We start from the raw sequence: 288,358 nt of genomic DNA, 5'->3' as shown, positions 1-288,358 counted from the left end.
CTCCCTTTCAGGTATTCCGGTACTCCCTCCACCTTCACCATCTTATACCACTCATTATACTTCGCCTTCCTTATCTTTTCTCCATTCTCCCTTTCCTGCTTCTCCTTCTCTCTTTCCTCTATCCTTTCCCAGTCCTCCTCTCTCCTCTCCTTACTACCTCCCTCCCATCCCCCCTCCTTCCCCAACTCTCTATAAAACTTTTCCTTTCCTTCTCCCAACTCGATATATCCTTGACCTCTCTTCCCCTTTCTTCTATCTCTTTTAAACATTCCCTTGACCACCCACTTCCCCTCCCTTCCCTCAATCTCTCCACAAATCTCCATGCTCTTCTTGCACACCTCATCCTCAATTTCTCCCTCTTCACTTCCTTCTTTACCATGTATCCCGGCGTAACCCAATCCACCCCCAATATCCATTTTATATATCTCTCCTGCATTGCCTCTACTTTTCTTCTCTCCCCCCATCGCCATACCTCTACTCCGTATCCCATCACCGTCCACACTAGCGTATCAAATAACCATTCCTTTCTCTTATAATCATTTCCGAAATACCTTTTCCCTATTCCCCATACATTTCTCATAACTCCTCCTGCCTTCCTTATTCTATCCTCTATCTGCCTTTCTTGTCTTCCATTTCTTCTAAATACACTACTCACAAAAATTAGAGGAACACCAAACTTTTCTTAAAAAATAGGCAAACTTCAAGCAGCTGTAACTTTGTTAAAAATGAACGAAATTTAAATTTAAAAAAAGGATTTTAAAGCTTGAAACTTCTACTTTCGAACGGTTGCCATGAGTTTAAATTTCTGTGACGTTTGGTAATTTTTACATACAAAACACTGCGAATTGGACAAAATAAGAAATTTTCTTTTCACTTTAAAGGTCTGTCACGTATCAAAAAAATTCTGCGAAAATTCTCGACTTTTTATTGTAAAAGATTGAAGTTTTCCCTACAAAACGCTTTTTTTTATTTTTCTACGAGTTTTTGTTAGTGAGTTATCGCCGATTAAATAAAAATTGGCATTGTTTACTTTGATTGCTCATAACTCCGGTAAAAATCATCGCACAGCAATTTAAAAAAACGGATTCTTAAAACTGAAACTTTGCTCTATTAAACGGTATACCTGCCCAAATTTTTTCGAAAACATGTAACCATGCTGAAAATGGATGAATATAACGTAAAAATGAATGATTTTTCACTTTGTCGTTTTGACCTTAAAAACAATCGTACAGAATGACAAAAAAATTTGTTCTTCACATTTTTTTATACTCTTCAATACCATGAATTTGACAAAAATTTGCCGAATAGCTATAAGATTTTTTTCATGGTGGCCACTGTGGTTTTATGGGACAAAACTAAGAAATTGCTAAATTTCAGTAAGATAAAATGGAAAATAATGTTAATTAATGTTAAAAAATTGATTTCTAGCGCACTATATTAATCTTTATTAAGTCAGCAATAACAAAGTACACACTTTTCTACCAAAAGTTGAAAAAATTTGTAAACCGCTGGCGTTAGTTTTATCCAAAGCGTACCACGTGGAGGTCGCACGGTCGGATTTACGCTTCGTTTTGTGTGTGGGTGTGTACGTGTATGTGAGCGCTCACGGATTGCACGCAACTAGTGGAACGTCTTGCCGCTAGGCGGCGACAAGACGTAAGACGTTTTTCGTAAGTGAAAGAGTTCAGCTACATGACTTAAGATCGCGCATTCGTACTCACATGTGCTTATGCTTACATACGCATACGTATACTGAGCTTTTCGGAGTTATTCTATTGGCGATTTTTGATACTGTGTGATATATCACTAGTTAAGGTTTTTACTTATTCCTTTACTTATTTTTACATTTCTTCTTTTCTTTTATCTATTCTGTTTTCTCCTACTTCCGTTTTCTGCTCGTTGTTCTTTTACGACGCCTATGCGTCATTTATCTGAGACAGATTGTGCTCGTATTGTGACTCTCCTACAGGAGAATCACAGTCAACGGTACGTTGCCAACCAGTTTGGAGTAAGTCCATCCGTCATTAATCGGATTTATTCCCGGTTTCGAGAGACTGGCTCATACCACAGACGGCCGGGTCAGGGCCGTTCTCGTGAAACAAGCGCTCGGGAAGATCGAATGATCGTCCGGCAAGTTACACAGAATCGCTTTGTATGCGCATGTAGAATTGCCGGCGATATTAAGTATGGTCGACAGCATCCGATCTCGACTTCAACGATAAGAAATCGTTTGAGAGAAGCGGGATTGCACGCTCGTCGACCAGTGCAAGTTCCATACCTTACCCATCGCCATCGTCGCCTACGATTACATTATGCTCATTCTTTAGTCAGTAGGCGACCTAGACAATGAAATTCTGTACTGTTTAAGGATGAGTCTAGATTTTGCGTTTTTGGCAATGACAGACGAGCCCGAGTTTGGCGACGTCAAGGAGAACGCTATTCCGAAAACTGCAACAGACCGGTTCGAGCTTTTCATGGTAGTTCTGTAATGGTATGAGCAGGAATATCTCGATTTTCACGAACACCTCTTGTAATTATTCCTCCACCAGGATTAACTTCTAGACGATATGTTCATGAAATACTAGAGCCATATGTTCTACCAAGTAGAAATCGAATTGGTCAATGGTTTCGCCTAGTGCATGACAACGCACGACCGCACACTGCTCGTTACACCCAACAGTTTCTGAGAAACCATCAAATCGATACATTATTGCATCCGCCAATGAGTCTAGATTTGAATCCAATCGAGCATGTTTGGGATATGTTAAAGCGCCAAGTACGCAAAAACTATCCCAACATCGTCGATTTGGCTTCGCTTGTCACAGTTCTTTACCGAACTTGGTAGCGAATCCCTCAAAGAGCAATACGTCGTCATCAATATGCGAAATCGATTGCGAGCAGTCATTTTGAATAGAGGCGGAAATACACGTTATTAAATTCTTTTTTGCGTTAATCACTCCATCTTGCATTAATCACTGATACACTCCACATAATACATACTCACACACCCACACACAAAACGAAGCGTAAATCCGACCGTGCGACCTCCACGTGGTACGCTTTGGATAAAACTAACGCCAGCGGTTTACAAATTTTTTCAACTTTTGGTAGAAAAGTGTGTACTTTGTTATTGCTGACTTAATAAAGATTAATATAGTGCGCTAGAAATCAATTTTTTAACATTAATTAACATTATTTTCCATTTTATCTTACTGAAATTTAGCAATTTCTTAGTTTTGTCCCATAAAACCACAGTGGCCACCATGAAAAAAATCTTATAGCTATTCGGCAAATTTTTGTCAAATTCATGGTATTGAAGAGTATAAAAAAATGTGAAGAACAAATTTTTTTGTCATTCTGTACGATTGTTTTTAAGGTCAAAACGACAAAGTGAAAAATCATTCATTTTTACGTTATATTCATCCATTTTCAGCATGGTTACATGTTTTCGAAAAAATTTGGGCAGGTATACCGTTCAATAGAGCAAAGTTTCAGTTTTAAGAATCCGTTTTTTAAATTGCTGTGCGATGATTTTTACCGGAGTTATGAGCAATCAAAGTAAACAATGCCAATTTTTATTTAATCGGCGATAACTCACTAACAAAAACTCGTAGAAAAATAAAAAAAAGCGTTTTGTAGGGAAAACTTCAATCTTTTACAATAAAAAGTCGAGAATTTTCGCAGAATTTTTTTGATACGTGACAGACCTTTAAAGTGAAAAGAAAATTTCTTATTTTGTCCAATTCGCAGTGTTTTGTATGTAAAAATTACCAAACGTCACAGAAATTTAAACTCATGGCAACCGTTCGAAAGTAGAAGTTTCAAGCTTTAAAATCCTTTTTTTAAATTTAAATTTCGTTCATTTTTAACAAAGTTACAGCTGCTTGAAGTTTGCCTATGTTTTAAGAAAAGTTTGGCGTTCCTCTAATTTTTGTGAGTAGTGTACATAACCTAGGTATTTTATTTCCTCTACCTCTTCCACTTCTCCCTCCCCCCATTTCCATGTTCTCCTTTTCGCTCTTCTCTTCCCAAATCTCACTATTTTTGTTTTTTCCCTATTCACTTCCAACCCTTTCTCCCTTATATACTCCCTAAATTCCTTAATCATCAAACTCATTCCCCCTTCCTCCTTCGCCATCGACACTAAGTCATCTGCATATTGCAGCGAATATAGTTACTTTCCTCTTATCTCTATTCCACCCTTCCCCCTCTTCTTCAATCTCTCTTCCAAATCCGCCAAATACAATATAAAAAGCTTCGCACTTAACGGACATCCCTGCCTCACTCCCCTACCCACCCAAAATCTTTCCCCCATCTCCCCTCTACCTTTACCTTTACCATCGTTTCTCTGTACATTTCTTTTATCCTCTCTATCAATCCCTCACTTACCCCTCTTCTTCTTAGCGTCTCCCATAATACCTCCCTATTCACACTATCGAATGTCGCCTTTATGTCCACAAAACACCCTATCATTTTCCCACCTTTTTTCCCTAATTCCCTATTTATCACATAATTCAATGCATATATATCATCCATCGTCCCTTTCCCTTTTCTAAAACCTGTCTGCGCTTCCGGAATCATCCTTTTCTCGTCCATCTCCTTCTCTAATCTCCTTTCTATTATCATTGCATATATTTTGTATGCCGTATTCAATAATGTCACTTCCCTATAACACTCTACCGTTTTTCCATCTCCCTTCTTTTTAATTGGAACCACCACCCCCATCTTCCATTCTTCCGGCCATCCTTCTCCCTTCCACACTCTGCCACATATTTCCCAAATCTCCTTCCTCAGCGCCCTCCCCCCATATTTCCACACCTCTCCTTCAATCCCATCCTCCCCTGCCGCCTTTCCTATTTTTAACTTTTTTATCGCCTCCTCTACTTCCCCTTCCCTTATATCTTCCTCCTCTTCTCTTCTCCCTCTTCTTCTACCCTCTCCCCCTACTATTCTGCTCTCTACTCCCTCCAACAATCCCATAAAATATTCCTTCCATTCCTCTTTCCCTATCCCTTCCTCTATTCCACCCCCTTTCTTCCTCACCTTTCTTAAAAATTCCCATACCTCCCCTTCCGTCCTCGCTTCTCCCGCCTCCCTTATGATCCTTTCCCTCTCTCCCTGCTTTTTTTCCTCACACTTTCTTTTATATCTACCTGTTACGGAAACAGTCAATGTTACCGACATCGATTCGGCGACTTAGGGCGGTCGATAATGAATCGATCGCGCTAGAGTTTCGGGCGAGAGGGGCGCTCTGCTAGACCGGTTTTCCGAGTGCGCCGCGCGAATTTTCCATTGTTCGTCGTTCTCTCTGTTTGATACGGCGTCAGTTGCTGAGAAAAGAAAAGTGTGTTCTCTGCGAGCGAAGGACGAAGGGATTTAGAGAGGACAGTGGGTCCTGTGAATATCTCCTGACCATGTCAGCGAGACCCCTCCTTCGATTGCGATCCCTCAGTGCGAGGATTTTCTTGGTTATCCCTCAGTGCGAGGCGAGGTTACACGGGTGAGCTTTGCGGACACGGAAGTAAGTACAGTGAGTACTTTTCGGTCTTGATCAAGCCGAAGCCCTCTTCAGGGTGATAGTGTCTCAGGTAGACACTTTTTCCACGCCCCGAGCGGCTTACGTCAGTGAGACGCACGGTTTCAAGGTCAGTGAGACACTTACATTTCTTTAATTTGGGTCGTGTCAGCGGGACACGTTTTGCACATACTACATTGCTCGTGTCAGCAAGACACTCTTTCTTTCATTACGATAACGTCAGTGAGGCGTTTTGGTTCTTTACTATTGCGTTTTCAGTGTCAGTGCGACACTCAAACATTCTATTATTTATTCGATATTAATTTTCATTACGATAACGTCAGTGAGGCGTTTTGGTTCTTTACTATTGCGATTTCAGCAGTGTTAGTGCGACACTCAAACATTCTATTATTTACTCGCTATTATTTCCAACGATTTTACTTACCGCAATTTTATTTACAGCAATATTATTTACACCGACATTATTTGCAGCTATATTATTTTCAACGATATTTAGTTGCGTCTTATATTGTAAACACTATTATTTGATTTATGTTCGGTACTTTGTCACGGCGTAACACACCAGTTTTGTCATCAAATAAAAAGCATTTTTTAGAAACTAAACACTACCTCTTCTCTTTTTATATTCCTCTACCCCCTCTAAACCCTTCTTCCATCTTCTTAGCATTTTCCTCAATTCTTTCTTCTCCGCCTTGCATTCCTCATCTCACCATCCCTTTTTTCTCTCTCTCTCTTTCCCTTTTCTCTATTCCTAACTTCTTCCTTAATCTCCTTTATCCTCCCTCCTATTTCCCTCACTCTCTGCTCTAATTTATCTCCTTTCCACTCCATCTCTTCTGTTTTCTCTCTAAATTTCCTTCTACTTTCCTCACTCCATTCCATTCTTACCACCCTCTTTCCTCCTCTCTCCTCCCTCTCCTCCCCCCCCTCTTCCAGCCTCCCTCTTTTACCGTAACCACTATCGGCATATGATCCGATTCCACCCTCTCTCCCACCTCCATCCTCTCTATTTTATTTCTCATCCCTCCATCCACTATTACGTAATCTATTACTGTTTGCCCTCTTTGTCCAATATATGTATACTCCCCCTCCTCGTCTCCCTTTATTCCTCCATTCAATATTTCTAAACCCATTTCTCTTAATTCTTCCAACAGCCTCCTCCCATCACCATTCACTGTCTTATCCTTCGATCTCCTTTCCTCCCTCTCCTCCTCTTCCATTTCTATTTTCCCTCCCCCCTCCCCGGTCCTTGCATTAAAATCCCCTCCAATCAACACCACTTCTTCCATCCCCTTATCCAACCACTCCTTCAATGTTCTCATCTTCCTCCTTAAATCTTTATTTACGTATACTCCTATTATTCTCCACTCCTCCCTATTCTTACTTTACCCGTTATTATTCCCTCTACCTCTCTTTCTTCTTTCTCTATTCCTAATCCTTTTCCCCTCCATTCTTTTACTCCCATTATCATTCCCCCTTTTGCCCTTCCTCTCTTATTCTCCCTCACGGCCCATTGTTTCTTTCATATATACCCTCCCGGTAACTTCCTCTTCACTCCTTCCCATCCCTTCTCCTCCACCCATGTCTCTATCAATATTATTACCTCCCATTTTCCTATTTCTCTCCAAAACTCTTCATCCTTTCCCGCCAATCCTGCTACGTTCCAAAAACCAATCTTTCCCTCTCCCCACCTCTCTCCATTCTTCTTTTTTCTATATTCCCGTGCTATTCTCCTTCCTTCCCCGTGCTCCTGCAAAACCCCCTCTCCTCCCTCTTTTCCCCTTGTTCTTCCTCTCTCTCTCTCTCTTTCTCTATTCTTCCTTCTTCCTTCTTCATTCTTAAAAATTTCTTCCCATTCATCCCATCTCCACATCTTCCCTTCCACTCACATCTTCATATATCCCTCCCTTACTCTTCTTCCATTAGCTCTCTCCTTCTCCGCTTCCTCTCTCACCATCCACTCTATTCTTCTCTCCCTCCACGTCAGGTCATCTCCTATCCTCTCCCTCCTTTCCCTCAATTCCTTTCTCTCTTCCATTACTCTCTTTTTTCCCTCCTTACTCCCTAGTCTCACCCATATCATTTCCCTTCCTTCTCTGTCCTTTCCTCCTATTCTTCCAACCTCCTTAAGTTCCACCTCTACGCCAACTCTCCTAGCAAATTTGCTACACTCTCCCTTACTCCTTCCTCCCCCTCCCTCTCTATCTTCATCCCTCTTATTACTATATTCTTCCTTTTCTTTTCCCTCTTCTTCCCTTCTATCTCCATCTCCATTCTTTTCATCCTATCTCTCAGCTCTTCATTATTTCCCTTCTAATCCCTTCTACTTTCTCTCTCTAATTTTCCCAATCTTTCCTCCATGTCCTCCCCTCTTACTTCCATCTTACTCATCTCCTTTCCTATATCCTCTACCTTCCTCTTTATCTCCTCCATCCCCTTCCCCCATCTCCCATCTATTTCCTCTAACATCCTTCTCATTTCCTTTCTTTCCTCCCTCGCCTCCCTCATTTCCTCTCTTTTCTGTCCCAATATCTCCTTTAACCCTTCTCCCTTTTCTTCCTCCTTACCCGGCGATCTCCTTATCTTCTCACTTTTTCCGAATATCTCTCCCTCCTCCCTCCTATCTCCCCCTTCCTCTCCCCTCTTCCTCTTCTTCAACAACAGCTCCTCTATACATCCCGAAAAACTTTCCGCCCTCACCCTTCCAACATTCTTACTATCCGGCGGCCTCCCTCTCCTCCTTTTCTCCTTTTCCCTTTTCTATTCCTCTTCCCTCTTTCTCCATTCTGCCTACTCTCTTTTCTTAACTTCTACTCTTATCCTCCCTCTTACAAACTTCCCGCTCTTCCTACTCTACTTTCTCTTTCCTTCCTACTTCTTTTCCTCTCCGCCGGATGTCACCTCTTGTTCAATTCCCTCTATACTCTCTCTTCTATACTCCTATTATCCTATGATCCTTCTTCCGCCTTTCTTCTAACCTCACTATCTCTTGCCCCCTTTCTTTACCTCCACTCTCCTCCACTTTGCCTCCTCTTCCCTCCTCTCTCACCTCCGCCCTTCCACGTCCTCCCTCTGTATAGATATATTGATATATTGATATATTAATATATTGATCTATTATCAATATATCTTTTTTATTACGCTTCTAAAGTCACTTTGAAAAGCTTTATTATATTCCTTTATTTTATCCCGAGGGTGGACGGGTGCAATTTTGTGCGTACAACTTGCCAAATTTTTATTAAAAGCAAATATTTGTGCAAATGGCAGCACCATCGCGAAGAAATTCCCTGGTCACTTCAGCTTGCCCTTAATACCACTTTGCGTTGCTTGACATTACTCTGACTTGACAACATGGAATGTACAATAGACATGTGCGAATTCCACAGATAACGACACGTCTCTATTACACTATTTTGGTACTGGAGGATATTTCGCCAAAACCCTATGTACAAAAAAGCATAATTAAGCAATTAAGAAAAAATAAAAAAGAAAGGTACTATAAGATACTATAAAATGCTAAATTCTTTTAGATATTATCTTAGTAAACATACCTCATGAATAAGATAATTTTAATTGCAGAGAAGAAAGTCATGGCATTAGCAATACTTTTCTTGTATAAAGAGTTAGCCTCAGAATTCCCAATATACTGCTACCAGCGAGCAGATATTCAGCTGCAAGATCCTTTTCTTTGTTCTCCTTTTATATTATCACAAATTTTCTCAGCACTTAAAACTTTCAAAGCACTTATAGGTTAGATTCTTCTTTAACCTCTTAACTGTAAAATGGTTGCGTTCAAGAGACACAAACGATCAGTGAGTTGTACGTGATTACTGGTCTTTACTATTAGATTTCTAAATCTAAATCAATGATACGTTGACGAATTGCTTAACTGTTGTGTCTCCTGAACGCAGCCAATGTGAATCCTCCGTTGGCAGCGATTTATATCCGCCGATATGGTGTTTATAATGGCTATGTTCAGGAAACGCAACGGTTGAATAATTCGTCAACGTAAATGATCTAGATTTAGAGATTTAACAGTAAAGAGTAATAATCACGAACTGTTCACTGATCGTTTGTCTTCTTAGCGCGGCCATATTGCGTTCGATGTCTGATATCCCATGTTCAATAGAAAGGTTTTTTTACAAATAAAAATTAGAGTATTTGGGAATCTGGGATAAATATATTTTTATATTTAATATCGAAATATCGTACCTGTTGTATCCACCGAACGCAATGTGCGAATTCTTTATAAAATTTAGATCCGAACTGATCCGAACGCTTCCCAAACGTACAGGTAACGTTTTTGGACTTAGCGCGCCATCACACGGAATACTCTCATCGTTAGAGAAACAAACCATTCAGGAACGAAATGAACGGAAACGTTTTTCACACGTTTACATAACGTTTTTATGTTCGTGGGGTATTACTCTGCTAAAACCCATCACTTTTTAATAAACAATGAGCGCCGACTAAAACCTTCACAACATCACTCAGGGTGATGACCTTGATGACATATTAAAAAATTATTGAAATCGAAGGGTGGTCCGTTATTGTCAAGAGACACGGTAGTGTCTCGCGCCAAGTATACGCGCAGCGAGACCGCACCGTGACTCTTTTACGCGAAGCGACGCTTTCGCAGACACTCAGTTTATTAGATCTCAATAACCACTGAACGGATCAACTTCTAAGTAGGCTCAATGGATAGCTTGGGGTCGAATTATATATATTTATATTTATTTATTAAACGAAATAAAAACGACGGGGTAAACTCTTTTTTCTTGCATATATTGACTTTTGTGCATAAATATACTTAATATAATTTTATATTTTATAAACATGTAAGTTAATACTTTTAAAAACCTTGACTGACAGGACTATGACTTTCATCTCCTCATATATTATAAAAAAGAATAACATACTTCACACTACAAAATGTGTGAAATCACAACAAAATTACCTTTTTAAAAAAAGGTACAAAAAAAGCGCCAAGTATACGCGCCTGAAGTTCTTTCAAAAAAGGACTCTACAAAACTAATGATATGAACAAATTGCGCCAACTCCAATGGGTATTGACGCATAATAATGACAGGAAATGTTATCATTTTACAGTTAATGTTATGTGGTAGTTTCTTTAATTAAAAAAATATTAAACCAAGTAATATGTACCTTTATATTCTCATTCAATGATCCTATTCCAATCCAAGCGATAGTAGTTCTAATTGTCTTTAAATATTATTATTTTATAGTAATTTTCAAAACAATTTATGAAATCCTCAAATTGCGCCAATTGCAAAGAGGATGTATTACCTCGAAAATTAATTATTGTACAACAATTTAAAAAAAACTGTAACGACCTCCCGTACGTGGGGCACTCGGTATAGCTCGTTGCGGATGTGGTTCGTGACGGAGGGTCCAGGGTAGGTGCAGGGCGAGAAATGAGAGCTGGTTCGTCCTTTACTAACTAGCTTATATTTATCAAGATCGGATAACCAAATGCGTCTATGTACAGGCTATTTACAAGTAGTCGCGAGGCGCGGGCTTGTCGACCCGAGGCCCGCGTGTCGTGGCGGTTCGCGACGCGGCGCGCGGGGCGGTGACGTGCGGCCGGAGGCCTGGCTTCCCGCGGGGCCCGGTGATCGGTGCGGTCGCGGTAGGCCTGGTGCGGGAAGCGGAGCTGGGTGCCCGGGGCGCTCTGGACGTCCGGATGCCGAGAAGACTCGGCCGAGGCGGAGTACGCTCGACCCCGTGGGTTGGTCCGTCGTAGAGGCCGGGGAGAGGTCGGCGACCGGGCGGATGTCGAGATGCACTCGACAGAGGCGGAGCACTCTCCACCCCTAGTATCCGTGACCACCGGGGAGACGGGAACGGGAGGAAGGATCCGTTCAAAGTGACGGTGCCGAGATGCACTCGGCGGAGACCAGGAACTCCTGACCCCCGGTTTTGTCCGTGACTCGTAGTGGGTAAGGGCTCGGGAGCGTCGATCCGAGCAGTTCGGTTGACAAGACAGGATTCGGTCCTGAGCGCTTCTCGGCCCGCTATTTATTCGAGATACGCGTTGTTTGTCGCACGTTTCGGGTCGGCGGAGAGGGCTTGTGAAACGCGCGAGCGCCACGTCCACGGAACGGCCGGTACGGAAAGCGGCGAGCGCGACGCTACGGCCTCGCTCGGTTTTCTCCGCCCGTGTTCGGCGATTCGACTGTTTATTCGGGCTCGAGGCCCGTTGTCCTCTCCCGCCGATGGTCGGGCAGGCGGCATACAGACGATGCATGTGGTTGCATCGTTACAAAACCAAGTGGTAGTATCTTACCAATTACAAAGAGAATATATTGTTACGTCCGGGCTGGCCACCCGGTGTAACGGAGTCGATCGCCTCAGCTGACAGTCAGCTGCGTGAGAAGACGCCGATCTCCGAGCGACGAGGTCTCCGAGCGACGGATAATAAACAAGAGAGAAGATCGAGTTGAAGCTCAGCTGCTATCCCAGCTGGACGTGTCGCGAGCTGCTCTGATTGCTTTATAAATACATCGCTTATCCGTAGAATAAAGTCCTGTTCTTTTCTAATAACGCGAGTGTTATTTCCGCGAGCGCGCGAGTGAAAGAGAGGGAGTGGTGAAGCGTGTGTGGAGCCGAGGCTGACCGGACACGTAACATTTTGGGGGCTCAGCCGGGATCGCTAGGATCAGGATCTTACCAGGACCTATGTTTCTACGGTCGATGTCTACCCCGAGATCGCCGCGAGAGCAGACGCCGCCGCAGGGACGGACGCTCTGGCGACTATTCTGGCGGAGCTGCAGCAACAGCGTACCGATTTCGAGGACCGGCTGGAGCAGATGGAGCGGCGACTGGAGCGGCGCTTCACGGAGCTAAGTGCCACAAATTCCGTTTCTCGCGTCGGAGGGCAAGCGGGCACGACCGGGGACGCGGATGTAGGGGCGATCGCGGGTACGGGCGAGATCATGGGCGCGAGCGCGAACGCGAGTGTACATCACAAATTTAAGACCGATACGTTCGATGGATTGGCTCCTCTCAAGGAGTTTTTGACGCAGTTTTCGGTCATCGCGCGTGCAAATGCGTGGGACGACGCGGCGAAAGCGGTCGCGTTAGCGTCGTGCCTCCGCGGTAAAGCGCGATCCGTGCTTGAGTCGCTGGAGGACGCGGACACGTTTAGTTACGCGGATTTGAAAGCGAAATTAAGATTGCGCTTTGGAAAGAGTATATCCGCACAAAATTATTATCTCCAGTTTACGAATCGTCGACAGAAATTCGGAAAGGAATTTGCGACGCTCGGTGCGGATCTGGAACGACTCTCGCGCCTGGCATATCCAGAATGTTCGGCGGAAATCAGGGATAAGATAGCATGTTCACAATTCGTGGCCGCGTTAACGGATGGATATGTAAAGAGCGCTCTCTAGCTGGAGGGGATTGTTTCATTGGGAGTAGCGATCGAACGAGCGAAAGCAGTGAAAATTATTAATGAAAATAGTTTTTCGGGAAAACGGGGCGGAAATTCGAGCGCGGAGGATAAAAGTGTGAAGGGGGAAGGAGAGAAGGCGGAAGGAAAGAGATTTAAGAGATATGGGAATAACAACTCGAGGGAGAATTCTACAAGTAAAAAAGACAAAGAATGTTGGAAGTGCGGGGCGAAGGGGCACTTCCGCTCGAAGTGCCCAGAATTGAGCGGGGGAAACTGAATTTTGCCGAGCTGCGCGGGGCCGACTCGGCGGGCGCGACTTGGGCCCCGATTTGCGTTAGACAGGTAAGTACAGATAAGGAAAGCGAGCGACGTTTTTGTTTTCGCGGGACACTAGACGGTAAAGCTTGTCTGTTTCGTCTGGATACGGGTTCTGATGTAACTTTGATAAATAAAAGATTTGTTGATCCTCTTCTTTCACAGGTTTTATTAGTAAATTGCAATTTGCGATATCCTACCGGGGAGAAAGTCCCGGTGATATCTAAGGCGAGTGTGATAGTATCTCTTGGAAAATTTAGCGAAAGGTTGTCTGTGTTTGTTTGTGAAATGCAAGAGGATCGCATTTTAGGTGGTGATTTTTTTTGATAAAGTGAAGTTTCTTGATGATTTTCTCGAGAGAACTTTTGGGCAGCAGGCGCGCCCTGAGGAGAGTGCGCGAATTTGCGCGTGTTTGTCGGATTCTTTGCCTGCGAATAAGGAGTGTTGGCAATCTCTCGGTTTCCTTGTTAATGTCTTTGAGCAAGATACGGAGAATTTAGATTGGTAACGAAAAGGGGTCTTTCCCACGTTTTTAACAGAATTTGCCGATGTGTTTTCTGAAAAGATTGTTGCAGGAAATTGTAATGTCATCCAGCATAAAATTGAGCTAACGGACTCTAGACCCATAAAACAAACTCCTCGACGTATACCATTGCATTTGAGAGCAGAAGTGGACAAAATTATTGAGGGCATGAAAGAGCAAGGAGTAATCGAGGAGTCTCAGAGTCCTTGGGTATCACCTGCAGTGATGGTAAAAAAGAAGGATGGTACGATTCGCTTCTGTGTGGATTATAGGAAATTAAATGATGTCACGGTGAAAGATTCCTATCCGCTACCGAGAATTGACGATATTTTGGATCAGCTGGCGGGTAATACATGGTTCACCACGCTTGACCTTAAAAGCGGGTATTGGCAGGTAAGCCTTGCTTCAAAGGATAAGGAAAAGACCGCCTTTTCTATTGGTAGGGGTTTGTGGCAGTTCACGGTAATGCCGTTCGGTTTATATAATGCTCCCGCGACGTTCGAACGTTTGATGGAAAAAGTACTGCATGGGTTACTTATGAGAGTTTGTTTCGTGTATCTCGACGATGTGATTATTTATGGGAAGACTTTCGAGGAAATGTTAGAAAATTTGAGGAAAGTTTTTCAAAGAATTCGCGCCGCGAATTTGAAAGTCAATCCGAAGAAGTGCGCTTTTCTTAGGAGGGAGGTAAAATACCTCGGTCATGTCGCATCGGCTCAAGGAATTGTCACAGACCCGGAAAAGATTTCAGCGGTTGTCACTTGGCCGCCTCCGAGAACAAGGAAGCAGGTGCGGAGTTTTTTAGGTTTCTGTTCGTACTATCGCAAATTTGTCAGAGGGTTTTCTCTGATTGCGAAACCCTTGTATAATCTAACCGAAGAAAATCGAAAGTTTGAATGGTCTTCCGATTGCCAGATGGCATTTGAATGATTAAAAAAGGTTTTAATTTCTTCCCCGGTTTTGTCCTTCCCGATAGGGACAGAGGGATTTATTTTAGATACGGATGCATCAGATCATGGGATCGGTGCTGTTCTCTCGCAGGTACAAGACGGAGCTGAGAGAGTAATTGCTTATTTTAGTCGCGTTTTTAGTAAGACTGAAAGGAATTACTGCATCACCCGGCGGGAACTTTTGGCAGTAGTGGATGCGGTGAAATCATTCCATCACTATCTATATGGACGAAGGTTATTATTCGGACAGATCATGTTTCTTTGCGGTGGCTATTGTCCTTCCGGGATCTTGAGGGGCAGCTGGCGAGGTGGCTGGAGCGCCTTCAGCAGTACGACTTTGAAATTTGTTATAGGAGCGGGAAGGCTCATACGAATGCGGACAGGCTCTCGAGGCGGCCATATGAAGAGGCGGCTTGCCGCTATTGTGAGAAAGTGGAAAGTCGAGAAAGGAGCAATAGAGACAGGAATATAGGTCGTATTGTGTTTTCGGAGGACAGTCGATCGGAATGGCGAACGGACCAATTGCGTGACTCGATTATCTCCATGTTCGTGCGAGCCAAGGAGATCGACCAGCGTCCTAGTTGGCAGGAGATTGCTCCGAATGAGGACGCAGCAAAAATTTATTGGTCACATTGGGACGCCTTAATTCTCGAGGGTGGAGTTCTCTACAAAAGATGGGTGTCCTCAAATCCGGAGGGTAGTAAGCTACAAATCATCGTTCCGCGTGGAAGGATTGCGGAGATCTTAGAGGAGGCTCATGATTCTCCGACGGGAGGGCATTTTGGCGTCAACAAGACCTTGGCGAAGATTCGACAACGATACTATTGGGCTACTTGTAAATCGGATGTAGAAGACTGGTGTGCTTCTTGAAAAGTTTGTGTCGCAAAGAAGGGTCCATCTTCTAAGGGGAAATCTCCGTTACAAGTGTACAATGTCGGATGCCCTTTCGAGAGGATGCAAGTAGACATCCTAGGTCCACTTCCAGTGACCTCGGCGGGGAATAAATATCTGTTGGTCGCCGTGGACTGTTTCACTAGGTGGCCGGAGGCGATTCCGTTAAGGAGCAAGAGGGCTACGACGGTTGCTGAGGCGCTAGTGGGGCAAGTATTTTCTCGGCATGGTATTCCCCTGGAGCTGCATACGGATCAGGGGAGGAACTTCGAGTCCTGTTTGTTCAAGGAGATGTCGACGCTGCTGGGAATGAGAAAAACGAGAACGACACCTTTACACCCACAGTCTGACGGGCTAGTGGAACGTCAACATCAGACTATCCTGAATTATCTTGCCAAGTTTGTAGCCGAGAATCAACGGGATTGGGATCGCTGGGTTCCAATGTTCCTTCTTGCATTTCGGTCATTGAAGCAGAAAACGACGGGAATCACGCCTGCCGAGATGTATCGTGGGTATGATCTACGTCTACCGCTGGATTTGCTGCGAGGTCATCCTCCTTCGGGGGACGAAGACAGTTCAAGTTTTGTGAAAGATCTTCGGAAAAGACTAAGGTGATATTCATCAAAGTGCCAGGGAACGTCTTCGTATTAGTTCTAGGAATATGAAGACATGGTATGACTGTCGAGCGAGGGATATACTCTTCGAGCCAGGACAGAAGGTCTGGTTCTATAACCCTCGCCGTATTAAGGGGAGAGCTCCGAAACTGCAAAGCTCGTGGGAAGGGCCTTATGAGGTCACGAAGAGAATTAGTGAAGTAGTGTACGAAATTCAGAAGTCGGCTAGGCATCGGAGGAAGATTATTCATGCGAATAGGTTAGCTCCTTTCCGAGAGAGGTGTGTGCCGTAGGGGAACTTTGGGTAGAAATACTCCGAGCTCGAACAGATGTGTCCCGCGTTTTTTTTTAAATGCTTAAGGTGGGTATAGAGAATAAAAATGATGGTATGGTTCGCTGCCGAGTGGTTTGCTCTGATATGTTTTAGATGATCTGAAGGATGCGCGGAGAAGGTTGCACGACGGGAACGCAGTTAAAGATCGCAACGACTGCCTCACTCGCGGTTTTTTTAACCGGGGTTTTCCCGCGAGGCTCAGGGCAAATGCCGAGGCAGAGACTAGGGGTCCGCAAGGCGGACGCAAGGGTCCTCGGAACTTTCCCCCCTTGTCTGAAGACATGAAGTCGAGAGGAAAGGCGACGGGAAGCAGCGATGAAGTGTCAGGAAGCGATGGAGGAATCCTGCGCTTGGTATCCTGAGGCAGTAGCTCAGGGTGGAGCGGCGGAAAAGGATTCAGGAGTCTTCCCAGCGACTGTCGGGACGACAGTCTCAAGAAGAGGGAGGCAAGTTGTTACGTCCGGGCTGGCCACCCGGTGTAACGGAGTCGATCGCCTCAGCTGACAGTCAGCTGCGTGAGAAGACGCCGATCCCCGAGCGACGAGGTCTCCGAGTGACGGATAATAAACAAGAGAGAAGATCGAGTTGAAGCTCAGCAACTACTTTCAAAAAATATAAAACTTTAATTGATTAAATAATATTTAATGCAAAATACTTGGCGCTGCTAGACCTCGCCAGCGCCTAGCATCTCGTCTGCGCTCCTTACACGCCTACTAAAGCTCAAGCCGTTTTGTTTACACATCAAATTCATATAAAAAGAAGTTTAACAAATTTCACGCGTTTAATACTAAAGGCTAAACTTAATACTAAATACTAAATTGCTTAATCAAGAGACACGGTAGTGTCTCGCGCCAAGTATACGCGCAGCGAGACCACACCTTGGCACTATTACGCGAAGCGACGCTTTCGCAGACACTCAGATTATTAGATCTCAATAACCGCTGAACGGATCAACTTCTAAGTAGGCTCAATGGATAGCTTAGGGTCGAATTATATAATAAAAGTGTTTTTATTTGTCTTGTACGTGCCCTACGAGCGGAGATATGGCGATGCAAAGTCTGAAATTGGAAAATTTCATTTAAGAAACGTCGTCATCGTCGTCAAATGTACAGTCCGTTCTTTTTCGTCGAGATGGCAGCAGCTTCGTTTATATCGACCGGCGGAGATGCTGTTGGTATATCCGTGTGACTCACACATAACGATCATATTATGTAGAGGCTCTACATTAGAATTGAGATATCGCGAATCTGATTGCGCTGACTTTTTGACAATCGTATGTAGTTTCGTTTTGTTTGTAGTTGAACTGTTCAAAAGGTATTAATTAACATTTGTTTAAATGAAAAATAGCTACCTTTGCCATTTGTTAAGATATCGCGAATCCGCTTGCGCTGTTTTTTCAGAATCGTTTCTAGTTGTTTTGTTTGTAGTTGAACTGTCAAAAGTTATTAACATTTGTTTAAATAGAAAATAACTACCTTTGCCATTTGTTAAGATATCGCGAATCCGCTTGCGCTGTCTTTTTCAGAATCGTTTCTAGTTGTTTCGTTTCTAGTTGCACTTTTGAAAGTTATTAACATTTGGTTAAATAAAAAATAGCTAACTTTGCCATTTGTTAAAATATCGATATAATTAAAAAATTAAAAAAGTAAAATATTTAGAATATTTATTATAAAGCTTATAATTGAGAATATTCACTCTTCGTCTCTTTTTTATGTGCCCTTTATAAAAACACAAAGGTGCAATCGAGCCTAAATTTTAAGTTTTATGCCTTAAAATCTCATTGTAAATTATTGTTACAAAAGAACGCTATCGCAAAGTGAAAGATGTTCCATGGGCATTGTCAAAAGTAATTGCTTCAAGAGAATTGTCAAAATCAAATATCACGGCAAAATATTGCTTAGGGTTTACATGGTTTACAAAATACAGATAATGTTTCGTGTTATGCAAATCCTCATATAGTATAAAAAAGAATACTTCACACTACACACTGTGTGAAATCACAACAAAATTACCTTTTTAAAAAAAGGTACAAAAAAGCGCCAAGTATACGCGCCCGAAGTTCTTTCAAAAAAGAATTCTACAAAACTGATATCTTTCAAACTCGAAGTTCTTTCAAAAAAGAACTTTACAAAACTAATGATATTAACAAATCATTTTAATGATAATAAATGTTATTAATGCCGTTAATAAAAAGAAAAGAATAACATACTTCACACTACAAAATGTGTGAAATCACAACAAAATTACCTTTTTAAAAAAAGGTATAAAAAAGTGCCAAGTATAAGCGCCCGCAGTTCTTTCAAACCCGAAATTCTTTCAAAAAAGAACTCTACAAAACTGATATCTTTCAAACCCGAAGTTCTTTCAAAAAAGAACTCTACAAAACTAATGATATTAACAAATTGCGCCAACTACAATAGGTATTTATGCAAACCAGAAAATCTATTACTTTAGTTGGGTATTTATGCAAACCAGAAAATCTATTACTTTAGTTGGGTATTTATGCAAGCCAGAAAATCTATTACTTTTTATTATTACTTTTTGGCCGATATTCATTGTTGATTCTTATTTAAAACCATATTAAGTACAATTATAAGATATTTGAAACCAATCACACAGCCGTATTAGCATCTTAAGACATTACTTCAGATGGCGTCTGGAAATAAGAACGGACTATGAATACTGGCCTTTGATATTAAAGTGCTATATCCAGTTAATAATATATGATTCTGTAATGACAGTTTTGAGCACATATTGTTTTACATTACATTCAACATACAAATAAATATTGTAATATTATTATCTCCTAGTCCGCATTTATCTCCTAGTCCGTTCTTATTTCCACATGATCTGAAGTAATAATGTCTTAAGATGCTAATGCGGCTCTGTGATTGGTTGCAAACATCTTATGATTGTACTTAACACGGCCTTAAAGATTTTATTGAAAAAATAAAGGATATAATAATAATAAGCAGATATTTTTATACGATAAATATTTTAATACATATACATATATAAATATGTCAATACAAATGTGATTTTGAAAATACTTGGCGCTGCTAAACCGAATAAATAATTCTCAACAAATCGAACCAATATGTTAATTGCCTTATTCTCTTTCTTCCTCTCTTGTGAATGTGTGTGTGTGTGTGTGTGTGTGTATTTCGCCGATTGTGTTCTGTAAGTTAGGTGTGTGTGTGCCTCTCTCTCGTGCGCGCGCGCGCGTGTGTGTGAGACATTAGAGTTAAGTATAGAATAAGTGTAATTAACTACATTTGTACATATATTTTATGTATTTCGGCAAGTTGTTGTGTAAATTAGAGTCTAAGCAAATTATTGTAATGTTTAGATTATTTAAATACTAAGAGAATTATTTATTCGGTTTAGCAGCGCCAAGTATTTTCAAAATCACATTTGTATTGACATATTTATATATGTATATGTATTAAAATATTTATCGTATAAAAATATCTGCTTATTATTATTATATCCTTTATTTTTTCAATAAAATCTTTAAGGCCGTGTTAAGTACAATCATAAGATGTTTGCAACCAATCACAGAGCCGCATTAGCATCTTAAGACATTATTACTTCAGATCATGTGGAAATAAGAACGGACTAGGAGATAAATGCGGACTAGGAGATAATAATATTACAATATTTATTTGTATGTTGAATGTAATGTAAAACAATATGTGCTCAAAACTGTCATTACAGAATCATATATTATTAACTGGATATAGCACTTTAATATCAAAGGCCAGTATTCATAGTCCGTTCTTATTTCCAGACGCCATCTGAAGTAATGTCTTAAGATGCTAATACGGCTGTGTGATTGGTTTCAAATATCTTATAATTGTACTTAATATGGTTTTAAATAAGAATCAACAATGAATATCGGCCAAAAAGTAATAATAAAAAGTAATAGATTTTCTGGCTTGCATAAATACCCAACTAAAGTAATAGATTTTCTGGTTTGCATAAATACCTATTGTAGTTGGCGCAATTTGTTAATATCATTAGTTTTGTAGAGTTCTTTTTTGAAAGTACTAAATACTAAACGGTGGAAGAGAGAAAGAGGGATTTCTTGTAATACTCGGTCTAGCAGCGCCAAGTATTTTGCATTAAATATTATTTAATCAAAGTTTTATATTTTTTAAAAGTAGTTGTATAACAAATTTTCAAGACAATATATACATATATTCTCTTTGTAATTGGTAAAATACTACCACTTGGTTTTTTTTAAATTGTTGTACAATAATTAATTTTCGAGGTAATACATCCTCTTTGCAATTGGCGCAATTTGAGGATTTCATAAATTGTTTTGAAAATTACTATAAAATAATAATATTTAAAGACAATTAGAACTACTATCGCTTGGATTGGAATAGGATCATTGAATGAGAATATAAAGGTACATATTACTTGGTTTAATATTTTTTTAATTAAAGAAACTACCACATAACATTAACTGTTAAATAATTACCATAATATATAACTTTTTATTATTTTTAAGCGAGATTAAAATAATTGATTTTTCTAAGCACGATGAAGAAAAATTGCGGGTTACCCGCAAAAAATTAAAGTCCTTTTTAATAATAATGGCCGTTTCGCCACCTGTTTTTCCAATTCTGTCGTCCCAAATAATATTATAATCCTTAAAAAATAATGTATGTTTATAATTAAGTTTAGTTTCATTTAATAACGTTAAATCCGGTTTCTTCCTATTGAGCACATCCAAAAGTTGAATTCTTTTGTAATTACTAATTAGCGAGTTTATATTCAAAGCAATTATTTTAAAACTCGAATTGTCTTTGGACTTTATTTCCATGATTGTGCCTTATTTGAGTTAAATGCTTTTTCTAAGCAAGATGTTATTTTGTCTAAGCGCACCATAATTTGATCTATTACTTTTTCCAAGTTATTTAATCGTTGATCATATTGTGCGAACATAGTCATAAAATTGTCATTACTGATATTCTTCTGGTTTGTATTATGCTTTGAACTATTTTGCGCTGTTGTAGTCTTAGTAAATGATCTATTTTGAGATTTAACTTTATCTACAAATGAAATGTTTGAATTAATATAATTATTTATGCTCTCTAATTTTTTCTTTCTATCAGCTTTCTTCAATGAGATTTTCTATTCTAGCTGATTTTTTAACTCAAAAATTCTAGAACATCCTCTGTACGAGGCCGGGTGGCCTTCTTTATTACAGTTAACGCAAAATAGCAAAATTTACATTATCTGCTTTTATTTCGCATTCTCCTGGATGAGTGGCACTCGTTTGGCCACATTGATATTAACCACGGTCCCGATTGACCACGTTGAGATTGACCACGTTCCGATTGACCACATTGATATTGGCCACGGTCCCGATTGATCACGGTCCCGATTGACCACGATCCCGATTGACCACGGTTCCGATTGACTACGGTCCCCATTGACCATGGTTCCCATTGACCACGGTCCCCATTGACTACATTAATAATGACTACAGTGGGTGGCCTCTATTTGCACACGGAACGATTGCACACCACACGATTGCACACATAATGTTGCACATTATTTTATTGCACACAGCATGATTGTACACCGCAAGATCGGACCACCGCACGATTGCACACGCACATTGCACGATTGGACGCCAATTTACAACCGATGATATTCAATAAGAGCCAGCGCACGTATGTTCAAAGAGGTCTGTTTTTTACTTCATGTCATTGAACCTATGTGGAATCGTACCAATGACTTGACAGTGTTTGCGTGGGGCGGGTAATGCAAGTGGAAGGTGCTTCGCCGAAGGCCTGCACCCTCGCCGAAAAAAATATAAACAAACTTCAGGGAGCCTACCCCGCCGGTGGTGGATCTCGATTGGCGTGGAATGTTCAAGGCACGGACCTCGTTGAACCTATGCGGAATCATTTACTGATCATTAAAAATTTTTCGTTCATACAGTTAAACAATCGTGCAGTGTCTAATAGTACGGTGTCCAATCGTGCAATGTGTGTGTGCAATCGTGCCATGTACAATCGTGCTGTGTACAATAGAACAGTGTGCAATACAACGTGTGCAATATTACATGTGCAATCGTGCGGTGTGCAATCGTTCCGTGTGCAAACGGGATACGCCCATTCTGATTTCTGATTTCCAATGTGTGGTCAATCAGGATCGTGGCCAATGTCAACGTGATCAATCGGGACCGTGGCCAAAATCAACGTGGTCAATCGGGACCGTGGCCAATATCAACGTAGTCAATCGAGACCGTGGTCAATATCAACGTGGCCAAACGGGACGCTCCCTTCTGGATTATGGTTACCTTTACATTTAACGCATCTAAATTTCAGGTTACAATTTGCTGTTGAAGGACCGATCCTTTGGCATCGTCTACATTGGATGACGTTTTTCCTTCTCAGTTTTTCCCATCGAATAACTTGGTTGCAAATCGTCTTGATTTTATAAAGTTGGTTCGGCATACTACTCGGCGAGAGTTGTATCAGCATACATGGTAATAACCTGTTGTCTGCCAGTGACCTTTTTGTGGTAAATCTTGATATTTTAATGTCGTCTAAGTTTTCCATATTTTTACTTTGTAGCTCCTCCCCCAGGGAGAAACGCAAGATCGGATATACGTCTATTAGATGTCGGAGCCGTCTAGTCTAAAACAACGTCTAGAAATATTTGAATTAGATGTCATGTAGATTGTATTTCCGTAGACACAATTAAAACCTAATTAGGAAATACAATCTACATGACATCTAATTCAAATATTTCTAGACGTTGTTTTAGACTAGACGGCTCCGACATCTAATAGACGTATATCCGATCTCGCGTATAATATTCTTACAATAACGGTGCAAAGTTTATAAAACATTTTTTCTGCAAGTCAATATGTATATGTATGGTATCATAATAAAACCGAAATTTTGTTGTTGGAAAAATAATCTTATAAAACATATTTTCAATCATACACTAGTAGTAATCGACGTCAATTTGGTGGTTTCGACGTCGATTCGACATCGTTTCGACATCGATCGACGAGTCATTTCTCACTAGGATTCACTTCATAATCGAGAACAAATTTCTATCGATATCATAATGATTCTGAAGATAACAGCTTTGCTTTTGCGCATTGCGAAAAATGCTAGAAAGACGAAAATTTACACAGCTAAAGTTTAACAGCTTACTATATCCGTTGTAGACTCGGATTAACTCACTGTACGTAACAATCCATTAATGGGTTAAGTTCGCATTAGACTATGCATTGAAGATTGAAGATTTAAGATTGGAATTTGAGTAATCAGGACAAAAGAAATTAAAATTGCGTTGTCCTGATGAAATTTCAATCTTTTAACGTCAATCTTTAGTGCGTGGTCTGATGCGGACTTTTAACTCAACGGATTGTTACGTACAATAAGTTAATCTACAATTAGTCTACAATGGATATAGTAAGCTTTTAAGCTTTAGTTGTGTTCTAAATTTTCTTTCTAGTATATTTTTCGTGCTGTCGCAAGAACTGTAATCTGACAGCTCGCTTACGATTTATAGACGTTTAGAAGCGTCTACTAGATGCGTCTAAATGAGGCCAAAATGATGTCTATCTAGATGTGAAAATCGATCTATCTTATACGTATCGAATAGACGTCTACTATACATCTATTAGACTTTATGTTTCTCCCTGGGCCAGTACTTCTTGCAGTTCGAAGGATGGATCGATGCCTTTGAGTAAATACGTATATATTTTTTCTTCTTTTGGGGTAAAAGAACAAAAGTTTGTATTTGCTTCCACCAGTGCTTTTTTAACTTTGTGGAAATTTTAAATATCCTCAAGTAATAAAACATGTTTAGTTTCGTTAATTCTTTTGATATGAAATCTGTGGTCTCCTGTGATTTCTTTGGCAAGTCTCCAGGTATCTTTAGGTTCTTGAAAAAAGATATGAATGGGCGGCGGCCGTACTTTGAAACTTCTCTTTGATTGCATATGTCCCTCGTGTGACTGATTGCTGTTGGCGGTGTGACTTGTTTGTTGTATATTCTGTGCATGTTGTACTTTTCGATTATTATTCTTCTGTTTTAACGAATTGATAAAGGATAAGTTGGTCTCATCCTCTGTATCCATAACGGTAACAGACTCCGATGACATGTGGTTCAGAAGATCAAATTTATTCTTCGTGCTTACAGATGGAATATGTGTAACATAATTCTAAGAAGAGGGAGAGGGTATAAATTGCGCTCCCTTACTCGTTTCTGGTTCTATTTCTTTCCATACTGTGGAAATGTGTAGAGATGGGCATTTGAAGTGTGCCTCTTGTTGTCCCGGGCTACTTGGCTGCGTGTTTTCTGGATTACTAGTATACATTGTTTTACGTCTAGTCACGTTGAGGTTTGGTTTAGCATTTCGCCATTGTTTTTTGAGGTTTTTGTTCACCTGTGACTGGATTTTATTACAGTCGAAACATCTCGTAGGATTTTATCGGCCGCGATGGCCGAAGATATGTTTGAGGTTAGGTCTTCCTTCCTCGCCGACATTCTTCTAATCCGCTCTTCTTCTGATATCACCTGCACGGTGTCCGCAGACAAGGATGGATCTTACTCAATCGAGGCGCAATCGAAGTGCCCTGGTTGAGAATCTGTATGGAAAACTTCGAAAATCTTCTAAACAGCGCTCGCTCTCACGATGCGACCGAGGGGTATGGCTGACTGCTCGGTACTCTGGTACTCTCAACGTGGTATGGAGGTGCTTTCAATGTGATATGGACGTTGCCTGACGAAACATGTTTTTCTTACGAAGAATTGTACACCTTCACTGAAAATAAAAAACTAAAAAAAGTTGAAATATGTCAACGTCACACGATGTTCCCAAGCGGCCACCCATCCAAGTACTAATCGTTCCGTGTGCAAACGGGATACGCCCGTTCTGATTTCTGATTTCCAATGTGTGGTCAATCGGGATCGTGGCCAATATCAACGTGGTCAATCGGAACCGTGGCCAAAATCAACGTGGTCAATCGGGACCGTGGCCAATCGGGACCGTGCCCAACATTGTTTAACTTCAATGATCGGACGAGAACTGATGCTTTCAGGGCCGATTGGTCCAACTTCTTGGTAAGTTTTACCCGACAGGTAGCGTATCTTTGTCTCTTTTCAGATAAGTCCTAAAAAAGAGATAAAGATATAGTACCTGTCAGGTAAAACTTACCAAGAAGTTGGATCAATCGGCCCTCAATGTGGTATGGACGTTGCCTGACGAAACGTGTTTTTCTTACGAAGAAATTGTACACCTTCACTGAAAATAAAAAACTAAAAAAAAGTTGAAATATGCCAACGTCACATGGTGTTCCCAAGCGGTCACCCATCCAAATACTAACCATGCCCAATATTGCTTAACTTCAGTGATAGGACGAGAACTGGTGTATTTGAAAGTTGTTTATTTAATTCAGTAATATTTGACAACGCTAGTTGAATTCCAAAGTAATAATTGTTTATTTCCGACCAGACTGGCAAGGTAATTGTATATTTACACGACGTTTCAACCACCAAGTTTCAGGTCCTTTTCAAGTGATAAGAAGAGTCACTCTCTGAAGCAGTTGGACAAAAATTAAAAAAAACACTCATACATGCTGATCAAATTTATAAAACAGCACTTACTTCCAGAAAGTAACCCTTTAGAATGGTACAATAAAATAAAGAAAACTTGGACAGTGACAACCAGCACTAGCGCACCGCACTAGGTTTCACAGTTCAACGCTATTGATCGGCCTAGTCGTTCGGAAGTCATGAGCTTTCGTCAAAATATTATCGTATATGCTCGGAAGATTGTTTGTGTCCCGTTGCGAGTTAATAGCATCACTGCTCTGCTTTATAAAAATCATTTCCGCGATTTCTCGCTTTTTGAAATGATCTTCTTTGTGCAGAATATTTACATTATTCCAACTAAACTCATGACTATTGATAATTCTATGTTGGCTTACAACCGAAAGATTATCCGGGTGCCTATTAATGTCCGACATATGCTCTTTAATGCGCGTTTTTAAATGCCTTTTAGTTTGGCCGATGTAACACGCGTGACATGCGGTGCAATCAATTTTGTAGACTACGCCGGTTGTTTCTTCTTTTTTAGGTTTGTCCTTACCGCGTCTGATGAGTCTGTCAAGCTTTTGGTAAACCTGAAGAAAAGGGGAGCAGTCTCCGATGACCTTGACCTTGACATATGTTATAACGGTGACCCTCCCGAGTGACCTTCAAAAGATTTTAGCTGGTGCTCGTTGTTTATTAAAAAGTTATTAACAAAAGAAGTTTCGAAATAGGTAATACTGAAGGAGAGTCTCCTCCTCACCGTTTTCGCGGGGTTCAAAAGCGGGAATCAAAAACGGGGTTGGGTTGGGTTAGGTTCTATTTTCCGACTTTGGAGCCCCGGACAGAGACACATCGTTATCAGCCTGCTTCGCGGGAGGGCGGGACGCAGGGGCTTCGCTCCTCCCCCCCCCCCCGTCGGGTTCCGTCCCGTGTACTACGTGATCACAATAGATCTGTTCTTTTTAGCTGCACTACTGAACTAGTGCAGTTAGTTAGAATGAGACGAATATATTTTCTTTCACTCTAACTGCACTAGTGCAGCAGTGCAGCTAAAAAGAACAGACCTATTTTGATCACCTAGTACACGGGACGGAATCCGGCGGGGGGAGGGGCGAAGCCCTTTTGATTCTTAGGGTGGTTAGAGAAAAAATTAATATGCCTGAGAATGTTGGTTTTCTATACCAGCCAGTTATTAACCGGTCTCCATCTCTAATGACTGTGGTGTCTAGAAAATTTATCTTATTTTCCATCTCAACTTCACAGGTGAAATTCAATCTACCGTGATAACTATTAAATATCTAGGGTGTCGTCAATTTTGTCCATAGGTAAAACTGTTAAGATGTCATCTACATATCTGTAGTAAAAAGGCAGTTCAAAGTCTAAATGGTCAATGCAGGACTGTTCCAAGTCCTCCAAAACTTCATTCGCTAAAATAGGAGAAAGTGGAGAACCCATAGGGCTGCCGTAAATTTGTTGATAAAATTTCCCATTAAAAGTAAAAAATGTAGAGTTTAACACTAGTTCAATTGCATATAAAAATTGGTTGAAGGTAAAATTACAATTCGGGGCAATTAAATGCCAACGTTTTTCTATTGCTGCGAAAACTAAATCATTTGGGATGTTAGTAAATAACGACACGACATCTAGCGAAACTACCAAACTGTTCCGTGCGATCTTTTTGTTGTATATTTCTTTCACAAAGAACCAGCTGTCTTTAACATGAGAAGACGGTTTTGGTAAGGAACTACTTAAAATTTTATGTAAAAAATATGCCAAATCGTAAGTTGGGCCACCGATAGATGAAACTATTATGCGTAAAGGGTTGTCCTGCTTATGCATTTTGGGTAGCCCGTAGCATCTCGGCAGATTGAAGCTAGTTTTGTGCAGTTGCTTGTATATTCGTTCATCAATTAATCCGTTGTTAAGCCAGGACTTCAACAAGTCATTTACACGTGTGGTTAATCGTCCTATCGGATCTTTTGGCAACTTCTTATACGTGGCCCAATCGATGAGTAGACATTCCATCTGGCGTGTATAATAAGACTTACTCATTATGACCGTGACCTGCCCCTTGTCCACCCTCATCACCATTAAATCAGCGTTATGTTTTAAAAACTTTGAACAGAAATTAAAAACCCTTTCGACATAACAATCAATAATACGTAAATGTTGCCTATAGTTCAGGGTGTTTCTTATGAAATTGAAAATTGTATTACGGGCCTCCACCACAGCGCTATTCGGAACGCCATGGAAACTATACTCAAAATTTGTGATAGTGTCAAGTACGAACTTTGAACGGTCAAATTCATTATTATTGTCGAAGGGTAACACGAACTTCTCGCCTAAGCTCAACAAATTCAAACAGTCATCCGGAATTGCCTGGTCACTAATATTCACTATCCATTTACTGCGGTCTGAGTTTAAAAAAGAAGCAACAGTATCATGACTACGAATGATGCTTTCAAACTTCCTAATAAGTCTGATCTTTGCATAATAATTATGTTTCCTGATTCTATTAATGTTGAGTTCAAAGAACGAATCCAATATTTCACACCGAATATGTTCATACAACCTCAATTCTGTGTTATGGATTGTGTTTTGTAAGTGCTTTATGTGTGTGTTCAGATCTTTGATTTCTAAATTTAACAATCTATGTTTATACTTCATATTACAATTAGTATAGTTGTGTCTAACAACTAAAAGCCAAACTAAAAGGCATTTAAAAACGCGCATTAAAGAGCATATATCGGACATTAATAGGCACCCGGATAATCTTTCGGTTGTAAGCCAACATAGAATTGTCAATAGTCATGAGTTTAGTTGGAATAATGTAAATATTCTGCACAAAGAAGATCATTTCAAAAAGCGAGAAATCGCGGAAATGATTTTTATAAAGCAGAGCAGTGATGCTATTAACTCGCAACGGGACACAAACAATCTTCCGAGCATATACGATAATATTTTGACGAAAGCTCATGACTTCCGAACGACTAGGCCGATCAATAGCGTTGAATTGTGAAACCTAGTGCGGTGCGCTAGTGCTGGTTGTCACTGTCCAAGTTTTCTTTATTTTATTGTACCATCCTAAAGGGTTACTTTCTGGAAGTAAGTGCTGTTTTATAAATTTGATCAGCATGTATGAGTGTTTTTTTTAATTTTTGTCTAACTGCTTCAGAGAGTGACTCTTTTATCACTTGAAAAGGACCCGAAACTTCGTGGTTGAAACGTCGTGTAAATATACAATTACCTTGCCAGTCTGGTCGGAAATAAACAATTATTACATTGTTTATTTAAACCCATGATCCATATTCGTTACAATAAAATCAATAAACAAAATTTTTCTGTTACAGGTCAACTTCTTGCGCGCTGTGGGCTCCATGAGCACTCTCAGCATCATGCTTTATTGCTATCTAAAAAAACTTGTAGTCATAGTATCAGAATATGAACTGACGTCAATTATCGGTGTCCTCTATATTTTCTTGATTTTCCTCCTATCAAATAAAAAAGGTTGCGACAAAAAACTTTTGGTCTCCATATGTTATTCTAAAGTTTATAATAATTTTTTGTAACACGCAATAAATTAAACTAAATAAACTAAATACATTATTAACAAACCAAAAACTAAATAAATTAAATAATCTAAATACATTATTAACAAACCAACAAAATTACTCTCATGTTTATGATTCTATTACAATGTTTCTCTTACAATCAGTTATTATAATGCTATTGTTACGTCCAGAGCTCCGTGAAACTCGAGGAAGGGCGCAACCAGACTCCTCTCAAGATTCTTTGGCACACAGCCGCAGAATCTCGTGTTCGAGCTGACCGATACGCTTCAATTTTTGGGTCAACGACCGAGGTCGCTCTACCTTAATAGTCGAAACGGTCAATTCGACGGTCCTTTTAGGACCTTAGGTACTACCTTTTAGGACTTTAGGTAAGGGAAATGAATCCCTATTACCAAGGATAGGACCTGTACGAACTGTCGAGGAAGAGAGTGAAGCGAGGGTAGTTAAATGAATTTAGCGATGTTTTACCTTCTACCAATTAACATTTTTATATTTTGTCAGATAGTTACATTAATGATTTCTAATGATACAATTAACTATAATTTTGAATATTTTGGAGTTATCAAATACATATTATTAATCGGTATAAATTTTGATTAATTCTAAATTAAAACTAAAATTTTGGTAAATTCAAAATGGTATTGATGCATGTACAAAACGTTATAATTTTGAATTACATTATTATACCTAAATTTCGGAATTAAAATTATACAAAAATTCTCTAATGTAAGACGCAGGGATCAAGACAGGGTGGGCGCGGTTGTGAGTGATAAAAGGGACGTAGGTATCGGGGCCAGCGTAGCTGATCGCGTCCCTGAGGGTAGGTATATCTATTAGTCCAGGAGCACAGATAACGGTGCGAAGCGGAAGGGGATGAGAATAGGTGGGGAAAAGATTAAGGAAATATTCGAGAACCAGGTTAAAGGCTCTCTGGGAAAATTCCCTGAGTGTTGGAATCGAAGGGATTGGAAAGCCATCAAATTCGGGGTTTGCATGGACCGGAGGTAGAGGGGGAAGGAATGATTCCCGACTGATTTCTGGAGCGGGGGTACGGTTGGTAGGATTAATTAGTTGTTCAAACTCTTCGGTGGGAATGGGCGAGTACCACTGGGGAGATAACTCAGGAAGGGAAAAAGGGGAGACACTAGGGGAGGAGGGTGGATTTCCGATAGTGCTGGATGAAGATGTCGGAATGTCCACGGAGAGGGGTGAATAACGTTCGTTACTATCGCTAAATTGTGCTGTTTTTTCGGTTGTTGCCGGTTCGAGGTAGGGTGCCCCTTGGCCGAACGTCACAAATTCTGCTAATGATTCTGTCGGCGAACTACTCCGTCCGCGATTAATATTGGCCACTTAAAACGGAATTAAGAACGGAATAGACTTTGATCGAAATTTACGAAAGAAACCACGAAACGGTTGGAGGGGAGTAAAATGGAATTAATATGCAACTTAGGCTTATTGTTCTTTGTACTGCTTTTCGGATGGAGTTGATCTTCAAAGGTTGAATGTGGGAGCCAACCTGCCCAGAGAGTCTTCGGATGGAGTCTAGCACTGGCTCTATTACTTTTACTCTACGTCCCGATCTCGGGAGCGAAACAACGTTCTATATCGAGAATTCTATTGACTCGATGAACAATACGAATGTAGTTTGGTTGATGATCCAAAGACAAGAGAGAGTCTCTGACCAAATTGCTCCCTTTATATAGGGCTAAAAGAATGTAGGTGGGGGTTATTCTTTTCCCAGAAGAAGGAAATAAAAAAAAAGTTTGTTTCTAACGAACGTTCGTGGCTTCTGTATTACCGTGGTATCTGATGGATTTATGATATCGTCTTCAAATGTCAAAGTGCGGCACTTGTTGAAGATCCCTTAGCTGACCATATTGTAATCCATATTCGCGTTTGCTTTTAGTCTATTTGCATCGTATGTTTAGTTCGCATCTGCCCATGTATGGCAGAACTTCTCAGTATTTAAATTCGGTGGATTACTTTATTGCCGTCAGCGGGTCACGTTTCCTAAGTACCGCTCCGTTTTTCCGAGTCTGGAGCGGTCTTCGCTAAGTGATTCTACCTATTAACTCCGGTTGTTTATTGCCTATCGAATGTTCCGGCCGAGCGCAGCTGGGGTTGGAAAAACCGTGAGCCTTATGATTCGCGTACGCCTGTCCACTTGGCCCCTGCGCTCGTCCGGTCGTTCTTTCCGTTGGTGGGGATTAATTCCTATTTGTTACTTTTCCTTATTTCTAAGTTTAATATTTTTTTCCTATGGAAGCGAGGAACCGTGGAGTTTTCTGGACGTAACACTATATACCTTTTTATTTAAAGACGATCACTGTCATCTTTGCTTCATAAACTATCGTATTTTATCAACGTTATCAATTTAACTCATGTTGACTCATCATAACTTATCCTAATTAAGCCGCTGCCAGCTTAAATTAATTCCAGCTAAATTAAATTTATTTAAATAAAGTGATATTTTAAATTACATTTCGCAGTATAATTATAACTGTAATTTATATTAAACAATATAATTATAATACAAATATAATACAATATATAAATACAATATTAAACTGTTAATCGTTATCGTATATATATGATAAAAATCAATGTAGATGTCAATACGCGTAAAATAAATGCGTGCATAAGCATACTCATTTTTGTGTTATAGCAACCATGAATCTATTACATGTGTGATTGTATCATAACATAATGAAAAAACCTAATCATGAAGCATGAACACCCATATGCGAAGCATCGGGCGCGAACACAAAGAGTCTATTTCTGAATCATTTGTATCGCTGAAACAGGCGAGAAAAGAAAAAGGAGGAAAAATTAATCAATTCTTTGACTCAACCACCAATATCTTTCCGTATTATCGCGATGTTTGTTGCTAATGTCTCGCTTTGGCAATGAGTAGCTGTACCTTAAATTGTCTTGACTATCTAAGTAATTAATACGAGATGCATATTTGATTCTTTTGTTATTGTTATGTCTCATGACGTGAAATATCGTCGGAATGCCGTTGATACCTTGAATGTATTTATTTTTATCCAAATATATTGTTACGTCCAAGAGACTCCACGGTTCCTTGCTCCCAAAAGAAATAACACATTTAGAGGAAAAATGTAATGTTACGTCCAACTCCCTAAGAGAGATGCACAAACCACGTATCTCTCACGTATTAACGCGAGTCGAACCGACCGAGTTATCGGAACGAAGGTCAGCGGCCGAAGGCCACTCTTACGGCTTCTTCCAAAGTAAGGTCTGCTCGTCGGTACTTTTTATGTAAGGGAATCGAATCCCTATTACAAGGGACAGGACCTCGTGCGATTAATTAAGGAAGGGAAGAGGTAAATAAATTAAACGAAATTTAATATGAACAAATAAGAATAAAGTTTATTGAAAAAGTCAAATGTAATAACAGTCAAAAATTAATTATAAATCATTAAATCAAAATTATAATGGACATATAAATATGTTTGAAATTAACGATTCGTTCACCCCGGACTCTTCGGGGTCCGCAGTGTTAGTTAATGGTGGAGGAATGGTAGGTGGTGGATCCGGAAAGAAAGGTGGAAGGTGTGAAAACAATGGAAAATCGGCCGGGGAAAAGTTCTGATGAGGATGGTCGGCAAAGGTTTCTATATCCTCCAGTGGGATTGGAGAGGGAGACCGTGAGACATAACGCACGGAGGAGTTCCGATAATTGATCGAAAGGGATGGGCGAATAGGATGGAGATGATATTTCGGATGGTGGAGGGAAAATATCAGAGTCGCTTAAAAACGCTTCTAGCTCTTCTAAGAGATCTTGAACCTCCTCGTCGGTGGTCACCTCTGGTGTTAATTAAGGGAATACTAGTCGGTGTGGCGGGATGTTAACTTCGCAAGGTGCCACTATATGAGCCAAAGAGTGAAAGTGAGTAATTATTAGGGAGAAGTAAAAGGAAGAGGCAGAATAAAAAAAGAAAAGTTGACAACCAGTCGCAAGAAAAGAGACGAATTAAAATAATCAATTAAGAATTTACTTTTGAAATATCCTGAGACAAGGTTGAGCGAAAAGAGAACGAGAGTACAGTGCACTGAGGCTCCTCCAATTTCAAAAATGAGGATAGGCTTATGTTGGATCGCACTGACTTTAAGTTGGTGACTTATGATTTTTGTAAATGCTCGAAATTTAAAACTGCGGCTGATACGTCCGGTTGATTTGAATGAAAACTATTGAATGCCTCGGGCGATTTCACTGCCCTTTTTATAGTATATGAAAAATCGTGTAAGAGAAGATTCTTCGAGACCATTCAGAAATGCCCTTATTAGGCAATGGGAAAACGCCCAAACTTAGGTAACGAGAGGACACGTGTAGCTGAAATCGAAGGGCCACCTTTGGACCTTGATAAGCGGCGAGAGCGTGATCATGGTTATGGTGACGAAATACACGTGTTCACGGCCAAGGTGACCCAACGGTCGTGGTGATAAGGTAGATGATGCGCTAACGTTCAGAGTTGCTGCAACAGGATGTTTGTTTAACGATCACGCGATGGGCACATGTACTGCGTGCCTTACGGTCCTCGTGAGGTTTCGGCTTGATACCGTGTGTCCGATATAATGAAAAAAAATTATTCAATTGAGTTTGTGCAGCAACCGTGAGTGTTTTGGCTCAATAATGCGTGAATGATAAATAGCACGCGGTAATTACTAAACGGATGTAATTCTATTATTTGTTTCTTACGAAAGCAAGGGACCGTGGAGTTTAGACATAACAGTAATAGTTGAATGAATCTCTTCACACGCTGCGATAAGTGCGACCGCGCGGGTACAGGGGCCGTGTGGTCTCAGTAAAATATGTCTAAGGTGATAGACGAAACCTCTTCAAGCAAGGGAGCAAGAGACTTGGCGCCTTGCTTGAAGAGGTACCCAGCCTAAGCACTCAACAGATGAAACATATCTGGATATACGGACAAAATCAAGTGACAGTGATTGCTCCAGATCTAGGAAAAATTGAGGCGGCACTTGAAAAATGTCATCCGTTGGAAGGGAATAAATTAATTCACCGGTCTCTAATACTAAGAATTAGAGCACTCATGGCCACTCATGAACCAGTTACTCGATATAAATAAATCCAGACTAACGAAACTAACACCTGGATTGTCATATTCAGGGGGTCAAGGATTGGTCTATCACAAGTGCCGCACTAATTTCCCGAAAACGATTATCATAAAACTGTCCGCCGATACGTGATAATTATTAAAGCGACAGCGACGCTGGTTCATGAAAAAACAATTCCCAGAATCAGAATAATCCCTCCCTTAGCCTTTGTAACCCTATATAAAGGGAATGATCCGCTCTGGAGCTCTCTCTTCTGGCTCCAGCAATCATCAGATTACGTACGAAAGTTTCGCTTCCGTCCTCGGAACGTCGCGATAATCTAAACCTAGAGTCAGTGACACCGATCCGAAGATCCTCCGGACGGGTTGGCTCCCTGGGCAGAGGCGACCACTCAAACCACATCTGAAGATTTTCCAGCAGCAAAGAATGGCTCATTTAAACCGCGGAGACGGAACCACAACTTCTCCGCAGGAACCTCTTTCAATCAACCAAGGAGCAGCTTCCCCCGAACTATCGGCGCTTTATCACACGCGGAACCAGAACGATGCAGCAATAATCCCACCGCGGTCCCCTGTTGCATTTGTACTGACTGCGCAATTATACATACACCTTCCCCTACTTCTCTTTCATTTCCTCCAACATCCCACGAATCCTTCATTTCACCATCCTCTTCGACATATGCCGAACCATCCTCTCCTCCCAGGAACACCTCTGATACTCTTCCAGAACTGTTCCCTAGGTGGTATTCTCCCATCCCCTCTCCTGAGCTTGATCAGTACCTCCTTCCGTCAGATTTCGAAGAGCATCCGGATCCTCCCCTTGTATCTCCCATCCAGATACCCGTAGAAATCCATAACTTAACTTTTCCTTCCTTTAGTGAACTAAGGGAGCTTTATGAGGCTGGCCTCGAAGCCTTGCGAGAGCACATCCTCGATTGTTTCCCCTCGTTCACCCTCCCCCTTCCTCCTTTCGCTTTCGTCCTTGGACCCGATCCTATAGACCTAGCCACCTTGAGGGGTGCTATCAGAGACGTACCACCTAATACAGTTGTCCCACTAATGACACGAAATAGACAACATCCAGTACTGATCCCCGCCTGATACATCCAAACGTTTTTTATCGACAACCCATCGCATATCCCCCACAGCGCGTAGAATCTTTACCTTATTTTACATATATATATATATATATATATATATATATATATATATATAACGGATTACATGTACTGGCAAATGTTTTAAAACTACATTTGGGATCCCATCTAATCCCGTAGATGTTTTACTGTTCAGTTTCCTGAACTTTTTTTCTAAAGACGGGGTGTTCGTAAAATAATGTTGCAACTGGCTATCGCATTTAAAGCCGTTTGAACTATATTCATCATTAAAAGTAAATAAAAAATCATTATTAGTCATATTTTGCTCTAATGTCTCATAAAACAACTTTGCTTTTTTATTTATAAAGTCAGTAAATTTCGGCTTGCCCTCTACTTCCTTATTATTAATGTCAACAAAAAAGCTCCCATTACATTTAATTTATCATCGGAGTTGCTAATTTTTTAATTATTATCCGTATCCATGGTCATATTACTGGAATCAATTGCATGTGTATCTAGTATATATTTGCTATATAATGAAATTTTAAGCTCATCTATTTCCGTTATATCCTTTTTTCTAAAAATTTGGTTCACTTGCGGAAACATAGCTGCCGAATCATTACAAGGAATGTTGCTTATTTTATTACTCCAATACCTATTAATGGATATAGCAAATTCTGCTTTGAGTCGGGCTTTCACCTCAGTTAAAAGATTTTTTAATATCCGAATTGTCTGCTTATTTTCATAAGGCCATTTTCGCTGAGCTTTATGTAACTGAGTCAACACATGCTTCTTAAATTGGATTAAACGTTTAATTTCTGGATTTAAATATGATTCCATAGAGTTTTTATACAATATTTTTGGGATTGCATAATCCATAGCCACTCGAACGCCTTTATCTATTTCTTCAAAATGACTCGAAATCTATTCATGAGTTAAATTTCTATTGCAAGGGATCTTCAATTGCAATTCCGTTCGAAGCCTATTGACAAAAGCGTTCCAGTTTGCTTTTTTATAACTCAGCTTTACATCGTTGGGTGAATAAACCGCCTGGATAAACATACCTGGCTCGAAAGTTACTGACGCTAATAGAGCATTGTGATCACTATCATAAGGCAAATTGGGCAGTTTAAAAATATCAATAGCATTATCAAAACGCAATCTTGCATCAGCTATGATTAAATCCAAAAATGATCTGCCAAGTGGATATGATGGGAGTTCCGTGCAGTACAGGTTAGCCTTATATTGGACCTCATGGTGCTGTACCAACGAGGCTTAAGGCTATTCCTCTTGGATTATTGGATAAATTAAGCCACGACATATTTTTAGCGTTCAAATCACCTGCCAAAATATAATACGCATTCTCAGATTCGAGTTTGAGTTGTTGAAACAGATGATCTAAATCTGGGATAAATTCTCTTTTATTCCCACATGTTGCATATGCCGCTATAATATAAAGATACGAATTGGCATTGATTTTTATTTTAATAACCGAAGTTTCTAAAACTGGATTTTTTTCGCTATAAGCTATATTAATTTTCTTATACTGTATGTTTCTTCTGATTAAAATGGCTGTACCGCCTCCATATTTGCTAGCTCTATCATCTCTTACTACTTCATAATTCTTAAAATTAATTACATGATTCTTTTTTAATTTAGTTTCAACTAAACAAACTAAATCTGGGTTATTATCTTCAATAATGCGAAGGAGTGAGTTCCTTTTTTGATTAGCTACAATTGAGTTTACATTTATAGACAAAAGTTTAAAACTTATCATGTTTTTAATCGTTGATCTTCTTGTTGACTCAGCCATTTTGCGACGTTAACGAATCAATTATATTTAATAAGTAATCGGATTTTTTCTCTGCATTTCCCATCCTGTTGATGAGATCATCTAGTTGCTTTTGCTGGTTTTGAATTAACGCAACTAACTGTCCCTTTAAATTCGCAAATAATTCATGTATTACTTGCATAAACGAAGAGCCAGCCCGGCTATCATCTAGAGTATCTATCAATTTGTTACTATGCAACGTGTCTGGCTCACTCGCCGCGATGCTGCTAATATTATTCTCTGTCAGATCACGTTTCTTATTATCATCTAATGTACTACGTTTTAACGATTCGGCGAAACTGACGTTCTTTTTAATAAATGAATTTAATTGAATTATCTTTTTGTTTGTTTTGTCCTGCATTGCAATTCTACGATCATGTGCTTTCTTTTTCAAATCCTGTAATACCGGGCAACCCCTATATGATGCCGGATGGCCAAACGCCTTGCAATTGATACAAAAAATCTCTTCCTTATTTAACTTCTTATCTTTAGTTATGCTACAGTTTCCCGGAATGTGCTGTTTGTTACATTTCACGCAACGATAACTTAAATTACAGTTGGACGCTACGTGACACAATCTTTGACATCTCTTACACTGTATTATATCAGTTCTTTTTAATTTTTCCCATAAAACAACATAGTGGTATAAACGTGTTAATTTTTGTAATTTATGAATGCGACTACTGGCGTCCAACTGTACTATAAAAATTGGTAATTTGATATTTTCTGCCGATGACTTTTTTGTAACAAAATTAGTTACTTTGGGGAAATTTAAATCCTCTATATTTAACGATTTTAGCTCACTTAAAATCTCTTGAGGGTTATAAGTGTGATTTAAGCCTTTGAGAAGCATAGTTATTGGCTTATTCGTTCTAGGCGTATATTTGTAAAAACAAGCATCTACTGATGCAAGTAATTTCTTTACCTGAACAAAGTCATTGATGGAAAACATGTGCAATGAATGCTTATTTTTGTTGACTCTTTTTATGGAAAACCGTGCTTTACCTAGTTTCTCTAATAATAATAACTCGGTATCTTTCGGGTCTTGATAAAGGATGTTGATCGGCGGTGGTTTGTCTTTCTTTTTTGCTTGCTCTTGCTCTTTCCTAGCGTGTCCTCCGTCGTCCTCGGATTGAGATGATCCTGGGCCGGTGGCTGGTGTATCTGTCCCGACGTTAGCTTTCTGTGTTCCTTGTTCTGTTGGACTGGTTTGCGTATGATGGAAGTTGTCAGCAATTTTCTTCTTTAGCTGGACCATAAAGTCAGACTCCATTGTGCGAGGTGCCTTATGCGTATTGGCAACGTCGCTCAGGACGCTGAATTTGTTCGAAGTACTAACATTATAGTCTGATGCTGATGGGGGTTGTAAATCCTCCTGGATATCCATGGTGTTATCCTCGTTCTCCTCTGGAGAAAGTTTTTCGAATGTACTGCTCGCATCTCGTTCGATTTTATTAGTATCATTTTGAACCGTTTGAGAGGGGAGTGTTTTTGACCTCTCTCGTTTGTTAACCCTAGTCATATTAATATTCGGGACTGGGTTGAGTCTTTTCTGTTTGTTCTTAAGGATCTTCTGACGTACCTTTGTAACCAATAAATCTGCTTCACTGCTGCGGTATCTTCGGAAATTTCGAAGAGCACCGTGGCTCAGATCTGTTGCTTCGGTTACTAACTCGAGCGGATGTGAGGTTATGTCTCCTGTATCGGGTTTAATCTCGTGACGGTTCGGTATTTTATGATCTTCCAAATCGAAATGCGGAAGGCCTGCCACTGTGGCGTGTTTTTAGTCCGTGACAACAATTAACAAATTAAATATACTCTTATTGTACGCACAAAAAGTCGAGCGTCCGTAACCACGTGCTATGACACGCGATGGTGGCGCGCGACTCTCCGACGAGAACTGGTGCTTTCAACGTGGTATGGACGTTAACTGATGATGCTTCTTGTTCATTCCACAGAAGTGTTACGTCCAGAAGACTCCAAGGTTCCTCGCTTCCATAGGAAAAATATTAAACTTAGAAATAAGAAAAGGTAACAAGTAAGAATTAGTCCCCACTAACGGAAAGAACGACCGGACGAGCGCAGGGGCCAAGTGGATGGGCATTATGCAAATCACAAGGCTCACGGTTTTCCTACCCCAGCTGCGTTCGGGCGGAACGCTCGATAGGCAATAAACAATCGGAGTTAGTAGCAAAAAATTACTTAGCGAAGATCGCTCCCGATCTGGGAAAGCAGAGCGACACTTGGGAAACGTGACCGCTGACGGCCATAAAGTAATCCACCGAATTTAAATACTGAGAAATCTGCCATACATGGGGAGCTGCAAACTGAAGATACGACGCAAATGGACTAAAGGAAACACGAACATGGAGTGCAATATGGTAAACGGAGGGGTCTTCACAAGTGCCGCACTTTAACTTTCAAGAACAAATCATAAATCTATCGGATACCAGCTGCAATTCGGGAAAAACAAGCGCTCCAATAGAAACGAATTTGTTAGTAGTATGGTAAGGGAGAGTTCTAACCCAGGGGCTCCGGGGGGTCTCTAGGCGCGGGGGTATGACGTCACGCGGGGAGTCCGCTAACTCAGGACCTCCGAGGAGGTGCGGGGAGGGGGGTCTCTGGGCGCGGGGTATGACGTCACGGGGGGGTCCGCTAACTCAGGACCTCCGAGGGGGATGCGGGGAGGGGGAGGGGGTCCGCTAACTCAGGCGCTCCGAGGGAGTGCGGGGGGGTTCTCTGGGCGTGGGGTATGACGTCACGCGGGGGTCTTCGAGCGCCGGTACCAGTCAAAGGGATGTTTATGTAAACAGACTACTAGGAACACCATGATATTGTTTTACATAAGCAATAAGAAAATTGCAAGCGCCGATACCCTGGCTGCTATCAATTACGACAAAAGACGTTACCGCGCGTGAGATAGTCGATAGATAAAAAAATCCGAAAAAAATTCTTCGGGGCGCCGGCACCCGGATTCTAACCCAGGGGGCTCGGAGGGGTGTGGGGAGGGGCGGATGTCTTCTCAAGTGTCCTCTGGCACGTGGGTCTTCAACCGTCGGCTGCAGTCAAAGAATGTGGCCGCAGGGTGGAAAGAGATGGAGATGTCATATAATCAAACGGAAAAAAAGGTTTAGCACTACAGTTGGTTACAAGCGCTCCATAGAAAGGTTGTCAGTGAGAAGTGCTACGGAAACATGGAGCAGAGTGAACATGACCTGTTGGAGGAAGCCAACAATGTTGCTACCTTGGGCAAATATTTCACGTGGGTGCAACGTTGTGACGAGTGTATTGAACAATTGGAAGAAAAGAGTCGTGCCAAGCGTCCGCGGCTATCCATCGGAAATATACAATCGTTAGTGGCTCGAATCGCGCGGCTCGAGGGAGTGAAGAAGCGTTTGGAAAGACGCTTTATACATTTCGGTGGTGGTGGTGGTGGTGGTGATTACGCCGAACAGTCTTCCAGCGCAGAACTCTCATGGCGAGAGATTGATACCGCGATTGAAAACCGTATATTAACCGGTGCGGTGATCAACGCGAATTACATCGAGCCGCGACGATTCCTGGAAGACGCTAGCAGCATAGTGCTGGAGCATGTGCGCAACGCTATTGAACAACACAACAGCGTAAAATGAACACCGTGTTCAACAGTGTGTTCACGTCGGGTGAGAAGACCGCTAATAAAAGCATCAACACGAAAAATCGTGGCCTCTTCGCTACGTCTGATCTGCAAGAATGGTACGAGCAGCACGTGATCGAGCCCACCTTGGCAATCCTCGAAGAGTTCCAGGAGCGCGATAGCGGATGGGCGTTGTCGCGTATATTGAACCTGATCATCAACGTGAACAAGTACAATCCCTTGCACGCGGGATGTTACATCAAGTTATCGGAGGAGATAAAGTCGAAGAAAGCAGTGGTGAACGTGCGAACGATGGACAATGCGTGCTTCGCGTGGTCGGTGGTCGCCGCTCTTTATCCTGCGGAAAGGCACACAGAACGCGAATCTTCGTACCCGCACTACACGACGGTGCTGAATCTCCAGGGCATAGAGTTTCCCGTAACGCTGAAGAACATTGTGAAGTTCGAACGTCTGAACATCTCCATAAACGTGTATACCATCCAGGAGAAGAAGAAAGAAGAGGAACAACTCACGATCGTACCAATACGACTCACCGATGAGAAGATGGATAAGCACGCGAATTTGCTGTATGTGCAAGATGCGCAGGACAACAACGTGGGACATTTCGCGTGCATCAAGAATCTATCCCGCTTAGTGAGTTGCCAGATAAATAAGAAGAATGGGCAAATATACATTTGTGATCGGTAAGTAGCGTTAGTATACCTGTATATAATGAATAAATACGTATGCAATGTCAGGAAGTAATAGGTACTTTCTTTTATTCTTGCAGATGTCTACACTACTTCTACACTAATGAGAGATTGGAGGCCCATTCCGTGGATTGCAGCAAGATGAAAGAATGCGCCATCGTCTTACCTAACGAAGAGGACAAGTGGCTAAGTTTCACCAACTACAATAGGAAGGAGCGAATGCCGTTCGTCGTGTACGCCGATCTGGAATGCATCCTGCAGAAGACGGAGGAGGAGGACGACCCGAAGCTGTACCAGCGTCACCGGGTATTCAGCATCGGGTATTATGTGCGGTGCTCCTACGACGACTCGCTATCCGAGTACCGATCCCGTCGCGATACCGATTGTATATCGTGGTTTGTCGAAGAAGTAAGAAGTTTAGCGTATCGCGTAAAAGCGATTTTGTCGAGAAATGTCCCCATAGTAGAATTAACTCGAGACGAGCGCGAAAAATTCGATAGCGCGACGCAGTGTCATATCTGCGAGAAACCGTTCGCGCCGGACAACACGCGGGTTCGTGATCATTGCCACCTGACTGGTCGATACAGAGGTCCCGCGCACGCGAATTGTAACCTAAATTACAGAGATTCGCGTACTATTCCGATAGTGTTCCATAATATATCCAGCTACGACGCGCATTTCATTATCAAAGAACTGGCCAGCAATTTTAAGGGCAATGTCAATGTATTGCTGATTAATAAAGAAAAGTACATTTCGTTCACGAAACACGTTTACGGGTTTGAAGACGATAAGACAACATGGCGAAACCACATGCAATTGCGGTTCATCGATTCATTTAAATTCTTAAGCAGCAGTCTCGATAAATTGTCATCTTATTTAAATAACGATAAACTCCGAATCGTACGATCCGAATTTGCAAAATTGTTGGCTGACGACTTTGATTTACTTACGCGAAAGGGCGTGTTCCCTTACGAGTACGTGGATTGCGCCAAAAAATTAGAGGATACTCGCCTACCACCGCGCGAATCGTTCTATAGTTCTTTGACCGGTGATACGGTATCCGAGAGCGATTACGCGCACGCCGAGAACATCTGGCAGCGGTTCGCCATTCGAACGCTCGGCGAGTACAGCGATTTGTACTTGAAAACGGATGTCTTGTTGTTGACCAACGTATTCGAAAATTTCCGCGATAGCTGCATCAACAGTTACGGTCTGGATCCCGCATATTATTATACTCTGCCCGGTTTTACGTGGAACGCGATGCTCAAGCATACGCGTATAAATTTCGAACTTCTTACCGATATCGATATGGTCATGTACATAGAACGCGGTATACGCGGCGGCCTGAGCCAATGTTCAAACAGGTACGCGCAAGCCAACAACAAGTACATGCAGTCGTACGACCCATCGAAACCTTCGTCGTATCTCATGTATTACGACGTTAATAACTTGTACGGTTGGGCAATGTGTCAACCACTGCCCTATTCTGAATTTCGATGGGTCGATGACACTTCCAATTTCGACGTGAACGTGATCGCTCCTGATTCATCAAAGGGATACATTCTCGAAGTCGATCTCGAGTATCCGCAACAACTGCACGACGCGCACGTCGACCTTCCGTTCTGCCCGACGCGCGATAAGCCGCCGGGTAAACGGCAGGATAAGCTGCTCGCAATTGTGTACGATAAGAAGCGGTACGTCATTCATTATCGCAACCTGCAGCAGTGTACGCGTCACGGTCTTCGCGTCACAAAAATACACCGCGTATTAGAATTCGCGCAATCTCCATGGCTCCGCGATTATATCGAACTAAATACGCGATTTAGAACGACAGCGAAAAATGATTTTGAGAAAAATTTGTACAAACTAATGAACAACGCGGTATTCGGTAAAACCATGGAGAACGTGCGCAATCACGTGGATGTTAAACTGTTAACGAAATGAAACGGACCATATGGCGCGGAGGCAATGATCGCGAAACCGAATTTTCACAGTCGCAGCGTCTTTTCGGAAAACCTGGTCGCGATCGAGATGCGTAAGCTCGAGGTGAAGTTCAACAAACCGATCTACCTAGGTATGTGCATCCTCGACATATTCAAGGTCTGTTTGTACGAATTTCACCACGAGTACATGTTACCCCTTTATCGCGAGAAGTGTAAGGTTACGTACACGGATACCGATAGTTTGATTTATCATATCGAGTGCGAGGACGTGTACGAGCAAATGAAACGCGACATTGCACGATTTGATACGAGTGATTACGCATCCAACAACGTATACGGAATACCGCTCGCGAATAAAAAGGTACCAGGTTTGATGAAAGATGAGAACAACGGCGCGATCATGACGAAATTCGTGGGGCTCAGAGTGAAAATGTACGCTTTGAAAGTAGACGGTAAAAAAGATACGAAGAAAGCGAAAGATGTTAAGAGTAATATAGTCGCGCGAACGATAGCGTTCGATGATTACATGCAGTGTTTGAATGACCACATAGAAATGACTCGAGATCAATCGCGTATAACATCGAAGCTGCATAACGTGTACACCGTTCACGAGACGAAAATCGCTCTGAGTCCGTACGACGATAAGCGCTACGTCGTACCCGATACAACCGATACACTACCGTGGGGACATTTCCGGATACCGTTGTAAAATATGTAGGATAAGGATAATAAAGAGTTATTGTATTCCATATATTTTCATATAATGTATCAATATACTATTGTACAGTTATTGTATCATTATATATATTTTATACACCGTATAGTTATACATTTATATATTTTATATGTTTTGTGAAAAAAATAAATGCATTAAACGACATTGTCTTTGTGTATCCATGAATTGTGCGATCCATCGAATCCCAGCCACTTCACGTAGACCTCGTCACCTCTCCTGCGTAGTACTTTCTCCATGAGGTACACGTCCTTATACATGTATATACATGTAAAAGTATTTTTTATTGTATGTTTTCATACATCGGTTTACGCGTCCCTTATACGACGTATACAACGGTATATGCGGCTTCATCCGTTCACGTGATACGATCACATGTCGCTCCGCGCGACCTTCGCTCTTCGATCGCTCGGCACGTGGAACAGTCCATGATCCGCGGCGCCGGTCCGTCTATGTGCGTACGCTGCCAGGACTGGTTGTGGTGCGCATAGCACTTGCGGTACTGTTGCACCTCGGGATCGCGTCTCAGGTGTTCAGGTAACCTGTCCCACAACCCTTCCACGTAGTCGCCGTATCGTTCCAGGAGAATGATCTTCGGAACGTACTGCAACAGCTCGCTCGTCAGACCGAGAATCGCTCTATCGTCCGACAGCAACAGGAATATCGTCGCGTTTGCCCGATCGGTCGCGCTCCCCATCTTATATATGCGTCACTCGCTACGTCGTGATAACCTTGCGGAAATTCGGAACATTCAAAATAACCGTTGCACAACATCCGGTGGAAAATGTAAATATAAACGCGTCCGTGCGTCTCCGCAAACGTATATCTAAAGGATCGGTATGACGCGTTCGTCGTCGATACCGCGTCGGATCGAAGGATAACCGTTACATCACATCCCTACGGCCTTCGGAGCTCATGTATTGACGGGCGCAAATCACCGACTGTTACTGACCCGTTTATCAGTCCTTTAAGAGCGGTTCGCGATCATCCGATCTGTTACCCTTCAATAACCGAGCTGTTCGGTACCTATTCGTTAGCTGTTTGATACACGTTCGATACACGTTCTTGACTCGTTCGTTCCACGTTCTTAAAACGTTCGATACACGTTATACCTGGCTGCTCTCAAAGAGCGAGTAAGAGGAGACGGTATAGATACGAGACGAGAATGATTCTAACTCGGGAGCTCCGAGCGAGAACGCACGTTTTAAGAACGTGGAACGAACGGGTCAAGAACGTGTACCAAACGAGAACGCACGTTTTAGGAACGTGTATCGAATGCTAATAATTCAATAGTGAACTGTTCGAAACACATCGGCGCGAGCGCGACTGACTCGCAGCGGAGCACCACTGCTCAGCGCGATAGCGGACCGCTCGGCTGATCGGCCCACTCAGCTGGCTCGCGGGGGCGGGGCAGCGAATCTCGCGCGAGCCGAACGCGCTAGCCGCGCTAAAAACGCAAGTTTTAAGAACGTGTATCGAACGAGTCAAGAACGTGTATCGAACGGGTCAAGAACATGTATCGAACGTGAACGCACGTTTTAAGAACGTGGAACGAACGAGTCAAGAACGTGTATCGAACGCGAACGCACGTTTTAAGAACGTGGAACGAACGAGTCAAGAACGTGTTTGCACGTGTATCGAACGTGTATCGAACGTGTTTGAACGTGTACCGAACGTGGAACGAACGAGAACGCACGTTTTAGGAACGTGGAACGAACGAGTCAAGAGCAGCTCGGTCATTGAAGGGTAACATCGGATAATCGCGGACCGCTAATAAAGGACTGATAAACGGGTCAGTCACATGAGCTCCGAAGGACGTAAGAAAGGTGCCGTCAGTTTCGAGACGCGGCGACTCGTTGAGGAGCTGATCGGCGCTTAAAAAAATTTATTCCCCCTCCCCTCCCCTCCTTATAATTAGTTGAAGAATCGAACACGTTCGTGCACGTTCAGTATTGCGTCACCCCGAATTCCCTACTTTATACGTACGCAGCGCTGACATCGGCGCTTAAAAACGTTTAATCCCCCCCCCCATTCCCTCTCCTTATAACGCTGACATCGGCGCTTAAAAACGTTTAATCCCTCCCCTCCCCTCTTCTTATAATTGGTTGAAGAATTGAACACGTTAGTGCGCGCATGTTCAGTATTGAGTCAACCACTGTGCGTGCAAAAACCTAACCAGTAGCAGCAATGTACTCCGCTGAGGGAAGCAGCATGAACTATTACGTTCCGCTTCAGGACGCTCCACCGAAGCAATGTACCAGGTACGTTTATGGATCTTCCCCTTTGTCTTATACTTTTTGATTTTTTAACTATTCTTAACTATTTTTTGTTTGTGATCTTAGCGTTTTACCCACGGGTCGTGCAGTTCACATACTGGGCAGGAGATACGCGCTGACGGCTACGGGATATAAGTACCTAGACATCGGCATCAACGTTGGTTCACCGAGCTACGTCGAGATCGCGATAGGCGATCATCGGGGAAACGAGCTGATCCTGTCTCTCGAAACGTGGAAGGGACTCTACGAACAACAATGAGACATTCAGAACCGTCTCTGCAAGGATGTTCGCGGCCGTCCTATCACCGTTGGACCGTTGACGGTGCGATTCAGTGCGATGAACGATACCAAACTCGTGTGTCTGGATTCGTCCGACGAACGGTTGATGATGACCAAATCCACGTTCCTCACCATGATTAACCTGGACCGCTGCATCGAGCTGACGTACGCTCAGTTGGATCGTGTCGTCGAAAGGGTCGACGCAAAGGTTGCACAATTTTCAAATATCGCGTCCGCTGAAACGAAGGATGCGTCGAACGCCATACGCGCCAGCGAATTCTTCAACTACAATCACATTATAGATTGTGAGCTGTTGGCTCTGGTTTTTGGTAAACCGATGTAAACCGACATACAATACAAAATACTTTTACATGTATAAGGTGTACTGTTCTTTTCCTCACACTTATTTCCCTCACGCACCTGAGTATCCTCTACATAAGTTGTATATGCAACGTTTAGTCGTATGTGGCTGTGATACGCGCGCGTGTTGTGCGGACGCATTCGATAACATCACGTTACGCCATCGAGCTAACAGTTTATTTAACACGTATCTTTATGTTGCCCATTGATAGTCCTACTCCTCTTTGTTCTATGGGCTACTGGTGAACGAGTTTTTTCACGTTCAGTCAGTCAGTCAGTCAGTCAGTTAGTCGGTTAGTCAGCCAGTTAGTCTTTATTCGGCGGTATTTTTCAAGTGCAGAATGAAACGTTTTCTCAAGGAAATGCGAAAAGGCAGTGTCGACCCACCCACCATGCGACGGATACAATATCCACAGCATGCGGTAAGTCACCAGTGAAAATAATAAAATGTGTGTTACTTATTGTATGTTTAAATATTATTTTTAATTATGTTTTAATTATTGAATGATTTTAATGGATAATGGTTGGCTTAGAGCCGGTATTGGAGATCCCGTTGTGTCGGGAACTTTACATTATCTTCCCTCCCCCTCCGGTAAGTATATTCTCTTATAATTATATCACAATCGGATATCATATGCATATTAACCTTGTTTTTTTATTTCTTTTTCAGTACATATCGCGATACGATATCGGTCTCAATGCATATACGCATATAGACGGGTATATAAATATTGGGTCGTCCGGAAAGTTCGTGCCGATTTTTAATAGATGGCGTTAGAACATGTCTGAATATATCAATGTTATTGAAAACATACGATTTATATACATATGCTTAAAGGTGACATTTCAACGCATCTTTAGGAAAAAAGTTGTTTCAGATAAATTGATTCGTGTCAGTTTTGTACTCTTTTGAAGATGGAAGAAAACAAAGAACATTTTAGACACTTGATGCTTTTCATTACCGGAAAGGCAAAAATGCCTCACAAGCAACAAATTCGATATGTTCTGTTTACGGAGAAGGCGCTTTAGCTGAAAGAATCGTACGTAAGTGGTTCGCTAAGGTTAGAGCTGGTGATTTTAACCTTAAAGACCAAGAACGCTCGGGCAGACCCTCTACTACTGATGATGACCAAATCAAGACACTGATCGAGAATAACCCGCGCTACACGACACGTGAATTAGCAGAGATACTGAAAATATCGAAAACCATTGTTCACGATCATGTAGTGAAGCTTGGTTACGTAAGTCGCTATGATGTATGGGTTCCGCATAATTTGGCCGAAAAAATTTAATGGATCGCATTTCCATCTGCGACTCGCTGTACAAGCGCAACGAAAACGTACCATTTTTGAAGCAATTAGTGACGGGTGACGAAAAATGGATCATTTACAACAATGTAGAACGAAAAAGATCCTGGGGTAAGCGAAATGAACCAGCATTAACCACTCCGAAAGCCGGCCTTCATCCAAAAAAAGTCATGCTCTGTGTCTGGTGGGATTGGAAAGGAATCCTATATTATGAGCTCCTACCACACAACCAAACGATAAATGCAGATAAGTACTGCTCGCAACTGGACGAATTAAAGACAGCGATTCAGGAAAAACGTCCAGAATTAGCTAATAGGAAAGGCGCCGTGTTCCATCAGGACAATGCCAGACCTCATGTTTCTTTGACTATCCGACAAAAATTGTTGGAGTTTGGCTGGGATGTGCTACCTCACCCACCGTATTCACCAGACATTGCACCTTCAGACCTTCACTTATTTAGGTCTTTGCAAAATTCTCTTAGCGGCAAGAACTTCGACTCTTTGATCGACATAAAAAACCACCTTGAGGAGTTTTTCGCCGAGAAACCTAAGAAGTTCTGAGAGAATGGAATCTTCCAGTTGCGTGAAAGATGGACAAAGGTTGTGAAACAAAACGGTGCATACATAAGTCAATAAATATTTATCGACATAAAAAAATGTTGCCTTTGAATTTTCCTTCAAAATCGGCACGAACTTTCCGGACGACCCAATATTATGGAGATGAATTGGGTGAGAACGGAGCGGAAAGATCGCAGAGAAGAACAGGAGGACTGGGAGGATTACTGTGAACAACGGGGAGAAAACATTTGTTATCTACGACAGCTCTTTGGCTTGGAGGAGTGGGTGGTGAAGGAAGAGGAAGATTGGAACGGTATTATTTGTACATATAGTATACAACTGCTTTCTATGACGAATAGAACTTTTTTCGTTTTATTTTTTTCGTCGCTTTCTTTTTTCAGATTAATATGGCGTTGAAAGATGATGATGAGGAAGAAGAGGAGTTATATTATATCTCTTTTTTTTTACTCTATATTGTATATTTTGTTATTATTATATTTTACATATATTGTATATTTTGTTATTATATTTTACATATATTGTATATTCTTACTATTTTTATATTTTGTACTACTATTATTACTACTTTTGTTATTATTACTATTATGTACTTGTATTATATTAAATCTATTCTTACTTTATTAAATATTCTATATTACTTAAACGTTCTCTTCTTTTATTTTCCTTCTCCTTGTCTTCCTCCTCCACCCGTTCCATTCACGCTCCATTCTACAAGAGCATACGAACCCCCTTCTTCTCTCCGTAAATGAATCATCACAGATCTAAACGGAATCTCCTTCTCTTTTCGCCCAAGCGGCTGCTCCTGACCTCTTCTGTAACATACGAAAATACATAGCTATTACAATATTGAAGGCTTTGATGTATTATACATTTTTGTAATTACTATTACATACCTTTTTTGCTCCGAGCACTTGCACGTCTTTTGTTCGCATACTTTGCAGCATCGTACCAGATTATGAATGCTACAGTTCGCCACCTCAAAATTGTGTCTGTTGAAGGGGATACCTGTATAGTTCTTGTACTCATCGCAATACTGCTCAAACGATATCCCCTCCACTAGTCTCTTACGACTGCAACACGCATAGCTATATCATTGTGACTGGCTATCACTTCGATATACCTCCCGAAACCCGCAGGAATCTCAACATGTTCAACACTGTCGCTACGCTTGATCCTTCAGTAATTTCCGGCGTGTAGTAACTAGCAGCGGTTACAAGAGCGTTGCATGATACGAATTCTTTACTATCCTCTCTCTTACACTCTTCAAGTAGTTGACTGTATAATCTCTTTCTTCTATGATACGGCCACTCATAGACAGGCTTCTGCCGAAAAATGGCACTTTGTCTCATGCGTCGTTCACCGGTTCCACGTATTCCAAATTCTCGATCTCGTAGGAACTGTACTGGTGATACGTGTTGCACACTCGCGCACTGGCTCGAACTTTCTCGCAAAAATAATCGCGCATGTTCAGCGAGAACATTTCTGATATCTAGTTACATTTCTAGATCCTCGTAATACTGTTCCATACGGTCTTCTAGCTCGTTGTCGAATTGCATTTTGATTTTCACTCTCTAACACTTTTTCAGTCGTTCGAAGTCCATTTTTTTCTATATCACGTACAAAGTTTTTTTCACTGTTCACAGTTATGGTGCGTGCATACCGGGCACATGTTGCACGGGAATATTGTATACAACGAGTCATGACAGTTTGAACACCAGCGACCAGTTATTCCGTCATGTGTGTCGATCTCATGCTTTCGCACGGCGTACATCGTTCCAAGCTCCACACCTCTCAGTCTAATTATGTATGAAGCACACACGGCTAAACTACCACTCGTTGAATAATAAAAATATACCGCACACATTTTCATTCGTCCGGTTATGGCCATAAGTTGTGCATTGGGCACTGATCTTTCGATGATTTCTTCATAGTCCTTACTCATATCACTCATATCACTACAGTATGCACTCTCGTTTGATAACACGCTGTCTTCGTCGCTATCTTCGTCGCTATTTTCGTCCAATAAATTTTCAAAATTCACTTCCATTGGCTCCATGTTTTGCACACGTAACTTCGCCCTTTTCACACAGAAGGTTTTCGAGAAACGTTTTTTCCACACTGTGCTCGCAATCGACTGTGGTGCTAAACCTTTTTTCCGTTTGATTATATGCCATCTCCGTCTCTTTCCACCCTGCGGTCGCATATTGGTATCATCCCTTATCACTTCTATAAAACAATCTCATGGTTCGTTCTTGGCGTTCGAAGAATCGTGTAACTAGATTTTTTATCTGTTACACATTCTCACGCGTGGTAACGTCTTTGTCGCAATTGATAGCAGCCGGGGTATCGGCGCTTGCAATTTTATTATCATTTCTGTTTGGTGTATTTACTTACGCATCTCTTTGACTGCAGCCGCCACTCGAAGACCCACGAGCCAGAGAACACTTGAGAGGACACCCGCCCCTCCCCACACCCCCTCAAAGCCCCAGGGTTAGAATCCGGGTACCGGCGCCCCGAAGAATTTTTAACGGATTTTTTTATCTCTCGACTATCTCACGCGCGGTAACGTCTTTTGTCGTAATTGATAGCAGCCAGGGTATCGGCGCTTGCAATTTTCTTATCGCTTATGTAAAACAATATTATGGTGTTCCTAGTAGTCTGTTTACATGAACATCCCTTTGACTGGTACCGGCGCTCGAAGACCCCCGCGTGACGTCATACCCCACGTGTCCAGAGAAACCCCCTCCCCTCCCCTATCCTTCCCCCTCCCGCCCTTCCCTTCCCCCTCCCGCCCTCCCCTTCCCCCTTCCACCCTCCCCTCTCCCTCGGAGCCCATGGTCCAGAGAAACACCCCCCCTCCCCCGCGTGACGTCATACTCCGCGCCCAGAGAACCCCCCAGCACCCCCTCGGAGTCCCTGCGTTAGCGGACCCCCCGCGTGACGTCATACCCCCGCGCCCAGAGATCCCCCCTCCCCGCGTAACGTCATACCCCCGCGCCCAGAGACCCCCCTCCCCGCACCCCCCTCGGAGCCCCTGGGTTAGAACTCTCCCTTACCATACTACTTTTGTTTTACTTTTCGTTTCTCTTGGGAAACGAATAACCCCCACCTACTCTCTTTTAGCCCGATATAAAGGGAACAATTTGGTCAGAGACACTACTCTTCAATCTTTGCCCAGCCTGCAATTCACATCGTTACTGTTACGTTCCCGTGATCGGGACATCGGGCTTAAATATTAGAGTCAGTGTTGGACTCTCCACCCGAGCGATTCTGGTCTGGTTGGCTCCATCGCCTGACTCATTAACGATCAACTCCATCCGAGAAGCGATACACGAAAAGTAAGCCTAAATTCCATATCAATTTTATTTTTACTTCCCTCCAACCGCTTCGTGGTTTCTTTTCGTAATTCTCAATCAAAATCTATTCCGTTCTTATTATGTATCAATATTCATAATACTCGAAATTATAATTGCGCTATTTATAAGAAATAAAATCATGAAAGAATTTGTAGTCCAAATTCTAAATTATAGTCAATCGTATCAGTAGCAATTCATTAATTTCATTTATGTAACCATTAAACAGAATATATCAGAGGTAATGTTTTAAAAGACAAAACCAAATTTCATTCATTTTAACTACCCTCGTTTCACTTCTTTTCCTTGACAGATCGTACAGGTCCTATCCTTGGTAATAGGGATTCAATTCCCTTACCTAAAAGGACCATCGAGTCGACCGTCTCGAATAATAGGGTAAAATCGACTTTGGTCGTTGACTCGAAAATCGTGTGACCGTTTCGAATAATAGGGTAAAATCGACTTTGGTCGTTGACCCGAAAATCGAAGCGTATTGGTCGGCTCGAACACACGAGATACTGCGGTTGTGTGCCTACGTACCTCGAGAGGCGTCTGATTGCGCCCTTCCTCGAGCTCACGGAGCTCTGGACGTAACAGAAGTATGGATGACTTTTAATAGATAGGGAAAAAAAAGAAAGTGTGCCAACATCACACGGTGTTCCTAGAGTCCTAAATAATAAGAGAAGAGCAATCGTTACGGGAGAGTATCAATTGCCTACAGTGCAATTGCGTACATGGCTCACTAGGCCAATAAAATCAGACGAATTTAATCCCTAACCTTTAATCTCTAACCCAACCTAACTAAGCACTTTGCAATACATTTTTGCAGTACGTACCGTAACAAATCAACAATTGTTTTACTTCTTAACAATTATCACTTTTAACGTAATTAACTTTCTAGTAATAAAGTACAGTTTGTTGCAAAACTGTATTGATATGAGATAACCGATTCACACAGACATTTAAAATGTACGAAAGCTTTATTACTCTCACAAGAGACATTTCATGGGAGATATATTGATTAATATTAAATAAATTTGCTGAGACTTTTGCATGTCTATCTGTAATGTGTTTTCAACAGTTTAAAAAATAATAGCAAGACAAATATATAATTGATTGATTGAAAACAACAAAAAATAAGAAACATTTTTTTTCTCACAGATTATTATATGCAAAATAGATATGTTATTTTGCATATAATAATGATCTCTCTGTGGTAAATAAATCAAGTTTTATTGCTGTTGTTCCCATTACATTAACTTATTTATCTAACATGTCTTGCTATAACTTTAATAATAAATCATAGCAGCCGCAGTAATTATAGCTTAGGCGTAATTTCGAATGTATTATACAAATCATTTTAAGTATTATATTAGATAAAAGGCATATGCGCTTTTTTCCTTTAAATACGAGAAGTACTAATAATTATTTTCGACCATTCTGAATCTTTAAACTAATATTTCGGTCATGTTAAAAATAGAATTGTGGAATTCTTAGACTTTTCAGTAATTATATTCTCTTCAGAGAAAAGATGGAACCGGAGAAAGGAAAGGAAGAGAGGTTAGAAGGAACGGAGGGAAGCAAGACGGAAGTGAGGAGAAAAGAAGAAAGGAGGAGCGGAAAGGAGAAGTGAGACGGAGAGGAAAAGGAGAAGTCAAGCAGAAGGAAGAGATGGAGAAGAAGGGGGAAGATGTGGAAAGGGCAGAAGAGGAAAGGAGAGCGGGAGGAAGGGGAGAGGAGAGTGGAGTGGAAAATAGCGAGGAAAGGGAAGAGATGGAGGAAGTGATAGGAGAGGGAGAAGCGGTGGGCGATGGGGAGGAGGAGAGAGGTGGAAAAGAGTGAGGAGGAAAAAAGAGAGAGAGGGGAGATAGGGAAGAGGTTAGGAGAGAGAGAGAGAGAGAGAGAGAGAGAGAGAGGAGACGGAGAGAGGAAAGGGAGCGGGGGGAGAGAGAGGAGAGAGAAAGGGAGGAAATAGAGAGAAGGGAGAGGAGGGAAAATAAGGTAATATGGAGAGGAATAGAGGGAGAGAGTAGGAGAGAGAGGAGGATAATAGTGGAGGAAATGATGGAGGAGTTGGTAGGGAAAGAGATAAAGATAGGAGAGGTGGAAGAAAGGAAGGGTGAGGAAGGAAAGTGGATATTGATAGTGGAGATGAGGAGGAGGGGGGATAAAAGAGATCTGTTGGAGAAAAGAGGGGAAGCGTGGAGGAGATGGGGAATTGGAATAGACAAGGATTTAACGATGGAGGAGAGAAGGATAAGGTGGAGGTTGCTGGAGAGAGCGAAGGTAGAGAAAGCAAAAGGGAAGAAGGTAAAGGTGGAGAACAGGAGGATAGTGATAGAGAGGGTAGATTGGGTATGGAATGTGGAAGAACAGAATGTGGTGAGGAAGAAGAAGGGAAGGGGGGAGAGAGGGGTAAGAAAAGAGAGAGAGGACGAGGAGGGGGAGAGGAGGGGAGAGGAGGGGGGAAGAAGGGAGAGATTAAATAGAAGATATAATTAGAATATGTTACAGGAAAAGGAAAAGAGGAAGGTGAAGAAAGGAAAAGAAAGAGAAAGAAGGAGGTGGACAGAAAGGAGAAGAGAAGATGGAGACAAGGAAGAAAAGAAGGAGGAAAGAAGATAAATGAGGGGCATATGGAAAAGAAGAAAGGAAAGGACAGGAGGGAGGGAGATAGGTTAGATATATTGTGAGGTCGCACAAAGGCCAGGGATAGAGGTATGAACAATTGTGAGGAGAAAAGGGGAGGGGTGTAAGATGAGATATGAGTCTCGTGAAAAAGTGTAAGCGGAACAGGGTCTGCGATGTACCCTGTTGGAAGGCAATGCAAACCCGATTGGGAAGCATTTAATAAATACATTACATTACATTACATATTCTCTTCAGATTGTTATGGGAACTCTGTAATCGTTTTCAACATAACGAATTCGGTATTAGTTTAAAAAGTCGAAACTCGGTCAAAAACGATTTAATACTTGCAGTGTGAAGGTCACTTTACCCAATGTATAATTCGCGACAGATGAAGGATATAATTCCATTAATGCTTTTATGTATCTTGTATAGTATATTAAATGATTTATTAATTTATTTAGTTATTTGTGTATAGATGTACTTCTAATATATTTCAAACGTTCTCTTCTTAATACACTTTCTAAGCTTTCCGAATTATGTCCTAAATTATACATGGAATGTAAAATGGCTTTATAATAATTATAATGTTATCTATGCATTGCCTTTTTCTATGCTCTATTCTTTATATCTACCTATGTTAAATCGAATGTCAAACGGTGTGCGCACACCAATACGTATGAATATAATACATAAGACAAATACACGTGCGCGCCGGACGCGGCGCGCGGCATTCGATTGCGAGCGACAAAGGGAGTCATAAATCACCCTCTCGTATACGATCGGCGCAATCTTTGATGATGCGGCTCGCGGCGTCGTAACAGCAACCTGATACTTTCGGCTCGTGCGGCGAAAGAAATCTATCGCGCCTATTGTCGAAACCGCGAGCCAATAGATGTTAAGATGGTCCGATGGAAGGCGGGCCTTTGCGCGAATGGATGGCGCAACTAACATCGAGTGATCGGTGAGGCAGTCGGTTTTGTGAAGTCGATCGCGTTGAATCGCGTTGAAAGGAACGCACGATAGATATCCGTCTAAAGGGATCTCTTGTCGCATAAATCGCGAGTGTCCAACGTAGCGATCATCGACCGACCCAGAAGACGATCTTCCAAGGCGTTGTCGGTCGATACGTGGACGCGTCGTCGAGCTAACATCGATCGGTCCGGAAGGTAAGTCTTCCTAGGCGTTGCCGATCGATGCGTATATACACCGCCGAGTGGACGAACTGACTGTATAATTTAAAAATAAACATAAACCGTTGTGACGGTGCGTGACGAGCAGTGAAATGTCATTTATTGTAACATATCTTGAAGAAACGAAAACACGTTGTGTACCTCACCCGATAGACGACGAGATCGAACAACCTATCTATCCCAGTCAGCCAAACCTGCGCGTACAGATTTTGCCAATGTCTATTCGACAGAATATGTGAGCAGAGAGGCCACAGATTGGGTACAAAATCCACCCAGTAAGCACACTGTCAGCAGTATGCCGACAGATTGGCAGCAGATTCAATCAGAATAATGCAACAAGTCCGGTACCATCTGTGTCCGCATTAAGATTGTGTTCTGCCAGCAGATCCTGCTCATAACATGATCTGACAGCAGATTGGTGATAGAAACTGAACAGAGCCTGCCGACATAATCTGGCGGCAGAAATAGAGCAGGATCTGCGCAGTGTAGTTGGCAGCAGATTGGCGACAGAAACCGAACAGAGCCTGCCGACATAACCTGGCGCCAGGTTGGCAGCAGAAACCAAACAGGATCTGGAGCTTTTGACACTATTCAAATTTACACGGCTAGGGAATATGCGTTTTCCCTCCGCACCGCTAGGTGGTGAACATGTTGAGTTCTTACTCGACGTTAAGATTTAGCCTGACAGTTATATAAGTTAATATACGCGTCTTGGCATGATAATATTAATTTTTCTAAGAATTTTTGCACTTGCGGCACAGGGGTTCTCATGGACAACGTCCACACACACCGCAAGCAATCTGAAGGCATTAAATTTGCCCATTTAATCAAATTAAGATTAATCTATGTCCAATATAAAAAATTAGATTTATATTGTTAACCAATATTGCTCCAATAAATTTGTACTACTACGGCACTTTCTCGCAGAGCCTGTTCGATTTCTGCTCCCAATCTGCTGCCAACTACACTAAGCAGATCCTGCTCTATTTCTGCCGCCAGGTTATGTCAGCAGGCTCTGTTCGATTTCTGTCGCCAATCTGCTGTCGGATCATGTTAGCAGGATCTGCTGGCAGAACACAATCTTAATGTGGACACAGATGGTACCGGATTTGTTGCATTATTCTGCTGCCAATCTGTCGACATACTGCTGACAGTTTGCTTACTGGGATCTATGCTTTCTATCTTTTTTCTATTTTTTCTATCTATCTTTTCTTCCATCCTTTCTTTCTATGTATCTTATCTTTCTATCTATCCTTTCTTTCTATCTTTTCTATCTATCCTTTTTTCTACTTACCCGTTCTTCCTATCTGTCCTCCCTACCTATCCTATTCTGTCCACATTATTTGGAAATGCAAAAATTCTTTTCTTTAATATTACATCAATTTTTATTATTGCAATATTAGGAAAAGAAAGTTTTTTCATTTCCTCCTGATGGAAGAGACCACCTTCTCGCGGTTTCCATTGAGCAACAATATGTACGTCCATTCGTAAAATTGTAATACTATTAGGGTGCCGTCACATGGAGCGTAACTTGCGTAAGCGTAACCTGAAGTTACTAGAAAACTTCCGCCTAGTTATTTTACGCTGTTACGTCGTTTTGTTATTACGTCGATTTCAATTTCCAGCGGAAGATACGCCAATGGATGTGTATTAGTGCGTGTTCGTGCCAGTTCGTGCGTGTTATTATGTGTTACAAAAAGGATATTGTGTATTGTACACAAAAAGTTTAAACAAAAACATGAATAAGGATCAAATCAGGGTAAGTTAATAATTATCGTTATATAGAATTTATTATATCAGCTATAGCGTTCTATTATATTCAATCCACTTGCTTACGATTTTGTCAATACAAACTTTTAAGGTTATAGCTGTATATTAATAGGCTAATTGATTGTATATTAAGCTGATAATACAGAAAATGTTAGTTGCAAATATGAAATAAAACTTTTTCATATGAAATCTTAACAATTTTCAAGAAGCTTCATTTTGAGATATAAAAAGCTAATGATCCTTCTTACGATTTTAAGCTTTGATAACGTTTTTAAACTTACTTTAAAAACTGATATAATTTGTTCAAATATCTGCTATCAAAGCATTAATTAAAATGCATTATAAAGCGAAATATTGTTTCGGTTTAGGTATTCACAGTTTACAGTGGGAAACATTAGGAGAGAGAATTTACTCAACGAAGATCGATCAAACGGTAATGTCTATCTCGATATTGCCCACATAGCAGCATCTTATGGTAGGTTTGGCACGTAGGATTCACGTTCCCGCCAGACCCTTTCCGATGGCTTTAATTTACAAGCTAATGGAGAAGCAAACTGATGACAAGAAGAAGAAAGTCCCGTCGACAGATCCCGTCTTGGAGTACGATTCCTCCGACAGTTACAGATCCGACGAACAGCTCGTCGATAACGCGTCCGCGAATAACACCGTGAGATCAAACAACGTTACGGTCGGCGCTTACAGACCGCGCGTTCAGGAATGGCGAATTCGCAATATGAGAACCGAGTTGGACGTCAAGGGTAACCGAGAGAGCATGGTGCTTATACGGGAATTGTTGCAAAGCAGTCGGGAGACATCATATGGTATCGCGAATATCCTCTCTTCAATAGACTAAGGAAGAATTTAATGTACGACGTGTGCTAATAATGTTTTTATCACGATTAAGTATCAATCTCTGCGAATTGCGTAAGAGCGATGGGCTGAAGCACGGGATTGCAATTTGTATTTTATTTTTCTTTTCACCAATATATTTCGTTCTACAATAAAGCAAGTGTAAAAAGAGCAAGTTATATAGGTATCATAATGTACGTTTGATTTCTGTATCATTGTATAGCTTATGAAGTTTAAATAAATCTCATATTGTAATATTTTTCCTGTTGAAATTTTATATTAATCTATTTAGAAAGAGATTTGTTAATTTTGTTTGCAACGTAAAGATTATGTCTATTTGCTTTCTTCATGTAGTCCTATATTAAAATTTCCATTAATCCAAATCAAATTGTTTACAATTTTACATTTGCCATTAATGTGAATCAGGTTTGGAATGGCATGTATGTACGTGTGAATGTCGTGGGTACCGGTTCGAGCCACATACATTCCGCCTCACACATACTTATGCACAGAGTACCGGTTCCCCATGAGGCGTACTTTGCCTAACGTGTAAATTATGAAAACCAATCACGAATTCGTTTAGTATTTCTGTTAGAGAATACAACAGAAACTCTTAACTCTGATTGGTTGTACCAACGTACGCATTATACGCAATTCCGCAAAGTACGCTCCATGTGAATGCGACTTTTAGAAGAGCGTACTTTGCAGGGTTGGGCATGTATTATACACAATGTATTATACATGGGTTTCATACATGAAGGAAACTACGTATAGTACGTCCTAGGTTTCAGCCTGTATAATACGTAAAGTGGCACCACCATATGCATTTGGTGATATTCCTTCCTGTCATGAGAGGTGAGAGCCTGAACTGGGGGTCTATTACGTATCTCTTCACGGAGTGAAAATGCGAAAAGTGAGCAAATTCACTAGGTGTTGACCAATTAAATTATAAATATTCTAGTAAATTTGCTCATTTTTCACATTTTCACTCCGTGAAGAGATACGTAATAGACCCCCTGCTTTTAACGTGATTTGCAGACACATTTATTAAATCTACCTTTTTCAATTCTCGTCTTACGCTGGGCCTTTCCGGGACCTGGGGCTTTTCCAAATCCTCCGACATTTTTGCAGTGTTGTTCAATTTCAAATCGGTGGTATATTTTGTTGTTTGTGTAATCTAACCATAAATCCATAAATACCGCAATACAATTTCATTTACAATATAAATCATTAATCGAGGAGGTAGACCATTGCACAAATATTGGGAGGAAGGAAAATATCAAAAAAAATACGAAGGTACAAAACTTTGTGCTTATTGCACTATTTGCAAAAAAACAATTCGACATACTGTTTAAAGCAGATTAAGAAACCACAGGTAAGTAAAATACAATGAACATTAAAACTTATTAAACTTTTTCTTTGTTTAGTTGTATTTGGAATTTTATTTTTACTTTTCTGTTATAGAAACTCTTGTCAAGAGCCGGTAGAGCCGCTAATTGGAGATGGACTTGAAGAAGTCATGATGATTAGTCACGATGAGAGCGATGCAAATGCGTCTGTCTCTGTACGTACTAAAATTATTAACTAATAAATAAAAAAAATCTTCCAATATCATGTATTTATATTATTTCTCAGGTTATGTTGAACGGAATAAACGAAGAAAACACGGATGTACGGCAGCTTCTTCATCAAATACTATTTCAAATATTCAGCTACTTGAACGTTCAATTCTGATGCCCATTGATAACAACAACCAAAATCACATTTGCTTCGTTGTTTATTACTATTAGGTTATCTCGCTTTTGAACGTTTTGACATATTTAACTATGGTATTCATAGACAGGACCTCAATATAGTTAGCAGACAAATATGATAAATCTTATTTTTTTATTGCAATCGTTTGGGAATCGTTTGGGAAAGTTTAGGAAACAACTTTCAGAGTTTGGGAAATAATAGTTTTTTAATAATTAATGAAAATTAGTCGAGTGTATAGTTAGCAGACATCATTCCAAATAATTTCCTTTTTCGCTTCTTTCAACGCCAAATCATTTGGGAAATACGCCTATAATGTTTTCAGAGTTTGGGAAATAATGATTTCCCCTCAAAATCGAGTTGAAAGTCATCACCCAGCGTGCAGTATAATCTAGGGAATAATCTAGGGACTTTTTGACTATAGGCTATATAATGGAAAAACGTTTATAATCTTTGATATTTCTCATTGTTTTCCATTTCAATAATTTGGGAATCGTTTGGGAAAGTTTAGGAAACCACTTTTAGAGTTTGGGAAATAATAGTTTTTGGTAATACTTAAGGAGACGGGCCTCCTCACCGATTTCCTTCTAACTTTGCAATATCGTTTATTTTGATGAAAAAATACGATTGCGAGAAGGAAAATCGTCGCTCTCAACTAGAAAGAAAGTTATCACCTACTGAAAAATGACAGTTTCGGGGTTAGGAAATCTGTCATACCGGCGGTCTACGGGCGTAGCGTACACTGACTGAGCATGCGCGATGACGTCAAAGTGCGCGAAATTAAACGCGTGTGTACTTGCAATGTAAATTAAATTCCAAATAGGTTTTCAATTCATGTGAAGCGAGGTTCCACGCAAAGCAAGGTTCTATATTGTAACTTCCACGCAGTACTTTTGGACATAGTTTGCGCGCACGCGCGCGCGCACACACACACACACACCGAAGGGGGGGTGGGTGGAAGACGCTTTTTTTCATGTCTTTCCGTGTCGAAATAAACGGTGTCCAAACTGTTCAATTGCGCACCGTGCAGTTGAACACCGTTTATTCTTCAAGTCCATCTCCAATTAGCGGCTCTACCGGCTCTTGACAAGAGTTTCTATAACAGAAAAGTAAAAATAAAATTCCAAACTGTTCAATTGCGCACCGTGCAGTTGAACACCGTTTATTTCGACACGGAAAGACATGAAAAAAAGTGTCTTCCACCCACCCCCCCCTTCGGTGTGTGTGTGTGTGTGTGTGCGCGCGCGCGCGCAAACAAACTACCCAGTAAGCAAACTGTCAGCAGTATGTCGACAGATTGGCAGCAGATTCAATCAGAATAATGCAACAGATCCGGTACCATCTGTGTCCGCATTAAGATTGTGTTCTGCCAGCAGATCCTGCTAACATGATCTGACAGCAGATTGGCGACAGAAACCGAGCAGAGCCTGCCGACATAACCTGGCGGCAAATTGGCGGCAGAAATAGAGCAGGATCTGCGCAGTGTAGTTAGCAGCAGATTGGGAGCAGAAATCGAGCAGGCTCTGCGAGAAAGTGCCGTAGTAGTACAAATTTATTGGAGCAATATTGGTTAACAATATAAATCTAATTTTTTATGTGGGGTATGAATTAATTTCTTATATTGGTCCACTATTGTAAAGTAATCTGTTTTTTTAATCAATACTTAATTTGATTAAATGGGCAAATTTAATGCCTTCAGATTGCTTGCGGCGTGTGTGGACGTTGTCCATGAGAACCTCTGTGCCGCAAGTGCAAAAATTCTTAGAAAAATTAATATTATTATGTCACGACGCGTATATTAACTTATATAACTGTCAGGCTAAATCTTAACGTCGAGTAAGAACTCAACATGTTCACCACCTAGCGGTGCGGAGGGAAAACGCATATTCCCTAACCGTGTAAATTTGAATAGTGTCAAAAGCTCCAGATCCTGTTCGGTTTCTGCTGCCAACCTGGCGCCAGGTTATGTCGGCAGGCTCTGTTCGGTTTCTGTCGCCAATCTGCTGCCAACTACACTGCGCAGATCCTGCTCTATTTCTGCCGCCAGGTTATGTCGGCAGGCTCTGTTCAGTTTCTACCGCCAATCTGCTGTCAGATCATGTTATAAGCAAGATCTGCTGGCAGAATACAAGCTTAATGCGGACACAGATGGTACCGGATATGTTGCATTATTCTGCTTCATATCTGCTGCCAATCTGTCGGCATACTGCTGACAGTGTGCTTACTGGGTGGATTTTGTACCCAATCTGTGGCCTCTCTGCTCACATATTTTGTTGAACAGATTTTGCCAATGTCTGTTCTTCGCAGGTTTGGCTGACTGGGTATGTCCAAAAGTACTGCGTGGGAAGTTACAATATAGAACTTTACTTTGCGTGGGACCTCGTTTCACATGACTTGAAAACCTATTTGGAATCGTACTAATTTGCATTGCAAGTATAATTAGTACGATTCGAAATAGGTTTTCAATTCATGTGAAGCGAGGTTCCACGCAAAGCAAGGTTCTATATTGTAACTTCCACGCAGTACTTTTGGTCTTCTGAAAGTTTTGTTATTTTGTTTATGTGGAAGAATAGTAAGTGACGGGCGAAGCCCGTCTCCTCGTGCTCTTCCACCCAAGCATATACTTTCCCAGTATAAAAAATTAATAATATTAAAGTAAGAAAGTTTATATATATTCTGTATTCTGTAAAGGAGAATACACCTTTCTTTTTTATTATGCTTCTAAAGTCACTTCGAAAAGCTTCATTATATTCCTTTATTTTATCCCGAGTGGTGGCCGCCGCAATTTTTGTGTGTACAAATTGCGAAATTTTTATAAAGAGCATTTCAACTGTAAGTTTTGTATGTGTATGAGTGCAGATGGCAACACTGTTTCACTAGTCACTCCAGGATCCTCTTAATTATAAAAATTATTGCTTCCCAATCTGTGAAAGTGCCTTTCTAAACTTGCCCAAACGATTCCCAAATGATTGCAATAGAAAACATTAGAAAACAATGAAATATATCGAAGATTATAAACATTTTCCATTATATAGGTTATGGTCAAAAAATCCCTAGAGTTTTGGCTTGACGTCTGGTTGATGACATGAAACTTTATTTTGAGATGCAATTATTATTTCCCAAACTCTAAAAACATTACAGGCGTATTTCCCAAATGATTTGGCGTTGAAAGAAGCGAAAAAGAACATTATTTGGAATGATAACTATACGCTCAACTAATTTTCATTAATTATTAAAAAACTATTATTTCTCAAACTCTAAAAGTGGTTTCCTAAACTTTCCCAAACGATTCCCAAATTATTGAAATGGAAAACAATGAGAAATATCAAAGATTATAAACGTTTTTCCATTATATAGCCTATAGTCAAAAAGTCCCTAGATTATTCCCTAGATTATACTGCACGCTGGGTGATGACTTTCAACTCGATTTTGAGGGAAAATCATTATTTCCCAAACTCTGAAAACATTATAGGCGTATTTCCCAAATGATTTGGCGTTGAAAGAAGCGAAAAAGGAAATTATTTGGAATGATGTCTGCTAACTATACACTCGACTAATTTTCATTAATTATTAAAAAACTATTATTTCCCAAACTCTGAAAGTTGTTTCCTAAACTTTCCCAAACGATTCCCAAACGATTGCAATAAAAAAATAAGATTTATCATATTTGTCTGCTAACTATATTGAGGTATAGACAGGCCTTATATTTACTTAAAGTTATCTTCAGATGCTCTGTAGCCAATGAAATGAGCCGTAGAGTATTTGTAGATAAACCTTAAATATGGCCTGTCTATGAATATCACACTTAATCCGTTTGATCCGTTTTATACATGTTCTAAGCGTATTATACGTTTTTATACGTAGGAAATGTAGAAAACTGCTCGCAGCGCTAAAATTCCCAACCCTGGTACCTTGTAAGTAACTTCTTTAAAATTACTAGATTACGTATATTACGCTTACGCAAGTTACGCTCCATGTGACGGCACCCTTATAGCAAAAATACTTTTCTTCCTTTAATTTTAATATACATGTATTTGCTGTTAACAAGGTAAAAAGTATACTAACAGAATACTTTTTACGAAACATATAACATTTTAGTTAATTTAAAATTAATTTGTAAATTAATTTGTAAATCTATTTTTCTTGTATTAATAATAAGTTATCTACTTTTAAATTAATGACGCAACTTTTTTCTGCAAAAGGCGTACATATTGGCCAAGAGCCAATATTGGATTTCTATTATCCTTTACAGAATACAGGAGAATACACCTTTCTTTTTTATAACGCTTCTAAAGTCATTTCGAAAAGCTTCATTATATTCCTTTATTTTATCCCGAGTGCGGACCGCCGCAATTTTGTGCGTACAAATTACCAAATTTTTGTAAAAAGCATTTTAACTGTAATTTTTGTGCAAATGGCAACACGTGTTTCACTAGTCATTCCAGGATCACCTTAAGAATATCTCGTCGGTGACCGAACTGTAACTGACATGAAGTTGTATGAATGTGAAATAAGATACACTATCAATTTTCTCGCTTGAGAGAAAATTCAGTGAGAAATACGATTCAATACATATTTCATGACAGTTCTATACTTTTTTACACAGTATAATCCATAGACATAGTATATCTAGACCGCGTGTTTGCCTTTATTTGAGGAGTGGGGGTAGAGGTTTACGTAAAAAAGGTTTCGTGGTCGTGCGTTCTCTCTCGTTCGCGCGAGAACGAAAGAGAACGCACGACCACGAAACAGAGTGCGTCCTTTTCTACGTGAGCCTCTATCCCCACTCCTCAACGCGCGTTCTAGATATACTATGTCTATGGTATAACCCTTAGACCCATGGATGTAAGAATAACTGGATGGAGTGTATGTCCGCGGGGGTGAAGCCAGAGGGGCAGAGAGGGTATGAACAACCAAGATGGCGATGACGGTTAATATCACGGTATATTTGTATATTTGTACGCAATCCGGCATGTTGTAGGTTTACTTTTCACTACTACAATTTAGAATTCTCCACGCGATGTCTTAAATCATGATAGGACGTGAAATAGATGTATTATGTGTTATACAAGGTGTCCCAGACCTACCGTATCACCGGTTAATGGTAGATTCCTGAGGTGATTCTGAGACGAATGTTCCTCTTGCAAAATGTCGAGGGTGGCGTAGTTTCGGCGCTACGAAGGGTTGTAGTTATCCTATCCTTGTGTAGAATTTTCCCGCGTTCAATGACAGTGGGTCGAAGGGGTCCCGCGCATCGCGCACACTTCAATTTGAACAGCCGCGAAAAATTAAGATCAAATTGAAGTGTGCGCGATGCGCGGGACCCCTTCGACCCACTGTCATTGAACGCGGGAAAATTCTACACAAGGATAGGATAACTACAACCCTTCGTAGCGCCGAAACTACGCCACCCTCGACATTTTGCAAGAGGAACATTCGTCTCAGAATCACCTCAGGAATCTACCATTAACCGGTGATACGGTAGGTCTGAGACACCCTGTATATATATACAGGGTGTCTGAGACCACCCGTACATGCCGAATATTTTGATAACTGAGCGTGACAGATAAAAATGTTTTAATCAAAAGTTGTAGGGCTTTAACAATTACATGAAATGGTGATACATATTTGACCTTGACAGCAGTTATGCAGGAAGTCTCAAGGTCAACTTTAAAATCTTAAATGGAAACTCCCATTTTTTATTATATCATCTTCTTCTACCAATTAATTGGAACAACTTTTGTCTGAAACATGTTTTCTGAAAATGCCTCCATTGACCTTGACATGTATTTGAAATAAAAACTACATTTTGAAATAAAAAAGTCTCGCTCTTAACATAATCCAGAACTAACGACGAGGACGTAGCGAGTTTCTAGTTCCATGTTTTTTCTTAATTTAAAAAATTGTAATGTTTTTAAAATGTTTTCAGTGGTACGGCCAAAAAAACGGAAAAATAATTAATAAACATAGTGATACCAAATACTATGTTACACAAACCAATTATGAATACGTAAAAGCATTTAAAAAAACTGAAATAGCTGTCCCAAATACGGGACATTATGCACCAACGGGTTAACAACGTTTCTGAGTGAGTGAGTATGTTTGTTCAAGCAAAGTGTTCAAAGTGAGCACCGTTTTCTGCGATGCACATATCTACTCTGCGTTGGAAGGAATTAGTTGCTCGAAGAATCTCATCAGCACCTAAAGATCGAATTGCTTCACTTATCCTAAGGATCATATTGTCCCTTATAGTCGGACGTTCATGGTACACCAAATCTTTTATCCTTCCCCAAAAATAATAATCTAAAACGGTGAGGTCCGGTGATCGGGGCGGATAATTGATGGGACCATATTTGCCTATCCATTTGTTGGGAAACATAGCGTTTAGTATTGTACGAACAACTCTCGATGTATGCGACGGGCATCCATCTTGTTGAAACCACATGTCCAAACGCAATTGCAGAGGAAGATTTTCTAGTAAGATAGGAAGATCTGTCTCTATCAAAGCTGAATATCTATCAGCGTTTAGATTTTCTTCAAAGAAAATAGGACCTACGATCTGACTTCCAATAATGCCACACCAAACATTAACTTTCCACACATGTTGATGATCTATTTCTCTCAACCAGTGGGATTAACTTGTGACCAATAACGACAGTTCCAAGTATTATTAGATCCGTCACTTTTAAATGTACATTCGTCAGAAAATAAAATTTTAAGGTGAAAATCAGGTGGTTGCTGTCTTATCCAATTGCAAAATGCAAGTCTCTGTTGAAAATCATCATACTTCAACGCTTGGTGAACAGACATTCTGTAAGGGTGAAACTTGTTTGCTCTCATAATGCGCCAAATAATGTCACGACTAACGCCAGAATCTCTTTCTCGACGTCTCAAGGAATCATGAGGGTTCAACTCTACCAATGCAAGAATTTCCGCTGTTTTTTCATCCCTAATTGGACGGTGGATCTGTCTACTTTTGTTATGTTCAGGCTGAATGACACCTTTAGTTCTGATTCTCTTAGCCAAACGTGAAAAAACGTTCCGCGAGTGAGGAGTCCGATCAGGATAACGCTCTCGCCATAATCTTTCAGCTCCACTGAACGTACCTCGACACTCACCCAAAATTAACAGCATATCATATGCTTCTTCATTCGAATAGGACATGGTTAGATAGATCTTTACGAAATCTTTGCTAGAAACTTTTCGAATAATAATTACCGAACCGTTCATCAATTTCAAGAGTTTTTATATCATTTTATAGCACGCTTTGACGAAAGCAATCCTCCTATTTATGTGCTTAAAAGGACGATACTCGGCGATAAGACAGGAAGTGCTTACTTGAGTTGTAAACAAACGGCTCGCTGGCGACGACTTGTTTACCCCAACGCAGCGACAGTATTGTATGTACTTTTCCGAAATAGCTTTCCGCCGAGTTTACGAACACATAAATAGGAGGATTGCTTTCGTCAAAGCGTGCTATAAAATGATATAAAAACTCTTGAAATTGATGAACGGTTCGGTAATTATTATTCGAAAAGTTTCTAGCAAAGATTTCGTAAAGATCTATCTAACCATGTCCTATTCGAATGAAGAAGCATATGATATGCTGTTAATTTTGGGTGAGTGTCGAGGTACGTTCAGTGGAGCTGAAAGATTATGGCGAGAGCGTTATCCTGATCGGACTCCTCACTCGCGGAACGTTTTTTCACGTTTGGCTAAGAGAATCAGAACTAAAGGTGTCATTCAGCCTGAACATAACAAAAGTAGACAGATCCACCGTCCAATTAGGGATGAAAAAACAGCGGAAATTCTTGCATTGGTAGAGTTGAACCCTCATGATTCCTTGAGACGTCGAGAAAGAGATTCTGGCGTTAGTCGTGACATTATTTGGCGCATTATGAGAGCAAACAAGTTTCACCCTTACAGAATGTCTGTTCACCAAGCGTTGAAGTATGATGATTTTCAACAGAGACTTGCATTTTGCAATTGGATAAGACAGCAACCACCTGATTTTCACCTTAAAATTTTATTTTCTGACGAATGTACATTTAAAAGTGACGGATCTAATAATACTTGGAACTGTCGTTATTGGTCACAAGTTAATCCCACTGGTTGAGAGAAATAGATCATCAACATGTGTGGAAAGTTAATGTTTGGTGTGGCATTATTGGAAGTCAGATCGTAGGTCCTATTTTCTTTGAAGAAAATCTAAACGCTGATAGATATTCAGCTTTGATAGAGACAGATCTTCCTATCTTACTAGAAAATCTTCCTCTGCAATTGCGTTTGGACATGTGGTTTCAACAAGATGGATGCCCGTCGCATACATCGAGAGTTGTTCGTACAATACTAAACGCTATGTTTCCCAACAAATGGATAGGCAAATATGGTCCCATCAATTATCCGCCCCGATCACCGGACCTCACCGTTTTAGATTATTATTTTTGGGGAAGGATAAAAGATTTGGTGTACCATGAACGTCCGACTATAAGGGACAATATGATCCTTAGGATAAGTGAAGCAATTCGATCTTTAGGTGCTGATGAGATTCTTCGAGCAACTAATTCCTTCCAACGCAGAGTAGATATGTGCATTGCAGAAAACGGTGCTCACTTTGAACACTTTGCTTGAACAAACATACTCACTCACTCAGAAACGTTATTAACCCGTTGGTGCATAATGTCCCGTATTTGGGACAGCTATTTCAGTTTTTTTAAAATGCTTTTACGTATTCATAATTGGTTTGTGTAACATAGTATTTGGTATCACTATGTTTATTAATTATTTTTCCGTTTTTTTGGCCGTACCACTGAAAACATTTTAAAAACATTACAATTTTTTAAATTAAGAAAAAACATGGAACTAGAAACTCGCTACGTCCTCGTCGTTAGTTCTGGATTATGTTAAGAGCGAGACTTTTTTATTTCAAAATGTAGTTTTTATTTCAAATACATGTCAAGGTCAATGGAGGCATTTTCAGAAAACATGTTTCAGACAAAAGTTGTTCCAATTAATTGGTAGAAGAAGATGATATAATAAAAAATGGGAGTTTCCATTTAAGATTTTAAAGTTGACCTTGAGACTTCCTGCATAACTGCTGTCAAGGTCAAATATGTATCACCATTTCATGTAATTGTTAAAGCCCTACAACTTTTGATTAAAACATTTTTATCTGTCACGCTCAGTTATCAAAATATTCGGCATGTACGGGTGGTCTCAGACACCCTGTATATGTGTGTGTGTGTGTGTGTGTGTGTGTGTGTGTGTGTGTGTATGAACAACCAAGATGGTCACAATAGCGATTTCCCCTCACTCTTCAGGATTCATTCCCCTCGTTTACAACAGTACTTTACACTCCATCCAGTAATTCTTACATCCATGCTTAGACCATATGCTACTGGACCGCGCATTCATGGTGGAAGGTATTGCCGAGTTAAGAGACAAGGATAGCATGTAAGATATGAAGATATAACAAAGAAACTAATACCATTAATGGTATTAGTTTCCTTGTCACACGCATGGTCGAGCAATGTCTCTCTTTCCCGTAAGGCTGAAGTCACATGATACGGAATAGAGCGTGCGGAATAGAGAGTGCGTCATAGAACAGCCAATCAGCGCTATTCTGCAAAAGTACAGAAGCGTGTGGAATAGCGCTGATTGGCTGTTCTATGACGCACTCTCTATTCCGCACGCTCTATTCCGTACCATGTGACTTCAGCCTAACTCGACAACAGCCAGAACAATAGGACAAGATGGTAGGGGATATGATGTGCGCGGTCTAGTAGTATATATGGTTTAAAGTATAACCAGTATGCCCAGCAAACACAAAATATAACTATTATATAACACAGAAGTAACACGTAATATAACAACTGTTATATGTCATTAATGTTGAGGTTGCATAATTTACTTTGTAACTACAATATAACTGCATTATAAAACTGTTATATTGCTCTGTTATACATTGGTTATAATAATATAACAGTAATATAACTGAAATATGCGATATTATATAACTGTAATATTTGCATATTATGTCTATGTTATATATCATTTTTAACATTCAGATGTCGAGTTGTCCGGTAGATAGTTTCGTTTCTCGCATGCAAAATATAATACAAAATATATATAGGAACGGTGATCACGGCAGGGCACAACTTGTATCATAAGTCCATTTCTACGATGAAGTGGTACATTTTTGAACGAATAATAAATAAGAGGAAAGTACGAACGTGTACATAACGTTTAGGAAAATAAATTAAACATACACCTGTAGTTGTAGAAACTAGAGAGAGAAAGAAAGAATAAATAATATATATTCTATTTATATAACATTTAAATAACATTTTAGTAACACGTTATATTATTGTTATATTACTGCAATTTCGTTTGAGTGGGAAATTACAACTAACATATACGTTATATGTAACGAACATGTTATATTGCGTGTTACATTCTGTTATATTATGGCAATATCATTGTTATATGACTGTGTTTGCTGGGTGGTCACTCTCTGTCGGACCTTTGATCTTTTCGTTCTCGATCACGTGGTATTCCGCCATAGTTTTGAACTAAAATCCCAACGCTTGATTCGTCACACTCTCACTGATTTTACACTACTACACATACAACAATTGTCTCATTGGTCACTCCCAAAAAGTGTCGATGTGCAGAAGGGATCGACACAAAGCGAAACAAATGACAGAGTGCCCATACTAGTTATATACAGGGTGTCTGGTAATCTCCGTGCAACCGATTAATGGCATATAGTTCAGGCCTAACTGAGTCGAAAAGTCCTCTACCATTTTGCAATTTGCGCAATAGTTAACGAGTTATTAATTGTTAAAAATCGCTGTATTAGTCCGGCCTACCGCCGAATGCAAGCGCGCGGCGAGATGCGACGCCTAGCGATCGCAGTGGCAATGGCTAGGCATGCCATTTGTAATAAACAATTCTCGCACCTAGCAACTTCGATCGCTAGGCGGTCGCATCTCGCCGCGCGCTTGCATTCGGCGGTAGGCCGGACTAATACAGCGATTTTTAACAATTAATAACTCGTTAACTATTGCGCAAATTGCAAAATGGTAGAGGACTTTTCGACTCAGTTAGGCCTGAACTATATGCCATTAACCGGTTGCACGGAGATTACCAGACACCCTGTATACTATGCTCTTTTAGAGAAGAGCATTTATTTTGCGATTACTTTTTAACGAAAGAAACGTTTGAAACAGAAAGAAGAAACTGTGTTATAAACTACTTTTTTAATAAAAAATTGAAAACCGCATAATTATTGTAAATTTCAGTGGATTGTTGTATTTAATCACTTCATTCCTCCACGCGGAACCCCATTCGCGCAAGGCGCCTTGCAACGGCTCAGCGCCTTCTGACCTGCAGCTAACTTCGCGAGCCTCCCGTATACTGTCGGGACTTTCCGAGGTAACTTTCTAAGCTCTCCGACGATTGGCAATGATGCCTCGTCCGTGATTCGTTGATCATTCGGCGGCAATGCTTTTTTATCGTCGTATTTTGAATATGCACACTAGGAAAGAGTCGTTCGTTAAAATCGGATTATTCTATTAGATTGTTACATAACTTTTGTCGTATTGCGTGTGCTTTGATCATTTTTTTAATAAACGCAATAAAGGACCCCGCACCATTCTTATGGAAAAATGTCTTTCGGTGGATTTGGCTAATTTTTGGATATGTTGTAGATCTTGTCATTCTGAACAAATGTCTCAATGGGCAAAACTTAATCCTATGAGCCGTTTCCGCACTACAAGCCCTTGAAAGTCCAGATTTACATGTAAAGGTATAGGCTTTTCGACTCGACATATGTGACTCTCGGTTGAATGTGCGTGCGTGTGTGCGTGTGTGCATGCGCGTGTGTCCCTACCATGTGCTACAAAGTGCTACAGAGGCTAATGCCTGGCATCATTTTTCATTCCGTATTAGATGCTGGTCAGAGACCACTGCAGCACAATTCAAACGATCCAATACTCATTGATGAATAATAATGTTATTTATTAACATACACACACACAGCAGAGAAGGTTAGGAATCAAAAAATGCTACGAGAGTGACGAACCATGGGGTCCTTATCTCTGCTATACACACATGCGCGCGCGCACACACGCTCACACATATACACAAACTCACGCACACACACAACACACGCCCATGCACACACGCACATTCGACCAAGAGTCACATATATCGAGTCGAAAAGTCTATACCTTTACATGTTAAATCTGGACTTTCTAGAGCTTGTAGCGCGGAAATGGCTCATATATAGGATTAAGTTTTGTCCATTGAGACATTTGTTCAAAATGACGAGATCTACAACATATCCAAAAATTAGCCGAATGCAACGAAAGACATTTTCCCATAAGAATGGTGCGGGGTCCTTTTTCTTATGGCGAATTCGATTGGATGCACTAGTGCGCACCATAGACATAGAGATATGGACTGCGCCATCCATATGTAAAAGTGGTCGTGAAAAAAGAAGGAGAGGACATGAAGACGGCCAATCTCTCTCTCTTTCTATTCAACGCTTAGAAAGAGAGAAAGATTGGCCGTCTGCACGTCCTCTCCTTCTCATTTTTCCTGACCATACGATACAGCTATGGATGGCGCAGTCTAGAGATCCTATAACAGAGATCGGGCAACGTGCCGCCACAGGGTAAAATCGGATATAATGGTTTTGTTGAGCCTTTTGTATCTATTTGATTTAAAACAAAAAAAGTAGTGGACTTACTTTTGAGCTTACATTAACTAATAAGTTACATTAAAGTAATGATAATGTGAAGTGAAATACATATCTTATTCTGCGCTTAAACGTTGTTTTGACTCGTTTTGAAAGACAGGTATGATTAAAGGTGCGTTCCGTTTCACGCATATGCACGCATTATATATATTATACGTAACATTCATTATAGATAAATGCGCGCATATGCGTGAAACGGAACGCACCCTAAGTCGGCTAATATGTCTTTGTTAGATATATATATATTTTTCTCTCTCACATTTCCGGTTATACTCCACGCGCGCGAGCCAATCAGGAATCGTTCACCCGGTGTCCGATCTCTGGGCATCTATCACGTAACTTTTCCCCTAGAATGGAAAATGAAAAATGAAAATTTCGCGTGAACTTTTACGTTATGATTTGCTGCTGAGATGAAGAAATTTTCATTTTTCATTTTCCATCCTAGGGGAAAAGTTACGTGATAGATGCCCTGTTATAGGATCTCTAGCGCAGTCCATATCTCTATGTCTATAGTGCGCACTGAGTGTGCCCTCTTTCGATATTTAATGTTCGGTTGGTAGTGCACTGAAAAGTAGTATGTGTGCTAATAAAAATTTATTCAATTAGATTGCACTAGCCTAATTTAGTGCTACTTCTATGTTGGGTCAATCAAGTAATTGCTCCTAGCTCATAGGTCAGTGCAAATAATCGCACTCAAAACTCTATGCATTCCGAGCACGTGCACCTAGTAACAAAAAGTTGCCACTGGCACGGAGCGAGTGCACACCAACCGAATTCGCCATTAGATTTGTTTTTGAACTGCACTACTATTAAGTTGGTTGCATACTATCTATATAGCAGCGATTCAAAAACAAATCTAAGAATAATATATGTATTGCGCGTTGAAGATAAGTGGACGGAATATGACAGAAATAATGCAACAACCTAATATTCCTCTTGTATTATGATTACCTGAAACCCGCGCATCCAATCATCGTGCACGCGATTTACAACGAAGCAGTAGACTGCTTTTCGTAAGTAACCTTCGTAAATCGCTTCTATGGCCGATTGAACGATCTCTTCGCGAATCGAGCCGATGATATGACTGTCACGTTCCTCTTCGAACATCTCTTGCCATTTCTCGAGAGAGATTCGGGAGGGCGGACGCAAAGCTTTATCGTCGATTTCAAAGACATAGTACGTGGACGACGAATTCGTGTTGCTGCTGATGTGTTGCAGATCTTTTTGCATTTTGCTGGGTTTTGCGTTTCTCCCGAGGTAATTTATCCCTTTTTATCCTATTCTAAAAAAGGCGTGTTAACTTCGTGAAGTTCTTTTTTATCGAATATTGAGGCCTCTTTTCCGCGACGCAGATTGGTTCTCTCGCTTGGCTCGAACTTCGTGTGACTTGAACTCCGTGTTGCGAATGTATAGTGGCTGTCAGTGCGGTTATATTGACAATTTTATTTATTATTTCTTAGGAACGTGAAAACGGCAGCTGTCAATTCTGTCAAATTTGTATTGATGAAACACGATGAAATAATTAAATAACACCTTTAACGCCTTTTTTAGAATAGGATTTGTGTTATTTATTATATAATAAATAATAAATGAATATTATTACTCGAAAATTGAAAAATAAAAAATAAAATAGCGCGCGTAGCGCGCGCCTGTGTTGCTAGTATGTCAATAAAATTGAAATAGAATCAGTTTATTTCAAATAAATACCTAACACATGAAAAAATCAATTTTCACTATAAATTCTAAAAAAAACAAACACGAGAGATAATGCTCATAACATTCAATATATATTTATTGTCTCCAGATATTGTGTATTGAAATTTTTTTACAATGGCTTGAAAAAGGAAGGTAAATCGCGCATTAGAAAGAAATCGCGTCTAAGTATAAATCGTCAATTAATTATTTATTAATATTAATTATTTATTATTTTTTATTGAGAAATTCTCCTGTGATTTAAGGCCTATTTATAGATCTTTTTCTCGAAACTTTTCAAAAACGATGAAAAGCGCTAATATTGTTTTTCTTGATAGAATACATCTAAAAATGTAATTGCAGTTTATGCATTCGAATATCTTCCGCTTGCAAAAGCACTAGAAATATAATTAGATTCTTATCCTTCGATATTAACCCTTTAACCAATATCATTGATATATTTTTATACTATACAATGCAAATTATATGCAAATATCAATTCATTGTTATATTACTCGTAATAATTATATTTCAATCGAAGCTAAAATGACTGTTTGATTTAAAGTTGAATTAAAAATTTAGATAATTCGTTACACAACTATATGATGAATTAAAGTGCAAGTTGTCAACATTTCATTCATGTTCAAATAATATTTAATTTTACATTCTCGCCTATATATAATATTACATAAAATAATTTTCAAGACTTTTTAACTTCGTCACTTTTCTTTTCTGCATTTATTGCAGAAATTTTGCATTTATTGCAGAGATTTTTTTAATACCTACAGCCACAATTTGTGTGTTTTAAGATTGCCGTTATAAGACTATTTTATTATTTTATATTGATGCACTTGGAAAGCAATCGATGTATTATGCATAATTAAAACGCGATTAAATGAATTTGCGATTAAAGGGTTAAACGATTGTTTCCTATCCGCTTGCGAGAATTCGCCGGTGAATTAACTGGCAGAGTCATCAATGAAATTGCAGTATACGGCCTAATACAAGTGCTATATTATCTTGTATATATTTTCTCGTGTATTCTCTAGTCTATGATTTCCCAATAACTTGTGTAACTCTCTCCTCGCTAACAGTACGAGCAGATTCGTAATGATATGCCAGGCAACCCAGGCAAAACACCTGGGAAGAAAGCCGAATGTCGAGCATACTAAGGAACATCACATACTGACAATAAACGAAACCTAGATATAAAAAAAGTATTTGTATATCATCACCTTCTTTAAAAGAAAAAATTTTTTGTTAAACATTCAGCTAAAAACATTAAGTTCACAATTCTTTCTTGGTTTCGTTTTTAACTGTTAAAGAATAACAGCTTGTAAGTAAACTGGTATTTAAAAGTAAATACCTAAATAATATTAGTTAAAAGTTATTATATGTATAGATTTGTTTGAAGAATATACTCGTTGATGTGCAATATTGGAATAATAATGTATACTGAACGTAATTTTTACTTGTTTCTAGACAAGTGAAATTTTATAAGTAATGCTATATAACACAGCATATAAATTATATAAATAATGCTATATAACAGCATTATTTAATATTTGATATAATTGTGTCAGATGCTAAATTTTCATATATTTACACATTGATTAATAGAATGAGAAAGATTCAAACAAAAATAACGAAATAAAATATCTTTTTGTTGCATGGTGTTTCATATATCGGCTTATATTTTATAGATTTGTAATTCTAATTACTAATCGAGGTATAGAAGCAAAATGACGATATACAAATACTTTTGTACGTATACGTGTGTACTTCATTTTATAATTATAATCAAACGTTCGCTCTATAAAGAAATAGATTTACAATTGTTTTACATTTAAATAATCTAAAACGCACGTAAGATTAACTGAGAATAATATTCGTTTTTTAATATGCGCTTCGGAAACATTAATAAAAAATCGTATACACAGGATATTTCATAAATAATGCTTCAATGAGAGAAAAACATCACTTTTTCTCTGTATTTATTTTAAAATTAATAAATCTGCAATTGCATATTAAAAAGAACCATTTGTTTGGCAGAGTATACCGGCTACTATAGATTTGCATGTATGAATTTATGTAGATCCTGCTACAGCTCGCTTTCTCCGTATCTTCCTCTTCATATCTTTCTCTATACTCAAAACTTTAGTTCTCTCGCGTATTTTTAATTCTAATTGGACGAACGAAACGCTTACGTTAAACGTTACTTCACTACGTTAGAAAGAAATTACATTTACTTCTATTACTGTTACGGAGAGATTCCCGTGCCACAAAATTATCTTACTTCGTTTCTCGTTTCTCACTTGATCATCACACCCTCAGATCAGAGTCTGAGAATCTTTCGATTTGTAGATTTTTGAATGCTTCTAGGATCTTTTCAGTCGCTTGGACTTTCGATCCTCGAATTCCAGGTTGTTCAACCTCTCAAATAGTTTGTTGCATTTTCATATATTGTAAGATGTAAAATTCGCGTTGTGATTGTAGAACTTTCGTAATCTACAATTTCTAAATTTTTTTTAGAGGTTTCATTTCTCATTTGTTCAATAGTAAGCATCGAGGTTTTAGGATAGCTATAATTTTAAATTTCTGGATTGTAAGATTATTTCTTGAATATTAGAGTTTTTATATTTGTAGAATTTTTTCATTCTTTGGATGTTAAAATTTTTTAAGTTTTAATTTCTTCAAGTTTTGAAAGTTATTAGGTTTTTGAATTTCTGAACCTAGAAAAGGTATTCGTTTCTTGTATCTTGAAACTTTAAGATTTTAAAATCTCTGAACTTTTCAATTCTTAAAGCTTTGCAATTCGGAACTTGCTCTTAATTATCGTGGATTTGGATTCCCGAATCTTTAAATTCTTGAACCCTAAGATCTATAGATCCTTGGATGCTAGAAGTTCGATTACACGAATATCATGATGTATAGATTCTTAAGCCTCTTAATGTTCTTAATACGTTGATTCTAGATATTCACATCTGCAAAACGTAGAATCATTTCATTTCTGAAGGATTCCTCAATCTTCGTATCTCAAGAGTTATAGATCATCAGATTGCTAAAAGTCTGAATCCTCGGATTTCCGGACTCTACAATTCTAGGCTCGTCTTCTTAGATTCTCGGAATTTTCGAATCCCGGACCTTGCATCCTTGGATCCCAAAGGACCCTTCCTCTTGCGCCACCTAATAGTCGATACGACCCTTTCCTTGCGGTACGCGCACGCTGCGATAGATCTTTTCGTGTTCTGTGATTGGAAGACCAACATCCATCGCAAAGGTTCTTAAGCGCTGACACCGATTATGACACCACCGCTTCCGGGAAGGCCAGTTTCTCCCATCAAGGCCAAATCGATCTCTTTCGCGGCCAATCGGCCCTCTGCAATCGCCCATACCACAAGGGACTGTCCACGTCTGCAATCTATTGTTGAAAAATATATAATTAAATGTATAAGCAATTAGAAGTACGATCAATAGTTAATTTCGCGACTATTATTATAAACATTATTATGTTTTAAGTATTTATTTAAAACTCTCTTTGCAAAATCTGATCATAATACTGTTTTAGTAAAATTGAAGATACTAATAAATCTTAAGTGCAAGTAGATAAAATTTCTTTTATAGCATATTTAACAACAATAATATACTAACCGCCTGCCGCGAATACTCCAGGCAAACTGGTGCAATATTTCCCGCCTGGAGTCTTGTAGTTCCCTCTCTCGTCCAATTCAGCATTCAGCTCCGTGGCGATGTACTTCTCAGGTCCGAGGAAACCCATGGCGAGCAGCACCAAATCACATTTATATACCTTTTCTGAATTCGGCACTTCATCCATTTTCCATCGGCCGTTCTCGTCCTTTCGCCATTCCACGGTCACCGTCTTGATGCCACGGACGTGGCCTTTTCCGTCGTCAAGAAATTCCTTGCTCAGTGTACTGTATCTGCGCGGGTCCCGGCCAAATTTTAAAGACACTTCCTCATGGCCGTAATCGACCTTGAACACTCGTGGGAATTGAGGCCACGGATTATCCTTGCCCCTTCGCTCTGGTGGTTCGGGCAGGATCTCGAAAGTCGTGATTGTCTTCGCGCCCTGACGCAACGAAGTCGCTATACAATCGCATCCGGTGTCACCACCTCCTATGATAACGACGTCCTTGTTCTTAGCTATCAGTCGCATGTCAAGGGGTGCCGTATTACCCATTTGTCTCTTCTGCCAATGCTCCAGGAAGCTCACGGCAAAGTGAATTCCCTCCAGTTGTCGGCCAGGAATTGGCAGATCTCGCGGCCATGTCGCACCTGTACTTAATAATACTGCGTCGTACTCTTCCCGAAGTTCCTACAATACAAACGTGTGCAAATTATGAGAATGCTTTCTTTCTTTCAGCAAAACTATTTATGTAAATAAATTGATATCATCGAAATAATAGGACAATTTTGCTTGCATTTGTTATATGTATAGAGCAAAAATATTGTACATTTTTACATATAATAAAAGCGTAAAAGGATTATCGCTATTCGCCATTGACGTACTTGCGCTGTAACGTCCTTGCCGACATTGACTCCTGTTCTGAAGATGATACCCTCCGCGGCGAGTAGAGAGATTCTTCTTTGCACTACCTGTTTGGACAGCTTCATCGTCGGTATACCGTACTGTAGCAACCCGCCGATCCTGTCGTTTCTTTCGAATACGGTCACCGAGTGACCCGCTTTGTTCAGCTGATGAGCAGCTGCCAATCCTGCGGGACCGGATCCTACCACGGCAACTTTTCGTCCGGTTCTTCTCGTTGGCGGATGGGGAACGATCCAACCTTGTTCAAACGCGTGATCGATTATCGCGCACTCGATGTTCTTGATTGTCACTGGCGGTTCGGAGATTCCTAGGACGCAAGCACCCTCGCAAGGTGCGGGACAGACTCTTCCAGTGAACTCTACCACATTTCATGAAGAAATTATACATAATTGGTTGATTGAAAGAACAAAAATGGAGAGATAAGAATGTCGATTTGAAACTGAAAATACTATTAAACTATAAAGTGAAAGTGCAATTCTCTTTTTGCAAATGGGGTGCTAACTTCACAGAGGTAATTCTCTTCTCTTTAGATAGTAATCGATTCAATAAAAAAGTTGTCGTATATGACACAGAATCAAATTTTAATTTCCAATTTTCCTTCCAATTAAGATTTGATTTGATTTTAAAAATGAGATGAATAAAATTGAAGAAATTTGCATTTAATAAGAAAAATTCTCATAAATTTGCTCACCAGGGAAATTATTAGTTTGTAGCAACTGATTCAGAGCTTCCTTCCAGTTCTGATGAAACACAAGATCGTTCCATTTTGGGATAATGTTGCCCAGCGGGCAACCGTGACTGCTCTGACAGAACGGCACACCGCACTCCATACATCTTGCTGCCTGTACCCGCAGGGTCTTCCTGACACCCTGGAAGTTGTATATCTCGTCCCAGTCCTCTATACGCTTCTCGGCTGGTCTGTACATGGCCTTCTGCCGCGAGTATTTCATGAAACCTCTGATTTTGTCTAACTTTCGCTGCGCCATGTCCGCATCCTCAATCGCGTCCTCTATATCCTTGATCTTGCCATTCGTTACTTGCGCGTTACCATTAATCATGTTGGGTGTTTCTTGCTTCGCTTCTTCCAGTTGCTTGAGGGCACGTTGATACTCGTATGGGAATACTTTGACGAATCTCGTGGTCGGTTCCGGCCAGGTAGCGAGTAAATCCTGCGCGATCAAGGAACCGGTCTTTTCAATGAACTCCTCCAGCAGCTGCTTTACGTAAGCGATCTCATCAGGTTTGTTGAGCGGTAGCAGCTCCACCATTTCAGGGTTACACTTGCTCTTGAAAGAGCCATCCACGTCCAAGACGTATGCGATTCCGCCAGACATGCCGGCAGCGAAGTTTCTGCCAGTAAGACCAAGGATTAAGGCGCAACCGCCGGTCATATACTCACAGCCATGATCACCCACACCCTCTACGACAACAATCGCACCGCTGTTGCGCACGCTGAATCTCTCGGCGGCGATGCCGCGGAAGTAGGCCTTCCCGGAAGTCGCACCGTAAAGACAGACGTTCCCGACAATCACGTTCGCCTCCGAATTAAATTCTGAATCCTTCGGCGGATATATGACGATTTCACCTCCGCAGAGACCCTGCGAGTAAAATTTATTGCACTATTGTAATATTCATTTAATGCGAGAAAGTGTTAATAAACTTGAGATTGAAGATTCTTGATATTCAAATACTTGAGTGAATTAATAATACAATGAAATGCATATATCGTATTATAAGTTGAGAAATAAGAGAAACTTCATTAGTTTACCTTGCCAACGTAATCGTTGGCATCGCCTTCGAGACTGACGTGAATACCTTTCGTCATGAAAGCGCAGAAACTTTGTCCTGCAGAGCCTTGCATTTTAATATTGATACTATGCTCGGGTAATCCAGCCTCTCCGAATCGCCTGTGAAGCAATTACAAGATAAATAAGAATAAGAATAAATTGTTAACAAAAAGCTAATTCTTTGTCGCGAAGAAAAATTGGGGAATGCCGAGATATTTACTTGGCTACGTGATAACTCAGCGTTGATGCGAACGCTCGACACTCGTTGTTTATGTTCATTTCGATGTCGATACGATTCTTTTCGCCGTTCAAAACCGGCTCGGCTAGTTCGATTAGTTTATTGTCAAGTCTGTTCTCCAATTGGAAGTCCTGTTTCATAGTGCCACCCCTAATGTTTACGCCAGGTCTTAAATCTAGCGCGTTTCGTAGAACATTGTTAAGATTAAGAGTCTTAGCTTTTTCGATGGTAATGTCATCGCGTATTTTAAGGAGATCCGTACGTCCAATTAGATCCTGAAACTTGCGGATGCCCAAGTTGGCCATGTGCATACGTACCTAAAACGTCGAATAATTCAATTAATCCAATATATCAAAACTAATTTATATTTATGATACCAGATTATTCAATTAATATTTCGAAGGGATTTAATTATAATTTCGGAAACAAAAGAAACTTAAACATACATATGTATAAAAGTAAAGAAAGAAACAAGGAAAATCAGAGAACATCCAAACTGAAAGTTTTACCTCTTCGGCCAGCGCGAAGAAGAAATTAATTACGTGCTCTGGCTTGCCCTCAAACTTTTTCCTCAGAATCGGATCCTGCGTGGCGATGCCCACTGGGCAGGTATTTAGGTGACACTTTCGCATCATCGTGCAGCCCATGGCGATCAATGGGGCGGTGCTGAAGCCGAACTCGTCTGCACCGAGGAGCGCCGCCACCACGATGTCGAAGCCTGTGCGCATCTGGCCATCCGCTTGAACGATCATGCGCGATCGCAAGTTGTTTAGAGTCAAAACCTGATGTGTCTCGGCGATGCCCAACTCCCAGGGTAGTCCAGCGGACTTGATGCCGGTCCAGCTGCTGGCGCCGGTGCCGCCATCGTGGCCGGATATCACTACGTGCTCACCCTTGCCCTTGGCAACGCCAGCTGCAACTACGCCCACTCCGACTTCGGACACGAGCTTGACGGAGATGCGCGCGTACGGATTCGCGCATTTCAGATCGTAGATCAGCTCGGCCAGGTCCTCAATTGAGTAGATATCGTGATGCGGTGGTGGCGAAATCAAACCCACTCCGGGCACCGAGTGCCTAGTAGCGGCAATCTCCGCGGTAACCTTATAACCCGGCAGCTCGCCACCCTCACCGGGCTTCGCGCCCTGTGCCATCTTGATCTGAAGATCATCTGCATTCGCCAGGTAGCTAGCGGTCACGCCGAACCGGCCGCTCGCCACCTGTTTGATAGATGAGCGCTTGCTGAATTCCGGATCTTGATTCAAATATCTGCCGAACATCGGAGGTCATCAAGATTAAGCCGTGAAAAAAGTCGCAATTGTTAAAAAGCTGAAGATTAGTAAGTTGAAGAACTTTATGGTGGATTCTTGTGAGTCGTTAAATTCGTTATTCTCGTTTCTTTTTTATACCTGTCCGCATTTTCACCACCCTCGCCAGTGTTCGACTTGCCACCAATGCGATTCATGGCAATCGCCAAGGTAGAGTGTGCTTCCATGGAAATACTGCCGAAACTCATCGCGCCAGTCGCAAAGCGCTTCACGATTTCTGCAGCGGATTCGACATCTGCGATAGAAATTGGGTCGCGCGATTTCTTCAGCTCGAGTTGACCGCGCAGAGTGCAAGCTTTTACCACTTCCATCGTGGTCTTGCGATAGTTTTCGTAAGCTGAGTTAATCTTGGAGACGACGTAGTCCTGGTAGAAAAGAAAACGAGTGTAAGAAAAAGAATGTACGTTCTTGAAGATATGTCGCAAAATCAATAAAGTTTAAAAATGCATCATACAAAATTTTGAATCATCAAGAATCATTAATTGGATCCAATTGCTAATCATTTGCATCTGAATATATAAATAATATTGAAACAATATTATTTATTATAATATTATACATATTATAATATTATAAAAAGATAGAAAATTGTTTATTTATCTATTTTACGATTGCACACGAGAATTTATATCAGAAAATGTCTTTGTTACCTGTAAACTAGCAATGCTGGCAGGATCATTGATATGTTTCTCGCCACCCGATCGCCAGTGATAAATTCCCGGATTACGAATTACTAACATATCCATAGGTTTATCCCAGTACGTAATCTGATGTCTTTCGAACGCCTCCTTGCCTAGAATATCGAACGTTACGCCGTCAATGCGAGACTGAGTGCCCTGAAAAGAATTTAATACATACATTTAGCAATTAGTAAATTACCATTTATTATGTAGCAAAATCAATAAGGTTTGAAGTTTAAAGATGCATCATACAAAACTTTGAATCATCAAGAATCATTAATTGGATCCAATTGCTAATCATTTGCATCTGAATACATAAATAATATTGAAACAATATTATTTATTGAAGATAGTACAATTTTTTATTTATATTTATTTTTATATACGATTGCAAACATTTGTGATTTATATACAGGGTGTTTAAAAAAAGTTCGGATATTTTATCCACGTGTAGTACTCATGAAAAGAAGCAAAAAAGTCTTAGGCAACATAGGTCCGCAAATCAACTGTTTCAGAGCTAGAGTTGATTTTGTATCTTTTTGGATTTTTATTTTTGTTTTATTTTTGTATTTTTGTTTTAATATTTATTGATGATTAGAGAACGTATCCTTTCCATATTCAGCGGGTGCAAGCTCTTAGAGCCCCCGATTATGATTCCAGACTAGCGTTCTGCAGATTCGTACTAAGGAAAGTTGAAGAAAATCAAGACTTTACTGCTAATATTTTATTTACAGATGAAGCTATTTTCACAAACAACGGGATCATTAATTTCCACACAATTATGTTTGGGCTGATGAAAACCCTCATGCCATTGTCGAGTCCAGACATCAGTATCGATTTTCTTTGAACGTTTGGGTGGGTATTTTGAGGGACCGTTTAATTGGACCAGTGTTTTTTCCAAATCGTTTAACTGGTGCAGTTTATCTTGACTTCTTAAATAACACTCTACCTCCACTATTGGAAGATGTCCCCCTAAATGATAGAGTTAACCTTTGGTATATGCATGATGGGGCTCCTCCGCATTTCGCAGTTATCGTTAGAAATTTCCTAAATGAAACTTACAATAATAACTGGATAGGATGAGGGGGTCTAGTGCCATGGCCACCCAGATCCCCTGATTTTAACCCATTGGACTTTTGCATTTGGGGATATTAAAAATCGCTAGTGTATTCAAGACCCATTAATAACGTTGACGACTTGTGGCACCGAATAGAAGATGTCTGCCAGGCTATTCGCCAAATTCCAGGGATATTCGAAAGAATAAGAGCTTCTTTTCTGCGTCGATGTGAAGCTTGTGTACAAATGGAAGGTGGACATGTAGAACATTTTCTTTAAGTATTTTTCGTTGAAACATCTTGTATTATTTAGTTATTAGCGCGTTTACTGTTTGTTGTTTAATAATAATGCCATTTGACAAACAAAAAACAAAAAATACAAAAAAATAAAAATTAAAACAAAAATACAAAAATAAAACAAAAATAAAAGTCCAAAAAGATACAAAATCAACTCTAGCTCTGAAACAGTTGATTTGCGGACCTATGTTGCCTAAGACTTTTTTGCTTCTTTTCATGAGTACTACACGTGGATAAAATCCGACCTTTTTTTTAAACACCCTATATAATATTATATATAATATTTGCAATATTGTCATAGATTACTTTCTTATCTAAATTTGTAATTATTTGATAAATATTTTATATAATTTTTATTAAAACTTTATATTCTTTTGTATGAGAAAAGTGTACCTTGAAGCACTTGTCTATGACTTCATCGGCCAATCCAACTGCTTCGAATATCTGTGCTCCTTTGTAAGACTGCAGAGTCGAGATTCCCATCTTCGCCATCACTTTCGCGATTCCTCGTTCCATAGCGTCCGCATAATTCTACAATGTTTAAATAATTCTTTAATCTCTTTTTTTGCATAAACAAAAGCATTTTATAATTAGCGTTACATTACTTCCACATTATGATAAATATATTCTAAATTTATAAGTAGATATTCTAAGTTTACCTTGTAGATAACGTCGTCGGTGAAGCTCTCATCGAAGACGCGGTCCGCCCTGAGATTTTTTGCCATTTCGAATACTAAGTAAGGGCATATAGCGTCCGCTCCGTAACCGAGCAACACGCAGATATGATGAACTTCTCGAGCCTCCGCGATTTCCAAAATCAGACCGACTTTCATTCGTTGTCTCTCCTCGATCAAATGATGATGTACGGCACCCAAGGCCAACAGACTGCTAACCGGCACTCTGAAATTAACGCGAGCAAAATTTTAATTTATAGTAGATTTTAGAATGTATCTTCAGCATGTATAATACTTGCAGAATTAGAATTTTTAGAATTATTAGAATTTTTTGTAGGATATTATCTTAGAATGATTTATTGTGATAGAGTAATTATTGCGTTCGCAAGTCGAGCTCACCTTGATGGACCACTTTGCCGGTCGGACAATACGAGCAGCTGGTAATCGTTCCTGGCGGCCGCATTAGCTTCATTGTTGACACGATCCAGTGTCTTCAGCAATCCACCAGGCCCATCCTCAACGGGATAAGTGATATCGATCACTTTTGTTTTCCAGCCGCGATGAGTCGTGTGCTTAAGAACCTCAAGATCACTTAGCGACAATATCGGTTGCGGTAGGAACAAGCGATGTACTTGCAGTTCGTTCGGCTCCAGGATGTTACTCTCGGGCCCGATCGGACACAACATTGACATGACGATCTTCTCACGGAACGGATCAATCGGTGGATTCGTCACCTGATAGATACATTATTATATTATAATCAAAAAATTCATGAATGCACATATTAAATACAGCAGATGTTATTTAATTATCAAAATTTCTTTAATTTTTTTGTGATATTTTGTATATTATAAAATGATATAAAGTTTTATATACCTGCGCGAATAGTTGCTTGAAATAGTCGTACAATAATGGTTGAAATTCTGACAAACACGCCAGAGGAGCATCGTTGCCCATGGAACCTAGTGCTTCTTTTCTTAAACGAGAAGGAATTTATAAAATTAAAACCTTGGAAATTATGAACGAAAAAATAAAAGATTTAAAACGAAAATGATCGAAAAACATAAATATTTTCAACTTGATATTGAAAATAGTATCAAAGTATTATTTAAAAGGGAGCATTCTACCTTGTAGACCTGAAAAATACGTGTTATTCGGGAATTTTTTCTGGAAAAACCGTAACTCTGATTAGTTTGAAACTTTGTGTGTATATTTATCTTTTCTCTAAAAAATTATTTATTTATTGAGGCTCTATAACGGATTTGCTACATCGTAAACCGTCGCAACATGTGGCGTTGGAAAGATGTGTTCGGACATAGGAAAGATGTGTCCGGAGTTGGCAGATTTCCTGCGGCTGTAGGCGTAAATCAGATCTGCAAGAAAATTTTTAATCGTAAAGAGTGTGGCTCTCGTATGAATGTAGGGATTTTGGAAAAATGAAAATTGAGGAAATGGCAGCATGATAAAAAAAGAGATCCGATTTTTGCATAAAATTTCGTAACCTTTTTGCTCGGTAAAATAAAAGTTTTAACTCCGCCCAGGTGACTTGTCATGATGAGCCTCCAGCCGGTTCCAAGCCCGGATGAAGGAGGAGGGTTGGGCGCTGGGCTAAGAATCCAGCCCCGTTGAAAAACTAATTGTTGAGAAGGCCAAAGGCATTATAGCTGGACAGTCATCACGGACTTGACAAGAAAAGGACCAAACGGCTTAGGAATCGGGATTTGAGGTTGTTTACTTGGAACATGTTATCACTGTACTGTACCAGAGTTCTGAAAATGTTAACAGCAGAATTAAAAAAGTATAGAATACACATAACGGCAGTTCAAAAGGTCCGCTGAATTGGTGCGGGTATATTACAGAAAGACTATGACCTGTACTACAGTTGTCATAGTCAGAGGCATATTTTTGACACAGGATTTATTGTTGACAAGAAAGTGAAGTACCTGGTCTTGGATTTTGTACCCGTGAACGAAAGAATCTGCTACCTACGTGTGAAAACAGACTCTTCAACCTAAGCATTATAAATGAATATGCCCTGACTGAGGACAAAGAGGAGGCTATCAAACTTAGGACTTCCACGAAGACAAGGGATAGATCGAGGACGCGTTGGAGGGAGGTCAAGCGGGACCTGCGTCGTTTGCAGATTTCCAACAAGAGGCAGAAGGCGCAAGACAGGGATGGCACATTATACGGCAAGCCGAGACTCACCGGATTGTAGCGCTGATGATGATGATGATGAAAATAAAAGTTTTATAGATATCGAAATTTTATGCATTTATATGATAGAGAGCAGTTTTTACAAAAAAATTCTTGCCTGAAAAGACAATCAGTTCATTGGTTCCTGAGAAAAGGTACCAACCAGCTTGAAAAATGTCGTTTCGAGAAAAACGGCTTTGAAGTTTGGGATACTGTTTTAGAGTATATCAATTTATAGGCAATTTACAGTACTTACAGTACTAATCGGCGATTCCGGAACTATATAGTGAATCTCCCTCCTTCTTGTAAAAATTATATGAATTTATCTGTTCGTTTCCGCAGGTTTTCTTTAAAGCTTTGTTATGTCTGCGCTTTGTTGATATAATGCGCATGTTATTGGTGTGAATGCACATGTGAGCATCCAATGATAATACCTATTGTTGTCATAATATTTAGTATGCTAGTAAATCCTTCATTGAATACACATTCTGCTAAATAAACAGCAATTTCGATTGTGTTAACTGCACAAAATATATGTTTACGGTTTTCCAGAGCATTAAATTGAAGCTGTCGTTATTATTTTGTGTCCTCCTACACATCACTGCAGCAATTCTATTGCGGATAAATCCCTATCAAGTATTTACAGATTTTATCGGCTTCAAAACTTTTGCATTGATGTTGTATTGATTTACGGGTGAGAGATGCGTGTAATTAGCAAGTTTTCCTCTGCCTCGGCGCAGCACTATTTACACCAACTTGAAGATCCAGCAGGGTAGTAGGCATGTGGAGAATTTTGATCGGTTGAAACTTTGTAATAGAATGTTGTCCAAATTGCCTTCCGCATTTCATCTTCCGAGTCACCAATTCGTCATCAAAGCAGTAATAACTTTTTCGGTTAAAGTTCCCTCTCCTCTAGCGCCGATGCTTTTATTGTTTACCTGTACACTTCGTAACTTAGAACTCATTCTTTTTCTGACGTGTCCAATGCATTCTTTCTTTAACACTATTAAGTCGCCGTCGTACAGTTTAGTATTTAAAACTTCTTTAAAAGTTTTTACTGTCTCTGTCACCTATGTGCTGTATATATATCTCACTTCATACTTTTCTACCGATATTGAAAACTTTTCGATTATTGCATCAATTTCTCCAATCTCCATTTTTCCCGAAGTTCCAGTATGATTTACTGTATATTTATTGTCATGCTCTTGTTTCCAATTGAAATATTCTTTGTCTGTCTAATTTATTTTTCCAAATTTCGCAAACTTTACAGTATGCACTTTTAACGACTAAATTAAGCACTTTATTGCTATATTTGTCAATAAGTGTTGCGCCGAATAATGAAGTAAAGTCTCTTTTCATCTAAGTACCGTCACCAGAAACTGTAAGAATGTCCATTGAAGTACACCTTCAGTTTCAGTTTTAAAACTAGAGTTTTTTTGCCGTTCTTCATTCATAGCCTTTCTTGTAAGCACATGAAATTCTGCTTTTGATGCGCAGTACATGTTCTACAAAATCGAGTAGTATATGCGATGCTTAAATGCTTTGGCTATGTCTATGCAACCAATGAACATTGTGAATCCCTTGCAGCCAATTTCAATAAAACGTATTGTCAGATTTATTCTTCGATTTATTTCAAAAGTTTGTTGTCGATTTTAACACACGAGTTATTTTTGTTGTTTCACACTCACATGATACAGCAATTTTGAAACAAAGTCCTTCACTAGCTGTTTCACTAAACTTAACGTCTTCTTTGCACTCTCTACAAATCACAATATTACTGATAGCACACAACACAGACTATAATTGTACAATGTAATACGCGTGGGTTGGATTTATATGTACATCCGTGCTTGCAAAACTTGTTTCCTCGGTGTCGCTTTTCGCGCACCTATAAACTTTTTCGACCTTTTTTCTGCATACCGCATATCTTTATTTCGGCCACCTTTCCGATCCATTTTTCTGGCAATGCCTCTTACTTTTCCGGTCTTCGTCTTCGGAATTCGGAATTCGAAGACATAATTGTAAGACTGAATTTTGCTCTTCTAAATTCAATTACTTTTACCTTTCTTTCTTATGAATTATGTACACATATGCCAACCTTTAGAATGTTCCCAATCAATAACAAGCTTTAAAACAAGATTCAGATATATATTTAACTGGATTCGAATAACAATAGATTACAATGAACCGGCTGACTGTTATCGGACGCGCCGAACCTGCGTGTTGCTCAGGTTAAATTTATATAACTCGGCCAATTTTCGGAGTATTTCAATGTGACAATATTTAAAACATTTCTACGACTTCAGTCTTTAAGAAAATGCAAAACAATCGATTTTTTGAAGTCTACAAGACAGATGCCCCCTTAATAACAGGAAATTGCGAGAGAGATATAAATACTATTATATACAAAATGCAGTATTAACACAAAAAGCTGTACTGTATTTTTACACCTACTTGGTTTGTATCATGGGCAATAGCAGCAAATTGATGGTCTCTAAGGTGTAACCGTAAAGGGAGAGCCGTTTATCGCCACTCCAGACTTTATTCACGGCTGAGATCTCGCTTACGTCGTTCATGGCGTTCTTCTTCGCGATTTCCATTTCGGTGGACAAACCGTTCTCGATCACTTCCTTGTTGCGATTGTGTGCTGCGCGCAATTCGTCGATAGTAATCTGCAATCGAGAGACTATCAATAATAATCAGTGCTAAAAATTAGGAATATATTTTTACACGTTAATTACGAGACAAAGATCAAAAGAGATATACAATTGAAACTAGTAGTTAGACGTGCACTTTCAGATTTTACAGTCGAACAAGTAAAAACGTTTAAGTGTATGTCATAGAAATTACTAGAAATTAGTAGCTTATTATTAATAAATAAGTTAAGCAACAACTATAGGTTCAAACAAACACGATAAGCAGACTTTCGTGGAAAGAAGACTTATCTGAGATTTTTCCCAGGAAAAATTGTACTTATGATTTTATATGCTTTCACTGCTACCTGCTACGAAATACCCTTAGTATACCCTTAAAATACCCTTAGTATTTCTGTTACAATACACTATATTGAGAGAAAATAATACACTCATAAGTGTGGATAGCGTGATTAGAATATATGACTCACCCTCTGCGTAACGACGATAACAGCACGTACAGCAATGCGAAAAAAGTGATTCTGTATTAGAACTGTATCTTGCACAAGCCACTTGCGACAATTTCAGTATAAATTTTAACACAATTACGACTACGCTCACTAAAATGGACGAATTACTGAGTTAACATTTTCATGAAAGAGTAAATGTTTATCTTGAAGACCTCTCGGCACATGTTAATTGTGATTAATTAAAAGCGTTAGTTGAATCGACATGTTTGACAAGGACAGAAGTGAAGGGATTCACTTTCACATTCGTGATAAATGGCTACAATAATAATATATCAAGAATATTATTACGTTTCGTGAAGTGAGAAAAGCGCATTTAGTCATTGTTAGAGATAAGCAACAGTTTGCTCGTGACGTTACGTGACAATTGATCGCCAAGTGGCGAGAAACACGTTGAATTACCTGTTCCTTGAGCCACTTGGAATGGGGCCTGCTTCGAGCGATTTGCATCTTCAGCTCGACGTCTTGTATGATCTTCTTCTCTTCGGTGTCAACGAGAAGCATTCGGCCGGGCTTCAAGCGACTCTGCAAATAAAAGAGTATCCCAATAATTGCCACAGAACGGATTCGACAAGATCGGTGATCGACATTCATATGACAGCACTGGATGACGGTCCTACAGCTCTATACAAACCTAGTCCCTAGATGACAAATTATACATCATACATGATACATGATCAAAAAATAAATAAAATACGATATATGTGAGATTAGGCTATTATACATGTACACTCTAACATACAGCGATCAAGTATTGCGGATCGGATCGGTGACAGTCTGCCCTTACCGATTCTTTGGTCACTTGATTCTTAAGTACCAGAGATATCTCTGCAACTTTATCAAAATTGCCAAAGAAAGGATTCGCGTAAAGTGCGAGCACTTGAGGATCACCGAGTCCTGGTTGGAGATCGACGAGGATCTTCTCGATGACCTGGCATCGATGATCATCATTACGTAAAGGCAGAGTGCCAGTACATTACATTGTCTCTGCAATATTTGAGAGATCTAGCGAGTTCGCACAAAATTATTCTCTCGACTCGTTAAAGTATTTTATTATTTTTGTCCGCACGGTAGAACTCTATTTATCAAATTTTGTTTATTTGCTTGACATACAAAAGCGTACAATGCAATTTATTTCATCAATCATTTGAGACAAATTATGCTGCGATTGGATTTCACTATATGGGACAATACGATGGAAGCGATACGCTTGCTGCTTCCCGCGGAAATTCCACGATGTCGTAACGAATAATGCATTTGTTAGACATAGATGAAATACAGTGTGACAAAATGATTTATGTATCAAACAAATTGCGTGACGGTGTGCTTGCATCCCAGAACGAAGACGCCGTGGATTGAGAAAAACCTGGTCGGGGACGTAACATACAACCAAGGACGTACATGATTGATATAACCAAAGACCTCTGGAACTCAAAATTTGCGTATAAGCATGCACAACTATCAAGCCGTAAGATCTGCAAAACCATATCATTTCCTGGAATCAACAAGCCGTGTATCCCCCAATCTCGTCCCGCCGAGAACTCTCGTCCTCGCAGTATTTCAATAAATAAAGTTCCACCGTGCACGTATCGCCCTCCTGCTATACGACTTTTTTAATGAGAGATCAGCAGGAGCGATTAAAGCTCGTTTGTATCGTGATCGATAACCAGTCGACGGGATAAATGCGAACCGTCGAGAATGGCAAACCCGATGATGGCAAAGAGGCGCATAATCGAAGCTAGACATTTGAGAGTTTCGCTGACACAAGAGCCGCCGTCGACAAAAAAAAAAAAGAAAAATTCCCATGTGGAACATATATATCTCCTAAGGAAGTAGAAGTTGCTCTCGGTGATCAGCATTGTCGTTCACCGATCTCATCATCGACAGTCGCGAGACTTGGACAGCGAAACTCTCGAGCGGCAGTGAAAAATCCCAGGCGGGTGCGACTCGCTGCGCGGCATAAACGCGCAAGCATTGCTTTTGTACAATTGCATTCGAGCAGGCTTTGGTCGCTTCCATGAAAGAGATCCTTGGCCGTGTCAGGAGATCCGACTATTCCGGTGGATCCGAGAAGGCGCCTTTCTTTAGTCGCTCTTTTACTCTAGCTGAAAGTGCTCTGTATCGGGGAAATGTAGAGAAAAAAGGCACGGATCAGAGAGAGAAAGAGATATATATATAAGGGGGCGGGGGATGATGATTGAGCATACGAGGGGATGATCCGTCGGTTAAATCATAAACTCTGCGAGCTAGCTGCCTCCGCCTCAGACAGAGAGAGAGGCTCTCCCGTGGGACCGGCTGGTGCTTGGGATGCGTTTATTTCCTTCGTTTACCTTCAGGACTACATTGCTGGGCGGAGTATCATAGACGCCCACTTCGGACGCCATCACCATCATGTTATCCTTAGTGACGTAGAAGCGCGACGGGCGCAGGCCGTTTCTGCCAAACAAAAATTCAAAAAGGTCTTTTGTATTTCACACCACCTCTGTTGTCGCGCGCTAGGTATCAGCTGAGTGAACTACATTGCTGTTCGTTCGCTTGCCTGCCTTCCTGCTGGCTTATACTCTCGCGTATACTCTCTCTCTTTCGCTCTCTACCTCATCTCTCTTTTGCTTTCTCGCGTTCTCTCACTTCTCTTGGCCTGGGCCGTATTTACCTGCGTTAGCAGCACGTTGGGATAACGATGGACACTTAGCAAATAGTAAACATCGATTCTCGCTTCGGCTGTATAAAGATGGAAGAGGGAAGTCGTGCCAAGGAATTGTCTTGATGCTTGATTTTTTCTCTCTCTTTCTGCTCATAGCATGGAGTTGCATTCTTTCCCTCATCTTGAGGAAAAGGATTTTCAAAATTAGTCTTGTTCTGAATAACTTTACGTTGAACTGTTACTTATGCTTTGAAATGTCTTCATATTTTGTAAGGTTCTACTAAATCCAATATAACAATTGTTTTGTGATAAGAGATCGTAGATCAGAGAGACCACAAATAGCAATTAAATTGAGCTACAATTAAACATTTATTCTTTCCAATAATTAACAATAAAAGAATATGTTACATCAATTTTTCGTGTCTGAAATTACTTACTGATCAAAAATTTCTTCCTATATCAATTGTACAAAAATAATACAATGTTTCAGTCAAGTGAAACTCTTTCTTCAACAATTTTCTAAAGCCACTTCCACAAAAATGTCTTTACAAAGGACTTCTACTTCTCCTTGTGCAAGGAATATTCTCATCTGTTTCGCTCGATTGCACGACTTCCCTCCGCCTTGGAAATCCATGTTTACCTGGACTCGAGTATATCTTTATATGTGTGCACCGTTCTCATATATTTCGTGAGCACCGTTAATCCTGCTGAATGCGCCTTGCAAAGCGTAGGCAATACGCCCACGTAGCCTAGTGCGTTCTTTCTTCGCGGCTCCCCTAACAAACGACACCGCAGGAGTCCTTTCGTTCGTCTCGTTTCTCTTTGAGTGGGATTCCCTCAACACTTTGAATGCCGCCTCAACTCTTTGCGTCACTCTATCGCTGCATTTGTCTTGCACCTCGAAGAATTTTCTGATAATTTCTGATAATAGAGAAAGCACTTTCAAAGCGATTTTGCATTGTCAAGACGATATAGCAACAGACAACTAAAAGAAAAACAGAAAACTTCGCTGTACTTCGCGAAACTGCACGAGCACTTTGGATCGCAAAGAGTTAATTGAATCGCGCGATCTTCTGATCTTCAATTGAATTAATTAGTACTTAACTGTCGACGCGAACTTTATTTTCATTGTCGTGGAGCGGTTCGTTACTTTCTCGTCTGTTGGACGAGAATTGACGTGACTGTGTATTTTTTATGAAATTTCTGCGATATCTGTTTGCGGTATTATTACGCTATTGCACGAGAAGAATTCACTCGCTTACCTGTGCAGCTTGTACCAGATTTAACGTAAATCCTTTCTGGCCGTTTCGGAGTTTCATGCAACAGCGAATTAATACACGCATTCATCCTTCGCATTTATTAGACACGTCGACAGTTAAGGATTCCATTTGTCGCCGCATTTATAATGTGATAATGTGATATCCTCCTGTTTGCGAATTTCCTGAGATTTTAAACTAATGAATTAATCAGTCGATCATATTCAAACATGATAATGTTTCGTGCACAATTAACAATCTCTCTTCGTCATACGAATAAGAATGTTAGCAAGAAAATTTACAAAGAATGCTTTACACTAAACACGCATCGCGATCGCTATCAGCAAAGGTCACCGGAATAATTTTGAATTGCAAAATGCGGCGTGTATGTAAATATCATCGCGAACGGATTCAAAGTGTTAAAGATCAATGGGAGCAGAGATCCGAGAAGCCGTAGGAGCCGCGGATCATTTACGATCTGGGGTCTCACAGGCCCGCGAATCCACGGGCGCAGAGTACGGTAAACGTTACCAGATAGCACGAACGAGAGGGAAGTTGGAGCCTACGTAGAAACGTGTAATAAACGACGGATAACGGGACGGAGAGTAAATTTCTACCTGTCCAAGATAGCGCCGACGTAGCGGCCGTCGGTGAAGGTCAGCAGGGCCGGTCCGTCCCAGGGTTCCATGGCGCAGGCTGCCCAGTGGTAGAAGTCGCGTTTCTCGGTCGCCATTGTCAAGTCGTTCTGCCAAGCCTCCGGCACCATCGTCATGACAGCCTGGATTCAGTTCAGACGTTTCAAGTACTTTGCACTAGGACCGAGAGACTCGACCACAACCGCGGATTTATGAAAAAGAAATTTGAAAGTGTCTGTAAAGGTTCTTCGAAATGCGCTTAGATGGTTCTATGATCGAGGGATCCGTGGGATCTAGATAGATCTGTAATGACAGATGATTCGTGAGATGCGTCTGCGATATTAAAAATGTTTAAGATTTGCAAAAGTTTCTATGAAATGATATATGTATAATCTCATGGAATCTGAAATGCACACGGAACATAGAGTTTCTTAAGGAAAAATTTACAGAAATGATAAATTTGGTGGTTTACTTTCTCTCTTCAGAGATAACGGCAAATGGTCGATTAATGTTTTAAGATATTGCCAAGTCGAAATTTGTCAGAATAACAGAAATCCATTATGTAAACGATAGTACTATAGTACCATTCGCCATATTTTGTGCTCACCTACCGTACGTCTTATGTCTGTTGATATATTTTAATGTTGATACGAGTGGCGCTCTTGGCACATTGTCAAGGTAAGCTTACCTCGGGCAAAGAGCGTTGTCCTGCCATCACCAAAAATTCAAGCACACAGTCTGCCGATCCCGAGTCAGAGAGATTTGGCTCCACGACCGGATAGAGCTGCTTCAGCTGATCGCCGTATATCTGACTGCTCATCACACCCTCTCGCGCCTTCATGAAGTTCACATTACCGCGCAGAGTATTAATTTCGCCGTTGTGAGCGAGAAACCTGTCAAGGAAAATGGTTTTGTTATATTAATGTTGTGTGTGCTTACTTTAAACCCGAAATTATTACTTTAGACTAGAGTTCCATTTATCGGAATAATAAATTGTTAAAAAAGCACGTTGATTGCAAAGTTTGCAGAATCAAAACGTGAAACGCAGATCTCCCGTATGCCGCAGAAAAATATTATGCAAAGAAAGACAGTATTATAATTACAATAGCTATAGCCGACGTTGGCCTTGTTCGATAAGAGCTTAGAAAAGCATTTTTATCTCTCAATCGCGTGCAAAATAACATTGCCTGAGCGAAACTACGGATTTATGAAGATCGTGAAAAAATATATAGTTTGAAGCATTTAAACATTAGCATTCTAAACACGCCGAAGCTCTTCTCAGAAATTGTTTCAGTCACATCAATTCTACCAAGTAACCAGTTTGAACTTTGATATTTGAACGTTAATATTCTTGTTTAATCGGAACCGATTAATTAGTTGCTGACATAGTAAGTCATTATTTATTTTCGTCAATAATTTATAAGTCTACAGTCCCTGACATAGTTATGCATTACTTATCGAATAATACTTATCAGTCTCAGTTTGTAATCATAACTTATTATTTTACTCAGCGATGTTATATTTTGTGTGGCAGCTTACCGGAGAGGATGCGCTCTTTCCCAGCTCGGAAACGTGTTCGTGGAGAAACGCGTATGCACCAGTGCCAGATAGGTCTCGAATTTGGGGGACTGGCGTGAGAAAAAAATGCATAATGAAACTTTGCAACACTGATTCTTTTTCTTACAACACATTTGTCAGTCTTACATAACGTTGCCGAGAGACCGGTATTATTTTGCAAAAAAAAACTAACGCGCAGATAATGAGACTCACCTTCAAATCCGTGAAGTACAGCCATAGCTGATCAGCGGTGAGTTGGCCTTTGTAGACGATCGTTTTCAACGACAATGAGCAGATGTAGTATCGCAATCCTGGCCGTGGTATCGAGTGCGAGGATCGTTTCCTCAACACGAACACCTATGGCGAGCAGACAAGAATCGGAGATTAAAACCGCGCAATTAGAGATCGATTAATTAAATGCTGACCTGTGCGTGCGTTTCGACCTTGAAAAGCGCAACTGTTTGCGACAAATCTGCGTTCTATTTTTATAAATTGGCAAAGTTGTTAATGCCGAATCGTTAGCACGATAGAGTGCGAGCGATTTTCGGTTTGGTGATAATTAACTATTGTTACATTTTTCGCTGGGTCGAAGTACAACGTGCAGATATATTAAACAACTATTAATTAATATCAAATTAAATTACCGAGAGATAATTACGATTTTAACGATGGTTATTTATGTAGAATATGCACGTATAAAAACGTAATGTAAATATCAATCAAGTCCAGCTAATTAAATTTCTTTCTTCCATCTGAGTTGAGAGAAATCGGACTTAATTAATTCCGACTGCAACCACTATTAATTATAATTTGGTGCATTGCAATATTAATGTATAATTTTGTCTTTAGTAATTGAATACTTACTTGTCGTTTAAGCGTTTCCGCATCTTGATCACCCGTAACGAACACCTGACGCATATACGGTTCGCATTTTTTCGCCACTTGACCAATCTGGGTACTGTCGGTGGGAACATCGCGCCAACAAAGTACCTACAAATCGCGTGATCTCGAGACTATGTCAACCAACTTGTATTACATATATATACACATACAGAAAGTAAAATAATTAAATAACGTTAATTAATAATTATCGCAGCGTACTCTCAAATTGCATTCCTTAGCCAGCTTCACGAAAGCGGCCTCCGCCTCCTTGTGGGTATTCTTGTCAAGGAACAAGATACCGCTTGCGTATCGTCCAAAATCGGGTAGTTCGATATTCTGCTGCTCGCTACAATAATAAAATTCAAATCGGTGAAATTAGCTGCTTCAATTGAGCCCTCGGATTATAAAAACTTTATTTGAAATTCAAAATCTACAAGTCGCAACGGTTCATTGAGATTGGAAACGAGGATTCGTGACTCAGTAATCAGAGAAATTGGAAATCTATGAATTGTAATACCTAGTAATACATGGATATGTCGCGAAAAACTTATGGAATCATGTCAAGGATCCATCAAGTTTGCAGAACAATTACATCCAATATATTATCCATAATACATTATACACAAATATCTAGGAAACAACAGATTTATGATGTGAAAAATACTGAAAAATATAAATATAATAATAAAATAAATATTAATTGCGATAAAATAAATAATATAAAATAATAAGTATATAAATAAATATACATAATACTGTAATTATACTGTACAAAGTTTCGCGAACGGAAACGACGGATTTACATACATTAGAAACGATTCATGAACTACAGAATATATGCAATTAATTTCTTGCAATTAATTATATTTGTACGTTCTTATCCTTGAATGCTTCATAATCAAATTCCGCTTTATGAGCTATGTATTAGGGCAATTCCGGGATAGATGGCCACACTTCGGGAGAGATGACCAATTGCTCTAATTTCGCTATTGGCCGCACAGCTGTGTGTTATCATTCAATCTGATAAACTTTAGTTGTGTTTGCAGCATGCGATTTTAACATTTTGCAGCAAAACATCATAATTAGGTATTTCTATTTTAAACTTTACTGCCTGCTGAGAATTTTTTCGTGTATTATTATTTTCGTATAAATATCAGAAATATCTGACTTGAACTAACAGAAACAAAGATTTTAGGTTTATTTAGAGTTCTCCACGTGATAGCTGATATTCTACAGTTTTCGCTTATGTCTGCCATGTTTTATAAAGTGCTATGGTCATCTCTCTCGGATAATTGGGAAAGATGGTCATAGCAGCTCCAAAATAATCGCTCACGTAAAATTATTATTATTATTATATTTTTCTACAAAACTTCTCTCTTCTTTTTTATCGAAGAGATACCAAAGAAATATCTAAAGTAGTATCCATGAAAGGTGGAAAGAAAATCTAAAAGACGCTATTAATAACTTTTGCTAAACTCTTTCTTTTTTTAAATATAAGAAGTGTGCTTAGGATCAATTTTTGTCTAGAATTATTTCTTTCCTTTCTTTTCTTTTTACGTTAATTTTAGAGCTGCTCAACTAGCTTTGCATGATCATCTCTCCTATGATTATCTCTTCCAGACATGTGGCAGAGATGGCCAAGGTCCTTGCATTCCGAAAAAAATTTTGTGAAGATTATATACATAGGTTTAGAAAAAATGTTTCATAAAGGAAAACATTAAAACAATACTCGCCTATTTTTTCAAGAGTTTTAAAAACGCTATGTTTTCAGCAAAAAAAAACTATGGCTATCTATCCCGGACTTACCCTATACAAACCGGATTCAGAGTGAGATAACAAATTGAGAGTCACAGATAACGGCTTGTTTACCGCTAAATTACAGGCATACACTTATAAATTTGACCGATCAGACGTGAACATTTCACAAAGTCACGAAAGCCCGCGATGGTCTCAGAAATAAAATTCCGCCGACAAACAGGATTTGCAGCGTGTGTGTCGCTGGGTTACATATTCTCTTACCGAATTTCATTGGCATAGTAATCGTGCGGTATTGCGCAAAGCACACCGGCACCGTCACCAGTGTCGTTATCGCAGGCGCATGCCCCCCTATGATTCATTCGCGCCGACAATATCTGAGCATCTCGGACGATCTGAAATTCGCAGATAACGAGCATAAATGTCTGGATATGAGCGAACCGGTCCTAGGTCCTAGGCGGCAATAGCTTGTAGCCCTCTTATCATTCGCGCAACAAACTCAAGCGATCGCTGATTGCAATTGGAATTGTAATCGCGAGTCACGACTTCGTTCTCGCTTCTATTGCGTTCTCGATCGTTAACTCCTTTCGGATTTTATAACGTAACCCGCTTCTAATAATTTACTGTCGACGTATATAACGAATCGTACCTTCTTTTTCATTACTGCTTCGTTCGCTCGCGGTTATCTCTTATCTTTATTGCCTGCGTAAGGTTTCTACGCAATTTAACACAACTTAACGCGTGCGTATGGACATACGTTTGTAGCAGATCGCAAGGATCAAGCGCGCGATGCTCGAGAAAGATACCAGGATCCTTGAACTTTACACTTAAACGGAAAGAGAAAGAGAAAAAGAGAGAGAGAGGAAAACAAAGTATGAAATCGCGACTCACCTTATGTGACCTTTTTCCATCAATGGCGACGATAAAACCGACGCCACATGCCTCTCGTTCGAGGGTAGGGTCGTACAGACCTTGCTTCGGAGGCAAGGTCCACGGCTCGGAACTCATAGTTGTTATCTGAAAGCTAAAAGAAATTAAACATTAAACATGTCAGGTCGATCGAAAAGAACTTAATTGCTCCGATTATCTTCCTCTTTTATTTATACTAAGTGTTTAATTTAAAGCGAATCTCTTCTTCATTTGAAGAACGCAATATAGGAAAGTCGACTATTGAGTAATTTATTCCGGCAGGAGAGCAAGAGAGTAGGATACACATTTTGCACATTAATTTATTTTACATTTTATGTTTCTTATGTTATTTGTATATTATTTATCTTATTTGTGTCTATATTTTGTCATCATGAGATATTAGATGTGCAAATTAATTTCGGTGCTTTTTTTCAAGAAATTGAGTCTTTATTACAAAATGATAATAAACATGTTAATCTTTGAAATATTCGCTATCATGTTTTAATACTTTTCTCTATCTATCGGACAGCTCACAAATCCTTTCTCGAGAAAAAGGAAGTAAATAATTTGAACACCTAATACATTCTTAATAAATTTGAATTGCACACGTATTTGGTTGACCGGAAAGTTCGCGCGGATGGTTTTAGCAATAAACAAAACTTTGTATTAAGAATTAATACAAAATTCTTAATACATTATTTTAATTAATACTGCCTTTAAATTTTGTTTCAAAAAAATCCGTATGGATCTTTTGGGTAACGCAAAACTCTGCATTAATTCTTAACAAAACCGGTTAATCCAATCATTTCAATAACATAATCAAACCGAAGATATCGAAAGAAGAAGATGCAGATGAAGACGCGCGCATGGCAATAAAAAATTTCAAATGTGAAACAAGACCGCTCTTTCTGTTCTTTCTTCTCTCTCTTTGCGGTCTTGCAACTTCATGATTATTAGTCCAACGATACGATGTCGGCGATCTTCAAAACAGACTGATACGACTAGCTTGAGAGGCTGCGCACTTAAAGGGGTTCGAGATTGCGGGTTGTGTGCGGGGGTGTGGTGAGGTGGAATGAGGGGGAAGAGGAGGAGGACAGGGAGGGGGAGGGAAGCTGGGGTAATCGTATCGCATTGTCGACATTACGTAAAGCGGGCGTGCATACCACGCGTAACAGATACGCGACACCGTGTCGTCTTCGTCGTCATCGTGGCGAACCGCAATAATGATCGGCGTGTAAACAAACGAAGAAAATATGGCAAAGAGATCGGTTCGCGCGGTCCGTTCACGTGGTCGCCCGATGGGCCGTGCGTGTAATGCGCAGGGGTGGCCAACCGTATGGTATTGCTTGCTCGTTGTCGCGTATTTTTCCACGAGACGCTCGAAATCTGACCTCATCTGCCGGTCATCGAGAGATGATCGCTGAAAGCACTTGAATGATTTTCTACTGGACAATATTATGATGTGCGCGAGCTTATCGGGCGAAATCTTATCAGATTGATATTCAGCGATAACAATTTGATATTTGTGGGATTATGCAAACTATTAGCACACAGAGGGGGAATATTTGATCGTTCGATAATTGTAATGATGGACTGAAACACGATCGTGTTGCCACACACGTTTAAAATCAGAAAACGATCTTCGCCTTAGGAGCATTAAATTCTTTTTATTATTTCGTATTCGAGGAATATTGAAATGACTTTTATTTATTAGCTAAGAGGTTAATTAGTGAAAATAGAAAGTGGGACCTTAACGTATTTTCGTTTTTAATCCCTGATATTAATCTGTAGCAACAATTCACATGATTCCTCAATATTTTAAACAAAACAGGAAGCATGTCTCCCAAACCTATAAATGCAGTAAGCCGTGCTGCAGCAACCACAACGACACATAAATATAGATTACTGCTCGTATTCTTTTAATACTTTATTCGATTGTAAACCGTTTGGTTTCACCTTCTCCATATGTCTAACATGGAGACTCCATGCCGATGTGAAACGAGATAAGAGACCTAACTGGATCCGTTCAGCCGGCGAACGCCCAAAGAGACTCCGCTGAAAAACCGGCAAAATCGGGAAGTTGACCACCCCTGGTGCGATGGTGTGCCCACGTGCGCTACGAAGAAACGGAGGAAGCGAGCGGATCGATACGACATACAGGGTGTGTCTGAAAGCTCCGACGATGCCTGTTACGGCCTCGTTGCTCCGAAGGATGTGCTGGATGTTTCCGAGGATCGATGAAACCACGAACGAACGTGGAAGGCAGAATTCCGGCAGAAGTGAAGTGTCCTGGCGACCGGCCAAACTTTTCACGAATCAATGCGAGGCGATTAGGCAGGAGGCCGTTTCCGAGTCAAATACATCATAGTTTCGGAATGCTCCGGAGCGAATGACGATAAAAAAAGTATCAAGATAAACAGCGTCGAAGAGAAACATTTTTCGCATTTCTTCGTTTACGGCGCCTCGTGTCGAACTTGATGCTCGATAGAGTGATATAACAAGTAAAAACAATCTTTTTTTTCAAGTAAAGAGGAAAGGAGTATTCTTTCTGGAATGAGAAGGGAGAAGTAATAATTTCCGGAATAAGAGCGAACGATAAAAGACACTGCCAAGATAGCACAAAAAAGAGAGGAGAGAGAGAGAGAGAGACGTGTGATAATATTATCAGAACGTTCACGGATAAAAATGAAAAATGGATATTAACGGATGAATATGTAATGAAAATTAAAAAAAAATATCCGGAAGGAATGTCTGGGCGAGAGAGCGCTCATTTCAATTAATTCACGGCTGGGTACGGCGAATGCGTGAATATGCAGAATGAGCGATTGATTTTAGGATTAAAGTCGCGGCTCCGAAATCGCGTGTGCGAACTGGTAAGGAGCAGAGGGTATCCACGATGGTGGAGCTCCAAAATTATCTCCAAGCTATTCCGAGCTTGTCGAGAGGAGGAAGCGAGTGCTCTTGCACTCGTGGGTATCATCATTCATTAGAATTGCATGTTACGCAGTACAGGACCGAAATGGAAGACGCGTAACAATTGACCCGACCATCTTCACGTCGTATTTATTCGCCGCACAAAGGTAAACGTGTTTGTGAAGCGTGACTAAAATAGCCCGCTTTATCTCCGCTTTATGGGAATTTCTCGACCAATTTGGAGTTGTAGCTAAGCGACCATTCTGCGAAAAAACTTTCGAGAAAGAGAGGAGGTGGGGGGGGGGAGGGGGGTATTGTAGTCCTGTTGTAAATTATCGGATTTACAACAGGACTACAATACGAGATTTATCATGAAAATATATTCGGTATATTGTATATACCGGGTTAAACAATATTAATATTTCACGCGATTGTTATAAAAATTTTGCGCTATTGCGATATTATAATTTTTAAATCGTACTTTATTGCGAAAGAAAATAAGGAAACTAATGTCAGCATTAAAAATCAATATTTTTGTGTATATACATGTGTGTGCAAAAGTGTAGTTATATAAAAAAGTCATTATAGATGTATAGTAATGGGCGTATATTAAATTTATTAATTAAATTAATTAATTAAGTAACAATTCTGTATAAAAATAAGTCGTTCCTTCGAATAGCGTCGAGAAGTTGCGTAAAACAATGCGTAATTATCGTAAATTAATATTGCTACTGTTCTGAAATAAAAAGAACAGTTTAGTGCACATTCCGTCACGGTAGTGAAAACGTTGACTCTTAAAATGCACGGGACTGCATGTCTGTAATGACGTATTTTAACCTGCTCATTCTCGTTACGAGACCCGTTTCTCGCCAAAATGGCGAGAAGAGAGGGAAAGGGGAAGGAAAAAAAGGAAAAATGCCGTGCACACGTATAGACGTTATATATATTTCAGGACTGGATTTACTTATGGGTGCAATGGACACTTGGTGACCTGCAGCGCGTCCTGTGTATACGGAGTGTCTCCGAAATAAGGAGTGTATCGGTCACGTGATTTGCACATGTAACTTCGAACTGGCTTCAAAGCGATTTCTTTAATTAATTCTTTCCTAATTTTTGTCAATTTTTCGGAGTGTTCTTTAATGGCAGAATTAGGATGACAAATCTCAGATTTAAATAAAAGTTGAAAGTTTTGACAATTTGACCAAATTAAATTTTTTATTGATGAATTGAATATTTAATTGAAAATAAACGTTTAATTTATGAGTTATTTCGAATACATTTTCCTAATTTTGGAAAAAAGCTCTTTGTCGCGAAGGGTTCAGTACATGTGCGAGAGAGTTTGCGTTTCCTTCCTCGCTTCGAGGTGGTCGACGTGGCGCATATGAAGCCGCCTCTTACCGCAGAATAAGATCGCCTCCAAGATATGCAGTTTGTTCCGAAAATATAGTTGCGTGCAGCCTCGTTTGTCCAATTACCGATTTCCAATTTCCGAGTATCGATCACCGTCAATTATCGTCAGTTACATCAATCGGATCGCACTGGTTGATCTCCTTTCTCGTTTACTCCGAAACGGGAACCGCGGGTCCTAGCAAGTTGTACTCTCCCAAGATGTTCACAAGGAACGACACACAATTTGCGACTGCGTTCAACGACACTGTTCAACTTAGTTAATCGACAATATAATTTCTTAACCAACAACTCGAATGTTTCACAATTTTAATCGCTCTCTTAGAAAAAACGATCGCACACACCGCCTTTGGTTTGCTCCAAGGACCTCCACAGGAATCTCCGCCTGGTGGAGGAGGAAGGGCGCGTTCCAGATCCTGAATAACGGTCCCTATCTATTCTCGCTTTCTTTTGTTCTTTTTCTGTTTTTTGCTTCGAGTGAAAATTCCGTGAGGAAATCAAGAACCCAACGTACGCACAAGCCGCAAGTCAGGCGGGAACTGAACGGACGGCGCACGGATGTCGCTAAAAAGCCCGAAAAGCATCCCCTTCTCTCCTTTCCCTCCCAGACGGTCGTAGGCCGGTCCTTTCTCTCTCTCCTGCTCGCGCCTTCCTGGCTCTCCGGTTCTCCGTTCTGTCTCGCTCATCAATACGCGCCGCACTTCCCCACCGATCCTCCGGCGTCAATCCCCTCCACGACGCCCTCCGACGCGGCGCTTTCCTCCTCCGTCCGCCCTGTCCTCCTCGACGAACCCTTTCGCATTGCGTTCCGATGCGTCTCCCTCTTTCGAAGCCGCCCGTCTTCGTCACTATTTCTGTTTTTCTCTTTCTTTCTTTCTCTCTTTCTCTTTGTCGGGCACATTGCCGAGTCCCGACGCGGAGGGGCAACGCTTTTAAAGCAAAACGTCGTGCCCTCGAGACCAAGAGCTCGTTCCAAGAGTCCCCTTCTCTCTCTCCTTTCCCTTTTTTTATTAGATTCCTCTGGAATAGGTCCTGACTCGAGAGACTCGAGGGCGCGCAAATTTCGGGTACGTCATATCGATGTCTGAACCTCGACGACGTTGAAAGTCGGCGATCATCGTGCGAGCGCGTGTCCACGTGCTAGATTCGCAGGTCACGATCGTAACGATCGAGAAAAATAAGCAACACGCGTTAATTGACGGCTTGACAGGTGTCACGATATTCGATAAGAACCAAGGTAAACGTGGATTAACGGTCGGGCGTAACGTCGCACGAAATGCGTATGTCAATATAATCAAATGTTATAATCAAACGCGTATGCGTATAATCAAATATTAGCAAACGTATCATTGTTTCGTTTCGTCGTTTTCTGCGTTTTCCCGTCTTTTTCGAGAAGGATGTAATCGTGGCGCGTGAATATCCGATCGTGCTCCGAAAAGAAAGGAAAACGCCTCTTGAAGACGCGTCCAGTAGATTAATGGATTGTCCACCATACTTGATCCCAAGATATCTTGCTGCGAAGCAAATGTCGTTAACGCGTAAGCTTGTTGATCCGCGCGAGCACGTTGGGAGCACGGGTTCTCGCCTCGGCTCAACGAATTTGCAATTGTCTTCTCCTCTTCCCTCGTTCCTCTTCTCGACCGATTCGACCGATCGTTCGTCGTTCGTTAATTCGCGCATATGCGCGAAATAACGTCGCTTATTACCGCTCGTGATTGTAACCGTCGTAATAGCGTGTTGATGGCTTGTACGATTCTCAATTCTGTCAACAGACAGTTGTTGCGAAACATCGGAATTCCCTTGCATCCGTTCGGCGAATGAGATATTGACGCCACGTATATCGATCTTTTTCCGCCATCAACCGGTCTTCGTATTAATCTCGATAAAGCAAACACCTGATTAGTTCAAATAGAACTTGCGCGTGATTTGTAGACTCACTTGTTCACGTAATATCATTGATTCGTCATTGCCAAAAATGATCTTCCTCTTTGCAAAAGCCGATCATAAATAATTCAATAAATAAAAAAATAATTCCAATTTCTGCGATTAAGGGACAGATTCGAATAATCCTCCCAAACTAATTATAAACTAAAAATACCTTTAATTATTCTTTAATTGATCGAATTGAACGCAATTTAGCCTTCAATTTCAGGACTTGTATTGTATTTAGACGATTCATTTGTGAAAATACCTCGCGTCCTATTTCTGTCGGATATCGTCGCGTACTTTTCATGCGGCAATCAGCTTCGTCATGCAGTTTGACGCAAAACGATACGTGAGCTTTGAGCAGTCGATAGCGCGCGATTAGGAGGAAGAACGAAGAGAGAAAGATGCAGAAATAGAGAGAGGTGAATCGTTAGATTTTACTGCGTACTCCCGCGTTAACGCTTGTCGAGCAGTACGTGACAAAAAAAAAGAGAAAGAAATAAAAAGAACAGTTATCGCGGACAAGTACAAGTAAGATTGCGTATAAGCGTAAGCACCGTCATTCGCGTCGTTAGATAACGATTCCGCGTGGCTTTGCTATATTTAGGTTACTGCGTGTAACGAAGAGAGGTCTAACGAGGAGAGAGGGATAAAGGAGAGAACTTTAAAACGCGCCAGTATTAATCTTTTCAGACGAAACAAAATAAAATGCGTTGCGCATCAAATTAGCCATAATCATTATGGAAGAGAACGCCAAGAAGATAGGAGACGAATATATACCGGGTGTCCCGCGACGCGTAATGCTCGTGGCTAATCGCGTCGAAACCTGTCTTTGATAATGGAAGAATTCAACAACAAGAAAATTATCTTGGAACATTTTGAGATGTCTTAATATCTTAGGGTAATAAGGGTTAAGAGAATAAAATAATTAATATCGTATGTATCAATAAAAAAAATAAAAAATGATGTGCTTTAAAAAATGGAAATAATAAAATGATACTATTATAATGGACAACTTACGATGAGGATTTGACGGAAGAATTTACAGATGAATTATCAGACACACGCCGATAATTTTTAGTACTTAAATTGTTAACACGAGGAAGAATCCAACTCTTTCGGGTTGTGCGAGAAAAAACTTTCCGTGACGTTCTCGTGGTCGTGTTCGGTTAATCAAACGTTTTCGGATAAACTCGCGGGGCAACCCGCGGATAAGGGCCGCTTGACGTCATCACGAGTGCATGCATCAAGAGTAGAAAGGTCGCGCGTGTTAAGAGCATAAAAGAGTCGCGCGTCATTTGATCGTACGAGATTGTGCAACGCAAACAATGCATATCGTCACATTGAGACGCAATTGCCACTTCGCGGGAGGTCTTTTTTGCGAGATCTCTCGCTATCTTCGTAGTGTCCGATCGTCCAGAAGAAGAGAGACCAACAAGCGCGAGAAGTTTTAGTTTTCGATTGCCCTCTCGCTCGTTTTAATTGGTCCTGCGTGTATAACGACATTTACGCGGATTAAATATAGAAGGCGGTGCATATCTCGACCGGCCGGCCAACAGGGGGGGAGGGAGGGACGAAGGGGGGAGTATGTCAACTTCCGCGCATCGATTAATCAAAATGCAAACACATCCTCGTTATCTGGCGGGCGGCGCGAGACGTCAAACAGTCATTATCGTGCCAAGGTCGCCGACGATCACAAGTCGCCGGCGTCTCGGATGAGACTGGCAGACAAGACAGGATCCCGCGCGTTATCGCGTGAGCCGCCGCCGCTGCTGCGGCGAGATCGTGCGATAGATCGCAGCGCGATACTGGATACCGGCAACGGGAGCGCATGCCGTACACCATATCTACGGCGATTTGCATGATCCGATGACTGTTGCATGATCGCGCGAACGATTGACGCGATGAACTCGCGCGAGTTCGAGTATTGGATGGATCGCTTGCGTTCGCTGTCGATATACCGATTCGCGATACACCAAATGCAAAGAGAAATCATCACGACGAGCGTGATAACTGATAACACAATGGCGAACACAATGGCAGATAATATTTTGAGCATGCTCCGTTATCGATATCGGACACCGGAAGAAAGATAATCTCAGATGACTGAAACGCGAGAGGTTTCTTATGAACCTCCGATTTCCAAGCGACTATCGCATGTCATTGTCATGGTATAAACGCTTATCATACTCTTGTAGGAAGAAGGAAGGAGGGAGGGGGGACATTCCAATGAAATAATCTATAAACGGTCGCCGACGAGTTCCGCTGACGTTTCTTTGTGTGTGCCTTTCGTGTGTGCCTGGCGGCGCGTTCCTCGCCGGTCACGTATTTTTCGCATAATTACGTTGCAACGCGAAACTGTAAAATGCGCCTCAAGAATTCTCTTTGTGTCGTATTAATTAGCGGCCGCGTAAACCGTCGCAGCTGGTGATAAGGAAAAAGAAGGACACGGGAGGATCGTGAACCAAGCGCGCGATGTGTAATAAAATTACGTCAAATGGAACGTTATGAAGAGAAGTCTGCAACCTACATTCTACAAATTCGCGAAGCGGGATACTTCTCTTCTCCACATCGCTTTATTTCTCAAAATGAAAACACGTTAATTCAGCGATCACAATTCGATCGTTCGATTACATATAAGAATTCGATCGTGCATTGCTTCGTCGAGCGGAAACATACGTCGAATGAATATCAAAAGCGTAACGAGTATTATAAATATTTAGAGCGTAATTAATCTCACTATGAAACCCTGAACGCTTATTACTTCGTATTTCGCTTTTTACGAAATATCGCTGGCGCCGCTGGGAAACGAGATACGATCTCGTCGAAACGCGTGCACGTATTACTATTAATAACATTTTTACGCGACCGACCATGCGGTCGGTTCGTGCAACCCGCGAGATTGTCGGTAAGGCTTAAAGGAGAGCGAGCGGTATCGCACGCGGCGGAACTCTGATCGATAAGCAAGCATGTCGGCCGATGAACTGGCACCCGCGCCCAACTTCACGTCAGAGAAAAGCTCGACCGTTTGCAGTGAACGCGTAACTCCCGTGAAGTTGTCCGATGCTTTTCGAATTGATGCATAGACAGGTCGATCGATTGTCATCGAGAATCGGAGCACGGAAATTGTCACGAACCTGCCGGTGACTTAACAAATCCCCCCTCGCATAACCCACTTATCGGCAAGACTGACAGAACTCTCAAGCCGGTTCTCATTTCCTCGGAGCGAGATATCGCGCGCGGAGAGCGCGAAACGCGTCATTCCTTCCTGAAACTCTTTTATCTTGAAGCGGAAACGTTCGACGAAATCGGTCGACATGACGGGATCCGTTACCGACGGAATTTCACCCCAGATTTCCCCATCCGCGACTCACAACGAGCGAGAGGTCCCGCGCGAGGCTCGCGGAATTCCTCAAGAAGATTCTCGCCATTTTCTCTCTTCCGGTTTTGCTCTCGCGATCGATTTTGCTCCCTGCATATTTGCGGATCGCTTAACTTAATCCAAATATCGTGGATTGCCTCTCCCCCCTTTGGCCCTCCCGGTATAAGGGCGCCTCGCGGGGGATTTACCTGAGTCGACGAGGATCAATGAGGAGCGTCGCTCCGCTCCGCCTCCACGCGCCGCGCCGGCTTTCGAGCCGGAAAACGCGCCGATTTTCGATCACGCGGTGCAATCTCTTCTGCTGGAGAAGTCTCCTTGCTCGCCTAGACTCTTAGCTCGTAACTCGCTTGGTTGCTTGCTTCAGTCAAGTGGAGCAGGAACTCACAAGAAGCGCTCGTCGAGAACGGCGACGTCGAGAACGCAACCTACACTTCCCCACGACCTCGCCGTAACTGGCGGATTTTCACTATGACGACCAGAATAGCGATCAGTGACGTATTAAGGGTGCAGGGCGCGAGCGCGCCTTCTTCCTTCCGGTTTCAAAAGATCGTGCCTTTCTGTTCTTTACATGTGAACAATATATATATTAGTTTTTATTAACGGTAGAATTATTTAATAATGATTCAATGAATTTCACGCGAAAAAATGTTTCGGATTTCTCAGGGTGTTTCTTTGTTATCATCGAGTTATCATTGATCAAAAGAGGATGATCTTTAAATTACGATCGATCTAGAATAACGAAGCTTTGAGAATTTTCATTTGCAATGGAACTTTGAAGAACTGTAGCTGAAAATATTTTGTTATTATTCATTGAAATTAACGTTGGAGATTACTTGAATCATAAATACGAAAATGTAACATTATGAGCTTATAGAGTTGGGGATGAATCTGGGGAAAATGAGGAATGTGATGTGTAAAATCACCCCCGATAATCTTACAACGGAATACGAAATTAATTTACACGCAAGACATTCTAAAACATTCGTTTCATGAAAATAGGTAATTTTGTAGGTTTTGTTCTGTGCTATTTCTTTCTTCGTGAATTGAGCTGAACGAATTCTCATGGTGAATTTTGAACGGAACAGCTGACTCGCTGAACGTGATCCGCGGCACGCAGCGGACAATCATTGGCTGTTTCCGTTCGTGCCATCTGAAGTTGTCCATAAGTATGAATATCATAAAAAATGTTGCGGGTGTTAAATGATACTAATTATACAGGGTGTCCCAGAATTGTATATGAAGCTCTCGTGAGCGTTTTGTTTATTACAATTCCCCGCGCGCCTAGCAACCTCGATCTCTAGGCGGTCGTATCTCGCCGCGCGCTTGCATTCGGTGGTAGGCCGGACTAATATAGCGATTTTTAATAATTAATAATTCGTTAACTATTGCGAAAATTTCAAAACGGTAAAGGACTTTTCTTCTCAGTTCGATGCATTCTACCCGCTCACGAGAGCTTCATACACAATTCTGGGACACTCTGTATAATTGATTAATTAACAATATTATTAGCTAGATTGATTCTGAATCCTTAATTAAGAAATTGATTAAGAAATTGATGGAATTTCTGAAGATACATAACGTATTATAAATTTCGATAACTAGAAAACATTCTCAGGAAAATTGCGTTGTAAGTAAATTTTCCTAACAAATTTTGTACTTTTTTAAAAAAAAAAGAAATGAGGTTTTTAATATATAATAAAGTAAATTAAATTCATCTGCAATTTAGAGGTCTAGGGATTTTTATAATTTGGGATATAGAGTGTGAGTGATAAAAGATTTATTCATTAAATAATTTTATATCGTTTTTTTGTAATGTAATTTTATTTGAATATATTAATTCGTAGATTGCACTTTCAGAAATATTCGTTTCCGAAAAATGTTTACTACTTTTCATAAAGTAATCTGACTTCATATTCTCAATTCACACTATCTAAATGTGCGGTTATTACGTTCCAGAATTATTGAATCTAGAAATCTAGAAATTCTGGAACGCAAACGTTATTCACCATCAAAAAAATAAAATTACACAAAGACAAACTTATGAAAACCTCTGAACTTCTGAAAACCCCTCATTAACTCGATCACACTCGATATATACGTATTCTTTGGTGAAAATGTTCTAAATGACTCAAAATGAATATCCTGAAATGGACTTTTACCGACGAGAAAAATAACAAGATAACCTTGCAAAATTTTTGCCTGAAGATTTCAAAATCAAGAATGAAAGGATCTAAAGATCCAAAGATACCGGAAGTATCTTTAGCATTTTTACATACAACATACAAGAGAATTCAAGAATGGGTTCGCTGGGTTCGTCACGTACTAGGAACGACACTGTGAACCTAATCACAACAACGCGCAGGCGTTGGAGCAGCTGCCTTATCAACCGAGATAATGACGTCCCGGCGGGGTCTCGTCTTGGTCGGAGCCGAGGAGTTGCGAGGAATTGTCGTATGAAAATGCCGGGCGGCCACGTCCTGCGGCCGGCCGATCGTCGCGCGTAATCGCTCGCGTGTGAATCGTTCACGAGTGTGCCCGAAGTTGTGCCGAATCGACGCCGACGATTGGAGAACTCTTAGGGAAAATCGGTAAGTGCGCCGAATCGATTGGTGCGTGTCAATTAGAGCGATCGGATTTGAGCGAGCGACGACGAATCGACACTCTGCCTGCCTGTCTGGCGAGCGACAGGAAATTCTCGCGAATTGCGAAGCGGCACGCGGAATCGCTTACCGACCGCGCAAAGCCGTTCCGTGATTTGGTACAGCCTGAGTTCCGGTGATCGATGATGACGGTCAGTGATGTATGCGATGATTGACCAGCGAGAACATGCTCTCTCTGCACGGAGCAAGGACAATTGCGCGATGATATTGGAAGTAGGAGCAGAAGAAGCGGAAGAGTCTTCTTCTTGGGAGGGATTTTTGTTATGAATGATTCCTCCTTCGGAAAATTTCTAATAATTAGAGAAGAACTTTAGCCACGTTTTGTAATTATTATGTATACGTTTACGTTTGATAATCATTATGTATTTTTTATATATTTCCTGAGGAGAGGATTCCCTTATTTCCTTAACGTATTAATACTTGCGATGTTCAATAATATGATAGAACCAAGAATGTTTCCTGCGAGGTAAACTTGGGAGGGACTAAGTGAGATAAGATAATTTTACCTGAAATTACTCAATGTTCGATGATTCAGTGATTTGGTGACATGCGATTTTAAGTATACATGATTAGATGTGATATACGATGTTGTTAAATGGATACTTCATTGTGCAGTTTGATAAATCTGTTTTCCATCTTTTTTGATTCTATCAATCTTGATTCTTGCCTGTTTCAGTTGATAAAAGCTTATTCGTTAGATTGAAAGTATGACGACACACGGAATAACACTTTGAATTATCGCACAATTGGATCTATTCATAGATTACGAAACGCAACATTTGTGTTAGAATAAAATCGTTACGTTTTTTCATGATAATTTTGGAGATTATCGTTAATTTTACAGACATATACATCTTCCATGTACATCTTGCTTGATTAGGAGTTCCGGATTGTGCGTTTCGTGTTATTCATGGATTCACAGCTATTTGGTTTCATGAATTCTGGGATCCGTTGACCTTGGTACATTTACATATCCTACAAACGTCTCTCTTTGATCTTCAAGCCTATTTCGCATGTCTATTCTGTAATGATTGCAACATGCTATTCAGATTCAGATGGATTCCTGAATTCGTCGATCGTAAATTGTTGACAATTCTGTTCCAATTCCACAGATCCGGATCTATAAATTGTTAAGAGTCTAAAATATTTGTTCAAACAGTTTGTGACCTTTCATTTAAAAGTTTTTAAATTTTAATAATTTTTCCTCTTGCTTTAATAATTTTTCTTCTTACTTGAATAAATTTCTTATCAAATTCCGTAACATTTTTTAATTTTTTCTTACAATGCACTTAATTAACATTTTATAATTTATTTATTGTTAATTATAGTTAGTTGCAAATACCAAAGTTTTCTAAATGCAATAGGATCGATTTCTTTTTTTGAGAAATTATAATTTTTGTCATATGTTTTATTACTTCTATTATTTTATAGATAAATATGTTCTATCACATCAGGTCTTGCTTTTCACTCTCGAGGGTGTTTTGACATTTACGATTAATATTCCACTTGGTAGAAAATGTCGCGATAGAAAAACGGTGTGCGTATAAATAACCACACTTGTGTGCCTCGTTATTATTTCACTCTCCATTAGTGACGTTGACGAAGGGAAAGCACGGCATCACAATGTTGACGTCACTCTAGGTGAGTGAGAGCGAATCTCTTCGGTGTTCTCTCTCTCCAAGAGACGTCATGAGTGACGTCAGGCATTTGGAAAATCGATTAAGTCTATGTAGGCTCGTCCCAATTTTCGGCCGGATAAAAGCTCGTCAGCAGAAACGAGATTTCCTGCCTCAGAATACAGAGTAATAGGATTTACTCCCTCGTCAAATTTTTATCCTCTCTCATATCTGTGTGCGTGTGTGTGCGTAACTTCTCTTTTGCATTATATTCCTATCAAATATCTCGTGTCCATTATCAAGAAACGGATTTAAGCAAAAAAGAAGTAGTCATATCAACGGAAAAGATCATATGAAAACTTTCACTTTAACTCATGAAATTTAAAACAATCCGCCTAAAAAACTCACAGAAAATGGCGGCACTAGTGGAAAAAACGCTACATGGAGAAAAAGTAATTAAATCTCTCTGTTGAACGTGAAAGTTTCCTAGCCTATTAACAAACTGATTCGCTGATACAGCTAGGAATTTTTCTCTAGTTTAGCAAATAATCTATTTGCCATTCTTTTTCCCCCGCAAAGATTAACGATTTCAATTATAAGCATTTAATTGTGCGTTAGGACGAACTCCTTACCATATTGCGGTTGCTGTCGAGCATGTTCGTGCATGCGAGACCTCTGAGGTTCTCGCATGCCGCGAGTGACGCAATTAAACTGGCGCAGGTGAATGATGAACTGCTACGAGCCGCATATGTCCGCTACTAATTATGGCCCACGATAATTAGAGATCGACGCACGAGTCTGAGCACGCGCTGGTGGTTACGGATTTACCCTTGCGACGTACTCATCCGCCCTGGGAACGAGCACTTGTCAGTTGAACCAAGTTACGGGCATGGACGTCACGATTCTGGGGTTGAGCATCATCAAGATGGATCTCGAAAGATTACTTCGTGCTTCCCCGAATTTCTCTTGCTTCCCTGAATCCTCCGGGTAGATCTGCGTTTCCCATTTCCGCGGTTTTCCCTTCGCGGACATTCTGGAATTTTGTATTCCACGAAAGCCACTCGTGCAGATATTTGTATGCACGCTCTGCGATCCAGCATGTTGTTCCCAGATTTGACGTTTGTTTTGATTCAAGTTTTCGATTCTGCATGCTGAATTTTCCTTTCAACTCTGGAAGGGAGAAATTGTCCTAGCGTGGAGTTCTCTCCTCCGACAAGTGGAAAATCATTTTCATTCTCAGCGAGGAACATCGCTTTGTTTATTTGAACGCGCTGATTGTCAAACGTACACTTCTTCTGTATATGCATATCCGGAGGAACAATAAAGACACAGCAAAGTAGGAGTCTTATATTGCCAGTTGCGAACGTTCATGATATTACAATAAAGCAGCGTAAGTTGGCTTTTGAGTGCAAACTCTCGAACTGCGACAAAGGTAACGTTTGTTTATTTCCCGTTTTCTGCAGCACCATAACGCCCACTTTAAATATTCAGTGCGCGCTTTGTGCATTATCGTTTCTTCATCATTTCGGAATCTATGAAGGAATTGGAAGAGAGGAAAATGTAAAGAAGATTAACGAACGTCGTACACGGCCCAGCTAATCAAGATTTTACGACACGAATCAAAACTCATTTGTAGCATGCGGATTACGACGTGCTTTTATGCGCCGTACACATTTCGGCCGGATGTCGGGTCACCGAGCGAGGGGAGGGAGGGAGGGGGTGGGGTATGCCTACTCCTGGCTAGGAGGGTGGAAAGGAAACTTCGACCCGCCCTTTCGAAATGTCAAAGGTTGCCGCGCAAGCCGCATCGACGTACCCGGGAAGCAGCCCCCGACGTGCGAATCCGGCGGTATTGTTCTCGCTCGCTCACGGGATAATTCGCCATTATCCGCGGGAAACAACTCGAAAAATATCGATCCCTCTGGTGATCCACATAGCGTTAGCGCGAGGTCGAAATTAAGAAGTTTCCGTACAATAAAATTATATTGGGTTGTAACATATTCGTCCCGTTTGTTTAGTGTTTTTAATAATATGAATTGTAACATTTCGTTATTAAAAAACCTTAAAAAACAGGATGAACATATATTACAACCCAATAATATTAGGTCATTAATTAAATAAGTCGAATCGCGTCTAGATGGTGATATATAAATATTGCAGCGAATTGCAGTTTTGGAGAATTGTGTTCTTTATTTTTCAAAAATTGCTTATTCTGCTGTAAAATTAATATGTTATGCTGCTATGATAAGTATGTATTTAATTTGATTCATCGTCTTGCGATCTAGATTACTTAGTTAATGACCATTTTCGCGCACGTATCTGCACGAATGAAAAAAAAGTCAAAAGCGCTGTGTCGAAGTGAAATTTTCCGTTTCACCACGATAAAACGTGCAATTCATGGTAGACTTTTGCGCGGTTGTTCACAATCGAGTTTGCGAAGTTTAATCAACGCTAACGAATCGCGTTGGGGATCAAAAGTGGATTGCACGAAGAATCGCTCAGAATGGTTGTCGAAAACATTTCCGAGGCAGTTGTGTGAATAAGTTACGAGCGCAGAATGTCTCTCTTACCTCAGAAAAAACCCCATGTCCATCCCAAGGTTAATAATAATCTTAACGATCCGCCGTGATCGATGTGCCCACGGTCTTTGGTATTTTTGCGCAAATTATTGTATTAATGTCACACCGAAATATCCAACGAACCATGCTTTTTCTCTATGCTTCAAAGGTCAGACCGACGACATTACGATTCCATCAAATTCTGAAATTCCCGACCGTCGGGAGAGTAGAGGGAGGGGGCAAATACCCGCGACATTCGAGGGACGTAATTAAATTTCACGTGAAGGGTCCGAGGCGGGATTGATGCGCGGTCCTTTGTCGTCGTCAAACAATTTTATTTTCCCTCGGTTACTCGATATTCCAATCCTTGTGGAAAAGTGAAAAACCAAATAAGGTACTCCTTAACGCTCGGAATGTCGCGGATGCTGCAATTTGAGCTAAATTTTGCCGCAAACATACCAATGTCTATGAATAGAGGTGAGAATAAATATTTAAATAAATATTTAAATTTATTTATCGCGATGTTTTGATAATGATTCGGTAATATTTACGTACAAACGAATAATTATGGATGGAGAGCACTTCTTTTAATTATATCAGCTTTGCAATCTCAGTACCAAATTTGCATTAAATTGTTTAGTCTGCTTTGCGTACTTCAAATACTTGCATATGTATAATATTATGTAACAAACGTACTATTTTATGAAATTGTCCTTTATTAAATTGGGCTTAATTGGTGACATAATAATAAAGCATAATAATTAATTATGCTTTATTATTATGTTATTATTATTGTTCGCGAAAAATGCTTTCACGAAACGAGTTCTTCGCGGAGATTAAAAAAAGAACCGGAAAAGAACTGATTGTGAGAGGAATATGCAGAATTGCAGAGTATGTAATATGTAGTAAGTATGGAAGTATCTCTTCCACGAGGGGGTAATGATATACAGGTAGTGGATTGTTTACCAGCTTCCAGCTGGTCCAGACACTGTGGCGCGTCAATAAAGTGCGGATTAAAACGGCGTTCCCGTTTATCGCGCGATGCATTTGTTCTTAAGCAATGTTTCCGTGCTTAAGTGCACTTCGCCATTAATCTTATCTCATAGCGAAACTAGACGCATCTTCTTCGATGTCTCCTTAGATTCACGGATCTCGTCAAAGTAAAGCCGAAGTTGAATTATTATTCCTACTCCGTGCTCCTCTATAGGTAAAATTTGACACACAGTTAACATTTATTTATAGATATAATTTACGTTTGATTTTTTAAATGTATTATACTGAAACATTTATACATTTGTGTTCGAATGTGGAAAGTTTAAAGGTGAAATGGCTTTTAGCTTAATTTATATTTATTATATTTATCGATATTGGTACGTGTGAGGTCCCAGAAATTCGTTATTCACTTTTCCACTTTTTTATTCCATCGCATGTTAGTCGATTATCACGACGATAGCAACTTTAAACAAACTTCAAGCGAAGGAAAGAACATTTCCGGAATTTCTAAACTTTTGTTACATCTCTTGTTAGAATTTTTTTCAGTAATTAAAATACATATTCTAAAAGACTTGCACGTGGATCTATGAAGTACAAAATTGTGTCATTTTCTCATATCTGGAAATTACCCGATTTTCGGCATGTGACTTTTTGGAGGAATCTTGGCGTGTTCAAGAAATCGACGGACTGTCATTCGCATGGTGTGCCAGAGACATGCTCGTCTCCTGATGATCTTTGTCACGATCCTTGTCGACCATGTATCTCGCCAATGGAGCAGGATCCACCGTGTCCTTGTCCCAAGCCGCCAACTTATTACTCGCGTTCTGGTAACTGAGTCGCGAGTTTCTTCACGTGTATATTTCAAACTTTCCTAATAAATTCACGACAAAGTATCGTTAGATGAGGTGATATTAGGATTGCGAACAATGATCTATTGCAAATGGGGAAATTAAAGAAAACACGGTTACACGTAGCTTCTCTAAAACAGAGATTTAAATTGTTACATTTACGATTTTGTATCATTATTATCTGAAACTCCGATTATTAAATATTTTTAATATAAAATTATTTATTTTTTGTGGAGTCTCAATACAAAGTACGATTATTAATGTTATAGCTAATAATGTAAGAACAGAAATTCGCTCGATATATCCTTTAAAAAGACTAATCTTGCATACGAAAGATAAGAATGGAATTTAGCACAAGTGCAACTTATTCATCGGAAAGTGTCATGAGTATACAATGCGAGTTAACTTTGTTCGAGGAACTTGTGATACATTATCACACGTAGCGATGATGATGCGATCGTGAACGCAGATCCACGCAAGCTCATGTTTTGGCAGACGCTGTCCCTCATTGCGCTGCCTCTGGTCGTGATTATGTCCATTTTCACTTTTACGCAAGTCAAGGAAAAAGCGAAGAGACCGAGGGAGCCGTTCCTGAATCTTCCGTACATGTGTCGTCGGACGAAGGTTCGATTTAGCCGCATTTATTAGAATTGTATTAAGAGAAATGAGACAGCAATTTTTCCGTAGCTTTCGACAGTTGCGTGAATGTATTATATTAGGTGTATGCGAAAGATTTAGTCTTTTTTGCAGGTTTTTTGCTTTTTAAACGTAATAATAATATATGTAGTATAATTTAGTCATCAAAATTGTTCTCGTTTGTTTCGATTTTTTGGGTTTCTCGGATAAATTTCGAATACCTCTGCGAAAAAAGCTTTTTCATATTTTCAGCCACATCGAAGTATTATCCAGTTAAATAGTATATACTGCATCGATTGGAATAAATGGTAATCCGCCAAATTAGGTGAATACGCTATGTGCGAAAAAAATTTTCAGCCCAAGTCCAAAATGGTTGCTGTAACGTAAAGCGCATGTATAGCTTTACATTGCTTTTCGTGTTTATTATTGTTTTTCGAAGTTATGTTTATCATTAAATCGCGACGTATGATGTTTTAAAAATCTCGATGCTGTTTAAAAACGTAAAAACGCGAGAATTTATTTGAAGTTTAAATAATAATATAAAGCGCTGAAAAAAGACTAAAACTTTTGCATACATCAATAGAGTCTTGTAAATATCGCAATATTATTTTAACACTAATTTGCAACCGACATTTCTGATTGTTTGCAACAAATTAATTAAGCGCAAAGGCGAGTGCACAATCGTGGATATGTATTGAATGAATTTGTTAGGCTTTTTGCGTTAACTAATAGATAATTATTTTTAGATCTTAAATTCTCTGAGCAGATTAAATTCTGATACGCGAGGCTGCTCTATGTAAATTTTTTTCGCTCATTGTAGCTGCGACAGTTTGTTACGCGTCTATCCCGATTAGACCTATTTTCTTGGTCTCGATTATCGATTAATGAAAGCCTACAATTTCACTCACTCTGCCCTAGTCCATCTGTACACAATTCCGATTTCGCATTTTTGTTACATGAAATTCTCAGAAAACGAGGAGAACAACTTTATGAGCCTTTTGCTTCTCTGAATACGTAAATCTATTTTTTAGTTTTATAAATTTTCGACCAAGTAAATCTTTTCAAAAGCTTTAGAAGAAATTAATTTATTCTACCTCTCTTTATCTTCAGAAATCAAGAAGTTTTGTAAAATGATTATTCTCACAATTTACAAACTTTATGCAGTAAGGAATAAATAAATCTTAGTCAGAATTGCGGAGTAGTATTACTTCAGCGTCGAGTATGCGGCGCGCGCGAGTGATTTAACAATTTACATCTATTATTTTGCTTTTAAAAGCCGTTTCCCTGGGGCGATGGCAATCACACATTGTTCCATAATCCCGTGAAAAACCCCGTGCCGCCGCACGGTTATGAAGTCGAGGATCCGTATGCAGTCTACAAGAAGACAGCCAATTAGCAGAAGCATGGGAATAGTTCGAGCCTGTCGGTGGCAGCTGGAAAGAGGAATATGATTTGTCTGCCCGGGACGTCGCGGTCGTTTTAATTTTTAATCGGCTCTTGTCACCTCTTGAGAGAGATCAGACGTGAAATATTAAATCTGAATAGAGGAACAGAATTCTCGGTCGCGTTAAGTGATCGTGGTTCACGCCAAGCGTCCATAGCACCGCATGACTTGATAGCACTCGTTCATTCGAAATTAATGTACAAGCAGCGGTTTTATACCGCTGGATAAATTTCAATAAAAAGCAGTTCTCTCGAAATTGTTGTTATATAATTGTTATATTTTTCTATGCATTATCATATCTGCTATTAATGCTTAAAACATTTTTCTCCAAATTTTATATTGTCACATTCTATAATATAAAAACTACGAAATTACATAAAATCTTCGTTTCCCTCAGCTGAATATATTTTTACAAAGTTAATAGCCCGATCTTCGATTCAGGAGAAATTTAATTTCAGCAAGCTCGTCGAGGAAAGTCTAGAGATACAAACTCGATCTCGAAATTCGATCAGACTCAAAAAGAAAACGAGATGTCCCAGAGCGACGGCGTGTATGTAGCAAAAGTCCCGAAAGGGTTGGAGAGAGCGGCTCAGCTGGAGACGCGCGGCGCCGTATTCCAGTCTCACCTTCTCGCAGGGGTAGGAGGGTGGTTCGCCAGCGCGCGCGACAGAGTGGCGCAGCTGGTCTCGCACCTTCTTGCCCGTTCGGGGGCGATCAATAGACCGGGAGGCGGCGGAGGAGGCGGCTGGCGGTGGTTGTCCGGGCAGTGGCGAGTTAACAACCCCGGCGTCACATTTCTATTATCTAACAACAATCTCCGGTATCATGTCTCCATTATCTAGAAACGATCCCCGGCGATCTCGCATATCCGCCGCGCGGTAGGGGGAGGCGGGACTTGAACGTCGAGATCGCCCCCGATTCGATTCGATTCGATTCTCGGGACGCGTACGCGAAACTTGCCAATGCGAATCTTTCTCTCTTCTGTATATTTTTCTGTTATTCTGAATTGTGGCAATCGTTTGTTTTTTGAGCGGGATTACGTGATACCGTTTTTGAAATATGTTAGTCCCGCCTCCTTCCTTCTCTCCCTTCCCTTCCCTTATCATCACGGTTCTCCTTCACGCGAGATTGCTGACATACTTTACGCTATACATGAAAGACCATCACAAACGCAAGATTGAAAGAAGTATATATATATATTCTACATATTACTATGTACATTTTACAGAATACATAATACAAATACATAATACACAATACAACGACTTGTTTCTTAAATGTTCTAATAATTAAAAAAATTTGCGCATACGATTATGAATTTTATCGTGAATATGACGGATTTTCCAAACCACTTGACGTGACAAATAAAAAAGTTACGGAGTACGCGCGTGCGCGAGTCTGTCGCTAGTTATAAAATAACATATTTGTTCATTAGTGTCGTTTAATTTACGGCCCTGTCGCGGGCTGGTCGGGTCGCGGGGGTACGCGCTCTGATTGGCCGGTGGCGATTTCGCGGGTTCGAGGAGTCGCGCGTACGATCGCGCCGCCAATCGAGCAGCCTCTTCCGCACCACCGGGGGACCGTCAGTCCGTCAGTCGGTGGCGGCGCGTCGCCGTGTTTGCGTGTGGAGTGTGTAATTTTCATGTCACGTCGTACATCACCCCCCCGTCGTCCACCGTCTTTGTGCCACTCTCTCTAATACTCCTCTAATCGCCGCCCCCGCTGTGACATTATTCGCATCACTCGATGTCATTATTGAACTCTTTTACCGGTTAATTAAATTTCCGTCTCTCGTGGAGAAGCGAGCGACGGTGCGTTTCTCTCCGCAAATCCTGTGTCAATCCCGCTAATCAAATCGATAAGGATTTGTGACATTTGTAAAGTAACATAGAAACGCTTCGAATGTCTTTGTTCAAAGTGCGATATTCTATTTTATATTTATAAGCTTTCTTTTGTGTGTTTAATATTGTAAAATTATTAAGTAGATTTTCAAGTTTATAATTGATGTATAATTATATGGTATTGTACTGTTGCTCTTATTTGATTGAAAAACAAAAATTATAGTCAACGAGAGAAGATTACGATGCTCTCAGATGTCTGTCGAACTATTATCAAAATAAATAATTAAAATTTTTTGTTTACAGTTAAAAAATGTTTAGTTAGATTCTCGCAGATTATATGTAAATCGTTTATAATTAATAAGATTGCTAAAAGTTTTCCTTACAATTAGAAGTAACAATTTATATTACATAGTTACATTAACAATTATTCAAAAGAAAACAATTATTTCTGTTTAGAACATCGATTGTGAACGTACTGATGCTTCGCATTTTTGAGAGAGCCATAAAAGAGGTCTTCACAATATTTTATTTCCTTACAAAGAAACTGGAAACGTTGACTAAACTTGAACGCTGGAAATCGCGTGGAATCGACCACTCGAGTACGTCTGTTTGCCACACATTTCTCGCGCTAAAAGCAACTCAAGCGAACTCGGGGGTGTATTGATCAAAAGGTTAATTATCGTACGTTCGGCGAGAGCGTGATCGAAAGTTTCCGAAACTTGAGTGGAGTGACACTCTACACGCGCACGTTCTCATGTAAATTACGCGCGCGTATTTCCCGCAAGTAAATATTTTATCACGTGCACATAATCACGAGGACCCGGAAGCCCGAGGAAATTTCTCCGGAAACCACGTCGATAAGAACGGTATGTTCACCGATTATCCCTCATCTACACCTACGTCTCGCAACGTGCCGTATTCGCGCGGCGATTAAAGCTCGTGAAATCGACGTGCGAGCGACGAGTGTGAAATCGCATAATAAATTACGGAAAAGAGAGACAACGCACACATGATGTGTTAACTAGAGAGAAAAAAATTTTTTTTAAATAATGCAGCTAAGAATCTGTCCAGTTTAGCAAATCTGTTTGCTATCTCTTTTTCTCATGCGCGATCGTGCAACTGGATCGTTAAGCAATCGCGTTTAGATTTCAATACAAATATTGTAGTTTGTACAAATATTGTTTTGGTGTATCTTGCTTCCGTTTTTGAAAGTTGCCTATCCTGCTATAAAATTAATAATACGACAAGCTATGTGTAGTGCCGTCATACATATGTATTTAGTTTGATTAATCGCAATCTAGAATCGCGGCTCACTACTTAGTTAATGACCTATAATAATTTCAGATACGCGAGTTTTGCGAGCACCGATTCGTGTAACTTCCGGCGCGGTGGTGATTTTGCGCACGTCGTAAAATTTAAACACGAGCGCCGAGGCCGAGCCGTGTATAAATAAACGTTCCGCATAACGTTTAGTTTATTGCTCGTGTCTCTGGACGCGGAAGACCGAAGAAGAGAGAGAGAAAAAGAGAGAGACAGAGAGGAAAAACGTGGCTGCGCTGCGAGCCGTCAGCCAGATAATATCGATGATTTTCATGGAATGATATTTCCCGCGCGAGAGATTAGAACGATAAGCGGAATCACGCGCTTCTCATGATTGGCGATCGCGAAAATGCAATCATGTTGACGGCATAAGCGCGCGATCTTTTCTACTGTACACGTGTCGCTATTTTCCGTTGCGACTAGCAATGACGGCTTTTAACTGTGAGCGTGGCGAATACTTCCGGTGATGTAAATACCAGCGTATTGAAAAAGCTTGCGATAACAGCCCACGCAGCAGTCTGCGATAGTTTGCGATTGACGTGATCTGACGTGGTTCGCCGCAACAGAGATTTCGCAGCCATGGCAGGTCTGTTAAAGAGCCGAATTTATCAAGGAAATTCCGACAACAGCCTACATTTAATAATGATGATTTTCCGAACACGCGATGTCACACGTCGATTGTAAATGTTTCAGTTTACATGTCTAAAAAAAAGGCTGAAAAATCATTTTCTCATCAGAACTCGGGGAAATTTTGAAAAAGGTTTAGATGAAGACGGAACAAACAATTTAATTAATTCTTCTTAATTAAGTTAATAAAATAGATTTAATTAATTGGAAAGCAATTATTTAATTAATAATATTTATTAACATTTTATAATTTTACTACGCAAGATATAATCAAGCATCACGTTATTGAAAAGAAACATTGTTCTTAGCAAGTTCTCCCTTTTTATTCACTCTTCCGCCTATGTCTCTTTTCCTGCTGTGGACATTATCATCGTATTATTATCATTATATATTTTATTTTTCTTTTAATCCATTACAAGATTATCGTCGAGGATTCCACAGGATTAGAAGATTCTCAGCTTCCAGCTGCACATCAATCGCGGCTCGGAGTCTAGATTCAGATGGTTTCACGTTTTCGATCAACAATGGAGAGATACTCTCTTTCTACTGTTACAGAGGATTACGCTTGACGACGCAAGAGGATGGAGATGTCAGTCATGATTCCTGTCGATGAAGACCTCTCGAGTCATCACGATGACGCCGAGCGCGACGGTGGTCGGTATCCTTGAAGAGGAGACGCGCGTCGCGACAATGCACGGGTGATACGGGATAAGGCTCCTTCAAGACAAGATGTTGATCAAGGAGTATCGCATACCACTGCCTCTCACGGTAGAGGAGTACCGAATCGCCCAGCTGTATATGATAGCGGTAATTATCGTGATTAGCGGGTATCACGTTTATTTGCTTTTCTTTTTCTTCTTGTTGTTCTTGAGGAACGGGAGGAAGATCGTTTATCAGGAAGACAAGGGCGACTTCTCTGCGTAATCAATAATCCCCTTCTGTTTGTGTTTATAACTTGCATACAGAAAAAATCCCGAGAGGAGAGTAAGGGTGCCGGCAGCGGCGTAGAGATCATCGAGAACGAGCCGTACAGCAACGGGCCGGGTGGTAATGGACAATACACGCACAAGATCTACCACGTGGGCAGCCACCTGCCCGGTTGGTTCAAGAGCCTGCTGCCCAAGTCGGCGCTGATCGCCAAAGAGGAGGCATGGAACGCCTATCCTTATACCAAGACGCGCTACACGTGTCCGTTCGTCGAGAAATTCTCCGTCGAGATCGAGACCTACTACTTCCCGGACGACGGTCACCAGGAGAACGTCTTCAATCTCACTGGCAGTGATTACAGGAATAGGATCGTGGGTAAAGAGGAGATTAGATTAGATTGGACGGACTGGACGGATTCACATTTCAGAATACGCTAGCTGCTATTACTGTATTTACTATTTTACTGTAATTATTTCGGAAGATCGCTTGGGTGATCTTTGATACAAATGTTTGCATGACAACTGGTTGGATCCTCCTCGATAGTCCATTGTTAGCGCTCTTGGGTGATCTGCTGATCGGATTAGTAAATTGATGAATCATCTATTTATCAGTTATTGTCATTTAATTTCTTCACTTGTCGGAATTTGGGCTTAATGATTCAGTAATGAATGATGAATTGCGTAAATTGATTATTGTGTAAATAATACTTTCGAATATTCTACTTGTTGTTTCTATTGTAATATAATATTTAATATTATATTATATAACATTACACCGACTGTTAACGTTAGGACTTATCAGATTAATGCGGCGTATTTCGCCTCGATTGACCGTGTGATGATCTGTTCCCAAGACGTGATCGACATCGTCAAGGATCAGCCTTACGGGGCCGACTACGTGAAGGAGGAGGACCCGAAGCTGTACGTATCTGAGAAAACCGGAAGGGGTCCGCTGGAGGACATGTGGCTGGAGGATTATTGGGCCGATGTGGAAGTATACAGCCTCCCTTTTCTCTTTTTCATTCTTTTTCTCTATTTCTCTCAATGACTTATACACCTGTCCGCTTAAGTAGTCTTCACCGTTGATACATTAGCGATTCTCTCGTCGTTTAGGGAAAGCAACAGCCAACGCCGTCGGGAAAGTCACTAATGTGCGCGTACAAGCTATGCCGAGTAGAGTTCCGTTATTGGGGCATGCAAACGAAATTAGAAAAGTTCATACACGACGTAGGTTAGTACCGTACATGCTCACCTTTGTCTCTCTTATACCCTTTTTGCCCTTTGGACACCGGGCGAAGTTTATCTTGATGCAGTCATTCTGTCTGAGTAACGCCGTATCACCTCTCCATTGAGTCATACAGTTCCGAGAAATGATAAGCCTTTTTCTTAAAAAAATGTTATATATATATATATATATATATATATATATATGTAACGATATCAAATTTTACGATGTCGAAGAATGTTAAAGAACTTTTAAACAAAATATTTTGAAAATCGCGTGTATTTTTCCAAATTTAATTATATAATTCAATATAAATCTCGATGCGAAAAACCCGGCAGCTAAAGGGTCAACTCTTTCGATCATGAACCTTTGCTTCGTTGAACGATGCTTCAGTTTATAGGGTACTTTAAGAGTTGAGAGTTAATTACAAATTAAGTTACCGTTTAAATACTCGCTGAGAAGAAGTTAATTTAATTTATTGAAGATTACATACTGCTATCGTACTGTGGATTTTCCTTAATTTTTTCTTCTTCAGTTCTCGAAACGTGGCCATTTAAGATTTGAATCTTATTTTAATCCTCGCTAATGAAGATCATGAACGGAAAAAAGACAAAGATCATGAAGCAAGAATTAATTTGTTACAGAAAGATTTCTTTCATTGGATTAGCATGACGGATTCTTGATTTATTCTCACTTTCGTCTTGATTTATTGCTCCCGACTGTGTATCTTCGAGCATCGCCGCTCGCCGCTAGTGGATTTTTCTGTTTTCTTCGCAGTCTAAGGGAGCTCGTGATCGAAAGGGTTAATTTTAACCGGCGCACTCGGTCGACCGTGCGTGAAACGTATTAAGGTCGGTTTCAGCTCTGCGGAAGACGATGGTGCGGGCACACAGGCAGGCGTGGGCCTGGCAGGACGAGTGGAACGGTTTGACGATGGAGGACATCCGGGAGATTGAACGGCAGACGCAGCTGGCGCTCCAGAGAAAGATGGGTCTGGGTGACTCGACGGATGACGAACTCGACAACGAGGAAGCGGGCGCGATGGCGACGACGATGACTTCGACAATGGTGACGGCAACCGCGACGGCCACGATGACACCGCAGCAAGAATCGGACGTCGCTAAGACACTCGCGGCCACCCTGGGCAGCATCGAGAAGAACGAAGAAGTACAGAGTCCGCCGTCCGTCAGGAAGCCGTCCGACATCCCCATCATCAACACGGCGGCCAGTTCCGAGGGCGAGATCAGTCCCGAGGACTCGCCGGTCGACCTGAACGAGATCAAGTAAGGTCATACTGGTCTAGAGCACGTGTATTTCGCGGAACATGGTATAAAACGACTGTCACCCCGACGAGTGACTGGCAAATTTATGTCCGCGCAAAGACCTCATTTGCGAGAGAGCTCTTAAGTGAACTCTTCCGAAAGTCGTTATTTTAACGATGGTATTAATGTGTCCGGAGAAGTAAGTCGTGGGGCGTCTTCTACGAAGACGTGAAGAAAAATGAATAAAGAATGTAAATTTTTCGTTTGCTCGACAGTCATCGAGAAAGAGAAATTTTCCCTGTGGCATTTTAGTGTGGTAATGATAAGATACTGTAATTATGAGCATTAGACATGTCTGGTATGAGTTGCAATAGCAATCTTTTCACGAGTTCTTTAGCAAGATTACCCGCATAGCAGAGAGAGTTCAAAAAGAATTCATTTGTCATGTCACCAATTCTGAGTTCATTTTCAGATGCAAAAAGAATAGAAAAGATGTTATGGAGCGTAAAAAAATTCTTTTTGAATCTGAAAATGAACTCCGAATTGGTGACACACAAGTGAATTCTTTTTGAACTCTCTCTGCTATCTGGATATAATTGTCGCTGCAAGTAAAAAGTAAAAAAATCGTCTATATATCTCTCCTTTATACAAAAATAGTAAAATAATTTTAAAATATTAAAAATATATTTTTAATGATTTTAATTTATAAATAATTTTTAATATTTCCTTAATTTTTTATTAATGAAAGTGTGACATAGATTTGATTTAATTATTATATGTTATTAATTATATGTCTGAGTTATATATATATATATATATATATATATAAATATTTAATTGAACTGAAAGCGAGCTACACACACGTTGCAGAGCCGCGACCATCGATGGAAAGAAGGACTGGAGGAAGAACGTGTCCGCACATTCGCCGAGTTCCAACAAGAGTTTCGATATCCAAATTGCGAACTGGAGGATGGAGAGCATCGTCAGAGAGTCCGAATCCGGCAGCGACGACGAGTTCTTCGATTGTCAAGGTAGGATTGCTACAACGGCACGCGCACGTACAGCATGTGATTATTTAGAGAGAGGACGCTGACATTAACACGATTCGCCATGAATGATAGCCAGATAATAATTCCACGACACGCTGCTTTCTTTCTATCTGCGATAGATTGTAACAGATTAACCAGATATCTAAAACAATTTAGACGTTGAATTTGATTGATTGGAGGAAAAGTCATTGGTTTAGAAGATTCATCTTTAGAATCATTTAAAAGAGAAATTAATTTATTAAAACTATGTAGGATGATCCGTTAAGTTATATAAATTATATAAGATATTACAAGAGTTATTAAATATACAAGAGTGCTTTTGAATGTCAGTGAGCATGAGAAATCATCATCATTAAAGAAAGTAGCAATTCCGCGAAATTACGTGAAAGAGGTGTGTCCTGCTATGCATAAATAACTGAACTGAAGTAGACAGGAACAGCATGTGCTGTGTTTTTATGTCTATCCTCTTTGTTTTCTATGTCGCACTCCATACTGCAGCTGGGTTCATTATACCTGTTATACGCAAAGGTAGGACACGTAGAGCGATTAAGTAGTAAGCGCGATCAATTACAGACTAACGAGAGAAAAACGAGCGAGGACCGAAAGATCACGTATCACGTACGCCCGCACGTCGTTTCTTCTTAGCCGTAGCCGAAGATATTATACCCGTCGAATTAACGAATGGCATCAGTATACGCGTAGACACGATACGATAGATGGACAGATAGCTCGTAGATAGATCGGGCTGTTTGGCACGTGTTTGCAAACGTCTCTGCATCTTTCGACGTGACATGCTATTAAAATTAGAACCGAGCATGAGAATCCGCGGGAAGAGAATCGTCACGGGCGGCATGCGATAGCACGGCTATACACATAGCAAGGAAATTAATGAATTAGTGGCTGGCGAATAGACTCGTCTTGCTTACATTAGATACAGCTTTACATAGATACCACATTAGATAGAACGACGCATATTATAGTTCTTTACGTAATCCAGAGTTTAAACGATCGAATCGCAATTGAATTTCTATTTATATGGCAAATTATGCTGTTACGAAGATCCTCTATCGTGATCAGACTGTTGCCTCATAAAATCGTACAATCATTCCTTGAAGTGTTACGTTGAATATTATAATGAGCATTATTTATTTATATATATGTATGTATATTGTTACGAGTCTTGTGTTGTTCCTCGAAGTGCATTACGATTAATCAGGGAAGCGCATTGCATAAGCAATGAGTAACGTTTCTGATTGTACAGAGAACTTTGAGGATAACTCTTCATTAGCTAAATGGAGTTCTTTGGATCTTCTAGCAGAAGGGGAGGACACCACTGTGCGTACATCTCCTGCTGCAAACGAGCAGGGTGAGCAGCTATTTTTCTAAATCCTCTTCTGCTTTTTTGATGCAATAAGATATTGCGTATATAATAGCAGGATATTGGTTTGAGGTGATTTTTTTACCCTGGAACTGCAACGATGTAATAATTTTCCTTACGTGTTTTTAGAAGACACGATATTTTCGTCGTCATATCTGCAACGCGTCGCCAGCGAACGAAATAGTAAGAGGCTGCAGATCTGCACGTCTACTAGTATCGACGTGTCGTGCCCGACATCTCCTCAACACTCTCCTACGCATCAGCCGTGCAAAATTACCGTGTTAATTATCGTGGTGCACGGTGGTAGCCTTTTAGGTAAGCGAGTGCTTTCACATCAGTGGGCGGGAGAATGCGATTTATTGAATTTCCATATTCTGATATATATTGACTTCGTGTTCCAGACGCGAATGTTGATTTAACGGCAAAGAAGTCAGACATAACGACATTCCGCGGAGCCTTCGAGTCCGTCATGAGACAGCATTATCCTAGTATGGTTGGGCATGTGTCCATCAAATTTGTCGCCTGCCCTTCCATCTGCACCGAGGGTCTTGGAATTTTATCAAGGTAACAGCATATTAACATCATTAACATTCCAGAACGACTGTAATGAATTCTTTAATTAATGACTATTATTTTCCACCTAATCAGAAACGACTACAAAATAAAATTTCAGTGTAATTAATTAGAACATTTTTTTTTCTCGACGTCTTTGTTTAAGAATTTGGTGATGCAAGTAGAGGAAAGATGTTGAAACTGACCTAGACTTAGTTAAAGAGACATATCCCTATTTTTCATTAATATTAAATGTTGCACTTTATTAAAACTAATATAAACGCGACCTGTTTAGTTAATTAACTTATTAAGAACTCATATAGTTTATATATTTCTTATTTGTTTATATGCGGAATTAGCTTACATCGAATTCTTGAAATTCGAAAGTTTTGTTCCTATATTTTTTTCACGAATTATGCAACCTAAATAACAGAAATTGCCTTTTCTTAAAATATTAAATTGTTTTACATGTTTGTGGCTTTCTAAAAGTATATTATTATCTTTATCTTTATTTTTATCTTTATTGCTTTTTTCATGAAAAATACAATTTGAAAAATATTTAACGAGAGTGTGCTGTAATCCAACACATACTCTGTGGTGTGATATGTGCGACACTCTCATAAAAGTATATTCAAAAAACAACATTAAAGAAAATTGGAAATGACTTAATCGAAATCTCTAGTAACGGAACAAATTAAATTACACTTGATAAAGAAATGACTTAATCGAAATCTCTAGTAACGGAACAAATTAAATTACACTTGATAAAGTGTAATTTAATATAGAATTATCTAATGAAAATAAAAATCTTCCGCGCGCGCGACATTATTTTGCTTTCTTCAATTTCATATTTTTAAAACTAAAAAAAATTGTAAATCCTTCCAATCTCTTCAAAACAATCTCTTTAAAAACAAAACATTTTAAAAATATTTTTGAAAAATGTTTTGTTTTTAAAGAGATTGTTTTGAAGAGATTGGAAGGATTTACAGTTTTTTTTAGTTTTAAAAATATGAAATTGAAGAAAGCAAAATAATGTCGCGCGCGCGGAAGATTTTTATTTTCATTAGATAATTAGCTATACAGCATAAAAGCTTGTAGCAACCTTATTGCAACGTTCCTGCAATGTTGTTGCAAGCTTTTTGTTGTATGGGTATATTATTTTTAATTGAGAAATAATGTTTCCCTTCTTGGGATACATGGATGTCTTGGACCTACTATTCTACGTCTTATGTTATATATCTTTTGTTATATAATGTCATATTTCCGTCTTTTATCGTATCTTCTTCTTTCTTTTTTGGGCTTCTTTTTCTTTTCTCTTTCTTCATTCATTCCAATCCTTCTTCTTCTTCTCTCATTATCTCTGTTATTGTTTTTCCTTAGTTGTACATATCTGTATTTGAATATCAAATAAATTTATATTAGTGGACCATTAATTTATTATTGAACCATTTACTAAATTCATTATTAATATATATTATTTTTAACATATTTTATAATTTTGAATAGATATGTTGGTTTCGATTCCCGATTTCTCAGAACTCAATTTTTGTGTGTCTTAGAAGAATATTATTTTCTTAACAATAGAAATATTATAATTAAAAAATATATACCATCTAATAAGGAGTAATCTCTAGTATATATATATGTAAATAAAGTTTTATCTCGAGCTTTATGTTAAAAGATAATCTCCAAAAACAAAATGATATATTAGTATTAGCGCCTTTTCTCTAACAACTTTTACTTTTAATTTGATTAATAATTTTATTAAAGTACATAAGAATCTCAATTATAATAAAAAAAAAACAGAAAAATAATAAATTAATTCTATTACAGCTAGGTAATCATTTTAATCCAATCATTTTATTTTATACAGTCTGAGTCCATATAGTTTTGATATGTCGCCTTCATGCATGGACACGCCGCAAGTGACGCACGATACCATCCCGATCGGCGCAATCCCGTTGCTGGCGAGTTCGACCTCGGATTATCAAGATGCGGTGTCGCGCGTCGTAATGGGCGCCAATCAGGTATATCACGAGTTCATCAAGAGCGACGAAGGCAAAGGCTTTACTGGGCAGATCTGCTTCGTGGGTGACTCGGTGGGTTCCATCCTGACTTACGACGCCCTGTGTAGAGCGACGCAATACTCGCGACACAGTAGCGAGAACAGTATTCTGGAAGGCAGTGGTCAGCAGGGTGATAACGGCGGAAATTTAGAAGATGGCAAGCATCTATCCGCGCCCTCTCCCAGAAGAAGATCTTCTGGCACGAGGTGAGCAAGAATATCACAACTTTTTCTTGAACAAAGTTTCAAAGAAAAGTTTCCTGAACAAAGAAATTAACAAGATTTCACGATTTGATTATCTGATGCCTTTAATATAATATTGTATTACGTGTTGCTGGAAAGTTATTTTTTGGAATTTAACATCTTTCACTAATAGAAATAATTGTATTTGCAATTTGCAGTCCATCAGACAATCCACACCACAACAAGCTTGACTTCGAAGTGGGCGATTTTTTTACGTTTGGCAGTCCGCTTGCATTGGTCCTGGCTTACAGGAAGATCGCAGCGTCCAGTGACAAGAATAGCTTCATTCCCAGGCCATTGGTCAATCAAGTGTACAATCTGTTCCATCCCACCGATCCTGTAGCCGCGAGATTAGAACCCCTGATCTCGGCAAGGTTTTCGTTAATTCCGCCGGTCAACATCGCCCGATATCAAAAGTATCCGCTCGGCAACGGTCAGCCTTATCACTTGCGTAAGTAGGATAACTCGCAGAATACGAAAGCGGAACTTGTACTGATATTCATATTCCAATGGTTTCAGTGGAGACTATACAGACCAACCCGCAGCTGTTCGCTGATGGACTGAACATTCCTAATCTTCAACTTTTAAGAAGACTATCCGATATATCGCTTCAAAGTACAATGTCGGGCATTATCGACAATGTTCCTTTACAGGCGGTGTCTGCCCGTAAGTAGGATATTATACCAACATTTATCTTTGCTTCTATATTAAAAATTTGTAAAACTTCTGTTATATTGATGTAATTTAAAGATAAAATACAGGGAAAGTCTATAATATTTATTGTCCTGTTCCAGTGACGCAAAAGTGGTGGGGCTCCAAGAGGCTAGATTACGCGCTCTACTGTCCAGAGGGTCTCGCCAATTTTCCTACGAACGCCTTGCCACATCTCTTCCACGCTAGTTACTGGGAGTCCTCGGACGTGATCGCGTTCATTCTGCGGCAGTTGGGCAGATTCGATTTGCCGCTGCTTGGCAACGAGGAGAAAGATCTCGCTTGCTTCCGTCCAGGTCAACCTAGAGAGAAATGGAATAAAAAGCGTACCTCCGTTAAAATTAAGGTATCGTCATTTCTCATAAGGTTGCTTAAGCGTGATCTTAGATATAGATATAAGGTACGTACCGTACGACTATTTTTCATTAGTCGTTCACCTTCGTTTCTTTCGTATTTCTCAAGTATCGTAACGTTGAAATGTTTCAGAACGTTGCTGCCAATCACAGAGCGAACGACGTCATCGTGAGGGAAGGCGCACCACAAGTATTAATTGCTAGGTTCATGTACAGTCCTATTGATATGATAACTTTAACAGGTATTAACAACAATCAATAAAACAATTAATAATCAATTTTTAACAAACGTTAAAGAAAATAATAATTCCTTCGGAATTCATCTTTCTTTCAATTTATTTTTCTTTCGAACTTTACTTCGTCCATGTATCAGAATTGCGAGTTTAATCTGCTCTCACTGATGATACTTGGTTGGTTTAACCGAAATTACCGACACTATCGTTTGTTATCAAGAATAATATTATGCCAAAATGAATTTAGACCGCGGCTGCTGACGTAACGTGCGTTATACGTTGCTGTTACATGTAGTACGGAAGCGAAACCTTAAGTTTTCTTTGTCTCGTCGCAGGTGAGAAAGTGGATATCCATATTATGAAAGACCCACCAGCAGGCGAGTGGACGTATCTATCTACCGAGGTAACTGATAAGAATGGTAGAATAATTTACAAGATACCGGACGATAAAGCGCTAGGTTACGGACTTTATCCGGTAAAGATGGTTGTAAGGTAAGTTTATCATTCACACGAGTTACATAACTAATGTAAATTAAAGTTATCATAATTAAAAATAAATTATACTTAAATATAGTAATAATAATAATTAGAATTAAAAAATAAATAAAAATGATAAATTGATAATCTCGATTGAAAAAGGTAATTTAATATGTCAAAATAAAGAATAAAATAAAATTAAGAAAACAAATAAATGAAAGTAATTGTGTACGTAATTCATATAAATAAATTTGTTATAAAAAATGCTGATGAGAAATACGAATTTTCAATTTGAGTATGTCAATGCTTGCACTCCACAGAGGAGATCATACATCTGTAGACTTTTTTATGACTGTGATACCGCCGAGGACCGAGTGCGTGGTCTTTAGCATAGACGGCTCCTTCGCCGCCAGCAGGTCCGTGAGCGGGAAGGATCCGAAAGTCCGGGCCGGTGCCGTCGACATTGTGAGGTAACGTACAGCAAAAACAATCCTGTTAATCCTGTTTAATCGAGCAAATGTAAGAACATTACTGAAAAACTCTTTCTATTGATTTTTGCAGGCATTGGCAGGAACTGGGTTATCTCATCATTTACATTACCGCGAGACCTGACATGCAACAGCAGACAGTGGTTTCCTGGCTGTCGCAACACAACTTTCCTCACGGTCTCGTCTCGTTCGCGGACGGCCTTTCCAGGGATCCGCTCGCCCACAAAGCCGCTTACCTGAATAAGCTTGTGAAGGTGCGTGCAAATAATAGCAAAAATTGCTACAATCACACTGACACTGACAATAAAAATAGATAACGCTCACATATAACTTTCCTCAGTCCAATAAATACTTTTCTGACAAATAACATATTTATCAATCACAAAATGATTCTAATTCGACGATTAATGAAGAAAGAATGCTTTGCAATATTTTTGTAAAAATAACTTTAGAAAGAAAGTCCCAGTTTCTTCCATCTGCGATGGAATCGTGACACGCTAACGACCTATTTGATGTGTTTTAGGAGCACGGCATGATAATTCATCAGGCATACGGCAGCGAGAAGGACATTAGCGTGTACACGGCGATAAATCTCAAGCCAAGCCAAATCTTCATCATCGGCAAGGCATCCAGGAAGCATCAAGCTCTGGCGACAATACTGTACGACGGCTACGCCGCTCATCTGAGTACGCTGCAGGCACACGGGGGTTCGCGTCCCGCCCAGGGTAACGCGCGCATGGTGATTCCGAGGGGTCAGTTTGGCTTACCGGGACAAAATACTTCCCTACGTCGACGAAGGTGAGTGTTTGCGATGCCACGCGTTGCCATGATCTTGCAATAACAGAGCTTCCAAGCTTCGCTAAAGGATTTAAATATTTCTGTCGCCGGATTCTGTTATCGTTCGTCACGCTGCAAGCGTCGTAGTTGTGCACTTACTGTGTTCCGAGGCCGGTTGCATTCACGATCTATCGGTTTCATCATAGTTATCAATTATTTCTCTGTTTATCTTTTATATTTTTAGCTTCAATTCTTAATTGTACATACATATAATATTGTAGCTTAAAAATGATATTCTCTAGGAAAATTTTTATTTTTGAAGAGTTTAATTATGCTGAATCTATATGTATAAAAATTGCTTTGTCTTGTTTTGTACTAAATAATCCAGTATTTCGAGATATTTATTTAATATAAAATTACTTTTTATATTCATATTGTTTTTTACCGTAGATAAGAGATTTTACTGCAATTATCGGGAATTGTGTACGATAGCGAAAGAAAAATTTTATTAACTAAGTGATCTAAGAATGATTTGCATTAATCAATGCTGGTGCAACCGGTTTTCGAAGCTACTATAAGTGAAAGATGCAATCGGCGCGAGGACAGATTCCCTTCACCCTTTATTGCCTGATAATGCTTCTAAGCATCACTATCTCACAAAATTTCTTGCAAGAAATTTCGCTTGTTGTAGCAACTCTTGGCACTCTACTAATCCAACTTTCTCAATCGTTCTATTGTTAAATGCTTCTGTTAAAGATATTAAAATTGATATATTTGACGAGGAATGAATTTGCAAATTCCTATCAACACTTTCTTGGAGATACTTCGATTTAATAAAAAATTTGCTTGATACTTTCTATGTGTTGCACAATCAAGCAAACGCAAAGAGATAAAGATGACGCTGAATTTTAATGAACAATGGTGTTCCACAGTACCTTGGCGCAAACTGCACAGTCTTCAATATTCTTTTGTCGCGATCAGGCAAGAAAGGGTTGAGGGAAAGGACACCGTTTGCGGCACTCGCGCGCGAGCTGAGCACAGCTCTTCAGCCGTGGCAAGCGTCTATGTGTCCTCAGTGTGTGAAAACGAGCACCGGCTATGTTCCAGTAACGACACTGCGGTGAACTCCCCGGCGCGCAACAGCGTCTACTTAAAGCGGAAAATCTACCTTACTCACATCTAACACACGCCTATAATCTACGTACAATTAACTTACTCACATTGGTAACTATCTATAAACCGTCTACTCGCTTACTTCTCGCCGTAAGCGCCGACTGCGCGATGATCGCTAATTCTATAATTCGAGCAACGAATAGATGCTGTGTTTTCGGCATGTTGTCAATTATTTAACTTGAATGAATCTATTTAACTTGAAACCTGTACTCTGCGAACCAGAAGTCGGTGCCTACGCCTTCTCCTTCTCCTCAAATTTCTCGCAGACGTCGCAACGTATTGGTAGAAAGATTGCGTGAAATTCGATTCAATTGTTATCTTCCCACATGCAAAAAAGAAAAAAAAATATATGTATATATATTTAATATGAACACATATGTTAAATATGTGTTACATTACATAAATATGTGTAACACAAATACATGTTAAATATTACATTTTATTACAAGAGATTTTGAAAAAAGAAAAAAAAGAGAAGCTTCTTACTGAAACATCTTTGATCTTTTAATTGACTCTGAGATTGATCGCGTACATGGAATTAATTATGATAGCCATAATCACGTAACGAACATTAAGATAACGTGTTAAATGATCAAAGGAGAGCTATAACAGTCAAAAATTGTCGGTTATTAATGGACGCGAGAGCTCCAAGTTCATGATGGCATTATTGGTAACATAATTGCCGATAATCGAATCGCAGAACGTTCAATATAGAATTATGGAATGGAACGCGATTATCGCGGTCCAAATTGGGTCAACATTTTTATCTTATTCTCTCTCTCTCTCTCTCTCTCTCTAAATAAATAAATAAATAAATAAAGCTCTATCTATCTATCTCTTTCTCTTAATACGCGTTCCATCATCTAACTCTTCTGGCGCTTACGAACGAATCTTTCTACCTTTAACGCGCGCTGCATCGACCACGTTGTTTCTAATTAGTAAAGTGAAGGCACGCCGATCATTATATCGCTGACCAGTCTCTTGATTGCAGGTACCTGCTATGAGGATATGTCGCGTTGTCAGCGTAGTTAAATATCACTCTGTCTCTGTCTCTCGCTCGGCGAAAAGCAGTTGTCGCCATCCTACGCTCGAACTTATTGTTTGTCTATTGGCTAGTACATATGTCCAGGATATGTGGTTAAACCCGCTCTATGACCCGCTCTAGATACGTTCGGGAAAAATAGAGTCGTTTTCGTTACCCTTCCGAAATGAACCGGTTTCACTTTAGCGACGAAGGTAAACCGCCGTCTCATGTTCCGCTTGAAACTTGTTAGATCAGTGTTTTGTGTTACAAAAGACCACCTAGATCCACCACCTAGACTGTTTTGGGTTTCCTCGCGGGTTTCCCTTAACAGAGTTGAGTTTAAACTTTTAATTGCAGTTAAATTACTGACCGTGCATTCAAAAGATGCATCATTCTTGAAGAATATAACAATTGGTCTAAATTGAGTGATTAACATCTTCTTAAAATGGACTTGAATATGATTTAATAATATCTGTTAAGACATACGTCTAATTGTTTTTAGTAAAAATTTGGTAAAAAAAGTACTGAACATGTTTACAACTTTAACTTAAGAAATACAAAAGAATTCGAGAAGATTAAAAATTTTATGTATGACATAACTAATGTTATGTAGAACTGAATCTCTAATCTCTGAAGAGATTTTAAGTTGATCGAGACTATTGTTTATGCATAATTAATCTTGTAATAGAATAATATAATAAAATTTACAAGAAACTTGTGGAATCATCATACTATAAAATTCGCTTATCGAGTTCAATAAAATAAAATAAAAGTAGAATCTAGTTAAATGGAAACTTAATTGAACGATCTCGGATAAACAGTTTCCTTGGTGGTAGATCAGGTTGAATCATTGCTTGTGTAAAAAGGCCACGATAGCACGAATGAGGATGCGATAGACTTACGAAGGATGTGACACCATGCACGATTATTATATATGTGAATGTGCAAGTCTCGAGAACTCACGGACACACACCGTGCGATCTCTCTTAGAGGCAGATGCTAGCATTTTCATCCGATCATGCAACTACGCTGTGCCGATCATAATTCACGCGAGTCGTACTTAATCAATCTCGTCGCTCTGAGCGGTTCTGGTTCGTTCATGAATTGCATTCCATAGGTGGCGAGACCATGGGACAAGTGTGGGACGATAGCGTACGCTAGTAAGAAAGCAGTGCCAAGAATTAATCGAAAAGGAAATGTAAGGAAGGACTCCCCCGCAGGCCATTCTAACAAGATCTCTTCACGTGCTTGTAGAAATTGATCGATTGATCATGAGATTCGTTCCGTGAACCATCACATCCCATAGCTGTTTTGCTGCCTCTAGAGAGAAAGTCATTTCGCCCTTTTTTCGCTTATTTATTAATGGGCTCCCTTTATAGTTCTGGCAGCTTTATCGTATTTTATAGTGTTAGTAGACTCGACGAAGACTCAACGAGCTTATCACGTGTTGATTTTATCTGTTGCTCCCTTGTCCAATAAACTATCACGAACATTTTGCAATAAAATAATGACAATAAATGGAAAGTTGTCTACAAAAAAAAAATCTAGAACTGTGCATAAAATTAATGCATAAAATTAATCTGTTAGATCATTAACTAAGTAATTCGGGTTGCATCTAGATGGCAATATAAATGTTGTAGTAATGTTTTGGAGAATTTTGGTTTTTGTTTTTTGAAATTTGCCTATCCTAATATAAAATTAATACACAATAAGCTATGTTGTGCTGTCGTAAGTATGTGTTTAGTGTAATTCATCGTCATCTAGATGCGATCCTTAGTTAATGACCTAAACTATTACTTATTCTTAGTTAATGATCTAAACTATTGCGCGTGTGAAAAAATAAATTGCTTCCGTATTTCAAGATCGTTATAGTATCAAAATCACAAATTGGTGATAGTTGGTAATTATGGCTGCCAGAGCTATAATATCTAGGATTACGTAAGAGAAGCTTGGACAGTTCAGCACCTGTCCCGCTTAGTTGAATGTTTAGCGCTGCGATTCCACGTCATCCAAGGACAACAGATCCGAATGATCGTCTCGCTGTCACTTGCAGGGTGGACAGGTGTCCACCGTCTACATCTGGTTCATTATTTATTAACGCTTCACAGAGATGTTACGACACGCTTCCCAGCAGTATAATGTTAAACACGCCGCTTTCCCCGCTGTGCTGTACTCATTCATCCGCTTTCAATGGCGATTTGTATTTAGCTCGCTCGCAAGCGAGTTTAACTTCAATCCAATCGAAGCACACTATTCCACACGGGATGCAGAAAAATATGCAGAGAGACAATAATGAAACAGAATCGAATCCGTATTTTTTCATAGCAAAAATTGTAACTTGTAGCTCGAGTGTCTTATTTTTATCAGCTGTGCTGACCAAATACTAAGGCTGAATTGAACCTTGAAGCTGATCAGATACTAAAAGTGTTAAAGTTTTGATGAATTTCCAAGAGTTTCAAACGAGGAAATTGAGAAATAGAAAAAACCTTTCAATCGGTTGCGATTCAATATTATTTCATCAAGTATTTCTTCTATTAGACTTTAATCATAAAGATATAAAGATATATTTGATATCGGAGATTATTAAATGTTGTGGTCATCACCAATAAAATTTTTGTCGAGCGCAAATCTGTTTCAAATTTGCCATACAGTACGTTGGTTTGCATATTTTTTGCACTGCATCCTGTAAACATTTGTTGATATTATGTATGTATTATGTGTAGGAGACAGGATCTGTATTAGCAGCGTAGAATAACAAATGCTGCTAATACAACAGCTAACACAACAGCTAAAAATGTATAATAATGCATTGACGAACGTGAGCGAAATTGTTCATTGTTTTCAGCGTAAGTGTGATAAACGAGGGACTGCATTATTGCGCTTTTATTCGAACGTGATAAGCGAATAAGAAAGAAATGATCACCGCTGCTTATTGCACGTGTCGCACAACACAGAAGCGGATTGCGTAATATTGCCTGGAAAGTAGCCGAGTTAATTACTTCGCTTGAAGGAAATTCTGTCAACAATTTTGATCCATGACTTTTTTAACTGATTTTCAGCCGCTTTTCGAGTAAGTCGATGCTTCCCCCCTCATCGTGTCTGTATTCATGCTATTTTGTCCCCTGCATTCACATGTGATAAATAAACAATTTTTTCCTTCAGTTTATATGTAGCGAGACTTCGACGATTTCCAGGATCGACGTACAATTCGTTTCTGTCGCACTATTGATAAATATTTGGATTAGATGTGCGAATAGTTCCAAGAATGCAATATGTTCATCTAATAATTTATGTTCATTTAATAATTCTTGCATTTTGCACGCTATCAGTCTCGCTGGTTTGAATGATAGCATGCCGAATGCATGCCAACAACAATAAAGCGTTCATCGAGATGATCTTCGAGAACACGACGCGAAATCTTTTCTTCCCAATGAGATAAAATTCGCCGTATTTAATAGTAATTGAGAATTGCAAATATACAGGGTGTATCTTAAAACGCGCCCACTAAGTACATAGTGTTATTCCTAAGGTGATTTTAAGACGAAAATCCTAATACCGAAATGTCGAGGCTGTAATAGTTTTTAAATTGTAAGCATCTGTAGTTAATGAATTAGACTGCCTAAAGTTGGCGCGCTCAGGCGCGGTACAACGCAAAGTGCGCTAAAGGCGAGAACTGACTGTCGCCCCTCTTGTGAAACATCGATATGCGAAGATAAGATTGTTTTTGCTAATTGTTTCATCCACTAAAAATTGTATTTCTCCTGTAAATATGTAAAATATTAAAAAATAGAAAAGATTCCTTTCTTTATAAAAACAATTATCTTTTATTCATAGTATTGAAGAAAATTTCATGGTAAGCTGTTTTATTTTTTAATAGCATAACAGATACTTTCTCTAAATCTCGTAAAAAATAATTGTCTAAAACAAATTACTATTTTTATTAATGAATTACAATTATGTCGACACAATAATAATTCCGAATTTCTATTATGTCCCGACATAATTTTAATTCATTTATAAGAACTAATTCCTTTTAGAAAACCATGTTATAAGAGTTTGACATTAGAAAAAGTATCTTTTATGCCATGAAAAATTAACTAAGAATTAACAATTTATCATAAAATTCTGTTCAATATTATGAAAAAGAGATAAATTTTTTTTATAAGGAAAGAAATGTTTCTCTATTATTAACATTAGTGCATGAAAAACTTAGCAAAAACAATCTTATCTTCGCATATCAATATTTCACAAGAGGGGCGACAGTCAGTTCTCGCCTTTAGCGCACTTTGCGTTGTACCGCGCCTGAGCGCGCCAACTTTAGGCAGTCTAATTCGCTAACTACAGATGCTTACAATTTAAAAACTATTATAGCCTCGACATTTTGGTATTAGGATTTTCGTCTTAAAATCACCTCAGGAATAACACTATGTACTTAGTGGGCGCGTTTTAAGATACACCCTGTATACATGCACGTACAATTACATCTATTACATAATATACATAATTTTACATACAAAATATTAACTACAATGAAATAATTTGCCTAAAGAATATATGTCCTCATCTTTCATGAAAGTATTAGAAATATGCAAAAGTTTTAGTCAGTTTTTGCACGTTTTCGCTTTTTAAGTAATATATGCAATACAATTCAGTCATCAAAATATTTTCCCTCGTTTTTCACGCTTTTCTGTCGTCCTTTAAATAAATTTCGAATTCCTTTGCGAAAAAAGCTTTTTCGTATCTCAAAAATATTATTCAGTTAAAAGGTATTGCATTGATTGGAATAAGTGGTAATCTGAAGGCACAAGTTGGCTGAATACGTATTAACGTGCGGAAAAACTTTCCAGCCCAAGTCCAAAATAATTTGTTGAATACGAAAAACATATGTAGCTTTTCATTGCTCATCGCACTATCGTTTTTCAAAGTTTATCGTTAAATCATAACATGATATTTTATAAACTTTGTGACGTTGTACAAACTTTGATCCAACTCTTTAAAAATGTAAAAAAGAGATAATTTATTTGAAGTTTAAATAATACCGCTGAATAACAGAGCGCTGAAAGAAAGGCTATAACTTTTGCACACGCTTAATATATAATAGCTTTTCATTGCTCATCGCAATTTACTATTGTTTTTCGAAATTACGTTTATCGTTAATTAAATCATGACATGTGACGTTTTACAAACCTTGATGCCAACTTTTCAAAAACATAAAAAAGCGAAAAGTTATTTGAAGTTAAATAACAATACCAGAGCGCTGAAGAAAAAGACTAAACCATTTGGATGTACCTAATAAATTCGAGATAAGAGATTCGATTCTTTTTAATGTAGGAAACGCGTTGATGTTCCTCGATCATCTCGTGAACACGTTTGCGAGCGTTTTCATTAATTGCTATTGATCAACAGCTCTTTTAGGACGGCCAAACGTGCGATCTCGCAACCACCCTTAGGCAAGGCGCCCTTCCCATTGGAACGATCCACGAGCGTGGATCCATCAGCATCAAACGTTCAGCAATCTGCAGCGACCGAGAAACTCTGACGATTCGCACGCTGCCGCTCGTTCTTCGAATCTCGGCGGTAGCTCGCGAGGAAAGGACACGATATGATTCCTGGTTCTGTATACGTTGGTCCTTTTATTTCGTCGTAGACCCTCGTTTCGCGAGATAATGGATTTTTATATTATGGATCATGATCGCGACAACTTCATGACGGATTCGTGATGTTTTAGATTCTTTACTCTCGGTCCTATAGCTTCTGGAGGTAAATGACGTAGGCGTCACTTTGTGATACTTGTGTCGTAAATCTTTAGTCCGAGTTGTATAGTTTCGCAAAGAATTACCGTATCGATGCGATATAATAGATTCTTTAGCGTTCTCCGACGTCATTCTTGGTTTCACGCGAGTGCTAGTTCCTGATATCTTCCGATATCATCCGATACATCTCGTTTTATAAATTCGAAAAATTATAAAAAATTACAAAAGTAAGTATATACAAATCAATTAGATCATAAACCTTTTACTTGACTTTCGAAATTTCTCGTTATAATTTTTATTCCATAAATTTTGGGAGCATATCCATAAATTGTGGGAACTAGCACGTCTCCCGTATTATTCCAATAAATAAATTTCTCTTGTACATATCCAACTTTTTTATATATTTTGCATCATGAATTATCAATAATTTTTTCTGATTTACATATTTATAAAATATTTTTTTCTTTTAAAAACACATTCTCCTTCTGCAATACGTTGCTGTCCACGCGAGTGACGCTTATATACATAAATTGCAATGTTAGTTAAATTTTGTTTAGTGGAATAATGCAACCGAGAATGAGAAACTTGTTGAAACTGTTACCTGAGTCTCCCCGTTGTTATTAAAGAGAAGTAACGTAATATTATCTGTGACACTGACGCTTAGAGATAATTAGCGTAAGATCTGTTAGTACTCTACTCATTGCCAAACGTTATAGAGAGAGACGTAATACGTAATGCTCTACAAGATTCGCGCTAAGTAAGTTCTTTCAGGGCTATTTCCTCGCGCGAGACACTCACATCGCCAGCAAGAGAGACAATTGCAAAATAAGGGACGCGCACTTTGTAACGCGGATTTACAAACTCGTTATACGCGGTCTCACTCGTTTGTTAGCTTCGTTTGTACTGATATTGATTAAACTCTGCATATTATTTATCCGCGAGCACTGTGGAAGTGCTCGGTGTTTTATTAAATTATAAATTGACTGACAAGGCAAACATTTGTACAAAGGGTAACATTTAAGACAATATTTTATAGTCGCGATCGCAGCGATGAGCGAAACAATATGGTACAATATGAATTTCTCGATTTCTATTGCGTGAATCTGCATCGCAAAAAATTCGTTGTCACTCAGTCTTTCGTTGTGGCACGGTATTCCAATAATATATTCCCGAAACCGACGCGTTTATCGAGCAGTATTCGTGCAACATTTAATTGCGAGAGTTGGAACGAGTGCGAATCGTGTTACAAGACGAAGCATCGACATTTAGACGATATGCGGTACAAAGCTATTTTCCTCTTGTTACATAAAGTCGTGTAAAAGCTGTAGCTGACGATGTAAATACCTTAAGGTACTGTGTAAATAATAATTACGTTGTTAGAGAATCGAGATCATATTTACAAGACTAGCTGCTAGGTGCTTCGTCAACGGAAGTCTGCTATGGGAAACGTGCGATTTGGAGCTGAAATGGATTAATGCTGCTTCCTGATGCACAGGAGTCCATCTCCTTGATTTTGTACGTGAACCTTCTGCATATTCGCACGAATCGGCGGATCATCTTGGATCATCTTGTAGAGAAGATGGTTCCATTGAGGAGGAAAGAGAAGAGGAGGACGTTATTTGTCTCAGCTCTAAAGCGCACAAAGGCGTGATGGGGATAGGAGTGGCAACAATCAACGGTTTATTACGCTTAAATCTATCACAATCAATATTAGGAAGTGGTATAATCTTCCCTTCGAGCGTGATTCGATGTGTACATGGTGTCCCAAATTTAATATCCGCAATAGAATTTGTCAATCCTATTATTTAATTCAGTTAATCTTTCGAGAAACTTTTCTATAATATTTTGAACCTGAGCCTTGTCGCAGCGAAAATTTTATTGACGATTTATCTTTCCAAATATTTTAAAATTTTCTATAAAGTATCTCAATTTTTATGTTCGTTTATTTAATCTTAAAAAATAAACTATCGTTTTTTAACATGATTTTATTATTAAAGTATTAGATTATTATTATATTATATTATATTATAACATAAGAAATTTCTGTGTATTTAAGATTAATAGTGTATATTAAATTAATTAAGGTAAATGAATGAGGCAGAGCGGGAGATAAAAATTCGCTGTTCTCGGGACACCCTGTAGAACAGGCAGAATCAAACGCGCGACAGGTGACGGAGATTAATCTGTCGTCATCGTGTGTTTCTCGAAGATCTCTTCGCTGATTCGCCGCATTAATCTCCCGATCCCGATACAAGGAAGCATTACGTATTGCTCAAACTGCTATATTAGCTGTGGTGCTTGCAGTACGCAAGTTAACATTATCATTAATATTGACTGTTTGTATTGTTGTAATATGATACAAGAATAGTTCTATATACATACATATATATACATATATACATATATGTATATGTACATACATACAGGTGTGTGTGTGTGTATACACACACACACACACACACACACATATACCGACGTCTACATTTAAATATAAATGAGAAAAATACGTATACATATGCATATAGCAGGTTGCGAGAACATTGGAATATATGTGAATACATATGTGCATACGTAGCATAAATATGCATATATGTATTCCTATGAGGTGTCCGCAAAGCCCCGCGTTGGAAGGGAATCTCAATCTTGTTATTTAATTCAGTTGATTTTTCAGGAAATGTCGTTGGCAGAGAACTCTTCCCAGCTTCGATTTTAACGAAACTTATAATTGCCAATTACGAGAAAAATTTTTTTGCGCCTGAAAACAGAAGAGAATGAAAAAGTACAGGTAGTTTGTACTGATGATTTTTACTGATGATAAAGTTTTTTTAGTTAATGTACTATTGATAAAATTAATTATTTTTATTTAAAGACATTTTATTAATTAAATAGATATAAATACTATTTAAAAATAAAATACTTGGCGTCGCGACGCTACCGCGTCGCTTGATTTGAACCGCTATTAAGTACATAAAAATAAAAAAAGTATTTCTTAGACTTATTATTGAGTACTATTACTTCATATTTCCGAACAGTTGGTTATGTTATAAATGAACTGATTGTTTTACAATTAAGCCTATTACAAATGATGTTAATAGACATTCTAACAAAAGCCAATAAATAGGAAATTTAATAACGACTATAGCTAATTGATTACAATGAAAATGATTTGTTATAATATTATTATTATCACTAAATATCATTAACATTGATTCTGTTTATAAATTTATAAATTTTTATAAGTTTATAAATTTTATAAAATTTGAAGAAAGAAATGATGAGGGTGAACTGAATTGATTGTAAGACTGAGTTAAATAATATTTATGAGGCGCATGGCTTTGCGAATATCTCGTAGATGCGTACGCGACTGCAAGAAATATTTTACTTATATATCGTATGGACGAACGATCATTATTGAATCGATAATATGAGAGGTATATTTTTGTTAGCGTAACATAAAATGACGTATTGTAATAAATTAATCGGGGGTCGTTGTTTTGTATTATGCGCTCTCGCTCTAGTGTGTAAAAATTGTTTTATATATACACACACATATATATATATATATATGATAATGTTATATATATATATATATATATATATGAAATAATGTTGACGACTGGTTCAAGAGTTTCTCTGAGATCGAACCCGCCGCGGCAAGATATCCGTTTCTTTTCTTAGCTAAGAAAGATAAGAAAGACGACGCTTAGCGGACAAAATTGTATTCCACTTCCTTTATTGGATATTAATAAATGATAAATCATTGTGGTTTAATTGTCTTCCGTTTACTCATTTCTTGCTTTATTTAAATATTATAATTAAATGCACTTTTATATTACAATATGTTTCAAACACTGTTGAAAATAGTATAAATTTTTAAATATTATTATATTTAAATATTTAAGCTTATATATGATTAATTAAATATAGAAATACTATGTAAAAATAAAACTTTATTTAAACTTGTAACGGTACGCCTTTTCTTCCGAGCGGAACGTTCCCTCGGAGTTTATCGCTCGCCGGGATCAGGGTGAAGAAATGCCTAGACACTGATTCTCGGTAAACAAAATATCTTTATTAATGGTGGATGAGCTATGTACAGATGAAAGGTGAGAGAGTGAGGCTGAACGTGGCGGTGTCGCACATTAGAACGCTCGGTCTTACGGTCGCGGCTGTAGTCCTGCTGACAAAGGTCGGGGCGACGGCTTACGACTACGGATGATCTTCCCTTACGGAAAAAACACTCAAAAAGACACTCAATTTGAGTATTATTTCGTACACTCAACTTGAGAATGACACTCAAACTTTAGTATAATCCTCAACTTGAGCGTTGAGTTACCCTCAATATGAGAGTAAGGGCAGAAACACACACTTTTGCATAATGCATAAAGCATAAGGAAATAAACCAATCTTCTGATTCTGATAACGATTCAGACGCTCATAGCAGAAAACATTCAACATAATGCTATCTGTTATGAAAGATTTATTCTTAATGATGTGTTATATTATGCAAGTACATATGACAAATTATATAAACGAAATAATAGTATTATCGACAACATCTGGAGCCTTTATGAAAATAACGGCAATTATTTGTGTGACAACATTGAATAAACTAAAGCAAAAGTACATAATTGTTGGAAAATCGTTTTAAGTGTTAAATGATGTTTTGTGTACATAGTGAAACAGTTTTGCCATTTGCACAAAAATGACAGTTAAAATGCTTTTTATAAAAATTTCGCAATTTGTACGCATAAAATCGCAGTTTCGCAGGGTGGGGACACAATTAAGGAATATGAGGATGCTTGTCGAAGTGACTTTACAGAATACAGGATTGTACAGAATTCTCTTTTATTACGCTTCTAAAGTCACTTCGACAAGCATCCTCATATTCCTTAATTGTGTCCCCACCCTGCAAAACTGCGATTTTGTGCGTACAAATTGAAAAATTTTTATAAAAAGCATTTTATTGTGCAAATGGCAGCACCATCGCGAAGTTAATCAAAGAAACGTTTATAAAGTTATGGAAAATGCGAAATATGACGATTTTGAGACACACACGCACACACACGCGCACGCACGCACGCTAGCCATACTGCTAAAGTCAGGTAGCTGCGCGCCCATAAAGACGGGTTGCTGTGCGCCCACAAAGACGGGTCGCTGTGCGCCTACAAAGACACTACAAAATGTGTGAAATCACAACAAAATTACCTTTTTAAAAAAAGGTACAAAAAAGCATACGCGCCCGAAGAACGCGTTCAAAGATGACCTCTATAAAACTAATGATATCAACAAATTTCGCCAATTATAAAAATGAGTATTTTTGCAAACCAAAGAATCTATTACATTTATTCTATTTATTACATCTATTATATTTTTATACAACTAAATATTTTAATACATATAAATCCCTCTAAAAAACCTTACAAAGATAAAAAAATACGTTAAGTTACATGGTGCACCGTCACATGTTACAGTTTTTATATGTATTCCACAATCATGTAAGAGTGACAAGCACTGAATAATTAAATTTGCTTTTTGCTCGCCGTTCATGTTTTCATCAATCAAAAAATATGCAACTGGTATTTTCCATAACTCATTAATGCCGACAACCAAACTACAAGCGCTTCTTTTGCCATAGCACATTCATCACTCGGAATGTTATTGCCAGCATCACAATTGCCTACAAACGTTTTTCCATCATATTCATATTGTTTTGTTATTGCCATTTCGTCTAACATTAGAGCACCAAGTAACTTATAATTCGAATTTTTTACACGTTCTTTAATATATGCTAAGGCTTCCTTACTAAAACCGGGTTCACCATCTACAGACAAGTACCATTTATACATAGTTTTTGGATACGGAAGGCATGAGTTGAAAATTTCTCTGACATACGAATATGCTCAGGGTGAGTAATAATGCAGCGTTAAGGCAAACGTTCGTAATACAGGTGAAACCTTACGAGTGAGTAATTTTCCTTTTGATTTATCAATTATTCGTTTAAGTAAATTGTCATTTCCTGCTGCAATATCTTTTAAAATATCAAAGTGTTCTTCTTGTAGAAACTTTTTTTTCTTTAAATGTGCAAACACTGCTTTTATATTAGCTATCTTCTTTTGCATATATCTTGTTTTTTGTTTTAGAACTTTCTGTTTTAGAACCTGTGATTGATAGTGTTTCTTCAATCTACGTAATTCTTCTCTTAATTTAACCTTTTCCGGTGAATAATAAATCCTGCGAGGAGATACTGCAGTACCTTCGGAAACTTTGGAAGATGATTGTGCTACAGAAGCTAAAAGGAAAAGTCATTGTATGTATTTGTGTGCATATTTGTATGTACATTATAGAATATATGTAGCAAGAAATATTCTTTTCTATTGTATATTATATCTAGAAAATACTTACATGCAGAATTAAGTTTTTCTTCCATATTTTCAGTAGCTGTTTCGTTAAGTAATTTTAACTGTAAATAATAAAATAAAAGTTTTAACAGCCGTTTATCTTACAAGCAACTAAAGCTAATCAAAGAAAGTTATCTTAAGAAAAAAATAATTCCTATCATAATATTTGTACTTAAAAAAAGTATATGCTTTAATTTTTTCTTGAGAGAAAAATATATATATTTAATTTATATATTAAAAATCAAGAAAAATATTTTAATGTTTCTATATAATTGTCTCATCCTATATGTTAACGTACCTGTGTAACATCAATATCTCGTCCTGTTTCCATCTGGTTAGTATCCACAAGTACAGATATTGCAGAACCTTTCCTTTTCTTATGTATTTTCATAAGTTCACTATCATCGTATGCCTCTAATTTTCTGGTACATTGTTCTTTGCACAACAATGTTGATGTTGGTTTAACTACCTGAAAGTATTTACAAACAATGTTTTTATATATACTTACGTTACATTTAAATAAACTCAAAATTTAAATTCAACATTATTTAAATTTATATATATCACATATATATCACATAACATATATCACATATAAATTATATATAATAATATATCATATATTATTGCACAAGAAAGACAAATATAAACTTGGAAATAAAATTAAACATGATAAAAAAGAATCATATTATGTAACTTTTGTCTTATAGTTGACCGATCTGCTAACATTCTCAAAGTTGTTTTCTTAGCATGCGTTGCTGTACGAATATTTGTATAAATAGTGCATAAACTTTTTATAATTTGTATTTGTATTTTATAAGTCTTCACAAACATTTATTTCTATTATTGGATGTGATGGCTGGAAAATTATTCTAATGATAATGCAACTTTTTGAAGAACAATTCGCACAATTCTATCTCTAAAGTTCTTTTTTCCCATAAAACCACATTGATTGAAATAAAAGTCTCCAATCCATCTCCAATATGTATAATATTATAACTTTACTGTAACAAAATTGTGAAGAAATGGATTTAAAAAAGGTTTTTTAGTATTATGCATAAACCTTATTCAAATCATCCATTGATATTTCAGGTACATTATCAAATTCATTTAGTGCATCTCTTCCTCTTATTGAAACATCATCTATTGTCTAAAAAATATCAATTTGCTAAATAAGTTTGTAACATGCTGAGATTAGCAATGATATAGAAAATCTTACGTCAAAAATATCTTTAAAAATAGAAGGCACTGCATCCTTTTTTAATCTTTTTCTTGCACAGTGCTCTTCATAAGATTCTGTAGTAAAATGTGCACTACAAATATATTTTGTAGATGTTATTTTCATATTTTGTAAATGTTTGACAGACATCCATTGTGCGAGTCTCTTTCTATCTTGTAAAGGAAATCTGATAATAAATTGTTATATAATATAAATATATAATATAAATATATTACAATATGTTAAAATATATGAAAATATCTATTACAATATACATATACAGAGTGTTTCCTAAGTAAGTAGACAAACTTAAGAAGGATATTCCTTGGCTTATTTTAAGAAGAAAAGGTCATATAAACATATGTCCTAAACTGCTTTGTTTTCCAAAAAAAAGTATCTGTCATTGTAAATACGTCTTGCTTGACGAGCGTTTCCATTAGCAAGACCGTATACGAAATGCATATCTGCCATTTCGGCGTTTGTGTAATCTACCATAATTAATAAAATTACTAAACTTAATAGGAACTAATAAAGTTTGCGTCAAAGATAACGTGATAGCAGTGATGCCGGATAGCGTGCTTTTGCAGTACGAGTCAACAGCGGTGGGGATGGAGTAGGAATGGTCTCGCGGCGGCCGCGCGGCGCAGTCTGAAACGAGTGTTCACTTGCGGCGCTGCGAGACCATCCCCACTCCATCCCCACCGCTGTTGACTCGAACTGCAAAAGCACGCTATCCGAAAAGTGAACGAAAACAGTGATGTACTTTTTTTGGAAAACAAAGCAGTTTAGGACATATGTTTATATGACCTTTTCTTCTTAAAATAAGCCAAGGAATATCCTCCTTAAGTTTGTCTACTTACTTAGGAAACACCCTGTATACTATATACACTGTGCAACAATATATATAGAAATAGATATTTTCATATATTTTAACATAGTTATGCAAAAAATTCCTTATATCCAAAATGACGTCCTTTTGACCTGTTACTTCTCCTATATTTTGAAAGATTCTTAGATTATATTCCGAAATATCCTCTTAGAGGAAATTTTAATTAAAAAATTAGAGTACACGTATATTATAGATTGTCAATAAAATTTTCTTTCCAGAAGAAACATTTCAGAACGTAATCTTTAATACATATAAATCTTAATGTATGTATATAATTTATTTACTATATAGATATATATTTATTTTCTTACTTACGCATGATACGTGATATCGCTGTCTGGCCGCCAAATATTCTTGCAGTTTGTAATACAGCAAGCTCTCACCATCGTGACTGCGCCGATTGCGTGTGACAGGATAGAACTTAACCTAACGTAAATTGTATACGTTAGAAAAAGACAACTGTCTCTAGCTTTCGGTTTATCTTTTTAAACGTAACCCGTAAACAATAGCGGTACGCATTCCAGTTAGGAGGTAGTGTGTTGATATGTCCACTCTATAAATAATTCCAAATGTTCACTGGATAATATATATGACTTTATTTGAGCGTACAATAACTTCAGCTTTCTTTCAGATCTTTACAGATATCAACAGAAGATGAGGACAACTCTTCTTCTTCTTTTTCTAAGAAAAAATGGCTCCCGATACCACACGGGTTCGATACGGCCAAAAAACAAACAAGGGGACACTTGTTCCACTGATCTATATAAATGGATGTGCGGACCTGTACATAACAAGATGGCCGACCTTCTATTGGGGACGTCGCTATTCAACCTGTCTGCAATCCATTTATATAGATCAGTGGAACAAGTGTCCCCTTGTTTGTTTTTTGGCCGTATCGAACCCGTGTGGTATCGGGAGCCATTTTTTCTGTATATGTATATGTATACATATACAGATATGTATATATATACAGATCATGGTCGGTTCACTGATGTATATCAATGATGTAATAAACTTTCTTACTTTAATAAATATTAATGTTTTATACTGGGAAGTATATGCTTGGGTGGAAGAGCACGAGGAGACGGGCTTCGCCCGTCACTTAGTATTCTTCCACATAAACAAAATAACAAAACTTTCAGAAGACCAAAAGTACTGCGTGGAAGTTATAATATAGAACCTTGCTTTGCGTGGAACCTCGCTTCACATGAATTGAAAACCTATTTGGAATCGTACTAATTTGCATTGCAAGTACACACACGTTTAATTTCGCGCACTTTGACGTCACCGCGCATGCTCGGTCAGTGTGCTCTACGCCCGTAGACCGCCGGTATGACAGATTTCCTAACCTCGAAACTATCATTTTTCAGTAGGTGATAACTTTCTTTCTAGTTGAGAGCGACGATTTTCCTTCTCGCAATCGTATTTTCTCATCAAAATAAACGATATTGCAAAGTTAGAAGGAAATCGGTGAGGAAGCCCGTCTCCTTCAGTTTTACCGAAGCGAAAAAGAACATTATTTGGAATGATAACTATACGCTCAACTAATTTTCATTAATTATTAAAAAAACTATTATTTCCCAAACTCTAAAAGTGGTTTCCTAAACTTTCCCAAACGATTGAAATAAAGAAAAAAAAATTTATCATATTTGTCTGCTAACTATATTGAGGTAATGAAATGATCTATACAACATCTGCAGATAAACTTAAGACGGTCTTAAATATAAGATCCGACTATGAATACTGGCCCTTGTCCTTGACATATATTATAGAGGTCACCTCTCTGAGTAACATTGTGCAAGTTTAACCGTCGGTCGTTGTTTAATAAAAAGTTATTAACAAAAGAAGTTTAATGATTTTGCACGAATTTTCAGCTGTCTACGCGAACCAAGAACATAATATTGACATATATTACAAAGGTCACCTTCCCGAATAACCCGTACTAGGTTTTAGTCGTCGATCGTTATTTATGAAAAAGTTATTAACAAAAGAAATTTTGCAAATATAGTAGTTATTTTGAATATTGAAAGATATAAACGACGAATATGTATATGAACGAAGGAAGGAAAGTCATTTAAAGCAGTGAATCGTTAATATATAGAATAGTTTCTTTTAATATAAGTACAAAGTATTCTTCACTTTAACCAAAAGCATAAACAGTTAACTACAAAGTATTCTCTGCTTTAACCTAACCTAACCTAACCTGGTTAGGTTATATTTTCCGAAACTGGAGCCTCGGACACATACGCTCGTTTTCAGCCCGCTTCGCGAGAAGGCGGGGGGAAGGGCCTTCGCCCCCCCCCCCAGGATCCGTGCCGTGTACCAGGTGATCCAAATCTGGTAAAATCTGTTACACTGGTTCTGGCGGGGGGGGGGGCGAAGCCCCTGCCCCCCGCCCTCCCGCGAAGCGGATTGAAACCGAGCGTATGTGTCCGGGGCTCCTTTTAACTATATACCTATGGACTGCTAACGTTACCATTTAAGGCCCAAACACACAAAATTCCGTAAAACGTAACGTAAGGATTCGACCAATCGCGTTGCTCGCTTCGGCCGTCCGTAACCGAATCGAGCAACGCGATTGGTCGAATCCTTACGTTACGTCTTACGGAATTTTGTGTGTTTGGGCCTTTAGGTAATGTAAGGGAGCAGGCACATGGAGCGTTAACTTGCGTAAGCGTAACCTGCGCTGACCAATCACATCGTTCCGTTTGAATATCAGCTTCCATCTAGTTATTTTACGCCTTTTGCCCTATTGCTGTTACGTCGAATCCAATTTCTAGTGGAAGATACGCTGATGCATGTGTGTTAGTACGTACCGTGTGGATTTTTCTTATATAAATCTGAAAGGACGACTTTACTGTTCTAGCAAGAGTGTCGTTTAAAGTAGTGTAATTATATCGAATTATTTTCGGGAGAAACTTTATAATAAATCTCTAAATATCTGCGCGTTTTCCTTATGTTCCTCATATTGCCCAATGTGTCACCAATGTGATAAACAGCGATTTACGTTTATAACATAAAATATGTTGTGGAGCATATTTTCCATTTCGTTATATATACAGGGTGTCCCATTTTATATTTGTCAGTAAAATATTTCGATACAACGTCGTTTCAGAGAAAAATGTTTCAGACAAAAGTTATATGGCTTCGAGGGGGCAAAATGATGATATTCTCAATTTAATTGTAGATGGCGCCACTTTCGAAATTTCATCATGGCGGCCATTTTTTTAAATGGAAGTCGATTTTTCTCTCTAAGTGAAAGTTGTAGCTGATAATGAGACGAATACAACGGTTTTTTGTTTTTTGAAATTGGACCATTTTTCAGTGAGTTACAGCGTTCCAAAGTATACTGTTTTATAATTTAAGTATACACATAAACCGAATCTTGTATCGAAAAATGTTTCTTACAAAAGTTTTATGACTTCAAGGGGGACATAAGATGCTGCCGCTGATTTGACCTTGGGTGCACCTGTCAAGGTTTATGTGAAGGTTAACTTTTTTTTTAATGGATCTCTTTATTTCTCATTATACAGTCTTGTAGTTTACCTCGAGAGCTTTTCAAAACACTATAATAAAGTATTTTTTCGTTAAATATTATTCGAGTTATGAGAACTACAAGTTACAATACTGCCGGCATTTGCATTACCCAAAGTGTACCGTTCTATTAACTATCCTACTTTTAACGCTACCCAGGAACAACGGCGTGGACGTAGTAGGTTTCTGTTCCCTTCGGGGTGCTTTATTAATGTGAGTCCCCTTGCCTCTTACAATTGGGGTGCTTGTTTAATGTAAAATTTATAGTAAATCAAGCACCCCAATTGTGAGAGGCAAGGGGACTCACATTAAACAAGCACCCTAATTGTAAGAGGCAAGGGGACTCACATTAATAAAGCACCCCGAAGGGAACAGAAACCTACTACGTCCACGCCGTTGTTCCTGGGTAGCGCTAAAAGTAGGATAGTTAATAGAACGGTACACTTTGGGTAATGCAAATGCCGGCAGTATTGTAACTTGTAGTTCTCATAACTCGAATAATATTGGGTCGTCCGAAAAGTTCGTGCCGATTTTGAAGGAAAATTCAAAGGAAACATTTTTTTATGTCGATAAATATTTATTGACTTATGTATGCACCGTTTTGTTTCACAACCTTTGTCCATTTTTCACGCAACTGGAAGATTCCATTCTCCCAGAACTTCTTAGATTTCTCGGCGAAAAACTCCTCAAGGTGGTTTTTTATGTCGATCAAAGAGTTGAAGTTCTTGCCGCTAAGAGAATTTTGCAAAGACCTAAATAAGTAAAAGTCTGAAGGTGCAATGTCTGGTTAATACGGTGGGTGAGGTAGCACATCCCAGCCAAACTCCAACAATTTTTGTCGGGTAGTCAAAGAAACATGAGGTCTGGCATTGTCCTGATGGAACACGACGCCCTTCCTATTAGCTAATTCTGGACGTTTTTCCTGAATCGCTGTCTTTAATTCGTCCAGTTGCGAGCAGTACTTATCTGCATTTATCGTTTGGTTGTGTGGTAGGAGCTCATAATATAGGATTCCTTTCCAATCCCACCAGACACAGAGCATGACTTTTTTTGGATGAAGGCCGGCTTTCGGAGTGGTTAATGCTGGCTCATTTCGCTTACCCCAGGATCTTTTTCGTTCTACATTGTTGTAAATGATCCATTTTTCGTCACCCGTCACTAATTGCTTCAAAAATGGTACGTTTGCATTGCGCTTGTACAGCGAGTCGCAGATGGAAATGCGATCCATTAAATTTTTTCGGCCAAATTATGCGGAACCCATACATCATAGCGACTTACGTAACCAAGCTTCACTACATGATCGTGGACAGTGGTTTTCGATATTTTCAGTATCTCTGCTAATTCACGTGTCGTGTAGCGCGGGTTATTCTCGATCAGTGTCTTAATTTGGTCATCATCAGTAGTAGAGGGTCTGCCCGAGCGTTCTTGGTCTTTAAGGTTAAAATCACCAGCTCTAAACTTAGCGAACCACTTACGTACGGTTCTTTCAGCTAAAGCGCCTTCTCCGTAAACAGAACATATCAAATTTGTTGCTTGTGAGGCATTTTTGCCTTTCCGGTAATAGAAAAGCATCAAGTGTCTAAAATGTTCTTTGTTTTCTTCCATCTTCAAAAGAGTACAAAACTGACACGAATCAATTTATCTGAAACAACTTTTTTCCTAAAGATGCGTTGAAATGTCACCTTTAAGCATATGTATATAAATCGTATGTTTTCAATAACATTGATATATTCAGACATGTTCCAACGCCATCTATTAAAAATCGGCACGAACTTTCCGGACGACCCAATATTTAACGAAAAAATACTTTATTATAGTGTTTTGAAAAGCTCTCGAGGTAAACTACAAGACTGTATAATGAGAAATAAAGAGATCCATTAAAAAAAAAGTTAACCTTCACATAAACCTTGACAGGTGCACCCAAGGTCAAATCAGTGGCAGCATCTTATGTCCCCCTTGAAGTCATAAAACTTTTGTAAGAAACATTTTTCGATACAAGATTTGGTTTATGTGTATACTTAAATTATAAAACAGTATACTTTGGAACGCTGTAACTCACTGAAAAATGGTCCAATTTCAAAAAACAAAAAACCGTTGTATTCGTCTCATTATCAGCTACAACTTTCACTTAGAGAGAAAAATCGACTTCTATTTAAAAAAATGGCCGCCATGATAAAATCTCGAAAGTGGCGCCATCTACAATTAATTTGAGAATATCATCATCTTGCCCCCTCGAAGCCATATAACTTTTGTCTGAAACATTTTTCTCTGAAACGACGTCGTATCGAAATATTTTACTGACAAATATAAAATGGGACACCCTGTATATACAGGGTGGTCCACTTAAATCGATTATCTTAGATATTTCACTTGTTTTTGATGATACAAAAAAATGTTTAAGGAAAAAGTTGCACCGTTCGAAGGGGCTATCATGATGACAGAACAAAAAGTTTTTCAAGACTATTTTTTTCGGAGATTCAAAGGTCAAGATAATTTTTTTAAATGGAACTACATATTTTTGTTTGCGCAATTTTATAGCCAACATCGAGAGGAGTTCAGCGACCTATGACAACATGACCTTTAAATGATCTTGAACGCGGGAAACAGAAAAATCAAACTTTACGCTCTTCAACATAAAAATTTATTTAAGGAGGTGTTAGAAATGATGTCCTCCGACTTCAATACATTTTCTAATACGATGCACAAATGATACATTTCTGAATTTATATTAGCACATGCATTCAAAATGCGCTCTCTCATGTTCTCTTGTGTAGTTGGTACATCATTGTAAACAGTGTTCTTTAACATTCCCCACAAAAAAGTCTAAAGGATTCAAATCAGAAGAACGTGCTGGCCAACTGATATGTCCTCCTCTTCCTATCCAGCGTTCCGGAAACATTTCGTGTAAAACTGTACGTGCAACACGTGCGTTATGAGCCGGACAACCATCAGGCTGATACCACATTTGTAAACGAGTTTCTAACGGCACCTCTTCCAATAAGTTTGGTAATTGTTGGGACAAAAAATCAGCATATTTTTAACCATTTAATGTACCATCAATAAAGAAAGGGCCAATGATTCGATTGTGTAAAACACCATACCATACATTAAAACTCCATGGACGTTGACGTTCTACTTGTCGAAGCCACCTTGGATTTTCAACGGACCAATAGTGCATATTTCTTCTCTTTACTTGTCCATGGTTAGTGAAAGTTGATTCATCGGTAAACAATATTCTCTTAAAGAAGAATTCATTGAGCTCCAACTGTTGTAGCGCCCATTGACAAAATTCTATTCGATTAATAAAATCATTTCCATGAAGTTCTTGATGCAATGCAATGTGATATGGATGAAATGAGTGGCATTTAGGAATGCGTAAAACACTTGTCTTGGAAATACCAGTATTTCTTTGTATTTGCACGTACAGTTTTACACGAAATGTTTCCGGAACACTGAATAGGAAGAGGAGGACATATCAGTTGTCCAGCACGTTCTCCTGATTTGAATCCTTTAGACTTTTTTGTGGGGAATGTTAAAGAACACTGTTTACAATGATGTACCAACTACACAAGAGAACATGAGAGAGCGCAATTTGAATGCATGTGCTAGTATAAATTCAGAAATGATAGAAAGGGTAAGAGTATCATTTGTGCATCGTATTAGAAAATGTATTGAAGTCGGAGGACATCATTTCTAACACCTCCTTAAATAAATTTTTATGTTGAAGAGCGTAAAGTTTGATTTTTCTGTTTCCCGCGTTCAAGATCATTTAAAGGTCATGTTGTCATAGGTCGCTGAACTCCTCTCGATGTTGGCTATAAAATTGCGCAAACAAAAATATGTAGTTCCATTTAAAAAAATTATCTTGACCTTTGAATCTCCGAAAAAAATAGTCTTGAAAAACTTTTTGTTCTGTCATCATGATAGCCCCTTCGAACGGTGCAACTTTTTCCTTAAACATTTTTTTGTATCATCAAAAACAAGTGAAATATCTAAGATGATCGATTTAGGTGGACCACCCTGTATAAGCCAAATACCACTCACTCACTCACTAGGTCTGTTCTTTTTAGCTGCACTGTTGAACTAGTGCAATACGTTAAAGTGAGACAAGTAAATTTTTTCTCACTCTAACTTATTGCACCAGTTCAGCAGTGCAGCTAAAAAGAACAGACCTACTGACTCATCAACGTGCAACCTGAATCACTGCACCTATCGATTTGAAATTTTAAGGGTATATTCCTACTATCACGTAGGTGCTCACTAAGGGAGGGTTTTCCGAAATTCCACCCCTAATGGGTGAGAAGGGGTAAAATGTGTTTTTATTTAATTCTACACATAAATATCGCGGGCGAAGCCGTGATGGGGGATGCTAGTATATATATATATATATATATATATATGTATATATATGTATATAAGTGATATAAAAATAATTTAATGATGTTTATACGTGCTTTCTAGCGAATAATGGTCTGTAAATTTAGAGGTAAAGTATGATGGGATATCGTTGGGTTTCCTGGGATGTTTGTCCAGGCTCTCGATATCCTTTATGCGTTCTCGTCGTCGTAATCCAAACCGGAGACCGACAACCGGACGTAGAATATTCTTGCAGATATTATAATCGCGGAACACCGTGCCATCCAGGATGTTTCTGATGGTTGATAATATATAAATATTAATATGCTATAGCATTATAATTTCAAGTTAATAAATTATTAATTTTTTATAACGTTGGCATTAGTAATAATATAATGTAATACGAATACCTTTTAGAATAGTCTACGATATCACTTTTTACGTATTCTGAGGAAAGCACAAGACATCACATACATTCCGCTTCACGCACACTCATAGACACAGTACCGAATCCCCATGACGCGTACTTTTCGAGACGCGTAGAGTACGAAAACCAATCACAAATTCATGTAGCTGTATACAACAGAAACTCTAAATAGTGATTGATTGTTACGTTACGCATTTCACACAATTCGGAAAAGTACGCCCCACGGGTATGGCGAATTTCAGAATAGCGTAACTTTATGCTAACTTTTAGTAAGTTACTAGAATACGCAGGTTACGCTTACGCAAGTTAGGGTGCCGTTACATGGAGCGTAACTTGCGTAAGCGTAACCTACGTAACCTAGTGAGTAGCTAGAATAGGCACACTGCGTATTCTAGTAAATTACTAGAATGTACGCTATTCTGAAAATTCCATTTTACATGGCACTTACTTTGCATTAAATGCGCATAAAGCGTAACAAGCCTGACCAATAACAGATCAGGACTTCTGTTGTACAATACAACAGAAATAAATCGATTGGTTGGTATTATTTAAGCGTATTGCTAAATACGCGTCATGTGAAATAGATACTTTGATGTAAAAATGTGTTGAAGCGTAATATATGTGTGTAATGTATGTACGAGTATGCGTGAAATAACCTAAAGTATACGGAGTGGTTGACTGGTTGACGACGCGTGTCTAGCACAAAAAACCTGGAATCTCTTAAACATGGATTCTAATCTTGTATTAGCGGTTCTTGCCAACAAATTATACTTATTGTTACAATATGGTTTTCATCGATGCTGATGTGGTCTTCTTCTTCAACGTACTGCTTGAAGCACTTATGATCAATAAAATTTGTGGTGAAGCTAAAGAGCCACCCACAATATCCACATTTATGCTGTATTTTAAAAAGGAAATACATAAGTGAAAAATGTATAAGCTGCAGTAAGCTGTTGAAAATAGTCCAGACATGCAAATGAATATACCATAGTTATCGGACATAAATTGAAATTCTTTTGTCATACTATATAACCGATGTACTGATTTATATCCAAGTAATTAAATGTATTATTTAAACATTTTGGTCCATATTCTCAGCTCACTTTTATGATAAATGCGTGCATTTAGTATATAGTTCACGTTACATATATTATAGAATATCATAAATAAATACGCACATTTATTGATAAAAGTGAGCTGCGAATATAGTCCTTTATAGAATTTAGATGCATTTCTTAAATTACCCGAATTTGATCCATTTTTTCAGAAATTTTGGCACGGCGATCGCGAGTCAAAAAAGGATACACACACACTGTCACACACATGCATTTAGCGTATTTTCCACCAGAAATTGGATTCGGCGTAATTGACAACTGGCGTAGAAAGCGTAAACTAACTAGGCGTAAGTTTTATAGTAACTTCTATAAAATTACTAGGTTACGCAGGTTACGCTTACGCAAGTTACGCTCCATGTAACGGCACCCTTACGCTCCATGTAACGGCACCCTTACGCTCCATGTGCCTTCTCCCTAAAAGACGTGATCCTAGAGACCCTAGAAGTAAGAGACTGGACACCTGTGGTCTAAGTTTTGATTGGTTGGATACGGAATGGCGGAACCAATCAGTGATGACGAAATAGGCGAGAAAATAATATGTCTGCACTGCTCAACTAATACATACCCCATGTTCCGATATTACTGCCAGTACTGAAAATCTATAGTATACGTGACATAAACCATAGCTTTCTGTACTGACAGTCAAATATCGGAACGCAGCCACACGTCACCAGTGCAGCTGACAAGAACGGACTAAATCCGCCATTTTGTATCCAACTAGACGAGGTGTCCAGTCTCTTACTTCTAGGGTCTCTAGGATCGCATAGGGATCCTATGGCCGGTATTCATTAAGGGCAAGCTGGAGTGATTAGGGAACTTTTTCGCGATAGTGCTGCCATTTGCACAAATATTTGCTTTTTATAAAAATTTGGCAAGTTGTACGCACAAAATTGCACTCGTCCATCCTCGGAACAAAATAAAGGAATATAATGAAGCTTTTAGAAATGACTTTAGAAGCGTAATAAAAGAGAAAATAATTTATGAAAATCTTGTGCATACTTATTCATACATGTAAGATTTTCATACATACTTTTCTCTTTTGTTACGCTTCTAAAGTCACTTTTAAAAGCTTCATTATATTCCTTTATTTTGTCCCGAGGGTGGACTGGTGCAATTTTGTGCGTACAACTTGCCAAATTTTTATAAAAAGCATTTCAACTGTAATTTTTGTATATGTATGTGTATAATTGGCAACACTTTTCATTAGTCACTCCAGCATCTCCTAATTGCTTACACATCTTGACACAAAAGCATTTTATTGGCTATATATTATCTTGTAAGAGTTTTTAGATAATAAAAGATAACCAATAAAATGCTTTTGTGTATGTTGTGCTAAGATGTGTTAAGGCCCAACACACAAAATTCCGTAAAACGTAACGTAAGGATTCGACCAATCGCGTTGCTCGCTTCGGCCGTCCGTAACCGAATCGAGCAACGCGATTGGTCGAATCCTTACGTTACGTCTTACGGAATTTTGTTTGTTTGGGCCTTTAACAATTGGAAAGCACCCTAGTGATCGTAGGTCAGTGTGCAGTTTGAGATAACCTTACATTTTAATTAAAATGGCCGATTTGGAGTTAACAGAGGAAGAATTGACGCAGAAGCACAAAAAGGAACGAAAGGAGTTGCAAGGTATACAAATTGCAAACTAAATTTCTTACTTATGATCGATTTTGATTTAATCTTTTTTCCACTCAATTTTAGTCATTCTTCGTTTGAGGTTAGAATTCCTTTACATGATGTAATACTAACAATTTGTAATTAATGTAGTTACATTTATCTGTTTTCACAGCGCAAATACAGACTTTGAAAAAGTCAATTTGTAAAGGTGACAAAAAGAAGCGAAAAGAGGTTGCCGAGGAAATAGGACGGTTAGAGGAGAACTTGGAGAAACGTCAAGCGGAGGAGTTGAATACATGGAAGCTGGCACACGTTACCCTGGACGAGAACGAACAAACGGAGACCGCGCAGACGAACGAAGAGGACGATGAGGACGACAATTGCGCGGAGCAGTCTACGCATAGGATCTCGAAAGCGCAAAAGAGGAGGGAGAGGAAGGCGATCGCAGAGAAGGAGCGCAATCAGAGGATCATTGAGCAGGAAGCACTCAATGTATTTGGCAAGAGGAACGTTGAGATGGAAGCCATAAAAAAGATCCTTCTAGAGCGCAACTTGATGGTTTACGAGATTCCTAGTGATGGTCATTGGTAAAGATTTCATGTCTGTCTATGGGATATGTAGTGTATCTTTTAATGAGACAAAGAAACATTCAGCAATGACTTTAATTTATCATTTGTGGTTTGTTTATTCATTACATTAATAATAATGCAATAATGTGCTTCAATAATATGAATCTGTGTCTGCAGTTTATATAACGCAGTGGCGCATCAGCTCAAGATAAATGGAGAGACGCTACTCAGCCTGCACGATCTTAGAACGAAAACTGCCGAATACCTGAGGGAAAACATGAATGACTTCTTACCCTTCCTCTCTAACCCCGACTCTGATGATCTATTGACTCCTGAAGAGTATGAGAGGTACTGCAATGACGTGGCTGAAACGAGTGCATGGGGTGGCGCAGTCGAGGTAAATATATGTTAATAATTGCAGTAACTTCTTTATATCAACGGATAATAGACGATTTATTTAAAATAATATAATAAAAGATACAAAAATACAGAGAACTCAAATGAATTGGCAATATGTGCGAGTTGAGCACAGCCTCTAGCTAAACGAACGTCTAAACCCGACGGACCCGACGGTGTGTTTCTCTCTGTGTTCTGGAGTCTTTGTCTTCCGATTTCTTTGCGATTTTCAATTATTTTAAATTTAACCAAACAGCGTATCAAAAATATATGTATTACAAAATAAGAGAACACAAGCTGCTAGGAAACATCCTTGGTGCAAACAATAATAACATGACCTTATTTGTAGACGGTTTAATATTATTATTATTAGAAAGTTTAGTATTTGCAAAAAATCATTTTTATTTATTCTATTGGGTTAGCCAAAAAGTAATTGCGTTTTTTTCCAATAGATGGACATACATGTCTTAAAATGTAACTAACTTCATTCTAAACCGCAAATTCATTATGTAGGTTAACAACTCACAGTTCAAGCTTGCTTTAGAAAAAGAAAGTACACGATTTCGTTAACAATTGTTTGTTTGCCGTCGATTTCAAAATGGAAAATCAAAAAGAACATTTTCGTTATATTTTGTTTTATTACTTCCGAAAAGGGAAAAACGCTGTGCAAGCTCATAAAAAGTTATGTGATGTATATGGCGAAGATGCTTTAAAGCTGCGGCAGTGTCAAAATTGGTTTACTAAATTTCGATCTGGAGATTTTAATGTGAAAGATGCACCACGCTCAGGAAGGCCAATCGAAATTGATGATGACAAAATAAAGGCACTGATCGATTTCAATCAGCGTTTAACGTCACGAGAGATTGCTGAGAATCTTGACATATCGAAATCGAGTGTTGAAAACCATTTAAAACGACTTGGATACATTAGTAAGCTCGATATTTGGGTACCACATGAGCTCAAAGAAATTCATCTCACTAAGCGTATTGACATCTGCGATTCTCTTTTGAAACGTGAGGAAAATGATCGATTTTTGAAACGCATGATAACAGGCGACGAAAAATGGATCGTCTACAACAACGTCAAACGAAAAAGATCGTGGAGCAAGCGTGATGAACCTGCTCAAAGCACTTGAAAAGCAGATATTCACCAAAGAAAGATTATGCTGTCAGTCTGGTGGGACTGTGTATTTTGAGCTGCTTGCAAGGAATCAAACCATTAATTCAGACGTATACTGTCGTCAACTGGATAAATTAAATGATGCCATCAAACAGAAACGTCCAGAATTGGTGAATCGCAAAGGTGTTGTGTTTCACCATGATAACGCTAGACCACGTACAAGTTTGGTCACTCGTCAAAAATTGTTACAGCTTGGATGGGATGTGTTACCATGATGTTACCACATCCACCATATTCGCCAGACCTGGCACCATCAGATTACCATTTGTTTCGTTCTTTGCAAAACGCCTTGAATGGTAAAACCTTTATTGCTGATGAGGATATCAAATCGTTCTTGGAATTGTTTTTTGCTGAAAAAGATAAGAACTTTTTTGAGCGCGGAATCATGAAGTTGCCTGAAAAATGGCAAAAGATAATCAAACAAAATGAACAATATATTGTTTAATAAAGTTTTTGTTTCCCATGAAAAATTCGCCTTTTATTTATATAAAAAAAAACGCAATTACTTTTTGGCCAACCCAATAGAATTTAACAGCTAGAATTCACGTTCCTACATTGTAGACTTGCGAATTATCTTAGTGACTTGATTTGATGATTTAATGGATCAACTATTAATCTATTAATGTAAAATTATGTAACTTTTTCTATAACATTTGGTTGTTGATTAAAGTTGCAGGTACTGTCTCGCATCCTGAAATGTCCAATCGAAGTTATACAGGCTACAGGGACACCCTACATCGTCGGTGAGGAATACAGCAATGGAAAGAAGGTAACGCTGACTTACCATCGTCATATGTATGAGTTAGGCGCTCATTACAATTCCGTTACGAAGCACGTTCAGGATGAGGAGAGCTGATAAAGGTCTCCCTTAGACATCATTTATGTTTTACTACAATTGTCTTCAAGTTTTACTATTGAACGATAAATTTAATCCCGCATTTTCGATTTGCATATTTTTACCAGTCAATAAGTTAATTTATTCTGTACGGATAACGTACCATAAATTTATAAGCGTTATAAGATATTTTTATCAAGATATACATGAAATAGCAAAAAAGCTGCCAAAGTACTCGATCTTCCGACGAGAGAGTTATATTTCTAAACTTTATACTTATTGTGATGATTATTAACTGTTAAAGCTTAGAAGAATTTTTTAAACGTGTATGTGAGTGATCGTTAAAGGATTAAATATAAAACATATTCCGTCTTGATGATTTGTATATTTGTATTGAGAAGCCACATTTTTACGCTGAAAATTACATATTAAATTCACGTATACTAAAAATGTACTTTTGTTCATGTTTAATCTCTTAATGGTTACGTACACGTTTTAGAAACTTCTTTTCACAGTCATTAGTTAAACACGAGATACATATCAATGAAACGTCAGAGTAAAAACATATTTCCTCATCACTTAGTCACTTTGTTGAGATTTTGATTCTCATGGTTAGACATCCCAAGTTCTAAATTCTGTCAAAGTAGTAGATTTTTCATAGATATTCTGTAGATTCCATAGAGTGTTTTCCATCGCACATTTAGTACGAAATATGATCAGATTTTGCATTATTTGTCACATTAAAGTTCAGGATTTATTTTAAAAAATAAATTCAAGAATGTAAACTGTAAGATTTGTATGTATTCCATTTTATAATGGAATCTTCGACTGATCTAATGACTCTATAGATTTTACATAATATTCTTTCTGTTATATAAATGAGTTTTAGATAATAATATTTCTTTTGCTTTGATGGATTTTCATTTTGTGTGAGATGCGGGCTTGATAGTTACATTTAACATTAAATGTGCGATGGGAATATCGACTTTAGAGTCGATATTCAGATATATTTAAATAAATACACGTTACGAATACAGACTATTATTAACTAAAATATCTCGACGATTTAGACGTAAGTTGATTTATAGGGAAAGCAGCTGTGTTATTAGCGATTAAATTGATATAAGATTATATTCATTTTCGAAGTCGATATCGGACAATATAAAAATGCTGCCAGTAAATATGCAAGTACTTATTAAGATTCGATGTTCTTTGGCTTGCTGCAAGTTTCGAGGTATGAAATGTGTGTTATTCTATTATTACGCATACTATTCGTGTTCGTATGGTAACTATCACGTCCTTCCAAAAATATCGATAATTATCTACGTCTATGTATAAGTATCGAATTATTCTTTATTCAGCAAATTTTTTCATTTTCCTGATGATTGTCTCCTCAGTACTTATGAAATTCTTAATTAAACATGTTATTATGTATCAAAGACTTATACAATATTCCTAAAATGTTTCCAAATTTAAAATTTTTAAAAAATATCAGGTTTGTTAGTGACTGAAGTTAATGGTTCTACAAGGTAAATTTTTGATCTTGTGAATTATTCATCAAGACTAGTATGTTCAAGGCATCAGTTTGAATAGTAACCTAGATAATCTTGAATTCAATTATTTTTCGCGGTGAAGGGAAAAAAATAAGAAATAAATACATTATAATTGTAACGTTAGAAGGGGGAAACACATGGTAATGTTGTTCTCATGTGTTCTCACGATTTTGTAAACTATTCGAATGTAATGTATGTGCTGTAACTGGTGAAATAAATAGAATATATAAGAATAATTATTATTTAATATAAAGTGAAAAATGGATTTTTCCATAAGATAATTTAAAAACAAGACAACTTTTACGCTCAATAATAGAAAATGCCTTTTTAAATTATTATCTTCGTTTTTCTTTATTTTTCTATTTTATTTTTCTTCATCACTTTCATCATTTGCTGCTTTATCATCTTCGGCTTCCTTTTTATTGGGATCGTCCGGCTTCATTTGAGGGAAGAGCAATACCTCCTGCAAAGATTGATAAAGTTATATATTAGTTATATAAACCTGATATCAAATTTTTTACCGTTTAATAAATCTGATATCACTTTTTTTTGCCGTTTGATAAATTTGATATCTCTAAATTGATTGTTTTCACAGTAATAATAATTTATATTGTGGAGAGATAAATTGATTAAAAATTGTAGATATTCTTTCTTTTTCGAGATATAAAGTTCATGTTTATCTTGCAATACTCACTTTAATATTGTTCGAGTCGGTAAGGAACATTGTTAGTCGATCGATACCCATTCCCCAACCAGCCGTAGGCGGTAAACCGTACTCTAAAGCAGTGCAGAAATTCTCGTCAACCAATTGCGCCTCGTCGTCGCCAGCTGCCTTATCTTTTGCCTGTTGCTCGAATCTACATGCGCATTTAAAATGTTCAAACTTATTAAATGATCGTAAAATTGAATAATTCAAGCAAGCATCTCGATTTGTTCATATTACTATAAATTTAATAGAAATTAGTTTTAGAATAGAAGTTTTTTAGAATGAGCCTACCTTTCTCTCTGAACGACTGGGTCATTCAATTCGGTGTACGCGTTGCATATCTCCTTTTTCATAACAAACAGCTCGAATCTTTCCGTAAGGCCTTTCTCATGTCGATGCCACTTGGCCAGTGGAGACATCACTTGCGGATGATCAATGATGTACGTGGGATTGATGCATGTCTCCTCGATGAATTTACCGACAAGCTATTTCAAAACATTTTATGATACACATTAAAGGCAAATATATAAAGGGATCTTTTAGCCAATATTATTATGCAGCCTATATATATTAATATTTATTAATTGGAAACAGTTGCTATTTTTGAGTTTACCTTGTCTAACAATCTCGCTGATGTCCTGGGAGGCGGACAGTCAATTTCCCACTTGTCGCAGACAGCGCTAAGTACCTGGGTCGCCTCCGGCATGTTAAGTTCACTGGCACTGGGCAGCTTCATCGCGAGAGCCTCCTCTAACGTCTTCATCATCGAGATGCGCTTGAACGGTGGGGTAAAGTCGATCTCAACTGCCTCGCCCTCCGGTCCATCGGGATGATACTCTATTTTGTAAGTGCCATGTATAGCCTTCACCATGCCAGACACCATTTGCTCCGTAATCTCCATGAGATCGTTGTAGTCCGCGTACGCCATGTAGAACTCGCAGGTGGTGAACTCGGGATTGTGAGTCATGTCGATGCCCTCGTTCCTGAACTGCCTGCCGATCTCGTACACTCTGTCGATCCCACCGATGACTAGGATCTGTCAAACGGCACTGTGTTTCACTTTCTATTGCTTCTCTTTCTAATTTTAGATCTAAAGGCTCGCGCGATTTATTATTATCAAGCGGTTTATTATTACTTTGTGATACAATTCCGGAGCAATCCTCATGTACAAGTCCATGTTAAGCTCGTTGTGATGCGTGACGAACGGCTTGGCGGTGGCACCGCCGGGGATCATGTTCATCATGGGAGTCTCGACCTCCAGGAAGCCCATCTGGTCTAGGAATTTACGCACGTAGGCGATTATCTTGGCGCGCGTATAGAAAATCTGCCGGACTTTGTTGTTCAGTATAAGATCGAGGTATCGTTGCCGGAACCTCGTCTCCTGTTTACGTAATAGTGTTTAGCATGATTTGTATAATGTATTTCCATAACTTAGGGAAATATATTTTCTGTAAATTAATTTTTTACCTTGTCCTTCAAGCCAAAGTGCAGATGCGGCAACATGTGCAAGCACGGACTCAGCAGTTTGACACTTTGCGGTATAATCGAGAATTCGCCTTTCTTGCTCTTGCCAGGACAGCCGATGACACCTACAATGTCGCCTCTCTTGATCTTTGCAGTATCCTCATCAAACTTGTCTTCATTTTTGTACATTCTTGCGTTAGCCATCACTTGTACCTTGACACCTTCTCCCCGGAGGTCGTAGAAGATGAGTTTGGAACCAGCCTCCCGAATGGAATGGATACGTCCAGTGATACTGTGTATCTCATTTTGGAGTATCTGGCCATCCTCCACGACACTACTGAATCTCTCGATGAAATCTGTCAGGGACAGTGATACATGGAACTTGTGCGGATAAGGATGCTCTTGAGTTGTTTTCAGGTAATTAATTGCCTGTGTCCGCAGCTTGAAGAATTCCTGTAAACACGATCATATTTTAACATCTAAAAAAAGCTTCCTAGCACCTGAAAAACATCTAAAAAATTGCTTTTCCATTGAATGAACACATTTGACGGTTCTCCTTACAAGCTTTCTGCAAAGTGTGTACATAAAGAAAGAAAAATAAGCATACATCATCTCTGATCATCATCTGACAGTTTCTACATAAAAAGCAATTCTATGCAAAGTTCTGTCTTTTACATTTGGACTAATTTCCTCTTCCTCTTTCTCATTCTTCTTCTTCTCGGGAGAGAATTTTGATGGATTCTCGGCCGTTGCTGCGACTGCCTTCGCTTCCTTCTCAGCCTTCTCCTTGGCCTTCTGCTCTGCCTTCAGGCGTCTTTTTAGTTCACTGCAATCAGAACTGGGCATCAGCATCTCACCTCGGTATTGTGGGATTCGATACTGTGTGTCAAGTGAATCATTACACACTTTGAGAAGCGACGTAAAGATAAAGATGTCTGACGCAACTTCACATCGTAGCTCGTCAACCACGTTCGCGCTGTCGGCTGCGCGAGGACGACGTTGCGAATTTTTGTTAACGTTCTGAGCATGATCGGCACTGATATATCAGATTTTATTCACGTGACACATTCATCGCGGCTCAGATTCTTCTATCGAATATTACCGATTAAGAAAAAATATGTACCGCACGTCGCAAGCAACGACGGGCACCACGAGGTGACCGAGACCGCATGCTGTTTCTAGGTTATGTCTCCCACGGAGAAAAGTCGCGGACTAAAAGCGGCCGTAATTGTCATGCAAATAGTAGTTTTGGTTGTTGTATGTTGAGGAGATTTTGTCTGATAACACGTGGCGTACTCACTTTTTTGAGATCTTCTCGTCAGTCGCGCTCGCCATGTTGGTAAACCGCAGCGGAAAGGATGAAGGTTGGTTAAACTGCACACGAGTACGCGACACGTGCAAATTTCGATTGCCAGGTGCGTAACGCGGCGCGGTTGATTGAAACAGAATTGTATGTTATCTTTTGATAGATAATTGCTCAAGTAACAAAGTGACGTCAGAAATCGATTGACTATAATGATTTGATTGCGTATAATCTATGTACATAATTAATTACGTACGTAACATGCAAGCAAAATTAAAGTAGTTTTCTTTTTGGATTTGTGGAGCACTTAAATTCGAAACTTAAAATTTTTAATTTAGAATTTGTAACTTGGATTTTGAAATTTGAATATTAAAACGCAAAATTTGAAAAATAAAATTAAAATTAAAATCTACAACGTGAAGTTTCAGTCGAAGGGTGCAATTCACCTAGCGCCACAAATGCTTCAAGATATTTTCTATCCCTCTTTCGAAAGAAGCAAAAGGATAAAAAGTGTTTGGAAGCATTTGTAGCGCTAAGGGGACCGCATTCGAAATGATACTTTTCTGCACTAGATGTGACGTCAAGCGTGACATTTTTCGGCCGAATCAGTTTGAATCGGACCGCCTTTTATCGAAGAACCGCAAGAACGTTGCTATGGCGACATCAATTTGTTGGTGGAATTGTGGCGTGGTGTTATCTTTCGCGTGTCGTGATGGACGGCGGTTTCAGTCCAAAGGATTTACTGGCGCTCCAAAATTTAATTTCCCCGCCGAAGGATGATTTCGATGTCGAGGACGATTTACCGCAGGCGGACGCGAGAAAGTTAGGTGAGTTTACATTTACAATTGATTAATTATGGTAATGCAGCAAAATTCGCTCGCTTCGGCCTGCAACCCCCTCGCAATCCCCGAAAGTAAGTTAGTTCTCCTGGAATTTCGTGGAGAGTATCGTCGTGTTTAATTCGATGTATTGTTCGGAATATTATTCCGTCAGGTAAAGAATGCCGCGACCGCCATTAATTGGATATGCAAATAGCGGCGATGGGGTGGAGTGGGGAATGGGCGGTACCATGCACGCGTTCTTCACTCGCGCGTTTCGTGTATTCGATATCGCAATTATTTGTCATATATAATACATCCGCGTGCTCGAAATTACCTTATTCCTTTATTATGGATTAACAAAACTAACGAAATAAAGAGAACAAAAGGATTTCTAGTGTCACCATGTTGAGAGAATCCAAGAGTCGGTCAATTTTTAGTTAAAGTAAAAAAAAGCGCGCGCGAGTGTTTTCTATTTTTCCATTATTTCTACCTTGCCATAATAACAATTTCAATTATAATTTTCCAGTCAATTTTAATTTTTCTATTCCCTTCTTGCAGACATTTTCACATCCGTGACGATTCTTTTTCACATAAAATATATGGTATCCACGGGAAGGGGGAAGGACATAGTTTCAATGATGCAACATTATATATGGGGGCGATAAGCGTGCTTGGTTTACAAAGTCATATTAAACTCAACAAAGCGCCGTCAGTAATGTGAAGCTAATAAAACCAAGCATTAACGCGCAATATATCACATTGAAGTTTTGCTCGTAAACTGGCGGCATTATGCACGTAACGCTTAATAAATGACACGTGTAACAGCAATGAGGCAACCATTGCAAATTATAGATATCAATAATGAATTCTGATAGAGGTCTCGTGTAATTTTAGATCCGTTACTCTAAGATGGTATCGCCACGTAATGCGGCAGTTATAAATCATCATCGCATCCGTTTTCAAGTCAATTAGTCGCATGCCGCTCTCATGAAAGTAGCATTCAATATATTACTCGTCTCATTCTCGAGATACGTAACCATTATAAGTCAAAAGCACGTGCCGGTTGTGATAGAATAATCATCGAGAATTATCTTTTTCAGGTTGAATAATCGTTGAATAGAATAATCGTTGTAAATTATCTGCTTTAGGACCGGGCGATATCGGGGTATCAGACAGTCCTTGTCAGGAATATTCAGGACCTCATGCACCGCTCCAACCTGCGGGTGACGATATTTGGCACCCCTCCGAGGCGAACACTCGAAGCGTGGAGGATTATGACCCCAGAAAGGTGCCCGAGTACGAGATGGTCTTTAAACAAGCAGTGACAGCGGAAGACGTTTATTTGGGGGTAAGTTATTGGGGTGAACAAGACGAATATATGTTACAACCCGACAATATTTCTTTCTTTCTTATACAGGGTGTCCCGGGTTTTAACCGACAAACTGCGGGAGCATATTCTACTAGTGGAAATAAGAAAAAATTCTTATATCGAGTTTGCTTAGAAATGCTTTATTACAAAGTTATAAACCAATATTGAAAAGAAATATGAGATAAGTAACAACGGAACATAGTGTAGAATTTGGAAGGTCGAAGATGTTTATGTTACGTGTATTCACATGTATTCATGTTCACTATGTTGAAACGATTCAGTATGATTGTTACTTTCACAACAGTAGCTGTTAGATTTCAATCGTCGTGTCAACTAGCAATTACTATCAGAATGCCAAAAGTGTTTTCAAATGAGGAATACACTGATATTCATTTCGTGTACGGATTCTGTGACGGAAATGCACGAGCTGCCGTACGAGAGTATCAACGTAGATTTCCTGACAGGAGAGTACCAGATAGATTTAAAGCAACGAATTACTAATTCAGTTACTGAGATGCAACAAAATTTTCAGGAATGTCGTACTGTAACAAATTCTGTACTACGTCGATGTCTAGCTTGTATCGATGTGCAAGGACAACATTTTGAAATGCGTCACTAAATCATTGCGTACATAATTTTTATTTTTGTGAAAAAATCCGTTGTTACTTATCTCATATTTCTTTTCAATATTGGTTTATAACTTTGTAATAAAGCATTTCTAAGCAAACGCGATATAAGAATTTTTTCTTATTTCCACTAGTAGAATATGCTCCCGCAGTTTGTCGGTTAAAACCCGGGACACCCTGTATAATAAAAAGGGAGAAGAAAGAGACTTTAAATGAGATTAAATAATAATTATGAACAATTAATGGTAAAAGATTTTACGCTTTATAGTTTAGATATTTATTGTTGAACAAATTTAACTGAAGAGCGAAAAAAGGAAAACATAAAAAAGTATAACAGCGATAGACTTGGTTTGTAAGTTGAAAAATACATTTAATGTTTAGGAGTTAGTAAAGCTAGTAAATTATGTTTGACATCAACTTGACAAGCTATTCTAATAATCTAATTTAAAGATAAATGACAATACGAAACGTCGTCTTTGTACTGTGTGCATTGAAAACGAAAATGTGTGCTCTACAAGTAGAAGAAGGATAAACTTGCAATCAAGAACATGGGAAGGGAGGGGGACGTAATATATCGATCGGAACAAGCGATAACGTAAACACATTTAAAACGTCCCGATTTGGGGATCGAACCGAGTCAGGAAGTCCTTCCGATCGACGCATTACGTGTAAATCGTGCTCTAAAGACGGACGAATTGTTATTTAGATGGGCTTTAAAACGCCGGGCACGGCGTCCTGCGAGTGGCTGTCGGTGCTAGTGAAATTGCCCGAGGAGACGCGGGAAAAAGTCGAGCTCTCCGTGGAATCCGAGGCGATCGACGTGCACAGCCCAAGGTGAGGCGCGAGGTCGCTCGATGGGTCGAATTTATCGCGGTAACCCGCGCGATAGAGAAGGAGAACGACGGTGGCCGACCCGCCCGTGGTCCGTGCCACGTTGACTCCGACTGTTTGTAGCTTCTTTGACAATTTTACGAGCTCGTAAATCTACCCGACGCACGTTAAGCCAGTCGCGATTTTCCAGATATCGGCTGCACCTACCAACGCCGCATCTGGTGGATCCCAATGCATCCTACGCCAAGTGGCACAACGACACTTCCACCCTGGAAGTCACTCTGAAGTTGACGCGCGAGCTGGATAACATAAACTTCTGATTTCAGACCGAACTACCGTCCCTCCTCGTCGTGGCTCTGGCGGATGCATCCGGCACAGGTCGAAGTAAGTTATTGTAACTTCATTGATGCTCTGGCAGATTGATGACCAAGACTTTTCGCTCTTGCGCAATACATTTTTTCGAATAAAGAAGGAATGATATATTCATGATATACTCACTCGAAATAAGCTTCTTCTCGATGAACACGTAGAGGCAAATAATTTCTTTTTGCACCCTCTCCATCTCCTCCCGTTGAGTGTATTTACAATTGATCGTGTAATTGAAACTCTGTTAAGTAAGTTCATTAAAGTCATCTGAGCTGTTTGAGAAAGAAATTCGCTATTCATTTCCATTGAAGCCTAAAGCTGAATTCCTGAGAATTCACGAGTATTTATCATCTTCGTATCGTAACTCTAAATTGTCGAAGATACACGCACGAGTGCATTCAGCGTACGAGCGTAATTAGCATAAATCTGCTCGCGCATCACATCACAAGTACGCAGCACGGCTAAATGATCTTTGAAACACATGATCCCCTTTGAGCGAACGATGCGTTTCATAACGCGTATGAAATTCCGGTTCGTTATCGAAGACGTTCACCATATTCCGTTACATCCTGATAGATATTTATTTTTTTTTCGAGCTCGCATCGCGCAGCACTCAGCGCGATCCATCAACGGTGCAAAATCATATTTGCATTTTGTGTAATGCCACGTCCTTGATTGCGTTACGCTCACGCGCTCGTTACGCGATGCTAATTTCCCTGCAAATAGCAAATTGATGCCTGTAATCGTTGCGGATCGTCCGCCTCGCGCTGCGCGGATAGTTATAGCGGATCGCGGGCGTGCATCATGCAAGAAGCGACAGCAATATTGACTGCTGGCTATGAACAATAGCTAGCTAGCTAGCAGGCTTGGGTAAGCGAGAACGATTGCGCTGTAAGATGATCGCGGTCGATAGTATTTAGCGAGAGTTTCCCGTATCTCGATAGCGCGGCTGCTCGAGGATACAAAGGACGCAAGAGGATACGCCTGCCTCCTGTTGCGTTGTAACGCGGCGAACAGTTTGTTACTCGCAAAACATCCTTTTGCAATTGCGTCGAATGCATCGAAAATACCGTATTAATTTTTATTTACGTTATCGTGCAAAACGTGCGACACGATATCGCGATTGTGTCACAAATTCCGTTCGTTACAAATTAATCATATTAACAGATAAAATGCATTTTACGCGCGGGCCAAATTGCGTTTGCGAGTTTGAGCTCCGGAGCGCTTTGTGTAGCAAAGGCAGAGGATTACTGAAAACGAAAACGCACGTTGCGCTTCCAATACGCGCGCCTGACGCGAAGCAAACAAATGCTTTCGTTTCCGCCGTCTGCTAAGAGCATTTGTTTCGCTTTTATTTATTTCTCTCGTGGAATATAAATGCGTTATGCTTCGAAAACGCGCGCTGCGCTCCTTTGCGCCGTTTGAAACGTGTGTTCACGTATCGTCACTCTTGTGTCGTTCGAGTCTGTGCGGCTTTTCCACACGATTTTCGCGTCTCGTCGGTGAGAATCCTCCCCCTCCCCCTCCCCAATTAGCCATGCCAGTACTTAATTAGTTCTTAATCATAGTTCGTTAGCTTCTTGCCTCTGTCTCAATTTCTAGCGACCGAAGTTCTTAATTCTGGCGAAACGGCGAACTCAGTTAGCCGTTATTAACGAATAATATTCCATTTCGCGTTTTTGCAACAAGGGCTTATCCGGGAAGAGCGCTTTGCGCATAAAAAGTTACAACGTCGTCAAAAATTACGTTGCAAAACTGTGCGCAGTTTCTCCCGCGTAAAAACTTCGTCCTCTTCTTTTTCTTCCTCCTTCGCAATTCTGCGAAAGAAACTGGAAGATGTCCCGTAATCCAATAACATCGAAGCGCCCCGAGTTCTTACGGTGGTTTCACCCGTAGAGGACGAATTTACAATCGCGCGTAAGTCGCATTTGACGTAACAGCGATTCGCCTAATGGCGATAATAATAACAATAACGACGTCCCTGGAAGTCGAATTTTCGCGTGAGCGATGCTGACATGAAACTTTACTTTGCCACCGCGTATGCGGCGATACATTTGAATATAAGCGCGACGTAGATCCTGAGACGCAGAAGATGCGAATATTCGACTGATTCTCCTCATCCCTCCTTCTTCCTCCATAATATACTTATCATACTTTTCAAGTTTACACGAGTATTGTGAAGACGGTAGCTCGAGACACGCACCACGGCGATTTTACGACGAGTGCAGACAGACTTTCCTGTCCAGTTGTGCCGCGCCCGCGGATGCGCCCCTTAAGGTATGCAAAAGCTACCGGCGACTCGTTTACATGAAAGCGACTGCATTACGACGTGTTGCCCTCTCCATCGTCTCGAGGATATTCCGTGGGGATCGTTCGATGGAAAACGAGCATTAGAAACTATTCTTCATAAGTCCATTTATAATATATTGCTTATTTATTATAATTATTAATAAATAAAATGCTTGTTCCTCATTCGAAAACACTCGCGTAATCAAAAGGCACGTTTTGCTCTTTTACCCAAATGCTGCTTCGCTTAAGAAACTCTCGAAATTCTTAATCTGTTATTGCCTTCTGGAAATAATAATGGAAAAATCTAAGGCTGAATATATCCATCGAGTTGAAAAGGTCGAGTTGAATGCGAGATTGTAGTGAACACATGTGTTTGGTGAGATGTGCGATGTCTCAATGGACTCGGAGATCTCGTGAAAATGCGAGGTACCGGCAAATGGGAATCCGCTATAAAATGCGGAGTGTCAACACGCAAATGCATAGCGGGCGACGTATGCAAACATTCCTCCTTATAAATATGCGATATTAAAATAAATATTTAATATTTTACATACACACAAAGGAATGGCGAAAAAAGATGATCAAAGATTGAGAAATATATTAGTACGTCCTTTTGATTTGAAAAAATTTAAATTGCATTTATTATTTTGCATATTTGCAACATGATATTTTTAAATAAATGATTTTCTTGTCGTAACAGTTTATATGATATTTTACTGGAATTGTATGTCCCGCTAGAATTTCTTTTCCAACATGCTTTATAATATTTTTAAGAGTACATAAATAACGTAAGAAGTATTTGTCTTATTTATATTAATAGTATATTATTTATTAAGAATTGTCAGCATATCTAAAACAAGTAGTTTGTTTTTAAGTACTTTATTTGGAATTTTTCTTAGTTTTTCTAATTAGAAAAATTTAAGTTTATTTAAATAAAAAGAAGTTAAAAGTTTTGTTATTATCAAAATAATATTTTTATTTAATGCATTAAATATGATTAATTCAGTGGGCTTATTAACCATATTGGAAGAGAAGTCGGTCAGATGCCTCCATAGCTCAGGGGTTAGAGCACTGGTCTTGTAAACCAGGGGTCGAGAGTTCAAATCTCTCTGGGGGCAACAATTTTTTAAATTCTATTTTTATATTTTTTAGTATGCCATTACATTTTAATCATGTTTTTTTACTTTTTTAAGAATAATGCATGCTGTGTATCTAGAAATTTTTATAAAAAAATAACTTTTGAAGCATTCGTATCAATAGTACATTAAATTGGTATTATAATATGGTGGTTTGGTTTTATATAATATCAAAAAGGAGATTTTATTAATAATAAATTTTTAATATTTAAAGAAACATTCAGAAATGTTTTGTTAGCATATGTAGGTAATAATTTATTATTTATTTATATGATTTTCATATTCAATATTTATGTTTACATTGATTTATTAATGCATCGATTTCTTTTGTAAGTATATATTTATGTTTATATTGTACGTGATATTTATAGTCAACATTTCATAGTGATAAATATTCACATAACGTTTGTATTATTATATTTCCATATATTATTACAGACCATAAATTTAACATAAAATAATATAAGATTCTTTATAAAAGAAGAAACTAGGATCTATTTTTAACGCGATTAACGTATTTCTATGGAGCTTAATTAAAACGGGAGTTTGTTTCTAATCCGTTAGTCAGTTCATAAAACCAGGTTTCTCCATCGACTTAAGGAATTGCCACACGGTGTTGACGTCAACGTTTATTAAGAAACTTCGGTCCCGAAGACCTTCTCTCTCTCTCTCTCTCTCTTGAGTCAAACAGTTTACGTAGTAGTGTTTCTATACATGTACATGCAAGCCATATACATGTACAGTATATCAAAGGCTGCGCATGCTTTTCTTCCGTTACAACTTCTTTATATGAATTCTTTGATCAATTTGAAATTCAATATTAGCGAAAATACTGTAGGAGTCCAGCTATTAACTAACACAAACTAAAAATGAGAAACAGAAATGAGAAAACAGATGAAATAGGATAAGAATCCAATTTGATTATAGATAGCGGAATTTGATTTTTTAGTTAATTTCCACTGAATCCTAATTTAGATTTTTAGTTTTGCCATTTTAATTGAAATTTCAATTAGCGGGAATGTCTCACGTTTAAACTTTAGAAGGTAGTGGTCGATGGGTCCCAGCCAAATTTCAGCTGAGAAAAACGTGCCGCAAGTTTGCCAAGACATTCACAACTTGGTGAAAATGCGCGAGTTTTGATACGCCCTGTAGACATAACGAGAATTATTGTTGACTGGCCCTGCGGGGTGCATGAGAGTATTAAACTTTCCGGAACTTTCTCAATTTAGCATTAAGCCATTGTGGCTATTGAGCGCCTTGAGTGTCTTACAGTCGAAACACACAAACGGCAATATAACGCGATATTGTTCCGCGGATCTTGAAATTTGGAATTTTCGTGAAACTTACGTTATCACTTACGTGATAAGTTAGATAGAAAACCTTTTTTCCTCTGTATTCAGTCGAGCGCGAGATAAATTCGATCTTTCTTAATCAATTTTTCGTATGATAAAATGAATCCCGTGTTTTTAACAAATAGCGTAAGGAAATTAAATGAAATTGTAAAATGCTTTTTACGATAAATAACAAAATCACACTAACACTTAGACTGCCGCGCTATCCATCTATGAATGAATTTCTGGACTCTGTCATATATATACGGATAACAGTTTTAAAAACTGAAGTAGAAGTGATTTTATTAACTATTTATAGAGGTATTAATGAAAATAAAACGTGCAGGTATCGAACCGACATGGTCGAGAGTCCGAGTAATCGTACCGCTCTGAAGGGAGCGAGAGACGCGTGTAATGATCACTCGCGATCACCGAAAGAGCTGGTCGTGAAAAGTGAGTGAGACTAGACTTGTATGTATAACAAGATAACAGTTTATTAAAAAAAAAACACAAAAAATAGTTCAATAAAAATTGCAATGGTCGCGCGCACGCTTAGAACAGGCCGAGAGACGAATTTGAGACCGATATCTCTAAGCGGAAAATCTTCGAGTCCATCGGAGTCCGTCGAGTTGCCGATATGCCGCGAACGGAGATCTTGATGTGCGGTACGCAAATCGCCTCGACAATTCGGAAATCTTGAGCGCGTTCATCGGATATCTTGTCGCGTGGCAGCGGGACGCACAGTGTAACGTTCCCTTAACAAAAATAAAAAATCTGTTCAAATAATCTTCACTTTCTTCATTTGATTTTAATAGTATAATATTTCGACGTTTTAAAACAGTTGACTTGAAAAAATTCTTGAAGTTTGATTTATAGATTAGATATACAAAGCCGAATTTATTTGCTTTGCGAAAAAAAGAGAGTTATTCACAACAATTATTTGCTTCATTACATATTATTCAAAATAGGAAATTCATTCAAAAATGAATTTCCTACATATTCGTTACACTGTGGGATGGCGCGAACGCCGACTCTAAGACTGTCTCTAAACGATCACTGCAGATTCGTTCGACAATACCGAGAGTACACTGAGAGTAGAGAAAAATTGCGAACTGCGTCGCAAAGACAACTAACAGCAGATTCGTCACGAATTTAAACTAATGAGCAGGGTGAGATCCGACCGACTTTTACACGGGTATCTCGAGATCAACTCATTACTTTGACTGAACTTCCGTCACGGTTTGCCGAGATTCTTGTTGCAAGACCGATAGATAAATTATATAATAGAAATAGAACTGAACAAAAGTGATTTCGACATGACGATCAAGGAATACCTTGCTGGATTTTACTAGGACAAATAGGTCTGTTTTGGAGTTATTTGTCTCCAAAAGCCATCGCCAGTGTTGCCCATCGCTCTATCTCTCTCGATCTCACGTGGAAATCAGCTGTTTGCTCGCGAGAGAGTTCGCGATGTGACTCTCATAGTGCGCAAACATAAAACAAGAGCGTGAAAAAAGCAAAATTAAATCGAAAATCTATGATTTGACACGTGAACAGAAAATACGCAATTCTTTAGATAATAATTGTTCGAATCCCGAACAAAATGAAATATCACTTGCATAATATACATACATATTAATGTAAGAAAATTAGATTAATGTTAAGATCAGGGGCGAAATCGATTTCAATGACCTTGACATATATTGTCAAGAACATGATTCTAACTAATTTACAAAAAAGTTTAGCCATTGCTCGTGGTTTATTACAAAGTTATGAACAATTAAAGATAGTGAGGTCGTCCGTAATCTTAAATGTTAATTTATGTTATGTAATAGGGCATTCAGATGAGATAATGATTCAATTTGTCTATTAAAGTGTATTTATTCACTCGGTTACTGGATCGAAAGAACACAAAAAATACTTTCGGGGCACAGACTGACTGACACGTGCTCTCAGCACACGGTATCGCAACGAACTGAGGAACAGGAAGACGAGTCAAAAACAGAACTCGTCCGTTCGTATCGACTTGTTTATTTATTAGATCAATTGACCTACTAAACTATATGATAAGCTATGATAAGCTGTCGATATGATGCCATAAAGCGCCGCATTGAAACTTATATAAACTCAATATTAACATTTACCTCTCCTTTCACTTTTGGTGAAAAGTTGGAAACTCATGTGGGACTATGTAATGATGCCACAGAAAATGTGTGTAGGCAGAGAAAGAACTCCACCCCTTTTCCTGCATCTCTATTTCACAATAAACTAAGCTAATCCAAATTTTTTGCTACAGGTACTAATTCTACAAATGTTATAATTTTTATTTCAAATTAAAAATTAGTTTGAGTTAGGTTAGCTTTTTTCTGTAGAATTAGGGATAAATGTTAAAATTAGAGGCGATCTCACCGATTTCAATGATCTTGACACATGTTGTCAAGACTCTGATTAACTTGCAAAAAGTTTTAGCTGTCACGCGTTGTTTATCAAAAAGTTATTAAAATAAGATGAGAAGTCGTCCCTAATTACATTTAACATTTACAAAATTAACATTATTATGGACTTATCCTCAAAATATTCTTGACAGTTCAAGCAGATGATAGAGTTAATAAAGGACAGCAATTTGAAATGTCGTTTCTCGAACTATTCTAAAAATTCGCGAGAAACTTCAAGGTTGCACGAAACGCGCAGCTCGCCGTGATATATTCCGCGTATTCGGGACTGGCGCATGCATTCGGCCAATTATTTTTCCATTTCTCGTGTGGGGCAGCATTAGCCGTTCTCGTGCGCCGTTGCGCTTTCGTCCGCGATATCATTCAAGGAATGGGAAAGCCATAATGGCCTCGGAAACGCCGTCTCGGAAAATTTCAACGGACGTACACGTAGCGTGCTCGCAATAGCTATCGCGCGCACCGCCGTATGGAACGCACTCGGCGGCGAACGAAATTGAAAAGCCCATAAGCCTGTCAAGGTATGTACCGGGTGAACCGATGCGATATAGATTTCCGGTGGAGGGATCGACGAGGAAATTTATTCGTCGTAAGACGAATAAAATAAATAGAAAAAAAGAAAAAGACGAGAACGGCGGTGCTCGATCCTGTTCTCGCGCGTATTTCGCGCGGAAAATTGTACGCATCTTGCGGCGCCCGCTCGAAAAGCTCGGCAGCTTTCTCCATCACGAGAAGTTCTTAAGCGCGTATTTTGATGTCGAGACTTCTCGATTTGTACGGAGAACGCGCGCCACGCATGTTGTCGAACCGCTGATAAAATTCAGTTCTAATTAAACAATTCTAATGGAATTGTTGTTGTTTTTCGGCAGGAAATAAAAATAACGGGAATATTTTGTGATATTTCACTGGAGTCTCCGATCTCTTGCTGCGTTGAATATTTATTGTTGCACGTCAGGATTGAGAAATTATGTGATTTTTTCGCGCACCATGTGTCGAAGCGAATTGATTTTTACGGATTCCGTCACTCGCGTTAGTAGACAGAATGGAACTATGAACGGTGTCGAAGACTATGGTTTTCGGTTTTCTCTTCCCGTGATAAATGGCCGTATATAATTTAATCTACGCGTGCCCTACGCTGCTGTACAAAAATGGACCTTATGACAGTTGATTAAGATTTATGGCTATCTATTAATTCACGGACTGAAACCGGGAGACTTCGGTACGTTTCGCGAGTCTACCGAACGCGACAGACTGCGTGCAAAAAGAATAATTTATTTCGACGTATATTGCAAAGATAAATAACGTATACCTTTCTTTTGAAAGCTGACGTCATAAACCGTATTGCTGCCGCAACCGGTCGAAAGCTTCAAGCGTTAAATGCAGATTAAATTAAACGGCTGCCCGTATTTCTAGAATTATATGGTCATCGTTACGAAAAACTTTAAGATTCGTGATTGTGAAAAATCGAGCTTAACAGAGATTTTAAATATGCTGGTAAGGATTTCTTGTGTATTTTGAAGATATGCGATGTAACAGGCATTCAGCGAGTGACATTTTGCATGGTTTACAAAAAAGATATCGGCCGTGAAGATATGTTCTGTTAACATTTAATTAGCGTAAGACAGGCAGCCGCGCTCGCTTGCGTTCCGCTTTAATTTCAGATACAGAAGTTGCAGAATATCTTAATGCAAAATGTAAATAAGCAGTTGCAGAATGCAAATCAAGGATAAGGGGAAGAAACGCCGGAAGGGACAAAGGCAGAACCATGGTATCAGTCCGAACCTTTTCCCTTGCCTCGGAGTAGATTGAATAATCTGAATAAACCACGCGATACCTCTGATATCTGAGTATCTTGTAGAGTTTGTCATGGACGAAAATATTAATATTAACTTTTCGAACGAGTTACCTGAAACAGGAACTCTCTAAATTACATTTCCGCGATTCAGATGAAAGGCGGAACAACATAAATATTAAAACTAGACATAATTATATAAAAAAAGTACAACCGACATAGCGGTTGACAGAGGTAACATTCAATTCGAGATGTATCTTTAATCTCTTTAATCTCGTACGCAAACTGTAATCTTCTGTAATCTTAGACTTCATCGTTTACTAGTAATTATTTTCTAAATTTTTATCTCGATATGGCGCTTGACGATATTTTATATTTGATTATTTTAATCATTAAATATAAAATATTAGAGGGAGGGGGGATCATTAATTAAGTAATTTGGGTCGCATTTAGATAGCGATACAAATATTGTTTTTTGGAGGATTTTGTCATTTTTAAAGGTTACTTGCAATAGAATTAATATAGACAAGCTATATTGTGCTGTCGTAAATATGTGTTTAGTTTGATTCATCGGCATCTAGACACGAGCCGGATTACTTAGTAAATGAGTTAATAATCTTGTTCGAAAGAAGTGATTTTTGGCTCGCGCGAGAGTCTACAATAGAAAGAGTACTCGATGACAGGTATTTCGTGCAAGATAGAGCCGCATTGTGCTCTAATAATTCCGGCGGCTTGGATCACAAAACTTGGCGAAAATTTCGCGGATCGGCGAGGACAGTTAGACTTTCCTTTTTTTTTCAATGCCGCATGGTTTTTCTTCCGGGCTCGAGGCGGGCGGATCTGAAAATCCTCGGATCGGGATCGAGAGCTCGCGCGTGCGGAACGATTTTCATTCCGGTCGGTGCATTAGGATCGAACGAGGGACGTTTGTTGATTTTCCTCGTCGAAAACGACGACGATTTGTCCGCAAACATTTGGTTTCCCGAGGCTCGGTCCTACATATATCCGACTGTCCGCATTTTTCCTTCGTCGTCGTTCCATTCTCGCTACGCTTCGTCCATCGGAAACGCTCGTCAAATAATCCTACCTGGATATCTACGTATATACGCGCCTGTGCGTGTGCAATGATTAAATACGGGAAAAATTGGGAGGAAAGTTTTGTAGTTTTGTATGTTTTTTATTTCACGCTTCTGTGGTTAAAACAAAAACAGAAAAAGAGAGATGCACTGGTGGTGGCATTTAATTTTGTGCTTAAATATATTTTATTTCACAGCGGAATTTTTCACTCAGCGAGAATCAGCAGTGAAAAATCGGTTAGATCTTGGCGAGCACCAGGTGTACGTGATAATCAAATATAAAAAATTAAATGAACTTCGACCGTGAGATTTAATACACTTTTAGTAGCTTTATGGCAGCAGTTCCATTTCAAATGCAGCTCACATTTTTTTTTTCGTTCTTTTGAGTAATTAATATATATGAGCTTACTTATTATAATATCGCAAAAATATTCATAATTCGTATTTCACGTGGGAATTCAGTCTCTGACGAGATGAGAGAATAATAAAAGCTTAGTTTTCGAGAAAAAGCTAAAATGTGCAGAATATGTCGAGGAAAAGTTTTTAACAGTCGCTGATGCAATTAACGTCTGATTTAAAGAAAATAAGGTGAGAAATTCCAAGATCCATTCGAAACAAGTTTGAAACTCGAGTTCCTGTTCAAACAACTGCAAATAAACCTACCTAATTTCGCGGGATTACACTCTTTGAGTCACACTGTATCGACGATGGATGCGAATGTCGAATTGGGGGATGAAGTTATTTTGTTCTATGGTTACTTTGACACGGAGTAACATGGTTTCGCGGGGATGCGTTTGCCTTCTTGGCCCAGTTTGGGAATATAAAGTCTCTCCGAGCTGTTGTTACTGGTACACGGCAGGAAATTGCAGCGAGTTTCGATATACGCGGTGTCATTTATAATCGGAGGGTAAGCGTCGAACATGGTGCCCCGTTCCTCGCGACAGTTGACTCGTCGCGGCGCGGTTTAATGATCGCGCACTTCATTTCCGCACTTCAATTTGCGAGATTCCGGATTCAGGATTGTAACAAGGAGCGACGTCGGAATAAATTATATTTTGAATCGGTGAGCACGAAACGGTACGAGTCTTCTTTTGTTAATCTGTTACAGCTCCGCCTCGCAAAGCGGAAATCTTAAGCTCAATATAATAATTAGACCCTGGCTGAGGTGATATTTTTCACAGTGAATATTATTTAAATTATTCCTTATTAGGTAAGATTGCTTTCTACCATAGGAAAAATGGCTGCGTTGTAAGACTGACAAATCCTGTTGGCGCGCAGTTACTTGTGTTAGATGTGTACATCTTACACTTGAAAATCTAAAAAAACATCTAGATGAATGCCAGTTATGATCGAATAAAATAAAGTCATCAATTAATTACGTTAATAATAATTAGACTTCTTAAGGAAGTGTATAATTATAATTACACATCTTCTAGATATTCTAATTATCTTCATATTGAGAAAGGGTGCATTTGCCAGGATAAGTAACATCAATGGAATCAACGAATAAAGAGTTGATATATTAGTCATTTATGAGCATTGATGATTTATTATGCATAATTAGCATAAGCATAATTGCATAAGTAACATAATTTTTCTATAATATAAGTTTGCTTGTAAAATTTCACTTTAAATTTTACTAACATTTTCATGCATACCATTTTTCATCTTTTTGCTCAATGTTTCAAAAATCGTAATCATGTAAAGTAAGGTCATTTATTTTGCTTCACTCCTCTGTAAGTTCAACGATTTCCGGAAGAGAGAAAGTCGTCGGCAGTTAGGACCCAATGAAATAAAATCACAAGCAGAAAGTTCGTAAAAAAGTCACGAAATAGTTCTCGAGTCACGACTTGCGCGCAAAATTTTGTCAATAAGGCAAACGTTCCTCCAAGAATTAAGTAACTCGCGGAATTAACGTTCACGGTGCAAGGCCGCGAAAAAACGCATGGCAGGAGTAAAAAAAGGCAAGGCTCTGAAAAAGTTTTGCCCTCAGAGAGATTTGAACTCTCGACCCCTGGTTTACAAGACTAACCCCTGAGCTATGGAGGCATTTGTGCTCTTTTTTTTTCATTTATGAAACCGCGCTTCTACAGGGTGTACATGGAAAAATTCATCATTTATTAAAGTATCCGTGTACCAAAGACCTTCTCTCTTTTTTTTTTTTCAGAAGTCTCATGTTATCACGTTGCATTGTAAAGTATTCCAGAAATGTGCAAAGTCAAAATATCAAAGATAAAATATTCTTCTTTATATTTTTACATTTTTCCGAGAAAGTATTCTTGAATGATCAAATGCAATTTAATTAGAAAGTGCTAGTTCAGATCTGATGCTAATTTCAATTATTTTCGATCGTAATTAAGATATGATTAATTATCAGCTCTTGTTGTCAATTGCTGCAGATGCATCAGGTATTGCGCCACTAGTGCAAAAATGAAAAAAACGTTATTTGTAAAAACTGGCGATTTTTCTTGTGTCACGGCCATGACTTCTTCAACGGGATTGCGGGAACGCGCAACCTAGCGCTGTACGAAATTTATTTCTCTAACCCTCTCGATTAAATGGCGCGTAGAACTCACGGAGGAATCCTTGAAGAACTGCCGGTCTCAATGGGCCATTGTGAAATGCCCTTCGCTTTTAGAAACAAGCACACTGGGACGCCGAGTTATTCCTCCTCTTTTTTCCTCGGGGGTAGAATAACAACTACGCGGTGTGGGTACCAGTTAACTTCTATCTTCCAGCGTAGAGTTACACAATGAGTTTTCTCCTTAGCTTTTTTTCGCGGTTCTTCCTCTTGCTGCCCTTTTATACGTCATTCTTTGTAATCCGATACTCGAACAATGCAACATCGACGCTATTTCCCGACCGAAACCCCCCACGCACGAAGGCGCGATAGCTTCCGCAGTAACTGCGATATCGATTACATTTCGCGACGTCGATCGAGCGAACGTTCGTTTCGTGTTATTCGCAATAGTGCGATAAATCCTGTTTTCTTTCCTCCGAAATTGCCCGCTTCGGCGTTTCAGAGCTGATCGTCGTCCTCGATCATCAAACTTCTCGTTCCCGGAATGAATCTGGAGACTTTTCCGAGACACTCTGTATATCTTGAGTCTTCTGCGCGCCTGTTACCACGCTATGTATCGCCGTTCCGAGAAGCGGAGCTTCGCTGCAGAAGCTTGCACGCCATCCGAAACGCCGTGGCGATTCCACCCGTTCATGCCAGGCAGCACCGTCCTTAAAAGTTAATTGCCACGGCGGTCAGGCAAAGCAGCGGCAGATGTCCCGGATGTGAAATTTTCCTCGTCGAGGTCGGTCGGGGAGGGCGCAGAACTTGTGCAGTTTCAGCAGGAATGATGGGAGTTGGGTGAAGTCCTAATGCTCGTCGGGTCCCGGTCCCGTCGCGGCCGAGGTCCGAGGAAGGAGAAGGAAATCCGATATCCACCCCCGCGACCGCAAGGGCAGGCCGATAATCGTTCGGAAAGTACGATCGTAAATAACGATATGAATGAGGGGTTCAGGGGTTCAAGGAGGGCTTCGAGGGAGGAGCGAGAGATACGCGAGAAGCTTGCTATATTATCTCCCCAGATATCGATTAGAGTATTTTGCATGCATCGCACATCGTCCGATCTAAATAATTCTGGAGCAACGATCAAGATAAATTCGCTATTTGTTAATACATGCAAGATTTCGATATTTGTCAATTTTGCGTTTACGTTAAATGGTTATAAAATGATATACAAGGTGAAAAGATTTTTAACAAATCTTTAAACTATTAGGTCATTAACTAATAAGTAATTTAGAGATTTCAATATAATAAAATATTGTAGCGATATTTTGGAAAATTTTGTCTTTTGTTTTTTAAAGCTTGCCTATCCTACTATAAAATTAATATACGATAAGCTATGTTGTGCTGTCACATGTATGTTTAATTCATCCCCAACTTAGATTACTTAGTTAATGACTTAATATGGAAGACCGAAATGAGTGTTTATCGCTTAAGAGGAGAATCGTAACGATTCGCGCCGAAGATACGAGATTCTACCGGAAAGCTGACGCGTCCAGAGTTACACAGGAAGCTTTTTAAGGATCTCGTAGCTCTCTGCTTCTTAGAAATCCTCATACGTACGTAGGTATCCTTTTAAACTGCTACTTGAGGCGGACTTGAGCGCGAACGCGTGTGACGGTAAATCTCTCGGATACACAATGCTCTGTCGTGCGAAACCTTTCGATCCGTAAATTTCGTTGCTTACGTAAATACCGAGCGCCACGTATCCTTTACTTTGTGTTTAACTCCGTGAGCCAGTTCGCTTCCTGTAATCCCTTGGGAGCTCACAGAGGCGGCGTGGGACAGCCCGAGTTTACTGGCGAGAAGGAAATTCCCACGCGGCGGCGGCTCGCGTGTAGAATACCGAACGATAATTAGGTATCGATTTCCACGTGCCGGCAGAATGTCGGCGATAATCGACTTCGCCTATCTCAGCTGTTGATCCTGCCGCCGGCACCGTTAGCCGTGGCCACCGACGACGAGGTATATCGAGCACTCTCCCGTTGTCGTATTCTTCCTGGTACTCTTGAGTTTTTAACCCAGTTCCATTGATCGTCTCGGCGAAAATGCGCGCGCGTTTCGTATGACGAATTTCAGGGCTTCTTTCTGTCCTTCTCTCCCTTTCTCCCTTTGCCAAAAACAACTGCACCGAGGTAAAGTTTTCAGAACGACGAGAGAATCTGCGATCTTCCGTAGCCAAGAGTTTGCGCAACTTCTGTGAGGAAAATAATGTCTTCAAAGCAGGGAACATACCGACCAACTAGTTGGGTGATAATTTAAATCTTGGTTTTTCTGGAAAGCCAAAATCGTGTCTCGGCAAAATGTTCTTGCTATTTGATTATTAAAATTGATAAAAGGTTGATAGCGAATTTGTTGTTCCATTGTCAAATGAAGATCACCTTCTGTTCAAGGATGCAGTACGGAAATTAAATTTACATCGATCTTCTAATGAATAATGCAGAGAGGTGAAATTGTTTGAGAAGTGTTGTGAAGCGCTTAGCGACTAGCGAAGTACAGAAGACGATATTTTTTCTAAAAATAATGTGATCATGTAGCGTATCTATCGCGAGAATAAAACTGAAGCTACCTCGATGCAGTAATCAGTTTTCACTTTTTCGTGTGCTTCTTAGATACTTCCTGATTTTCTTTCATGTTTTCTTTAGAAGTTCATTTAATCTCGCAGAAGTTTTTCACTGGAAGAATCGCTATTCAAGAGAGTATATCAGAGAGTAATTAGTTCTTGGATCAAACGATGCGCTTCGAAGAACGATCGATCGACGCGTTTTTGTTAACGTAATGGAGGTTCCAAAAATATCTCACGTGAGCTTTCTTGCACGTTACTGTTGATGATGTATCTCGTACCAAAAATCTCTCGATCGCCTCTTGAAATTTCTCGGAGAGTCGTTTAATATTTTCTTTTTTTCTTTTCAAATAGATGGTACACATTGATGGATTGAATAGCAACTTCGTTGACCTCGCGATGTGTCGAAATGCATGAAGCGTTTCACGCGCGATCTGGCGGCGGCCATGCGAACAGGACAAGAGTCTAGACCAGAGAGCTAGGAAGAAGCCATCCGTTAAAGTTTATATTCTGCACTCGATGCTTCCTACGGTACCAGAACTGTTCTTGACGATATACATACGGTCGCCATAAGTCACGTGCCGCGCAAGAGCACCGAAGTATTTTCCACTCCGTGTATTTCAGAACTTGCTCGGTTCCCTTTTTTTCGGGGTGAAGTGCAAATAAAATTGTCGAATGGGACGTTAGTTCGCGACAAGATATTTCGTGTTTCGAGACACTCGCGATACGTATAAATTTTCGATCTCTGAACGGTTAATTGTTGAAAACAGTGTTTTAATACGTGAACGAAACTGTATACACAAAGTAATGATAAGCAAGAAGTGGTGATAATAACCGCGTATCCCATTAACAATAATCGAACCAAAAACAAACGAATGGTGTTTCCTCTTAACGGAACATTCGTTATTGTTTGCTGTGAAACATTTCCGCCATAATTTCATGAATCCGCTTGATTCATTAATTGTTCAGATTCCGATTCGTTACTTGCCATGCTACTTATTCTGATTCCAATTCATTACTTATCAGGTTTCTCTCTCTTATCAGATAATAAGACAATTAGTGCACTGAGAAAATAATATCATGGATAATATCTATCTAATTGGATAATCCAATTACATAGTAACAAACGGATATATCCGATTAATTTGTGTAAAGATAAAGAACATAATCGAACATATCCGATGAAGGTAATCGAACATACTCATCATTTTATCGGAAAACAAAATTAACAATCGGAAGTACTATTTAATCGGTTTATCCGATGGAAATGTTTCTCAGTGTGAGATTTTAATATTCTGTTACAGCGATCATGTCTTTGTCTATAATTAATAGACGATTGCAATTGCAGAATCGAAGCTTTAATGTTAATGCAATGCGCAATGTTTTCCGCAAGTCTTACGCTTTTTTGTTCATGCTTTCGGTCCGCTGATTTCTCTATTCACCGGAAGCAGAATCCGACTTTTTCTCCGCATCCTCGAGCATTCCGACGAGCGATCCGAGGAACGATACTGAAACATAAATTTTCGTTCTCCTATGCAATCGCGCGAGTTCCGATTATAGTCGGTTACACATGCGTCCCGAAAGCCACAAAGTGAAGTCGGGCCGAGCATAGAAACGATTTAATTAAAATCGTTCTTTCACCGCCTGAGCGGAGAAGTCGCGCTCGCTCGTTCGATCGAGTTCCTTTTGCCATAACGGAAAAGTGCTGAGTAAGGGGAAAGGATGAAGCCACACGCGGCAGGCAATTAGCGTCCGTTCGATCCCTTTGTGCGTTTGACAGATCGCCGTTTCACAATGCACGGGAGTAATTCGCGTATCGGCGAAGAAACGGCCCCTAAACATCATTTCCATATCTTTTCGTGAAACGGAAACGGTAGTCACGGATATCACGTTGTTCTAATTAAACAGCTCATTCTGAACCTTCCTAAACACATGTACTTTATAAGAAGATATATTATTTTCTTTTATTTAATCTATTTCATTATGCGAAATGGAGTCGTGAAAAATTTATGGGAGCTTTGTAACGTACAACGTCACTCTTCAAAACTATGTATTCGAGATGCTTCGAAGGTGAACTAAGTTCCGCAGCTATCAATCTATTTCGAAAGATCTTTACCTACAGAACTGTAAAGAAAAAAGTTTCCCTAAAACTAAAACTGAAACTGTTTCCGGATTGCTGAAATTATTTGCGCGAGACCTTCAAAAATGTTTAGATGCTGCAAAATTTATAAATGTTTCTTTCAACAATCAATTAAAGAACTGTAGCGTTAAAAATATTAAAAAGATCGCTGTGTCGGAACAGACCTTTAGGACTTGATAAATTGCAAGTGATGGTATTCGGTGGCTGCGGATTGACATAGGACCCTTTGTCCACCGACGCGTCCCTTTGAAGGGTTCAACGTGTTTGCCCTCGCAAACCCCAATGTAAGTAGCGAGTGTGCACTCTGGTAACGAGGAGAATGAGGAGGTGCAGCAGCAGAAGGAGAATACAATTGTGCACTCGCTTGTGCACTGAGTGCATAAATCTCGGTATGGTGCGAACGGTTCAACAGGAAAGGGGGAGTGGAGTATCGCGAGAGGATTGGCTCGGGCGAGAGGGCAAGTACAGTTGCCGTAAACCCCTTATCTCGAGCAAGGATACTGAGGAAAGAGCAGACTCCGGATTATCCCGCACGATCGTTATATATGTGTATATGTATGTTCCTGTGTGCGAGTACATTCTCTCTCCCTCTCTTCTGTTCCTCTTTCTCTCTTTCTCCCTTTCTTTTTCAATTTCTATCTCATTCTCGGCCTCCCTATCTTTCTTGCTCGGCGATATCCTTATTCATTCGACATTTTCATCACGAACGAATGTCGTTTCGTTGTCCGTGTCACATTACGCTAATTTCGATGTAATTGCAGGGTACGGCGAGGAAATCGACTTTGCTCGAACGTCCGGAAGTTCATGACGATTCCCGTGAGATACTCACGAGGGGACACGGAGGGTGAAGGATTGTCTCTCACGGGAGTCCGACGGGGGTCTGTTGATGCAGGTGAAACGTGTACGAGTAAGAATAACGCCGACGCAATGAATATCCGGATTTGAAAATGAAAAAAATACTTCACTGGCCGATTCGCAAGCTAAAACGAGAGCGGGGCGGTAAAAAAATATTTTATCGACAGACACCGATATGCACGCAGTAAAAAAATAAATTTTATTTCCCTAGCTAGCTTATTTTTGTTACCTTGTTTTGCTATTTTTATTTCGTCGACGTAAGTATTACTATTGTCTTTCTCTCTGCTCTTCGAACGGACGCGAGAGGACTCTTCTCTTCGTCAAGGTTTCTTTCGCAATTTTTGACAGTTTTTGCCTTGACAGAGATGATGAGACGTCAATTGATTTCACAGATCCTTGATTCCGCGAATCCCTAATTTCACAGTAGACTTGCGTTTTCTCCCTCTTTCGTATCTCGTGAATCATAAATCCCTAATTTATTATTCATGAATATACAGCTCCTCCCCCTTCCCTTCTTCCATCGGTTCAAGTTTTATATCACGCAAGACGGGACTCTTCCCATCCCCCACTCCCATAAATAATATCCCTTGCATTTATCGCGGTGACAAAATTTTGCCGTGGAAATACTGAATTTTATACCCCTTAGATATGCCGTCCGAGTGGCGTTGTTAAAAGGAACACTTCCTATAACTTTGCGATGGGGGTGAGTGGAAGGAGGAGGGGTTAAAAGGAATATTTCTATTCTCAGGGTGCTATTCGCTTCGTACATGAGTTATATATTATTTCGCGTTCTCTTCTCTTCCTTCCATTCCGTTTTACTAGTATAAGTAAGAACAGGTACATTCTGTGTCCATCATGTTGATTATGCGTAATTATAGCAACCTACGATGCAGACCGATAATCTTTTCTATTTATGTAATAATTTATATAATAAGGATAAATGTATAATATATTAATTAAAGTTTAGTTATTTACCGTAACTTTTACATTAAGGTTTGAATTTGTCAATTCATTACGTAGACCTGCAATGCACACGTACGATTAAGCTATTATAGGTCTGTTTTTTATTGTCGCACTACTGAACTGGTGCAATGCGTTAAAGTGAGACAAGTATATTTTTTCTTACTCTAATTTATTGCATCAGTTCAGCAGTGCAGGAATAAAAAACAGACCTTATGTCAGTACCAGCAGACGACAATCGCCTTGTTGTTATTGTGCATTTATTTACCACTTTTCGGAAGAGTATTTGGGAGAGTTACCTACTGTTCTTTCTTATACTTTTTATACTTATACTTTTAGTCGCTATATATGGCATTCCCGGCTAACTGCGTTTTGTTTCATATAATGATATCAAATAAATTTTCAAAAACAATTGTCAACTTTAAATTATCCTTTTCAAGATCAACATATCTTGACCAATTGTGGTTCATATTGGTGCAAGTGCAAAAACCACTGCATCATGATTGGTCGGATTTGTTCCTTTCCCAAGAGTCCTCGCGCGCGCGCGAGTCAATGTCCTTTTCAACGCAGTCCCTTTTAATTACTTCCGCAGTAGGTCTCGTCGAAACGAAGTGCGGTTGCAGCAGGAGCAAAAGGAGGAGAATGAGGTGTACTGCGTGCGCCCTTTACTATATACCTCTTACTACACGCGCACGTATATTGGCGCGTACGTGCAAGTGTGTAATGCATTTACACGCGTATCACGTCACCGCCGCGCGCGGCGGAGGCAACGCTTACTCGCACTGCCAATTTACATGTCCCAGTCTCGGTACCCTTGTCTACTCACGTACGTGATAGCACGCTTCGCGGTGCGGGGACTTGGCTTTGTCACTTATCCGGAGCGAAGTGTCAAAGAAGCTGCGCGCTGCTCGTCAGTCGAGGATCAAGACATCCGCACCGTGAAAACTGTTCCGGAGAGAAGAGGCGAGTTTCTCTCTTTAGTAGCAAAAATTGTTAAAATCTTTTCTTCCTTGTATTGTAGTTTTTTTTATTGCAGTTTTTATTGGATTGAACTTGTGTTAGATTGTTGCGAATTGTTGAATTATTGTGCATTAATGGAGATCCTTTTGCAATTGTTGCTCAATACGCAACTCAGTAGTGGAATGCTCATACAATCAAAGGAGCACACAACACACCCACAAAAGTTACTGAATGCTCTTAATAACCGAAAAAATGTATCTTTACAGAACTATTTACAATGTGGTTTTTTATTTACAATGTGGTTATTTACAATGTGATGTTTGAAACAAACAAGAGTTTTTTTATCTGCGAGCAACGGAACACTTCAGCGCGAAGCGAGCAGCTTTCGATACGTTTTGATTAGAGAGCCTTTAATAAGAGAGTCGACAACTCGTCACGTGACCGATCGCGCGCTGATTGGCTGAGGGCCAAATGCACACCTATAGCTTTTTGAAATTAGGTTCAAATGAAGTGAAATTCAAATGAAATTAGGTTCAATGCGAGGAGAATAGCAGTGTCAGAGCATGCACACTCGAAATGTCAATGTCAATGTCGTAAAATCGGCAAAGTGCTACGTAACGCTTCATGCCTAAGGCTTAAAATTAACGCGTGAGAGTGAATGGAGAAGCCAACCAATATCGCGGGCTCGTGGCTGCCGATTATTTCGGGAGTTTGTGTCTTGACAATTATGTAATGATTTTCTTATCTCGACTCTCTTTCTTTGCTAAGTTTTTACATTTTATATTTAATTATTTCCATTTTCAATCTTGTTGGATTTATCAATATTTAATCAGTTCGTATCCTATTAATCCACAAGCAAATTTCAAGGAGGGGTTGCAATAATAATTTCAATTGCAGGCTCTCCTCGCAGTGCGAGGCTCGCACTGAATCTAATTTCATTTTATTTGAACCTAATTTCAAAGCTATAGGTATGCATTTGGCCCTCAGCCAATCAGCGCGCGATCGGTCACGTGACGAGTTGTCGACTCTCTTATTAAAGGCTCTCTAGTTTTGATAAACAATTTCCACGGAGCTTGTGAATTACACGTTTTCTGACTGACAACGATCAATCGAAAAAGAGATCGAGGCCTTGCGCATCTTCCTTTTATATCTTCTTGACTTCCGGAATATTCTCAAACAATCTCAGCTTTCTGTATCTAGAAAGTTACGTAGAAAAAAGAAAACTTTCAAAAGCAAAACATTCTCTTCGTGAATCAGCCGTCAAATTCGAATGACTTTTATTATTTTGAGTGTCAATGGCCTTATTGACAATGTAATATGTCCGCTGGACCGCAAACTATCCTGCGCGCGCGTGATTTTGAGGTGCGCAACTCCCCTGTTGTCTCCAAGTAATGATGATCAACGAGAACTGTTCTGAGTTATCTTCAATTACATAATTTATGTTAATCTATTTAACGCACTGTATGAGTTTCAAATAATTGTATTGTAATATGCTCGAAAGTTTAGTAAATGTCAAGATAGGAGCGATCTTATAAGCTTATTTTGTTAATAATTTTTTAATAAATAACGAACGATGGCTTTTTAGTCAGTTTAGTCAACCATGACCTTGACAATATATGTCAAGATTGAAATCGGTGAGGTTGCTCCATTTACCTAGATTCTATAATTTTAATTTTAAATTAAAAATTAGTTTGAGTTAAAAACTAGTTAGGTTAATTTTTTTGGGATGGCGTCGCTCTTTCTTCATCCAGGTGTTTTGTATGGTAATTCATGCGGAAATAAACACAGTTTTATATTCCAAGCATCGGCAAATGTTAAGATTTGGGAGCGACCTCATCGATCTATTTTATTAGTAACTTTGTAATAAACAAGGAGCGAAAAAATTAAATATTTTTGCAAATTAGAGCTATGTCCTTGACAATATGTCATTGAAATCGATAACATAACCTCTAATTTTAACATACGTCGAAATTTCTGTATTGTATTCGTTTTTGTGTCGTCTATCGATTTTCCTTTTTAAAGGAACGCAATTTTTGTATTGAACCAATTGATTGGTATCGTTTGTTTCCACGCAATATGGGAAATCTGCATTCTTTTTACATTACAGCAATTGATCGCGGAAAGGTGAATGATATTGGCAATGATGCCGTAATAAATTACGTATCGACAGAACAAGCTGTCTCGATTATATATTTCGCAATTGGACGAATGCGTAACGAATTATTATTATTATAGCGAGTCGAGCGATCCGTTTCAATAATCCGTTTCGACAGAAAAATAACGTTCACGTTCATTAATTCAGTTCGAAATCTCAAAAGGGACGAGAAGAGAACTATGGGAGAAGGGAGAAGAGAAGCAGATTCCCGAATCAAAGGATATACCCGTGGGGCACGTACGGAAAATGCTAGATTGAACGGGCGACACGTAACGTTCGTTTTACACCGGTAATTAGCGTTTTATTACCTGTCCTAGCGCGTTTACTTGCGCGCGCGCACACGGAGGCAGTGCTTTAATGCAAGCACATTTAACGCGAGATGCCCGAGTAATACTTGAATAACGTACGCTTGTTGCACATGCCGCGGCCCGTAATAAAATTTATATCGCTCCGGTATTTCTAGCATTTCTCGTTTTTTTCGCTCTCTGTTTCTCTTTTTCCTGTTATTTTTGTGTATATATATGTGTGTGTTTTTTTTAATAGGGATTATTTCCCCGTAACGCTTGCGCAGAAACGCCCAACGCTCATATAAATGACGCGGATAAATAATCTACTGCTGGCAACGCGACACGGCTGCGTTCCTGTGTATCAACATTAACCAATACACGCAAAATTAATATCGATGCATATTTTAGAGAGGTGTTCTAAAATGCATGCATCCGCGTCCGCGCACTTGTTTTTTTATTTTTATTTTCTTTTACCTGTTTTCCATGCGTTCCTGATGTTTTGCGCAAAAAATTTTATCGACAATCAAAATGTTGATAAAAGATTCTCTACATGTTGCGATAAATTTATCAGCATATTTTACGTGGATTACGTGGACGCGAATCCTTCTATTTTATTCACAAAACAAAGAATCGATTTTGGATTTGTCGAGGAGCGTACGGCGGAAATGAGTATTCCCAATTCTAAATGTTTATTTACCACGGCGCACAGTAGTAAATAAATTACCGTTGCGCAATTATTTTCCACTGCGCACACGAGCGAGTAAGAAGCTGCGCGCGTCCATTATTTCCATCTACAAGTTTAAACTTCAACTTCGCCGTTGCATAATAACCATATTTAATCACATTTAATCGCGTCGGACGGACCGATTCGCGTCGATCTACAATGCGGCGATCGTTACGTGTATCGTCACGCGGAATTGTTTGCGTTCAATCAAGCCGCGGCCGTCGTTCTCCGCATTTTCATTTTCCTGCCGAGTCGAGAGAGCCGACTGAGAGAGGCATCGCGATAATGAAAGACAGAGAAACCGAGAGGGACAGAGAAACCAAGGGAGACGGAGAGATAGAGATTGAGGTAGAGGTAGAGAGAGAGAGAGAGAGAGAGAGAGAGAGAGAGAGAGAGAGAGAGACATTGAGAGGAACAGGGAGATGACTCAAACGAGCTTCTAACGAAGACATTATTACCCGCGAGCCTTCGGGACTGATTACTTTTCATAAATAGGAAGGACTCGTGAAGCGCACTCCGCGTCCCGAAGACTATATAAAAGACCAGCAGCTCGCGATCGATCGTCAGTACCACCGCAGCTTTTTATCGCCTCGCGGTGCTCCTCGTGGTGCAGACGAACTCGTGCAGCTCGTACAAAAACCTCCCATCGCATCTGGCACTCGCAGCACTTCGGCGCTCGCAAAGGGTGAGTCCCTTACTTCACGCGGACGACACCCCCTGTGGTACTTGCCGCGCCATTTCACGATATGCCGCGCTGTTGCGAGCGGAACAATGTCAATATCGCATGGACAGCTTCATTGGCGACTATCGGGAATATCACCCCCGGGTGTCCGACATTTCCGGAATTTGTTTTTTCGCTGCGTCCTGCAGGTACTCGGACGGGGCGATTTTATTGGAATTAAGCAGCTTGTTATTTTGGAACGTCTCGTTACGTGTCTATCGTGCATGGTAATGCCGCAATATTGACACGAAAGGCATTTAGGTAATTGTTTGGGAATATTATTCTGCAACGTCCGATGTTCTTTAATCCTCTGGCGTGAGGATTAATGAAATTACGGACGGTAATTCTGATGATGGACATTTATTCGAGCACAAGAATATCACGTCGGTATTTTACGTTAAAGGCTGTATTATCGTGGAGCAGCGTTTTTTGAGGAACGAAAAAGTGATGCAAGTGGCAGCTAAATAAATGAGTACGCGAATAGCATACATAAACGCGCTTAAATAAACGAATTCTGGCAAATATACATAATTGTAGGTGTGCCAGCGTGATCTAGTGATAAAACGACAGACTCGGGGAACCAGGTTTTGAGTCCATTTGATCACAGGAATTTTATTCCAAGCTGCACACGTACAGCGAGTAAAATGGGAAGACTCGTATATGGAAAATTGGGTTTTCGTCTTTCGGAAAAGGCAATAAAGCCGTTGGTCCACACAGAGTAAACAGCTCTATTAATACCTTCCCCATTAAAAATACTTCTTGACGTTACTAAAATCCCATAGAGATTTTCATCTGAATGTTTAAAAAGTTCTGATGATTAGGTTTAGGGACTATGCCAAGCTTGGAGTCCAAAGGGCCATTTTAATTAATAATAAAAAAAATAAAAAAAATAAAAAAAATATGTATGTAATTGTAATGTCCATGATGTGCACGCAGAAAGGGATGAAGAATATCCGAGAGTAACGATTGGTTTTAGCGCGGCGAGTACTTTTGTACTACTGTGAAATTAATGACGTTCCGCGAAACAAGTTTTTCCACTGAAAACGAAAAAACAAGGAGAAAATAAATAAAAATGGGAAAACATCGACGTTTCCGGTTTTAATGGGGTGAGTAACTGAATGGGCGGACGAGCACGATTCGAAAGCCCGGAAACAGCTTTAACGAGGTTCAGGAGGGCGGCGCGATGAGGACACGTAAGGGTGCAAGGAACCGTGCGCAAAAACCTTCTCCCGTGTATACGCACGTGTATAACAGTGCGAAACTGTCCATGTAACAGCTATCGCGTCGTGTTGCATCGCCGGCAAAATCGTCAACACGACGGAAACTGGCGACTGGGAAAAGCGCCAGGCAAAACCGTTTCATGCAGTTTCCAACGAAATTCTGATGAGGCGAACTGTCCCTCGGGCGATCGCGAATTTCCCGCGACCCTTCTCTAATTAGCGCGATCGCGCCGGCAATTTAATTAATCCTTGAAAATCCCGCGCGCGTCTTTCACAAGTCTGAATAACAATAGGATCGTTCCGCCTTCATGGAAAATCTACAATTACATTTTTATTATACGTTATATTCTTTTGAGATACCGTGCGAACTTCCGGCGACTCGAATTTGTTCACGATATCGACACCAGATATCTTGACATATTGCTGCTGCAATATTGCGCAACTGTTGCTCGCGCGGCGGTGCTTCTTGTCCGGAAGTGTGGCATTGCGAGAAGAATCCGCGATTGTATTTAAGTTAACGCATTTTGCGGAACTTTATTCCTCGTCTTGATGGTATCCGATATTGAAATAGTTTAAACGAGAGTGAGCGCACTCAAAAGTATGACTGACAAGCGTAGCTTTCAACGCGAACAACATTTGCGTTCATCCCGCATTATTTCGCTGCGGTAAATTCCGTAGGTTTTCGCAAGTATTTCACAAGCGTGCTCACGTGAACCGCAACGAATCTCTCAGAATATCCGCTATCGATTTTCTCTCTCTCTATTTTTCTCTTTCAGTCGGCGATAATGTTTACCCCGCGGAAGAATCTGATTACGCGTTATTAATTATGCGCGCCGATGATTTATCGCTTGATTATCGCCTGTGAAAGAAGCGATTGCTCATAATTGGCAAAACATCTCTACAGTGTGTTTGTCCGGCGATGGCTATTTACGGCAACAGCCCGTTATGAATTCAACATGATCATTAGTAGTGTAATCGGTATTAAATTCTTGATTTCATTACCGTAAGCACGGCAGTTTCCTCGTAGCCGGCGCGCGATAATGGCCAGTCACGTAGGTAACGAACGACACGTAATTGTTTAACGCACATTTTTCTGGTTACCTCCACCATCGAAGCGGCTAGCGGCGCTACAATGTTCCCTTTACGCGACAATAAACACGCGGGACGAACCTTAATGAATTTGACGCTCCAATTATTCTATAACATGCGCCAGTTGCAAAACTTCGCGTTTCCCGCGCACGCGAAAATTATTATATTTCGGAGACGCGAGGTTTTCCGAAAATTCGCGCCTTTGTGCGACTAAACAATGGAGTCGTGCGTGCAATAATTTGCATGTGCGCGACGCATGCATCAGGCTGAGTTTCGACCTTACTTGTCTTGATTCCATTTCCGACGCGACGGAGACCGCCGCGTACCGTCGAACGATGAAATAATAATACCGGTTATACTTCACTGTAATTGCCTTTCCTTTTAATGGCGCATTTCTTGATGAATCCGGAGTCGGTTTCTTCCATAGCGGGCATTCTGGCTTTTCATTCACTCGCAGCCATCCCTGCTCCGAATTTCAGTTACATCTGTCGCAGCCGCAATTTATTATTATCAGTAAAACGTAGCTCGCTCATAAATTCCGTGTAAAGCAAAGACATCATTTTAATTAATTATCAAAATATTAATGGTTTATTATTACGGTTAAATTATTAAGATGCGTAACATCGAGTCGCGAGTTGTGCCATCACAAAAAAATCTCTTCGTTGAATATTCGCCGAGGCAGCGCACACATTTTTCACGACATTCGCAGCCAAGAGAAAAGCGGCTGTGAACGCCGAGAGTGTAAAAGAGCTCGGCTTGCGCGCTAAAAATATTACGCTTGTAAATCCTATGCGCGTTTCAACTTTTCAGATATTCGGATGCTCGTGACGTCTACGGGGCTCGGTAATGAGCGGGTTTGCTCCGCGAGTTTTTGTTATAATTAGGTTGTTACCTCGCTTCCGGTATCCTGACGCTCGCGGAAACTCGGCGATTTCTCTATCAAGGCAACGGGATTTAAATTATACAATGATTTACCTAAAGCAATAAGAAGGGAACAGGATCCGAAAAGGTTTAAAAGAGCCTTGGTGCCTTATATTAAGGGAAGGGATGGAGGTGGGAGTGCAATACTAGATAGTAATATTAGATAATAAGCGTAGTTGTTATTCTAAATATTGTAAGCGTTATATTTAATGTAGCTACTGGAGCTAAATAAATCGCAATCAATCAATATCTCTCTCTCTCTCTCTCGCGCGCGCGCGCGCGCAATGTCTCCGAATAAAGATGCACACGGTGATGCATATGCACGAGCATGTTTCGCAAAGAGCAAGAGAGGGCGACGCAGAGGGATGGCGGGGAGAAAGAGAGAATAGCTGATTAGCCCTTCTTCTGACACGCGTCCCGGAAATGTCGCCTTTATTAACCGAGATAAAGAGGAAACTCTCCGACTGTCCGGCCCTTCCTTTGTCATGGTAAACAATTCCGGCTCGTCAACACGGTGGATCTTAACCCTTTTGCTGCCCTCGGGGTTTCATCTTTGTCTCTCGCATGCGAGAGGCTACGAGCATTGCCCTTTGGCGCGTTTCGTCGTCGACGATTAACGATTAACTCTGTATTCACTCGAGGAAACACTCGAATCCGTTCAAGACGAGCGAAGTAAAATAAGCTCGCTCGCGCTTTGAATTTGCTTTTGGCGGTTGGGACCGGCGGAAAATTTCTCGACTCGAAATTTCATGCGAGAGGGAAAGAGGGACAGAAAAAAAAGGAGAGAGAGAGAGAGAGAGACGGCGAGCGAGAGATACTACGCTATCGCGCGGAATACCGGCGTTCGTACATCCCCCGGGTCACTCGGCTACGATAGGTATAGATTGCGCCGTGTGTGCGCTTAAGGAAACTTCTTGTCCCCCCTGGATAAACAAACTTATCCGTCCGATCTGCTCAAGAGTGAAGGAGCGCTTCCTCCCCCGCCAGTCCGAGAGAGGGTGGCGCCCGGGAGAGATACCGGTGTTGTTGTCGTCGTCGTCGTCGTCGTCGTCGTATCGATCGCGTGACTCGATTCGGTACGCGGGACAATGCCGGTTTATGCTGACGCGCGTATCATTGTTATATGGGGTTGTTGGGCGGAAGGGCAGAGGGTGGCACGCGTTTTAGTTACCGCCCGCGCATCATAAACATTTTCCTTTCCGGAAGAGCGCGATACCGCCCGCCACCGGTGTCACGTAGCTGGCTCTCGCAAATAAAGTCTGACAAGCGCATTCGTCGTGGAATTCTCCCTCATTGGATACCCTGTACATCCCCTTCGCCTCGTACCCACGTGTGCATTCGCGAGCTGGGAAAACCGCGTCACAGTCTGGACCGGATGACGTTTATAAAAATTGCAACGCGATCTAAACTTGCCAGGAAGGTTGCGCAATGTTTTCTTGGTAATTATTGGAGCAATGTTGGCAATGTCTTTTCAGATACGATGTCCTGAAACTACGAACGTGCTAAGGACTGTCTCGGTAAACTTCGAATTGCTCCTTTTTTTCCATTTCGCGATTGATCCTTTATTCGGGATAGATCTGCAATCTTCGGTTGGCCGGAATCAATATTGATCTTTCCGAGCAGAACATTCCAGTCTGTTTCGAATTTATTCTCTTTTTCATTTTACGATTAGTCCTCTTCATTCGGGATAAATTTGCAATCTTCGATTGGTCGGGATTTATGTTGACTCTTCTGAGCGGGAGATTCCTACCTGTCGTTATTTCCAGTTGCCACATGTTTCTACGAGATGTCAGTAAACGGCTTATCTTTTTTTCCATGTCGATATTGACCGCCCGACATATAAAGTTACAAAATGAAAGTCGCTGACATCATTTTTACATTTTTTACCTGTCGTAAAATGTTGGATGGATGTTCTTCGTCCGAGCTTTGCTTTGAGTTCTTGGTGGGGATAAAATGTTGCATTATTTTGTGTCTACATACGATTATCTTCATTTCTTATGCCTTCATTTTTCGGGATTTTCGTGAAACGTCAATAGTTTATTCAGAATCGTGACTTATAAAGAGGAGCGCGCTTCACAATAAATCTCCAATATTTCAGTATCAATAATCCATCATGAGACGTCAATCATCCACTTTATGCCTTTAGCAGATTTTTAACCACAAAGATACTTTCAGAATTTCACGGTCGGCGGAGCATCTTCAACCCGCGCACATCCCGTCGATTTATAAATCTCTTCCCCCCCCCCTCTCTTTCCTCCCCCCATCCCTCCCGTATCTCCGAATGAAGAAAAACGAACAAGCATCCTGTTATCCCTTCCCGCGTAACGGCGCTCCATAAATTTTCGAGGTCTTTCATCTTGAAAATAATGATATATCTGTCCGTTCGGGAATTTTACCAGGAAAAACTCGAGACTGCGAAATCAACAGTCGTTAAGTGGATGATCACGCTCGTGGATGGGACGAATACGGCAATACAATTCCCAGTAACGTCCGTTACATTTTCCGAAGATGAAGAAAAACTGCGTCAAATAAACCGCGGACATCGTTTAAAATTGGTCACGCATAATTAATAACTTAATAATAATGTACCGCGTCGTGTATGCACGTACGTACGTATATGCACGTGTATGCATGTGTGTGTACGTGCATGTATCGCCTCGCGGGAGTGCGGTGCCGATATCCGGTGCGCTAATACTTGTGCGCACGAATTTTCGGTCGCGGTCCTCTCGACATCGCCGGGCTTTCTCTCCGGACAAGTTCCGCAAAGTGCAGGGCGCGCATATAGCTTCCCGAGCTTTGCGAGAGCTTGCGCCGCCTCGCAAGCTCGCCCTCTCACGCAGAGAGCCGCGCGCCGCGGCACGGAACACTTCGGGATAGGTTCTCATCACGGTGGCGTGCCGCCGGTCGCAGTATCGTCGTACGGTTTGAGCAAGGATCATCCATCTGTTCATCCCGACGACGACGACGACGGCGTGATATTCGATTCGCCATCCTTCTTCCGGCGGTCGATCCGCATCGTCATTCGTTCGGTTCTACGATCGAGATCTGACAGGCCGAAAATCGCCTAATTTAGCGTATTATGTGAACGATGTGGAACGATTAATAGGTCAGCGGTCGTTAACGGACGGCAGCGAATCGGGCGAGACCGCGTGACCGCGAAGTCCCGATTGTTTTGGTGCAGTGAGCGAATCGCGATCGAGAGAGGCGATCGAAGAGAACGACGATTGGTCGCGGATCGTCGGGAGGATGGACCCGGGTGCGGCGACCTCCGACAGGGATAAGGACACGAAGGGCTCCAATGCTGGCGATACCGTCGGAGTATCGTCTTTGAGAAAAGTTGACTCATAAAACGCGCTTCCGGTTCCCGGTGATTAAGGATCGATAAGCCTGCTGCAGCAGAATTATGTGATAGAATAGTGTGTCAGTGTGTCGTGTGGTCCCTTTGAAGCTCCGCAACCTGCCCCGGAAGAGACGAGCCTTGTTCCGACGCCGAGGAGGATCTTGGAGGATCGCGGCCGAACACTTTCCGATTACTCTTCCGCGTTAATTGCGCGACCTCGCGCGTTCATTAGCGAGAATTAACGTTAGCGTGCGGTTGAGTTTATTTTTACTGTATTGGATATATGAAATCAGCATCGCGTACGATTGTCACGTTAGAGTCTTGTTTTTCAATGAGTTTTCCAATGAGAAGGATTCGTCCCCAATTACATTTACTTCCGCGTTAATTATACGTTGACCCTTCGTTAGTTCCACCATTAGGTTTATTCCCGCGCTGTTTGGTCCTTTAAATTATATCACGCGACACTTGCGGCCGAATTTGTCGCTGCGTCAATAGTTGATGCACTCTAATTGTTGATCCTGATTTGTGATCCGCGATTGGCTTCTATTATTTAATTATTACGGAAATTGCGCGCAGTCTTGTTTACCAATTGGCCGTTCAATTTTTCCATTTGGAATTTCGACAGTCGCCATTCCGAGTCCGATTCGAGGCCCGTGAGGATTGAGGAACACGACCGATGTGTGTGACAGTATCGAGAGTGTTAAAAACTCGCTGAAATCATCCCTTCAATCTCGAAGTATCATCAAAATACTTCTTCATCAAAGTGCATTTCGCGAGGACAGTCTGGACAATCTGAAGCAGTCGGTGGGACCGGACGTGCATTATACTTACTGTTCCTCGCAAAACAACGAAAGTGAAAGAAATCATGTTGCAAGCTCGGTACTTGATTCAACGTGCGATAGAAAGAACCACCGTGTGAGTGACTAAGCTCGTCAGTCCGAGCGAGGACGTTACGAAGATTAACGTCGCGAGGAAGAACGCGAACCCAAGTACCGGAAGTACCGGATGAACAACGTGTCGAGCAGCATTCCCTGCAGCATATACGGTAAAGCTCTCAGGTGGCCGGACCGGCGCATTAATCGCTGCGTTGTCGGTTGTTAAATTACCTGCGGATAAGGAATTCGATTTCCGCGAACACGCGCGTATGGTGTGCGTGTGTGCGTGTGTAGTGCGGTTTAACGCTCGCGCGCATTTGCGGCGCGTTATTCGCGATGAGATCGGATGAGCCAACGCGCGCGCGGATTAAGCATTGCTAATTATCCGGGAGCCGCTGTATAATTGCCGCTAATTAATCGACGCGACTCTTCACGCTTCTCGCCCGCGCGGCCGCGATTTCCCCCGCGAGCAGCGTAGCACTTCCGCTGTCTCGGCGAGGGCTTGAGACTCGGGGCTGCGTAAATATCCTTCGACGCGACTCGGCTGTGTGAGTACACGGCTTTCCGCTCGCTGGTACGTGTAATGTAAACGTTAATCGCGCGAGATACTCAGTAAACACGCTTCAAGAATCGTCCTTCGCTAAACGGATAAGCTGCGATAAGCTCGCGAAGGCAGAACGCTCCATCGATCCTCATCGAAGCATCGACATGGCTACGAGTCGATCTGTGTACTCCGAAACCGCTTCTTTTGATAAAATCTAGAACCCGTAATAAAGATTGATAAATTACTGATAAATCAAATAAAAAATGTAATCCGATATCGGATAAACGCGAGTACGTAGCGATCGATCTTCGCGTCACACTCGAGCGCGTCTTCTCCGCGCGTTCGCCATTAATTCGCGTCGGAATCGAACCGGCAGGAGCTCCATGTATTTTTACGAGTCTCGCCTATTTTTACGTAGGTTTTCACGTGGATCTTTCTACGTTTCTGCGTTTCCTCTCGGCTTTAACCGAGAAACGTGCTCAAACGCGGAGAGCTTCCGCGTCTTCTCGGTTAACCGCGGCGCGTTAACGCGCGTCTACCGCCGGAAATCGCGTGGCGCGTTTACGTTTCGCATTCACGTTTACGAGCGCGAGGAGTGAATGCGGATAAAATTGTAGTCACGGTTTGCGCGAAATTTACCACGCGCATCGCACGTCCTTTATCGGCCGTAATGGTTTCGAGGAGATCTCACTCGCACCTGCGATCAATGAGACGCGAAATTCGACGATGCCTGTCTCTCTCGAGCGGTTTCTCGCTTGCGATTCGCGCTCGATTTGTAGCGACTTCACGAGTTTTGTTTTATTATTACGTAGCATAACGATTCCTCGCGAATAATGAGCGCGCGCGACGAATGAGAACTCGTTTTGCTCCAGCTTGTGCAGCTATTATCGGATTACGTGCATCCCGCGGGAGGAATAAACCGCCACGTGGAATTAGACACGTAAAATTGTCGCAATTGCGCCCCCGCGGGAAGACACGAGTCGTGGAAATATTAGGTGTATGCAAAAGTTTTAGTCTTTTTTCCAACGTTCTGGTATTATTATTTAAACTTTAAATGAATTCTCACTTTTTGAAGAGTCGGCGTCAAAGTTTGTAAAACATGTCATGATTTAACGATAAATATTGGGTTGTAAAAAAGTTCGTAGCATTTTCTAATAGATGGCATTAAAATGCGTGAAACTTTGTAACGTATAACTTAATCATTTATATGTACATATGCACATATTTTCTAAATGGTGACATTGTGTGTCTCTTTTAAGCACAATCAAATCGATTCAGGTTTGTTTGTTGTATATCCATTTGAAAATGGAAGAAAACAAGGTGCATTATCGATATCTTATGTTATTTTACTTTTGGAAGAGTAAAACCGCAGTGCAAGCAACCAAAAAGATATGTGACGTTTATGGAGATATTGTAGTAGCTGAAACTACTGTTCGCAAATGTTTTGCTCGATTCAAAATTGGTGATTGTAACCTTGAAGATCAGGAACGCTCAGACAAGAAAATAAAAAATGAGAAATTCTGGAAGAACGGATTCATGAAGCTATGGCAAGGATGGCAAATGGTAGTGGAAAGGAACGATGCATGTATTGAATAAATATTTATACACATATATAATTACACATACCTATATTTATACTTATACTATACATATACTATAAATACACATATAATTGTCTTGGAATCTTACTAAAAAAAACTACGAACTTTTGTTACAATCCAATATAACTTCGAGAAACAATAGTGAACGCGATGAGCAATGCAAAGCTATATATGCTTTTCGTATTCAGCAAACCATTTTGGATTTGGATTGGAAAGCTTTTTTGCAGGCGGCAAATTCACATGGCGACATGGCGCCTATCCCTTATTCCAATCGATACAGTACTTTTTAACTGAACAGTACTTTTGAGATATTTTGGCTGAAATAAAAATCTTTTTTCGCAAAGGAATTCGAAATTTAAGAAGAAGAATGATAAAAAATCATTAAAAAATGAGGGCAAATATTTTGATGAATTTTATTGCATATATTACATATATCTAAAAAACGAAAAATGACTAAAACTTTTGCATGCACTTAACAATTTTATGAATTGTTTCGGATGAGGCAATCGCCACACGAATCGCCAAATCGCCGCGAAGGGGATGAAACGCCGCGTGTGATTTTTGCTATCGTCCGTTTGCACTCGCTCGTCCGTTCATCGTTACGAGAACGCCATTGATTCCCGGCAAACTGTTTTTATCCCACCCTCATTTCAATATCGCAAAAAAGTTTTTAAACATTTTTATACGCGGCTTCTTCATCTCTCCGAACGACGCGCTTCGAGAATAATATTTTCAAGAATCCCTGGAAAGCCTTTTGAAATCCTCGAAATATCGCGCGGGCACGTGTATGTATTCCGGCAAGGTGGGAACACATTTTCATCCCGTGATATGGCATAAAAACTGCCGATTTAACGTACTCCGGTGTTTTATTCGCGCGTTGTTCTCAGGGAAATGCGATATCGTCGCGCGGTGAAAAATTTAAGCGCGGCAGAATGCAATTTGTTTGCCTATACGCGCTCTAAGAGCAGAGGGAAATATTTCTGGTTTAGTAACCATCTCTGCGTATCAGCTGGCTGTATACTCCGTTTTCATAACGGGTCGGAATTAATAAGTCCATTACGCTCAGCTGCGCAACCGCAAAAAAAGCTCTTTTTTTTTCTTTTTTTTTTAAATCGATGAGCGCATAATTTGTTTCCGATCACAACGAGCTATAAGATTCAATTACAAATATGCGTCCCACGCGTTATTATTATTATTGAAAATATCATGGCAAACAAGGCAGTTTGGACGATTATCCGCAGCACACGGTAGTCGCGCGCACCGCCTTTCAAACTACACGTTATTATATATTTATAATATATTTATTTCTGTTATTTTGCCTTTCGATATTACGAATCAAAGTAAATTTTATGACAATTTACCCATTGCTATTATATACTGCTATCATATTTGGTATTATTATCTTGCAGTATTTGCGCAGAGAGAAATCGTAATTGTAAAACAAACTAGGTCGTCTGTGCACAAAGATATGTTTATTCTCTATTACGTTGCAAGGATTCACATAACGATCACGCAGTAATCGCGCAGGTAATTCTCTCTCTCTCTCTCTCTCTCTCTCTCTCTCTCATTCGAGTTTATTTATTTATTTATTGATCATGAGTATGATCGGGGAATCGTCGAACAAGACCGCCTTATTGAATGCCAAGCGCTTTAATTTGACAGTTTCGATAAATGTTTACAATTAGCTGTGCATTCACGTTCACTGAACATTTCTTGCTAGCTAGTTGTCAAACGTTAATTTATAATAAAGAATTTTGCGGATTCGTGTACGCAACTTTCAATTACGTTCGTGATTGTTATTTCGATTGTTCGTTTTCCATAAATGTTATTCGCACGCACACGATTTTTGTGTACGTACTAAATTTCGCGTGTGGATTATCGCGTTTATTTGTTCAGAGTAACTATAATACTAGTGCCGGTAATCTGCTATAAAGCAACGTAATATTTGCACCGCGTCGCGTACAATGTGCGGCAACCCCTTGCAATCTTTCCAGCGTGTTTCCGCGGACAAGTCCATTCTTGAGAAATATAAATATCTCAAGCAAAAGTCAACGCGCGCAACTGTCCCCATTATTCAATCTGGTCCATCACGACTCGGAAATCGAAAATTATTTTTTCAGCACGAAAACATCAATTTCCGTAAATTTGTTTTTAAATTTATAAAATGCGCTTTGCACGACACGTATTAGATGCATGCAAAAGTTTTAGTTTTTTTCAGCGTTCTGGAATTATTATTTGAATTTGAAATACTCGCTTTTTCACGTTTTTGAAGAGTTGACATCGAGATTTGTTAATACGGCATATGTCATGATTTAACGATAAATGTAACTTCGAAAAACAATAGTGAACGCGATGAGCAATGGAAAGCTATATACAGTGCTGGCAAAAAGTTCCGGAACGGTTTAAAATCTTGGAAAATAATGATTTAGTGGAAAAAGGTTTCAAACAAAAAGCATAGGGCTTAAAAAATCTATTAGATGATGATATCTATTTGACCTTGGTATGACCTTGGAAAGCCCGGTCATGGTCAATATAAAAATCTTAAATGGAAACCCCTATTTTTTATTACATATTCTTGTAGCTTAGCTCAAGAGTTTTTCGAAACGCTATAATAAATTTTTTTCTCTTACGTACTTTTTGACTTATAAGGCTTGAAGGTTACACAGTACCGCCGGCATTAGAATTACCCAAGGTGTACCGCGTGGAGGTTGCACGGTCGGATTTACACCTCTTTTGTGTGTGTGTGTGTGTATGAGTGTGCGTGTGTCGCGTGCGTGTGTGTGTGCGTGCGTGTATGAGTGTGTGTGTGTGTGTGTTCTTCATAAAACTAACTTCACAAAAATAGTTTATACTCGTATGTACGAACAACGACATTACACACACACGCACACACACACGCGCGTGCGCACACGCACACACACACACACACAAAAGAGATATAAATCCGACCGTGCAACCTCCATGCGGTACACCTTGAGTAATTCTAATGCCGGCGGTACTGTGTAACCTTCAAGCCTTATAAGTCAAAAAATACGTAAGAGAAAAAACATTTATTATAGCGTTTCGAAAAGCTCTCGAGCTAAGCTACAAGAATATGTAATAAAAAATAGGGGTTTCCATTTAAGATTTTTATGTTGACCGTGACCGGGTTTTCCAAGGTCATACCAAGGTCAAATAGATATCATCATCTAATAGATTTTTTTAAGCCCTATGCTTTTTGTTTGAAACATTTTTCCACTAAATCATTATTTTCCAAGATTTTAAACCGTTCCGGAACTTTTTGCCAGCACTGTATGCTTTTCATATTCAGCACATCATTTTCAACTTGAACTGGAAAGTTTTTTTCCGCATGTGGCATATTTATCCAACTTGGTGTCTTCGAATTACCATTTCTTCCAATCAATGCAGTACTTTTTAATTGTATTAATATTATATAAGGAAGGATATATTATTAATCGATCATAACTGGCAATAACTGGGGTTTTTAATTGTTTAATTGATTCTATTAAATGTGAGGTTGCCTTTCAGCAAAAATTCTGCGTTTTAAGACAGACGAATCCTGTTGGCGCGCAGAAACTCGGATTTGAATGAAAAATGATACTCCTTAGTATTAATTAAGACGTACCATCTATGTCTAACAATTTGCGGATTAAGACTGACCATCTTGTCGAATTATTGCCAGTTATGATCGATTAATAATACATCCTTCCTTGTTAATATTCCTCTGGCGAATCATAGTAAAAGTATTAATATTATATATATAAAATATATAATATATAATAATATTTTCGAGACATGACTAACAATAAAATACGAAGAAACTTTTTTCGCAAATGAATTCAAATATCACCCAAAACATGGCAGAAAATCGTAAAAGATTGGGAGTATTAATATTTTGATGAATGCATTGTAGTGTATACATTATGCACCTAAAGTGAAAACGTGATTAAACGTGACCTAAAGCAAAAAGTGACTAAAACTAAATGCTAGCTATACACGTTGGCCCAACCAACGTCAACTCCCAACGTAGACCAATGCAGCCGAATGTCAATGCAGACAAATGCTGTCGTCTACACGTTCACCAACGTTCGTACAAATCTTCAAAAAGCGGCCAAAAAGTTGAAAATTATGAAGCATATTGAGCGATGTTGGATCAACGCTCCCACTACACATTGGAGCGTTGGTCCAACGTCTTTTGACTCGTGCCACAAAGACCGACAGCGATCCGAACAGTAGCTAACGTAGGCGAGCATGGGCCAATGCAGAGCAACTATCCCTACACACGTTGGCGTTCGGATAAGTTGGACCAACGTGTATAGCATAAACATACATCTAATACATTTAATACACTATACTTATATAGTACTTATATATGTACTTGATAAGCTATCATAAAACATGAATTACTGTCACGAGTAGATGTTGCACTGTGCGCGAATCCACATTGCAAGTTATGATCACGTGCAAGGAAAAATATGTAAAAGTTTGCGAAGAGCTGTCAACGATCCCTATAAATCGAGAGTTGTTTCACGTTGAGCAATGATTCATCCCCGAAAGTACCTCGCGTGTTGCAAGCTTGTCTCGTTTGCTCTCATCACGAGAGCAATTTTGATGGTTGCGGAGCGGTCCCTGGAACGGGCCGGATGATATTCATGGGCTTATTCTCGCTCCTTCCCATTCTAGAGACACTCTGAATCAAAGACTGGCCGTAAAAAGATCACTTGGTCCACCATTTTTCAACAATTCCCGTTGAGTTTTAATTATAAAAATATATTAATTACTTTAATCTGAAATTGTAACACGATTTTAAAGAAGCAAACGTTTTTGTTCTGCTTCAGATTTTATTAGTTTATTATTATTATATCATTATTCAAAATATAATTTTATGATTAATATATTATATTAACGAGATTAATGAGATTTATTATCTTATTAATATACATTTAGTTAAATGCAGAATGCATAGTGTTAGTAAATTGCACGGATCTGGTAAATAAGTATTGCAATAAAATTTTTGACCCTACTGATTTTAAACAACTATTACACTCTTTACATATTTTCGTAATAGAGTTTAAAATATATCCAGCAAAGTTGTATAAAGAATTTAATTCAAGATTTGTCATCTTTACAATAGAATTGTTATTAAAATGTGATATATTCTTTACGTTTGGTATATTATTTATAAATTATACGTAACGTGTGATGTCTATCGGTCGTCATACGTTGTAAGTTAGTCATACTTATTATAAATTAGATGTTATTAGTTATTATAAATTAGATTAGAGATGATGAGATAGTGTATATTTCTTTCTTTCTCGTAGGATTTTGTAGAAACATGTCGGACTGATGATGTTGGCCAATTTCTGATTAGAATGTCTCTATCCCATTCCGTCGAAGTGAGACACACCGCAAAAATTAAAATCGCGAATAATGAGTTAATTTTTTTTATTATCTCCCAGAATATTTACAATCTGTCGTGATGACATTAAGTAAATCGAATAATTCAAAGGAACATGTAGGTATATTCTCACAAGTAACACTACCCAAGTGCCACTCGCTAATTTTCTTGGAACTTTGCACACACGTAGTACATTGAAAAACATTAGACACGTGTCTTTTTATTTGTGCTAACAACAACGCATTTTAAGGTTAGAAAACGCATTCAAAAATTTAACACTATAGCACAATGGTAACTAACGCTACTCCTGAGCGTTATTCTCTTACAGCTTTTACGACATTACTCTATTATGATTTCATTGTCTGAATGTTTGACATTAATTTTACGAAATTCGAAATGGCAAATTTAAAATCGCGGACCGAAATCGCAGAATTTGCAAACCTTTTATTCAAAGTCAGTTTCGAAGAAGTGTTTTAGACCCGTGATTACGATTTTGGTAACAGTTATATCAATCTAGAGGAATTTTGTCAAACTACTATTAACATTGTAAACAGTGACCTCGAAAACCACCACAAACATGGTCTTTGAAACTAATTTAAAACAATTGGAATTTGGGTCCGCCATTTTGGATGCACCATATTGAATTTGCCATTTTTCATCCGCCACCTCTAGATTGATATAACTGTTACCAAAATCGTAATCATGGGTCTAAAACACTTCTTCGAAACTGACTTTGAATAAAAGTTTTGAAAATTCTGCGATTTCAGTCCGCGATTTTGAATCTGCCATTCCGAATCTCGTAAAATTAATGCCAAACATTCAGACAATGAAATCATAATAGAATAATGTCATAAAAGCTGTAAGAGAATAACGTTCAGGAGTAGCGTTAGTTACCATTGTGCTATAGTGTTAAATAAGGATGTTAAAAAAGTGCCGATTTCTGCCCAAAAAGGTGTAAGTAAAAGGGATAGTATTTTTTATAGATTTTGACCTCCTTAATACGATAAAACAATTGAAAAGTGTATGGGCGTTAGGGAACACCTTGAAAATTGAGCTTGAAGATGATATATTCAGAAATTCGGATGATGTATGGAGTCACAACAAAATACATCCGTGTGAGTTTTTTGAGGAAAGGGGACGGGCGAAAAGGAGATGTGTTTGTAATAATCAGTAATCAGTGATCAGTGAAAGAACAAAACAAAAAAAATAGAAAAATGGACCCAACATCTCGTCGCATCCTCCTTGCGGTTCCGGGTTCGGCAGAGAATGAGATTATTCCTTCTTTCCCCGTACTCAGTTACTTACGCTTTCGCTCACAAATGCACACAAAACATATTTTTATTTCCCTCTGCCTCCTTCCTCCCAAAAAACTCACACGGACGTATTTTGTCCTGGCTCCATATATCATCCGAATTTCTAAATATACCATGTTTAAACTCAATTTTCAAGGTGTTCCCTAACGCTCACGCATTTTTCAATTGCTTTATAGTATTCAGGAGGTCAAAATCTATAAAAAAAAACACTATCCCTTTTACTTACACCTTTTTGGGCAGAAATCGGCACTTTTTTAACATCCTCCTTTTCGAATGCGTTTTCTAACCTTAAAATGCGTTGTTAGCACAAATAAAAAGACACGGGTCTGATGTTTTTCGATGTACTACATGTGTGCAAAGTTTCAAGAAAATCGGCGAGTGGCACTTGGGTAGTGTTACTTGTTAGTGAAATATACCCTTAGCATTTACAATCTTACTATAATTGTGTTTCTAGCTACTGGATTAGAGAATATTAATTACATTTATTTGAATCTATTTAAGGAATCTAACGGTTTAAATCGCTTTAATCTACGTTTATCCCATTTTTCTGTAAGAAGTTTGTTTGCTAGTTGATTTAGATGAGAGTCCAATCTGTCGACATACGTGGCAGCATATCTCGTTATTACTTCTTTTACGGTTTCGACACTACGCATACAGCACGAAAAGATTGCATATATATTGCAGGAATCTTCCACCGCAACGTAGCAACATTGCAAATTCACTGCGAAATGTTTCTGCAGCATTGCTATGGGATTGTAGGAATGTGAAAATGTCCGCTTTTCGGAACATTGCAACGAAACGTCATAATAATATTGCAATGTAATGAATTTGCAATAATTATAATTATTCATTATTATATACTTTAAATATTTTTATTTATATAACTTCAATATTTTTATTTATTAACATAAATAGACAATTATATGTAATATAACAATAGTAATAAAAAATGAATTAAACATTTTCTCTATTTTTGTTATAAAAAAAGTAACTGTTCTTTATAAAAAAAAACTTAAAAATCCTCTTCTTGAGATATTATTTTTCCTTTAATTATGTTAAAATATTTTTCCTTTAATTAAATAATTGAATTTTCTTCGTTTTTGTTTGCATGTTGCCTGTAAAAATAAAATAGGAATTAAAATTCATATATTAGCATAAAATTACATAAAAATATACATACTGCAAGTATGTATAGAATTATATGTAAAATGACATACTTTGATCTCTCAATCCTAACCGGAGCTTGAGCAAGCCACTTGGAAATGCATTCAGCAATTTCTGCATCAATGGAATGATTGTGTATTTCACGAACAGCTTCTATAACAGAAAAAGTTATTAAAACTTTACAACTATTAATATGCAGTTTTCTAATGAATTTCCATAATTTTGAGGTTATAGTGATATAAACCGTGAGATAAGCAAATAGAGTGATTCTCTATTATAATTAATAGATACAAGATTAACAGCACACAAGTGCTATAATTAGACATAATATTATAAAAAAGTACTTACCTTTTTCTTTTACGTAACTACTTTCTTTCAGAATGATGCTCGCGTCGTACAACCACCATGTTCTTTAGATAGTCGAAAGAGACAAACACCGCATGCACATATATATTACCGAGCTCAGATTCTGGTCATCACACATTATTGGTCGAATAGATTTGGACGAATCTCGTTAGGATAGGAAGACTCCAATGTTTTAATAAAATGAATTATTAATATTAATTAATTACAAATTTTGATTGTGCAATGTTTCCGAAATATTAATGTCATGTTGCTACAAGTGTGCTGGTATTTTGCGGATATATATCTCTGCAATGTCTTTGTACTGTTGCATTGCAATTTGCAACGTTGCAACGTTGTTGCAATGTTGGTGCAAGCTTCTGTGCTGTATGGGTAAGGTCGTATAATTTCGTTTGTTACAAACCATAGCACGTCCACTATTGTTCTTAAAACTTTGGATAATGAGTTAATTTGAGCACACGATTAGTTAACTTCGCGTTTTTTTACTTATGCCGTGCAAAAAATGCGAGCAGTTGCGCGCAAAACTGCTTCTAATTTTATTATGTAATTTGTCCTTCTTTAGTAGATGGTCCCTAGTGGTAAAATTGCGATATGATTGTATTAATTATTGTTATAAAGTACAAACTTTTCAAGTTCTCCCCCGACCGTGGTAATCTCGTTTGTACTACGATCATTCAATTATTTTCATTTGCACTTGTTGGATCATCTTTTTGTGGAAGAAGGGCTGTTAAAAATATTATTTTCAGTGTACAGTAATCATTAATTAATCAGATCGTTATTACGCTATTATGTCCTTTCAGGAGAAAAAAGTGGAACAACTTTCTCAACTTAAAAATTTATAATATATATATATAATATTGTTTTAGAAATGCAAGACCTTGGCCATCTTTTCCATATGCCAGAGAGAGACCACACAGTACAAAATTAGATAAACAGTTTTAAAATTAACATAAAAGTAAACAAAAGAGGGGAAAGAATTCTAGACTAAAATTAAATCTAAGAGCACACTACTTATATTTTTAGAAAAAAGATTTTGACAAAAATTGCTAATAAATGTCTTTTAGATCCTTTTCTTCCACGACTACTACCTACTTTAGGTATTTGTTCGGCATCTGAAAAGGAGAGGAAAATGTTATGGTAAAATATAATAATAATAATTCCACGGGTATCCAACTATAATATTTCGAATATTGTCATCTGCTATAGTCATTTTTCTCGCTTATCTGAGAGAGATAACCATAATACCTCATAAAACTAACGGGTGTGAGTGGGAACTGTATGACGTCAACTACACGCGGAGAGTTCTAAATAAAATCTTGTTTGTCAGTTTATGCCACATATTTTTGATACTCATGCAGAAATACGAACAAATGTTCAAAAAGCAATAAAGTTTAAAATGGAAATATTATATTTTCACAATTATGATGTTTTTTTCTGCAAAATCTTCTGTTGCAAACACAATTACAGCTCACCACAGACTGAGTGATAACACAGCTGTACAGCCAGTAGCGAAATTAGAGCGATTAGTCATCTCTCTTGCGGCCATCTATCCCGAAATTATCATGTAATATCATGTAATAATGCACACATACTGATTTGTATTATTTTTAAGAAAATTTCTAATAAAAAACTAATTCCTCGAATACAGATGCAAATTCCGCCGTCACAAATGAAGAATGCCTTAATATGATTATCATGGGAGCTGCGAAAATTCTGATTCCACTAGACGCGCGTTTCGCCAGAGCAGCAGAATTTTCGGAGAGCCGGGGTATCAAAACTAAAATAACGGACTGCTCCTCGCGCCGCCCGGAACTGAACGCGAGCTCGCACGCGTAGAATACTTGGATGCAGCCTTCATTATTCCACGCCTGCTTACGTCGTTTACAAGAATGCGGAATCTTCGCTGAGGCCGCGCGATTCGCGAAACTTCGTCGACAAAGTGCATTCCGAAAATTCCATCCTGCGGAAATTTCGATACGCGCGCGGGAGAAGGCAGAAAAGAGACAGTACCACTTTTCGTGATCGGAACGGACGGGATGGGAGGGATGCTGGTCTAATCGCCATTACGACGCACGCGAGGAGTTAATTAGGTCCTAAAGTAATCCTTTGTTCCATTTTAAATAATAAGACTGCGGCTGTAACGGAGTCTGATTAACAAAGGCGCGAATTATGTTAATGCGCAACTAATCGCGAAATATCGTGCCGTCGCCGAAGCGAAATCGGTATTGTCGAGCGTTTATTATTACTGTTATTATTGTTATGTTGTTGTCGTTGTATCATTATTGCGCGCGAAACAATCTAGAAAATGCACAATCAGGGATAATTAAATCATTAGACTATTGAATTATATTATATATGAACAATTAAGTTATTATTATAAATTATTCACGACGATTAAATGTACAGGATGTATCATATCATAACAAATAACGATGTATGTTTTGTAGAGACATTCGTTCGATACATGAAATGAGTTTCCGCAGATGATTTTTATAATACATAACGCACAGCATATCTTTCTGCTTTTAATAAAGCCGAAAATTCATTCGAATCGCTCGCAGTTCCGCTGGGGGATTAAGAAGCGCGGGGGATTAATTAACGGAACCGCGGCCGGGTTTCGAGAGAGATTAAACCGTGCGCGGAACTACGACGGAGCTCTAAAGCCGTCGAAGGCGAGGCTCGACGATTTTCGTTCCGGAATAACTGTTTATATACGGAAAACTTGTTTTTCAGCAGCAGGTTAAGAGGCGGCCGTAAACAGGGACAGATTTACGACACCGCGCGAGATGCACTCGTCTTCTTTGCATATCTAATATCGAGTTGCGACCGCACGAAACGCGCGAACGAGCGTGGTCGCGTAAATTTTCGGGAGCTTGAAGCCGGCGAGGCCGTTACGCAGGTTTGCGGCTTCCTCGTCATAAAATCGCGCTAATCCGCGCGCGGCAGCCCTCGGCGTTAACGTTTAATAGGACTTAGTACGTAGATCGTTTGCGCAAGTGTCGCGACGAAATCGCGCAATTATCGAACATTGCGCTACGAAGAAAGGGATTTATTTATCCTTTATATGACTGGAAATTTTATTTCTGTCTCTTTTGTTTGTCTGATTTTTGGGAAAATAATTCCCTCCGTTGCTCGTAAAACGCGCGAATCATCGTAGACCTTGCATCACGCTGCGTTAGAGTTCGGCGCGGAATTCCGGAATTTCGTGAGAAACTGAAGGAGCGATTTTTCCCTTTTTCCTCCAGGTTTCGCCAGGTTTACGAGATAGCTACTTGCGCTCGTTAATCACTCTGCCGCGCCTCGCGAGTCGAACGATTCGCGTAACGGAAAACGCCGATAATTAAAGCCGCGGCGGATAAATGCTAAAGGACTGGAAATACTCGCGCTCGGTCCTTGAAATGTGGACTCTCCACTCCGCTGTGTACACGTGCTCTTTAATTAAAGCTATCTGCTCGTCTTCCAGCGCCGATAAATAATTGTTTTGCGAAAGCAGTCGACGGCGGATGGTTACGCTTGCTCGCGCCGCCTTTAATTCGCGCTTGCGCCATTACTTCTAATTCGCTCTATGTACAACGCCGAATTCGTCGACCTGGCCGGATGTATCGCAGATGGGTGGATGGTAGGCGCGGAAGGAAAGCGGGAGAGAGGGAAACGAGAGAACTAATTCCGCTTTTAATTCCTTGAGATTTCGAACCCGCCGCCGAAGAGGGTGTCGAATCGATCGCGCGCTGCCATTTTGCCTCGTATCGAGCTCGCTGTAATTAAAAGTGATTCCAGGCTGCGCGTTGCCGCCTTTTTTCACAATAAAATTGCAGCTGGTTCACGATTGCATGATTGCACCGACGTTTGTACGTCCGATGTGTTTCTACACGCGGTTCCCGAAGAAGCATGCTGTCCGTTTTATAACGGATTTAAGCTTGACAGATGCTGCACGTCTTTGATAAGCTCGCTCAACTCGAGTCTTAACTTATCTTTCAATTAAAATCCAGTACGGTTGCGAAATAATCATTTAACTTCAATTTTCATGAAAGATAAAAAATGTGGAATCAAAATAACCTGCGACTAGCAGCAACGGTAATATTTAATAATATTTAATAATAGACGGATGGAAATATACACGGATCTTATGACGCTTAATTAAAACTACAGCATTGTATACATGTAGATTAAAAATACAGGAAATGCGATACATGAATAAAAAGAAAGTAATAATGTTTCGTTATTATGAAAGAAATTATTTCGAGTTCGAAATGGAACTCGCAGACGGTATTTGCGAATAAAATTGAGGTAAATGTTAAAATTAAGAGCGACCTCAATTTCCGACTTCCGATTTCAATGACTTTGACATATGTTATATTAAAGTTTTAACTCTTCATTTTTTAAAAAGAGTTTTTTTAAAAAGAGAAGAGTTTATTAACAAAATAAATCAGTCAGGTTGCTCCTAATAATGATATAATATTTAGTTGACGAGCAGTTGATGACACGAACGGCAAAGCCAGGAACATGAGGTACGTGAAACACTTTGCAATTCGAGCTCGCGAATCCACGCCGTTATGCATCTGGCTTTGCAATATTGCACTGGCACGTTCAACGAACGAATAAACACGTTGTAAAACACGGTATGCCAGCCCGTCCCGCCTCCTGGGAGGATCCTCGAAGGATCCGGACCGCGAATAGGTATGACGGTACTCCGGTGTCTTTTCCCAAAGTTAAAATACGAGATAGGCACCTTATTCTCTAGTTGCGCAAGTAATCACGAGACTCGCATGGATCTGGCAGTTTCGCGGCGCCGACACGTGTCGCAGGTATGCATCAAAGTGCAAAGGATATTACATCTGCTCGAAACGAGGCGCGAATAGTTTCGCGGCAGTTTGTATTACCGTGCGTATTCACGTGCATTTATCCCGGCGCAGCTTCATCGTTGAAGCACCGCATGACATTACGCGCGGTAATTAAAACGAAAAACGTGGAGATACGCGTAAACGCAGAGCAGAGGGACGATATGTAAATTGTATAAAATATTAAACGAGTAAATATAAATAACACCGCACTATTTCCACGTAAAATAGGTTCCGACCGATTTTCTTCAAATTCCGTACACAGTTAGAGGTATCATTAGGTAGATCAACCATAATAAAGATTTTTCGAAAAAATCACTTTTTCAACCTATTGAAGCGATATACTTGATAATGATGCAGCCTCCGTATTACACGATATTTTGAGATGGCATTGTTCCTCTGTGTGTGTGTGTGTGTGTGTGCGCGCGCGCGCGTGTGCATTCCCATCATGGATGTAAGAATTACTGGATGGAGTGTAAAGTACTGTTGTAGACGAGGGGAATGAATCCTGAAGAGTGAGGGGAAATCACTATTGTGGCCATCTTGGTTGTTCATATATATAGCACATAATACATCTATTTTCACGTCCTATCATGATTTAAGACATCGCGTGGAGAATTCTAAATTGTAGTAGTGAAAAGTAAACCTACAACCTACATGCTGGATTGCGTACAAATATACAAATATACCGTGATAGTAACCGTCATCGCCATCTTGGTTGTTCATACCCTCTCTGCCCCTCTGGCTTCACCCCCGCGGACATACACTCCATCCAGTAATTCTTACATCCATGGTTCCCATCGTTGCTGGCAGGCTTCGGCGTACGGCCTAATGATGTAGAGTCCGCATTATATGAAACCTCCGCAGTCAGCTGGTGAAAGGATTACTCAAAAGTAATAATTCACGATCCCAGAGTGCGCCACGAGGAGGATGCGGTAGGAATTTACACTCCATTTTTCTAGTTTTTTAAATTAGCTTTTTTATTTTTTGTTTTTTATAGTTTTTATTTAGTTTTTTGTTCTTATTTGTTTATTATTTTAATGACATGTAATAGCGTATTAGTTTTTGAAATCGTAAGTATTGGATCATTAAGTATGAAACTTTACAAATGTAAAAGCGCCATCTTTAACATTTGTTATCTCAAATTTGGCGCCAGACGTCAGTATCAGGTTAGGTTAGTGTGATAGATGTATGTTCGCTCTTCAAATGTCATATTTGTTTGTTCAAATATCTTCATTAGTTTTATTGGTGGATTCTTTTTTATAGAACTATGGAAAAGTCCAAAATTCGTGTGATTTATGAATATGAGTTCCGTCGTGGAACCACAGTGTCGGAGACAGCTCGTAATATCAACGCTGTATTTGGTGAAGGTTCAACTACTAAAGCAACGGTGGGCAATTGGTTCAAAAACTTCAGAGATGGAGATTTCAGCCTCGTTAATGAGCCACGTGGAAGACCAAAGACGAAGGTGGATAATGATCACTTGAGAGCCGTAGTAGAGTCCGATCCATCTCAAAGTACACGTGAATTGGCATTGATATTCAATGTTTCTATACCCACCACCATATTGTTTATTTAGCTGCAATTGGTAAGATAAAGAAGTTGGACAAATGGGTCCCGCACGAATTGACCGATGCGCAGCAGGCGCAACGTCTAGAGGCTTCCCTTTCTTTGCTTTCCCGTCACAAAAATGAATCTTTTTTTAATCGAATTGTGACCTGCGATGAAAAGTGGATACTCTACGACAATCGTAAACACTCACATCAGTGGTTGAACGCTGATGAACCACCGAGACATCACGCGAAACCTAACATTACACAGAAGAAGCTTATGGTGACTGTTTGGTGGTCCAGGTCAGGTGTTATCTACTACAACTTTATGAAACCTGGTACATCGATAACGGCTGAAGTATATTGCAAGCAACTGGACGAAATGATGCAACAACTTGCTATTAAACAACCGAAATTGGTCAATCGGTCAATGCCAATTCTGTTGCATGATAATGCTCGACCGCACACTGCACGACTGACCATAGCAAAGCTACAGGAGTTGGAATTGGAAACTCTCCGTCATCCACCATATTCACCAGATCTATCACCTACCGACTATCACTTCTTCCGGAATTTGGACAACTTCTTGGTGGGAAAATTCTTCAATTCTCAACAGGCAGTCGAATCAGCCTTCCGCGACTTCATCGATTCCCGTACTCCTGGCTTCTATAGTAGAGGCATAGACCAACTACCACTAAAATGGCAGAAGTGTGTAGATAACATGGGCGCATACTTCGATTGAAAATAAATCATGTCCATGTGCCAAAAAATGCAAAAGTTTATGTTCTATTTGTAAAGTTTCATACTTAATGACCCAATATATTAAAGTAAATCTACGGCCGCCGGCCGCCCTGCGCGTACACTGAGTGTTTATGGGCACGTTACTCCCATTTTCGCGCTGACTTCGTGCGACGGACTGTAAAAGTTCCCATCTCTGGCTGAAGCCTGCCAGCAATGATGGCAACACACACGCACGCACGCACGCACAGGAACAACGCACATCTCAAAATGTCGTGTAATACGGATGCTGCATCATTATCAGGTATATCGCTTCAATAGGTTGAAAAAGTGATTTTTTCAAAAAATCTTTATTATGGTTGATCTACCTAATGATACCTCTAACTGTATACAGAATTTGTAGAAAATCGGTCGGAACCTATTTTACGTGGAAATAGTGCGGTGTCCTTTCTTCCTTTTATTCTCTTTATTAGTTTAATATTCTACTTCATTAGTTTATTTTTTATTACTGGATATGAGCGTATTGTATAATACATTAGTGTACATATATGAGCATCTGCTACAGCGCGCATGTTATTTTTGCGCTGTTTTTATACGTTGTATAAATATATATTAGTGGAATAAAAGAAATTTTTAATAATAAAATATTTATAATAATAAAGATTTTATTATTAAACATTGTAATATATTATTGAAAATATGTCAATCTCTTGATCTCGATTTGCCTGTTCCTTCAGTCATATATTTTCAAAGGTGTCAAGCAACGTACGCTTTTCCGCATCAGCATTTATTCCGCTAAATTAGAACTGGCTTTTCAGATTTGACGAGATTCCGTCAGTTATAGCATCAGCTCATAATTTTGAGCACTCGGTATCACGGCACTCATGGCGAGCTTCTTCGTATTGATCTCGCTTGCGTATCCAAACGAGCGCCATAGATACGAATCTAAATCAATATATTGTTCTTCAGCTTCGCTCCACTTCGCTTACAACTCGCTCCGCCTGTCACGCTCACTCGTGCGCGCGCGACTACACGTGTTTTCTCGTATACATCCGCGCACGGATCTTGCACGTACTTGCTTGCGCAAGCACGAGAAGTAGCGCGGGAGCTGTCTGAGGCTTAATTAGAGGCATTAATATGGATAAACTGGAAAGCCCTCAGCCATCGAGTCCGCCTTCCGACCTCCCCCCCCCCCCCCAAGGATTTGCATGTGGCCGTCTGCCGGCGAACGAAGGCGCCCTGCTTGCTCCATCGGATTTCCACCTGCTTTCCTTCCTTTCAACAAGGCCCGGGTTTAGTTTAAAATATCGTGGATTACGTCATCCTGGGAGATCTCGATTTTTCGGACACCCGTAGTGACCCTATGATGGAGCGATTGCAACAAAAGAGAAAAGACCCCATGAGCGACGAGTCATAGCGCGGTGATTAAAAAGGCAATTTCGCGGAAATTGTGCTTTTTCGAGAAAACATCGAGAGCAAGTGCAGAAATCTTCAAACATTTCGTCGAAATTATATGGTCAAGCAGAATCGAATTATATAAAAATAAAATCTAAAAAGAATTTAGAAAATTTAGAAATTAGGGTAAATGGTAAGAATTGGGCCAATTTCAATTATTTTAACACATATTGTCAAAGACATGGTTCTGACTATCTGACTAACTCGCAAAACAATTTTAACCGTCTTTCGTCGTTTACTACAAAATTATGAACAATTAAAGATGGTAAGGTCACCGCTAATCTTAATTAACATTTACCGAAATTTGGAAGAAATTAGGAAAAGGAAATCTGATGGGGGATCTAAGTTCCCGGGAGATTTCCGGGAAGTTCTTCGCATAGCTGCTGAGTGCTCGGTCTATTTGTCTACGTCTCGATCCAGCATCGATTCCATCCAAACTTTGCAAGGAATGGTGTGTACGAGAACCAACGTCTAATTGATTCAACTATAGGGGAAGAGAGGAGGGAATCTGCGCCGCCTCCGCGCGAGCAATTAACCGAGTCAACGTGAATCGGCGCCGCGGGGCGAGGGGCGGGAGCTGGCCCGTAAATACGTATCGCCGCGAGTGTATCGTCCGTGATTCCACGTCAAACGCAAAACGGCCGGACTAACAACGATCGTGACGTTGTCAATCCAACAGTCGCCCGAGGGGGAGAGTGGAAGGCTCGTCTATCGTCGATCGCGCGATCAGTGCCACCGATACAGCGACGAAATGCGCTTATCAGATGGGCAAGGGAAGAGCTGGAGGAGGGTTTTCACTACCGTAATAATCGTCGACGATATATCGTCTATGCGGATGCGACTGCGGCCGATATCTTCCGAGATTTATGATGTGCGGGACGTTTATGATGCCTTGGGTCTTGATCGAAGTTCGGGGATAATTTGTAGTCTGTGAGGGAATGTTCAGCATGAAGGGCACACAGCGTGGACGAGGCGAGCGTGTGATTTGTGCTACCGAGCTGTCTCGAGCTATTTCGATTGAATCTCGATGGATTGGATTGAATATTTCGATATTTAAGTGGGACTATCAAGGAACTTAGTTTATGGCTTATGAATACTTTTTAATAATTGTTAATCTAATTTTATAATAGCTTATGAACTTGGTATTGCAATTTTCTAATTAATCACGATTGAACGTGAAGAGCTTCTCAGGGTTAAGCTGTAGAAATGCTAGATAATGAAATCTTGTTTCCCAGTTTCCGGTTTCGAGTATAGCTTAAGCTACGGTTACTGGGGAATAATTAACAGCACAATAATTTTGAACGATTGAAATAATGAAAATTGAGAAGCGACGCTTGCAAGAATGAAATTCTAGCGAGCCTTTGCGCCGAGGAAAACTGTTAAATTTTATTAACATAATTACCTCGATTGTTCCGAGAGCGGTGAATATCCTCGCTCGATCTGGAGGCATCATGAGGGTATAAAAATTTACGATCGCAGATAACTTTATGAGACTCTTCGGGACATGATATATTTCTTCCTATCTTTCCTGTTCTATTTACACATTCCATTTTCTGGAAAACACTTTGGTACTTTCGACTAAAAGGAAAGTACGATCTTCTTGATGTGGAAAAGAGGGGAAAAAGGCAGGAAGAAAAATGCAGTGGGACCGTTGGCTCTCTCAAATCACTCTCGGTGTATCGGGTGATTCGCCCAGCGCAGCGATAACGACGAATCGACGAGCGTAGAGATAACAACAATCCGACAGGACTTTACTGATCCGCTTAATGATTGGCTGCACTTATCTGACCTGATTTCTCAAGCCGGTCGGGGTACTCAAGCCAATTGTATTTTTCGATAGCGCAGGGGACGGGGTGCACGACTGCAATCGTGGCAATCAATCGGATTACCTCTCTTTCGTCTGCCAACGTAATCGTGAATTCGGATCTTGCAATTCCGGAGAGCCGCTCACGAACCGTACGCGAGCGGATCATCATCTGGTTGTCGCGTTTATCAGATTATATAACGCGAATTATTGTGACGCTAACTGACTTAAAATTTCAATAGTCAAACAATGATGGAAGTGTCACGTTCGACTGGAAGCGACTGAATGATCGATATATTCAGCTGCTCGGAACCAATCAGAAATATCTCCCTCGTTGAACGGAGAGACTTTCGGGCGTCCGGCCGTCGTGCAAATGCATTTCGTACTAACACGAACTTTGACCAAGTCTACTATCGCCGCTGCAAACGCTGCGAAGTAGTTAACGAGCTTCAGAGAGGGAGAGGGGGAGAGAGAGAGAGAGAGAGAGAGAGAAACACTTCCGGCCGGAGGGACTTTTGCGTCCGCGACAAGACAAACACGGCAGAAGAAGTTGCTGGGATCGGTATCGAAGAGGAGGAAGGTTGGGGGAGAGTGCAGAGGAGGCAGGTTGTGACGGGTGCCGATTGTGTCTCTGGAGCAAACCGGGAAGGCGGGATCCCTCTCGCGAGTTGCCACAATCGTGGCAATCAATCGCCTTCCCCTTTCGCCTCCTCTTTGTGCAATCAGGCCGCGCTTCATGCCCGGTCGGCCTCCCTCCCTCCCCTCGATCCCTTTGCAACTCCTACTGCCTCATCGTCCTGCTGTTTCTTCCGCCGACGTGTCTCACGGTCTCGCGACGAAGTATCGAAGTGCCGGCTCGAGATTTCCCGATTCGGTCCAGCTGGCTGGCTCCGCTGGCTGACTCCGCTGGCTGATCTAGCTAGTTGGATTCTCTAGCTGGACCAGTATCGCGAACGACTGATGCACACAAATTGCGAATCGGCGGATCCTTCGATCCGAACCGCTATGAGCTTTTCCAAGAGAGAAGAGAAACAGAGAAAAAGAGAAGAAAGTTTCATCTGGACGATCATTCAACGAGAACTAATCTACCCCCCGTCTTTATGGGGTGGGAAGTTACGGCGGGATCTCGCTTGTCAGAGGAAAATCTAGACGCTTCATCCGGCGGAATTTGCATGGGACGGTTCATCTCCGCGGCGGAAGTTCCTCGAACTTCTCAACTTCGCGCTCCCTCGGCGATATCCCTCGGAGAAGAGCCCTCGCGGCTCTTTAATAAAAATTCAACGCGGACCCGGCGCCCGCGATTTCCAATGTTTTCAGGCTAATTGCGAATCGGCGGGCTTCGTTCCGAGGGTATCTTTCTTCGATCTTCTGAAACTGACGAAACGCCGGAGAATTTTAAGCGTGGTGATAGTTACGGAATTTTCTCTTGAAGGCAATTCGATTTCGCGTACTCGGCGAATATACAGATGCAAAGAAAATCGCGATTGTTATCGATTTAACGCATCCCACGTTCGCTTCCCCATTGTGCTCTCGAGTGCTTCTCGGTTTGCGTTTGCGTAGTCGGATAACCGCAAACACCGGCGTTCATTTACCGAATTCTGACCAGACAATGGGCAGCTCGTTTAGGATCATGCGGGAAGAACAATAGCACTTAGTCGACGATGAGGCTGGCAACAGCTTGCTGTTAACCCTTCAGTTGTATATACATCTATATATATATATATCTTCATATGCGTGTATATATATATACACATATATATATATTATATATGTGCATATATAAGTCCACTGGCGAGTGCCGAGTCCCTCGCAAAGTGATTACGTGTGTATTCGAATCCCTTAAATATCATCCATTAATTAATTTTCGCCTAGATGCGTCTGTTTCTCGACTACACGTCATTTCGAAAAACAAAGTAACGAATTAAGGCTTAGTCCTTGCGTTTTCCAACGTGAGATGATGAAAAAAAATCGCTCCATTTATCACACGGAATTTACGTATGGGAGTTTTTCTTAGGTTTATTATTCAGTCGAAGAACGAAGAGGGGATGCGGGTGTTTTTACTGATAAGTCCGCGTAAATGCGACATTTGGAGTGTCGGCGGAGCCGCGAGCTGCATTGTAATCTCGTTGTCGACCGCCGCGCATTCGAAACTCCGGGCATTTCCGTTCGTCGTGCGCGCTGAAATGCACTTTGATAAGAGTTCAAAGCTCGCCCGTTTTCGCCACCCCGTTCCTGTGAAAGGGGATGCAGACGTCGCCGTCGCCGAAAGAAGTCCCGGTTCGCTCGTGCGGGCTGAATGGAAAGTCGAGTAGGTGCTATCGCTCGTGACGATTGCGGGCTATTCCGAATGCGCGGCTCTTTCGCATGTTCTGATCTTTTACGCATGATGAAGAAGAGTGCCCTTGGTCGCTACGAGAAATAACGATTGGAACAAGAGAGATGAAAATACTTCCCAACAACGTACTCCAAAGTTTATTCCAAATTAAAAAAGAATATATTTGCAAATCGGTAAATATTCCGATGAGGGGAGACTGCCCCGATGACTGTGACCTTGACATATGTTATAGAGGTCACCCTCCTGAGTGACCTTCAAGAGGTTTTAGCTGTCGGTCGTTGTTTACTAAAAAGTTATTAACAAAAGAAGTTTAATGATTTTGCACGAATTTTCAGCCGTCCACGACAAGCAAAAGGTTATATTTTCCGAAACTGGAGCCCCGGACATATACGCTCGGTTTTAGCCCGCTTCGCGGGAGGGCGGGGGGCAGGGGCTTCGCCCCCCCCCCCCGCCAGAACCAGTGTAACAGATTTTACCGTACAGATTTTGATCACTTGGTACACGGCACGGATCCCGGCGGGGGGGTGGCGAAGCCCCTTCCCCCCGCCCTCCCGCGAAGCGGGCTGAAAACGAGCGTATGTGTCCGAGGCTCCAGTTTCGGAAAATATAACCTAACCAGGCTAGGTTAGGTTAGGTTAAAGCAGAGAATACTTTGTAGTTAACTGTTTATGCTTTTGGTTAAAGTGAAGAATACTTTGTACTTATATTAAAAGAAACTATTCTATATATTAACGATTCACTGCTTTAAATGACTTTCCTTCCTTCGTTCATATACATATTCGTCGTTTATATCTTTCAATATTCAAAATAACTACTATATTTGCAAAATTTCTTTTGTTAATAACTTTTTCATAAACAACGATCGACGACTAAAACCTAGTACGGGTTATTCGGGAAGGTGACCTTTGTAATATATGTCAATATTATGTTCTTGGTTCGCGTAGACAGCTGAAAATTCGTGCAAAATCATTAAACTTCTTTTGTTAATAACTTTTTAACAAACAACGAGCGACACCTAAAACCTCTTGAAGGTCACTCAGGAGGGCGACCTTGACAATATATGTCAAGGTCAAGGTCATCGGGGCAGGCTCCCCTCATCGGAACATTTACCTGCAAATCCAGCAAAGCTCTTGAACATGCTCTCGTGCTTTAGAAAATTCGTCAGAAGCTGAAAGAAAGATATTCGCAGATTCGGGAAAATTCTTCAGATTCCTTTTATCTGAGGCGAAAACATGGTACCTTCGGCGCGCATTTCTAAAAACTGCGGTTACGAGAATGCAAACAGTCAGAGGCCTCGGAGGATCTGCGAAGCTGCAGATCCTGAAATATCGACTCTCGGTCTCCCGGAGCCGAGAGTTCGCATGCGAGATCGCGAGAGCGTGGAATTAAAGATTCCCGGTACGCGGCGTCACTCCGCACCGACGATTTATGAAAGCGGGGACCGCAGCGAGCCAAAGATCCGTAGAATGAAGGAACTGCGGGACCAAAGATTTATGACGACCGCCCGCGCTTTACGCAGGAACATTTTTCTCATTTCGCGCGAATGTGATTTACTCGGTGGTCCGCGAGAAGTCATTAGCCGCGCAACAAACGGCAAATCGTCCCGCGAGAATGGAGCGAGAAGCAACAGTGGCGTGTGCGTTGGAAAAAAGTGCGCGTTCCGACCTGGAAACTTTATAAACGTGCGAGATTTAATTACCATCGATCAAATTCCCGAAGGAAATAATTAATTCCCCGATCGGCGGCGCATCACTTCTTCCATTCGCGATAGCTATGCGATTTTCCTTTGTTAGGAAGCTGTAATTAGAATCGTTTGCGTTTGTAGTAGCAAATTGTATTTGTCGGCATCTTATGGAATTATCTTCTGAATGAAATCGATTACCGTTGTTTTTATCCTAGGGTAAGTCCGGGATAGATGGTCATAGGAGTTAGTTTTTTCGATTGTTAAAAATGTACTCTATTTTTCAATAAAAACTTAACAAAAGATTAAAAAATAGATTAGTATTATTTTATGTTCTTTCAATGAAATATTGTTTTTGGAATGTGGTGAAAATTGTTTCTTTATTCACGAAGTGTTCGCTACAGGGTCTATGTCAGGACTGACTAACTTTTGTCAGCTACGCTCTTATATACTAGGCAGATCAATCGGCTTCGCCGGTATATTGTTTTCCACGTGCGGCTCACGGTGCGCTTTGATGACGGATCTAAGGTGAACCGCGAGCTGTCTCCTTAGCTCGATGGACACCACCGAAGCGTCGCGGAGAACGCGGATCAAATCAAAGGGATTGTTATCTTAATCCCTACAGTTCGTCCATCCTGACTCTTGACCGTCCCGGTCATGATCAGTCGCTACGAACAATACACCGTTAACATAAAAATATATTTATCTTTACAACAGCACAACGTAACCATACCAAATAAGCTTTCATAACAATACACAAAATGGAATATGAATAAAATAATAACGCATCTTTATAACTAAGCACTATATCTAATGCATCCAGGGTTTCATTCAATCGGTGGATATTATTCCCGTATATGGCATTTGTGTTACCTGGATGCCCGGGATATCGGATACAACATAACGATTGGAATCTAAAACGTTTTTCACAACATAAGGCCCTTTATACTTCGGGATTAGTTTCTTGTTCGCTCCGACAGTAGTATCAACGTTCGTTATCATACATAGTCATCGACATTATAGATGGTCGCTCTCTTACGAGTACGGTCGTATGATTTCTCATTCGCAGCTTGGATTTTACTTATCTCACGTGAAGCTATTTCCCGCAGTTTCTCCAAATCTCTATCCTCCGCCGCTTGACTATGTAAATGTAAGCGTACAACGTCGTTTACTTGTCCTAGCTGCTCTAGGCCGAATAGTAATTGGCTAGGAGCATATCCCGTTGATCTACAAGTTGTGTTATTAATTGCGAACTCAACCGAACTGATCGCTTGATCCTATTGTTTGGGCGAATTACTTAATTTTGCTAGCATCGGCGTCAAAACACGATGCAAACTCTCTATCTGCCCATTCGCTCGTGGAGTACCGACAGTTATTAAAACATGTTCGATGAACTCTTCTTTTACAAAATTTTTAAATTCGTCCAAGGTGAAAGTACTACTTCGATCACTTATGAGTCAACGCGGCTTGCTGTAGCACCGGAAATGCTCTTTTAAGTGTTTAATAGCTTCACCTGAGGTTGTGGACTTACACGGATAGAGTCGCGCGAACTTTGTAAAAGCGTCGATAATAGACAATATGTATTTGTATCCTCTAGCTTTCTCGAGAGGTCCGTAGTGATCCACGTGATATGTTTGAAATGGTCCCCTTCGGGATACTATGCAAGTATCCTTCCGGTTTTTCGCTAAAAATTCTTTTATCCTTTAATTGATCCAAGTGATCGTCAATCATAGACGTCGGAAAAGTTTCTTTGACCGTGATCTTATTTAACTCTGTAATCTACGCGCATAATCTCAGATTACCGTCTTTTTTACGGACAAGTACTATCGGGCTCGCATACGACGAAGTACTTTCTCGGATCACGCCTTCCTTAACCAAATCACCTAAAATGACGCGGAGCTTTATTTTGTCGGCGTGCGCTAACCGGCGTGCACAGAAACTAATCGGTTGCTCATGTTTCAGACATATCGTCATCTCCGGTTCGCTCGCAAGGTTTTCTGGCTCTTTACCGGTTATATATATGTCATTGTACAATTCTTTTAAGTTTAACGCTACATCGTAAGGAACATTCGGATTAATATTTAAATCAGCTTCATTCCGACCGACCGACCGACACAATCGATGTGCATTATTTGCTCGATGAAGCTATCTTCTTTCGCTTGTACGTCCGATTCACTCCGGCAAACTCAAAATGTTGAGCTGATCTCTAATTTAACCGCGGGATTAGACGTGAAATCCCTTCCTAGTAATGCAGCGGCGCTCATAGTTTTCTGTGGTACGACAAAGAATTTGATACGCATACTAATATCGTTTACTGTTACATCGCACTCAAAAATGTCTAATATTTCAAGACGCGAATCATTAACGCCATTGAACTGGTAATCATTTTCTGCAACGGGGATGCGACAATGAATTGGTGCATATTCGGGTTTTATCAAGCTAATTGGAGATCCTGTATCAACAATCGCTGTAAGAGAGTATTCGTGCGCATTACCTTCGCTATCCGGAATATTATAAGATACGGGTACCGTATACGGCTTGTGATCGGTTTCGTCTTCTTCTTAGGAGTCTGTTGATGGCCATCAGTAGCACCTCATTCCGGCTTCGAACTGCCTTTCAAGGTAATTTTCTCGAACGCTTCGATCAACTCATTCGCTTCCTGGAACCGCTGCAACCTTGCCTGGTCTCGTAATCTCGAGTTGGGCACTCCATCGATAACATAATCGATTATTTCGTCGTTCGCAATCGGTATCCGATTGGCCAGAATTATTTTATCGTGATAGTATTCGAGAAATGATTCTCCGGGCTGCCACATTCGTTGTTCGAACTCTTTTTTCAACGTAAGTTTGCTTGGGCGATGATCGAACATTCGTCCCATTTCCTCCAAGAGATTTGTTGCACTTAGCACAATGTATTCAGGTTTTGAATCGAACCAGTTTAATGCCTTTCTTTTTAATCTCGAACTAATCAGCACCCTTGTAGCGTTGTCATCAAGATGATACGTATCGCGCAGCAATTCAACTTGCTGTTTCCACCGTCGGAACTCGCTTCTCGAGCCATCGAATTCGCACAGCAGGTCCTTGAGTCCCTTCGTGCTGCTGATCTCGCCGTCATTTATGGTAGGGCTCCTCGCACTGGTCGTCGGTGTATGGGTCCTCAGCTCAGCTTCACGACGCACCAGTTCGAGCTCGCGCTGCAACAGATCCCTTTCTCGTCGAATAAGCTCGTGGTTTATTGCGTCTTGACCGCTTGTTGACGCATTCTACAGAGCTGCGGCACCGTCCTCGACTTCATTCGGGTCTTCGATTATGCTTCTTTGACGCAGTTCAGTCCACACATTAGGAGAGTACTCTTCCAACCTCTGTATCAAGTCGGTTTTAACACCTGACACCGAAAGGTTTCTTGCCCGAAGGAATTCTCTCAGTTGCACGACGCTATAGTCCGTAGGATTCATCACGGGATTGTTATCGGTGCACGTAACTACTCATTAGACTTTCTAACACTCACGATGCAGCAAGTCGGCACACAGCGCGTTACTTCCACTCGCACACAGCGAAATAGTCGACCGTGATATTGATTACGCGTAACGATTACTTACTTCCGAACCGCGTGTAACTCACGAATCCTTCGAATCGTTCTGTCCGAATCGTTCTGCTCGAATCGTTCTGCTCGAATCCCACTTTTGAAGATTGTGGTGAAAATTGGTTTTCTTTATTCACGAAGTGTTTGCTACAGGGTCTATGTCAGGACTGACCTTTTGTTAGTTACGCTCTTATATACTAGGCAGATCAATCGGCTTCGCCAGCATATTGGTTTCCACGTGCGGCTCGCGATGCGCTTTGATGACGGATCTAAGGCGAGCCACGAGCTGCCTCCTTAGCTCGATGGACATCGCCGAAGTGTCACAGAGGACACGGATCAAATCAAAGTGATTGTTATCGTAATCCCTACAGGAACAAAGAAATATATACAGGGTGTCCCATTTTAAAGGATCCACTCAAATTTCTCAGAAACACTGCGTTAAATCGAAAAATGTTTCAGACAAAAGTTGTTTGGTTCGAAGGGGGACATAAGATGGTGCCATTGGTTTGATCTTGAATAGTCGTTTGAAGGTCACGTAAAGGGCACTTCTACTTTTTTAAATTGAAACCCCAACTTGTTATTGCAGATTCTGATTCGCCATCGAAAAGTAAGTAACTTTTGGTCGAAACATTTTTTTTTAAACGCCCTCCTTATCCCGAAAACTCAGGTTCAACCTTTGGCGGACCAATGATAATAACTCACTTTATAATAGACATTGAAGTTTTTTCTTTAATATTTTACTGTTTACCCCCGGCATTAGCATTATCCACGGTGTACCGCGTGGAGGTTGCACGGTCGGATTTCCGAAATCGACTGCTGGTAGATATTTAAAAGCCGTGAGGTATCATTCTTACCACATAACTCTTAACCAAGCCTTAACTGAGAAAGATGGTAGAGATCGACTATTGTTTTGTCAGTGGGCATCACAACAAATCAGAAACGATGGTGAATTTTTCAATTACGTACTTTTCAGTGATGAAGCTACTTTCCACAATACTGGGATATTGAATAAACATAATTGTCACTATTGGGCTCCAGTTAATCCTCATTGGACGGGACAGATTGATAACCAGCATCGTTGGAGTCTAACTGTCTGGTGCGGAATTGTTAATGGCTATTTAATTGGTCCTCATTTCTTTGATGCCATGGTAACTGGTGAGAATTATTTACAATTTCTGAGGAACGATCTTCCGGGTTTACTATATATAACGGGTGTATATATAACCGTTTTTATTTTTTACATTAACCAAAAACACAAACAATTAAATACAAACTTTTCTCTGTTTTAACAAATAATACAAACAATTAAATACAAATTATTCCTTATTGATTCTGTTCAGATATCGGATACATCTGTGCCATAGTATTGAAAAAAGCATTTATTCGTTTGTAATAATCATAACGTCGGCGAAACAAAAATTCTGCTAAGTATCCTAGATAATGATTTTTTCGGGTTTCGTATCGCGAAATATTTGCACGTGTTTCTCGTCAACAACGCTCAATATTTTGCGTATGCGCACCACTGTCGGGATCAACAAAATTCATTTTATGATTTATGGTTAAATGTATATAGTCCTCATTGGCTAGACACTTGTAGGATTTCCAACAATCTGATATGATTGTTGTTCCTGGTTTTATCCATTTTTTTATTGCAGTAAGTAAAGTATCAGCCGATTGATCAGGTACTGGTTCAATAAATAATCGTTTGCTTGATCTCTCAATTCCACCAAATATCCATTGTTCTTCTACAATCCGTCCTTTGTTATATTTCCCTTTTCCAACTTTAGCCTCATCAATTTCAACTGTTTCTCCTTCTCCTCCAATCATTTCTGTATTTGACTCCATCCATTGAATACATAACTAATAATGAAAAATGTACAAATAGCAAACAAATTCATAATAATAAGAAGAAAGAAAAGAATATTCATAAATTACCTCACGACAAAAACTTGACCAGTCAACAATAGTGGCTTTGGCGATTTCAAGTTCATTTTGAAGTAAAGCAAAACGTGGCGGTCTGATATAAAGAAAATATGCAATAAATCGGCACACTGTTTGTAAATCCAAACGACTTTCTGCGAACCATGTATTATGGAGAGCACTAAGTTTTGTATTACATTTCTTCTTCAACTGTTTTTTATGACAATTACGAATATATTCCACATTGTAACATCGAAACAATAGGGAATCGCGATTAAAATCCATTGCATTGTTGCACCGAGGACAACGCATAGAACTTGACAGAACTCTGTGTTCTATTAGATAATTAAATAATTTATTTCTATCATCACATATTCTTGAGAACTCGTACAGTTTTATTTTAGATGGTAATAAGTAATCTTTCAACAACGACTAACAGAAGATGACTGAGAGGTTACAAATACAAATGCGCAACATAGGTCAAACGCGAAGGAATATAAATAAATAAAGTCAGGAGCTTCGTACTGAAAGCGTCAAGCAGTGTACAGTGGATTCTGCTTTACGTGAGACATTGAAAAGCCATGCGTAACTATTAAATTAATTTTGTTAATAACTTTTTAATAAACAATGAGCGACAGTTAAAACCTCTTGAAGGTCACTCAGGAGGATGACCCTAACAACATATGTCAAGGTCATTAAAATCGGTGAAGTCGCCCCTAATCTGAACATTTACCAAAGTTGGTAATAATTTTTAGACCCCGTTTTCTATCTTCCATGATTACTATCTGCTTTAGATATGGATTTCTTCGGCATCTGAAAAGAAGAAGGAAAGTTTGTAGAAAAATATAATAACAATAATTCCACGGATAAACAACTATTCCAGAGCTGCTATGGCCATCTCTCCCGATTATCCGAAAGAAATGATTATAGCACTTCGTAAAACATGCCGTGCACAAGTGGAAACTGTACAATATCAAGCATACGTGAAAAGTTCTAAATAAACCTAAAAATTTGGTTTCTGTCAGTTCAAGCCAGATATTTCTGATATTTACGCGGAAATAATGATGAAAGAAATAATAACAAAATATTCAGCTGACAGTAAAGTTTAAAATGGGAACATTTTCACAATTATGATGTTTTTCTGCAGAACGTTAAACCTCCTGGTGCAAATACAACCAACGCTCATTACTGATTGAGTAATAACATAGCTCTTCTGCCAGTAACAAAATTAGAGCGATTGATCATTTATAAACTTTCTTTGGTAAACCTGAAGAAAAGAGGAGCAGTCTCCGATGACCTTGACCTTGACATATGTTATAACGGTGACCCTCCTGAGTGACCTTCAAAAGATTTTAGCCGGCGCTCGTTGTTTATTAAAAAGTTATTAACAAAAGAAGTTTCGAAATAGGTAATACTGAAGGAGAGTCTCTTCCTCACCGTTTTCACGGGGTTCAAAAGTGGGAATCAAAAACGGGGTTGGGTTAGGTTATATTTTCCGACTCTGGAGCCCCGGACAGAGACGCATCGTTTTCAGCCCGCTTCGCGGGAGGGCGGGGGGCAGGGGCTTCGCTCCTCTCCCCGCCGGGTTTCGTCCCGAGTACTACGTGATCAATAGATCTGTTCTTTTTAGCTGCACTACTGAACTAGTGCAGTTGGTTAGAATGAGACGAATATACTTTCTTTCACTCTGACTGCACTAGTTCAGCAGTGCAGCTAAAAAGAACAGACCTATTTTGATCACCTAGTACATGGGACGGAATCCGGCGGGGGGAGGGACGAAGCCCCTGCCCCCCGCCCTCCCGCGAAGCGGGCTGAAAACGATGCGTATGTGTCCGGGGCTCCTTGAGGGATTCTCACCCTCTCGCGTGGATCTCCATTTGTGTGTAAAATTTGTGTAAAATTATTAAACTTCTTTTGTTAATAACTTTTTTAATAAACAATGACAGACGAGTAAAATCTTCTGTACGTTACTTAGGGTCCTCTATAACATATGTTAAAGTGAACATGATCGGAGCTGCTTCTCCTAATATATATAATTACACGAAAAAATCGATATCTCGAAAACCAATAGAGATATCGATTTAAAACTTTCAGATTCTTTTTTCCCATCCAAAATCCTATAAGAATCCACTGTCAAACTTTGGGACCACGAAAATTATAATCTTGCCGAAGATCCGGAAAACTATGTTGGAAAAAAATAGTTATTGTAAAAAAATATGAAGGGTGTATATTTTGCGGGCTCCCCCGATTGATTATCAATGTTAGAGTCACAACGAAGATTTTTATCAAAAAAGCCAAAAAAAATCAAAATTCGGAAAAGGCCTTATTGTAAATAATTACCAAACTTTAGGTTAAAGCAGGGAATACTTTGTAAATACTTATAGTAAAACAAACTAAATATTAACTAATTAACTAATAATTATATTCTAAATATTAACGATTCACTGCTTTAAATGACTTTCCTTTCTTCGTTCATGTACATATTCATCGTTTATGTCTTTGAATATTCAAAATAACTACTACATCTTCGAAACTTCTTTTGTTAATAACTTTTTAACAAACAACGAGCGACGGGTGAAACCTAGTGTGGGTTATTCGGGAAGGTGGCCTTTGTAATATATGTCAAACTCAAGTCCTTGCTTCGCGTGGACAGTGAAAAATTCGTGCAAAATCATTAAACTTTTTATGTTAATAACTTTAATACATAATGAGCGCCGGCTAAAACCTTTTGAAGGTCACTCAGGAATGTGTTCTCTATAATATATGTCAAGGTCAAGGTCATCGGAGACTGCTCCCCTTTTCTTCAGGTTTACCCTTTCTTTCCACATTTCTCATATTAAAATTATTTCGTCTACGTAATGCACTAATTGCCAATTAACGGGTGAATAACAATTATGCAACACGACGCTGTCAAATGGAAGAGGAAGCTTTACGTAAATATATATGGTAAACATATCCATTAAATTGTATTCGTATTTTCTTCCGAATTCACGCGCGCTGATCTTATTTTCGCCTTACAAACCGTTTTCCCGCTTCCAGGTGGGCCTCCTCGTTATTCCACTGAGAAACGCTGAAGATATTAAAATTTCCTCATCGTCGATGGAATTTCAATAACGACTGTCAAAGCAGCCGTCACTGGGCGCATTAATTCCGCGACGACGACGACGGGAAAGTTGCGCGTGCTGGATTGCAGTAATCCGCGGGCGTTCGCGTCGCGAAAAATCACGTTGCTGCATTCATCGAGCCGGCGTTCCGTGCCACGACGACTTCCAGAATACGATATTTCTAAGTTTTATCACAAACGACGACCATTAAATCGGCAAACACCGAAGGCAAAAAGGCGCGACGGCGCGGCGGAGCGCGGGGCGAAACGTATTCATCGAGCGTTATCGCACGGAGCTTGTTATCGCGCGGATTCGCGCGCGCACGGCTTCGTGATGTTTTACCAACGTACTCTCCCCTTCCCCTTTCCTCTCCCTTCCCCCTTCTCGTACGCACGGCAAATGTTTTTATTTTCAAGAGCATACATTTACATAACGCCAGAGAAGTCTGGAGAATCAAGAAAGAGAGCCCAAGAGAGACCAAGAGAAGCGGAGACGCGTTCAACAACGATCTCCACGCGACCGTTACCCGAGAAGAAAAATATCTCGTGCTTGCGCCGCGGAGGTTAAGAACCGCGTACGGAGGGTGAGAGGACGCACGAAGGGCGTGCAGCGGACCTGTCGGAGCGGCCGCACGGAGGGTGCAATGCAAATTATCATTTCAATGCAAATGTTCTGGCCGATATTATTATAATGAGTCTCCGAGCGACGTCTGGCCCGAGCGCATGCGCCTCGAAAACTCGCGCCGAGGAAATAATAATAATAATAATAATAACAATAATAAAGGGAATAAAGCACGCTCGAGGGACAGTAATAACTTCCAGTTCGCCGGGAGATACTGCGGGGAAACGCAGTGCGCGCATTTAGAGACGTAGCATCGTCTGGGAAAAATGGAAAATCCTATTGGATTTAAAGAGAAATAATGGACGCTCCTCCCTAACTCCCCCCCGTATAGGGGAGGGAAACCGCTTCGACGCGGGTTGACTCACTCTCCCAGTCGGTCGCCGAGAAAAGGAAGAGAGCCGAGAGTGAGATAGAAATATCCTTTTAATACGCGGCAGTTACCGCACCCGTGTGCGCGCGCGAGCGTGCGCGGGCGGGTAGCTCTAATTAAAAAGAGCATCCGGAAGAATTAAGTTTACAGCCGCGGCCGGTCGAGGAAGCAATTCCCGGATAAGCCGGGGGCCACGGCAACTCGCGCATAACGACGCGCCTAATTGCGCGTTAATTAGGACGAATTAAAACACGGACCGTTAGCGCGAAAAGAGCGGCGAGCAGGAAGGGAAGGAAAGCGTCACGCTTTTGCGTGTACCGTTTCCCTGCTTTTCGCTCCCTTCGAATATCGATCGAGGAGAGAGGGAGGAAGGGAGAAAGGTGGTGGTTCTCTTATGGCGTAGCTACCTCCGACGCGCCGTGTTTAATTACGAAAGAATGCAACCGCGCGACGCGCGACGGAATGCAAATGCAGCGTGCCCTGTTTCGCCCTTCGTTCGCGAAATCGCAGAGCACCTCCGGGGAGCTCTCTATTTGCCGCGTTGAATTTTCGTCCCGTCGTCGTCGTCGGGAGAGTCGCACACCCCCGTAACTTTTCGCATTACGTAAGCGTATATATTTTCAACTCGCTGCTGTCCCTCTTTTGCTCTCGGATTCTCAGCGAGCACGATGAAACGAAAACGCGTCTTTGCGCACCTTCGTAATTTTCAACGTTGAATATCCGGCGACGAGGCCGTAAATTGAATGACGGACAATTAGGTTGGCGAGGGTGCGCCCGCTCGCGTGCGGTTATTTAACGTGATCAACTGTGGCGCGTGCGTCTCCGTTGATCACGTTAGCGTCGTTGAAGCTCGCGGCCACGTAGGTGCAGCAAAAATCGACGCGTATAAATTCCAAGCAAACGAAAAAATTTCCCGGAACTGCACCAAAACGAGACGAAAATGAAATCTCAGCGAATTGTGCAGTGTGCTGCACAAAAAATTGACTGACTCGTATGCACTGCATGCAGTGACAGACGGTGCAGAGTGTAACGCAACCTCTTTGTGTCCACTCAAGCAGCCCTTGGGCGCTACTGTCGCTTTACAAGTGAATCTGAATCTAGCTATTGTTTGCAACAAGCGGGAATCAACATGCGAATTTTCCCCGCTACGTTTACTACCCCCGCCTTTAAAATATATATGGATCCGCGCTGATGATTAACGAAACACGCACACTGACTTGCATATTTCATTAGCTCCGTGTTAAGCAAACATAAAAGCAGGCCACTTATCATGCAGTAATAATCTTACGAGAGAATATATGGAGTTAATAAGTTCACCCCTCCTTTACATAGAAATAAAATAAAACCTGGATTTCTGGAGTACACATTGCGGGTTCGCATGGAGTTAACAATCAGAAACACGTGTGTTTTATGCATAAAAACTTACTTTGTAATATTTTTTGTAATTTAATTTAAATTGAAAAAATATATATGCAATTTTTATGATAAAAAACATTCGAATTTCATAAAGGCAACAGTAATGCGGTAAAGAAAGATCTGTCGTAACTACGGCGCTATGTAAAATCAAATGAAAAATATGACCGGGATAAAAGAAAATTATAATTCAGACCTATGAAACTTTCGTGAACGACAGAGCGACTTTTTTGCCGACTGTAAAAATCCAGATTCAAAGGAAGATTTTCTCGGTACGAAACCTATTCCAGCATTCAATGCAGATGCGGCTCGGCTGAAATACGTACCATGTGGAAAGTTTCGCATTTACGGCGCCCGAGACTGGTTAGATAACTTGCCGCGAATGAAAAACTCAAATCTGAAAAGGGAGTTTCTGTCGAAAAGCGAACCATTTATATATTTAATGCAAACACGGTCCGCTCAAAATTCAAGTCGAGCCCGACTATCGCGAGTCCTCTCCACGCGCATATGAGCCGAGGGAACCTCATCACGTAACTTTTGCACGTGATAAAAAATTCAGCTTTGGAAAAATGGTTAACTTGGAATCGAGCAGTCGGATGATGTAACGGCGCACTAAAATTACTTCACTAAAATTTCATTCCTCCGAGGAAAACTTCCTTCCGCAGGCATGCGGCGATAAAATCGACGGACGTTGCATCATCGTCGGAAGAGTGCAAGGGAAAAGGATATATTAGGTGCGCAAATTAATATAATGTTCTTTTTGTAGAAATTGAGCCTTTATTATAAAAAAATAACGAATATGTCAATCTTTGAAATATTCGCCGTCATTTTCTAATGCTTTACTTCATCCATCGGACAGCTGACGAATCCCCTCTCGAAAAAAATAGATGCTTGCAAAAGTTCGTAAGGTTACAACAAATTGGAGAACAACGAATTGGAACCATTGCTCAACGAAAACTCGTCTCAAACATTTAAAACAGCTTATAGGACGCTTGAAGTTAATGAATTAACAGTATTATTTGAGAGCAATGGGAAAGATCTAGAAAGAAGAAAAATGACTTGAATATCATACGAACGTTTGCAAGTACTTATAAATAAAAGCTCAATTTCTTAAAAAAAAATCGAATTAATTTGCACACCTAATAAAATTGATACGTGATACGGCACGATTTCGCTACGACTTTCTGTAGGTGGTGCAAGTAATCACCGAAGTAAGTCGAGCTGCAAGAAATTCCTTCGAGATGTATTTATGCTGAAAGACAAACTATTCTACCGTGCACTCTTGGTAGCAGGGTAAATTTGCGATTCGCATTACACGGGTCATAAATCACAATGGTTCCCGGCGTGGATGAGGCGGCCAGCTTTGGCGTTTGAAGCTCGGGATGCGAATGCAATCGCGGTGCTTCTGTGTGGTGGGGAGGGGGATGCACCCTTGTGCCAAAACCGTTTCGATCGGAGTAATACATCGCAATTTTAATCTCCCGGGTACAATACGGGGCACACGATATACACGGACTGCGATATTGACGAATAAATACCGGAATAAACGGAGCTCGCGCGCGCCTGGCGCTCAATTAAAGGGCGAAATTGGAAAATTCGACCTGTGGCCGTTCCGCGAAGGAGAAACCGTGGGATGTACCGTTTCGCCGCACGCGATCGGTTTACCGGGACCCAGTTTCGAAATTTATATCGCGCGTCGCTATTGCGCGCGTGTTATAAGCGCGAGACGTCCCGCGAGAGAGAACTGCACAATCTTTCTTTCAATGTTCAAATATTGATTCATTAATTCGATGATGATTATTCGATGATTATTCGATAAGTTGTTAACAATTGCTGCTTTTAAAATTTTTTTCATGTTGTTAATACTCTGCTTGTATTAGGCCATTAATTAAATATCCGGATCGCATCTAGATGGCGATGAATCAAAATAAATAAATAAATAAAAATAAATCAAACACTTATGACATAGAGCTTGTCGTATATAAATTTTATTTATTTATTTTCAAGGAAAATAAATAAAAATTCGGTTGTCTAGCACGAAGAGAGCACCGTGAATCGTGAGAAATCCTAAAAGATTACTCCGTTAGATTGATATCATGATTTCTATACATTATGATCTCACTAAAGCAATCTGACATTTCTGGAAGTCTTTGAACTAATTCGATGGCCTATCGGCGCTGTTGCGAGCGATCTCGATAAATCGCTGGCGGACTCGAGTTTACGAAAACGATTCAACGTGAATTTATCCAGCCGTTGCTGGTGACAGTATCGATTGCAAAACTTTGAGAACTACTTAAAACTTTCTTTGCCATTTTCTCTCTCTTGCGAGCTCTCCCTCTGCCTCCCCGTAGCTCGACTCGACTCATTTACAGTTGCGAGGGCTGTTCTTTTCCCGACGAGATACTGAGACCAACTTGTGCACGTTACATCCCGGAAACCGAAGCTTCTACCTCTGCACGACGTTTCCAGACGATGATTCTTCGAACTATTTCACCATCGGAGCCGCGGACAACTCTCCGACAGCTTTGAACGAGTAAAGTCGTATGCAGGTTCCATTACAGTAGATTTCTATGGAATTACTTGCTCGCAAAAACTATCGAGAATGTGCCGTAGCATGCGCAAACCTTCGAGAATGATTTGTGTGTGTGTGAAGTTATTTAGATTGAAGTTATTTGGATTGGAAATAAAAAAATATAGCTCGACTAAAAACATTAGGCGACATCGATCGAGCAAATCATTACGATATTAAATGGATATCCGGTGACCAATACGCAAATCGATGTATTTCAATATTATTTTGAATTAATAAAAAACACGACAACAGAGAGAGAGAGAGTAAATTCAAATAAATATTTTCTTTTATTTTACTGGATATTGTAAAGGGATTTAATGTCGATAACAGAATGTGAGACATGATCGAATGTGTGTGTATTTTCGTATTTATTTGGTGATTAATACGCATATATATACGTATATTCTAACAAAATCGAAAATTCGTGCAGAAATGAAACACATTATAGAGACAATTTAAATATATAACATAAAAGTAGCAAATTAAACGAGTACATTGCGAAAATAAACCTTGCACATTGTGAATTTTGCTGTACGTTGTGTTTTCAAAAAATTATCACATACATATATAATTGTTATTACGTATACAGAAAGCGGATTCTAAAACATCAATACATTGTCAAACATAAGTTACACGCAGTTCAAAGATCTGAAAATTCATGGTCGGCCAAAACGACCTTCGCTACGCTGAGATTTATAAATAATTACTGTATTCGAGTATTTTGGAAATTGGGTCGAACGAAAAGCGACGATCTTCGATATTGCATTAATGTTTGGCGTCTATAAGAAGACGCTCTCTGATTGAGTTCGACGTCGGTACTCAAACAATAAATATCGTCTCTTGAAGTTAAAATCAGCCATGGATTTAAATAGATTCTTTATATAATATTACACGCTCTCTCCCCCTCCCCCTCCCCCTCCCACCCCTCCCCTCCCCTCCCCTCCCCTCCCCATCCTCCTCCCTCCTTCGGGGAGCGATAGGGGCGAGAAATAAAAACGTTCGCTACGTTTTTATTTCTCGCCCCTATTCGCGTCCCAGTTTCGCGGTGAACAAAAAATGTGGTCATCAGATCTCGGACCGCAGGGGTCTTTGAGATCCCCCCTCGATCTCCACAGGGAGTCCACAGGGAAAACTCAGGATCTACGAAATGCAAAATCCAAAAAATTTCCACTCTCCCTGATACCCATCTCCGATACTATCGAGCATCCAGGAGGACAGTGATTGGGATATCGGGCGGAAACTCCATTCCACGCGAACGCTCTCAAGTTACCCAATTACGCGGACGAATTGTTGACTCCTTTCCACTCATTCTGCCTTCCCGTGCGATCGGTTCCCTGTTATAAGTTCGCGGGACGAACACGAGTTTCCGAGGAAGGCGAAGGGGGAGGGAGAGGAGGGGCAGAGGAGGATAACTGAAAAAACGTTAGAGGAACGTCGTGTCTTTGGGCGCCGTAGATTACTGATGGGATTGCGAACGGATTGGGTTGTCGTGCAATTGGAGGGTGCAGGTGCAACGGCACGTGTACACATCCGAGAGAAACTATTCGGTGGACATGGATGCCAGGTTGAATGGCAAATTGCGCGAAGGTACACGTTACAATGCGCGCGAGTACGTCGCTCGTCCGGCAACGTGACTTCATGCTCTTCGAAGGGACATGCGGGAAGGGACTCGTCGATGCGCGCAGGTGTTCGGCGCTCTGCAGCTTCGGACGGCGAACGAAAATCTCGCGTCCGAATTTGCGTCCCGGTGTAATTAATGGCAAAACTTGCGATGATTAACGCGACGTTCGCCATTTATAATTTCGTCTCGTTGCTCAGGATTTCGCGACGTTTTAACGCGCATGTACGGGTTTCGGTACGTTGGATTCGGTTCTCTTTCTCTCTTTCTCTCTTCTCTTTGTGCCGTCCATCTTTGTCTTTCACGATTGTAGTTCAGGGGCGAGCGACACCCCCGGACCATTTACCGCGCTGCTGCGGTAAACCTTGGGGATTTGAGATTGTATATGGGGCTTATGGGATATCCGCTCGACAGTGGTTTCGCGTGCATGCGCAACGAAACATCACTTTAGCACCGGTTGGCGCGAAGATTCTTCTCGCGCTTTTAATGGCCGCTTCGTTCCTCAAAATTAATCCGCCGGATACGTCACGGACTAAACTTTTGACTACGTGAAACTCCACGCGAGAACGTCACATCCTTTCATATCCCCTTGATTTACAACGTGTTATATTAAAACACATTAATATTCTAATAAAACATCGAGTTTAAATTCTGTCACGCTTGATAAAGCCCGCTTGATGTACGAGAATATGTTATTATTCATCATATAATACAAAAATTAATACAATAGAATCTTGAAATTTTTTTCAAAGCAGAAAATCCAGCGAAAGAAAAGAACAAAATTGTTTGTCGCGCGTTTTACAAACGTGCCGTATTTTTCAGCTCGAAAACTCGCTTGGAAATCATCGCGAGACTATTCAAAGCTGTATTCCCGCCGCTGGGATAAGTATGGCGGATGGTTGCAATCACGAGGCAAATTGTTCTCCTCTCGGATAGCTACCGATCGTTCCGATTTCACCCTCCGGTGATGTAGCGAGAATTTTTCGCCGCGAAAAGGGTTGAAAATCTACGAGCTGTCGGGCGGTGGACGAGCAACGAGTAGTAACAGGGAGGGGGAGGGATGCAGCCCGTTGATGGCCGCTCCTTTTTGTTGTCGTGGAAAAACCACCGCCGCTAAACTTTTTCCAATACGCCCGGGTACGAGTAAAATATCGAGTAAATGCGCCCACGGTAGCAAGCGGCCATTAATTCGACGGAGATGCGAAAGAGGTCGGGGAAAATGTGGTCCCAGAGTCTGGCCGCCCTAAGAGAAGTTTCCGTACATATTTACGAGGCATCGGCGCGTCCTTATCCCCACTACCACAATCGGAAGCTGTATTTTCCCGGCAAGAGCAGAAAATACAGGGAAATTGGCGACTGCAGCGAAGACCGCAATGTTCCATTCTTGTGGAATTTTCTTTCTATTTAATTCCTCGCGGAGAAATATGCCTCTGGCAAATTGTCTTGCTCGATAAGTTTGCTATGTTATGAGGTTACATTAGAGAATTAAAAATATATAACAAATGCTTGAGTATAACTATGTAAATGATAGGACTTGAATGTTAATGCGTAGAATACATAACCTAAGTAACAAAGTGACGTCAGAGGATGACATGATGACATTCATGAATCTTGAAATGATGTCATCATGTCGTCTTCTGACGTCACTTTGCTGCTTGGGAAGTAGGTATATGTAATTTTATATGTAGATATTACAAATAACTGAAATACACTTAGGGGAAGCTAAAAAGATCGACTCTAATTTCTCATATCTTCAAGATCGTCACCCCAAATCCGAGTGGAATCTTATTGCGGACGGATTCCGTTCGTGAAAATTACTCGGAACACAAAAACGATCGTCAATCTTGAGCAACATATGAACGCGGCCATCATAACGTGTCGAGATCGCCTGGTTGCTCTTGGGTGTCGCAGGACCAGCCGTTACAATTTGGACAGTCGGTGACATTGATATTGACAGTCAAACGAGCATTCAACCGCAATGCATATACATGAGCCAGTCACTGGGAAATGTCTGCATCGTACTTCCGCTTGCATCCACTTTACGCAACGAGAAAACGTTGCACCTGAGTGCACGGGCTTGTCATCGTTCTGTGTCGCTCGTGCAAAAATCATTCCTGCAACGTCGGTCGTGTACCGACACGTTTGCGCGTATCGCATTATGGGAAATAGAACGTAGAGAACGCGAGAACGTACGTCCGTGAAATAAAAAAATCATTACGCGTCACCGGCGGCGTTCGTCTGAATTCCATCTGTTGGCTTTTTGCAGCTGCGTCCGACTTGGTCGCTTCTGAAACCGCGCGAATCCAAATAATCCGAAAGCAACTCCCGAAAAACTGCGATGGCCGACAAAACGCGTCGCGAAGCAGAAATTTACGGCGAATGGAAAGAATGTCTTTTAACATTTGCAGCGCAATACTGCCGTCTAGATATTAATATTTGAAAATGACACTTGCATACTTCAGTTCTTATTGTCTAAAGAATTATAAAATCTTTCGCTCTATAGTGCCTTAACTAACAATGTACTGTAATTTATGTATCTGGTAACATTTCATAATTTATTTCATCAATATCGCGCCACGATTAAAACATTTTAATATTTGTAAGATAATGAGCAAAGGTCCAAGAGCCATAATAAATCTGTTATTAGCGTAACATGTTTAAAATAAATTTTGCAATTAATGAAGATTGACTTAATTCACGGTACATTCGATATCTTGTTACATCCAATTTCCATTAGCACGCAATTGATTTTACCCCGTCTTTGTGTGGACCATCTCGTGGCCAACATTTTCGTGTCCGGAATTAACCTCCATATTGGCTCGTGGTGTCTATTGGCAATCGATCGAGTGCTCAGCCAACCACCATGAATATGCACGAGAGAGCACTTCTAGAAAACGTTTCCAGCGAGCGCCGCCGTCGAATGTGCACCATCGGCTGTTTGATCATCGTGTTCCGCGGCACAATGGAAATTTGCAATTTACTTGGAGCCCGACTCCAAGACGGAAATCGTTGGATGATACGCGGATATGATGTCGTGCGAAGTACCGCAAGTATATAGCAAGTAATATTTCGCCAGGGACTTAATCAAAGTTGTAAAAATATCGATCCTTCTTCGAGCGCGAATCCGCTGCGTAAATAAATTTTCACCGTGTCTCTTTCACTTGTGCATTGATAAATTTCGACATTTTATATTTAGGAGATTTTATTATATTTTATTATGAGTTTTTGTGCGAATTAACAGCAGCTGATCCAGCAATATCGGATTCGCGATAAAGAAAGTGGTGGCGATTTGTTCGCCGCGAAAAACGAGAAATTAGACGTCACGCTTTCAAATATATTACAGCGAACGTTAAATGATTTTTGTTTTCTGCGCATGCGATATTTGTAATCTCCGCGTTATAACGCGCGATACGATTTTCCCACCCCGCCTCGTGAATTCATATTTATTCATTTATCGCGCGGTATTTCCTAAGCAGCCGGTGCGTTCCGGATAAACGGATTTTATTCGTGTGTTTCCAGTAACAAATAACCCGCCAGATAAAAACCGCAATTCCGCACAATTTCGATATTCACCGTTGAAATGATATTCCAATGCGCGTTACAGGATACTCCGTAATCGAAAGCTCACGGGCTTTTGTAGTTTTGCTGCCTTGAATTGTGGCTCGCGTTACTTTCATGATTTTTATTAACACAAAAATAGAACAAAAAGGAAGCAATATGCTTCTGCGCGCGCGCGATAAATCGATCCAATAGCGCTCGATTTATGCCTCGGACTATTGCTAGCGACGCTGCACGGGCGATATGGTGACGATTCGTTCGGAGCTTAACGCACAAAAGCCCGAGTGTACCCATTAGCGAGATACTTCGGGATTCAGTTGAATGCCAAAGCCGCGCTTAATAGCGGAGAATGCGGAACTATCGATAAAGTTTCCCGCTTCCGACCACGACAGAGAACCGGGGAGGTCTCTCGCGGTCTTGCAACGCGATCTTTGTGTCGCTGCGCAAGCAAAGCGAGTGATGTAATCGCGTCGTATGAATATTTACGTAATGCCCGACAAATAATGTCGTGACAACTTTATCGTAATATTTTATTACGAGCTTGCGTTACGACGACCGCTGAAGGAGAAGAAACGTCGCGAGAAAACGATAACAAGTGCAAGTACACCGTGCACTTCTGTAATGTGCGAGATGCTCCCTCGATTACGTCTCCCCTTTTTTCTACACGAAAAAGCGTTCTCTCATTCTGAGATTAATTTTCTTAATCCCGTAGAGTGCCGCGTTACGGCGCGAGTGCGCATCAGCGTTACACCCGCCAAAGTTTCCAATTATATTAATTAATTAAATCAATCATTTTTATTTGCGGAAACGCGCGGACTGATCCCATGTTATTTACGTTAACGGATAAACTCGTGCCGATATGTATAATTGGGCGCAACGTTATCGATTGCGTGTTCAATCGCGTCATATTAAGCAGACAAAGGTGCTCTTTTTCTGCACCGCGAAATGAAAGCATCAGCATCAGTGCGCGCGATGTCGCGCCCTCTTAAATTCGAAATCGCATCTAACGCTCTAACGGCGAGTTATTATCCTTAACCCCTTCGGCGGCATTGACGCCATATGGCGCGAAAAATGTATGTGTCCATGTCGGCATTGACGCCATATGGCGTCCTTGTATTTTTTTCGATTGATTGGGCCGATCTTCATAAAACTTAGTACCCAAAAGCGTTTTGGGTCGCTGAATACGAATCCATAGTCAAAATTTCAAAATTCAAAATGACGGATCCAATATGGCGATCAAATATAATCATAAAATCAAAATTTGTTCGGAATGTTATTAAATCTGATATCTAAGGGTTTTTGGGACTGATGAATACGAATTTCAAATCACAATTCCAAAATTCAAAATGGCGAACCCAATATTGCGGTCAAAAAAGCAAAATCTATCTGAGTGTTATGAAAACTGGTATCCAAAAATTTTTTCAGTCGCTGAATTTGAGGTACAAAATTGCAAAATTCAAAATGTCGAACCCAATGAAGTGGCACAAAATAAATAAAAACTTTTTTCACTAAGTTTTTGGATGCATCTTTCCAAAGATAGTTTGGGTTCCCAATTCTAAGATACAAATACTTGTCAGTTTTTCAATTGTTCTTAGATAGATTTGGTGTTTTGACCACCATATTGGATCCACCATTTTGAATTATGAAATTTTGTATCTCAAATTTGTATTCAGCGGCTCAAAAACCCTTTAGATACCAGTTTTTATAACTAATAGATAGATTTTGGTTTTTTGACCGTCATATTGGATCGGCCATTTTGAATTATGAAATTTTGTACCTCAAATTCATATTTCGCAAGCCAAAAAATCCCTAAATACAAGGTGTCTTTAAAATCCGATTACTTTTTTTGGGTGCCACCAGGGGCACAAACAGTGATATTCTGTTTGCCGCTGAAGGGGTTAACCAGAGATTGGAAAATGGGTGATCCATTTCTGATTGGCTCGTGTCGCGTACGGTAAAACCGGAAGTGTGAGAGAGAAATATATATGTATATATAACAAAGAAATCCTAACCGACCTAACCATAACTGTCCGTCAAAACTGGTCAAAACGTTAAAACGCAGAATAAGATATGTATTTTACTTCATGTTATCAATAATTTAATGTAACTTATTAGCTAACCTCAAAGTCTAATAATTTTTTTGTTTTAAATCAAATAAAAAAATAGGTAAAAAATGTCCAACACAAACATCATATCCGATTTTACCCCATGCACATTGTCCGATCTCTGGTTAAGGATCTCTGTTATCGCCGACCGGCTACTCTTTACGATTACGGTTTTAATTATAGAACGGACATTACTACCAACCACACGGTGTGGCGGTGCTTTTGATAGGACGCGCTGTTATCCGTGCGATGCGCGGACTTGATTTGCGAAATTAAGTGAAAATATTTATGAGCAGTTTACGCGCGGCCGATATTACGCGCTGCATGTTTCACACGACAGCGCGCGCGCGCGCGCTCATTCACTCCGCTCGCTCGTCATCTCGCCATACTTCGCCACCGTGCGTCGACTTTGTTGCAAATTAAATGCGGTCGGCGGGTCGGGCTTATCCCACACGGAAATTTCCTCTGAATTATTGACGAACTGACGCGTTTGACTGTTGCTGAAAGGAACGTCAGACCCCTTTTAATTCTCGAGGGACGCGCGGCGTGTAATGAATCTCGCAATACCACGTCGCTCTATGTGGAACGTGTATGCGCTATATAAGTGATACACGCTCGATCAGTCTCGTTAATTCCCGTCGTTCATCCGCGTATAACGCGCGAAAAAGCACGGTATAAACCGAGCGAACGCCCGAGCGAGAGCGATGCTTTCGGTGGAAACGAACGATGCTTCAGTCCGCGCGGAGACCGACCGCAGTATATATGTAACGACTTACATAACAATATTTTACTCGATATTTTCAATTGAATAAAAATAAACCTTTACGCGCAAACATTGCGAGAAAACAGTAACTAAAATAATAAAATAACGAAACAGCAAAATGATGGAAGTAGTGACGTAAATGCGAAGCGCGAACTGAATAAGCAAGCTTCGATCGAGCAGCCTCAGTGAAAACGGCGCTTGTGGTCAGACACGGCTGACCTCACTTCGCCTCCGCTACTACTAGCATGCTATAAAGGCGTGCCCGCACTCGCATTAGAATAAACTACATATATCTATCTGCGCCACGATGCATCAAACGGGCAATAAATGCGGAATATGTGACGGTACTCCCGGTACTCCAGCGGGTCCCTTTAACCCTCAGGCGAGCCATAGGCGGCGCATGTGTGCTTCGAGTTCAAAAGGATGGCTCCGTGCTGTCAATACACGGTTTCAGAATAATGCTTCTATGTAGGACACGCGTTGCCCAAGTTTCTCGAATATTGTATAAAATTTAAATTTTTCAGTATTTTGCGTATAACGATATTGCTATACTATTGTACAGGTTGCAAAACATGTACTATCGTACAGGTTGCAAAAATATTGATAATTCCTCAGCGAGAAGCTGGAACAGGAGTGCTCAGTTTTTTAAGCTACATATATGCATTTATATTTTGTAATGTAGTTTATATTTTATTTTATTTTATTTACACATTATTATCATTTTTATTCTTAAAATTATTTAAAAATAAATTTTTCTTTTTCTCATCTATAAAATATATTTGCGATCGTGGTACAAAAGCAATAAAGTGCGATAAAAATTTTTCTCCTTCCGTATTATTTATGTGGCAAATATAGCTTCCAAAATAAAAGAATACGTATGAACAGAAAAATGTCATGCTTCTCGAGAGAAACGTGTTAAATAAAAAATCAAGAGCTGATAAACGAAAGAAGTTTATCCAGAGTCAGAGTGAAACAGTATGATATGATTTTTGGAGGATTAGAAGTTGAAAGGCAACTATGAAAATTATTGTTACGCCGGCGAGTTCCGAGAAATTCTCAAGTTGGAGAAATTTCGCTATCGTTATCGTCGGTTTGCTATTTCTCGAGCGTGCAATACCAGCCCGACAAAATTGTGAATAGTTATTATAATTCCGAGCGTTTGCGCCCGTTGCGCGCCATATGCTTGATATGTCGAAGCCAACAGCTAACAATCTGTACGATATTTCGAATATTTGGCTGGCTCGTATTAGCGTTTGCCACAGCCAAGCTTCCGAGAAGCCACGAATTTACTTTTCGAGAATTTCGAGAAGCGATAGTAATACAAATCGAATGTTTATAAAAGCGCATTTGCTCGGTCAAAGTTTCAATACACGAACCTAAAACAAACGCATTTTTAATAAATTAACTTGAACAAATTAACGTACTGTATCAATTTTAAAATCCGAAATTGGTTTTCTCGTAAAATTTTTATATCAGGCAAATATTAAATAATACAGTGATAATATTCATATTATCACAATTTTATTAATTATTATTAATATAATATTGTAATAAAATTTATGATGGAAAATTAAAATGATTCCTTTTCAATAATTTTAGTCCACGTTCGACATTATTGAAGCTCGAACAAGCGGATGTTTTACGTTCTCCTATCTCGATTTCAAGGCCGACTGATCAAAATCTAATCAATGAGAGAAGCGTGCCAAGAGGCATCCATATGTATGATCCATCTTAAACTATTTTGCATGCGCTTCGTCTGAGAGACGGGAGAGAAAAGGAGCAAGGAGGGAGAGAATCGGAATATTTCCTGTTCCGGACACGACGAATATTCCAAGAGGGAAAATGAAAAGTGACGAACACACATACATAAGAACGCGAGAGAGCGCACGGCACTGACGAAACAAAATGTGTCTTTGATGTCGTTCTCATTTCGGCTGAGTCTTTTGCATTCTTTTGGTACTCCCGAGTCCTCAAAGGTCCTCGTTGCAGATAAGAACAGACGGGAAACACGAACATCGGTCTCGTCGCTTAAAAGAGGCACGGAGCACCGTATTAAAGAAAAGTCGCTCGGTTTGGGAGATGTACATGATTTCTGTGAGTTTTCCGAATTCAAGCCGAATTTCATGACGCTTTAAATCGAGAATCGAAACTGATATAATTCTACGGAGCTCGAATTTCGTTGTGGCGGCCGCACGAAAATGATCCCGATGTTTGCAACCATGGAAATTTAGATGCAACCAGGATAATTCAGATAAACTATGTTACTACTATTTATAGCATCGGGAATTGAACTTGCGTCATTTCGGTTTTCAGTTTAAGCTCATATCACACTATGCGTCAGACATTGAAATTGATTTGCAGATTGCGATTTGCCTAAACGAAATGTAGTAGACAACGTTTTGATTGATCGAATCTCCAAATCAAGATCTCAATCTTCAACGAATCATGCGATACGAGCTTAAAGTGAATTAAGATGATTTTCAAACAAATAAATAAGTCTCAGTTTCATGATATTTTAATGATTAATCAAACATTTAACAGTGTATTTTCGAAAAAGCATGTTGCAGAAAGCGTTTTTGTGTAATGAAATTTCCCAGCTCGCACAAAGAGTGAGAGAAAGGAAGTAGAACAGAGAGAACGAGCGAGAAAGAGAGAGAGAGAGAGAGAGAGAGAAAACGCGGACACACAGTATCGACATCTGTTCGAGTATTTTATTGTCGGCCAGTGATCCGGTTTCCAAAAATCGGGATCCTGCTCGCTGAGCGTGCTATTGCGGCCGCGAATAACGCTCGGCGTAATCTGTCTTCGTACGTGCCATTTGCCTTTGACGTTTACCACCGCGAAGGGCGCGCGTTGCTATTGATGGTAGCGGCGACGTTATCAGGGTTGATAGCGGGGGTTGATAACGCCGCGCTGGCTGTGGACACCCCAGTTGCGCGCGCGGGAAATAATGAAATTTGCCGTTGACGAGGCGAATGGTGATTAATGAGCTTTCGCACACAGGTGCGAGAGTCGTCCGAGTACATGTGCACGTGCATGTAGTGTGTGCAGGTGCAGGTGCACAAGGTGCGTCGGAAAAGTTTGCCGGCCGGATGAACAGCAAGCGTAGTCGGGGAAGAAAAATTGATCAAAATGCAATTGTATGCGCGAGATGAAAAACTATGAACTTCGTTTACGGCTTCCCCCTGAGCCGGGGTTCATTTCTTTTTTTTAGCGAAATGTTAAACTTCATTTTCGCACGTGTTTTATATTTTCGATATCGAATAGCTCAGTCAAGCGTTGCGCTAAAATTTCGCGCAAGTTTACTCGTTAAAATTCATTGAGAATTGAGACTCGTCATCTGTTTACGTTTGCAAATGTAAAAGTTGATTCGTCAGCGGAAATTTGCATATTTCTATTTGCTGATAATGTATAAAAAACATCACTCGCAGATCTAAGTCAACGAGAAGTTTATTCGCGCAATTGAACGTTTACCCCAATCTCTCGCAGTTTGCAAACATAATTTCTCTGCACGATGTATACGTATGTTAGTACGCAACCGAAACTCAGAATACGATTCCGTTTCATGTTTCAGTTCATAGACGGAAACAATGAAGTGGCTCTGGATAACTGTCTTGATAACACTGGCCCTGCCAGCTGCCGTACCACGGAAAATTCACAGAAACAAACCCAGTGAGTAAACACCTTACAACATGCATTTCGTGAATTTTCGCAAGTTGCTGTTATCGCAAGCAATGCTATTTCTGAAATAAATCGCTTAATTTACGCGAAGAAAGATTGTTCGCTTCTTATAAAATATCATGTTGACCGGAAGTCCGTGCTGATTTTTTTCAGCAAATTTCAAACGCAAAACTTTGTATTAATAATTAATATAATTAACACATTGCGGATCAGATATTTTATTGCTAATTATACCCAGTGGCCAGCTTTTTTTGCATCAAATATTTTTAAATTACTTATGGTTTGTTAATAGTTAAAAATTATTGTCATTGCGGACGAATGATGAGATATCTCGCATTTCACCATTTATTGCGCCGTTAGGAACCGTTGATGAGATTTCTCGCATTTTTTACAAACTTTGTTTTACTTCACTTACTTGGATGTTTTGCTAACTATCTTTAAAAAGTCCAGCAAAAATTATGATTTATATGTATTTTGAAGACGTATATAATTTTAATATATTTGGTGAAAATAAAATTATATGCGTCTTCAAAATACATATTAATCACAATTTTTAAGTACTGAACTTTTTAAAGTATGATACTTAGCAAAACATCCAAGTAAGAGAAGAGAAACAGTACAAAATTTACAAAGAAAATGCGAGAAATCTCGTCGATGGTTCCTAACGGCACAATATGAAATGCGAGATATCCGTCCACAATTGTTAATATACTGTATTTGAATTTTGCTAAACAAATCAATACGAAAGGAGGAGGCCCGATAAGCCACGATTTCGGCCCTCTCTGGATTTTATTGTAAATTATCAGAAACAATTTCTTAATACATAAAACACTAATTAAGCTGTTTTCAGCCTAAACGGACATGTTCAACGTGGTCGTTATCTTGTTTAAACATAGAAATTCGTATTTGTGGGTATTTTGTGCAGTACTACACAACTCGTGAAAATCGTGGATATTATATTAGAAAATCATGAACATCATAATATAATTATGTTTGTACGTAAAATTGATGCTGACAGTGAAATAGGTCAGATAGCACACACATACCTGGCTGCAAAACCGTAAAAAATGAACTCGCCTTTTATCGTACTAAATCTATGAGGTGAAAAAAGTGACTTTGTGTAAGGAATATGTTATGCAAAAGAATATTTAGTTGGTAAGGAACGATGTTGGTGTATGGTTTTTGGCTGGTATCGTTGTCGAGAGCGAAGGCGAGAACGATCAGTTTTTGTTTTGAGGAGAACGAAGCGTGAATCAAGCACCCCGTACGTTTCACTGTCAGCATTAATTTTACGTACAAACATAATTATATTATGATGTTCATGATTTTCTAATATAATATCCACGATTTTCACGAGTTGTGTAGTACTGCACAAAATACCCACAAATACGAATTTCTATGTTTAAACAAGATAACGACCACGTTGAACATGTCCGTTTAGGCTGAAAACAGCTTAATTAGTGTTTTATGTATTAAGAAATTGTTTCTGATAATTTACAATAAAATCCAGAGAGGGCCGAAATCGTGGCTTATCGGGCCTCCTCCTTTCTGATCAATCCAATATTACTCCTGCTTCCTTAATAGAATCGACGCATAAATTCGTAATTACTGTCAATAAAGCATTCCGCATGCTGTACCTGAGAAACCAAGGTCCTCAAAGCGTGCCTTCACGGCGAGCCTCTGCAAATTGCATAGTTGCAGGTGCTTTACGTTACACACATCCGAATACGTATCACGTAACTATTCGGAAAGGTATTCGATCGGGAACGCTTTCATTCTTCAGCCGTTATCCCGTCATGGACATTCGGATGTTCCCAAAATGGATCGGAAAATGCATCCCCTGATGCATCGAGCGAGCAAGCGAGGGAAGAGACCGACTCGATCCCGATCGAGTCGAGCAGGCAGCCGCTATTTCGCGATTGGGGAAGACTGCGTCATTTGTTTCCCCGTATATGTAAGCGGCGGTAAGCCGATTCCGCGATTGTCGAAAAACACATACGAAAATCGCTCGTCGACGAGCACGTTGGCCGGAAATTCGCGTTTCCGATCAAATCTCTGCGAGTAGATCTCCATGATAGACCGCCAATCCTCTTGACAAGCTTGCAGCGCGAACGGGCTGCTCTGCTCTGTTCTACCGAGGGATGCTTTGTTTTTTATCACGCGGCGACGTGTGCGAGAAAACAATTACGCGCGTGCATGCGCGCGCGTGCATATCGCTGAAAAAGCCAACCGAAAAGCTATCACGTAACCGCTCGGAACGGGCGTCCGCTCGAAAACCGTTTCTCGTTTCCCGGTCGTTATCCCATCATGGGCATCTGGATAATTCCCAAACGGAACGGGAACCGTTTCTTCGCGAACGATTAAGCAAAATCCATCGGCTCCAAAAAGGCTCGTCATGAAACGCGCGCAGGCTTGCGCAAAGTCTTACCTTATGCGGACTTTAGTTTATTTTATATTCTTTGGAAAGGGCTGGAGAGAAAGAGAGATTTTATTCTCTTTTATATTACGATCCAAATACACTTTGGTGGGGCACGAGAGATGCACTTTGCTTTGCTCTCCTGCCCGGTCAAAGGTTCCCTTTGTTCTACTACACGGGGTGGACGAGCGACAGAGGATAGGACGGGGATTGGGAAACGGGAATGGGAAACGAGTGGTCGTGGAGTAAGGATTCGAGCTTTCCGTCGGCGACAGATGTCGGTTATTGGAAAGGAGATGTCTTTTTCTTGTTTTCAGCGCCACGTTTGTACGGCGACCGGGTGCCCGTCAGGTTAATAAGGACCACCAGCAGCAAGGTGCAAGAGAAGATCGTGGACACCCACAATTACTTCCGCACTCAGGTCGAGCCGCCCGCCGCCAACATGCTCGTCATGGTAAGAAGTCCATTCGTATTCTTCGTCTCTAACAAGAGAGTCCCAGTTGGGACTTGGACAACAAATCCAACGAGTCGCGGATGACGAAGTTCCATCAAATTTTCGCCGAGAAAAATTTGATTTTTAACTTTGAGATTCATTGGGCATCGTTGTCTGATGCGCTAGATCCTGCACGTTCTGCACTCCGCGCAAAAATCTTGTCCGAAATGCTGAATCTGCAGCGAAATCTTGCGAGTAATAGGCGTGGTAGATTGCGTGACAGATCGACATTGATGTTTTCATTTCTCTCGAACCGCTTTTATGTGCTTTTCTCTTCTTGCGAAACGCGAAAAAGGTGCGTTCAGTTTTGTTGGGCGACGTTGCAAGTTCGTTCGCCCATCTATCTGTCCGCCTGTCTGTCGAGACATGAACGTCAAAGCAAAAGTGGTTTAGCCAAAGCAGACGTTACACGCTTTATCAGGAGAGTCGGGCCTTGGCGGCGGTTCACACGATAACCTTTCTCTAAATTTCATCGTCGTTCGTGGTCGTCGCGACGTATTTCACAAACGTCCGCTTTTTGTCCGTCAGTCGTACAGCATTTCAGCGCCCATGGTGCAGCCGATAATCGATACATACCGGGAGAGCTTTGATATACTTGTCATTGTTGCATCCGTCCGTGATGGAGGGTTTTCGTCCACGCCGGATGAAATATACGAGAACTTGGGGATTTTATTGACGACACAAATAGGGAGGGTCCCAGGATACCCGTATGGTAACTTTACAAACGGACCATGCGCATATTTACACTTGCCTCAAGGCAAATTTGTAAAGAGCTTCGCTCTTGATTGCGATGCGGATGAACGGTCCCGGGTGCTCAAGAAAAGTGCGTGACGTGAATACTGTTCTTGGCTCTGAGTGATCAGAGACGATCATTTATGTCGACCGATAAAAAAACTTGCCCTTACTTTCGCATTTCTTTAACAACTGCACAGACTGGATTGGATCACGTCAAACATTTTGTTGTTCAAATTTCTTAAAATGGCTGCCAAAAATATACATCTCAATCACACATTCCTATCGTGATTAAATTGCTTGCTGGGATTCAAAGTGTCGATTTAGGAATCAGCTTGCACAGAATCTCCTTTTTCCTAGGATTCGAAGAATCCTTCCTGTGAATCTTGGGAATCGTGAATGGTGCGAGCGAACGGTTTCATTGCCTGTTCGAATAACAGCGGATGTCCATCCTGGAGTCCCATCGATTTTCCCGGACTCCCATTTTTCGACGCGCCAACGCGTCGTTACTTTTTTTTGGATGGGTCGAATCCTTCCGCGTGTCTCCTTTCTCGCGAGAAATAGCCTTTCGGCTCTGTGTGTGTGTGTGTGTGTGTTGTGTGCGCTGATGTTGATCTAAAGATTCGAATAAATATTTGAACAGCTAAACGTGTTAAAAGGCACAGTAGTCTCTAGCGATATGTTTGCTTCTCGAAATTTGCGCGGACAACATATACATATGGTCGAGGAGATAATTAAGGATTGCAAACGGAAAATGACCTTCGTGATGCGGCACAGATAAAACAGCGTTAACGTAATTCAACTTTCGCGCGTGGCGCGACGCGCATTCAGTTCGCGCTTTTGGCAACTTCAGAGCAGATAACGCGCGCCGTTAATTGGCCTGATTAAAATTAAGCGGCGGATGCGCTCGTTATTCTCGCGTTTCATGATTTTCTGCGATTCTCCGGAAAATTATCAGAACTGCTGAATCCCACAATAATTATTACTGGCAACACGTGACCCCTTTTTTGTTTCGGTAATACTGCACACAGTATCAAGATACGCGTGATATTCTGAAAATAACAATTAATTGATACGAGGCTATTTAACCATAAATTATTTTGATTGTAAATAAGAGAAATGCGTGTGACAAATCACGAGTGCGTTTCAACAATACAAATAATTACAAGAGACAAATAAACACAAATAACGCATGTATAACAGAATAATTATACGTGTGTGGCGAATGGCGTGTAAACGTGACTGCAATGTTATTCGATCATTCGGGTATTCGAGTCGCAAAATGAACATCCAACGTTAAGATGTTGAACTCGCTATGCACGCAAAATGGTGGGCTTTATCAGAGATTACTTTACGAAGTGGTTTACTTGATCAGAAAACTGGATTGTCGAGGTTCACCGGCGCAAGCACGGCGCAAGATTTCAATTTCCGCCTTGTATCGGCGTTATTATCCGATCTATATACAAATATGTATATGCACTACACACACACACACACACACACACACACACCACACTTATTTCCCGTTGTTTCTCACTACGATGTACCATGCAGGGAGAGAGGGGGAGGTGTTTCAGAAGGAAACGTGATATCCACCGCAGTTGATAATCCAATGCAGTAAGATTCATAGAAATAGCAATTAACCCAATTCCGTGGAAGAGCACAAAAAACGTACAAAATAAAAACAAAAGGAGAAACAGTCATCAATACAACTTTACAATTTTCAATAACTGACGTTTGCAATAATATTATAATAATGTTCAATGATGTAAGTTAAATTCTATGACTAGTTTCTCCTCTCGTTAAGATCGCGCGAATTTGACAAATTTTCGATGCTCGCCCTCCGATGAAATTTTCTTGCGGAAAAGGCGATAGTATTTGAGGATGCGGGCAGGTGTTTACGTGATCACAGGCAGCACTCCCTCTGGTCCTCCCCTTGCCGTTTGCTCGTCATGCTCTCGCGCCGCCAATCTCGAGCTCGGTTATAAGTTACACGACTTCCCACTTAAATTCTTTTCCCGCGAAAACTACCCGCGACGTCACCGTAAAAGCTACTTTCGGCGGGAGTTCGCCATAGATGCAACCGTTATCCGGGATTTCCTCTGCGAAACTCGAGGCGCGCGACGTAGTTTCCTGAGTGGAGAGGATGACTGCATCGAGAATCTTCCTGCATCGATGAATATACGGAGTCAGCGTGGCGAAACCGTGTAACGTCGCGTACGAAGCACGTAAGACACTGACGATCATGTTTCCCCTTTGGTATATTATCGTTAAATATCGAGTTAACAAGAACCAGCTGTTATAATTTACTAGATAAATAACTTCGATAATCGACAACATGATTTCCGTTTCTTTCTTCTTTTTATGTGAGTTTGTAATATGGAATGACTTAGTCTTTATTTTTTTTCTAATTTTCGATTATTCACAGATAAATTTCATTTTAATATTCGACGATTTTGCGCATAGAAGCGTATGTAGGAGGACTCAGTCTTTACTTTTTTTCTAATTTTCGATTATCCGCAGATAATTTTTATTTTAATATTCGACGTTTTTACGTATAGAAGCGTATTATTATTTCTTATGTTCTCTGGTACAGCTCTGAGACACCGTTATTTTATGCAGAGAAGGTAATAATTAAGAATGTAATTTCAAAGTATGTCCCACAGAATATTGCATCTGGTACCGGTTAAAATACAGAACCGAGTTTATATTAGCGAGTGGGAAAGCAGTTGCCACAAGATGCATAAATTGAGGAGCGACCGTGATTAAAGATCCCTGCTCTAGCAAACCTCGAGTTTCTTAAGCTTCTTAATGTAAGCATGTAGGATGCAATATCAGAACTTCGGTGGCAACTTCTAATCGTTTTTCCTTTTTCCATTTTTTTGTTTTACGAAATAAGGTAGTCGTGGACTTATAGCGACTGCGTGCGCGGTTCATTACGGGGAAGTAAAGTGCGGCGGTATAATCGCGCGTTTCCGGTATCAAGCTCGTAAAGGAAAATATAAAAAAGAGAAGAGGAAAAAAGATAGTAGAAGGACGAGAAGTGCAGCGTCTTCTCGTGAAAAACTTTCCGAGGACGCGGGGTCCGCTTTCACGAAGTGAACATTCATTGGCTTTGAAAGCGCGATATTTGCATATAACGAGCAATTAAAGATCCGGAGTGAACTCAAGAAACTTTTACCGCAAGTTAATTTATGCAGCTGGGTACTCAAGAAAACATTCCGCACTCGTAAACATTCCTATAACTCGTGTTAGTCGTATTCCATTAATTTAATTAATTCGAAATATACACAAAATATATCGAACCTTCCGGATCATTATTTCAATAGTTAATTTCTCGACCAGTTTGCAAATTTTAGGTAAATGTTAAGATCTGGGAATCTTACTGGGGATTTTAATTGTTCATAATTTTGTAATAAACAACGAATGACGACTGAAACTTTTCGCTGAAACTTTAGTCAGAGCCATGCCCTTGACAATACAGGTATGTCAAGATTATTAAACTCGGTGAACTCCTAATTAAAGAAACTAACCTAACCCAAACCTAAAATTCTATAGATTCTATAATTTTAATTTTAAATTAAAAATTCGTTTGGATTAGTTAGTTTTTTTTGGAAGGGAGGGAGGTGCGCAAAGGGAGAAGTTACGCCCATTGCCCGCATTCTCTCTGATAATTCATGTGATAATTCATAAATGTTAAGATTAGGGGCGACCTCACCGACTTTAATTATTCATAACTTTGTAATAAACAATGAGCGACGGTTAAAACTTTTGTAAGTTAATCAAAGTTATGTCCTTGACAATATGTGTCAAGGTCATTGAAATCGGTAGGATCATCTCTAATTTTATCAAAAAAATATTTACCAAATTTTCTTATTTGCTAAATGCCACTCTGTATTTTCAACAATTTGTGATTCGAGAGCTATTAAGTTCTGAGCGTAAGAACATTTTCTGAGTTTGCCCGGGCAAATGTTTGCGGTTTGCAGCAGCGATCGTAATTCTGGGACACTCAGCGCGCAGTAAAGTCGTTTAGCTGGGTATGTCCGATAATTCCGGAACCCTCCCACGTTTCAGAAATGGCATCCGGGCTTAGCAAAGGCAGCGCAGAGGTGGGCCGATCGCTGCCTCGGCTTGGTGCACGACAATGCGACCGGCCTGTACCTGGACGGTTTTGGCCAGAGCGGACAAAACATTTTCATCAGCACGGGTCGTACACTCTGGTGAGACATTATTAAATCTTGTTTACTTCTAGTTAGCGAGTTCGCGTTGCACCCACTGTATTTGCCCAGGTGCATCCTGGGACGCGCGCTAGACTTAATTCCGCGAACACGTGTGGCGGCCCATCCGCAACGGGTGTGCCATGTTAATTGATTAACTGGCGGTTTCTTTTATTTACATAAAAAAGGAAAGAAATCAGTTTCTTCTCGTGGGAAACGTCAATGCTGTCATAAATCGCGAAACGCGCAAAAACAGACAAGGACGGATGATCTTTGTCTGGCACGATCTCAAACGCGATTTAAAAAATTGCACTACGAAAATCCGATGACTCGTATCGTATCGTGCTCGTATCGTGCGTGAAGTCGTTTCAAAATTAAATTTGGGAAGAACATTTTAAATCAATAATTTTTAAAAAATATAGGTATTTTTGCAGAATCGTGATGCCGCAAAATGTAATCTTAACACTCGCTAGTGAGGGAAACTTATCGAAACACGATTTTCTCGCGGCTCATCGACCTCGAAAGTTAGGGTGGGGGATGCAAATCGTTTGCGGGACGCGATGCAGATTTCGCGATCGTAGGGAGGGACAGGAGGGCTTCGCAAACATCGGTGCTTTGCATCGCGCTTGGCATCGCACGCGCGGTTGCGAGCGTGCGGGGTATCGCTCGTCGAATCACGTCGGAATGTTGCAGGAACTTCCCCATCAGAATGTGGTACATGGAATACAAGGACTTCAAGTACGGGGCCAATACGACGAATGAGGTCCTCGAGATCGGCCATTACACGCAGGTGGTTTGGGCGACGACGCATCTAATCGGGTGCGGAGTGAGTCATTGCACCGGTGGCAAGGGTCCGCTCGGCAAGGACTTCTATATGTACGTCTGCAACTACGCCCCGAGGTAGGTATAATGTTCTCCGAACACAATAGAAAACTGTGTGGTGGTGTCGAGCGTATCCAATAGCTTGAGTTAATTCAACCTTTCAAGTATCTAGGGCAGAGCGTTCTCCATTTTTGACATTTCTGACACACGTATCACATGACGTCATCATCCGTGTCCAATTCTGTAAATTCTAATTTTAAGTTTTTGTAGAAGTTTAGTAATAAGAATTATTATTAAATTATAAAAACTGGCGCGTACTGTCGTTTCGCTTCCTGCTTGGTAGACGCGAGCGTGGCTATTTCCGGTTTTCCGATTTTTTCGAGTTTGTGCCTCGCAAAGAAGAACGCGCGGAAGATAAATGGCATGTTATATCGATAATAAGAGAGCAATGTGGTGTACAACTATTTTCGCTGGAGTGCATGCTGTTTGCCCCGACTGTTATGATACAGAGATGTTTCTGAAACACTACCTGCAATCGGGCCATAGATGGAACTTAGTTCATTAGCGTGGAATTGACGCGATAATTTGCCAGAGGGAAATGCAGATCGGAATGGTTAACCGAAACTTGGCGGATGCAGCTTCAAAGCGGGTCTTAGTTACATCGGTATTCGTGTACTAAAAGAGAAAAGGTCAAAGCTGATTGTTGAGAAGCATTCATATAAGCAGAATAAGGGGGGGGGGGAGAGAGAGAGAGAGAGAGAGAGAAAAGGCTGAGGAAAGCTCAGAGAAAGACGAAAGGAACGCAAACGATCCAGCATAATGATAATTAGCAGGAACAGCTACCATTTTGTGAGAAAAGAAAATTTTACACTGCGAACGGTATTTAATGTTGAAATAATTATTTAACGTCATAACTAAATCTAATATTTTTTTTATTCTTCGAATAATCCATAAGATTCAAATGGTTGCTGGTTATAGCAATAATAGTTGAGAAAAAGAAGTTCCAGCAATAATGATTGCTAGAGAAAAGAAGAATTAAAGAAAGAAATATACATCGTCAAAAATTTGCAGTGTAAAGCTGAATTTAAATTTAGCTAATTTACAATATGAAGAACAAAATTTTAATTCATCATATTCCAACACATATCATAATTGAACACATTGTGAATTCACCATTACATACATTGAGAAGTTTTTCTTTTTTAAAGCCACGCGACGTGAGCAACGGAAAAATCCTGTTTGGCAAAACGTGTCAGCTCGTTCTACGCGGAAAGCAACGCTGGTCGTGCAGGACTAGTAGTGCTTTAGCGCATTTGGCAGACTTGGAGCTTTTTCTGCGCTATCATTGAAGATGCGATCTTTTCCATCAGACAGCTCGCGCGCCGACTTGATTATAGCCGAGCTTTTTTCCACCGTGCCAAAAATAACCAATGTATATTCAAGCTCGTGCGAGACTGGCATGTGTAAGCTTCCCCTAGACACGCTGAAATATGTAAATCCTATATTTATATACTGTGTGTAAGAGGTGTAACCCGTTCGAGGGAAAACGGCAGGCACGAGGTAAGCAGGGAAAACAAGGAAAACAAGGAAAATGGTGACACCAACGCGGGGATATATGCAGCGTCAACGCGAGTTATAGCTCGTTCGTCTTTGTCATGCCCATTGTGGCACTTAGACGGCTCTCTTTGTCACCCGGTGTGGCACACTTTCCCGGTATACTTATGGTTTTCGTTGTATGCGACTACTGGATGAAGTGTACACACACCGGATGTTCGATACAAAACGTACGACGCACGACACGCGAATAAGAAGAATCCTCTGGAGGTTCTCTTCTGCGAGGAGCGATTTTCTCGGACGGGGCATTTAATTCTTAACGCACGATTTAATTGATTTTTGTCGGTATTTTAGATAATTACTGATAATAGAGTAAACAGAATTAAATCAACGGAATTAAGTAAACAGAATTAAACATTCCTCTAATACGAGCCATTCATAAAATATCTCATCAGATATGTATGCATAAATAACTTTAATGTAATTATTTTTCATGTCCAAATTAACACGAGTCTGTGATCATGGTAATATAATATAAAGCGCTGCCCGAGTTAACTCGGGCTTGCGCGTTAAGGGGTTAATAAGAACTTTGAGTGAATTTAAATTCAAATAAAAGTCAAGTATTCATAAATTATCGGAGCAGAATTTTCGAGAAGCTGAATATTTTTATTATCAGCAGAAATTGCAATAATGTTGGTAGTCTTGTTTTAACATTTAACGTCTCTCTCTCTGGAAAATTATTTTAGTGGAGTATTTATTAACTTTGGAATAAAATCCCTTTGGATATTAAGCAAGTTACAGAATAAACTCGTACAGAATGGAACATTTTACGGGATATGATACATTTGCGCAGCTCTGTATCAACAACTTGACAATTTGTCACAAACATTTCGTACAATATTCATTAAAGTAGCGGAGGGAATTATACGTCAGCCGCGTCGCTCTCGCATCCCCGAGTGAGCCGTCCGAGTGAGTGACAATAAATAAATGATTCTCCCGGCGACGTTTCACGCGCGAGCGACTCCTGCAATTAGAATCTGCCTCGGCCTTCGGCTCGCAATTTATCGCTCCTGCTGCAATCCGTTCAAAAATGCTGGGTGACCCAGTTTCGAACTCTAAGGATTCCTACAAATCGCAATGCTATATATCCCTCTCATATCGATCCCCCGCAATACGCAGACCCGATAAATTTTCCGCAAGATCCGTTCTAATGCGATCGGCCGATGAGTTCACCGCAGCTTCATATATTCATGTTGCAAAACGAGATATCAACGGGCAAATGCACGGGCGCCGCTATATTAGCTTGTCGAATCCCTTCAGGCTCGTCCTGCGTTCCGAGGCAAATAAAAATTGTTTGAAGCATTAAACATTGTAAACGATAAATATCTACTTTGCACATAGCAAACACAATGTCCCAGAATTGGCGGAATATATATATTCCCGACGTGAAATCTCGAATGAATTTTTGTCGTCAGTAATCTCGTGGCATTAACAGTTTCCAAGCCATACTTAAGTTATACAAGACGCAGCAAGTGGATTCTGCAAATTGAAGTTTGAATAACGTTATTCGTGAGTTTGACTTGAAGCGGATTGAAACGAACTTCGCTTCGGCGGAATTATAATTCGCAGCTCGGCCAAGATATCGAATGTTGACTCTCGCGAAAGATTGCAAAAGATTGCGAAAAATTATCGAGCAATCTTACGTAAGTCCGCTTCCGTTTCACGCAGGGATTAGTCCCGACATTTACATGAGATTTTACGACGTGGAACTTTGACGGGTCCCACAGCTGCAAAATTACAAAGTAAAATTTCCGGATTCGGGAATCCAGCACGTTAAATAAAAGAGAATTCCGCGGGGTTTTTAAGATCATTTCACATACCACTTTATACGTCGATCTGTACTCCTTGTTAAGCACCACACACTCTCCTCTCGCAGTGTATTTGACGCCTGACCTATTTCGCGTGAAAAGCGAAGCCGGCGCGGTCGTATGGCCACCATCAGTAGCCCGGGTCCTGAATAAATAAACCGTGTCACGTGGCGGTGGACCACCTCATCTCCTTCCTTTTATCTTGCCATTCTTCCGCGCCGGCTCTATCTCGTAATTAATTTCGTGGATATACAGCATCCTCCCGGACTAACGGCAGCGGCCGGTCTTTAGAGGCGAAAATTCTCGCGCGATCGCTTAAGACGCGGAACGTCTCGCCCGGAAAAATACTTTGAATGTAAATTCGGTGGCGCCCATTTGCAAATTGCTCTTCCGGGTCCTGCCGGGGCGTTTCGTTAATGCGCGCGGCTAATGGATACTGCCGAAACTATTTGCACGTCGCTACGTCTCAGAAGTCGGGCGTTTATTTCTAAGCCGCGAGATAAACTGGGAAGATATTTCCTAAAATAGCGGCGGCTTCGCTATGTCGAAATCTACGTCGATTTTAAATTGTCAATGATCGCTGGAAATAGAAAGAAAGAAAAAGAAAGAGAGTTGACATGCAGTTTTGCAATAAATTAAATTTCGCTTCAACAGGGCGGAGAATTATAACTCCATATTTTCATTTAGTTGGGTATGAATTATAAAATAAACAGTTGCGCTGTGCTTTAATTAAACCTTGCCGTCAGGCGTAATTATCGAGGAAATTTGTTGCTGCGATTAAGAAATTCAATTTAATAAATTTGTCGGTAGAACAAACTTGACTCAAGCTCTTTCTCTCTCTCACTCTCCCTCTGCACATCTGATATTTTAATCTTCAGGAAGGCAGACCTGCGTGTTAAAACCTTCTTGTCCTCATCAAGCGAGGAGTGAAGTTCGCTTTTCTCCACTTTGAGGCTCGCTTTAACGTCGCTGACGTTTACGCGAACACGTTGAACGGCACTCTTTTTCGTACGTTCATAAATCAAGCAAGGCATATTTGCGATAATACATCCTACTCGCGTGAGCTTTCCGTCATGACGATATACTCATATAATAAATTGGATGAAACTGTTCAAACCGTTTCGCGGGCCGTGTAGAAGAACTTATCATAAAATTGAATAAGTTAGAAACTGAGAGGAGGGAAACCCCAATGGAGATGAGAACAATTTCTTATAAAAATGCGACGCTACTCCTGGCTCACCCCTGCTTTCGCCCCCCCCCCCCTCACCCTCTTCTGACGCAGAAATAAAGAAGCAGAATTTCTTCGCGCGTCGCCGAGTACGGAAGCGAACGACAGGCTAATCTCGCTAATGTCGAATTATATTTAAATCCCCTCCGTGTGCGCTCGCGACGCAATTCATTTACACTCTCCCCCTTCTCCCCTTCTTTATCTTCACCTCTCTTGCGGCAGTAATATCGGCGGACAATCGCCGTTTACGATATTCAAATCAAAATTAAATGTTTAATGCTAACGCGCGTCGTCGCCGATCCGGAAACCGATCCGGAAGTCAATCGAAAAGCCGATCGGAGGGCTACCGATCCGGAAGTTGTCCAATCTGTGCGGACATGCTCAAGGCCGGATTAAAGTAAAATGCCGCTATGGGCCTAATGTTTCTGTTCCTTCATTAATTCATGTTACCCTTAGTAATTCATGAAATTTTCTCAGTGTTCACCCAATTTGCTCATATCTTTCCTTTGATTTGTATTCATATCAAAGATTCCTTTCTATACAGGGTGTCCCGGGTTTTAACCGACAAACTGCGGGAGCATATTCTACTAGTGGAAATAAGAAAAAATTCTTATATCGAGTTTGCTTAGAAATGCTTTATTACAAAGTTATAAACCAATATTGAAAAGAAATATGAGATAAGTAACAACGGAACATAGTGTAGAATTTGGAAGGTCGAAGATGTTTACGTTATGTGTATTCACATGTATTCATGTTCACTATGTTGAAACGATTCAGTATGATTGTTACTTTCACAACAGTAGCTGTTAGATTTCAATCGTCGTGTCAACTAGCAATTACTATCAGAATGCCAAAAGTGTTTTCAAATGAGGAATACACTGATATTGATTTCGTGTACGGATTCTGTGACGGAAATGCACGAGCTGCCGTACGAGAGTATCAACGTAGATTTCCTAACAGGAGAGTACCAGATAGATTTAAAGCAACGAATTACTAATTCAGTTACTGAGATGCAACAAAATTTTCAGGAATGTCGTACTGTAACAAATTCTGTACTACGTCGATGTCTAGTTTGTATCGATGTGCAAGGACAACATTTTGAAATGCGTCACTAAATCATTGCGTAGATAATTTTTATTTTTGTGAAAAAATCCGTTGTTACTTATCTCATATTTCTTTTCAATATTGGTTTATAACTTTGTAACAAAGCATTTCTAAGCAAACTCGATATAAGAATTTTTTCTTATTTCCACTAGTAGAATATACTCCCGCAGTTTGTCGGTTAAAACCCGGGACACCCTGTATAGCTCTCACGACACTCTCCTCTAAAACATGCGACTGTTGCTGGCTCTACCTTCTCTTCCTCTCGTTTGTCACGCGCTCAACGCTCGCTCGCTGCTGCGCTATACCATTAATCGCCTATTGGTTTTTAACTCATTTTGCCGCTCTTCACATTTTGTCGCTGTGGACCCGGGTCCACTCTGGTCCCTTATATTAATCCTACACTGGTCGTGCTTTTGCTTCGCAGCGGAAACTACCGGGGCCGGCTAGGCCTGCCGTACGTGGCCGGCAAGCCGTGCAGCATGTGCAAGGACCACTGCACGCGGAACAAGCTCTGCACGAACGCCTGCTATCATACCGACCTGTGGTCCAACTGCGCCGAGCTGGTCAGGACGTTCGACACGTGGGTCTGCGAGACGGACACCCCGGAGGGTCGCGAACGCCGGAAGTTCTGCGGCGCCACATGCAACTGCAAGGACAAGATCTACTATCATCACGACGGGTAGGAGAGTCACCCTCCGTCCGGAGGCGCTGCCGTTCGGGTCCACCGCGTTGCATGAATAATTCGATCGTCACCTCTCCTTTTTCACCTCCTCTCTTCTCTTTCAACCCTCACAGATAGATCTAAGCCCGGAAGACCCGGCAAGTCGGTCTTGGGCGCGAGAACGTCGCCGAGAACGGTCGCGAGATCGTTTGACGGCTGGAGAATCGTGTTGTTTTATTGATGAGCTCGTTTGTTTAGTGATGAACGTCGGATGTAGCGATGGAGCAGGTTTGCTCGACGTTTGCTTCCAGCTAAGGACCCAGTTGTAAGGGAGAAAGAGGGGGAGAGAGACGATGGGTAACGAAGAGGGTTGGTAACGGCTGGATGGAATAATCTGGGAATATGTGAAATGATCGCGCGCACGTGCATGTATACTTGTATGTGTGCGTGCGTATCTGGAACGTGCGACTGGATCTCTAGATTTTGCAGGAATTGCAGGGACCGCTTTTGTGACCCGCGATAGATTCCACGACGTGCGTGACGGTCCTGACGAGATTGAGTCGTGTATAATTTTTTGGAGATTGCCGATCTCGGAGAGTAATTCTCTTCTTGCGTGTGCGAAATCTGAAACTGCGAATTTCAGAGTCTTTGATTTACTCGCGGAAGAATCACGGCAAGTCGCACGAGAGATCCTGCGAGAGATTATGCGATGTAAACGCGAACGTGCATAAAGCATCAACCGCGCGTAATTTTCCTCGACGCATAAATTATATTATTCAGTTCGCAATTTGGTTCGTTTCATTTGTTTACATGTACTCGTTTTAGCTCGGCGCAACTCGGTCTATTGTGAGAGTGGAGCAAAGCGAGGCGTCTTACGTCAAAAGGAAGCTTAAATAGCTTTATGGACGGATTAAATTTTCATCGGCGAACTTCGCGTATCATCTTGGTGGTAAAATGTAACAATGATTCGGCTCTCTTCCTCCCTCTCTCTCTCTCTCTCTCTATTTCTATCTTTTTCTTTTTATCTGCACAACTGAGGCAACGATTGTTTAAGGACGGAAATAATCCCGCGATCGATGTGCACATACACAAAGTAAGTACCGGGCGGTTGCAGCTCGCTGCAGGATGAAGTTTCAGGACTGGGTTTGCAAAGTTTTTAACATGCTCTTGTCCCGTCAGCGAACTCCTTTAACTTACTTGCTCCTTATAAGCGAAGAATTTTTAGTTAAGCTACATATAAGGTGATTTCGCATTTTTAACTTCCATGGGGAACGATAAAATGTATCTTTCAGCAGCTTATACAGTTATCAATAATTTTATTTTTCCTGCATTGAATACTTACCGTTACGAACACGTTTACGCATCTAACAAATGCATGTCGTGCTAGTTAAATAATTGAAGATCCATCTGGAGCAGATGACGTGACTAAATTATTAGGTCATTAATTAAGTAATCTGGGTCGCGTTTAAATGACGATATAACTTCAATGTAGCGATGTTTTAGAGAATTTTGTTGTTTTTTTTAAGCTTGCCTAGTCTGCTATGAAGTTAATATACGACGAGCTATTGTGCTGTCATGAGTATGTGTTTAATTTGATTCATTGCTGTCTAGATGTGACCCGGATTACTTGGTTAATGATCTATATAATAATTGCTTGTTTTATCTCGTAAATCCGATTGTGGAATTCCGTTGCCACGCGTTTTCCGCCCTTCTTCGTCCTTCTCCGAAAAAAGAAAACCGAAAAATCGAAACGATGATTCTCAAATATCACAAAGATTGTAAATAAATCCGTTGGATTACATATCGGAACCGAGACAATTACTAGACGACAGGCGTACTTTAACTAACTTTAGCGCTAACCGTTAAGGCAAACGATGTAAAAATTAAACGTAAGCTTCAAGGAGGTGGTAAGAGCGCGATGTTGGTGTTTCTTGTCGTGATATAACGATGGAACTTCCTTTCGTTAGTAATCATCTCAGCAACAGCTATTTTTATCCTAGATTAAACGATAGTGTGTAATGTCATGCGCGCGCGCGGCGAAGCATCCGGTTGAAGTCAGGATCGCAAAAGTTAACTCTTTACCGCTTGATTTCTCGCGCAATCGAAAATATGCTTTGGACGAAAAACAGGGTACGCGCTTACACGTCTAGGAACGTAATTCCTTCTCCGCGAACAACACATATCGTACAAGAAAAATGCATCTTCATTGGCATGAGAAATTATGGGGCGTTGTTATATGGAGCCCTCATTTATAATCCGACACGTTCGCTAAATAGAGATTTTTAACAAAGTTGCGAGTAAATAAAGATTTATAGCAAGCGAAGAATGGAAGCAGAGTGCACCACACATGGTTGAATGGAAAATCGTTGTTATTTTTTTATAGACTAATAGAACATTCGGTGTTGCGGCATACATAACGCACAATGCGGTAAAGAGTTAAAATAAAGCCGTAAGAGCTAATCGATAATACCACGAGCCGGATAACAATATCTGTGACAGACAAGCAGATGGCAAGCGTGATAATGTTAAGCACGTAATTGTCGGTATAATTAAGGAGTTCGTTAAAAAGAGATATAATATAGTGACTGTGTGTAACGCTCCATAAAATAAAATGTTTAAACTGTAATACCTTTTGTCCACACACACTTACAGAATAAATATGCTGTAAATACTATACTACTCCGCGATTTTATTATTCAATCACTATTTCATCCAAATCGCCACGATCCTGATATTTCATCATAAATGCAGAATATTACTACTTGTTACTAATTAATACCGCGGATAATCCTCGCCGGCACACGTGTAATGTGAGATTGTCCGATTCTTGATAAATTTCTAAGTACGTGCAATTAAATTTTGATAAAGCACCAAATACGCACGCATATACACATGTACACGTACGCACGGTATTTCTAATTAGGAGAATAAACGCACGCTGGACATCGGCCGCTGCGACGCGCTTAAATCGCGCGGAAATATTTATTCGTTACCGTGGAATCGAGGGATTAAGCGGAATTATGTGGCGAATAAATCGATGCGTTTTAAGGGGAGAGATTCACTCCCTTTCCGGCCTCCTCCTTCCTCCGCCAACGCCCGCAGGTCGGCAGAATGCAGTCGGTGAATTCGAGTTTAGCGGCGAACCGAGTGCGTAGTCTTTTTGCTTGAAAGGGCTTAGGAATGCTTTTCAAACTATGCCCGGGACACGGGGCGGAGTGGTAGTGCCGCGAACTTCGTCGGACTTTCAAATGAAGTGGCTGAGGTCGCGAGATTTCCTTATGTCAAACTGTAGACGTGTGTCGCCATCGATTCACGCTGCTTAATCCCTTCGCGCACTTGAATTCTTGAGCGAGGATTTCTTCCCTTCGCACAGCCAATTGTGACGTGTTCATCCAAATTTCCAGCGCCGTCGGACAAAAATCTTTGGATTTAAATAGGAAATAGTTTTTCGTTCTGAAGTCCGTGTCGGACCATGTTCGTGTTGGACACTGAGATTGCGACTTGAAGACTGGGATTTGATCAATCAAAGTGTAGCAGACAACGTCTCAATTGGTCAAATTTCCAATTTCCAAATCAAATTCTCAATTTTCAACGCATTGTCCGATACAAGCTTGATTCGGACAATCCGGAAGATCGAAGATCGAAGATTGTTAAAGACGTTTCTGACGTTCTTGTCAACGAGCTAGAGAGATCAGTCCTCGCCCAAATAGCTTTCTGATCAAGACATACTTCGCGGAGCATCAAAGAGCGCATTGCCTCGGATTCTTTCAATCAGTGATCGGCGAGATCGGTGACTCAGAGCGGTACGGCCATTCATTTCTAGGGATGTCAAAGGGCGGAAATCGATTTGCCGTAACAGGCCCTGCAAAGTGGATAATACCTCGTTCGTTGCGGAATTGGGCCGAGCCCCGTACAGGTCGGGGACTCCTCCGAAGCTGAGACGGATTCCTTTGAACGAGACCACTGGAAAGTTGTCCAGGCCGAATGGTAGCGCCATTTGCCGTCGCCGATAATGCCACCACGCGCTCACGTCAAAGATCGGCGATCGCATTGTCATGAACGAGCAATTTCCTTCCATCCGTCTTTCGAAGGTTTCTACTGAAGGGAGCGATTGAAATCGGCCAGTCGGAGCGGAAGGCTTGTTCGCTGAATTTAATCCTTTTTGTAGTTTCCCGGAGCCCCGATAAGAATGATCGAACGGGGAAGAATGAGGAGGAGCGTACTACGCGTGTGACGTAGGGAAAGTTGCACAATGAATCTCGCCTCATGAAACTGTGCGTTGGGAAATGAACTTCGTGAAATTACCCGTCTGTTAAGAACCTCGCACAATTATTGCGTAATTATCAATGTAATCTAATTGTAAAATCATTTTTTCAAATTGCTTCGTTTGGATATTACAACTAGAAGGTCCAATTAAACAATTAAAGCTTTGTGAGTGTAACGTTTTATTTTATATTAATTTATTCAGAGTAATAAGTTATTAGTATATTAATAAATAAATTTACATGCACTTGATACTCTGAGCGAATCATGTGGATCATATGACGTTCGAATCAAAGTATTATAATATGTGCTTGTAACTGTTAAACCGATAAACAATTTTTAAATGACTATGATATCATAAAATTACAATAAAGAAAGGTGTTCAATGAAGTTTTTTGAAGATTGTTTTGAATACTTTAAGATGAGGAAAATAGCGTCAGACATGACAGACCCATATGTTCACTGGAAAGGATTAATATCATAATATAGTTTAATATTATTTTCATGGTGTTTAGTCTGAACATTAAAAACTAAAATTCAATTATGAAACTTTATATGAGAATTGACAAAAATTGTCAGAGAAAAATTGAATTACGGATGGATGGATACGAAAAAAATTTTATACAAGGATGAATATCAACAATTTGAGGTTTTCACGCTGGTCACTACTCATACTGGTCAATCTGATACCTGATACTGAAGTATGAGATTGATGAAGTGGACTGAAATATTCACGAAATGTCGGAACCAAAGTGATAAAAAACGCTGCTTCAACTCGGAAACCAGAACGATAATAAGGATGGATATTGTTGTGTTTGATGAAGATACAATAATCCTGGATGCCCGGTACTAGACCAATATCTCATACAATGCAATAGGCTCGTGACGTACAATGGTGATTCAGTGCATGTAATTCGCCATGGGTCTGCTAAACTGGGTCCAGTGGGGGCTTGATTTATGAACACATTAACTATACCCTGGGCACTATCATTAGTTGATTGATCGCCAGTAATTAGACTGTAAAGTAGCCACAACTGCGCTCAGCGCTAATTACTCAGAAACCTGAGTAACTGGATTCGCGTGTTAAAAGCGACACTTCAAATATTCTTGAAATTCCATGCCGGAAGCAGGAAAGGTTATAATTACTTCATTATTGATTAATTGATATATTTGCATTCTGACGTTTTTGGTAGTTTATTACTAATGGGTCGTTCTCAATATCGCGATAATGTATGTGAGTACATTATCGCGATAAGCGTCATTATTACGAAATCATGGTCTTATCATGGCAATCTTGTCGCAAAATAAATGTAACTTTCTAAGCCAAAAGATTTCATGATAAATATTAATTTTAGGGGGCGACCTTATAGATTTCAATGTCTTTGATGTATCTTATCAAGAATATTGCTCTAATTTGAAAGAAATATTAACCGTCGCTCACTGTTTATTAAATGTTGTTACAAACAAAATTAATCGGTGAGGTTGCCCCTAATCTTACCATCGATAGTTGGGATATAAGATTGCGTTCATTTCTGCATGAATTACTACAGAAAATGCGTGGGCGGGGAAAAGCTCCGCCCCTTCCTGTGCACCTACAAACAAAATTAATCTAATTCAATTAATTCTTATTTTGAATTAAAATTATAAAATCTGTAAAATTAGAGGTAAATGTTAAGATAGGAGCAATCTCATTCGAGCGATTTCAATGATCTTGTCAAATATATTTTCACATGGCTCTGACTAACTTGCAAAAAGTTGCCATACTTAGTTCGTATTTATTAAAATCAGTAAGATCACCGTTAAAATCTTAATATTTACCAATTGCATTCTACGTTTGATTTCATTTTAAACCGAAGGTTTTAAGTTTTCATGTTTCATTAATTTCTTTCGTTGATAGAGCTGAGGTTTGTATTTTGACTGTATTTGAATTGTATGTGATGAAGTCACAAAATCCGCCTATTATTCTAGCGTAATAATTTATTCGATTCATGCTCGCTGGACAAAGTTAATAATAAGTCATATTATTGCGTATTGTTGCGATATTCTATTGTATATTTTCCGAAAAATATTTCACGTCTCATTGGTGAACGCGACGCGTTTTCAGTTTACGGTCACGCATTACACTTGTATCGCGTAACACGGTTCAATTACTCAACGTCCAAATATTGTACGGACTGTTTTCTTTGCAATGGGCGTTTCGTGTATTCTCGATGTTTACGTATGCAAATGTTTACGCCGTTGCAAATAATTAATCGCAGCGGGACGAGGAGGAGGCGCGCGATCGTTTGAAATTTCACGCAGTCACGCCCACACGCCTTGATTTGTTATGCTAATTGAATTCCTCTGCAGAAACCGAACAAATGTCATACAAACACCCCCGGACACCCCGAGACAATCAGATCGATATCTCTCGCTTTTTTTTTACTTCCGATCGCAGCGAAAGTGCATCTGTCGGCAGTCCGTTTGTCGGCGGAATAAAACGGAATTTCGACCCTTAATTCAGCGCGTCCCTTGTTCTCTCCATCCTCGTGCATACCGTGGGATTCCTTCGTTTTATGACTCTCGGAATCCTTTTGCGCGCGCAACCGCGCGCGCATACACATACGGCACCGTTTCCTCGCGCTTTCAGGGATTTATTACCAGATTTCAGCTCCGCTTCAGCTTAGACCATGGGATACGCGACGCCTTGAATTTATAAATCATGCAGAACCTTCTTTCCGCAAGCCGAGAAAATATATATCGTCTGGATAAGGGCCGAGAATCGCCCTTTCCTCAACAGCAGCAGTAGAGTTTCGCGTGACCCGTCGAGGCTTGCACGCTGCTTACGTATTTCAGGACTATCGGAGTGCAGAGGGGAAGGGGAGGGGTCAGCGGGTCATAAACGTCAAGGGTTGCAATCGCTCTCGCTATCCACGATCGGACAGTTTTAGTCTCTCGAGAAAGAGAACGAACTGGGGGAAGGGAAGAACGTTCGATATGTTTGTTGACGCAATATCTTGCGCCACGTCGGTAAGCGGAAACTAATCGGCAGAACGAAGCTGATGCAGACTTCCGATTCGATGCGCGCGCTTGGACCACGCCGCGTCTTAAGCGGATGCAGCAGAAGGTGAGTTTCTTGCAGTGCAGCGGGCAGAAACGCACTGTCAGCGCGAATCCAGACGGGAGTGTAAATCGGCGAGTCGAGCCTGAAAGCGAAAACCTGCGTGCAGATTATTCCGAGCCCGGGTTTGCCCGATCGAGCGGAAAGTTGCGGCTTCCCGCACATCGCCGGCGCGGCACGCGCGCTGCATGGAGGAGGAGGAGGAGGTGGAGGGTCTCTGTTCCTGTGTTCGTAATCTGATCATTGCGGCTCGGCAAGTTGACGATAGAACGAAATCCCACGGTCTGACGAGCGAATTTTGTCAAACGAGCGCGCGATTCTCCGGAATTGTAGAGATAATGAAATTAATTAGACAAACGGAACGTAAAATAGTAGAAGATAAATGCACACGTCGTCAATGTGCTTGAACTCTAATTATTATGCATATATATGTATACATAAGTGCACGCATCACAAAAGTTAGAGTAAATGTTAAGATTGATTATTTATTTATTTATTTATTATATTTATTAGACGACCTTATCAAATTCAATGATGTTGACATAAAAGATATCGCTCTAATTGCGAAAACATTGTAGCTATCGCTCGTTATTTATTATAAAATTAAAGTCGGTAAAGTTGTTCCTAATCTTAACATTTATAGCATGACCACAGAAAATGCGTGGGCGAGGAAGGAGTGAAGTTCCTCTCTCTGCACTCAGAACCTCAGAATTAAATTAGTTTTATTTAGTCCAAACCTAAATAAAACTAAGTTAATCCAAACCAATCTCTAACTTAATATTAAAATGATAGAATCTATAGAATTCGAGGTAAATGTTAGAATTAGAGGCGATCTCATCGATTTCAAAGACCTTGACATATATATGTCAAGGATATGGCTTTGACTTGCAAAAAAACTTACCAAAATGCAAACAGCTATCACTTATTATTTATCACAAAGAATGAACAATTAAAGCGACAGTGAGATCGTCCTAAATCTAACCTTTTTTTCAGTTTTGATAGAAAATTGAAAACCGATATGGAATTGTATAATAATTTCACAAAAAATGCGTAGGCGAGGAAAAGGCGATCTCAAAGCCTAATTGTAATCAACAAGAACGAAACCTTGTATTTTATAATTCGAAGTGCGCAAGAAGTATTCATACTCCTTTTTTATTCAAACTTATTATTAATTAATACTTTATGGGGTATTCGTTAGCACAGTTCCTAATCTTCGGTTCATCGATTGCACCAACTTCTTCGTGACAGTTGATACGATACAGTCCTATTCTTTTTGGAGAGCCATTTTTAAATCTTTTTGATTAGAAATCTATATCTTTTCTTAAAACTTATAATTTCCAAGAATTTGTCATAAGGATAGGATTGAAGTCCGGTGATTGAGGAAGTGTATTTAATTGTTTGAGAACATTATATGTGTGAAAGCCATTGTTTCATATTATATGCTGTATGCTTAGGATCATTGTCCTGTTAGAAAATATATTTGTCAGCAATTTCCAATATCTGCACAGAAAACATGGAGATTTTCCTGTACATCTTGCGTACATAGAGATGTGATCCATGTGGTCTATATATCATCAATAAAATGTAAATTACCGATTTCTGTTACGCTCATGCACTCCCAAAACAAAGTACAGAACCACATGTTTAATCATCGATATGAGATTTTTTGGATCTAGCTCCGTATTTCCTTTCTATCACACTATATACCTGCTATCGGAGCCAAAAATATTACATAATATTACAATAATATTTTTAGCTCCCATAATGGCAGGCATATATATAATAATTTGAACCTCTTCAATTACCGGACCTCATTGCTATCGAACATTTATAGAAAAATTCTTGAAGATGCTATTAGGAAAAACAGATTTTTAATAAAACAAGATTTAAAAACGGCTCTGAAAGAAGAATGCATCTCACCAATTGTTATATAAAAGTTGGTACAATCGATAAACTGAAGATTACAAACTGTGATTAGTGCTAACGAATACTCCACAAAGTAATAAGTTTGAATTATAAAAGGAGTGTACGAATACATTTTGTGCACTAAATTAATACAGATTTTTGTTGATTATAAGGACGATGTACTTCAATTATTACATTCTTTTTGTTATAATACTTTTTATTATAATACTATTGAAGAAATATATTGCATTTACTGTTAATAAATTGTTAAAGTTTATTTTCTAAAAATAAGGACTTTTTCAACGAAATTTCCCCTGTACGAATACTTTTTCCACTCACTGTATGAAGGATCGTTATCTTTTTCGAATATAAAATTTTTCGAGATTCTGGAAAATTTCCCGGGACGTGGAACTCCTTCATTTTGACGTGCTTGTCTTATTAAATCTTCAGGCTTCCACAACACAGGGACTTTCGCAATTTTTATCCCCTGGCCTCAGACATTACCGTAGGATACGCGAAAGATTGTTTGCGGCACAGAAAGACTACAACGCAGCGCCGAGCTTGAATTCCCGCGAACATATTGATACCCAGGGAACGAAGAGAATCTGAATCTTTTGAATATAGTACAAGAGGGGTGGGATAGGGGTGGAACGGCGAGTGGGTTGTTGCGCGATAGCCGACTGGGGAGCGGCAGACCTGGTTTTCGGATACGGCAAATTCCACCACAGCGAAAAGGAGCGATAAAAATGCTAAGCGTAGCGGAAAGATGAGATGCAGTCTTCCTCCAGCGTTTTTTATCCTCTTTCCTCGCCGTTGCATTATACAGGGTGTACGGCGAGTATAAAGGCGCGCCATAAATTTGAGAACGGCGTAGCCAGCTGCGCGCAGAACGCGCTTTCTTTGATTCGAGGATCCTTAAAAATCGAGACTCTTTCGAACTATCGACAACCAGAGCAGACGGGGTAACTGGAGCTTCGACTTGCATTCCTTGAACGCGATCTCAAAACATGCAACTTTTTGAATTTTACGGCTCTTTTTATCTTCCATATCTTTCGATCTTGATACCTGGATTCTTTGCGGAGCTCTACGAGAATGTTCTCGCTTATCGCTGAACGTTTTCGACAATTAGATCTCCTTGCTCTTCCACGATTTTTCCGCCGGAGTTTCCCGGCAGAATCGCCAACTTTTCGCGCGAGCCTCTCGAGCAACCACGGATAGTGCTTGTCATGGCGAGTTAAGGCGTGTGACCGCCAATATGTCTACGCATCGCGGCAATATTTCACGACTATGGGAGCTGCCAGACGACGACAGTGACGTGCGGCATTGACTGATGTTACCGGGAAGTCGACGCGGCATTATCTTTGGCTAAAAAGGGAAAATCGGAGCAACCTCTCGTTTATGGAAGCGCGCAAAGTCGGCTGCGAAAGTTCCCCAGATCTCGCGTGACGCTGCAAATTACAAATTGGCGGAATTCATCGGAATTAGGTTGGCACCGAGTCTTGCTAAGTCGCAAGAAATTTTCTTGACACCTGCGGCTACCTTCCGGATTGCTACGTTTGACATTATGGTGCGAACAATGAGGGATGCTTTATTATTGTTTAATGATCACATTTTCCATCTTCTCCATCTACATTTGTCTCGTTAACATTATTTAATTATAATTATAACCAATTGTAATTATAATTTAATAAATTATAATCACATGGTATAATTATTATATAATTACGATTTAAACATATTATGCAATGTGACTCTAAATCTTGTTAAATGGAAATTCGAGGAAATTTGTATGTTGAAATGTTAAATCAGAAATACTTATAATTATCGTTTCTTGACATCTAAATAATTATTTTAGCTTCTCCAATTGAAGCGTTGTACGTGGAACGCGTACTTAATTCTTAATAATTATAATTTTTTGTATTACGACAATGGCTGAAGTTTCATTACGTTTTTCTTCGCCATTTCTTTCCGCGCCAATTTACTAGCGTGCCATTCGTTAATACCGGGTTTTCACGCATTTCTCCGCGCTAAGTAAAAGCCCGGTTTCACTTCATGTTTTTTCCTCTTGAGCGTTTCTTTCTTTTATTCATTAAGCGCCGCTTCGTTTAAATTATCGCTTGCACGGAGCTCGATTTATTCGCTCGCGGTACTTCTTCGACAAGGCAGATCGTGTTCGGCAATGGTTGCTCTATAATTTGTGTAACATACGTCAACATCATTTAGTTAAGATTATATCTTTCTCAGAGAAAAAGAAATGCTTGTACGATGATACGTATCAGAGCTACATTATACAAGATTGGGATGAACGATATTATCACATTTATTACATAAATACTCGTCGTCATTAAATAAACATTCGTTCATTAACTAACAAAGTATGTGAGACGCTACGAAAAACGTAAAATTGATTAACATCGACGTACTTTTACAAGATTTTTCACAAGACCAAGCGTAAAAGCTTTATCTCGTGCGAAAGCTTGAATCGAGATTTAATTAAAGATTTATTTGATAGTAGAGATATAAAAGTATTTCAACGAATAAAAGCGAAATCTTATTAGTTGGACATTTTTTGTCCAACGAGACTATCCTTTCTTCGCTAGGATTTCCCGCGAAATCATTTGTATATACATATACATATACTATACTATATACTATATATATATATATTTCGCGATTTTTCTTGCAATGAGATTTTGCTGTTATATTTATCGCGCGATTGTAGAGGAATATATCTGCCGTTTATTCCGGACGAGCGGTTCGTTAGATAATTAACGAACTCGTTAATTAATTCTTTAATCCTTCTCCTTCCGCGCCGGAGATTTTAATTAGCAGTCATTCGTCTGCGCAAGATATAATATGAAAAATATGTTTTACAACATTTAACGGTAGAGCGAGATGCACTGTGTGAGCTTTCACTTTAAGCGATATTAAATTCTACCAGAAAGCAGACGCCAGATATTGCGAATCTTGATTTCATGGGAGCGACCTAAAAATCGCGGCGGTATTATTGTTTTGCGCGTAGCCTCGTAAAACGATTATTTACTCGTTGATACCGATTAATTTGATTCGTTTACCATTCTCTTTCTTTTTATTCCTTTTTTTTATACGCCGCATTTATGGAACGCGCAGAATTGGAAATGAAGGGTTGCCCGGCACGTTATTTTTGTGAAATTGGCCTTTCATTTCATTCGGATTTAGCAAGCAGCAGGAAATGTTATTAGGGATTTTTCGTCGTAACATTTTACGCTTTGCAATTTAATTGCAGGTCGTGATTATCGGGATAACCGTCACGTGATTGCGCAAGCCATATGCATATCTCTGAAATAACATGCGGCCGCCATTTTAACGCAATCGATGTCATTTCATCGAATTTTCAAACCAAATTAATAACTCGTGCTAATTAGCGGCGAGCGGTGCCGTCGTTTTCATCAACCGCGGATATATTTACTAATATCCTGTTTTACAAACACTCTCATTTTCGATATTTACTATTTGATTAATTGTTCGTTTAACTTAACATCGTCATTGCTTATCAAAACACTACTTTTAATATTGTTAAACGATAATATAATTAACTAATTCATATACATATGTACATGCACAAATTCTCTATACGTGCTTTTCATATTAATAATATCGATGATACATATTTAAAAGTACTATTACTGTCATACGTGCGCATATTAGAACATAATTATTCAAAATCCTGGAATTCTTCGTATGTAGGATATTTTACTCCATTAAAAGCCCATAATTTAAACTCGAAAACTCGAATATTTTTCAAAAAAATGTTCTTTCCAAAAATGACATATACATATATACATACATATATATCGTTTTTAGAAAGGAAATTTTTTTATATATGTATGTCGTTTTGGATAGGATATATTTTAAAATAAAATTTCTTCTCATTCGTACATATATATATATATATATATATATATATATATATATATGTATATTTTTTACTCTTGTTAAATCAACGCATGCCTGAGGGAAACTAATTACATGCAGTGACGAAGAAAATCACTTTAATCGTTTACATTTCTATCTCCCATCGGAAATGCAAGTTTTTATTTCGAAACAGACAGCGGTCAATAACATTCAATGCGGCCGGGAGGTATTGCGTCGCTGCAGGCCGGACCGGAGGGATGTAGGGCACTGCAGCTTCTCAGATTCTTGCACGTCTTACAGAAAGTGCAGCGGGAACATAAGGAAATGGAAGAACGAGAGCCGGCGCACCAGCTTGTTTGTTTCGCGTGCTTCGCAGTTCCTTTTGTTTTATCAGCTGCAGCTACCCCTCAGCAACCCTGAGAAAGCAGCTGAACCTGACAGCCGGATAACGTTCGCATTTATATGCGCCTACATATGCACTACTTGCCTCGTACTGTAATATCGGATAAATAATGCGAGTCGCGGCTCTCCGCGCGCGCATGCGCGCGCATCTTATTTATTATGTACTGTGACTTACAAATCGTCATCGCGGCCGTTTCCGGAGGAATGCAGGAAATTGGCGGCTAAAAGCGTTAATAAATGATAAACGGATATTCCTGTCGCAACCTCGAACGATGAAATATTTATTCTTTCTTGTAGATTCATTACGTGTCGAGAATAAAGCTGTTATATTTACGTTATTCATAAAGAGACAGCTTTAGTTTCGCAAATGAGTAATTTACCATTCCTCTTCGATTCCGATGCGTTCTTCAAGCGGATTGGGCGATACGGAACCAGATCAGAGATTTATCTTCTCACAAGCAATTATATTTATATCTTTCCACAAACGAGAAATCGATACTGGAGTTTCTCGGCCACCCGATAGAATTAAAAGTAAACTATCTCTCGGAGCGCTGAGACCGCCGACCGAGTACTTTTAATCCCAAAACAACTGCAACAAGGGCAACAACCGTCGTCGGGGTTTGTGCAACAATATCCCGCTCGGCGGGCGCGTTACGTGAGATTCACGGGATGGTAGTCGCGTTGTATACGCCGTAAAGGGGTGGTTTTATGACGTAGTGCGCGCGAAAAGGAGAAAGAAAAAGAGTACGAGGCGCGGCGGAGGTAATTTGTGGCGGTGGCTAATTATAAGAGTCGTTACGAGAGAGTGCGGAATAATTCCGCACGGATTTTCATTGAATATTAAATTATTCTTACACCCTCGTTACACCTCCGGTTGCGCGCGTGGTTGAGTTTTGGCGCGTGTAAAATAAACCGCTCTATATCGCACCGTTTAAGTTGTACATTTTAGTTTACACTAGTGAGCTTTGCAAATCGCTCCCGCTGTGAAATTTCGAGCTCGCTGATGCCTACAACGGCTTTTATTAGCGTCGACATTAGCACGAGCTTCGATAAATGTTAAGATTAGGAGCGATTTCTCTGATTTTAATTGTTCATAACTTTGTAATAAATAACGACCAACGGGTAAAACTTTTTCAAGTCAGAGCCATGTCGTTGATACATTTCAAATTCATTGAAATCGATGAGGTCGCCCCCAATATTAACATTTACCCCAGTTTCTTCCACGCATTCTATTCGATATTTCGCGCTGTGGATAAAAATCCAAATCTCTCTATTGCGGATATTTAGTTGGATCTAGATGCTCTAATTCGTATCGATTTATGAATTTGTGTCAACAAAAACACTAATCTGCCGATTCACCCTCGTCGCTCCGCGTTGTTTCATTTTTATTTCGGTTTTTGCTGAGCACTGTTATAAATAAAGAATCGACATAAATTCAAAGGGTTATTTTTTACAGGAATGTCCGGTACATAATGTTCTTGACACCGGCGAGTATTTATGACGCTTCTAGGAATAACCGCCAAGATCGTGCAGCGTTTTTTCCCTGCA

General features: G+C 40.0%; 13 protein-coding genes and 1 non-coding gene across 47 annotated transcripts; 9 read left to right on the top strand and 5 right to left on the bottom strand.

Moving 5' to 3' along the window:
* The first annotated feature begins 13,160 nt into the window (after nucleotides 1-13,160).
* LOC109611168 lies at nucleotides 13,161-15,608 on the top strand. Its single transcript, XM_020032681.1, has 4 exons — nucleotides 13,161-13,292; nucleotides 13,831-14,577; nucleotides 14,830-14,972; nucleotides 15,092-15,608. Exons 1-4 carry the CDS (start codon nucleotides 13,161-13,163, stop codon nucleotides 15,606-15,608), a joined length of 1,539 nt encoding a protein of 512 aa, XP_019888240.1.
* Nucleotides 15,609-41,383: 25,775 nt separating this feature from the next.
* On the top strand, nucleotides 41,384-44,025 carry LOC105282334. The gene is made up of 2 exons (XM_026973290.1): nucleotides 41,384-42,075; nucleotides 42,162-44,025. The coding sequence occupies exons 1-2, from the start codon at nucleotides 41,384-41,386 to the stop codon at nucleotides 44,023-44,025; spliced, it is 2,556 nt and encodes an 851-aa protein (XP_026829091.1).
* Nucleotides 44,026-58,375: 14,350 nt separating this feature from the next.
* Nucleotides 58,376-59,608, top strand: LOC105282332. The gene is made up of 3 exons (XM_026972891.1): nucleotides 58,376-58,490; nucleotides 58,870-58,934; nucleotides 58,994-59,608. The coding sequence occupies exon 3, from the start codon at nucleotides 59,022-59,024 to the stop codon at nucleotides 59,352-59,354; it is 333 nt and encodes a 110-aa protein (XP_026828692.1). The 5' UTR covers nucleotides 58,376-58,490; nucleotides 58,870-58,934; nucleotides 58,994-59,021; the 3' UTR covers nucleotides 59,355-59,608.
* Nucleotides 59,609-67,593: 7,985 nt separating this feature from the next.
* Nucleotides 67,594-68,396, bottom strand: LOC113562787. Its single transcript, XM_026973236.1, has one exon. The coding sequence runs from the start codon at nucleotides 68,330-68,332 to the stop codon at nucleotides 67,724-67,726; it is 609 nt and encodes a 202-aa protein (XP_026829037.1). The 5' UTR covers nucleotides 68,333-68,396; the 3' UTR covers nucleotides 67,594-67,723.
* A 148-nt stretch (nucleotides 68,397-68,544) lies between these two features.
* Nucleotides 68,545-69,348, top strand: LOC113562786. Its single transcript, XM_026973235.1, has one exon. It carries the CDS (start codon nucleotides 68,610-68,612, stop codon nucleotides 69,216-69,218), a length of 609 nt encoding a protein of 202 aa, XP_026829036.1. The 5' UTR covers nucleotides 68,545-68,609; the 3' UTR covers nucleotides 69,219-69,348.
* Nucleotides 69,349-75,630: 6,282 nt separating this feature from the next.
* On the bottom strand, nucleotides 75,631-111,290 carry LOC105286430 (putative glutamate synthase [NADPH]). 6 transcript variants are annotated; one of them, XM_011351383.3, is made up of 27 exons: nucleotides 110,994-111,290; nucleotides 105,489-106,637; nucleotides 101,160-101,292; nucleotides 100,533-100,663; nucleotides 98,733-98,859; nucleotides 98,496-98,621; nucleotides 97,845-97,988; nucleotides 97,614-97,702; nucleotides 96,763-96,967; nucleotides 96,057-96,217; nucleotides 93,870-93,975; nucleotides 91,942-92,064; nucleotides 91,504-91,506; nucleotides 90,834-91,051; nucleotides 87,060-87,159; nucleotides 86,583-86,917; nucleotides 86,169-86,409; nucleotides 85,903-86,040; nucleotides 84,128-84,313; nucleotides 83,559-83,842; nucleotides 82,662-83,418; nucleotides 82,135-82,469; nucleotides 81,896-82,034; nucleotides 80,819-81,725; nucleotides 80,088-80,485; nucleotides 79,209-79,893; nucleotides 78,842-78,978 (listed from the first exon to the last, which is right to left on the bottom strand). In XM_011351383.3, the coding sequence occupies exons 3-27, from the start codon at nucleotides 101,274-101,276 to the stop codon at nucleotides 78,842-78,844; spliced, it is 6,192 nt and encodes a 2,063-aa protein (XP_011349685.2). In that variant the 5' UTR covers nucleotides 101,277-101,292; nucleotides 105,489-106,637; nucleotides 110,994-111,290. The 6 variants fall into 6 exon arrangements, with proteins under 6 accessions (XP_011349683.2, XP_011349685.2, XP_011349684.2 ...); XM_011351381.3 differs by lacking the exon at nucleotides 105,489-106,637 and having other exon boundaries at nucleotides 75,631-78,978; XM_011351382.3 differs by lacking the exon at nucleotides 110,994-111,290 and having other exon boundaries at nucleotides 105,489-110,983.
* A 1,943-nt stretch (nucleotides 111,291-113,233) lies between these two features.
* Nucleotides 113,234-146,421, top strand: LOC105286432 (protein retinal degeneration B). Of its 21 annotated transcripts, none has more exons than XR_003407182.1 (23): nucleotides 123,142-124,267; nucleotides 125,904-126,155; nucleotides 126,314-126,650; nucleotides 127,129-127,268; nucleotides 127,388-127,505; nucleotides 128,362-128,782; nucleotides 129,632-129,792; nucleotides 130,309-130,338; nucleotides 131,072-131,176; nucleotides 131,318-131,503; nucleotides 131,590-131,752; nucleotides 133,614-134,012; nucleotides 134,207-134,499; nucleotides 134,568-134,714; nucleotides 134,843-135,159; nucleotides 135,246-135,354; nucleotides 135,681-135,837; nucleotides 136,143-136,292; nucleotides 136,384-136,564; nucleotides 136,834-137,108; nucleotides 138,195-138,311; nucleotides 139,252-139,496; nucleotides 144,691-144,826. XR_003407182.1 is itself a non-coding variant. In XM_026973261.1 (22 exons), the coding sequence occupies exons 3-22, from the start codon at nucleotides 126,078-126,080 to the stop codon at nucleotides 144,821-144,823; spliced, it is 3,900 nt and encodes a 1,299-aa protein (XP_026829062.1). In that variant the 5' UTR covers nucleotides 123,142-123,371; nucleotides 123,858-124,267; nucleotides 125,904-126,077; the 3' UTR covers nucleotides 144,824-146,421. The 21 variants fall into 21 exon arrangements, 18 of the variants coding, with proteins under 18 accessions (XP_026829064.1, XP_026829062.1, XP_026829063.1 ...); XR_003407183.1 differs by lacking the exon at nucleotides 144,691-144,826 and adding an exon at nucleotides 140,402-141,747; XR_003407184.1 differs by lacking the exon at nucleotides 144,691-144,826 and having other exon boundaries at nucleotides 138,020-138,311; nucleotides 139,252-141,746.
* A 3,982-nt stretch (nucleotides 146,422-150,403) lies between these two features.
* LOC105286433 (THAP domain-containing protein 5-like) lies at nucleotides 150,404-162,646 on the bottom strand. The gene is made up of 8 exons (XM_026973176.1): nucleotides 161,847-162,646; nucleotides 161,535-161,731; nucleotides 153,862-153,972; nucleotides 152,658-152,844; nucleotides 152,502-152,588; nucleotides 151,737-151,907; nucleotides 151,443-151,500; nucleotides 150,404-151,329 (listed from the first exon to the last, which is right to left on the bottom strand). Exons 3-8 carry the CDS (start codon nucleotides 153,930-153,932, stop codon nucleotides 150,941-150,943), a joined length of 963 nt encoding a protein of 320 aa, XP_026828977.1. The 5' UTR covers nucleotides 153,933-153,972; nucleotides 161,535-161,731; nucleotides 161,847-162,646; the 3' UTR covers nucleotides 150,404-150,940.
* A 1,827-nt stretch (nucleotides 162,647-164,473) lies between these two features.
* Nucleotides 164,474-169,360, top strand: LOC105283618 (deubiquitinase OTUD6B). The gene is made up of 4 exons (XM_011346524.3): nucleotides 164,474-164,610; nucleotides 164,771-165,185; nucleotides 165,345-165,564; nucleotides 167,413-169,360. The coding sequence occupies exons 1-4, from the start codon at nucleotides 164,541-164,543 to the stop codon at nucleotides 167,596-167,598; spliced, it is 891 nt and encodes a 296-aa protein (XP_011344826.1). The 5' UTR covers nucleotides 164,474-164,540; the 3' UTR covers nucleotides 167,599-169,360.
* Nucleotides 169,360-172,699, bottom strand: LOC105283604 (lysine--tRNA ligase). Of its 2 annotated transcripts, none has more exons than XM_011346512.3 (8): nucleotides 172,601-172,699; nucleotides 171,976-172,126; nucleotides 171,304-171,753; nucleotides 170,972-171,217; nucleotides 170,450-170,872; nucleotides 170,128-170,321; nucleotides 169,825-169,987; nucleotides 169,360-169,593 (listed from the first exon to the last, which is right to left on the bottom strand). In XM_011346512.3, exons 1-8 carry the CDS (start codon nucleotides 172,633-172,635, stop codon nucleotides 169,495-169,497), a joined length of 1,761 nt encoding a protein of 586 aa, XP_011344814.1. In that variant the 5' UTR covers nucleotides 172,636-172,699; the 3' UTR covers nucleotides 169,360-169,494. The 2 variants fall into 2 exon arrangements, with proteins under 2 accessions (XP_011344814.1, XP_011344805.1); XM_011346503.2 differs by lacking the exon at nucleotides 172,601-172,699 and adding an exon at nucleotides 172,207-172,538.
* Nucleotides 172,700-173,179: 480 nt separating this feature from the next.
* LOC105283598 (protein PIH1D3) lies at nucleotides 173,180-196,180 on the top strand. Of its 3 annotated transcripts, XR_002193606.2 has the most exons (6): nucleotides 173,180-173,430; nucleotides 174,573-174,772; nucleotides 176,126-176,253; nucleotides 176,441-176,634; nucleotides 192,168-192,344; nucleotides 194,715-196,180. XR_002193606.2 is itself a non-coding variant. In XM_020033095.2 (4 exons), exons 1-4 carry the CDS (start codon nucleotides 173,316-173,318, stop codon nucleotides 176,568-176,570), a joined length of 573 nt encoding a protein of 190 aa, XP_019888654.1. In that variant the 5' UTR covers nucleotides 173,181-173,315; the 3' UTR covers nucleotides 176,571-176,900. The 3 variants fall into 3 exon arrangements, 1 of the variants encoding a protein (XP_019888654.1); XR_002193605.2 differs by lacking the exon at nucleotides 192,168-192,344; XM_020033095.2 differs by lacking the exons at nucleotides 192,168-192,344; nucleotides 194,715-196,180 and having other exon boundaries at nucleotides 173,181-173,430; nucleotides 176,441-176,900.
* Trnat-ugu lies at nucleotides 179,951-180,023 on the top strand. Its single transcript has one exon. It is a non-coding gene; the product is annotated as a tRNA-Thr (tRNA).
* Nucleotides 196,181-200,304: 4,124 nt separating the features above from the next.
* On the top strand, nucleotides 200,305-275,923 carry LOC105283632 (cysteine-rich venom protein). Of its 5 annotated transcripts, none has more exons than XM_011346572.3 (7): nucleotides 206,675-207,428; nucleotides 207,811-208,230; nucleotides 258,045-258,142; nucleotides 260,885-261,021; nucleotides 265,867-266,012; nucleotides 266,703-266,909; nucleotides 273,010-275,923. In XM_011346572.3, exons 3-7 carry the CDS (start codon nucleotides 258,061-258,063, stop codon nucleotides 273,266-273,268), a joined length of 831 nt encoding a protein of 276 aa, XP_011344874.1. In that variant the 5' UTR covers nucleotides 206,675-207,428; nucleotides 207,811-208,230; nucleotides 258,045-258,060; the 3' UTR covers nucleotides 273,269-275,923. The 5 variants fall into 5 exon arrangements, with proteins under 5 accessions (XP_011344888.1, XP_011344874.1, XP_011344882.1 ...); XM_011346580.3 differs by having other exon boundaries at nucleotides 206,675-207,434; XM_011346565.3 differs by having other exon boundaries at nucleotides 206,675-207,439.
* On the bottom strand, nucleotides 237,714-246,561 carry LOC105283625. Of its 2 annotated transcripts, XR_894714.3 has the most exons (3): nucleotides 241,369-246,561; nucleotides 238,362-239,159; nucleotides 237,714-238,286 (listed from the first exon to the last, which is right to left on the bottom strand). XR_894714.3 is itself a non-coding variant. In XM_011346538.3 (2 exons), the coding sequence occupies exons 1-2, from the start codon at nucleotides 238,656-238,658 to the stop codon at nucleotides 237,915-237,917; spliced, it is 669 nt and encodes a 222-aa protein (XP_011344840.1). In that variant the 5' UTR covers nucleotides 238,659-239,617; the 3' UTR covers nucleotides 237,714-237,914. The 2 variants fall into 2 exon arrangements, 1 of the variants encoding a protein (XP_011344840.1); XM_011346538.3 differs by lacking the exon at nucleotides 241,369-246,561 and having other exon boundaries at nucleotides 238,362-239,617.
* Nucleotides 275,924-288,358: the final 12,435 nt, after the last annotated feature.

Source organism: Ooceraea biroi, chromosome 10 (genome assembly GCF_003672135.1).
Source record: "Ooceraea biroi isolate clonal line C1 chromosome 10, Obir_v5.4, whole genome shotgun sequence".
Classification (NCBI taxonomy): Eukaryota; Metazoa; Arthropoda; class Insecta; order Hymenoptera; family Formicidae; genus Ooceraea; species Ooceraea biroi.
Note: the sequence above shows the minus strand (reverse complement) of the source record. Positions and strands in the feature narration are given on the sequence as shown.

Excerpts from the sequence above, each read along its gene's own strand:
- LOC109611168 (XM_020032681.1), top strand. The coding sequence starts at position 13,161 with ATGTTGGAAGTGCGGGGCGAAGGGGCACTTCCGCTCGAAGTGCCCAGA. Across the intron at positions 14,578-14,829 it reads CTCCGAGAACAAGGAAGCAG|GTACAAGACGGAGCTGAGAG; the intron begins GTGCGGAGTTTT and ends GTTCTCTCGCAG. Across the intron at positions 14,973-15,091 it reads CACTATCTATATGGACGAAG|GAGCGGGAAGGCTCATACGA; the intron begins GTTATTATTCGG and ends AATTTGTTATAG.
- LOC105282334 (XM_026973290.1), top strand. The coding sequence starts at position 41,384 with ATGAACACCGTGTTCAACAGTGTGTTCACGTCGGGTGAGAAGACCGCT. Across the intron at positions 42,076-42,161 it reads CAAATATACATTTGTGATCG|ATGTCTACACTACTTCTACA; the intron begins GTAAGTAGCGTT and ends TTATTCTTGCAG.
- LOC105282332 (XM_026972891.1), top strand. The coding sequence starts at position 59,022 with ATGGCTTTAATTTACAAGCTAATGGAGAAGCAAACTGATGACAAGAAG.
- LOC113562787 (XM_026973236.1), bottom strand. The coding sequence starts at position 68,332 with ATGAACGGTTCGGTAATTATTATTCGAAAAGTTTCTAGCAAAGATTTC.
- LOC113562786 (XM_026973235.1), top strand. The coding sequence starts at position 68,610 with ATGAACGGTTCGGTAATTATTATTCGAAAAGTTTCTAGCAAAGATTTC.
- LOC105286430 (XM_011351381.3), bottom strand. The coding sequence starts at position 101,276 with ATGAGTTCCGAGCCGTGGACCTTGCCTCCGAAGCAAGGTCTGTACGAC. Across the intron at positions 86,041-86,168 it reads CCGACGACGTTATCTACAAG|AATTATGCGGACGCTATGGA; the intron begins GTAAACTTAGAA and ends TAAACATTGTAG. Across the intron at positions 83,419-83,558 it reads GGTGGTGAAAATGCGGACAG|ATATTTGAATCAAGATCCGG; the intron begins GTATAAAAAAGA and ends GATGTTCGGCAG.
- LOC105286432 (XM_026973263.1), top strand. The coding sequence starts at position 126,078 with ATGTTGATCAAGGAGTATCGCATACCACTGCCTCTCACGGTAGAGGAG. Across the intron at positions 128,783-129,631 it reads GTCGACCTGAACGAGATCAA|AGCCGCGACCATCGATGGAA; the intron begins GTAAGGTCATAC and ends CACACGTTGCAG. Across the intron at positions 134,500-134,567 it reads CGGTCAGCCTTATCACTTGC|TGGAGACTATACAGACCAAC; the intron begins GTAAGTAGGATA and ends CAATGGTTTCAG.
- LOC105286433 (XM_026973176.1), bottom strand. The coding sequence starts at position 153,932 with ATGGTGAGAGCTTGCTGTATTACAAACTGCAAGAATATTTGGCGGCCA. Across the intron at positions 152,845-153,861 it reads AGCGATATCACGTATCATGC|ATTTCCTTTACAAGATAGAA; the intron begins GTAAGTAAGAAA and ends ATTTATTATCAG. Across the intron at positions 151,908-152,501 it reads CAATGGATGATTTGAATAAG|GTAGTTAAACCAACATCAAC; the intron begins GTTTATGCATAA and ends AAATACTTTCAG.
- LOC105283618 (XM_011346524.3), top strand. The coding sequence starts at position 164,541 with ATGGCCGATTTGGAGTTAACAGAGGAAGAATTGACGCAGAAGCACAAA. Across the intron at positions 164,611-164,770 it reads GGAACGAAAGGAGTTGCAAG|CGCAAATACAGACTTTGAAA; the intron begins GTATACAAATTG and ends CTGTTTTCACAG. Across the intron at positions 165,565-167,412 it reads CATGGGGTGGCGCAGTCGAG|TTGCAGGTACTGTCTCGCAT; the intron begins GTAAATATATGT and ends TGTTGATTAAAG.
- LOC105283604 (XM_011346503.2), bottom strand. The coding sequence starts at position 172,328 with ATGCTCAGAACGTTAACAAAAATTCGCAACGTCGTCCTCGCGCAGCCG. Across the intron at positions 171,218-171,303 it reads ACTTTGGCTTGAAGGACAAG|GAGACGAGGTTCCGGCAACG; the intron begins GTAAAAAATTAA and ends TTACGTAAACAG. Across the intron at positions 169,594-169,824 it reads CCGACTCGAACAATATTAAA|GAGGTATTGCTCTTCCCTCA; the intron begins GTGAGTATTGCA and ends CAATCTTTGCAG.
- LOC105283598 (XM_020033095.2), top strand. The coding sequence starts at position 173,316 with ATGGACGGCGGTTTCAGTCCAAAGGATTTACTGGCGCTCCAAAATTTA. Across the intron at positions 173,431-174,572 it reads GGCGGACGCGAGAAAGTTAG|GACCGGGCGATATCGGGGTA; the intron begins GTGAGTTTACAT and ends TATCTGCTTTAG. Across the intron at positions 176,254-176,440 it reads ATCGACGTGCACAGCCCAAG|ATATCGGCTGCACCTACCAA; the intron begins GTGAGGCGCGAG and ends GCGATTTTCCAG.
- LOC105283625 (XM_011346538.3), bottom strand. The coding sequence starts at position 238,658 with ATGCGTTGTCCTCGGTGCAACAATGCAATGGATTTTAATCGCGATTCC. Across the intron at positions 238,287-238,361 it reads GGTCAAGTTTTTGTCGTGAG|TTATGTATTCAATGGATGGA; the intron begins GTAATTTATGAA and ends TTTCATTATTAG.
- LOC105283632 (XM_011346586.3), top strand. The coding sequence starts at position 258,061 with ATGAAGTGGCTCTGGATAACTGTCTTGATAACACTGGCCCTGCCAGCT. Across the intron at positions 258,143-260,884 it reads AATTCACAGAAACAAACCCA|CGCCACGTTTGTACGGCGAC; the intron begins GTGAGTAAACAC and ends TCTTGTTTTCAG. Across the intron at positions 266,013-266,702 it reads AGCACGGGTCGTACACTCTG|GAACTTCCCCATCAGAATGT; the intron begins GTGAGACATTAT and ends GGAATGTTGCAG.